The sequence below is a fragment of the Pongo pygmaeus genome, chromosome 14 (genome assembly GCF_028885625.2).
Source record: "Pongo pygmaeus isolate AG05252 chromosome 14, NHGRI_mPonPyg2-v2.0_pri, whole genome shotgun sequence".
NCBI classification, from domain to species: Eukaryota; Metazoa; Chordata; class Mammalia; order Primates; family Hominidae; genus Pongo; species Pongo pygmaeus.
In genome coordinates this window covers 115,456,884-115,745,241 of record NC_072387.2, presented here as the reverse complement: position 1 = coordinate 115,745,241, position 288,358 = coordinate 115,456,884, and the positions used below count along the sequence as shown (strand labels likewise).

The window sequence follows — 288,358 nt, the reverse complement described above, 5'->3', positions numbered from 1 at the left end:
TTTAAATGCGTACAGACATCAGGTGAAAAAAGCATAGCTTGTTAGGGCTTTGGCAAAATGGAGAGTCCTTACCCCATATAAAGATATTCACATTCAGTATTGTAAATCACTTCACGAAGAAAACAAAAAGTGTCTGGGCAGATTTGGCTAATGACATTTCTATTTTCATCCTATGTACACGTTAGCAGGATGAATTTTCAAAGCCTGAATATACAATAAAATCAAATTCTAAACCATTAAGTTTTATCTAATATAAAAGTGTGTTTAATTTTCTGACTTATAAGCTGCTTATACGAGTTTTCCCCTCACAAAATCCTCCCAGTTCTAAGCATTATAATGATGAAAAGGGACAAAAGCTAAAATAGGAAGCAGAATTTGAGATGTATTTTAGACTAATTTGCTGATTCAGGGCTGGAGAACTCCTGGTCCCAAAGAGCTGGCATATTGCTTTTACACAGGGGTAAGGTGGGGTGGAATAGCTGGGGTGGGGGCTGACAAAGGAGTCTGGAATTCAACTAAGGAAGTGCTCCTACTGGCTGTTAACTTTTAATGGATTCTTACTGTGCGCCAAGAACTGAGCTGGGCAATCTTGGTGGCGTGCTTTCAGTGCCTTTATAAACTAATTACTCCCAATTTCTTATGATGTTTGCTGTGTTTTCACAAGGAATGTTCAAGCAAATGTAGATTATTTTGTTCATCTTTATTTACATGCATAATTCACAACTCTTTATAGCAAACATTGATGATGAAAGAGATTATGTCTATTTCAAATGCTTGTATTTGCCTAGATAATGACTTATTTTTTTGTTTGTCCCTCTAGCAGTTTTGAGATCCTCCAGGTCAGAGGACATGTAGTCCTTCTGCTTGGATCTCGTCTATGGCCTGCTAGAATGTAAGCTTCATGAGGGTGGGGAGCTTTCCTGTCTAGTTCATTGATGTATCTGTCAGATCTAGAGCAGCATCAGCCTCATAGCAGGATCTCAATAAATGTTTCCTAATGAGTAAAGTGAGTGAAATATTTTTTTTTCCATTTTACAGGTAAGGAACTAAAATATTTAGTAATCTGATTAGGGTTACAAGATTCTGACAGTCTGAATAAAAGCTATTCCTCTTAACAATTGCCTTAACTTCTGTTCAATGAAGAGCCACTAATTAGAATAATTACTTGTACAAATATAGGACTCAGGCAGATCATCCTGGTATCATTAAGAAAAGATGGTGATACCAGTGTGTAGGACATGGTAGACACTGAGCCCATGATGGTTGTTTTTGTAATTAAAGAATTGGGGACAAGGATTAAAGAGACACGCTTCAGGACAAATTAATAGTGAGAAATAAGAGAAGGATAGTCACAGATGGCTTTGAATTTCCTAAGATTGGAGATTGAATCTTCATGGGAGTGTCCAGCATTTTCTTCCCCATACCTGACCAATAGAACAATTTCCCTTATTTGACTGTATTAGCCCCTATAGCAGGAATCTATCAAGCAGAGTCAAGCCTGGAAATTACAGAACTTGCCAGAGCTAGATTCTCCTCATATCCAGTGTGAAATACTGCCAAGAAAAGAGAACACAAGTGACTAATTCCTCTTAGGGTTGTGTAGAGCAGAAGCCTGACACACATTCCTCATTCTGCTCATGATAGCAAGTACAACTCTGGCCGTTAGAAGTTTATCCCATTTACTCACAGCCAATCCACTTCCGAGGCTGTCTGTGTTCTTGAACTTGTCATTTCAGTTGGTGCTATTCTAAAACATATTATCGTATACTCTTTAGCAATTGTTTCAGAGATATTCTCCTGTAATTCATGTTGAATGCATGCTTTAACTTTCATTAGATCACAAGCAATTAAAGAGAAAAGACAATCTCTTTTATCTATTTAGATCGCCTACAATTAAAACTATCATCATCATATACCATATATGCTCAAATAATGTTGATACATCAGTAACAATTTCTCAATTGAATAAATTCTTCCACTGAAGTCAGTGATGATAGATAGATTTGTGACAGATAGATGGATAGAAGGGTTAATAAATAGATAGATACGGTCTGACTTGACCCTTCCTAGTGAATAACTCATACCTGGTGGAAAATTACCTACCTTGAGAAGACAAGTTTCCTGTTTTTAGGGTATCATTGCCAAAAAAGGTTATTGTATTCTCATTTCTTGAAAAACAATTCATCTTCTAATCACAGGCAATTTATTTCAGGAATTGGTTTACTCAACTGGAATATTAGACATACAGTAAGCATCTATCAATTGATGTAAGACCCTAAAAAAGATGTAGTTTCAAGATTTTAGAGCCTACATTTTTTATTTTATTTTATTTTTTTAGACAGAGTCTGGCTTTTTTGCCAGGCTGGAGTGCAGTGGCACAATCTCTGCTCACTGCAACCTCCGCCTCCCAGGTTCACATGACTCTCCTGCCTCAGCCTCCCTAGTAGCTGGGACTATAGATGCGTGCCACCATGCCTAGCTAATTTTTGTATTTTTAGTAGAGACGGGGTTTTACCATTTTTTCCAGGATGGTCTCCATATCTTGACCTTGTGATCCGCCCGCCTCGGCCTCCCAAACTGCTGGGATTACAGGCGTGAGCCACTGTACCCAGCCGAGCCTATATTTTAAAAAGAACTTTAGCCTACCTGAAATTCACTGGAGAATGTAATAAAGAAAATAATAAATAACCAAAAGTCAAATTAATAGTGTAAGAGGACTCTCACAGGACTCTTGAAAATCTTCCTGTTTCTCTCAAACAATTTTCTTCTGCTGAAGTACTGATTTAATGTCACAGGTTTGGGGCTCTGTATTACATTGGAATACAATACATAATGAACCTTAATGCCAGATGTAGCTTTTATCACTAAAGCCTTATGGAGATTGAATTTAGGACAATTTATTGAAGAGATATTGTAAGCTCAAAAGCATGACTATTTGCTGAAAACAATATAATTCTAAACTCAGTGACTCTTTATGCCAATTAACGATTTCAGGATTATTTACTAGGGCATTGCAAGTTCACAGAAAGTTTTAAAAGCACTGAAACTGTTTACCACACTATCATTTCAAAAGCAATAGAAATGAAAGCTAAAGGAAATGCTTCAACCACCTTCATTAAGAAGTTTATTGAGCTGCTCATTTCAACAGCAGGCTATAAACAGAGAAAACAGCCCTTAGAAATAAATATTAAAAGCTCATCTCCATAGACCAATAGGAGAGAACAGAGAGCTAGCAACCTTTGATATCACAAGGGAGACCATTCCTCAGCTGGAAATGTACCAAAGAAAACCTTTCCAAGAAAAAAATCTTTTTCTGAGAATGAAACGGAAAATTTCTAAAAACCTATTAAAACACTCAGTGTGAAATAACAGAAAAAAATTAGAGGATGCATCATAAAATAATATAGCCTAAGAAATCAGCAGGTTATAACAGAAAAGAAAAAATACCACCTCAGTCATGTTAATAAATGAGAAGTGAAATTAAACACTATAAATAAGATTTCTTACAGTCTTTGAAAAGAAAACGGTTCAAACAGAATCATTTTCTGAGGCTTAACTGTTTCGAATAATTTCTTTTGAAATCCAACGTGTTTATTCTGAGTCTCAGATGGTTTGGGATCTTGACAATGGGATGCTGAGGGAGTATGGTGGAAAGAACAGAGATTGGCAAGAAAATGGATCAGGTTCAAAGTTTGGTTTTGTTTCCTGTTGTAGACCTTAGACTGTTACTAACTTCCGTGGTCTTGCTTTGTTACCCATAAGTCGAGTGCTGTCCATGTTTGCTGGTGGTTGGGAGCACGGGTTTTAGATGAGGGCAGACCTGAGTTGGAATTTGCCATTTATGATGTATGAGCAAGCAAGTGGACAGGACTGAAGAAATTAATAAGAAGCACTTGGTTTAGCACCAGGCACATAGTAAGTGCTCAGTGGATCAGGGCCAACATGATGTTGGTGATGATAGTAAGAAAGATTAAATAATATGCCTTGTACAATGCCCCCAAAACCTGGCAAATGCTGGATAAACAGGAATTTCACTTCTTCTCTTACACTATTTTCCATCAAAATGTACGGATTTTAATGGCAAAGACCAGCAATTACTACAGTGTGTATTGCATATAAATACTTTCTTAATATTTGCTAAATGAATAACTGATTAAATACACACATGCATAAGCACACACACACACCAATCTTACAGTTACATAGTGCCTGAGAATTTGTCAGCCATTCTTGTGTATATCACCTCATTTGAAATGCACAGTAACCCTATGAGGTAGATAGCACTGGCATAGATATCCTGATTTCAAAAATGGTTAGGATTCAGAAAAATAAACTAGGCTAATGACATTGCTCGTTAGTGGATTCAGTATTTCTGCCACTCAATTCAGTGTACTTTCCATGATCATACAGCATCTTTGATATGTTAGAGAATTTTGTACAGAGAAGTTGTTGCCCACACACAAGAAGTAAGAGTCTTACTAGGAATACACCAAAACTTCCCCAGAAAGATCCTTCTGGGCAATGCAGAAAACTCTGTATCCCTCTTTTGAGGCCACCCCAGGATCTCACTGGCCTCAGACAGCCTCCGAGGATTATCTTCTCCAAAAATGCAAACTCAACCAAATGTAATTCTGCTCACTTTGCACACAACGACAAATCTTACGAAAAAAGTAGAGCACGGAAACATAGTTGACCAGCATGTGCCTTTAACTGACAGTCAAGACCCAAGCTTTCCACGCAGCTTCCAAGTCAGCAGATGTTATGAAGTCAAAATTAGACTGGTAAAGATGGAGAGAGGATGCAGAACAGAGTTGCTTTTACTGACTGGGAAGGTATGGCAGAAACTTAACCGAAAAGAGCAGAGGGCTCTAGGACAAGAATGTTTCTCTCTTCTCCCTCCCTTTTCCTGCTCTAATTATTAACCTTGTTCTTTCATGTTAAGTCAATTTGTAAAATTCCTGTCTCCTGACTCTCCCCTTTCCCTTCCTGTCTTAAGCTCTGTGGGTTAATGCACTGGCGGTCAGATCTTGGCCACCAGCAACCACAGGTGGCTCTAGCTTGTAAACAGAAAGGCAAGGTGGTTTTATTGTTTATATGCAAGTCGCTGAGTAGATCAGTGGATGGATTAACTTGAAACCTTTTCTTCCTGGGAAAGGCTGGACTGGTTCCTTGCAGGTTTGCTCCTACTGCCTGCAAAGCACCCCACCTGCCTGCCCTTGCACCCCCTAGGGCATAGATCATAAGTCCATTTTATTAAAAATAATTCATAATCAAGCTATGGTGACTGCCACTCGGATGTTTTCAAATGGAAACACTCAGGGGGAGCCCACTGAAGCCAAAAGATCTCAGGTTAGATGCACATGTGAGAAGAATCTTTAAATTAATTTAGAATGAGGCAATTACTACCCTAAATAAATGGTGTAGTCTAAAATACTGGAAGCACTTTGCAGTTTCCTCTGAGATCCATTCTTTGAATAGAAAGCATAATTATCCTGCAAGTGGAGATGACAGGGGTCTGATAAAGAAAGCTGAAAAACGGTGAATCCATTTCCTGACTCAGCAGCAATTCAGCTGCCTTTCGATTGCCTTGTAGCACAGCGTGCAGAAGGTTAGCTTGACTGAGGCACAGGCCTGGGTGAAAGCATGCTTTCTACTGAGAATGGACCTTGTGGTTTTGGAGAGCTTATTCAATCTCCACTGCTTCCTTGTATGTTGCTCCATTTGCAGAAACACCTATGGCACAGCTGATAGTAAATACTCAACAAATGCAAGCTCTCCTTTTCATACAGACACTCTTCTCAGACCAGTCATTCCTCTAACAGAACCATTTTGCCACTGGAGGATAGAATGTGTTGTATCTGGTTTTCTGTTTCCAGCGTATGTGGCTGAGTGTTAGGCAAGAGCTGTGGATGTGCTAGATAGAGCCTTTTGTTACTCCTAGCAGATTAGTCACTAACTGAGACGAACTCCAGGAATCTTTTCTGTGCTTGGTTCTACTGCTGTCCTATAGAAACTATTTTATCCCAATCAGTATAGACAATCAAAGATAACTCAGGCAACTTAATTAATCATTTTGTCCTGTAACTTGATCCAATGAATTGGCTAATTGCCTAGTGTAAATGAGGTGGCGTGCAGATAATGATGACAATTATACTAATGAAAGCCTGAGATATTGAGTTAATAATGGCCATATTAGTAATGCAAAGAATAAATAGCTAAGCATTCGTGAGGAATGGTGAGCACAATTCATGTTGTAATACTAATAGAATAAAGTGTATTATTATGCCAATAGGTCAATTAGGAAGAAAAAGAAAAATATACTTTTAAATGAATGCATGGTACTTTTGACAAACAGAGAGAGTATGTGAAATTAGGAGCTATCAACTCTCAGCCATGACCCTGAAACTTGGTAGAAAGCACAATTCCACAAGGAGAATGTGTGCTGGGCTACCCCAGACTGCCCGCCTGAGGACGGCGGCAAGACACTGGCAACCAAGCACACTGAGATCAAAGGACACCCAGTGATCAAATGAGGAGGCTTTTTGTTAGTGTCTGGCTTCCTGAGGATGGAGAGTATAAACAAAGATAGTGGCCTTCACAAAAGCAGTACTATCCACCAGGACTTTGCTGATCTTAAGTAAAAAGAGTCCTCTGGAATTGAAACTTCTCAGGGGTATTACATCAAAAGATGATCGCTGAAATTCCTTCTCGCTTCTCTTTCTGTCATAGCAGTCTGTTCTGAAAAGTAAACTATGAATTTTGTGTGCAGAAATGCTATGTCCTGGTGAATGCAGAAAAAAATCAAAATCCCAGGTGTATTAGAAATTTATGTGAAAACCTTTCTCTCCAACTCTCCCTCCCTGCCTCTCTTTCTTTCACCTCAGATCCTCAAATTGCAAGGGAATTCAATCAATTAAACAGGATGTCATTCAGTCATGCCCTGTTCTGAAACAGGGCAGGGCTTGTCCATAGGTCTCTAGGCATTTTAGGGTACCAATTAGTGCCTGAGTGCCAACGCCTAGCTCTACCTAAAAGGGAGCTGGCGCAAGGCACAACATCCCTCAGCTTCCTTTTAGGGCTGAACTTGCCCTTGGGCTCTGCTTATCAGCTCCATTATCTTTCTCCGAGGCCTTTGTTGCTAAATAACTAAATTTTTAGATCTGTGGCACCAAATATGACTTTCGTTAACTATTTAGATTTTCTGAAAAAGTGCTTTTGGACCATTATACCTTTATAGCCATAATTCTCAAACTTTAAGACATCGTTTAAAACGTTAACTTCCTAAATTGAAGATTTCAAGAATTGTGATTTAGTGACTCAGTATACAGCCCAGAAATCTACATTTTAAATAAACATTTCAGGTGTATGTCAGCAGTGAAGGCTGTCTGCAGACCACATGTACAATAAAAAATTAAACTGCTTTATGGTACCGGCTATAGCTTACTTCTCTCTAGTCTCAAATTCTTACCTATTTGTGCTGAAAATATCTGATTTTTCCAGCCTGTGTTGTCTTCCAGAGCCTCACCCTCGATTACCTGCTTTCTGCCAGCCTTCCTAACTCTGTTGGACTTTTGTGTCTGGTCATACCTGAGGAACAAAGTTGTCTTTTACTTCAGAAAAAATAAATATTGGTACTTTCCTTCATGCTGTATAGACAAGGTAGCAAATAGGAAAAGGGGAAAATTAATCTAGTATTTTGTCCCTTTCTTACATCCCAATTAATAGAGGCAAAAGTATCTGAAAATATCTACCAAAATATTGAAGAGAAGTTCAGGAAGAGGAGAGACATCCAAAGACTATAGGTGACTTGGGGAGATCGGGGGTGAGGGGAGAAATTATACATATTTTAACGTAGTGGATAGTAACTACACTGAACTGATTCTTTCATTAATTTACAAATAGATCAATTAGCTGGATTTCCATTTTCCTGCTATAGCCAACTTTAGTTGAATACTTCTAACACTCCCTTAAGGTTTTCATGGGTAGTTATGGAAGAGACGAATAATTTAGCTGTTTTTCATTTCCTCTCTCTTCCTCTCTGCGTGTGAAGATGACTATAACGCCTGTTTCCCATTGGCTGGCATGAGAAAGTCAGGTAGACACTGTCACCACCCCCGCTCCCTCTTCCCTCCTGCCATAGCCAGAATACCTGTAAATCAGCATGAGGCCTTAGCACGTGTTTTTAATAAAATAAAGATTATTTAAATATTAACTGTGCTTCTTTATATAGCCCAGATCTTTATATCTCATTTCCATTGTAAAGACTAATATATAATTGTGGATAATAATTATATCACAAAGACAAGCTCTATATTCTTTTCCTTTAGAAACAAATAATTGTCTTAAACATTGAACAGTGTTTAATTTACATAAAATAATTTGCTGCATTGAAAAATTTTAAATTAATTACTCTTTCACCTATACTGATAGAATTTAGGGCATTTAAGCTATAAGATTCTTATTAAGAAATCATTTATATTTTTCTCCAAGTTTGTACAACCCCAAATAATTTCCTAGTGACTTCATGCTGACTTCTGGGTGCTAAAATGTAACATTGCATGAGATTATAAACCATTATTCTTAATCTATCTGCTTACCTTTCTCACACGCCAAATTAACTCAGTTCTTTGCTATTTCTAGTCCTCTGTCCACAACCAATGAACTTCCTGTGAAGTCAGAACATCATCATTCTGCTGAATGGTACTGGCTTGCTTTATACAAAAATTCCTGATATTCTTTCTAGGTTTGTTTTTATTTTGACAGAGAGAGATCATAAAGATCAAGAATGTGCAACATCAAAGTAGCTGTCTTTCAAACAGTGAGATTCCAGAAGTTATAAATAAATAGTGGAAAACTTCAAATTACACCTGAAGGACATCCTCATTGCTTCTTTTGTGTACAGAGCTTTCTAGACAACTGCAAATGTATTATCCTGTATATGAATAAATGTCGCATCAGTGTTAATCACAGATGTACTTGGAATAATCTTTGGCTCAAGCATGATCTCTACTTTTTTAGATACTTTAAAGAGAATATTTTCTGTTCTTATTTTACAATACTGGTATTAGTTTGAAGAGTTTAGAATTATTTGTGTGGTAGTGGGTTTGAATTGAAGATATCAGTACGAACTTATTTGGCTTAATATAGGTCCAGATGGCTACACACAGAAATATTTATAGGTGTGTGTATATATCCAGGTTAGTACATAAACACACATTTTCTTGCTCTGTCAACTGAGAGAACTAGAAGAAATGACACCTCAGTAGCAATGAGCACACCTACATCCTAGAGCTTGGCTTCCAACACCATTTTCTAATAAAAGGAACCAAGCTTCCTTGGTGAAATAGTTGATTCTGGGACTTAGGTAGGAAAACACAAGATAATCCCAGAGCATCTGGAAACGTCAAAAAGTATGGAAGTATTCAAAAGGAAAAGTAAAAAATGCCACCAAATTGATGAGATATGTCAAAGGGCTATAAGAGCAAACTGGAAGAGCCAACTCTGGAAAAATCAGAGCAAGTGAATAACTAAATTAGCATTAGATTATGATCCAATAAAAATAAATATCTATGCATCTATACTGATATAAATATACTGATATAAATAAATGATGGCAAAAATAAACAGATGGGAAAGAAGGCACAAATATCCCATTCAGAATTTCAAATAATTTGTGTAGATCCTCCACTTTCAAGAAGTGAAGTAAAATTCCCCAATTCCTGGGTTCCAGCTACATGTAGTGACCTCCTTCCATAATACACTGTGGCAAGCGGTTAAGAAAAGAGCACCCGTACAGTCAAGAAACCTGACAGACTCTATCTCAGCCAGGTGATTAAAGTCAATACCAACAGCATTTGTTGATATAATGTATCCTTGGTGTAATGTGATAGCCCAGTCTAATTGTGAAAGAAAAAGACAAACTCTAATTGAGGGACAATCTACAATACATCTGACCAGTCCTCACCAAAACAGTCAAGGTCATTAAAAATGAAATGAATTAGAGAAACTGCCACAGGCAAGGGGAGTCCAAGGAGGCACAACTAAAGTGTCATGTGGTATCCTAGATGTGAAGCCAGAACAGAAAATGACAATAAGTAAAAACTTAGGAAGTCTGCACCAAATATGAACTTCAGTTAAAAATAATGTTGAAATATTGATTTATCACTAGTAAGCAACATATCATCCTAATATAACATGCTAATATTAGAAGATATTGGGTGTGGGGAATATGACAGTTCTCTGTTCTATCTTCGAATTTCTCTGTAAATCTAAAATTGTTCTAAAAAGTAAGGTTTATTTAAAAATGGTAAGAAAAGAGTCTTTAAAATATGTTACAACAAAAACAGCATTTAGGTATATTCTATCTAAATCATTTATAGGAAACTTGATAAATTCTTATTCATCCATAGTTTATCACTTTAGAAATTTTGAATGTGATAGATTTTAATTTTTCCAGTAGAGAGGAATTAGACTGCAATCCCACTAGACAATTTTCTTCCACAGCCTCTTTTCTCCGAATACATGCTTTGAATTTTTTTTTTCCATTTGACACTTCCTCTTATTTTTGCTGCCTTATTCTTTTGTTATAAACTTTTAAAGCAAAAATTTGAACCTCTCAACAGTACACATAATAATTTAAGCTTTACCAAATAGATGTGGATTAAATTTTTATCTCCTAGTTACACGAGATAATTTAAGTGACACAAATTACTTTAGCTCATTTAGGAGGGAAGTCATGATCATCTTCATAAGCCAGAAGATTTGAGATATATCAGAACGATGTAAAAGTTGAATCTTGCTATAATATAGTAGTTTACTAAAACTCACTTTGCATCAGCAGTAGGGACACTGCTTTTAAGTGAGACAAAAATGTTTTTAATAAACTTATTATGCATACATTTAATGATTCTACTCTCTAGTGTACATTTTTATATTATAAGTGCTTTTCTATTAAAGAGTCTGAAACATTGTTGAATTGTTTTTAATGTAGAATTACAGGAACATGTAAGAATCTATTTTTAGAAAAAAATGTTTTATTTTGCTGTAAATTGTTCACATCATATACACAAAATTAAAGTGGTTTTTTCTTTCTTTTTTTAAAAATGTACCAAGTTAAAGCTAGAGAGGAGGTTATGATTATTTGCTGATTACTCCCAGACCCCAATATCTAGTCTCAAACTTTGATTCAATTGCCCAGAGGCACTTCTATTTAGGTATCTCATCATCACTTCTTTCTAACTCAGTGTTTTATTGAGAAGATTACACCCAATCTAACTTGTCTTCTCATTTCTATTGAGAGTTCCATTCTGCTTGTCTTCTTATTCATGATTCCTTTCTCCCACTTTAAAGGTCATATGTTCGTGGCCAATGTGGACACATCTGACTTTGTGTTGCATATTTTTTGAGATCCCTTCTATCCCCTAAGTTACATTAATCTTTCAAGTCTTAGACCACAATACCCTCGAATCTTAACTCATTTGGAGGGGGGATTCTAAAATGTGTTTTGGATCTGGATAATTTATCAACTATGGTACCAAATCCTAGCTCTCTGAATACTCTTCTGTGGATTTCTGCAATGTCCTCCTCATGGTCTTCTGTCTACACGTTTTCTCTGATGCTGAGGGTCAAGCCTTCTATTTGTCCTCTAGCTTCTATTATCTCCCCTGTTCAATGACTTTGCTCTTTCAATTACCCTCCCCATGTGCTAATTCATCCGTCATTCCATCTGTGCTAGATTATTTCCTTCAGCATAATACATTGCTTTAATATCTCCTATTTTACAAAATTGTGCTGATATACTATATCCTTCTTATATGACTGCCTCATTTCTTTACTCACCATCCACCACACAATTTCTCAAGAGATTTGTTAAATCTCACTGTCTCTTTTCCTTGCTTTCCATTCGCAATTCAATTCACTTCACTCAGAATTTTCATCACCACTATAGTGAAATTGATCTTTTTAAAGTCACCATTGACTTTATGTTGCCAGATTCAAATGGATACTTCTATGGATCATTCTTGAATTATTTAAAACACATCTAACCAATTGTGTAATGCTTTCTGCTCATATTTTTGACTTGCGTTTATTCTTCTTATTTCATTTGTACACACCAATTTGACGTGAGAGAATCACCCAACCAAGACCACTCTGCAAGCCAAGAATGAAGTCTATTATCCTGATCTCTGTCGTTTAAAGAACTCATGATAATCAGAGTTACCCTGCGTGCCATGCTTGGCATTGGCCAAGGAGGACCTGTAGCTTACTGTCCATGCAGGCCTCACAAAAACTCTTCTGTACATCTTTTACTATGTGTTCTTAAAGGAAAAGATGACTGTGTCTAAATGTTGTGAAAGTGTGTGGGTCATGCCACTGCCCATATAGAGATAGGCATTGCTTCAGAATGTGGAGAAAGAGCTGTCATTTCTCAGTAGCGTTGGAACTGACTTTCTTGCTTCTCATTGTGCTATTGTGCTCCAATTTATGATTCCGGAGGAATGCACTAATTAATTAGCATGATATTTGTGTGTGTGCCTGTGTGTGAGTGTGTGTGTCTCTTTGCGTGGGGCAGTCGAGAAACATTTGCAATTTTCTACAATCCCTGTTACTCAGATTTAGATGTATGCAAGTCTATATTTACAGGGTATGACAATGAATTCTCATAGTGGCAAGTAGATATGCTTTAAATTCTTGATTGTAAGTTCATCAAAAAATATTATTAAATCATTTTTAAAAGGAAAGCTTAGTTTTATTGAAATTATTTAATATATCATGGTATTAATTAATTGTAATCTACTTTTTGCTTTTTGTTGTTTGAAAACAACTTCAAACACCTTCAAAACATGACACATTTGAAAATACGAAAAATATTATCTTAATTTTTGTAATTTTACATGTACTTCCATTTATAACTTTTATGAAAATATGCTTTGGGTTTGATATGCTTTGAGTAATTACATTTTGAAAAAATGTTTTAGTGTAAATCAAATTATGTGACATGCCTGATAATTATTTAATTAGTAATTTTATTGAAATAAAATTATTTATATGAATAACTATATAATTATTTGTGAATTACATGTCTTAATATCATCATTTATTTAAACGTATTAATAGTAATTTGATTCAGTCATCTTTCATGTCTTGTCAAATTTCTATTAAAACCATATTTGTACACATATTTCTCAATATGAAGGTATATTTGTTCAGGTAGGAGAAAATATTTCAGTGAAAAATTTGTTAGCTAAGTTTATAGTATTTAACTATTTAAACATATGGTTTGTGGGTCTTAACCTGGGCTAACCAATTCTTGGGTATATAACTTTTGAACCGAAGAAGACAATATCCAAAAATATTTAAATTTGCTTACTTCTAACTTCCAGTAGTGACACACTGATAAGAGTATACTACTGTTACTTAGATCAGAAATATTTTGAAATATTTCTTTTATCTTTGTTCAGTTTTATGCACTTAAAAATATTTTTCCCATCAACTTGTTTTCCTGAGGTTAGCTTAATCTGTATTCTGTTGCTTGCAATCAAAGTTTTTTAAGTGATACACCTATTTTTTGCATTCAGTAATATTAAGTGGTCCTAAATTTTTCTTTATACCTCAGTGGACTCTCTCTCTCTGCTAGCCCTTTCTCTCTAGAATAATTTGGGGTTTGGTCTTAGGCCCTTTTCTCTAATTACATTTTTTTTTTTTTTTTTTTTTTTTTCAGATACAGCTCTATCTCCCAAGCTGGACTGCAGTGGCACAATCTTGGCTCACTGCAACCTCCATCTCCCAGGTTCAAGCGATTCTCCTGCCTCAGCCTCCTGAGTAGCTGGGATTACAAGCGAGCACCACCACACCCGGCTAATTTGTGTAATTTTAGTAGAGATGGGGTTTTACCACGTTGGTCAGACTGGTCTCGAACTCCTGACCTCGTGATCCACCCACCTCGGCCTCCCAAAGTGCTGGGGTTACAGGCATGAGGCACGCCTCTCAGTCTTCTAATTACATTCTCTTATGAGGCATTTTCTAGTTTCATGATTTTCAGTACCATCTAGTGCTGATGGCTCCTCGATCCATAAGTGCAGTTTCAACCTCACTGCTGAGCTCCAGACCCATGGTAAATGTTCCATAGCTCTTGGTTAAATAGAAATAACCATAGTGGCGGAGGTTGCAAGGAATGAGGGCATTGTTAGCGGTGAAGTAGTGGCTGAAAGGATTGACCCTAAGATCCGGATACTGATATCCAAATACTAGATAAATCCTGTATCAAGACAAGGCTTATAGGCTAAGAATAAGCAGAGGCAGTAGAAATGGTGATACCACTTAGGTCAATGCAGACATGGTGCATGTGGGGAGTGAGTGAGGTAGTGAAGTCGATAGGAAGCTGTGGCTTAAAAAGCAAATTTCAGAATTTAAAACATCCTACCACTTTAGGTCAAGACAAATAATTAAATGTGTGTATGAGAGTGGGTTACATAAATGAAGTATGCATAGATAAAGTAACAGTAAAAAGATGACAAGAATCTTTGAAGCTAGACATGTTGGTGGGCATCTGCCAGATAAAACATTTAGAAAGAATGTGAGTTTTGTGTGAACTCCTTGGTGCATAGAAGTCTATGGGCTGAAAATTAGCAAGGTGACAAGATTCAATATGGGAATAACAATATCTGCCCGTACAAAGTAAGAACAATAGCCAATACCCTCACCTTTCCATTTTAGCATGGGAACTACTGGAGGAGGGATGTGTGTGAGAATAGTAATTAAATGGAGAAAAGGAGAGAGGGAGAGGAGGGGAGGAAAGAAAGAAAAAAGAAAAAGAAGGAGGAGGAGAAGAAGGAGATGGAAAAAGAAGGAGAAAGACAAGAGGAAGAAGAGGAGGAGGAAGGGAGGAGGGTTAGAGAGGAGAGAGAGGAGAGGAGAGGAGGGGATGGGAGGAAAGAGGAGGGGAGCGGAGAGGAGGGGAAAAAAATGCTCCCAAATGCTGCTAAAATAAATAGAGGATATATGAATTGCAGGTACCACAAGCGCTTAACAAATCATCCTCAAGATATACAATGACTCAAACAAAATAGGAATTTAATCCTCACTACTCCCCAGAGTGAGTGGTTTAAGATCCACAGCAGAGGTTCTGTTCCAAGTAAGTCTCTGAAGAATCAGGCTGATAGGAGATCTTTCATCTCTAACTTCTAAGATGCCAATAGTCATTCCATCCACACAGCTAATAGGGCAGAACGTGGAAAATTATGAATCGAAAGTATTTACAGTGTAGGGAGTCAGGCTTGGAAATGTCACACATCCCTTCTTGTGCATATTCCATTCACTACAAGTCCAATGTCCTGGCCACAGCTAACTGCAACACACACCCTGCTTATGTGTCCAGGAGCAGAAGAAAACCTGGATTTGGATGAGCAGAGAGCAGTCCCTATCACAGTGAGTATGTCTTTACCCTCCAAAGTTCACTAAATTAAATACAATTTTGGTTGACATACAGGATTTTTTTCTGTCTTAACATTTAAAAAAATCCAGATGCTTAACGGTTAATGTCTAAATGACTCAAAATTTTCTCTCTTCACTAACATTGCTGTACAGCTACATCCTGAATTTGCATGTCTCTGTTATTTTCTCCAACTGGAAACTTGATTCTCAACACTATTTGACGAAAATAGCTTCCTATAAAAAGATTTTGGAGTTCCCACAAGTACAACTCAGTCAGAACCTTTATTTAGTCTCTTTAAAATGAAAAACCATTTGGAAAATAAAAATTTCAGGGTGGAACAGGATGTATACAAATTGTAATTAAAACAAATTCAAGATAAGACAAAACCATTAGTCTTCATGGAAAATCCAGGAGGAACATTCACAGTTCAATGCCACTCTCATTGGTGAGTAATTGATCTTAAGACACTAGCAAGTTTCTAAATTATCCCACATGAGTCTCAGATCCAACAGCCTAGCAGTGAGTCACATTAACTAGTTGACTTCGCAACAATCACAAGAGATGATTTTCTTGGATGGCTTGGCATCTGCACATTCTGCTGATCTTCCACTTCCTTACTTTACCATCTCAATGTATTTTTCTCTCCCTTTCTGTTTCCTACACACAGACACGTTTTTCTTCCTGTAGTCTTTACTTCAGCAATCCCACATTATTACTTCTAATGGATGTTTCTCCTACTGAGTTACTTCTGGCCTGCTGTCTCAGGTGTCCTCCCATATCCTAAAATAGAAAAATGTTCACTATCATGATAGTATTCACCAGTCAACTACTTTTTTTGTTTTGTTTTGTTTTTTTGAGATGTAGTCTCACTTTGTCGCCCAGGCTGGAGTGCAGTGGTGTGATCTCAGCTCACTGCAACCTCCGCCTCCTGGGTTCAAGCAATTCTCCTGCCTCAGCCTCCCAAGTAGCTGGAATTACAGGCATGCATCACCATGCCCAGCTAATTTTTTTGTATTTTGAGTACAGAAGGGTTTTCACCATATTGGCCAGGCTGGTCTTGAACTCCTGACCTTGTGATCCACCCACCTCGGCCTCCCAAAGTACTGGGATTATAGGCGTGAGCCACTGCGCCTGGCCGCCAACACCTCTTTTACATCACAGAAGATAGTTCACAAGTACCTTCAAGGGATACACATGAACTCCTAACTTTTGAAATCTGAGTTGTTTTCCATAACTTTCTCTCCCTGAAACTGATCACCAGTCAAGTCCAGATATTATGAATTCAATCCGTGTGATTGCTTCCATATTGTACTTTTACTGCCTTATTACTTTCCTTATTATCCTGTGCCTGGCAAGTGCTATAACCTCTCAGCTAACATTCCAGTCTCTAATTCTCACTCTTTTCCATTGTTCACATTTTTTTGCTAAATTAACCTGTATCATCGCTATGATAATGTCTCCCCAATATTTAACAATCTACAGTGGCTTCTTATGATTCTAATAGCATAAAACCCCCAAAATATTAATATAGCATAAAAACTTTGTTGAAGTTTTGCCCAAAATTTTATTTTACAGGGCAAGCCTTCATTTAACCTAATTCTTTGTCTTATGTTTTATTATTGAACTATCACTAACTTTGACGTTTATCCTTAAGGAAGTGTATTATGTACATATACTATTGTTTAGAATGGATATATCTAGAACAAGTGTAATATTTCCAGGGCAAAATGTGGATATGCAACTTTTCTTTTTTCTTTTTTTCTTTTTGAGACTGCAGTCTCAATCTCGTGAGTATCTGAGTATCCGTCATCCCTGGCTAATTTTTTAAAATGCTTTGTAGAGACAAGGTCTTTCTATGGTGCTCAAACTCCTGGGCTCAAGCAGTCCTCCCACTTTGGCCTCTCAAAGTGCTAAAATTACAGGTGTGAGTCACCACACCCGATAGATGTGCAGGTTTTCCTATTTCAAGCTTATCATTATTTTCCTCATTGGCAAAACTTTTAGGTACTTAATTCAAGGTTATCTCAATCTAATCCCCCTTCTTCATTAATAGCAACAATATTAGGTGGTGAATGTCTGGCCTTGTTATCTGGCTCACACTGGCGTCCTCAGAGTTGACACTGCCCTGTCTGGTCTTGTGAGCATCCACTGCGATGACTTTGCATATGAAATCTGGCCTACGGCCCACACTGTCATCTGCAAACAGATTTCTTCATCCCAACCCCATGGCCTCTCTAAGTCTGCTGCCCTTCACTCATCTAAGTGCATGTCCTTCCTGTGGACATGGGAAGTGTTGGCTGCTTTGCAGGTGCTCTTTGGAGCACCAGTGAATTTTGTGAGGCAATCTCAGCCCCCCACTGTCTTGACACCACACACAGTGCCCTTGGCATTAATTATGCCATGGTTTTCAGAGAGTGCTGCAAGCTGCTGTTTTTATTTTTTCCTTCCATTTTTCCATTTCCAAATAGGAAGTAGGACATGGCTATTTTCTACTTTCACATTCATAAACTTATTTAGGTTTTGCATGATGGGATTTCTAGTGATGGAAAAAGGAGATGGGGAACAGGAAGAGAACTGGAGTCAAAGACAGAAAGATCTCTCTCACGGTCCCATGCTATTCCCTTTTCCAGCTCTCCTCAGCCCAGAAGAAGAAAATTGAATTCATTGGGCATTGTTTTGGTCAACTATAACAAAATACCATAGGCTGGGTGACTTAAACACCAGAAATTTATTTCTCATGGTTCTGGAGGCTGAAAAGCCCCAGACTGGAGTGTTATTATGGGCAGATTCCAGTGAGGACTTTCCTCCTGGCTTGCAGATGGTCACATTCTTACTGGGGCCTCACATGGCAGAGGAAGAATGAAAAGCTGTGGTGTGTTTTTCTTACAAGGGCACAAATTGCACCATGAGGCCCCACCCTCACAACCACATCTAAGCCCAGTTACCTCCCAAAGGCACTATCTCCACATAATCATCACATTGAGAGTTAGGCCTTCAACATATGAATTTTAGGAGGACATAAACATTTAGTCCATAATGGGCATTCTTCTATATAGCAAATTGCATACTCGTTATGATGAGAATCCTTCCAAAGTATCGACAGGCCATGCATTTGAAACCTTTATTTCAAACTGTGCTTGAATAAACTCTTGCTTGGCAGATTACTCAGTCCCTGAATTAGTAGCCTCCTTAGGTCTAGACTTTAGCTCAGAAGGGTGAAGGATTAGAAGAGGAAAAACAGAACTGTAAATGAAAAACACCAAGGTTAACATTTCCAAATAACCTTCTAGGAAGAAAGGTTATATTATAATAGATATATGTCCAGATATATAGATATAAACATATACTATCTATTATCTTCGTAGACACTAACATAAGGACTAAGAGATTTGAGAAATATGTTGAATTAATGAAAAATATAAAATATGTCTTTCTCTGTATAATACAATTTGTAAACAAGTTGGGTACAGGAATAATAAAAGCTAAGTTGAGTAGTTGCTTGGTATTCTATTTTTATTCAATAAATAAAGCAGCTACTAAAATATTATGTTTTAAACACTAGTAGGAGTTTGTCATTTAATTTGTTTCATTCACTTGTAAATGTTCACAACCTATCAGTAGGTGCTGAAATTTCTATAGCTTTAGTATAAAATGAAAGCTTTCAAAGTACTACTTTTCTCAGTGCCAGATATTAAAGTCCTAAATGGCCAATTCTAAAGATATTTGAACATTGCTTACTGTTTCACAAATACTTTATATAACATGTAAAAAATGACATTTATTAGCTCCCTGGTTATTTTTCTTTAGGACTGTGAACAATGCAGCTCAGAAAGGAAAGAAAGAGATTGCATTTGAAACCTGAAAAAGCTACACATAATTAACTGGGAAAAAACAACTAATAGGAAGGAGAGTGAGAGAAACAAAAAATCATATAAAATCTTGATAGAATGAGATGTATAGTATATTCAGAAAATAAAAGATTTTATTCTCCTTTGATTAATTTATCTTAGAGGTCTAAAACTATCATTTTAAAATTAGCTAAGAAAAAAATCCAAATATTTGTGACTGTAATATTAGAGGAGGCTGAAATTTATAATAAAGACATTTAATCTTGTAATGGTCAGCGATAGGGATAAATTAAAATTTTTAAAAAAGTGCCATGATAAAAGTTATGCGTTTTATTCTCTTGTATCTATTCACTGGGCATATAATTGCTGAGCATTCAGTGTGATCATGACTCAATTATAAGTGCTGCACAATCTTAGAATTCCATCGTGGAAAAAGCATAGCATTAGAAATAAGAAGGCAGAGATTCAAGTTCAAATTTCTGCTGTTTATAAACAATATGAGCCTGGTCAAATGACTATACTCTTCAACTCTTCTGTTTTAACACTTATAAAAGGGGATGATTATGAGAATGATAAGAAAATCTCTTTCACCAAATGATGCATAAAACATCCAGTATGTTTATACATGTAAAAGTGCTTTATACATTGCTAATCAAAATAAAATTTAATATATTTCACATTTCGGTCTAAGATTTTTTTCTTTTCCATTTCAAATTTTGCAAGCTTTAATTGAAAATACCTAGAGTGAGAGAGAAATATGTAGTGTTTCCATGGGAATTATTATTGAACTAAGGTTTTTACTATTCCAAGCACCAAGTTCATTGAAGTCATTTTCATTTGCTTTACTTCTGAAGTCTCTGATGCCATATGATATCTATCTACCACATTGAGTTGAATTGCACTTAGGAAATTATTTCTCTGTACAACTCGAAGAGAACTTGATATCATGTGAGGCAGGTATTACTGTAAGGCATTGTGACTCAGAAGAGAAGAAAGCTGCTCATTATGTCAATTACATTTATGGGAAGCAGGGGAACCCAGTTTCCCATCCCTCTTGTGAATTCTTTCAGCAAATTAAATTATGAGCATGCAGACTTGTTTAATTAATGGAGTGCATTGCAACTTGGAATTGTATCATCTGTGCACAAAGAAATCATCACATCACAGTCTCGGAGATGCTTTCTAGTTGGCCTTCCACCATGGATGGCTGTACATCATACTCAGTCTTTGAGAGAAGAGAGTCTCACTATTGTCATGTTTCTATAAACATCAGTAATCTCTGAGTTTGGCATTGTGAATTGTACTTGGATAAGAAGAATATAGTCTATAAAAATTATAGGGCATGCTCATAGTAGAAAAATTATCTTCCCAGTAATTTTGACCAATAAATAACTGCTATGCATATAAAAATATGTCAGAAACACTGGAGTAGCTTATACCTCCTTGGCATAGCTATGTTGGATGATTGAAGCTGATTGGATTAACAAGAATAATATGAACAGCTCTGAAATATTTCTGTTGCTAAATGTCCAAAAATTCAATTTAGCAAATGTTTGCTGAGTTTATGTTTTATGCAAAGCACTTTCTTAGACATCCTGGTTTGTAAAACTGAGAAGACAACCTTGGCGTCTCGCAGTTAACTAAGAGAGACTGAAATGTAAATATAAATTCCTGCAAATACGTGATTAGTACCTTGACAGGGATTTTTCCAATGTGTCATGGAAATACAGATTCAAAAGCAACTCCATCTACTAGGGGAAGTGATGGGCTAGTGGAGACAGGGACCTGGAAAAACTGTACAGTACAAATGTTCCAGCTAATGCTAAGCCACGGAAGCATAAAAAATGAGTCCCATTTCTGGGAACACTGAGCAGTCTACTTTGGGTTATGATTAGAGATAAAGCCATAAAGGAACACTGAGCTATGCTTAGAAATTCAAATGTTTGTAAGTACATATACATTAATACGTTTTAAATAAGAGTGACGCCCGGGCACGGTAGCTCACGCCTGTAATCTCAGCACTTTGAGAGGCTGAGGTGGGTGGATCACCTGAGGTCAGGAGTTCGAGACCAGCCTGGCCAACATGGCGAAACCCTGTCTCTACTAAAAATACAAAAATTAGCTGGGCGTGGTGGCATGTGCCTGTAGTCCTAGCTACTTGGGAGGCTGAGGCAGGAGAATCTCTTGAACCCGGGAGGCGGAGTTTGCAGTGAGCCGAGATCACGCCACTGCACTCCAGTCTGGATGACAGAGCAAGACTCCATCTCAAAAAAAAAAAAAAAAAAAAAGAGTGACAAGATTATACCTGTTTCTATCAAATGAGTCATCTCATCTGACTGGAGAATATTAGAGGGAGAAGACATTCTTCACAGGATAGTAGATCAACAAGGAAATGGTTTGAAGTGTTCCCGTAGGGGATGAAGGATGCCTGGACAATGGCAGCAGGTATGGAGAAGACAGAGTGGGGGGACACACCTTTTGTTTCTGGCATTTTTCCCCCCTGGTAACAGGACCTCAACTGTCTTTTGACAAACGATCTCTTTCTCCACAGTCAGCTTTGTGGTTTGAGGAAGCTGACACTATCCATTCTCCAAGTGGGTGAACAGGCAATGAAGGACAAGTTAATTTGTACATTTCATCATCAAGACACTCTCCAGGGATTAGGAGTAGATATGTGCAGTCAGAGTGAATCTCAGGGCATATTGGGAATCAGTACAAAGGTACTTTATAGTTTCAGTGGGATCTGCATGAGGAGGAAGGCAAGACTGAAAAGTTCTAGCTCTTCTAATTGGGATCAGGACAGGGCTAGCTTCAGAACCAAGGCAGAGAAATGGAAATAATTTTTCAGATAAAGGAATAGAATAGACATTTGAAAGTAAGTGTCCTGAAATTAAGAAAGACGATTGAATCATTTGCCTATTGGGAATTGACTTTATTGGTAATGAATGATGTTAACTGGAGAGACTTGTATACATTGAGAGAAGACGGGGACCCAGGGAAGAAATCCTGGTGAACAATGGAATTTAGGAATCTGATTTGATGTAAGGTGTGGGTTATAGAGGGCTCTCATGTTCTAATTTGTACTTTTTAAAATTGTATACTCTTAAAATTTAGCACATATTATATTTGTAGTGAAAATATTTTCCCCCCTTGGGTCAGTTGAAATACAAAATAATACTAGGTGAAGAAGTAGTGTCTTGGTTGAGGCACTCTTGAAGATGAGAACACATGCATGGAGTGACCACATTTTCAAAGCAAAATTTGCTGGGGATAGGGTGGTGGTGGTAGAAAAAACATTGAGAAAGCAAGATCCAAGGAGAGATCACTTCCAGATAAAGAACAAGCTGTTTGTGAATGGCAATATTTTAGTTGTCTTTGAAGAATAAATAAAATTTTGACATTAATAGGAGTGGATGGGGGTCAGAGTGAAGTTGATGAAAATTTTCTAGTCTTTGATATGTTTGCTGATGACTGGACTCCATTCTGAAAATCTCTTGACTGGTCATCTGTGGTTCATGTTCTTCTTGAGCCTTATCTTTATTAAACAGTGTAGATAGAAGAAGATACTTCAGACTCTAGTCCTGTAAACATATACTTATAGTTCATAAAAGCATGACTTAGATGGATCCAATTATAAATCAGCAGCTGTTAACTACAGGATGCTAGCTCTGTCACAGTTCAATATTCTGAAACTTTTGTTCTCCTATAAAAGGCAATTACATATTCTACTTTGATCCTGTAATAATTCAAGTCTAAAAATTTATCCTAAGAACATAATTATACATTTTCTATAAGAACGTTCATTGCAGGCTTATTTTTAACAGGAAAATATACGAGCAAAAATCTCTGCATGGCAACAATAGGGAGCTAGGTTAAGTGAATTATGATATGGCAATATAATGAAATTCATGCATGTAAATGGAAATCATATAGAAAAATTGTAAAGATATGAAAAGTACTTAAGATATATTGCTTTTTCTTCTCAACTTACTCAACTGTGTGTTTGTGTTTGTACATGTGTATGTAAACATATGTCTGCATAGATACACACACATATAACCACATTTTAATTTAAAAGTGTTGTAAAAAATCTTGAGTTACACAACAAAATGTTGACATTTTATTAGTTCTGGATGGATGAGTTTGGAGTGCTATTGTGTTTCTCTTTGCTTATCTATATTTTCTAATTATTCTATAATGGACACATTAAACCTTGGTGGTAATAATATAAATTGTGTTTCATAAATCTGCATTTAACAATACAACTTTGGTTATTGGTGCTTTTTCTTCTTTTGGATGCCCCATATTTCAGCTCAGTTCTCTCTCTAAATCTACCTTAGTACAAAAAATAAAAAGAAATAATGAAAACATAAATGCCTGCTTTCTAAGACCTTTATAGCTCCAGTAAGGCTACCAGACCTAAGCAAGTTCTCACTTGGGTCTTTGCATGGGTAATGGCCAGCATGGATTCTGTAGAATTCATTCCCCTGGAGCTGGTAGCATCAGTGGTCCAGAGACAGTGGTGGTCACCCAGGGCTTGTGGCAACTGCACACCACCCTGGTTGTTCCTGAGTGTGACCTTAATTTTTGTTATAGTGAGCCACTTGTCTAGACCTGAGTTGTTAAGTCTGGTCGTATAGGCTTCCTGTTGATTTTCCGAGTTACTTGCATGCCTGCAATAAACTGTTTTCTGTGTCTGTTAGTCAACGTTATTTCTTTTCTTCCAAACAAAATATCAGGTTCCAAATAAACCTGATTGACAAAGGACTAGCCTTGTTTGACCAGCATATCAAGTCTGTATATTTAGATTTCGTAGGAACAACTAGACACAATTTCAGACTCTTAATGGGAAACCACATAGGATTTTTTGTGACATATGTCATAAACTGAAAATTAATGACAGCTAGATTTCTGGAAAAATAGAGCTATAGAATAACATATTTATTATCATTTTAGATGAGAATATGCCCAGGGAATCATGAGCTATAAGGAAATATTGTCATAATCATAAGTTTTAAAAGTGTCTTATAAAAGAAAGTACAGTTGCAGGGTTAGTTTTATCTCCGTGACACTTAATATTATTTTATGTACATTTTTAAGTCACACAATTTTTAAAGTGCTATTCCTTACTTGAACTTATTTTCCATGAATTTAAAGCATTTTGTAAAAATTTAGTATCCTTTTCATATTTCTTTAGAAATTTTACCGTTTCAGATTCTCAATTACTTTACATGGACATCTGGATCAAGTCAATTATTGTACCTTTCTCATTCAATACATGAGCAAGCACCCATAGAGAATGATAGCTGCTGTTTGTTTAATTGCATTAATATCTGGGAGAATATGAAATAATTTTACATCTTTGTTACTAGTGTAACTCAGATAGAAATCTGGAATGAGAAATCTATTCTCATCATCTTTTTTCAGTTGTCCATTTACTGTCTGCAGATATTGAAGCAAAATCTTTGGTATGATTACTACTGATTATATTTTGTATAAAAATAATTATCTCACTATTTCACTTTGTTTACTTTTTCACTCAAATACTGACCATCTCCATTTAGCAGACATAATGTTCTCACTTAGAGGATAAATTTTCTCAAAGTTCAACAGATTTTTCTGGAAAGGAAAGAATGATGAGTAGGAGTTTATAATAAAAATCATAACAAAGCATAAATATAAAGTGATTTTCTGAAGATAATGATTAAACTAATATCTATCAATTGCTCAGCTTTAGCTATAGATGTGCAGGCTACAAATAAATGCTAAAAAATTAAAATAATTATTTTTTGATTAAAAACTACTTTCTTCAAGCAAGATGGTAAAAAAGAAAAATCTTAGCAAATTTTGGTTTTAGTCTCTGAGTCTTCTGCACTAGGCAGTATCAGTGCTATTTCAAACACCATGTTAAATACGTAAACAGTCTGCTATCCAAAAGCATTGAAATCACAGTTGCATTTTTCAGGTATTTCATGACTTTGCAAATGTATTTAGGGATACAGAAGTAAGTAAGGGGGAGTTGTAAGGGTAAGGTTCACCTTTAAACTGACATATACAGTTGACCCTTGAACAATGCAGGGGCTAGGATTGCCCACTCATGCATGGTTGGAAATCTGAATATAGATTTTGACTCCCCCAAAACTTATCTACTAGTCTACTGTGTACTGGAAACCTTAACGATAATATAAACAGCCAATTAACATATTTTGTATATTGCGTGTATTATATACTGCACTCTTACAATGGAGAAAAGAAAATTGCATTAAGAAAATCATAAAGAAGAGAAAATATGTGTAATATTTATTACACGGAATTGGATCATCATAAAGGTCTTCATCCTTGTGGTCTTCATGTTGGGTAGGCTGAAGAGGAGGAAGAAGAGAAGGGGTTGGTTTTGCTGTCTCAGGGGTGGCAGTTCATCTGTGAGGTTTTTTTCAAATTATTGCAAATCTCCAAAACTTTTCCAACACACATATTGAAAAAAATTTACATGCAAGTAGACCCACACCTTTCAAACTCATGTTGTTCAAGGATCAACTGTTCTGTAGTTTAACAAAATATTTCATTTGTTTTCTGTTTTTTAAATAAAGCTTGAAAACTATTACCCTACAATTTGATGTAAAAGTCAAAGAAAATAATCTAATGAAAACTAAATTCAATTAAATTTAATTTTAAAGAAATAGAGTATTTTCTGTCAGATTGAAGGAGTAGAGTAGCTTAGAATTAAACTAGACAGTAGCAGGGTCTTAGGGCAGTAACATCAAACTACAAAACAAAGTTTCTGAAGGATAGCATTTTGGGCAAATAAAACATTTAGTCTGTTCAATTTCCTTTAAATTAGGCTAATTCATGATACATCTGATTGCTCTGAACATTTCAGTGAACGGAGCATGAGAGGAGCAAGGCTATTTCTTTTTGACCAGTAACCAAAGCTTCTTTGGGAATCCCTCCAAGAGGCTTCACTCATCTGCGAGGCCTTGGGGGAAGTCAGGAGTGTGCAGCTTTCAGAAGCTGTGACCTTGAAAGAGCCCAGAAAAGGGGGTGGGAGAAGCAACTTATTGGAAGCAAAACAAACAGCAGAACAAAAACTAAACTAATAAAATTGTATGCCAGATCTATTCACTCTTTCGAAAGTTTAGAACTTTAGCTAGTAAGATACATTTGGTTCAAATTCCCGTTTTCCTTACAGTTAGAATTTTCCTTTTTTGTGTGTGTTCACTGAACACAGGCCTCCTGCATCCCAGGAATCTGAATAATCAACTGCAAAGACACTTAATTATTTTCCAAATTGTAGGTCACTCTAGCCAGGTAGTTCTGCTGTAGATCACTTTCTGTTGCTGCAACCGAACAGTAACAGCAGGGAAATATGTGCTGAGGGTTTTGTAGAAGAAGCAGTAGACAAATTAAGACTGGATTTTGAACCATAATGTCAATTCAAAGACTTCAGTTTCGAACACAGACTAAGCAATTCTGATGCTTCCTAATGGCCTGAGCTCCTAACTTTAGAGTTCCTCGAACCTTGGCTGGGTTCTTTCATTAGGCTGGAATTGGAGGAACCCTGAGGTTTCCAGCAACCAGTAAAGGGGTTTGAAAAAAATACCTAGAAACTGCAAAAATTATAATCTACAATCAAATATTCATATCAAGTGTGTTTAGGTGGAATCAGAAACATATTTTTAAGACATCTTCAGGTGATTCTGATGTTTAATATAGAAATTTTCCCATGTTTAAGTGTCTGTGGAGATTATTGTATTAGTCTGTTCTCACGCTGCTGTGAGGAAATACCCGAGACAGGGTAATTTTTAAAGGAAAGAGGTTTAATTGACTCACAGTTTCGCAGGGCTGGGGAGGCCTCAGGGAACTTACAATCATGGCAGAAGGGGAAGCAAACACATCCTTCTTCACATGGCAGCAGGAAGGAGAAGTGCAGAGTGAAGGAGAAAAAAGACCCCTATAAAACCATCAGATCTTGTGAGAACTCACTCACTATCATGATAACAGCATGGGGGGACCACCTCCTTGCTGTAATCACCTCCCATGAGGTCCCTCCCACAACATATGGATATTACAATTCAAATTACAATTCAAGATGGGATTTGGGTGAGAACACAGAGCCAGACCATAACAATGATTATATATAATCTGTCTATATTTTGTATATGACCCATATATCTTTATCTCCAAAATATATATACATGTGTCATCAATATATAATCTATCATATGCTATATCTCTATCTATATTTCTATCTAATCAATGCCATATATCTTTCTTTAGGTTTTCTTTACAAAGGTGGCACTTCTCATTTCCTCAGGCTACCTGTGATGAATTTAGCACAGAAGATATGCAAAAACAGAACTAATTTTTGCTCCTGTGAGAAGGTTTGGAATAATAATTATATTCTCCCGCAGAAGTAATTACTACGCACTTACTATGGCCATAGGATAGGTTTGATGAAATTGCAAATCTGATGAAGTTACATTTTATAATAGACTGCAGTAAGCCTTAAAAAGATATTCTCCACTTTTACTTTCTATTCTCACATATTCAACCCAAAGTTAACCCTCAAAACTGGGAAAAGCTTTATGGCAACAACAGAGGTCCCCATAGAAGTGGAATGTCACCCATCTGGGGGCCAGCCTGCCAAGGTTGGCTGCAGGAAACACCTTTTCTCATATCCACATAAATCACTGGCCCTTCTGGTGGTCCCAGGTGTCCCTCTGAGGAAATATCTGCCTAGTCTTTTATTTGACTTCAGGAATATGGCCTTCACTCATTTCCTTGGCTGAGAATCTAATGTCTAAACCGTATACTCTGAGATCCCTATTGGTCTTGTTTTTGAACTCTCTTGTTCTTAGTCTTTCATTAAAGGTTGACCTAGCACCACTGATTTTGCAACCAGGCTTTACGATATTCTGCTTCCTTTCTGAATCTACACATCCTAAAATATTCACTCAATTATTTGCAGTTCTGCCATTTAGCTACCTGAAACACACATGCCCTCATCACTAATCATAAATCTTTCCTTTGGAGCACACATGCATTGTATTAGCACTTTGAACAACTCACTTCAAGTTGTCTCCTCCTAATTTAAGATTTATGATACCTGATTCCTTCTATGCCTTTGAGGATGTGCTATTCTTACCACCTTTTCCACTCAGGAAAATTTTTCTCTTGTTCACACCAGTCTTTTTGTTGTTGTTGTTCAAACTATTAACTCTTAGCCCAGGGCTGTGAGAAAATTCCTGCCAGAGACTATTTGATTAGTGAAACAAGCACACTCTATACCCTGTTTTTTTAGTTTCCTTTTTTATCCCTGTATTTCTCAATATTATTTGACCTTGAAGCTGCCATTCTGCCTGCAGATTATTTCTAAGTTGCTGACACCATTATATGCAATCAAAACAGACAAGGTGAAATAGCTTAGCCCCAGTCATGACTCATATTATGCCTGTTGTTCTTCACATAGCCATGAATAAGCCTACTTCTATAGTTGATGCGTGTTAGTATCTATTTGACATTACTAGTAAATCAATCATGTCACATGTATTTATTAAAATAGCTTTAATTGTACCCACTCTGTCCCACAGTCTACCATTCAAACAAGACACTTTTCCCTGCCTGATACAATAGGGAGACAAGGATTAGCAAATCTAAAATAACAGAGTATTATAATATTTAATGTAATATAAATATTCATGAAATAATGGGCAATAAACTAAAATTGCAATCAAATTTAGTGGACAAGACAATCTAGGAAGACTGAAGGATTCAATAAAAGCTATATGGACAAGTGAGAAATAAAACCAGGGTTTTTTTTGCAAATTTTTTTGATATCTTATAATTTGGTAGAGAGATTGTTATGATAGGTGCAAATCTTTGTTTTGTGTTTTTTCCTAGAGCTGCTGTACTCCTCTTGCACAGCCTTGTTACCATTATCCCAAGGCAGCTCTCCTTAGCATTTCCACGATATCTGACCTTAGAAAAACTCTCGGGGCATGGGAATATCACGGGCAAGTGGCCTTGGGAGTCTCTCCCTTGGGACATTTTTGATCTTCCCGATCCTTTTTTAATTTAATAATAAGGCACATAAAAACTACCTGGGCATTTGTTAACATCAAGATCCCCATCACAACCACAGATATTCTAATATTTTGGGTTTTGTTTGAAATCCCCAAATCAGTGCTTTTAATTCTGATACTGAGGGTCTATGGCTGTTTGAACAGACACCACACATTGGATAAACTTCTAATCACCATGTTCGTTCCTGGTTTGTAACATGCTCTATTAGCGTACTTGACCTTCAAGTCTGGCCAGAAATCTTGTCATTATTATCTTTAATTGTATATGTTAACACTACTTGCATCAGTTTCTCCCAGGTCTTTTAAATAGAAGAATAGGGCAATATTTTCTATGTGTTTCATAGACTCTGGCAACCGTGACTCTGTTGAGTTTTCTGCTGAGAACAAGAGTTCCATCCTTGAAGATGACTGGAACGTAATGGAGTTAAACAAGTGAACCTGACTTTCAGCTTGTAGGCTGCCTCAGAATAAGAGTAAGAATTTGCCTAAAGCTTAAGAATCTCCAGCAGAGGCCGGGCGCGGTGGCTCACGCCTGTAATCCTACCACTTTGGGAGGCCGAGGCGGGCGGATCACGAGGCCAGGAGATGGAGACCATCCTGGCTAACAGGGTGAAACCCCGTCTCTACTAAAAAAATAAAAAAAAATTAGCCTGGCCTGGTGGCGAGCGCCTGTAGTCCCAGCTACTTGGGAGGCTGAGGCAGAAGAATGGCGTGAACCCAGGAGGAGCTTGCAGTGAGCCAGGATAGTGCCAATGCACTCCAGCCTGGGCGACAAAGCGAGACTCTGTCTCAAAAAATAAATAAATTTAAAAAAAATCATAATAAAATAAATAAATAAATAAAATAAATCTCCAGTAGGAGGTTAGTATGTATATACATCACTTCCCCAGATAAGCTTGGGAAATAAGAATATAAGTTTGGAAAATGACACAACTAGAATGAAGAGACTCAGACATACAAGGAACTACTGATGTTTTCTACTTTTACTGCTTTTATTTTGCATCCTTTTATCTAAAACAAATCATCAGTGCTATTGAAAAAAAAAATCACCATGGATGCTGCTGAAACACAGCTGGTGGCAGGGGTATGGATGAAGAGCCAGACTGTAATAATTCAGGCTTTACAAGAAACCGTAGACAAAAGTAAATGAGTGAGTAACTGTTTGCTTATAAAACTTTATTATAGTACCACCCGCAAGTCTTTAGACCATAGTTTGCTGACCTCTTGTCTAGAGTTGGGCAACCAACATCCTGAGAAAACTGCTATATTCCAACTTATTCCCCATATATTTTATTCCTCCCTCGAATAAAAATAGGGAATAAACTCACTTTTAAAATCATATATTTATTAAAAACATGCTACAGAAAGTTCATTTATTCATTCATTCTTCAACACTTTATTGAACATCAACCATATGCTGGGTACATGGACCTTTTGTCCCCCATGTGATTCTGGCTAGTTGCTTTTTTTATTATACTTTAAGTTCTGAGATACATGTGCAGAACATGCAGGTTTGTTACATAGGTATACACGTGTGATGGTGGTTTGCTGCACCCATCAACCCATCATCTACATTAGGTATTTATCCTAAAGCTATCCCTACCCTAGCCCCCCACCCCAGGACAGGCCCCAGTGTGTAATGTTCCCCTCCCTGTATCAATGTGTTCTCATTGTTCAACTCCCACTTATGAGTGAGAACATGCAGTATTTGGTTTTCTGTTCCCATGTTAGTTTGCTGAAAATGATGGTTTCCAGCTTCATCCATGTCCCTGCAAAGGACATAAACTCATCCTTTATTTTATTTTATTTTATTTTTGAGACAGTCTCACTTCGTTGCCCAGGCTGGAGTGCAGTGGTGCCATCTCGGCTCACTGCAACCTCTGCGTCTCAGGTTCAAGCTATTCTCGTGCCTTAGCCTCCTGAGTAGCTGAGACTACAGGCATGTGCCACCATGCCCAGCTAATTTTTGCATTTTTAGTAGAGACGGGGTTTCACCATATTGGTCAGGATGGTGTCGCTCTCCTGACCTCATAATCTGCCCACCTCGGCTTTCCAAAGTGCTGGGATTATAGGCATGAGCCACTGTGCCCCGCCAAACTCATCCTTTTTTATGGCTGCATAGTATTCCATGGTGTATATGTGCCACATTTTCTTTATCCAGTCTATCACTGATGGGCATTAGGGTTGGTTCCAAGTCTTTGCCATTGTGAACAGTGATGCAATAAACATACGTGTGCATGTGTCTTTATAGTAGAATGATTTATAATCCCTTGGGCATAAACCCAGTAATGGGATTGCTGGGTCAAATGGTATTTCTGGTTCTAGATCCTTGAGGAATCGCCACACTGTCTTCCACAATGGTTGAACTAATTTACACTTCCACCAACAGTGTAAAAGTGTTCCTATTTCTCTACATCCTCTTCAGCATCTGTTGTTTCCTGACTTTTTAATGATCACCATCCTAACTGACATGAGATGGTACCTCATTGTGGTTTTGATTTGCATTTCTCTAATGACCAGTGATGATGAGCTTTTTTTTTTCATATGTTTGTTGGTTGCATAAATGTCTTCTTTTGAGAAGTGTCTGTTCATATCCTTCGCCCACTTTCTGGCTAGCTTCTTACTAATTGTGAGAACTTAGTTAGCATCTTTGAGTGTTAGTTTGGGATGATGACAGATAAATTAAAAGGAGATTTGTATGAGGGATTTTAGTAGTGGCTACACTGTCATCTCATCTTCAGTTTGTAGTGTGTGAGTTCCCAGTTCTTTGTGAGCTTGAACATATGAAACAGATGACTTTTAAACTAAATGAAGACTTTTATGCTTATCAATGGCCTTTCTGTGTTGTTTCATTTGAACCAGTAGTTTTGGGGGCCTTTCCATTGTTACCTACATAACTATATCACTAAGATTGTAAAGAAGAAACTGCTAGATTCTTCTTAATATCATTTATAACACCTTATAGAGGGCATAGCCCAAATTAGACCTTCAACAAATATTTGAGGAATGGATTAATGTTTATTGTTTTAATCTATTGGGATGATATCAAATTCAAGGTCTCTGAAGCAAAATATGATCAATAGCCTACTTTGATAAGCATAACACATGTTCTCATTTCTTAATTGGTGTATTTATTTTCATAGTTTTAAAAATCTTGTTCATTTTGCAAAATATATGCTGAGAAAAATGGCTATGAAATATGATCTTGGTAGAGCAAGGATAGACCTAAATGATATATTGATTTTTTTCATTAAATTTCTAGTAAAGCAGACAAAAGACATTCACTATCATTAACTACTGATAGAAAAATGAGAACTGAAAAGGTGAAAATGGGACATATTAAGAAATTTAATGATTTGGAAGATATGTAATAGTTGATTCCATTTCAGTATAGAAAACTTCAATGCCTCTCTCTTATAATGCTTGTTGTGGAAATATTCTTATATGATACAGAACAGATTGTATTTTGTTTTTTTGTAGAGTTGATCACTTGGACAAGCAATTTATTTTCTGAAAATGAAGTAAAATCTATTTAAACCTTAATGAACATAAGGCCCAATCTTTACATTCTACCTGAGGGAGATATACACACATTTTTAAAAATGAATCATTAAAGGGGAATGTATAAAATAGAAGTAATCTTTGTTGATACAGAAAAATAAGTAGATTGATGATCACATTCTGTTGGATTCATGATCACATTCTGTTGAATGAGCACATTCATAAACACTCTGATGCTCAGGTTCTCTCATTATTTTTCTTGCAGGAGATGGATGTCAAACCAATCTTCCACAAATCTCACCTGAGGTTAGGTTTAAGCAGGATTCATTCTTTGTAAAGTGAACAGTTTTTGATGGGTTGTAAAGAGCCTTAATTTCCTTTTTAGATTTCCAGCAGTAATTGGCAGAAATAACACATTCTTCTCATAATTATATTTATATCTCTGTAGTTCCTAAATGGTATTTATTATATTTCCTTCTCAGGAGGGATTTTTTTTCTTCCCTAAATACACTCGAACAATAGGTCAAAAGCTAGGAACAATTAAAAAGCCCCATTTGATATAATTTCCTACAACAATGCTTCCCTTTGCACATCTTTATCATCATGTTTACCAATGATGATGGAAGAAAAGGGGAGTACCATCTTCTGTGGCTTCTTCATTAACTACCTCACACTAGAATTAAGGGCAATTGTACTGTTATCTACACTGACCTCTTGAATAAAGTTGAATGTGGACATAACTCTTTTAAAACCATTTTTTAAAGTTTACTGTACTTTCTTTCATTGTTCCAAAATGCACACATTTCCCAAAGTATTTCCAGAATTTGAGTGTCTGTCTCTTCATATGTGACTTGTCCTACTGAAGGGCTCCGGGCAGTAGGAGCTCTGATGAACTCTTACATGTAATATATTCAGGACAAACATCAGAGGGCAATCTGGCCAATTCATCAAAGTATACAATGTGCATACCTTTTCACCCCGCATTTCCACCTATGGAAATTTATCGTGCTGAAACATAAACATAAGTGGCAAAGATATATCTGTAAGGATGGTCATTAAAGCATTTCAATGGCAAAAGGGGGAACCGTGACAACTCTATAGCAGTAGAAGGAGGGTTAAATAAATGATGGCATATCCAAACAATGGACTACTAGGTAGGCATTTTAAAAGTCCAGGAAAAATAGGGAAAGGAGGTCTTCATAGAACATTAAGTAGAGAAAGTAACTTAATGAGAAAACATACAGGATACAAACTAAAAATGCTCCCAGGGCCTAGCCAGGTAACATCAGGGCAGATGTGACCCAAGACAGCTACTGCCCTGCGTTCTTCTTGGCACAAGGAGAAGGCTGGGTGAACTGAGCTAAACGTCCTCCCAGCGCCCACCAATTGTTGCCATGCAGGTACCAGTGCCCTATTTTGTCAGATATTTAGATTTTTCAAGAGAACGGAAGTAGATTCAGGCATTAATGTATATTCTTAGGTGTGTGTTTAATGTTTTCATTTCATTTAAATGCTTTCAGATACAGTGTTAGCCAAGCAAAACGTGTGTAGGCAAATCTTGGCCAGGCCACGATTTGTTACTCCTGCTGTCTAGACATTGAAAAATGTAGAAAGTTATACATCTAATCATGACACTGATAAGTTCTGCAGAGTAGGTTCGGAAATCAGATGACAAAATGGCATTGTAATTTATACACTCCTATATTGTTTGATCTTGTTTCACTGCACATACATACATGGTATATTTTCTGTGTTCATGCTATTAAAAAATCCCATAAAGTCCCATGTTCTAAGGAGAAAAAGTAATTTCGGGTTTAGGCACCACCTCTATCTCTGTGACTTAGGCCATTTACTCCAACTTTCTATAACTCAATTTCTTCACTTGCATAAGGGGGATAAAAAGATTTGCCTTGTGTATTAGTAAGAATTATGTAAGATGATATTTACAAGTGCTCTGTATGTGGTTCTTGCTTTGTGAATGTTCAAACCAACCATTATTTGGTAATGCCAAAAAGCAACTGAAGGGTGAGAAGAGACTATTTTAAATTAAGATTGTTAAAATGTTTTTCTTCATTCAGCTGGCAATGAATACCAAAATGTTTATCTACACTCAAGAAAGATTTGTCTACATTAAAGATTAAGTAGTTCCATAGTTGTTTTCTTAACGTAACTAGGGACTTGGGAATTATTACTAATCTTTTATTTGCTCTTTCAGTAAATCATTTCAATTATCCTTTTCTCTTTAAGAAGTTACCCTAATTTGGCCGGGCACAGTGGCTCATGCCTGTAATCCCAGCACTTTGGGAGACGGAGGCAGGTGGATCATGAGGTCAGGAGATCGACACCATCCTGTGAATGGTGAAACCCCATCTCTCCTAAAAATACAAAAAATTAGCCCGGCGTGGTGGCGGGCGCCTGTAATCCCAGCTACTCGGGAGGCTGAGGTGGGAGAATGGCGTGGACCCAGGAGGCAGAGCTTGCAGTGAGCCGAGATCGCGCCGCTGTACTCCAGCCTCGGCGACAGAGCAAGACTCTGTCTCAAAAAAAAAAAAAAAAAAAAAAAAAAAATTACTCTAATTTAATACTGGGTAAAAAGCAGTGTAGTATATATCATTTAAAATGTTTAAAACTGAAGCCATGGCATTGTCAGTTTTCTGGAGGTGTGAGAGAGGCTTTCTTTATTAAAGAATCTGGTCCCCTTAAACATTTTCACGTTCAAGTGAGTTATCAAAAACAGAAAAAAAAATAAGGTTGGAAGCTTCTTAATATAAGGGAAATAACCTGATTTTGAATATAGACTTTTTTGTTCCTCAGTGAAATGAAAATGCAAATTAAGAAATTAATATAATTATTTTTGTATGTAAAAATAACCCCTTAATACTACTTCTCACCTATTGCTTTAACCCAGAAAAGCCTTCCTGTGAATTTTATTTTCCATAATAGCACTAATATCCATCTGAAGGAGAAGAAAAACGACAACAACGAAAAGACAATATGAGTATTGCTCTTTGCAAGAAATCCAGAAGAAATTTTGAAAAACAAAGGACAATTTACACAGAAACACACACAGCCTCAAAAACAGAAACAAATACACAAAACGTAATGACTACCTGCAATTAATCAATCAGATATTTTTAAAACATCCAGTGAAATTCTAATGGTGGGTGTTTAAATATTATGTAACAAGATCTATCACTTTACCTTGGCCACAAGAGAATACGGACTTTTCCACATGAGAAATATTACCTGTTCATTCACACTTATTACATTTTTGTGGAAGTTGTGAAATTGCAAAAACTTGTGATATAGTGAAAAGTTTCCTTAAGTGTCCTTAGGAAATGCCTCAGCTCTCCAGATAAGCTTCCTGCAAAACAACTGCATTGGGGTGCTGTCCTGGGGGCCCACAGGGTTCCTGACTTCGGAGCCAGTGCCACCATTGCTAGGCAATTGCTTATGCTGTGTCATGTCCCCTGAGAGTACCCTCTGCCCCATAGCCTTCAATCTTTCTGTCAGAAAATGAGCAAGGCTTTGAAACCAGAGCGCCATGAGACTGCATTCTGAATCCACCTCTTACTGGGTACGTGGCCTACAGAGGTGAGGACTTTACACCCTCTGACACCAAGTTTCCTGATCTAGGAAACTGACTCATAATTCCCACCTTGTAAGGTTGTTTTAAGTGTTTAAAAAAATACATATAAAGTCTTTGTTGTATTGTAGCTGCTCGATAGAAAGTATTACTGTATCATTGTTGCTATAATATGTAAGAGTACATTAAGCCACATTTAATTCTTCTATTGGACAAATATTGTCATTTTAAATACTATATTAATGCAGTTTTAAATGTCAGTTGCTAAGAACTTATGGCCAAGTATGGCTATTAATATACATAGAGGCCAGGTGCGCTTGCTCACTCCTGTAATCCCAGCACTTTGGGAGGCCAAGGCAGGCGGATCACGAGGTCGAGAGTTCGAGACCATCCTGGCCAACATGGTGAAACCCTGTCTCTACTAAAAATACAAAATTAGCTGGGTGTGGTGGCGCATGCCCGTAGTCCCAGCTACTCAGGAGGCTGAGGCAGGACAATCCCTTGAACCCTGGAGGCAGAGGTTGCAGTGAGCCGAGATTGCGCCACCGCACTCCAGCATGGCAACACCGTGAGACTCTGTCTCAAATATGTATATACATACACACATAGAAGAGCAGAGGTTCATTAGGTTCAGACAGTAGTTGGAAGGAGTCCAAAAAGACTAAATTGAAAGAGGTAAAGAAACTAGTGGAAAGGACTGTGAGCTCTTTCCATCATCTTAAGAATGATAAAATAATAACAACTAACAAATCTTTAATCATTTTACGAGACGTAATTCTAACTGCTTTGCGATATTAATTTATTTAATCATCCCAGCAAGCTTATATTGTGATTTGTATTATCATACCTATTCTACAGCTGAAATAAAAATTAGGCACCAAGAAGTTCATTTATTCATGCATAATGGTGGAAATAACAGCAAGATTCCTACTCACATGAAACTTACATCATATCTGGACATAAAGACAAACACAGAAACAACAGCAACAAAACACATATATATAATGTTTGGAGGAGGTAAGTTAATGGAGGAGAAAGAAAGCAGAATGAGGACTCAGAGGGTGATGAGGGTGCCACAGCATCAAGGCTGGCCAATGAATGCTGCCCTGCTACTAAGGCGAAACTTGAATAAAAGCCAGAATCATAAGAGGGGACAAACTGAGCAGATGCCATCATGAAGAGCATTGTCGGCAAAGGGAAGCACATGTGCAATGACCTCAAGGCGGAGTCTGTCTGCAGAGGGCAAGAAGTTCACTTGGTTGGAGCAGAGTGAGAGAGTTTGTAGCAAAGACTGAGATCAGATGAGAATTTAAGGCAGAGTCTTAAATTCATAGAAGGATTGGGAATTTTATTTTGAGTAAGACGATGAGTCATTGAAGGCTTTGGGGCAAAATAGAGACTCAACCCAACATTAAAATGATAACAGGTTGTGTATGACATTGTAATGGTGGACACATGTCATTATCCATTTGCTAAAACCTATAGGATGTCCAGCACCAAGAGTGAACCTTAATCTAAACTATGGATTCTGGGTGATAATGATGTGTCAATGATTGTAACCAATTGGCTACTCTGGCCTGAGATATTGATTGTGGGGGAGGTTGTACACGTGGGGGCAGGGGACATATGAGAACTCTCTGTTCTTTCTCCTGAAATTTTCTATAAACCTAAAGCTGCTTTAAATATAAAGTCTATTTAAAAGAATAATAACTGGAAGTCTTGTAGATATTAAGACATAGGGAGAAAAACAGAATCAGAAGACAATTTAAGAGATTATGGTAATCGTCTAGGTGAGAAATAATGTTGTCTTTAATAAGATAGTAGGTGTGAAGGTTTTAAGAAGTGTTGGATTCTGGACCTATTTTGAAAATAGAACTGATGGTATATATTTTTTAATAGGTTGAATGAATTGTATAAGAGAAAGTAAGGTGTTAAGAATGGCTTCAAGGTTGTTGGCCTGAGAGTCTTAAAGACTTGAGATGCCATTTACCAAGAGAGGAGAATTGAGGAGAAGATCAGTTTTAGGGAGGTAGATGAAGAGTTTGGTTTTGAGCAAAAGTTTGAGACATGGCACACTTCAGAAGCAAAGGAAATTCCTTCAAGGTCACCCAGGTTTGTAAATAGCAAAGCTAAGACTAGGACCAGATAACATAAACAGAGAAACCGACTCTTACTGCAAGGTTTATTATGCCTTAGCCACCTTTCAGCAGCACTGAGTATAAGTTTTTTTATATAAACACAATAAATGCTCAGTGGCTTCACGAGACCAAGTATTGTATGTTGGTCTCATTGACTGATCATTCCCTAATAGCTAACATACAGTCTGTCAAGTATTCACAAAAACAAAAATATATTTAAAAAAATTTTTAATTCATAGATTTTTTTGAAAACCCGAAATAGAAATCTGTCAGACGTGCAAAAGTTGAGCAAGGTGCTAAAAACAGATATGGTACATTTTATTTTATATTGGAGAATTCAGACAAGTAACTAATGGCCTTTTTGTGTGATTCATTCAGAAATCTGAGAATACACTTCTTATTCAAGATAATTAAAACTTTAGTCAAGAACAACGCAAAGCAAATTGTACATTTTTTGTCAATGAGTTAAAATTCTGGGTGAGTTATGAAGGATTCATAATTTGTTAGAGAAAAAAGCAACAAGTTTATAAAAGAAGAAAAATGTCTAAGAAATAAGTCCATGCAGGAAACTATACAATAAATATTGAAACTGAGAAAATTTTTTTCCAACACAGATAAATATTTTTCCAACAAAGATAATGAAATATTACTCTTTTTTTAATGAATACAGCAAATACAACTAGATAAACTGATAATGTACTAGGAAAGACATAAAATGCCAATCAATGAACTCAAAATAATAATTGTCTAATGCCCTACCTGCTGGTGCTGGGCAGGTTGGCCTAGCTGGAAGGGGTTTCCCAGGTAAACTCCAGCTGTGTAGCATGTGAAACCCTAAACAGATTTTGCAGCTAACATACCACAGTCTGGCAAAAGTGGTTTAAGTCTCTCTGGACAGGCATAACTTCCCAAGACTCAATTGCTGGATCATGAGCCATGAGACTGATATCCAGAAAAATAACTGCAAGAAACCATTCAGCTGGACTTGGGAAGAGGACTCTAGCAAAGACCATTCTCCACACCTAGGCTTCTACAACAGGGCATTGTGTTGCGTGAAGGGGCCAGATTCAATTCATGGCACAGAGGAGAAATAGGCATAATTCAAAAACAGAATGTAATTGACCAATCGTTATGAAAAAATGCTTAATAGCACTAATAACAAAAGGAAAACAAACTAGAATCTCATTCATCATTCATTCATTCATTCCACACATGATTTTTGAATATCTTTTATGTGCACATATTGGGAATACAGCATTGAACAAAAGCAACAGATACCTCTACCATGGCAAAGCCCATGTTATTATAGGAGACAATAAAAATTACACAAATAAATAATATATTACTTGATGTTAGTATGAAATCCAACAGAGGAAAAGGAAACAGGGCAGGTGTGTGGGGAAGGGCTGTTACACCTGTGGATGGCAGGTGTAGCAGTTCTAAGTAGGATGAAAGGAGAAGGCTTCCAGGAGAAAATGACATATGTTCAAAGACCTGAAATAGTGTTTTGTTGTATAATGTTGGTGAAACATACAATGGACTTGGAGCTTAGAATCTGACTGTGTTGGGGTGTACAACTCACTGCATACTGTGTTATAATTTCCTCATTTGCACATCAGGGGTAACCCCTTCAGTTGTTGAGAATTTAAGTAAGATTTCAATATTGTGTCACAGGCAGCAAGCAAGAAAGCTTAGTTTTCCTATTTTTTGTTAGAAAACCATTGCAGATTTTTTTGAAGGATAATGTTTAATGCTAATAAGCACAGAGCAATATCTTGGTAAAGATAGGGCACAATTAATACAATTAAGGGAAAATTTGTGCTAGTTAGGATGTTTTCAGATCCATGCAACTGAAATTCCAACTAAACAATAAAGAACTTTATAAATCCATGACACGAAACCTGGAGTTAGGGTGGCCATCAGGGCTGGTTTATGTGGAGGTCAAGGTGCACCAAGGCCTGGGGTTCTCTCAATTGCTTCTCTTTTCTATCCTTAGTGTTGCTCTTTCTGAAGACCTGGGGCAGAAGGGTGACTTGTATCCAGGAAAGACACTATTTAGGGCTATGCTCATCAATACAATGGCCACTAGCTACAAGGCTATTTACATGCAAATTAACCAAAACTAAATAAAATTCAAAGTTCAATCTACATATTGTTTATAGAATGATAAGATTGTAATTATTTTTGTCTTATTTTTATTTTCTGTTTTTTTCTGATTTAAACTGTATTCTCTGAGAAATAACCATTAAAAAATACATACCCACACAACACACACAATACCCACAGCCATCATTAAAATAATGTATTCTCAACTAATATAATACGGAAGGATTCTTCTTAATTAATATGTGAAGAAAGAATATTACATGTTGAATATTATTACAACAGAGAAAAATATAGTCACAGAATAAGATTGGAAAGAAATTTTAGATATTTTAACAGTGAAACTTGGTTAGCAGTAAAATTATTAGTGATAATTCTTCCTACCTTTCCTCATTTTATTAAATGTATATTATTTCTATGCTAGAACTTTTTAAAAAGTATTTAAGAAGGAACAAGTGTGTATTTTAGGAATACTGCCTTTTACAATTCTAGGCTCATATGCAACTGTTTCACAATTAGCCTTGTCAATTCTTCTGGCATAAAAAATTACGAACAAGGCCCTTATTTCCTTCAGTATTGAACCTACAGTGTCAATTTTTTTTGTTTCTTGCATATTATAATGCTAGACTATTTGATAACTAAAGGCTTAATAGCTTACAAAACTTACCCTTTTTGAATAGATTTGTGTTTTAGCAAGGAACAAAGTTACATATAAATTTGAGGTTTTGAAAGTGAGCTTCGTAGAAGCCTAGGGCTTGCTGGAAGGTCCCTGTGGGTCCTTAGAAGGGGATCAGTCAGGCCAGCTGGGGAGGGTAGGAAAGGACTTTGAGCCTCCAACCACCCACTTTCCCCTGAGCAGCTGGACTTTTCTCTGCTATCTTTTACGTTTGATTGCTATGTAATTTTCTATTTAGGAAAAAGCTGTATCTCAATTATGTAGAAAGTCAGTGTTTTAAATGATAGAATGACTATCCAGTGATCAGATTTCTATCTTGCAGAATAACTGCTGAGAGGAAATTTGAGGGAATGCTGTGGTTCTCTACATCTGGACTGGTATGCAGCCTGCTTCTCTGTTTGTTTGTGTATAAGCCAGACCTCCTCCTCTAGTTACTGAGTGCACTAGCGACTGTCACAAGGCAGTCTCCCTTGCGGCAGTCTGCCATCTACCTCCCAGAAGCAGGTGTAGACCATTTCCTCACATTTTGAGCTCTCCTCTGTATCCACAGCTCTAAGAAACTGAAAAAATGGAAGCCTGTTGGCAGAGCTCAAAATGTGAGGAAATGGTCTACACCTGCTTCTGGGCTCTTTTTTAATGAACACATGCAGTGTTCCGCATCGCAGGCATTGAGGGCTGCATAAAAAAAAGACTGAGGTGTCTGGGAGCAGTGGCTCATGCTTGTAATCCCAATGGTTTGGGAGGCCTAGGTGGGTGGATCACTTGAGGTCAGGAGTTTGAGACCAGCCTGACCAAAATAGGGAAAACTCATCTCTACTAAAAATACAAAAATTATCCAGGCATGGTGGCACATGCCTGTAATCCCAGCTATTTGGGAGGCTTAGACAAGAGAATCACTTGAACCTGAGAGGCGGAGGTTACAGTGAGTGATCACACCACTGCACTACAGCCTGGGTGACAGAGTGAGACTCTGCCTCAAAAAACAAAACAAGCAAACAAACAAGAAGACTAAGGCATGCCTCTCACAATGACATCGCTTACATTTTATTCAGAGTAAAGGTGAAGAACGTAGGCAGCCTAAAATAAAGGGCTAGTGTATATTAGTTAAGATGTTTTAAATAAATGAAACAGAAATTCAAACCTAAGTAATAAGGAACGTTTTATAAATACTTAACAAGGTTAGAGTAATCATCCGGGCTGGTTTGTTTAGAGGTTCAATGATGCACTAAGGATGTGGGATTTTTCCATTGCTCCTTGTGCAATCCTTATTATTGGTTTTGTCTGCCTGCTTGTAACACAACAGTGACCTTATATCCAAGCATGACGCCATGTAGAAATATGCTCTTCAGAATCATCATCACTAGCCATACATGGCTATTTACATTAAATTCATCAAAATTAATAAAACAAAAGTTCAGTTATCCAGTGGAATTAGTCGCATTTTAAAGCTAAACAACCACATGTAGCTAGTGGCCATCATATTGGACTGCACAGATATAGACGATTTACATATTTTCAAGGAACTGTATTGGACAGCACTGGATTTTGGCAAAAAAGGAAAATCATGTTCCTGTGCTTCTTTCTTAAGAACCAGGACATTTCTCAGAAGCTTCTGAGAAGGTCTATCTTTATGGTTCTTTTACCATTAATTTTCATGTCCATTCTGGAGCAAAACCTTGACAAGACAAGGGGATTATAGCACGACCCATTAACTTACCACAGACATGGGGGTAGAGCTGATATCCCCCTAGTTACATAGCTGCAATGGTTTCGCTGTGTTTCAACAACACTTTATTTATATAACCAGGCAGTGGGCCAGATTTGACCCTCTGCACATAGTTCATGGACCCCTGTTTTAATTCACGAGTCTAAAATCAGTAGTGAGAGTCATTTGGTTTATATTTTAAAGATCAATAAAAATGTTCTTCTCATGCTCCCATCTTGCTATGCATATTCAATCAGAATTCTAGGCTATGGTTTTCAATTTTAAAAGCAGGGTATATTTGAAACTCAAAGCATAAACATTTGTTAAATCATTCATGGCGTCTGGAAAGGGTATTCTGAAAGTTAATTCCTAATGATGAAAAAAATAGTATATATAAGCATGATTTGAAAAGATAAACACAGAATATAAGTTATTTTAACCACTATACTTCTAAATAACTAATATCAAGAAGAGCTGTATAAAATTGCTATCCTTTAAAGAAATATTGGCAGTGTGCTACAATGCCACCTATTAGTAATATTTATATGTCAACATTTTATATTATAGTTCCTATATGTGAGTACCTAGACCAATGCTGACTTCTGAGATGGGTCAACTGATTCCTGACTATACCCACACTCATGCATAGGTGTGTCCATGATTTTACCGCATCCAAGAACTTCAGAGCTGGCCAATATCCCAAAATCCTTAAGAGAAATCAAGATCATCTTATAGAAAAACAAGCACTCTCCACGTGTTCAGCTTCTCTAGCTCTTTTTTTTTTTTTTTTGGTTTATTTTTATAGGAATGTGTATTTGTGGAGGAACTTCACAGGTATGAGGCAAGCAAAAGCTTTCATTCATTTAGGGAGTGTGATGAAAGAACTATGCAGAGAGGCAGCCACACAGCGGCAGGAGGTGGGAAGAGGGTGCATTCAGACATTCTCTGCAAATTTTGCAGCCAAAAGAACTATTTCTTTTTTTAGAATTTTCTAAATATACAAGTAAAAAAGAATTGTGAAGCATGTATGCATCACATAACATTGCAAATCATGACATAATATAATGTAGTCATCTTTTTTGTGGAGCAGAATGTGTATGCCATGTTGCTTTCCCAGAATATTTATAGATTTCCTGAGAGTGACTAATTGTTCTCCAAAAGTATATTTTTAGTTGCCTTCGCTGTATCCACAGCTCTAAGAAACTGAAAAAATGGAAGCCTGTTGGCACAAGTATCAATGAACTCCCATCTGCTGTTAGTGGTTTCATTACAAAAACGTGTGTATCTCTAGAAGAAATTTTTTAGAAAGAAGCCATTTCAGCTCCATGTCAATCGATAGCTTTACAAGTAACCCATCATAGTTGATTTTATATGAGCTCAGCTCTTTCAGGAAAAAGAAATCATTCCATGAAGCAATCTTACAAAAACTCTGCTAGGATATTATATGTATGAGAAGACTCTAAGAACAAAAACCCATGAACTGAAGCTAATGAATTATCTATGGATTTCAGTTCAGATTTCCCAGGTTTACTTGAGAAGGTGAATATATTCAGAGAAATAAATGCCATTGCTATTTTTTTGTCTGCTAGCAAATGGCATTATCAATGGATTTGTCTTTATAAGATGTACACATTGCTTTACCTAGGGTAGTTGAGAAAATATTAATCGTCAGAAATAATGTAAATTCCAGTCATGTATTTATGAAATATATTGATATTGTCAGTCTCTATTTATTATAGTGTGCTACAAAGAAGTCTAGACAGAGGAATCACACGTTCTTTGTAAAGGCATGGATTGCAAAAATCATCGAATTTGCTGTAATGCTAATCCCTGGGTCTTATTCATTAATTTTTTATAGTTGATTTTACATTCCTATGAAGAAAAAATAATTAACAACACTTTTCCACCCTTCTAATTTAACTAGAATCTTGCATTTAGAATAACAAGTAACATTTAATTTGGCCATTGAGCTATGTCTTCATTTGCCCATTTCTCAATTCCAATTTAAAATGCAAATATTAACAATTTCAAATATTTCCTCTCTAAGAACATCTCATAGTGATGCAGCTTGTGTCACTATAAAAACATCAATTTCCAAATTCTCATTCATTGCAGATCCTCATCTAGTTGCTGAATAAAAACAGTATCTCTAACTCTGAAGTTTTATTGTCCATTAGCTTAAATTCAACCTGATTTTTAAAAATGTAAAAGCCATTACTAAAAATACTAAATGTAAAGAAAAACAGAGCTAACATGTGACAAATCTAAGTGGGCTGACTGACATAGAATGAGGAATCTATTAAATCTTCAAAGATCTAGTTTTCTGCAGCCCCCAACCTCCTTTGCTCTAGGCAATTCCAAATATCTAGCATTAATCATGCATTAGTTCCTCTTGCCCCAGCTTCCTCTCCCATACCTCCTAAAATGCAGCGTAACATTTATTGCCATCCCTGGAACTGATTCGGTGCACACTACCACTCAACAGAAGAGTTTATATTTAAATTATGGACTCTCCAATAGTTTAAACATGTTTATTTTCCTCTTGCCTTGCTCTTAGTCTTGTCCACAGGAAATTTATTTTTGCCTGACAGCCATCCATTTACAAAAAGTTGCTTTGTACAAACTTCTTTATCTTCTTTGCTTATGGTCTCATTTTCTTTGCGGTCTGTTTGTCTGTACTGATATTTTTCTGTGTGATAAGAAGGTTATCTACCAAATGGCAGTAGACTTACTGCCAGTAGTGGCAGCTGTTCAATTTTAGATGATCTTCTGAATCATAACTTTCCTAGGGAAAAGACACAGTGTATGTGCATTAAGTGTGATTATTTTAAAATTTGCTTATTCACACATACAATCAGAAATTTAGCTTTCCATCTTTGGGGCAGAAGAATAACTCTCCGTAAAAAGAGGTCTTGCATTTTTCTGATGACGTTCACTCCAGGCAGCCTAACAGCTTTCAATTCTGTCTCCACCACTTATCTAGCATTTGACTTTGGTCAGGATACTAAATTTCTATGTCTTCACTTTGCTCATCCCCAAAGTGAAGATAAAAATATGACCATCTTTGGGAGTATTGTTAGCAGGATTGACAGAGTTAATATGTGTGAAGCTCTCAGTTGGTGCCTGGCAGGTAGAAGGCACTCCATGAGCATTGGCCATTCTTATTATTGCAAGAATAACTTTGTCTCAATGACAGTCAAAACATCATCTTGGGTTTTGTCTGTATGACTGACGGACTGGCATTTTCATCACATCAACCATTATTTAGGATGAGATAATCTCAGTTGTTGAGTGATGTTATTACAGAAGTTCAGTAACACTCAAGAAAGTCTCAGCAACACTATTCAATAATATTGAAGAACCATATCACCTTTTACAGTCAATTTAAATAACCAGGAAACTGTAAACAACCACACTTTTTCCAGAGTTGCTTTCCTGATGGGGCATGCAGAACAGTAGAATTGGTACAACGTATATCAGGTGTGGGCTTTTCTCAATAATGTTAAGGGTAAATATAAATATAGGAATGTAAAAAATGTAAAGGCTATTTTAATTGTATGTGTGTGTGTTATGAAGGTATTCTGACAAAAATTGAAAACATTTCTCTTATTCCATCGGATGCAGAAACAAAGGAAGTGGTAGTATGGGCTGCTTCATATTTTGAGACACAGAAGTCCAGACAGGTACCTAGTTACATGCTAAGGCCAGGAACAGGGGAGCTGTTACTGACTCCTCTCTTTCCCTCCACCACATCACCCAGCTGTGCTCCTACTTACTGCTCATTCTGGCTGCAGACTCTAAGTGTCTCTTAAATCTATCCCCATTGATTATTCTCAAGGATGAAGCTCTACCATCTTGAGCTTGGATGACTGCAATAGTCTCCTCAATGGTGTCCAAATTCGATCTTCTCACCTAAAACCATGACCAGAGAAATCTTTTTAAACCTGTATTTGGAGCATGGTCCTTAGAGGCTTAAGCCTTAAGTGGCTTCCCATTGCCTACCCAATGAAGTCTCCAATCTTCAGCTTGACGGTGAGGCCCTGAGTAACTGAGCCCTGCCTCCTGGACAGCCTCTTTGCTCTGCTCACTTAGTCACGCTGGTCTTCCTATCCTGGAGTGTGGCTCACTCTCCACACCATCGACTGTTCAATTGCTGCCCACCCTTCAAATCTCAGCATCAACACTGTCCTTTGATACAGGCCTTTTCTCGCTGCACTGGCACCCCGTTCATAAACACCTGCCATTTCTAATCACACCAACCCGTGCTTCTCCTTTTGAAGTGTTCACTCCATGGGATACTTGTTGACATTTTCTCCATTTGAATATGAGCTCCATGGGGGCAGGCACCATATTTGTCTTGTGGCAGATGTTAGCCTCTGATTGGGCAGAATATCTGATATATAATTTTCAATGCTCGTTGAATATGTAAATAAATTTAGAGAATGCCTAGTTAATTTCTTAATACCCAATTACTATACTTTGAGATGGCTTGCTGAACTGGTTTCAATTTGGATCTGAATAATGCCAGACCTACTTAATTAAATGAAATTTTAAATTATTCAATGAAGGTATTTGACCATGAAATGGAATATAATGGAGTTGTTAAAAACATCGTCACCATGGCTGAATGCTGTGTTCAAATACTGCCTGTGCAACTTAGATGTGTCCCTGGGCTAATTACTGCCCTCTAGTTCCTCCGTTTCCTCAGCTGTCAAATTGTGAGAATTAAACACATGAAAATATCTAAAGCACTTAGAAGCATAATAAGCTTAATAGTTCAGACACAATCATCTAAAGGGAAAACTCTCTTCTCTTCTTTCATCAATTGGATGCTTGTCTTTCATATTTTCAAGCTAAAACATTAGATAATATAAAATTATAAAATTGCACAAAGTAAAAACTCTGAAAAATTTTTCTATGACCTTTCCTTTGACCAAATATCCAGATTGGTCTGGTCTGAACAATTTAGATGTTTGGAGTCTACGACAACATAGCACATATGCACTCCACCCAGTCAGATGGACGGAACAAATTAATCTTGGTATCATCATCCAGAGTATTTGCCCATCACAGGTTTTCTCTTTTCACTCACTGAGCTGAGTATAGACAGTCTCTCAGACACCACCAGATTGTCCATGGCAGGAAATTTCCTACCTGGACAGCAGTGGGTGGCCCATTGAAGGGAGAAACCAAGTATTTCATCAGGATTCTTGATAAGCTGCCATTATCTGAGCAGAGGGTTTTCCTTTTGTCCTGACAAAAATGTCTGTACACGTCTATTTTCATGTATTTTTATGTGATAATTTCCTATTCTACCACCTTAAGAATTCAGAATAATCTTTCGTGGAAAAGCGTCAGGAGCTTAAGAAAAATCACATTGAGTTACAGTTTCTGGTTTTTCTAAAGAACAAAGCCTTATTAAGTTCTTAAGTATGATTCAACAATTAAATCAAATGAAATCACTAATTTCCGCCCCTCTCTTTCACTCACCCCAGACTGCTTTATAGAGGATGTAATCCATTGTGATGCTACTAAAGGCAGGACACGTCTTCCAAGGTATATTCACTCTTAAGAAATGATCAGGTTGGTTTGGATAAATAACTTCGAAGTCTTCATATTTTAAAGAAGCTGCATTTAAAGTACAAGATTATAATTGGCCATTTCTGTCAAACTGAAAAAATATCTTTTCACCATCAATAATCCACTTTAGATATATAGTGATGCAAAAACATTTCATCTTTTAAATTGATTGCATATTAGCACATTTTGGTCAATGAGTTTATTTTTCTTTTTATTTCCAAAGATGCAATAACTAAGAAAAAAAAGCTTTTAAACAGGCTTTTAAACAGCCAGAAATGACATGATTTATTTGCATGAATTGCACATATGGCTGAAGTTCTTCCTGTGCCATATTTTCAATACATTAATATATTTTCTACATTATGATGTTTTATAAAATTATTCTCAGCAACTCTGGGGAATATAGCTATTATATCCTTAGGAAGATGAAATGATCCTCATTCTTCTGGGAGTTTAGTGTTATTAAAGAGGTTCATAAGCACTAGATATGGAAACTAAATTTATTTACCTTAGTTTTCTTTTGTGTTTGTAATTAAGCATCATAAAAATGCAGAAAAGAGCAGACACAGGAAGTAATAAATGTAAAAATATTGTATAACTTCACTGTACTTCAAATGTATATTGACCCATTTTGCCTTCAGAGTAAATGAACTTGGGAAATCATTATATATATATATATATATATATATACACACACACACACACACACATATACTTATTAGATCCATAAATATATATGTACTTTTAGGACTGCTATATCAGAGGCAAATAAAGGGTGTGCTATTTCCCTGAATTTCCACTACACACATTTTAAAAGCAAAGTGGGTTTACTAGTGGTGACCTTTTAAAACAGGAACTTTTGGATGATTTGAAGTGAACCAATTCTGAGACTCAGTCATTACCACAGCAACACCAGGGTTCAGAAGTCTTCATGTGGAGGCAACCATTGGGTACTCTCGCATAAAGCACAGATGATTTAGTCCTGCTTTTGTCAGAAAGGTTAAATGGATTTTTTTAATAAACTGGAAAATGTGCCAATAAGTCCAATATCCATGAAAGTAGATATCACTAATGGTTCATCAACCTAAGTCTTCCCATCAAGGGTTCAACTTCCTTCAAAGCATGTGGGAGAGTCATTTCCCCCCATTTCTGAGATGGTATGTTGTTAGCCTTCCAAAAAGTGAAGGACACTAATTGATTCCTTTATTCAATTTTACAAATCATTCCTTGTGTATAACTTTTGCTAATAAAGCAAAATAAATTCCTACCTATCCATCCAAAATATTCCTGTATCACAAAGGTTAAGGAAGGGATAAGCATAAATATTTCCACTCTCCCCCTTGATGGAGGAGGGTGGAGGGAGAAAAACAAAACAAAACAGAGCAGAAACTAAGATGTTTTGAGAAGGCTCTCACGACGTTTTATTGACTGAGGGCCATCACAGACAATGCCTTCTCCACTTATTTATTTGGACACTTTGCTTAAAGAGAATAAAATAAACTCTTGGTATAGTTCCATTTTTAGGGTTAAATTAGATTTTCTGTAACAACATACAAATATATGCAATTCACAGTCATCAAAGATGATATCTGTTGGTGGTGGCGGGATGGAACAGGCTTTAAGCTTAAAGCTGTGTGTAGACTGCTCTTGACCGTGTAGTATTTCCAGAAGACCTTATCAAGTAAGAGGCTTTACATAATGCTGTAACTGTGTGTTTAGAGCTTCCCGAGGAACAACCACAGACTGAGAGACTCTGGGACACGAGCACAGCCATAGCTTCCAGTCCTTCCTATGTGTGTTAGCTACAGGGTGGTCTTTATTGCAAATGAATCATTTCCATCCTGTACACCAGTACATGTGCTGAGCACACTTTCATAGACCAAAAATAGAACTGATGATTAACAAAATTCCTCCATAGGATTTATAGAGGATTGGGAAGAGAATTAGAAATGAGGTTGAGTTCACCCCATGTGCATTTAAGAGGGTTCAAGACTTGCCTTCCTCCAATATACAGACACCCACAGAGAAACCATTGAGCACAAGTACAAGCTAGTTGCAGAAAAAACAGATAATGTCTCAGTCCCTATATAGCAGGAAAGATGGTCATGCCATTTATGTATAAGAAAATAGTTCATTTTCAATATAAGTGTTTAAAACAAAGTCTTCTATAGGACCAAAGGATACTATGAGTGTTGGGAGTCAGGGAAGAAAAAATACTTTTTGTTTATTAACCTCTCTTCATGTAGTGAAACACAACTATCAAATCTTAACAAGAAATGGAACATGGTCTTGTTATTATTTCTTTCCACATCATGATATGGTTTCTGTGAGCCAGGAGTCCATGGATTCCTTATGGGGGCTAATCAGGTGTCAGCTGGGCTGTGTTCTCAGCTATGCAAGAATCCACTTTCAATCTCATTCAGGTTTGGGGCAGAATCAGCTTGCAGCTGCATGATTCAGAGCCTCAGCTGTTGCTGTTTGTTGACGAGATACTGGCCTTGGCGAGGGGATGTTCCCAGCATGGCTGCTCACGTCATCAGGCCAGCAAGAAGAGCCTGTCTTCCTTCTACCAAGATGGAGCCGTACACAGTACAACGCAAAGCCTAATAACTGGAGCGACATCTGTGAAGAAAGAAGGAAGTCGGCAGTCTCGCTTGCATTCAAGAGGAAAGGACGTGAAGGTTAGGAGAATGAGGGCCCCCTGGCTTCTATTCACCATATGATCTACCATCCCATTTTACAGAAACAGTGTCTGAAATGATGGCTTGCCAGAATTCCCATGGTGGAAGACAAACCCATCTTTAAACACCAGTCTTTGGGTCTCTCTTGACTCCACTGCTTCTCCAGTGCAGGGCATAGAAGACAACCTTGAGTCATGACTCATGGAAAATGGTTAATGTCCTCCCAGATTACTGAACAATTCATTCTTCACTTTCCAGAGTTTTCCAAATATAGATTATTGGTGTTGCACTAGCAATGTCCTGGAAACACTCAGCTTTTCAGTTCAGCTTTCTTTTTCCTATAATGAACTTGATTATATATGGCTAAATTTTAGATAGAATTTTCAGTTCAGCTTTTTCTTGTAATGAACTTGATTATATAGGGCTAAATTTTATATAGAATTAAAGCTAAAAAACTGGAACTCCTGGTGCCTAAGACCAAAGGATATTAGTGTAAAGAGAGTGGAAATGGGACTGACCAAGTGGTATAAATTTTTCCAAATTTTGGCTGCCAACATCCTAATTTTATTTTAAATGACATCGTTGGTATATTCCCAGTATATCAAATAAGTAAACACGATTTCTGATTCATTAATTCACTTAACATATTCATTGAGGGACAATTCTGACAGGCACATCTAAGAAGCTAAGCTTGGACATGATAAGGTCGCTGGCCCTCAGGATGTTTTTGTTCTACTGGGGAGATAGGTAATAGCCAGCATGTAATGTGATTTTGTGTGTGTGTGTTTGTGTGTGTGTGTGTGTGTGTGTGTGTGTGTGATTTTAGGAAGTAGTAAGTCATCAGAAGAAAAATAAAACAAGATAGATAGATAGAGAGTTCCCTGAAGGAGGGTAACCCTCTAATTAAAAAGCCAACTGAAGACTTTCCTCTTTAAAAAAATAGCATTTGAGCAGAGAGCTGGATAGAGTAGTGATAGAATGAGCTGCGTGTTGTTCTGGGGCAGATATGTTTCAATAGAGGCAAATGCAGGTGTTACCACCATGAAGGAGCAGACTGAAGTGGATACAGCAGGTATAGACAACTCTTTTGAAATGTGTTGTGAAATTGTAGAAGAGGGTTTATAATCAGGGAAGGTTTTGTTGATGTTGTAATTCTTACAATGAAAGGTATTACAATATATTTATGAGGATATAAAAATGATACCAAAGAGAAATAATACTTGATGAATTAATAGAGTAAGTGAAAATGTCAAATGCAAAGGCCTTGAACAGGCACAAGAAGATGAAAGCCATTTCTCATACAGTATTGGATAGGAAGACAGGTTCAGACACAGGAGCTTGGCAGCCCTGATGGAAGGCTGGATTTCTCCTAAATGGTTCCATTTTCTCAGTGAAATAAGAAGCTAAGCCATTAGCTGAGAATGAGAGAAAGAAAAGATGGGACTGGAGAAGACAGACAAAGTTGAGAAATTTATTGTTTGTTAGTGAGTGAAAGACCAAATTAAAGGTAAGATTGCTGGACAGAGCCAAAGGTGCACTTTTATTTTTCCAACCAGAAATCTCAAAGGTAATTTGTCAGAATGTTTGGGTATTTTCCTGTAGCCATATTTACCTGCTGTGGTCTAGCCAGGGTGGTGTTTGGCCAAGCTCATCTACTAGAGAGAGAAGGGTCAAGGCAGCTGTGAGTATAGCCATGGGAGAGATTAGTGTGGGAAGGGGCTACTGGCAAAGGTGGGGGCACTACGAACAAGGGAAGGGCAGGGAGTGAGAAATGATGAAGGCCTTGAAGCGTCGCGGAAGAGGCATCTAGAGCGAGTTGTAGAGGCCAGTGTGGAGCCTTCTCAGCTGGTCTCTCCCCTTTCCTGTACTGTCCACTCTGAATGGCCCTATGCACAACACCTGTGACTTTTGATAGGGAAGAAGCTACTGTCAGTATCTATTTTAACTGGGTGATAGCAGTAGTAAAATAGTTGATAACAGGGTATGTTGTCGCCAGTGAATTAAAAAAATGATAAAACCATCAGAAATCTGTTTTAAAACAACAGAGGTAAAAGGAGAAAAAAAATGTGCTTGTATCACAGGACTATCACACTCACCCTCAATGCCCTTTTTCTATCATTCCAAACACACACTAGAGATCACTTGTCCAAGGCAGAATAGACCAGTTACGCTTTAGCAGAAACCTGAGGACATTATACAGATCTAATCAAACCTGTTACCATTGTGATGTACAAGACACACACACAAATGCCAAACTACAGAGGTGAAAGAAGAGGTGAAATCTCAAAATCTGAGGATCTGACTGAAGAACTAGCTAGCCTTGAGAATAAATCTTTGAGTAAATGGAATGTTGATACATAACATATGAGTCTGAAATTCAAGAGAACAGGTAGGGATGGAAACATAAATTTCAGAATGTAAATATGAAAGTCATTAAAAGCTACAAGACCGAATGGAATTAGCATAAGAGTGAGTACAGGCAGAAACAAGAAGAGGCTCAAGAACTGAGCCTTTGGTGGCCCCATGTTATAAGGATAAAGACAAAAAGAGGGAAAGAAACTGAGAAGGATCAGCCAGAAAGTGTGAGGACAATCAGGGAAAGCTGGTGTCTTGAGAAGCAAGTGAAAAATGTATTGGAAGGAGAAAGAAAAGGGGTCAGTATTCTATTCTTCTTCTTCCTCATTGCTACCTCCAGACCATTCATTTTCCATAAAAACTTGCATCTATGTACAATACTTCTACGGCACAGAAAGATGAGACATGGATGTGGATTTTGATTTTAGGTTTTAGAAATGTAGAGGTTGTTGAGTGCTTTCATAGTAATAGATTTGATCACAGAGTAGAGGTGAATTTTATTAGGATAAATCTAAGAATAAGAGAAGAGTTGCAGGGAAAAAAACTAGTACAAATAACTATTTCTGGGGCATTCTTCTGTTTGAGAATGGGGGAGGACATGAGCTGGAGAAGGATATGGGTTAACTTTTTTTTTTTTTAAGATGAAAGAAACAAGAGCATGTTTATACACTGAAGGGAAGGACTTATTAGTGAAGAAAAATGTGTTAATGCAGAGGAAAATGGGAAACTTAATTGAATGACGTTCATAAGTGGTTGAATAAGACAGAGTCTAATGCACTTTGCGGGCTGGGCCCCAGAGAGGAGCACGGCCGAGCCACCCACAGCAAAATAAGAGAAGGCGGAATGCACAGCCCCATATTCAGTCCGTTGAGGGAGCCTGTAGGAATTTTCTGACTACTTCTATTTTCTATGTGAATCAAAAATCAAGAAACCAGTTTGGTGTGAGAATGGAGGAGGAGGTGTTGGAAGTTTGAGGAGAGGAAAGGTGTGAAAGAGAAATGTAAAAGAGGAGAGGGAACAGGGAATATGTTATGGGTATAGTTGCCAGGCAGTATTAAGAGCCCTTTTGGGGTTAGTGATCATGAACTGAAAGTGAGACCTGCCAGCACGGATGTGTGTATTTCTCCAGCCATGATTAGTTCCATAAAATGTTGTACAAATGTAGGTATGGAAGAGACAGAAAGTTGGTTATACTCAGCCAGTAATGTGGTTTTTTCTAAGCAACCATGATGAAGCGAGGGGAGGATAAACATTTAGGGTGTACACCAGGTAGTAACTGTGCTTAGGGGCCATGGAAATTATTCTGCATGAAGGGAAAATTGAATTGGCAAAAGAGAGAGTAAAGGTATGGTAGAATTAAAGGGCTGTGGGTTCCTGCAAAGTCAAAGGGTTCTAGAGGGAGTGAACTAGGAAGATGATGTTTGGAGACAAGGATACTTGATCCTTGGTCATGACCACAACTAGGAAATGACCATGGGAGCCGTGGCTGAGTTGAGTGAGGACAAGCTTATGAAAGGAGAGGATTCCCAGGAACTGAGAGGGCCGGCTGTTGAAAGGATCACCTACGCAAGAATTCAAATTACTAAGAATAATAGCAACAGAGAATGGGATCTGATAGCTGGTAAATGACAGCAACAAGGAGCAGGAGGAAGATGTGCGTGATATTCACAGCAGGGTTTTCATAGAGGGGACAGTGTCAGAAAGCGGGAATGAGAAGTAAGGAATCATGCACCTTCTCTCTAGGTTTAGTAGAAGCCTGTGAAATAGAAGCAGCTCCACCATGGAAGCAGACATCCAGCTTCCTTCCATTGCCAAGTGCTCCATTTCCTCTACAGCCCCCAGTCCAAGTTCCTGAGAAATGAAATGTGATTGTCCAAGCTTTTGTTTTGAGTCTTGTCATGCCAGCTTGTGATTAATGACTCCTCTGTCATGTCGTCACTCACAGTCCCATGGTCTGGAGTTGGGAGTAGGAACTAGGAGTGGCTGGGGGTTGTGATTTGGCTATGATTTGGTTTTGCCAACTATGACCCCATAGAGACTGCTGCCTTGTTAATTAATGTGAAATTCTTTTAGGAAAAAAAAATCCTGCAGTTAGGAAGTTATGTTGCATGCAAAAACATGAAAAATATTCTACATGGTTTTTTTTGGATAAAATATATTATATTACAATTCTGTTTTTCTACCCAATTGGTATCTGGCCAACATGAAAGTATCTTGCTCAACAACAATCCAGTGAGAGGCAGTGTGTGAAACAAGAGTTCTGTGGTCTTTCCTGCTTCCTTTGTCCTCCTGATGGGACTTTTTGCATGAACAATGTTTATTTTGGCTAATCTTTAGTGGTAGCCTGTTAAGGCTGTGCCTCCAATGCTTCCAAACACTCAGATTGTTTATGGAGCATAAGAGCAATCACAATTAACTTGATTTGTATCTTTCTTAAATAGGGAACCATACTTAGCTAGAGACCAAGTAACTAGAACCAAATGTAATTGGAATAATGTGTTTACAGCACACTTTTAGCAAAGAGAGATATTTACTACTTTCCAACTCAATGCACACACACACACACACACAAATGTTCACACATGTATGCGCATCCTACCACACATACACATAAAAGATTTAAGCGCTAAAAACCAAGCAAATCAAAACAGTTATTTAATTACATAATTTTAAGTCTACTGTACAATACAATGAATCTTGAAGTCCAGAATGTAAGTTTAGCTACTTAATCCTCAAAAAGAGTATAATCATTAAATTTTAGTTGTTTAAGTAGGAAAAAGAACAAATTGAAGCAAATAAGGTGAAAACAGAATGCTGAGCTATATTAAGTCATAGTAAGTTAAGCATTCTGTTTCTTTTAACAATACTATGTTTCAATGCAAGATATTGCAGGAAGACTATCATAGGAGCTAAATAAACTGTGATGAGTTTTAATGAAGATATTACATGGAATGCTAGCCTGACTTCCTCTTCATATATTTGAAATTCTTTGCGGAATTACAACTTGTAATCAGAAACAGAACACCTGTTCTGGTCTAGGCTTGTAGAAAAAAGTGAATATTTATTCGGTATTTCTTTACAGACAAATGAAGTATATAACTGGAAAGTCAAGAGTTTGTGTATGTGGTGCAGATGGAAACTTAGAGCTGATATATAGAAGCCAAATAGGTGTGCAGCTCTGATCCTAACTTAACACATTCTTCTCTCCCTGCAGGGTGCATTGACTGGGAGTCTCAGGCTCTCTACCAGCAGGAAGTGAACTAGCAATGTCTGTTCTTTGTGCTCACCTGGCATATATCCTTTGATTCTTCTAGTCGTAGTTCAGTAGTAAACCTAAGTAAATGCAACCTCGAACCAAGATCAAATTGTCATTCCCCCCAACCGTCCAGCCTAGATAAGCCATGTGTTTGTTCCTTGATGCCACTTGTAAAGCAAATGAAATACACATGCACAGCTTTTGCTTATTGTACTAGTGGAGTTTGAACTTTGTACAAGCAAGTGCCTGCCAATTGCTTTAGGTGCAATGGTATAACAGTGGCCTGAGAACTGTGAAAAAGGGCAGTTTCCATAATGGCTTTGAACGATAACATTCTGTCGAATAAGGTTGGGAATAAGCGTCAAACCTCTTTCTTCTTGTGGAAGACAACAATTGGATGTTACTTTTCTACTTATTCTCTGGCAAATAAAATTGGTGAAATAAGCACGTGGATCACTTAGTACTATTCATTTACATTTGTCATGGTGGTTTTAGCTCATGGAATCTCATTAGCATTTCTCCTCATCTGCCATTGGGCATTTTTCCTCTGCTGATATGTAACAACAATCTTTTTAATGTATTTGGTTTGTAAACATGGGCTTTTTGTCTTGTGTTTATGTTGTTGACTTTCATGTTAGACCATAAGAAATAACTAGAATTGTTATATAGAATAAGCAATAATAACTAGAATTGTTATATAGAGCAATAATAACTAGAATTGTTGTACATAGAATTGTTCCTTTTTCATTCGCTTATTTATAACTGTTCATTAGAATGAAGGCAATAGTTATATTCAATAAATTAAAGACTACATAACATTTCCTAATGCAAAACAGTGAGGTCATCCCACTAACTATTACAGTCGTCTGTGAAAATTTTCAGATTACTTGGTTTCATTGAAATGTGAATAATAGCTTTTTATTTTTTATAATAATTTCTCTTACATGATTCCTTTTGTTGTCTATCCAAACAAACCAATATCCAAACATCAAGGTACTTTCAGACAACAACTCTGAGAGTCGTTCCTAGAAAAATTACATGCAGTAAAATTATCTTTAAAAGAGAAAATATACAAGGTCTCAGAGAGAATCTCACAGTGTTTAATTCTAATATAAGCAAAGAACAAAATTTTGACCTTTAAAAAAGTATTAACTTATTAAAAAAAACTTTCCCACCTTTGTCTCCCAATTTGTTACAAAGAAGCAAAAAGAAGCCAAAATACTGAAGCTAGTCCCCTGCAAAAAGACATTGTTTTCTTGGGTGATTTTCCAAAAAATCCCTGGAAATCTGTGGTCTTAAAAATTTATGACCTAAGTGTATCAATCAGAATGAGCATTCCTGAGGTTGATTTCAAATTTGTGAATAAACAGATAAATATTTGTCAACAGTTTCAAATTTCTAGATCTTGAAATATTTTTGATATACTTAAAAAGACAAATTATCAGTATTTCTTCATCGGCTGTTATATACTTTTGCTAATGTGAATATTTTAGAGGACAAAGGGAAGATGGTGCAGAGACAATTTTTTATAAGTTTTCCCCCCATTGCCAGCAGTCTGTGATTTCTTTTTTATGTCCATTTACTTGGCAGGAGTTGCTGATTTTATTGTTGCCATTTTTTTTTTCCATGAAGAGCTGGAAGATAAAGCTATTCTTTAGTTTTCTCATCTGCAAATGGCATCCCATGGGTCCTTAGCAAAGCACAGAAATGAATTTCAGATACCTGCCATAATTCTTCTGCTGCTGTCCTTAAAATAACCTTCAAAGTTGCAAATATTCTCATCCAAAATGGGATGCAGATTCATTACCTAATCAAGAGATTAGTTAAATAATTAAACAATTGAAAAAAATCATAGCTGCAGACACAGTATTATCTATATAATGGACCATTTAATCAGGAAGGAAACAACAACAACGGGCATATAAGAAACCTTTTGGGAGCTGAGCATAGTAGCTCATGCCTGTAATCTCAACAATTTGGGAGGGCAAGGCAGGAAAATTCCTGGAGGCTAGGAGTTTGAGACCAGCCTAGGCAACCTAGTGAGACCCTATCTCTACAAAATGTAATTACAAAAAATTCGCCAGGCCTCATAGCTACTCAGGAAACCGAGATAGGATAGCTTGAGCCCAGGAGTCCTAGGTTACAGTGAATTATGATCATGCCACTGTACTTCAGCCTGAGTGACAGTAAGACACCATCTCAAAAAAAAAAAAAAAAAAAGGTAAATAGATTTGCAAAGCATGTCAGTACAAGATAAATTAAAAAGCGGAAACTTTCTCCATAACTTGAAAAACATAAGAAAATTGATAAAATATATAAAGCAATGCTTTGAAATACACTTTAGAAGACTTTACATCAAGAAACAAACAGTGGTCCTTGAGAGGTCACAAATAAACATGAGTGCTACAGTTTCCCTGGTTTAAACAATAAGACTTTCTAGGTTGTATCATGTGCAGGAGGAGCACAGGTAGTTTTCAGTGAAATCGTTGAGATGAGGAGATGACCAATGTAGCTAGAAATTTCAGGACAATGTTCTACAGACAGGAGAACTCCAGAGACAGAACTGTTGTTATTTTCCAGAGCTCTCCTTGATATTCAGTTGTGTACTAATCAGCATTTGCATGAGAAAACTATCAAAATACTAAAAAAAACTAAAAATAATTAGAGTAAGGTGTTCTGCAGTCACAAAGAGAAAAGAATAGTGCTTGTTGTCAATAGCTAGACTGGAAAACCTCACAATTCAATGTATACTGGATAGGTAACTTGGAAAGATCTCCTGGGGTCAGGTGTGCTGGCTTACACCTGTAATCCCAGCACTTTGGGAGGCCGAGGCAGGAGGATTACCTGAGGTCTGGAGTTCAAGACCAGCTTGGCCAACATAGTGAAACCCCGTCTCTACTAAAAATACAAAAACTAGCCGGGTGTGGTGGCAGGCACCTGTAATTCCAGCTACTCAGGAGGCTGAGGCAGGCGAATTGCTTGAACCTGGGAGGTGGAAGTTGCAGGGAGCTGAGATTATGCCATTCCACTCCAGCTTGGGCGACAAGAGCAAGACTCTATCAAAAAAAAAAAAAAAAAATTCCTGGATTGAACAATACTCCAGATTCACCCAAAAAATCATAAAGGCAAGGCCTAAAGTAGTTAATGTGCTAGCAACTAACATATGAATGCAAGAATGAAAGTAAAAAACATTTATAATAATACAAAATATACAAAATAACCAACACTCACTTTAGGGAAATTTTACAATTTGTGACATGTAAAAATAAACCTTACCAGGCATGCAGAAAAGCAGATCAATAATAATAAACCAATAATAAAATCTATCACCTTAAACCCGAACTAATGAAGGTGCTAGAATTTGTGGTTGAGAGCCTAAAACACTCATTATGACAACATTCTGTGTTTTATCAAATTAGATAGAGATATGGAAGGTGTAAAAAAGATCTAAATCAACTTCTAGAAATAAAAACAACACTGATTCTGATGAGAAATTTACAGGATGGGAATAGAAAATTAGCCACTGCAGAAAAAAAAAAAGAAGTGAACTTGAAGACAAAGCAATAGAAACAATTCAAAATAAAACTAAGAGAAAAGTAATTTAAAAAGTGAAAAAAATCAATGAAGTGTAAATAATCTTCAAGTGGGCTTATTTGTGTACCACTGGAGCTCCTAAAGAAGGTGAAAAATGGGGCCACAGGAAAATAAGTTGAAAGAAATAATGGTCAAACATTTTCCAAACTGGACAAAAGCTATAAACCTGCAGACGCAAGAAGTCAAGAACATCAAACATAAAAAACGATACACTACAATCAGTTTGCTAAAAATATAATGAAGAGAAGATCTTAAATGAAACCAGAGAAGAGAGACATATTACATAAAAAAGGAGTGAAAAATAAGAATGATAGACAGTAGATTTATCATTAGAATAAATGCAAATGAAAAGAGACCTCTTTAGTGTACCGAAAGAAAAACACCTGTCAGATGAGAATTCCATATCCTGCAATATGTGTCTTTCAGAAATTGAAGTGAAATAAAGACTTCTTCAGAGATACAAAGCCCCGAACATGATAGAATTTATCATCAGCAGACCCACACTGCCAGAAGTATTAGAAGAATTCTTTCAGGTAGAAAAATGAAATCATAGGAAACCTGGATCTTCACAAACATATTGAGAACACTAGAAATGATAAACACAATGAGATCAGCACAAAATTTTGGAGGAGAGGAAAAGAATTCCACTATTATAAGTATTAATATTATAGTTAACATAATATTACTTGAAATTAGGCTGTTATAAGTTAAAGATGTGTATTATAAACTCTAAAGCAACCAATTGAAATCACATAAAGTGTTATATTTATTAAACCAAAAAATACGAAAAAATATAATTATAAAAATGTATTTTTTCACTTTTCCTCTTTTTTTGTTTTTTTTTTAGATTAGTTTTGCAACTAATATTGCTAGTGTTTTACAACTAATTGAAAAGAAAGCAAAAAAGGAGGCAAAGGTGAAAAAAGGAACACACATGAGACAAAGAAACCAGAGTCAGGTAACAGAGCTAAACAGAAGCACATGAATAGTGCCACCATATGCAACTAGTCTAAAGAAAAGTCTCCAATCAAAAGGAAAAGATTATAATACTGAATTTTAAAAAAGCAAATCCAAATACGCCTTGTTTACAACATATGCCCTTTTACGTTTGTAATCAATATATCGTAGTTGTACATATTTGGGGGTACCTGGTATATTCTGATATATGTATACAATGTGCAATGATCAAATCAGGATAATCAATATCTATCACTTCACATATTTATATTTGTTCTATGTTGAGAGCATTACAATTTTTCTCTTCTTGCTATTTTGAAATATACAATAAATTATTTTTAACTATAATTTTTCTACTGTACTATCAAATACTAACATTTATTATTTTTATCTAACTGTAATTTTGTACAAAGCAACTTCTTTTTATTCCTTTTCCTCACTTCCCTTTCTATTAATAGCTTCTGATAACTACCATTCTAGTCTCTACCTCCATCAGATCCACTTTTTTTAGCTCCCACATATGAGTGAGAGCATGTAATATTTGTCTATCTCTGCCTTGTTTATTTGACTCAACATAATAACCTCTAGATATAAAAAAAGAATAAAATTCCATCGCTTGCAGCAACATGGAAGGAGCTGGATTTATATTTGTATGTGTGTATATATATGAGTAATAAAAATAAAGATGTGGAAAATATACCAAATTTATGTTAACATTAATCAAAATAAATCTGGATTGGCATATTAATTTAAAAACAGCAGATTTCAGGAGAAAGAATATGATCACCTATTGTTAAAAGTTTGTTTCATAATGATAAAAAGACTGAATTCATCAAAAGGACATAACATTTAAAATTCTTACACACCTAACAGAGTTTCAGAATACTTTAAGTAGTGAATGACATCAGCATGATGACAGACTGAGAAGCTACAGGTCCCTTTCCCCCCAAAATGACACTGAGTTAGCAGCAATATGTGGACTAGAATACCTCTGTGAGAACTCTAGAGACCAACTGAGAAGCTACAAAATCCAGGCCATTGTAAAACCCAGAGAAGATTCCAGTAAAAAAAGTAGAAAATAATGTGATGTTTGACACACCTGTTTATGACCCTTCCCTCCCACAGCATAGCATGTTACAACTAGGAGACGTCCTCTCACACTGGCATTTCTCTGTCAGGGACTAAACAAATGAATGTTTCATATATCCAACATTCTGGCTTGTCTAGAATGGCTTGAGGACTTCATTTCTATCTAGCTTGAATTGGAGCATTGATGGGATGGGTGGCAGAATTTAGAAATTCTTGAAAATAGGCAAGCAGTAGGTTGGAGCTTCCGTTTTGCTGCCAGACATTGGGGAATGGGGGTGCAAAAGATCAGAAAAGATTTGAGAAGTCCTAGACCTCCATTCGGGCTTAGGGAGCAGGTCTTTCCTTGAATGAAACCAGTGTGCAAAGACTAAAGAGCATTTTTTTTTTTTCAAATATCCAAATCCCAGCAAAGAATTACACAGCATACGTAAAAACAGGAAACATATCCCATAAATATATACACCTAGTTGGAACCTACAAATTTAAATTTTAAAAAAATTAACAAAAAAAAAACAGGAAAACACGGTTCAAGGAAAGAAATTAATAATATTCCAGAAACCATTTAGGAAAAGCCCACAGTTAAAAATAATTCTCAGTGGTAAAATTCTAAAATATTTTTCTTTGCGACCAGAAATAAGATAAGGATACTGCTCTTGCCACTTCCATTCGACATAATATTAGAAGTCCTAGCCAGAGCAATTAAGCAAGATAAAGAAATAAAAGGAACCTAAATTAGAAAGGAAAAAAGAACAGTATCTTTGTTCACAGATATCATGATCTTATATATAGAAACTCATAAAAGTTTTACACACACATACAAACCTGTTAGAACTAATAAGTGAATTCAACATAGCTGCAGGATACAAAAATTAACAAACAAAAATTAGTTGTGTTTCTTTACAATAACAATGAACATTCTAAGAGAAATTAAGAGAAGAGTTACATTTATGATAGCATCAAAAAGAATAAAAAACATAGAAATAAATCTACCCATGGAGGTGAAAGACTATACAGTGAAAACTACAAAGCAGTTCTGAAATATAATGACAAAGGTAAAAATAAATGGAAAGACATTCTATGTTCATGAATTTGAAGACTTAATAATATTGGTAAGATGTCTACATCACCCAAAGAAATTTATGAGCTCAATGCAATCCCTATAGAAATAGAAATCTCAGTGACTTTTTTTTCCTTGCAGAAATAGCAAAACACATCCAGAAATTCATATGGAATCTCAGGGACCCTGAATAGCCAAACAATTTTGAAAATGAAGGAATTCAAAAGAATCACACCTCCTAATTTCGATGCCTATTACTTAGCTACAGTAATTAAAGTAGTGTGTTACTGGCACAAAGACAAAAAAAAAAAAAAACAATGGAAAAGATTAGAGAGCGTGGGAATATACCTTCACTTATATGATTAAATTATATTTGGTAAGACTCTCAAGACTACTGAGTGTGGAAAGGGTAGTCTTTTCAACAAGTGATGTTGGAAAACTAGATAATCGCATGCAAAAGAGTGAAGCTGGACCTTTATCTTTCACCGTATACCAAAATGAGCTCAAAGTGGATTAAATGCCTAAGTATAAGACCTAAAACTATAAAATTTCTCGATGAAAATATAAGGGAAAGGTTCATGACATTGGACTTGGCAATAATTTCATGTCTATGACACTAAAGTACATAAGACAAAAATTAAAAATAAACAAATGGGATGATATCAAACTGAAAGCTTTTGTAATTAAAAGACCCAATAAAAAGAGTGAAAAGACAATCTGTGGAATGGGGGAAAATTTTTGCAAGTCATATATTTAATGAAAAGTTAATGTCCAGAATATATAAAGAAATACAATGCAGTAACAGAAAATAATAAAAAAAACTAACTACAAATTGCCAAAGAACTTGAATAGACATTTCTACAAAGATGATATATTAATAGCTAGCAAACATATAAAAACTACTCAATATCACTAATCACTGAGAAAGGTAAATCAACAAGATATCAACAAGATATCACCACATGCCCATTAGGACGGCTACCATGTAAAACAACATCAACAACAAAACAAACAACCAACCACAACAAAAAATCACAGAAAATGAATCTTGGTGAGGATTTGGAGAAATTGGAATTCTCTTGCACTCCTGGTGGAATTTTGTAATGATGCAATCATTATGAAAATCAGCATGGAGTTTCCTTAAACAATTAAAAAGAGAACTAGCATAGGATCCAGAAATCCCATATTTGGGTACTTATCCAAAATAACTGAGAACAGGGACCTGAAGAGATATTTTTACATCCATGTTCTTAGCAGCACTACTTGAAATAGCCAAGAGGTGTAATAACCACAATGTCTGTGATGGATACGTACAATAGAATATCATTCAGCCTTAAAAAGGACAAAATTCTTTTGCTACAATATTGAGAAAGCATGGGGACGTTATGCAAAGTGAAATACGCTAGTCACAAGATGACAAATATTGTATGATCCAATGTAGATAATATTAAAAAAGTCCAAGACATAGAAACAGAACGTGGAATGGCGGTTACCAGAGGCTGCAGGGAGAGTAGAAAGAGGAGCTGCTTACTAGGTAGAAACTGAAATTTGCAAGATGAAAATGTATGGAGAAGTGTCTCACTACAATGAGAATATACTTACTACTTAACTCTACTCTTGGAAAATAGTTAAGATGGTAAATTGTGTGTTTTCTACCACAATAAAGAAATAGAAATACATTAAGTAAAAGTTGATAGAACTGAGAAAAAGAACTAGACAATTCTTCAAATATGTGCTGATATTTTAACATTCAGCCTTATTAACTGATAAAAGAAATAGAAAGTAAGAATATAGAAGACTCGAACAGCTATATCAATCAAATTAATCTACTTGACACCTAGAATACTCTTTGTAGCAATATAAGAATTGACATTATTCTCAAGTTCACATGTAACATTTACTAAAATAGACCATATTATGGATAATAAAACAAGTCTTAATTTATTTAACATGATTCATATCATATAAGGTATGTTCTCTGGTGAAAGTAAAATTAAATAAGAAATAAATAACAGAAAGATACATGGACATTCCCGAATTATTTGGGTATTAAATAACATACTTAAAAACAATCTATGTGTCAAATAACAAACCAAAATGGAAATATTAAAATATTTGAATGGAATGAAAATAAAAATTCATCATGTCAGGATAGGTAGGATACTACTGAAGCAGTGCTTAGCTGAATGTTTAGTACTAAACATCTGTATTAGAGAAAGAAAGGGCTCCAAATTATTGACTTCACCTTCCAACTTAAGAAATTAGAAAAGAATCAGAAAATTAATCACAAAATATATAGAATAAATAAAATAGTAATGATCAGATAGTAATAAAATAAAAATACAAACTAGAGAAATTCAAAAAAGTAAAGATGGACTTTGAGTCAATCAAGAAAATTTATAAATCTCTAATCAGAACGATCTGAAAAAAAAAATAGCACCAAATTTCCAAAGAATGGGAGTGGCATTACTAAAGATCCATAGATATTAGGCAATAAAAAAGAATGTTGTAAACAACTGTATGACAGGAAATATGACAACTTTGAAAAATGAACACACTTATTGAGAATATACAACAATAGTCACTCAAGAAGAGTTAGATCACTTGAATTACTCTACATTGTAGATAAAAACCTGCCTCCACCAAAATTCCAGACCCAGATGGTTTCGCTGATGATTTGTATCAAATATTTACAGAAAAACAGCAACTCTACCCAAGTTCTCCCAGAAAATTTAAAAGGAGGAACCACTTCCCAACACATTTTGTGGCCTGGATTTACTCTGATATCATAACCAGACAATTATATTCGTAGAAAAGAAAGCATAGACTAATATTCATTATGAGCAAAAATGCAAGAGTTCTAACAAAATTATAACAAATCAAATCCAACAATATACAAAAATAATAACACACAAAAAGTAAGAGATGTTTATTCTAAGAATTAAGGTTTGGTTTTATATATGAAAAGTAATCTGAAATTACACACATTTGTAAACTGAATTTCCTGATAAGTATTCTTGGAAGAGTTAAGATAGAAACATCTCAATCTGAAAAATGGCATCAGAAATGCTTATAGCTAACACCAAACTTAATAGCGAAAGACTGAAACTTTTTTCGCTAAGGTGAGGAACAAAACAGATTCAACTCTCACCACTTTTATTTAACATTTTTCTGGAATTTTTAGTCAGTGAAATCAGGACAGAAAAAAAAAATCACCAAGATTGGAAAGGAAGAAATACTACTACATGTACTCATTAAAACTCTAGGTTGTCTTTTTTAGAAATTATCTAACTGTTTCTAAAATAAATACAGAAATGCAAGACATCTAAAATAGTCAGAATATGTTGAATAAAAAAGACAAAGTTGTAGACCTAACATTATTAGATTTCAAGACTTATTATATGATGACAAATATGAGACCAAGAGAATGAATAGATATTCCAGAAGTAGATCTGTACACATATGGACAACTAATTTTTGACAAAGTTTTACAGAAGATTAAATGGAAAAAGGATAGCCTTTAAATAAATGGTGCTAGACTAATTGGATATCCATAAGTAAATAATGTATCTCTAATTCATATCATGCCTTATATAAAATATTAACTCAAATAATATTTTAGAGTTAAGTCTAAAATTACAAAAATTCTAGAAAAAGGAAACAAATTCTTTGTGACATAGATTAGGCTAAGATCAATAACAGAATAAATTGATATGTTGTAATTCATCTAATTCATCAAAATTAAACTGCCCTTCAAAAGGTACCATGAATGAAAAGACAAGCCACAGATTGGGAAAAACTGATTATCAAGTTATATGTGTAATGTCTAATAAAGAATTTGCATTCAAAATATTTTCTAAAATATTCTCAAAACTTAAAAATAACAAACCACACAATTAAAAGATGGGTAACTGATTTGAATACACGCTTCATCAAAGAAGACATGTGGATAGCAATAAGCACATTAAAAGATGTTCAATGTACTTAGTAATTAGAAAAAGTTCAAATGATTAGTGCACAATCTGATAGCACTATACACCTATTTGAATAGCTCAATTTCAAGACACTGTCCACACTAAATTTAGTCAAGAATCCTGAGAGAACTGGAATTTTCACACTACTGGTGAGAAGATAAAGCCATGGAGTTACTTTAGAAAATAGTTTGACGATTGATTAACATTTTAAATACATACCTACCGTAGGATTTACTGATGCCCATTCTAGGTGTTTCCCCACAGGAAATGAAAACATATGTCCATGCAAATATTTATACATACAAGTTCATACCAGTTTTATTTGTAACAGCGCAAATTTGGAAACAACTCAAATGTCCATTAACAGATGACTGAATATAAAAACTGTAGCACACCCATGCAATGAAAAACTACCAAGCAGGAAAAAAATGAATGAAGTATTGATACACTCAACTATGTGAATGAATCTCAAAAAAAAAACCCACATCATTCTGAATAAGTCGAACAAAACAACAAAAGGTACACTGCATAATTACATTTACAACCTGTTAAGTGGTACATTTTAAACATGTAAAATTTATTTTGTATCAACTTTTTCTTAATATAGCAGTTAACAAAAAGATAATTTTAACTACATTTATGACAATATTTTGGTCTGGGCTTCATTAACAATAACCTAAATGATGGCTCAAAAATCTCCTTTTGACATCTGATCAGATGAAAGAAGATAGTAAATGCTGCAACATGCATGCCAGTGGAGAATTTGTAATTCTTTCCCCATAAATGTAACTTAAAGTTTACCAAGAGACTATCTGGTTCAATGTAATAACCAAATAATCTTTTACAGACATTCATACTCTCACTCATTCTTCTGCACTCATCAAATATTTAATTAGATGCATGCTCTCTGAAACATGTATGTATATCATGTTTTAAAAATCAGATGCAAATTTTGTCTTTATGCTCTCATAGGAAAGGATGTTACACAAATTATGCACAAACAACTAAATCATTTTAAACCCTTAAAATACATAACAGAGAGCTTGATACATAGGATATACTCAATAACAGTAGCACATCATAAACAAGAGTGATAAAAGGATAAATCCAGTATCATGGGGCATTTAGAGAAGGAAGAGGAAAATCTGTGTGTGTGTGTGTGTGTGTGTGTGTGTGTGCAGAAGGGGTATGTTTGAGGGGAAGTGTGAGTATCTAGAAAGCTTCCTGAATTGGATGACTTTGAGAACCGATTCAGCGCTGTCCTGCATCACAGGGTAATATGAAGATGAACCTGGGTAAATAGATTGGAAGAAGAAAAACAGGTTTAGGTCTGAATTTTATATTTTTCCTTTTCTTAAAAAAATTGATTTCCCCCTCCTCTTCATTGTAATCTTCATTAATAGAACAGAAAATACATTGAAAAAAAATAATTAAAATGTCAGTTTTATGGCATACATCAAAAAATGGAGGTTTGTAAATTAATTATATATGAGAAGATAGCTACCTGCTGTTAAAAAATAAGAAAAAAATATACAGACATCACTTAAAAAGTTTCCCACATCAGGTTTTTTCATAGCTTGCACAGCTTCTTCCTTTCATCACTGGATTCATTCTCCCACCTTTCTGACCCCAGTTTGGGATGCAGTTCATTCAGTGCAGTTTCTAGCCATAAACTCTAGAGTATAGAAAAACATTCACATTACTCTGGGTGTTTGGTTCAGGAGTTTACCTTGAGTATCAGGTTGGATTTTTTACTCGCAAATGTTTATAAACCTGCTACTGCATGCAACACACTGTTCTAGGTACTAGAGGAGACATGCCAAATAGTGGAAATACTTCACCATCAATGGAGACTGCAATAGACAAATACGAATGATGGAGATAACACACCTACAATGTCGAAGAGGAAAAACATACTGAGTAAAGAACAGGCTTACTTCAAGGTTTTGCTTGCACCTTGTGGCAGTTCTAATTCCTTTTGCATCTCCTGGAGGTATTTACTAGCTTCTATATGCATATATTACCACACCATGAAGTAGTGTCTATATACTTGAGAGATGATACTTCATGCTTCTATTTCTTTAGAACTCTTTTTTAAAGGTTTAATGTTTGAAAATGTTAGTAGGTGTTATACGACTGCATATGTTAAGTGAATCTCCCTTGCGTAGTTGAATTGTGTGGGAGTGCACTGTTAAACCATCTGGTTGGTCCAGTTGAAAAATCCCTTTTACTTGATGAGATTGGGATGTAGGCTGAAGAGCCGGCCTGGTTGAAGAGCCGTGGGAACATCCTCCTCCTTCCTTCCTTATTTCTTCTGAGGTGGAAGTGTGATGCTCCAAAACATATTTCCTCTCTCTTCAGTTCCTTCTGTCCTTTTCTTAAGCTTAATAGTTCTGTGTTCTGGAAACCATTTCATTGGTTTTTGATTTTATAGTGCTCTTTACTCAAATGTACACAGCCAAGGGTACAGAGGAGTAAACCAAAGTAGAACGGTGTTACACCCCTTTCAAATTCATTCACACTTCCACCAGAGTGATATTTCACAGGTTTTAATATTATCAGGTGACTTTCCTATGTAAAAGCACCTAGTCACTCTCCATGACAAAGCCCAGCTCCTTGGCATAGCTTGTCCATATCCATACCTCCTTACCGTTCCAGGTTTCTTTCCCATAGCCTCTTTGTAGAATTCACTGCAGCCTAATTGCCTTCCTAACAGCCTAACTGCCTTCCTTCTGCCTGCCCAGAAGTGTACCAGGCTCACTCGTGCCTTTGCTCACTTAGATGCCTCCCTAGATCACGTTTTCACCTCCCTTGTTCATCTGGCTCTCCCCACCCTCCTACTTTCAGACTTATCCTTCTAGGTCAGCAAATCTGGAGAGCTTCTCCTCTTGCTCTAGGGTGAGCCAGGTGCCTCTTTGTTCCCTTTGCCCAGTGTACACACTCCTAAAGCAATGCATAATATATGTTACCCCATTAAATCACAGGTTATTTCTTGGCATCTGTGCCTGGCACATAACAGGCACTCAATAAGTATGTAGTGGGTTGAAGTGAAATAAATAGTGTTTTAGATAATCAAGTACAAAGCAGAGTTTCAAGAGGCTAAACAGCTCAGTGTGATCATCTTTGTCATAGATTGTAGTAAAAATAATCTGTGAAAAGTGACTGATTATTGACAGGTAGCCTTGGGTATGCAGCTCAAGTAGGCATTATAAAATAAAAAACATAATGTTCCATGTATTTTCAAAAAAAGCTTCTGGCTTACTCAAAAGGTAAGTGTTCTTTAAACAACTTCAATGGAAAAGGAGTTACTTCCAAATGCTTGGAGAACTCCTTCTCAAGTCCAGAATAAAGCAAGGTCTACAGAGACAAAGTATAAATAAAACCATGGTGCTGAGCTGGTACCACTATTGGGCTGCTAAGCAGTGCTAAGCATTGCCTTCAGATGAGTTACCTAGACTTTGTAAACCTCAGATTCCACAACTATAAAGTGAGATGAATAATAATACACAAAACACTAAGCTGTTGAGTAGATTAAATGAAATTGTTTTATGTAGAGCAATTAGAACAGTACTGTACCTTATAAAATTTAAAATCAAAATGTAAATTCTGATTTTTACCCAAGGGTCAACTTCACACAATTTTGCAATGGACCCTTCCCCAGCCCTCCAGAAGCTGAATATTGTTGTGTATCATATCCAAATTCAGTATCACCAGGGCATAGAGTAAGTGCCGACTGTGAGGCCATAGCTATGCGTTCACTCCACTGAAACACATTGTGTACCTTCATTCTTAGAGTTGAGTCTTTGCATTTCATCCTCTAAAGTGAGAATAGACTGCATTTCGGAGAGGTCAGGGAAATTATGTCTTTCTATGTCTAGCCCTTTATAGGTCTGATTATTTGAATGCTTGACGTCATCTATCCACTTATCTATCCCTACAATAATAAAATACGGGACTAAAGTGGCTCTTATCTCTAGTGGGAGAGTGCATATATTTTATATGTCAGTTCTTTAAAAGGAGAAATTCTTTCAGAGCTTCAGAAAATATCACGGAAGAGTTAAAAGAATGTTTGAGAAGAACATGTCTGAGTATTACCTACTAGAATTACAATTTTACTGCTTTAAAGTAATTATAATTTTCATTGCAGGATCTATTAAAAAGGCTTTTACCTGACAGTAATTCTTCTTGTACTTACAGGTCATTATTACAATGAAGGGAAGAAAGGAAGACATGAAGGGGAAATGGGACTATTTACCAAGTGTATCTGCATAGACTAAAGGAAACAAGAGGAAGTACTGAGCACCTTGATTCCTACAGATAATTAATTATTTAAAAACCATAAGAATTCTTCCCTAGCTTCTCATAAGCCTGCTCATTCAAAGGGTGAGTAGTTGACATGATTTTACATTCCATTTATATTTCTTTATTAGATAACTTTATTTCAAATCTAGTCTCATTTTTTTCTGAACCTTCTGGGATATACAACATTTTATATTGTCATTTATGTCATCAAGAATGGAGATTTATATTCTTTTCTATTCACATGTTTATATAAATAATTGAGCACCTCTAAATGACAGATACTATCATTTGTATATTGTTAATAAGTATCTTCGTGGCTGGGCGTGGTGGCTCACGCCCGTAATCCCAGCACTTTGGGAGGCCGAGGTGGGCGGATCACCTGAGGTCAGGAGTTCGAGATCAGCCTGGCCAACGTGGTGAAACCCCATCTCTACTAAAAACAACAAAAATTAGCCGGGCGTGGTAGCGTGCGCCTGTAGTCACAGCTACTAGGGAGGCCAAGGCAGGAGAATTGATCGCTCACACCTGGGAGGCAGAGGTTTCAGTGAGCCGATATCGTGCCGCTGCACTCTGGCCTGGGCAACAGAATGAGACCCTGCTTCAATAAATAAATAAATTAATTAATCAATTAATAAAGTATCTTAATGACAAACATTTAAATATATTTAAATATTTCCATTTATATATGGGAAGAGAGATCTGAAATTGTAAGCAACTTTTATCCAAAAAACTTATTTTTTTCCAAAGTTCCTCCAACATCTATAAAAGAAGTCAAGTCACTTATAGATCTATCTTACTTCAGGGCCTATGTTTTCCTCTAGCATACAACACTGCACATTCACAGACACAGAAATCTTTTACATTTCTAAAATAAATAAAACACCCAAACTTCAGTTTAAAAAAAAAATGCATTCTACAGATCCACCATAGACTAAACGACCAAACATAGTGAGAGGTGTTTACTTGTTTGTTTCGGTCTTAAAGGAATCTTCAAACTACCCTAGAGCCTCGTGTATCCAATGAGCGCAGTTTGGACATTGAATGAATGGTGATGTCATTAAATGAGCTGTGGAGCAAGATGTAGGAACACGTTTTAGAGTAAATAACATATTTGGCTTCCGAGGTATAAAAAGGGAAGGAGGCTTTCTCAGGACATTTGGGTACCGGGTCCTTCACACTTAGGAGGTTTTTCCATCTTCATGTCATGGAATAAACTATGCTTTAAAGAAATGCTGCATCAGCAGAAAGTGTTTCAAATATAAGGAAATTGTCATAGCTTTGAAATTATGTCAAATATCATTTTAACTAAGAGATCCATTATCTTTCCATATATTTATCTAGAAGAAAACTTACTGGACAAAATAAATATAGAACAACTTCATGCGTAGTCATTAATGTTTGGATAGGCAGTTACTATAAAATATGAATAATCTAAAAATCATTTTAGCCATTTGTTTTTAATAAATCTCACTTGTGATTGATTTATTAAAAACAGGGCTTCCAGAAGAAAGAAACTTAATACCTTTCCTCCATCATTATGAAGGCACTAGTACTGATGTAACTAAAATTAGATGGCAGCTTGAGGGAGGAAGAGATGATGTAGAGATGGTGTGTAATCTGTGTAAACAGTCTCTCAACTGTCTAGAGTTAGCTGTACGAATCTATTGTTGGCTCCAGTTATAAGAACCAAGATATGTATGTGAGGACAAACATACTTAATTTGCTTAGCAAGTCGTATGTATTTGATGAACCACCAATTTCATTTTATTTTATTTTATTTTTGAGATGGAGTCTCACTCTGTCACCTGGGCTGGAGTGCAGTGGCGTGATCTTGGCTCACTGCAACCTCCATTTAGCAGGTTCAAATGATTCTCCTGCCTCAGCCTCCCGAGTAGCTGGGATTACAAGTGCCCAAAACCACCCCGGCTAATGTTTTTTTCTTTTCTTTTCTTTTCTTTTCTTTGGTTAGTAGTAGACACAGGGTTTCACTATGTTGGCCAGGCTGGTCTCAAACTCCTGACCTCATGATCTGCCCACCTCGGCCTCCCAAAGTGCTGGGATTACAAGCGTGAGCCACTGCACCTGCCCTGATTTTTAAAAGGGATTTTAGAATTTCAGTTGAACATGTGTTTTTGAAGTAACTCCATATTGAATAGGGGAATCAGAGTAAGTAAACCACTACAGGAAAATCAGGAAGGCAGACTCCAATTTATGTTTTCTGTGTATAACCTACTTTAATAATGAAATAAAAATCATAAGAGTAGCTTTATCTAGTGGCCTAGAACTTGATTATGAAAAGTAAGACAAAGGAAATCTGACCTCATGCCAGTGTCTGGAAGCCTTACAGGAACTGAAAGGACCCACGTGGAACAGCTGGCAACTGAAACTCATCTTGTCAATTTCAAGTGTAGTCCCTCTTCCCAATTCATCAGAGAAAACACAGCCAGCTTTGCATACAGTGTCTGGTGTCACCAGAGAAAACACAGCCAGCTTTGCATACAGTGTCTGGTGTCGCCAGGGAAAACACAGCCAGCTTTGCATACAATGTCTGGTGTCAGAATGACCAAACGATTGGCTTCCATCCCTTCAGGATTGTGAACAGAGAGCCAAGGCATACAACCAGTATGCCCACCCCGTCAGCTGCGAGACAGAGGAGATGAAGAATGCTCAACACTATGGGTCACTGCTTTGAAGTATTCAGAGGCCAAAATAGTTCAAAATAATTGTGTTAATTATTAAAAGTAGAAGAAGTAGAAGCCAAAATTATGCCTACCTATATTTCAGTTTTGAATGTGTGGAGATCAGAAATTTAAAAAAAAGTTTATGAGTTTCCCGTTTTAAACTTTGAGAAAAGACCATAAGAACCGGTGTTTTAGTAAATCATCTTCAAGAGTAATTTACTCATAAAAAGAAAAGAACTCATGATACCGTGTAAACAAAAGGCTAATAAATGCTGGTGTAAATAAGATTAAGGGAGTACAAAGATTAAGGAAAGCAGGATGTATCAAAAAACAAATAAATGAGCAATTTTCAGAGCTTGAATACACAAACAGGCACATCAAAAGAGGTTCAATGGAAACCTAGTGCAATGAATGGGACAATTAATGCTTTTAAACATCACTTGGAACCACAGAAAATACCAACAGAAAAATCCGGTCACGTACAAGAGATAAGAATCAGGGTTCCATGGATGTTCTTCTTAGATGAGAAGGACACTTCACTTTTATGGCATTGTTCCCACAAATCCATAACCCAAGTTTCATCATGAGCAAGCCTCAGCCAAAGAAAAATTGAGATGTATTTTACAACGTACCTGTTCAGGCCCTTTAAAAATGTCAAAGTTGGCCAGGCACCATGGCTTCCACCTGTAATCCCAGCACTTTGGGAGGCTGAGATGGGTGGATCATTTGAGGTCAGGAGTTCGAGACCAGCCTGGACAATATGGGGAAACCCCAACTGTACTAAAAAAAATACCAAAATTAGCCAGGTGTGGTGGTGTGGGCCTGTAATCCCAGCTACTTGGGAGGCTGAGGCAGGAGAATTGCTTGAACCCAGGAGACAGAGGTTGCAGTGAGCCAAGATCATGCCACTGTACTCCAACCTGGGCGACAGAGCAAAACTCCATCTCCGGAAAAAAAAAAAAAAAAAAAAAAGGCGAAAGCATGAAAAACAAAGTAAGACTAAGGAACTGTCACAGATTAGAGGGGACTGAGGAAAGATGAAAATTAGATGAAATCGGGTATACTGTTTAGAATTCTAGAACAGAAAGCAGGACATCAGTTGAACAACTAAAGAAATACAAATAAAATCTATTTTAGTTAATATTGTCGTACCAATATTAATTTCTTAGTTGTAACAAATAAAACATCATTACGTAAGATGGCAACATTAGGAAAAGTGGGGGGAAAGATAAACAGGAATACTTTGTATTATGTTAGAAACTATTATGTCAATATTTTAATATAAAATTATTAGAAATTGTGTCAGAAACACTGGATGTTAGAAGACAATGGAGGAATGCCTCAAAAATTCTACAGAGAACTTATTTTCAATATATCATCATAACATCAATCAAGTATGAGCTTCAAATTATGATATTTTATAATATGAAAATAATTGTGAAAATTTACCTTATACCAATATTTTCTTAGAAAATTACTTTAGGATGTGCCATAGTCAAACAGAGGGATAAACTAAGAAAAAGCATGATATGAGATATAGAAAAATATATAGAAACAATTTAGAAAAATAATAAAAAGAAGTCCTATGATAATAGCAATATAGGAATGTTTAGATTGGAATAGAAGATGAATGCCTTCAAGAGTATAACCTCTGAAAGAAAAATTAAATAAAAAACAGGAAGATGGCCGAATAGGAAGAGCTCCGGTCTACAGCTCCCAGCGCGAGCCATGCAGAAGACGGGTGATTTCTGCATTTCCATCTGAGGTACCGTGTTCATCTCACTAGGGAGTGCCAGACAGTGGGCGCAGGTCAGTGGGTGAGTGCACCATGTGCCAGCCGAAGCAGGGGCGAGGCATTGCCTCACTCGGGAAGTGCAAGGGGTCAGGGAGTTCCCTTTCCAGGGGTGACAGACGGCACCTGGAAAATCGGGCCACTCCCACCCGAATACTGTGCTTTTTCAACGGGCTTAGGAAACTGTGCCCCAAGAGATTATAGCCCGCACCTGGCTCAGAGGGTCCTACGCCCACGGAGTCTCGATGATTGCTAGCACAGCAGTCTGAGATCAAACAGCAAGGCGGCAGCGAGGCTGGGGGAGGGGCGCCTGCCATTGCCTAGGCTCCTTTAGGTAAACAAAGCAGCCAGGAAGCTTGAACTGGGTGGAGCCCACCACAGCTCAAGGAGGCCTGCCTGCCTCTGTAGGCTCCACCTCTGGGGGCAGGGCACAGGCAAACAAAAAGACAGCAGTAACCTCTGCAGACTTAAATGTCCCTGTCTGACAGCTTTGAGGAGACCAGTGGTTCTCCCAGCACGCAACTGGAGATCTGAGAACGGGCTGACTGCCTCCTCAAGTGGGTCCCTGACCCCTGACCCCCCAGCAGCCTAACTGGGAGGCACCCCCCAGCAGGGGCAGACTGACACCTCACACGGCCGGCCAGGTACTCCAACAGACCTGCAGCTGAGGGTCCTGTCTGTTAGAAGGAAAACTAACAGAAAGGACATCTACACCAAAAACCCATCTGTACATCACCATCATCAAAGACCAAAAGTAGATAAAACCACAAAGATGGGGAAAAAACAGAGCAGAAAAACTGGAAACTCTAAAAAGCAGAGTACCTCTCCTCCTCCAAAGGAACGCAGTTCCTCACCAGGCAATGGAACAAAGCTGGACGGAGAATGACTTTGACGAGCTGAGAGAAGAAGGCTTCAGACGATCAAATTACTCCGAGCTATGGGAGATATTCAAACCAAAGGCATAGAAGTTGAAAACTTTGAAAAAAATTTAGAAGAAAGTATAACTAGAATAACCAATACAGAGAAGTGCTTAAAGGAGCTGATGGAGCTGAAAACCAAGACTCGAGAACTACGTGAAGAATGCAGAAGCCTCAGGAGCCGATGCAATCAAATGGAAGAAAGGGTATCAGCCCTGGAAGATGAAATGAATGAAATGAAGCGAGAAGGGAAGTTTAGAAAAAAAAGAATAAAAAGAAACGAGCAAAGCCTCCAAGAAATGTGGGACTATGTGAAAAGACCAAATCTACGTCTGATTGGTGTACCTGAAAGTGACGGGGAGAATGGAACCAAGTTGGAAAACACTCTGCAGGATATTATCCAGGAGAACTTCCCCAATCTAGCAAGGCAGGCCAACATTCAGATTCAGGAAATACAGAGAACGACACAAAGATACTCCTCGAGAAGAGCAACCCCAAGACACATAATTGTCAGATTCACCAAAGTTGAAATGAAGGAAAAAATGTTAAGGGCACCCAGAGAGAAAGGTCGGGTTACCGTCAAAGGGAAGCCCATCAGACTAACAGAGGATCTCTCGGCAGAAACCCTACAAGCCAGAAGAGAGTGGGGGCCAATATTCAACATTCTTAAAGAAAAGCATTTTCAACCCAGAATTTCATATCCAGCCAAACTAAGCTTCATAAGTGAAGGAGAAATAAAATCCTTTACAGACAAGCAAATGCTGAGAGATTTTGTCACTACCAGGCCTGCCCTAAAAGAGCTCCTGAAGGAAGCGCTAAACATGGAAAGGCACAACCAGTACCAGCCACTGCAAAATCATGCCAAAATGTAAAGACCATCGAGACTAGGAAGAGACTGCATCAACTAACGAGCAAAATAACCAGCTAACATCATAATGACAGGATCAAATTCACACATAACAATATTAACTTTAAATGTAAATGGACTAAATGCTCCAATTAAAAGACACAGACTGGCAAATTGGATAAAGACTCAAGACCCATCAGTGTGCCGTATTCAGGAAACCCATCTCACATGCAGAGACACACATAGGCTCAAAATAAAAGGATGGAGGAGGATCTACCAAGCAAATGGAAAACAAAAAAAGGCAGGGGTTGCAATCCTAGTCTCTGATAAAACAGACTTTAAACCAACAAAGATCAAAAGAGACAAAGAAGGCCATTACATAATGGTAAAGAGATTAATTCAACAAGAAGAGCTAACTATCCTAAATATATATGCACCCAATACAGGAGCACCCAGATTCATAAAGCAAGTCCTGAGTGACCTACAAAGAGACTTAGACTCCCACACATTAATAATGGGAGACTTTAACACCCCACTGTCAACATTAGACAGATCAACGAGACAGAAAGTCAACAAGGATATCCAGGAATTGAACTCAGCTCTGCACCAAGCGGACCTAATAGACATCTACAGAACTCTCCACTCCAAATCAACAGAATATACATTTTTTTCAGCACCACACCACACCTATTCCAAAATTGACCACATACTTGGAAGTAAAGCTCTCCTCAATAAATGTAAAAGAACAGAAATTATAACAAACTACCTCTCAGATCACAGTGCAATCAAGCTAGAACTCAGGATTAAGAATCTCACTCAAAACCGCTCAACTACATGGAAACTGAACAACCTGCTCCTGAATGACTACTGGGTACATAACCAAATGAAGGCAGAAATAAAGATGTTCTTTGAAACCAATGAGAACCAAGACACAACATACCAGAATCTCTGGGATGCATTCAAAGCAGTGTGTAGAGGGAAATTTATAGCACTAAATGCCCACAAGAGAAAGGAAGAAAGATCCAAATTTGACACCCTAACATCACAATTAAAAGAACTAGAAAAGCAAGAGCAAACACATTCAAAAGCTAGCAGAAGGCAAGAAATAACTAAAATCAGAGCAGAACTGAAGGAAATAGAGACACAAAAAACCCTTCAAAAAATTAATGAATCCAGGAGCTGGTTTTTTGAAAGGATCAACAAAATTGATAGACCGCTAGCAGGATTAATAAAGAAAAAAAGAGAGAAGAATCAAATAGATGCAATAAAAAATGATAAAGGGGATATCACCACCGATCCCACAGAAATACAAACTACCATCAGAGAATACTACAAACACCTCTACGCAAATAAACTAGACAACCTAGAAGAAATGGATAAATTTCTCAACACATACACCCTCCCAAGACTAAACCAGGAAGAAGTTGAATCTCTGAATAGAACAATAACAGGAGCTGAAATTGTGGCAATAATCAATAGCTTACCAACCAAAAAAAGTCCAGGACCAGATGGGTTCACAGCCGAATTCTACCAGAGGTACAAGGAGGAACTGGTACCATTCCTTCTGAAACTATTCCAATCAATAGAAAAAGAGGGAATCCTCCCTAACTCATTTTATGAGGCCAGCATCATCCTGATACCAAAGCCAGGCAGAGATACAACAAAAAAAGAGAATTTTAGACCAATATCCTTGATGAACATCGATGCAAAAATCCTCAATAAAATACTGGCAAACAGAATCCAGCAACATATCAAAAAGCTTATCCACCATGATCAAGTGGGCTTCATCCCTGGGATGCAAGGCTGGTTCAATATACGCAAATCAATAAATGTAATCCAGCATATAAACAGAACCAAAGACAAAAACCACATGATTATCTCAATAGATGCAGAAAAGGCCTTTGACAAAATTCAACAACTCTTCATGCTAAAAACTCTCAATAAATTAGGTATTGATGGGACGTATCTCAAAGTAATAAGAGCTATCTATGACAAACCCACAGCCAATATCATACGGAATGGGCAAAAACTGGAAGCATTCCCTTTGAAAACTGGCACAAGACAGGGATGCCCTCTCTCACCACTTCTATTCAACATAGTGTTGGAAGTTCTGGTCAGGGCAATTAGGCAGGAGAAGGAAATAAAGGGTATTCAATTAGGAAAAGAGGAAGTCAAATTGTCCCTGTTTGCAGATGACATCATTGTATATCTAGAAAACCCCATTGTCTTAGCCCAAAATCTCCTTAAGCTGATAAGCAACTTCAGCAAAGTCTCAGGATACAAAATCAATGTGCAAAAATCACAAGCATTCTTATACATCAATAACAGACAAACAGAGAGCCAAATCATGAGTGAACTCCCATTCACAATTGCTTCAAAGAGAATAAAATACCTAGGAATCCAACTTACAAGGGATGTGAAGGACCTCTTCAAGGAGAACTACAAACCACTGCTCAAGGAAATAAAAGAGGATACAAACAAATGGAAGAACATTTCATGCTCATGAGTAGGAAGAATCAATATCGTGAAAATGGCCATACTGCCCAAGGTAATTTACAGATTCAATGCCATCCCCATCAAGCTACCAATGACTTTCTTCACAGAATTGGAAAAAACTACTTTAAAGTTCATATGGAACCAAAAAAGAGCACGCATCGCCAAGTGAATCCTAAGCCAAAAGAACAAAGCTGGAGGCATCACACTACCTGACTTCAAACTATACTACAAGGCTACAGTAACCAAAACAGCATGGTACTGGTACCAAAACAGAGATATAGATCAATGGAACAGAACAGAGCCGTCAGAAATAATGCCACATATCTACAACTATCTGATCTTTGACAAACCTGAGAAAAACAAGAAATGGGGAAAGGATTCCCTATTTAATAAATGGTGCTGGGAAAACTGGCTAGCCATATGTAGAAAGCTGAAACTGGATCCCTTCCTTACACCTTATACAAAAATCAATTCAAGATGGATTAAAGACTTAAATGTTAGACCTAAAACCATAAAAACCCTAGAAGAAAACCTAGGCATTACCATTCAGGACATAGGCATGGGCAAGGACTTCATGTCTAAAACACCAAAAGCAATGGCCACAAAAGCCAAAACTGACAAATGGGATCTAATTAAACTAAAGAGCTTCTGCACAGCAAAAGAAACTACCATCAGAGTGAACAGGCAGCCTACAAAATGGGAGAAAATTTTCGCAACCTACTCATCTGACAAAGGGCTAATATCCAGAATCTACAATGAACTCAAACAAATTTACAAGAAAAAAACAAACAACCCCATCAAAAAGTGGGTGAAGGACATGAACAGACACTTCTCAAAAGAAGACATTTATGCAGCCAAAAAACACATGAAAAAATGCTCACCATCACTGGCCATCAGAGAAATGCAAATCAAAACCACAATGAGATACCATCTCACACCAGTTAGAATGGCAATCATTCAAAAGTCAGGAAACAACAGGTGCTGGAGAGGATGTGGAGAAATAGGAACACTTTTACACTGTTGGTGGGACTGTAAACTAGTTCAACCCTTGTGGAAGTCAGTGTGGCGATTCCTCAGGGATCTAGAACTAGAAATTCCATTCAACCCAGCCATCCCATTACTGGGTATATACCCAAAGGACTATAAATCATGCTGCTATAAAGACACATGCACACGTATGTTTATTGCGGCATTATTCACAATAGCAAAGACTTGGAACCAAGCCACATGTCCAACAATGATAGACTGGATTAAGAAAATGTGGCACATATACACCATGGAATACTATGCAGCCATAAAAAATGATGAGTTCATGTCCTTTGTAGGGACATGGATGAAATTGGAAATCATCATTCTCAGTAAACTATCGCAAGAACAAAAAACCAAACACCGCATATTCTCACTCATAGGTGGGAATTGAACAATGAGAACACATGGACACAGGAAGGGGAACATCACACTTCGGGGACTGTTGTGGGGTGGGGGGAGGGGGGAGGGATAGCATTGGGAGATATACCTAATGGTAGATGATGAGTTAGTGGGTGCAGCGCACCAGCATGGCACATGTATACATATGTAAATTACCTGCACATTGCACACATGTACCATAAAACCTAAAGTATAATAATAATAATAAAAAAAAAGGTAAAAAAAAAAAAAAGAAAAATTAAATAAAGAAAAAGAATTCTGACACGATACCTGATCTGATAGAGATGTGACAAACCAGTATGTTGAAAGGTGATGACAGAAAGAAAGAAAAAGAGAAGGGAAAGAGAGAGGAAGGAAGGAAAAGGGAAAAAAAAGAAAGAAATGAAAGGCAATCCTCACACCAGTTAGAACGGCGATCATTAAAAAGTCAGGAAACAACAAGTGCTAGAGAAGATGTGGAGAAATAGGAACACTTTTGCACTGTTGTTGGGACTGTAAACTGGTTCAATCATTGTGGAAGACAGTGTGGTGCTTCCTCAGGGATCTAGAACTAGAAATACCATTTGACCCAGCCACCCCATTACTGGGAATATACCCAAAGGATTATAAATCATCCTGCTATAAAGACACGTGCACACGTATGTTTATTGCGGCACTATTCACAATAGCAAAGACTTGGAACCAACCCAAATGTCTAACAATGATAGATTGGATTAAGAAAATGTGGCACATATACACCATGAAATACTATGCAGCCATAAAAAAGGATGAGTTCATGTCCTTTGTAGGGACATGGTTGAAGCTGGAAACCATCATTCTCAGCAAACTATCGCAATGACAAAAAACCAAACATTGCATGTTCTCACTCATAGGTGGGAAATGAATAATGAGAACACTTGGACACAGGAAGGGGAACATCACACACCGGGGCCTGTTGTGGGATGGGGGAGGGGGAAGCGATAGCATTAGGAGATATACCTAATGTAAATGATGAGTTAATGGGTACAGCACACCAACATGGCACACGTATACATATGTAACAAACCTGCACATTGTGCACATGTACCCTAGAACTTAAAGTATAATAATATATAAAGAAATTCCAAGAAAATCAAAAGACTGCATACAAATGAAAATACTATATGAGCATTATTTCCTTCTTTGCTTTTTCAAGAACAACATTTACTTAGCTACCACACTGAAATCACTATTCATTAATTTTAAGTAAACTGGCATTGAAAATATGGTAAATTTTTTTTTTTTTTTTTTTTTTTTTTTTTTTGAGACAAGGTCTCTCTCTGTTACCTAGGCTGGAGTGCAGTGCTGTGACCTTAGCTCACTGCAACCTCTGCCTCCCAGGTTCCAACAATCCTCCCACGTCAGCCTCCCTAGTAACTGGGATTACAGGTGTGTGCCACCACGCACAGCTAATTTTATATTTTCAGTAGAGATGGAGTTCACCCTGTTGGCCAGGCTGGCCTCGAACTCCTGACTTCAAGTGATCTGCCTGCCTCAGCCTCCCCAAGTGTTGGGATTACAGGTGTGAGCCACTGTGCCCAGCCCAGAAATGTGTTTAATAGTTTGAAGGGGCAAGTACCAGGTGCTAAGAGTTCACAGGGGAGGGATACTGGACTTAGACCTTCGGAATCAAGAAAGCTTTCTATAGAAAGTACTGCCTAAGCTGAAGACTGAAGACTAACCAGGCTGAATGAAAGATGTAGTGCTGGAGAGGATTTCAGTCAGTAAAAAAATTTGAGAAGGTCCAGGAAAAAAATAAAACATCCTGTGTTCAAGGCACTGAAATAAATTGAGATTAAGGGGAGTGAAGAGTCAAGGTCTGGGGAGGTATTGGGTTGTCAAGAAATACAGTTTGAGAGGTAAGAGCCATATTAGGAAGTAATATATTTTTAAAGTTTTGAAGCTTATTCTAAGACTAATAACAAAGTGATTTAGGCAGGAAAGTTGCAGCTACTATAAAACTTTCAGAAAGATTTATTTAAATTAATTGGAATTCAGAAAGAAAGAAGGCATTATTTTACATAATAAAAATATTTATTTGTTATGTAAAAAATAAATAGTTTGGCCTGGAGGAGAACAGGGCCAGTAAGAAAGAGGAGAAATGCATAGATATAAAGGGTGTTAGGATAAAGCATAAGTAAGACTTAATGATAATTTAAATTTAAGGAACAAGGAAAATGAAGGAGTAATGAATACTTGAGTCACTTTGTAGATAGAGGCACCAATCACTAAACTCAGACAGAGCAGACTAGAGGTGGTTTTGGGGAAGCTAAAGACTCCACTTTTAGATCTCTGGAATATCCGGGAGGGGAATTCAATTAGGATATGATTTCCAGCTCAAACAAGAGAAACGGGATGGAGATATTTTTAGATACCATCTGATAATGATTAGTGATTGAAGCTATGGGAATGGATATTTTGTCAATGTTCTTTTGAGAGTTGTATCCTTCCATAGTTATTTGATGGGTTTTTTAAATGGCGTAAAATAATCAGTAATTTAGAAGTTTCTATAAAGAAAGTTCAGCTACAAATACTCATCCTTTCTCTTTCATTCACAAACCATGCATTAACCACCTATTAAGGTGTTTAGAAAAACAGTAAGTAATTCAGGGTACATGCTGACAGAGAAGACCCACATAAGTAAACCTCGTTATAATACAAGGAGCTAAATTCCCCAATATTAGAATGCAGTGTGCTCTGTGGGAATATGGAGAAACAAAGATAAGGAAAACCTAGGCAGAAATAGTTCAATTGATTGTTATTTCATACTGAGAAAAATTTGTCAAGTATAAACTATATCCTATTACAAATTTAGATGCTTTGGGCCATGGGTCAGCTCCACGGCGACACCTACACTGAAGTTGTATTTAAGCTACCTGTCTGGATCATTTGGTTCACAAAAATGTTTGGATTACAAAAAGGAAATACCGTACACCTTGGAAGAACTGGCTCATTAGTAAAGATGCTGCTTACCAGTTGCCTGGGTTGGCTGCTGTGGTAAAGCAATATCCGTTGGAAAGCTGGGGGTGGAAGTCGGGGAGAGGCCGTCTTCCACGTCTTACATTTGCTATGTCTTTGGAGGAAAGATGCTTTTGCCAGTGTTCCTTAAATTTAAATATCTTTTCCTTTTGGACTCAAGGGTATGTTTATTTGACTTCATCATATCTGATCTCCTAGAATGTTATTAACCTGAAGTTATTGTCAGTATCATATGATATTTATTGAATAACAATATGCTCTGATACTGCATATGAAATGAAATAACAAATGACCCTCCCTTACTTTAACTTAACTACTAATTAATTAGAAAAGAACCTTTACTCAAGGGGTTTGGAAAGGTCCAATAAGGGAATTAACAGTTGAGAATTTAAGAGTACATGAACCTATCTGGATTTGAGATTTAGGTGATGCTGGGTGATTAGTGATAAAAACAGAATGAAGTCAGCTCAGGAGGCATCGTGATCTGGAAAGGAGGGAGATATTTGAGTGAATAATTGAGAGGATTCAGACAAAGGCATATGAGAGAAGCAGAGACAGACAGAGGGCCGGAGTCAGTGGATGTGAGAATGATACTAGGAAGATGAAGAATGGACTGATTTGTAAAGAAATTGAGACCCAAGTTATACTGTGTTAAGAGATAAATTAAAACCATTAAAAATATTGGTAGATTCTGAATTGCTTTCAAGCCTAGTAATTTGATGTAAGAAATAATGAGAAATGCTCTTGATGTTGTGTCTGTTTCAGGGAAAGTTTTGTGGAGACAATGAAATTTAAAAAAATAGCATATTTAGATAAAGAGGCTGGTTTTCTTTTTCACAGGAAACATCTAAGGAACTGTTAAAAGGGACAAGGTTTGAGTGTTAGAACCTGAAATAGGGCTATGGTAATAAATTGTTACCATTCAGAAGATTATCAAATTATCTCCCAGCCAAAAAAAGAGTTTTTAAACAAACATATGAAGATATACAATATAATAAAGAAACTACTATGTTTATTTCAGATTCAACCATTATAACCACAAAGAACAAAACAACCTCAACTGAGAGCGGGCTTGATTTAGGTAAGTAAAGATTTGGATTTGAGGCAGTGAATATAGGAGGCATTGGAAAAGTTTGGGAAAAGACTGGTGGGCTTTGTGAGGCAAAGTGACCTCACCATGAGAATTGTGAAAATAATGTAGACGTGGAACCCTGTAACAATGGCAATTAGTGATGAAGTGGTGACATGAGAATAAAGAGAAATGGGTCAACGTGATCATTTTTAGAAGGAAAAGCATTGAAACTTTGGAATGAGATTATGAAAAAAAGAGGATGAGAAATTATGTTTCCAAGGTTTACTGAAAAAGCTGTGATGATGGCATACCTCAGATAGAAATGAATTATTTTAAAGGAAACCAGTTTTTAGAGAAAGATAATGAATCCAATTTTGAACACATTGAATTCAAAGTGACAATCCATCATCCATGCAGACTACCATGTAGACAGACAACCAAATAGGATAGAATCACCCGCCATATATAATAAAACCACAGGTGCACTCATTGAGTGAACTAGTACAGATAAACTATATTGTAGGGGCTCTCACATCTGGGAATAGTAAGACTCAATGAAGGCAGTAAGGGGAAGTTAAAAAGAATAAGATGAACTGGGGAATTCAAGAAGATCTTCTTCTTTGGCTTCCTTAAGATCCTAGACTGTTTCTAGGAAGCAGTCACTCTTCAGCCATGGCCTAGAATGGTGATGACCGAGGGCAGGGCCATGGCTTGGTGCTCAGAGACCATTCGCCTTCTAGGAGCAACTGAGGGAGAGAATAAATTGGGGAGAGAATAAATCTAGAGCAGTTGAAGGAGAGAATAAGTTGGAAACCAAGAATGCCATAGCTAAAAGGGAAGCAGCAGGAAAGTTTGCACTTTTGAAGAGAAATTTTAGGAAACGATTTCTCCACATTTCCATTTTAGGTCAGAAGTCTTTGACATGCTAGAGAGAAAGATGGATTTTTTTTAATGAATAAAGGAGATAGTTGACATTTTTAGCATTTTTGGCAAAGAAAGATTTCGTTTTCAAGACCAAAATTTAAACAGCAATATTTAGCACAAAAAATGTTTGTCAATTCCTGCTGAATTTGAAAGCAACAACATATTAAAGCTTTTTCTTCTTTCCTGCAATAGCTGATGTTCACAATACAGTATCCCCCTTGCCCTGGTGGGAATAAGTTCCCCCTTATCCTGGTGGGAATAAGTTCCCCCTTATCCTGGTGGGATATACTCCCTCTTATCCTGGTGGGATTATGTTCCAAGACTCCCAGTAGATGACTGAAACCATGAATAGTACCAAGTCCTACACATACTATGTTTTTATCATATACATACATATGTATGATAAAGTTTAATTTATAAATTAGGCATAGTTAGAGATAAACAATAATAGCTAACAATAAAATAGAATAATTATAACAATATACTGTAATAAAAGTTTTCTGATGTGGTCTCTCTTTCTTTCAAAATATCTTATTGTACTGTACTCACCCTTTTTTGATGATGTGAGAAGATACCATGCCTATGTGATGTGATGAAGTGAGGTGAATGAGAAAGGCATCATGACGCAGGGTGGCCTACTATTGACCTAATAAGCAGGTTGTGTCTGCAGCATGGAGACTCTGGAAGAGGGATGATTCACATCAAGGGAAGAATTGAATGGGACAGCAGAGATTTCATCATGTTACTCAGAGCAGTGCACAATTTAAAACTTATGAATTGTTTATTTATAGAATTTTCCATTTAATATTTTGAAAAGGCAGGGTGCCACAGGTAATTGAAACCACAGAAAGTGAAACTGCAGATGAGGGAGGACTACTGTATTCTTACAGCTAAATTGTAGGTCATTGGAATATTATTGATAGTTTAATCAAAAAACAAATTAGATCAACATGGGTGGTACCATTAGGAAAGATGGTAGATTTTCAATTCAAATTCACATCTTTCAAAGAAAAATATTGTGAGTCTCTGCTATGAGACAGATATTGAGAAACGGTGTAGATATGTATTCGTCTGTTTTCATGGTGCTAATAAAGACACATCTGAGACTGGGCAATTTACAAAAGAAAGAGGTTTAAGAGACTCACAGTTCCACGTGGCTGGGGAGGCCTCACAATCATGATGGAAGGCAAGGATGAGCAAGTCACGTCTTACATGGATGGCAGCAGGCAAAGAGAGAGAACTTGTGCAGGGAAACTCCTGTTTGTTAAAACCATCAGATCTCATGAGACATAGTCACTATCATAAGAAAAGCACAGGAAAGACCCACCCCATGATTCAGTTACCTCTTACCAGGTTCCTTCCACAACGTGGGAGTTACAGTTCAAGATGAGATTTGGGTGGGGACACAGCCAAACCATATCAAGATATCAGCAGAAATGAACAAAAAATGAGTGATTTTAAAATTACTCAGTTTATTTCTGATATTCTGATGTGCATTCCATAAGAGATAATTACATTCTACACCTAATGCCAAAGTTCTTACAGTTCAAACTCTAGGAGCAAGAGCTGCCCAAGAACCATTGCCAAAAAGTTACAGGGAGAGCCTCAGTGTTACTTTGGACTCTCCAGCTCCTACCTTCCCCTCTCTCTTTCCTTGCTCTTCTCTCTCCATCATTCTTCCCATCCTTCCCAGGTGCTGGGGACTCAGCTTCCATGATGCTGCCTCAGACTTTCTATCCATATGGTATTATTGCACTGTGTCTCAGAGGAGAAGAGGGAGGCCATCTGGAGAAGGTTCAGGGCACCTCAGCAGTGTCTCTTGCCTGTCCATTGCTCCTGCTTCCTGATCCCTGCCAGGGGCACACCTGGAGAAACTTAGAAAACCCTTCAGAAAATAGTAACAGAGAAAACTCACCAAATACAAGCCATTCAATGTGCCGTCATAGGTTCAACTCAAATCTTGTTTCAAGTTACAAATAGAGAATTCCTGTGCTTCTTATCAGCTTTATGAATTTTATTCGTGCTTGAGAAAGTTGCTAAACAGTGTAAATGAATATTTGGGAGAAGAATAAAAGAACTACTCAGGAAATCTGAAAAATGTTAAAATAAATTCCAGAGCACTTTGATTCTTCCTTTACAAATACAAAGGATTTATGGTCTTTTGCATCAGCCAGGGTGGCCACTGAGAAGTCAGAGTTTATCTATATCCATCTTCACATTTATTACAACCACACACAGCATTTATCATACTTGTATTCAGACATGATGCTATTATTATTTTCCACTGGCATGGCTTTTAAACCTCAAAGCATTAGAGATAGATAGATAGACAGATAGATAGATAGATGGATAGATAGAGATATTTATATAATGAAAGAATTGTATATATAAATAAAATTTCTTTATATAATGAAATTCATATGAAGGAATATATTATATATAGTTGTATAAAATTATATGTTATAAATTATATATTATATGTAATTTACATATTTATAATTTATATTATATATAATTATATAATTTATAAAATTATGTATAAAATTTGTATATATTATAAATATAAAATATATAATATATATTATAATTTATATATTATACAATATATATTATATATATAATATATTATATATTATAATTTATATATAATATATAATATATTATAATTTATATATAATATATAATATATTATATATATCATGTATTGTATATATACATACATATTTCCACCAATGTGATTTTTTAAAAGACTACCATAAACTCACTGAAAAGAAAAAATAACAGTTTGTTTCCAAGACATGAGGACATCAGTTGGAATAACGTTTCTTCCATGGAATTAAATGCATCTCTGGTGTCTTGGAAAGGCAATTTCCTCTCAAATGGGTAAAGTGGTTGTACTGGTAGTGTATAAAAATGAATACAATAAAATAGGCACAAAGAATCTCACAACTTAAAACATCCCATCTTTATTCTATAGCTGTAAGCTCAGAGAGACAATGATCCCATGATTCTATGGGAGTAGAAAAACACTTTATTGAGTGTTTTCTGTGTATCAGACACTGTGTACATTTTGCCATGTTGTCCAGATTTTATTAAATGCAGTCCTTTTCCTGTTCAGTGTCACCATTTGGAGGTTTTTTTCAAGACACTCTGGTGCTCCATGAGATCTAATCTCCATTAATGTGACATATATGCTGATATTATGTAAGTGTGTGTGCATACGTACACTGACACACATCGTTTGCATTTGTAATTTTTTTTTACCCAGTTGCCTCATAAAAGATTAAAACGGAAGATCAGACTCCATTCAGAGTTTGACAATGCCTCAATAATAAAACAGTTCTCATCATTTGAAGAACTATGAGGTGGAACAAAAACTGATTTGAGATTCATACCGTTGTATACCTACTCTTTAAAAAAAAGATGCAATTTACACATCTGCAAATCTTAGGAAATGGCTTAGAGAATTTGCATGATTTGGGCACATGAAGCCATTTTAGCACATAAATTCCTTCCTTTCATCTCTAACGGGTGTAGAAAGGATACAAACATATTTTTTGCAGATGATGTGAATTATTGACTGGCATAAATAGCAACTCACACTAAATGCTTCAGAAATGTTTTTTTAATTGAGTGAAGATGGAATAAAAAATGCAGGAAAAATCCTGTTCTATGAGAGCTGAAGATATGGAATTAGATACAGTATTTGTGACTGTGTGTGTATGTGTGTGCCATAGCTAATATTATAATTTTTGGTTGGTCTTCCTTGTCCATTTAATGTTTATAGCATTTGCTGATGGATTTTTACTAAATGATGACAAAATAATGAAGCAGATTAGTAAGAAAATCTACAAATTGTTTACTAGACCTTCACTGTCTTTATTAAATAGATGAACTAAAAGGTAAATACGGATTTTTACCTGCTAAAGAAAACTACTAGAATTTATTGCACTTTAAAAATATCATGCAATGTGTTGTAAAATGAACACAATCAGATGTTCTCTTAAAGGACTATATTAGGGTATTGTAAATAGTTTTCCTAAAAGTGGTGAAACCAATCAGATGTTCTCTCAAAGGACTATATTAGGGTATTGTAAATAGTTTCCCTAAAAGTGGATTTTTTTGCACCACAATTCAAATAATGCCAGAATTGCCAGCTATAAACCAAATGTGAAGTACATGAGCTTGAAATGCCCATAGTGTTCACGTGGATCAGTCCCTTTTTTACACTGGAAACAGCCCCAGAAAGTTCCAGCCAGTAATGAAAGATGGTGCACAACGGCTGTGACAGAACCGTGATCAAATCCGGTCATTGTGAGTCTTCTGGCCAGCGTTGATTTTCTACCACATGTGTTTTGCGGCCTCCATAAGATGTTAAAGGAACAATGAATCATTGGCAATCCATAATACTCAGATTCTTGGCTTAGAGAGATTATTTATCCCGGGGAGCCTTTCTGACATAAACACTAGCCTGTGATGTAGTAACAGGGAGTAAATAGAATAGTCCAACTTATATGAATGCAAGAAATTATAACGTGATTAATTTTTTTGGCCATTTCAATTTATTGAAGCTAATTCAGTTGGCTCTGTGAATGTATATAGGAAATTTAGAAATATCGATCTGTTTTTATTTTTTTCCTCTAGGTTAACTGCAGTGAATCAAACTATTGGATTATAATTCCATGAAGGTAAGAAAGAGCTCCAGATGGTTTTCATCCTATCACCAGGACCTGCACAGTATGAGTGCCTGGTGCATAACAAACCTTATTAATTATCTTTTCTCTCTTTCTTTCCCCAACCATGTGTATACATACACACGCACACACACACATATATATGTACACACACATATATATGTACACACACATATATACATGTGTATGGATGCATACTCACGTACACACGTGTATATATACACATATATACATGTGTATGGACACGTGTATATATACACATATATACACGTACACATATGTATATATACACATATATACATGTGTATGGGCATATACATATATATACATGTGTATGGGCACATTCATATATATACACACATACACACACATATATACAATAAATAACTGGTTGAATGGCAAAATGACTAAATGGATTTAGTACAACCTAATGATATGCCACAGATTTGTCAAAGAGCCCTGGAATTGAGTAAAAATGAATGAACTAAATTCCAAGATCTTTTACAACCTATGATTTCATTCCAGCAGAAATTTGTAAATATGTGTACCATAGATTTGTACAAAATGTTAATGGTGGCATTATTTGGAATAGCTCCAAATAGGAAAAAGCCCAAATGTCAATCAACAGTAGAATGGATGGATTTTGGTATATCCATAGAATGGAATTCTAGACCACAGTTAAAATGAGTAGATTATTGCTACACTCAGCAACATGGATGAAACTCAAAACTCCTTGAGTGGATAAAGCCAGACTGTTTACAATTACATTCTCTATAAGAACTTTTATTCAAATTTCAAATACAAGCAAAACTATTCTACAGTGAGAAAGTCAGTGGTTACCTTTGGCGGTTAGTGTACCCAGGCTGGGGCAGGAGGGAAGTTTCTAGGTGATGAAGATGTTTTAATTCCTGATCTAATTCTAGCTATACTGATGGGTTTACTTTGAAAAATTCATCAAGGTGACTATGCACTTTCTGTAGGTTTACATGAAAATTTCAATGACACACTTGGTTGTATGACTTTGGACATTACTTTTCTTTTCTGTGCCTTAATTTCCTCAATTGAAAAGTGAGGAAGAGAATGCTTACCTCTAAGGATTGACATAAAGATTAGTGGCCGAGCACGGTGGTTCACACCTGTAATCCCAGCACTTTGGGAGGCAGAGGCAGGCGGATCACAAGATTGGGAGTTTGAAACCAGCCTGGGCAAGATGGTGAAAGCCCGTCTCTACTAAAAAAAATACAAAAAAAAAAAAAAATTAGCCAGGCATGGTGGCATGCGCCTGTATTCCCAGCTACTTGGGAGACTGAGTCATGAGAATTGCTTGAACCCAGCAGGCGGAGGTTGCAGTGAGCTGAGATCACGCCACTACACTCCAGCCTGAGCAACAGAGCAAGACTCCATCTAAACAAAACAAAACAAAACAAAACAAAAACAAACAAACAAAAAGATTAGATTAGCAAGTAGAGTATGTGTAAAACCACCTGGAAAAATGCCTGGAGTGTGTGTTCAGTATTTAATTGCAGAAACAGTTACCTTCATAAACAACAGGACATTGTGGGAACATCTGTTAATTACCGAACAGTCTTTTTAGGACCCCCTGGGGTTTGTGGATAGTAATTTTTATGAATAATACCTTTATATGGGCTGAAATCACAATGATACTGTGTCAAATTAAAAAAGCAGTTAAGAGCTATGCTTCTTTTTGTCAATTTACTTGTTTTATTTGTTTTTAATTGACAAAGTTGTGTGTATTTATCTTGCACAACAAGGTGTTTTAAAATATATATACATTGTGGAATGGCTAAATTGAGTTAATTAACATATGCATTACCTCACACAGTTATTTTAGGAACTATGTTTCTAGAAGTCTGTAAGGTAGAATGGATTGATATTTTTAACCTGATTCATTCATTCATTTCTTCATTTAACCCAGGAATTTCTTGAGGGTCAGTTTCACAGCATGCACTACACTAAGTGTTGGGATTACTAAAATCAAGGAACAGTTACTGACACAACAAATCGACGTGAAGTCCTAAAAGACAGAACATAGACACATAAAAACATAGTATAACACAATATATTAAAATATACGCAACAAAACATATAAGATAAACACAGAAATGTTTGGAGCAATGAATTAGATACTTAACTGGTTTAGAAATGTTTTGGAAAAATGTATGCTAATATGTCTTTTGTTCAAAATTTATTAATTAGATAATTAACTTTTAATTATGATAAAATACATAATATAAAATGTATTATCTTAAGTACTTTTAAGTATTCAGTTCAGTCATGTTCACTATATTTATATTGCTGTGGAACAGATCTCTAAAACATTTTTATCTTGCAAAACTGAGACTCTACACCCACTGAACAACCTTCCATTAATATTGTTTACATGTTAACATATTTAATTATATTATAATGTACTATTGATAACATATTATATATAAATATATTTATAAATATACATGAAATTTGTATATTTGAAGTATTAGTTTCAAAAAATGCTACATATATCTAAGGCTTCTAGTCCTACATTGGACTTACAGTGGAAATCTGGGAAATTGGCCAGCATTTCAGTGTGAAGGAGGAAGGATGCCGTGTTCTCTCCCATCTGTCTCAGAAAACCAGTGTGGAGAAGATGCATAATGGGCTTGATGCATTTTCTATAATGATGTTTATATTTTCATTTTCTTTTTCATAGTCACAATGAAAGTGAAAGCAAAGGAAATAGCTAATGTCCCACAGGCCACTGGGTAATAGCAAACTGTGAAGGGTGTGGGGTGGACTCACCAGGAGATGGGAGCCCGTGGACCCTTCCCTAGCTCCTTTGCTCCCACAGCAACCTTTTCCCTTCTCTTTCCTTGTGTCACAGTCTAGAAGAGTGACATTTCAAAAATTATAGCAGCAGAAGTGTTTTTACCTATAGCAAAAGATGTACATATAATCACATTATGACATACTACAAAATAGGTAAAAATAGTAGTTTTTAATACTTTTATAAATTCAAACTTAGCAATTTTCCTTATTTCAACATTAATATCAATAGGAATTAATGCCAATTTTTTAATGCCAGTGATTTTTAATCTACCGAAATTTGTTTTATAACTTACTGCGGGGTAAATGAGATATTTAGTTATACTTTTGAAAGTACTCCTTGTGTATAAAATACCTTGAAATAAAAGTTTGAAGATGTCCTATGAGTTGTCGTGAAAAGAGTAGTTGTGAAAGTTTCAAAATGACAGATGCATTTTAATGGCAGAGTAGTTCATTTATCCAAAAAAGAGAGAAATACAGCTCAAAGAGGAAGAAAGAATTTAGCAGATGCAGAGAACAGCAAACTATGGTTAGAGCATTGTGAATCTTCAGCTTTGATCTTGAGTACCTAGCTAGACAGTACTGTCAATGGCTAAGATTAAAATGTAACAATATCAGGGGAAATGCATTTGAGAAAGGTAAAACATTTATTTTGTACATATATAGCTTGAAATGCATATGGGAAATGTAGGTGGAGATTTTTAGTAGGCAGTAGCATATGTGAGTTTGAAACGCAATGCAGATATATAATCTAAAACTGGTTCTCAATTCTGACTGCACATTAGGGAACTTACTGCTTAAAATGACTAAATCTCAGGCCCAACTGCAGATTGATTAAATTAAAATTTATGGGGATGTGCGCCTGAATTTTTTTTTTCATTTAAAAAAAAAAAAAAGACTCCCCAGGCGATTATAAGAAACTGCCAGCTTTGGAAACTGCTGGCCTACAATTAGTGTCAACGTCATCATCGTGTGGGCTGTCGTTAGATGGATGCCAACAACGATGGATGAGAACATCTAGCAAGTGCAGGTTGTTCCTCTTCTTGTCTTCTATTTGCCCTTCAGATCTGCCCTTTCATGTAGTCTGGGCACCAGAGCACCCTGAGCCCAGTGGACTGCACCAGTGGACTCTTCCGTCCTCAGGTTTTCGGTAAGCGCCATCTAGAGGAGGCATAGAGAGAAAATCAGGGACCCAGGAAGGTGAAAACAGGTTTTGTTTTCCCAGCTTCCTTTCTGCTGGGTCAAGGGGTGACTGCAGGTTGAGGGTCATCCTCAGTCAAAGGCCACAGCTGCAGCAGGTGCACCTCTTCACACAGCTGCTTCTAGAATCTGCCTAGCTGCTTCAGGTCAAGGGATGATGAGGTTTCCCAACTGTTGCTAGCTCTACAGTTCCGAGCCATCTTCAGTTGATCCCCCTAAATCCTGCCTGCCCCTTTGTAGACAGTACCTTCATTAAACATTCCTCACTGGTTAAAAAGCAGTGACCTTGTGCTGAATATTCTCTGCCAAGCCCTTGCCTGCTGCAGTAACATAAGAAGAGTTGTGGGCTGAAGATGGGACCATGGGAGAAAATGACCTTTAAAAGATGTAACGAGGGGCCCAGGGAAAGTTTTGGCAATGGAATCTGAGCATGTAGAGTTTAAATGTAAGAACAGAAAAATATCTGTTGTATTTGAAAGGTCATGAAAGGCTTCTTCCCGAGAGGAATTTTAGTGGTGCGCTAACAAAAATCAGATGGCAGGGGCTGGGGCATCAATGCAAGTGAAGAAATGAAGGGTGGTTATTTGACAAGTTTGATGATAGAAGGAATAAAGAGTTTGGATTTATTAAAAACAAGATGTGGAGCTAATCAATTGAGATTGCCAAACTCTTTTAATGAAAATTAGCTGTGCTGTATCTCCAGCAGTTACAGCAAAGCACGAATAATATCACCAAGAGACTATTGATGTGAGGGCAATATACATACTCAGTGCTGTAAAGGCTTAGATTTTTGATAGCTACTCAAGGAAGAACACAAAGAATTAAGTCGTGATTTTTAAAATGAACAAAGATATAAAGAGAGAAAATACAGAATGTATACAAATAATCAAAACATATGAAATGATGGCCATCTCTGGTAACCAAAAGAAGGCTACTACGAGGAATGATATATGTTTCGCCTTACAACTTCATAAAGATTCAGAAAATGGGCCATAGCCACTATTGGCAAGAAGGTAAATAAAGTCCATTTTTGGTCAGAACGTCAATTTATGTATCTTTTCTGAAGTCTGGTCTTTGCACTCTAACGCTTTTAAAGAAAACATTAATTGTTTTACTGAAGCTCTGAGTTCATATGGCCATGCTCTCCTGCCCAGGTGTTCTCTCCCTTAAGCCTTCTCTTGAGCACTTATGTGCCACTAATCATTGTGACTTCAGTCCTTAAAATTTCTTTAATACCACTGGACTATAAAATAGGATTGATGAAAAGACCCATTCAACATTCCATTGAAGGATTGAGTGCTATGTTTTAAGATATAATTTTATAACATACATCTATCATGAAATCCATTGACTCTTCACAATTAGATGCTCTTACATAGAAAACACAGTTACTTACAAAGTGATGGTTGAAATGAATCTCTGCTGTAATGCCATTACATATCCTTAAAACATATTTAAGAATTATGAAGAGGAGCATTATTGAAAACAAAATGTATTGACACTAAAGAGTAACTATTTTATAAAGGTAATATCATGATACTCATATGAATATCAAATGAATGCACATCAAATATTTTATTTAACTCTTTAACTAATGAAGAAATGGGTATGATGCTACACCCAATTCAAGGTAGAATTCAAAATTCAAAATAAACACATATATAGGTAAATCAGGAATTTTGAAATGAATGTACAAAATGATGCAAAACTGGCTTCTTCCATGGAGGTTGGGGTCGTTGTCCAGGAATCAGTAGTTATTTCCAGGGGCAGAATTTATTTGCATTTCTATGGGCAGGTGTCATTTAAACTGCAATCAGTTATCTACAATTTATGGAATTGTAACCACTTTAAAAAGATGAAAACAGTTAATCTGAAAGTTTCTCCTGCACTAAATGAGAAAGAAGCTCAGTTATTTTTAAATTTGCTTATTTTTGTCTTTTTTTTTAATTTCACAATATTTGACTGACGGTAACCTACCTGATAGTGATAAATCAATTTGTGCCACATCTCATGGCATATCAGCTTTCTGTGTCTTTGTCCATCTCAAACAACCCCACATGCCTACCTCAACGTGAGTTTAATCTCCCTTCAAACTGGATTAATGGTATCCATGTTACATGACTTTATATGTGTTCTTCACTTTACAGCAAATTGTTATGAACAATTAATGGAACACACACACACACCCAGATAGGAATGGGACCCTCTGAGTTTTGTTCATAGAGTCTATACTCTTTTCTACTGTGTCACATTATGGTGACAATTCAATTAGGTGGCCTATGTCCACAATCCATAGCATAAACGCCAGTAAATTTACAGATTCTCTGCATCCTATTTGGCAAGTGCTTTAGTGATATCTGCAGCCTGAAGAGAAAAGCTAAGTTTTTCCTCTCTATTTCTCTCTCTTCTTTCCTTCTCTTTTCTTTTGAATTTCCTAAAACAAAGGAAGCAAAAGGAGGGGAAGAATTTGGCAATGTGTCAGTTAATTTCATCAATGTAGACAAAGTTAAATTACGAGGCTGAATTATCAAGATTGGCTGTTTCCATTGATGAAATTAAATCAGGTAAATTGCCAGTGCTTCACAAACGCAGTCTTAGGTGTGACTGAAGTTGTGATTGATTGGAAAGTACTCACAGAGAAAATAAGTACAGGAAAAACAGCACTATTCCAAAATGCAGAACAAAACCACACATATTTAGGGCTTTACAATTTTTGTGCTCCTTCATATTCTTACTTTGATGTATTTCTGCCTTTTAATTTAGCCTTTTCCTAAAAAATAGTTTGCTTTACAGTTTACAAAGTAAGATAAAATATGCTTCAAAAAGTAGAAAAACGAGACAAGTGAAAATGAATTAAAAAACAAAAGAATCCAGGAGCAAAGTCAATCTACAAAGTTTGTCTGTGACATCATTGCCCTTCTAAACAAGGAGCTTCAAGTTCAACTCCAAACATTTAGCAGTGCAGACTGGAAAATGCAGTGACCAAAATCAGAGTCCCTGGGTGAAAAGCAAGCCATTTAATAGGAAATGAAAGTCCTGCTAAAAATACTACAGAAAATAATTTTCAAATCTACTCTCCTAAGGAGAACACTGTGCGACATAATGAATATCATCTTTAGAAACATCTTCTTGTAATTATTTCTTAAAATATCCTTCCAGACAAAGCAATGACATCATTACAAACTCCAACTTAGCAAAACGCTTTTTGGAAAAAGGAAAGTGGAAGGACATTGAATGATGTCCAGATATGTAGCTCTCTGATGATTTGACTTCATCCAAGAATCCTGTGGAAACAGCTAGGATGGGGTGAATTTTATATCTCCCAAACAGTTTTTCATAAATATCATTTTATTTGACTAAGCTTTCAAGTGTGACTCAATGATAGTAAATGGGAGAACCTAATTCCTGACAATTGCATGAAATGTTGGTCTTCAATGTTGCCAGTTAACTGAGAAACTATGTTAATAATCAACGGTGTTAGCCCTTTTCTGTTAGATAATTTTATTACTTGCAATTCTCTTTGATGGGTATTAGGTTTAGACAATTGACCAGCAAACTATTTTTTTTTTTTGAAAATGACCACAAACATGTTAAAAATGGATGAACCCTGAGAGGAAACAGGAAAACAGCACATAAAAATAGTAGAAGGATATTATTTCTCTGCCATTATGGACTTACCTTTTAGTAATAAACATTTAGCTGGTTCACTTTTTTAGAATCAACACTTTTATTAATTACTTCTTTTTTTACAAATTTGATTTTATTATTTTGATACCTACTGATCTCTAATTTCTTGAGAAAGGCTGTCTTACTTTAATAAAATGATATACAGTGCATTTTAAACTTAAATACTGTATATTCATATTTAAATCTGAGATTATTGGGACATAATGATATAAGAATTTATATAATGCCATCCTCTGAATCCATATTCAATTAAACTAAAAAAGGATGTCCGATTTAGGAATCCCACAGACCCATCAGTAATCAGGCAAGTACTTAACAGCCATCCTATCATTGGTCTCTCTAGTTTTTATTTATTCTTGTAGTATTAGCAGATGATTTCTATAATGTTGATCAAATCAGATTTATGATCTAAGTTGAGTATTACAATCTCAATTAAATCTCAGAGAATCAAACTCCATTGTGGAATGAAAGTTTTTAGTTTCTTATATATGGCAATATTTTGTAAGATATTTTCATAACTAACAAAATATTCTCATTATAAATTAAGTACATTTCTTCCTTAAGCTTTTTAAAAAAATGATTTTAGAAAATTCCTGAAATAAGTATAAAAATGCAAGATTGTAAAATATGTTTTGATAAATCAGAAACATTCTTATTAAGAGTTTTCTTTATTAATAAGTTATACTTCTATGTTTATAAAATATGTTGTATTTTTAAATGAAGCCAATGAAATTGATCAAGGGTTAGGTTTTAGAATATTTCTGTCCAGAGCTTTGCTCCTCCAAATTTTGTAGTGTTAGAATTTTATTTTTATTTTTTGGCTACAGGAAGACAGAAGCCTAAAACATTTTAAAACTACATAATCCGTTTTTAAAATTACACATGTAAAATGATGTGCACAAATACTCTGTCACACAAACATGCACACAGAGCATAAACACATGTACACACATTACATATTAATGCTTCTTCTAGGACAGAGATTAATAAGTTCTAGAGAAAAAAGAATTGCAGATACAGTCTCAAAGCTTGTCATATTTCTACAAGGCAAATATATATCTCAGTGATAGTGCTATCAAAACCATACCATCAGGTTAAAGAAGTGGGTAAATATGATCAGAATTTAATGTGAAAACAGGACTATATTCCTACTATTGCCTAGTGACATAGTACTCAATACATTTTTTTGTGTTATTCATGTTAAATGTCAATCTGTTAATTTAAATTAAATCAAATTAAATTCAATCTGTTAAAGAAAACTGTTCAAATAGCTTCTCCCTAAAGTTTTCTTTAGTTCAAAAGATTCTGATGCTATATTTTCACCTACAGCTTACAAACAAATTTGGTTCTTTTAAAACTTCCATTCCCTCAATTTTAGTAAAAAAGAACCCTACTTTTATAACTTACATTAAACATTGGAAATAATGTATAACTTACTTATTAGTCTTAACTTTGTGAGAGAAGAGGTTTAAGTACGTATTTAAAAAAAAACAACAGAAATGAGTACTCATGATAAATAGTATATGCACCTAAAATATACTAACATTAATGAGTACAAATACTCATTCAGCTCTCAAACTAACTCTCCCAACTGAATAAACACGTTTAAAAATATTTTAATGTATTTATTTGTGAGTTACACAAATCCATTAGTTTAGCATTTAGATAATATGATAATGATATATGAAACACAATTTATTTTAAGAATATTTATGCATTTGGGAGTTTAACATAACCTAAGTATACCTTAGAAAAACTATGGGGAAATGTTAAAGATAATAAGGCTTGGGAATTTTACCAGCACAGTGTGGGTATCATAGTGTAAGTATTCTTATTTCAATTAAACTAGTTGCTTTCAGTTTAAAAAGTAGATGATTTTACATACAAGTTTGCACTTCTAGCTTCTCTTTTCAAAATGAGTTCAGGCCTTCCCATTCTGACGCCTTAAAAAAGCTGCGGCGAGGCCGGGCGCGGTGGCTCACCTATGTAATCCCAGCACTTTGGGAGGCCCAGGAGGGCGGATCACGAGATCAGCAGATCGAGACCATCCTGGCTGCCACGGTGAAACTCTGTCTCTACTAAAAATACAAAAAATTAGCTGGGCGCGGTGGCGGGCGCCTGTAGTCCCAGCTACTGGGTAGGCGGAGGCTGGAGAATGGCGTGAACTCAGGAGGCGGAGCTTGCAGTGAGCCGAGATCTCGCCACTGCCCTCCGGTCTGGGTGAAAGAGCGAGACTTCGTCTCAAAAAAAAAAAAAAAAAAAAAAAAATAGCTGCGGCGAAGCTGTTTCTGAAGATGGCGGGTGTTGGGCACTTTCTGCTTCCTCGACTCTACTCCTGCACTCTGAGACTGACTGTATAACATTTCCGATTTTCTTTGATTTGTGCTATTGTTTTTCTTATAGTCAAGGGAAATGTGAAATATTATTGTACCTCTGCCTGTCAAAATTTAGAAAAATGAAAAATAGACCAAAGGTGAGAGTATACTTCATTGCAAAAACTTGATATCCTAAGCTAGTGTGTCAAAAGTGTACAATTTCGAGCATTATTATGAAATAAATTTAGTAAGTTCTAGCACCAATATATAAGAAATAGGATACAAACTTTTATGAACTAAGAAGAAAATTCTCATTGAATTGTTTTTTAATCAAATAATATACATGAAACTACATCGAAATATTTAAAAACATGTTGGCAATGATGAGTCTATAAAGCAATTTAGTGGGTATAACCCTCCCAATTTGCTGATATGGGCCTTGAATCTGCAATGCCTGGTGGACAACACCCCTGTTTCTCCGGACCTTAGAGTTTTTCTTTTAATTTAATTTCATTCACATTTTAATCAATCATTAGCTTATCTTCAAACTTTTTTAAGTATGATTTTAAAAAATTAAAAGTACTTTACAATGTATGGCATTTACTATGTTTGAATAAAGCATTATTTTGCCACTATCCCAAAGGATTGTTATATTTTTCTATTTTAGTAAGTTTATTGAAGACAAACAGGCCTTGGCCCGCTGCCTCTGTCTCTCCTGCCTTCCCCACTGAAACTCCAGCCCACATTCACAAACAAAGACAAACCTGTGCGAACTGAAGCACCACAAAACTACTTTTATGAAAGCAGAACGGAAGGTAAGTGTCATAATCTGTTCCCCCTTGTATTGTAGCATAAACTTTATCGAACTCACTGCAGCAAATACCTTTGTCGTTCACCAAGAAATGGAAATTGTTTGGTGTAATTGTGCCTTACCTTCCCGAGGTATATTTCTGGATTTCATTTACTGAATTCAAAGTTGAATGATTCACCAAACTTCTTGGTTTTCAATGCTTGAAGTCCCAAATAACTTTTCTTAAAATCAGAGCTGCCAAAGTTAGGAATGATTTTAATATCAATTCCCGAGAGGTGTAGAAGTAGCTACTGGGCTATTTCTCGCACTTTATCAACCAAAGTCACCTTCACAGGCATCCTCAGGATGAAGACCTCAATAACTCTTAGGCAGTCCATTTCTCTAATGCACATTTGTGGTTGTCAGAAAATATATTTTTTATATTGATTTGACTCAATTGATCCATGTTTTGCCCACCAGAACAACAGAAACCAAATGTATTCTTTTTCTAGTACTTTATGTTTTTAAAAACAATTACTAGAATCCCCTGAGCTTTCTTTTGTTCTGTGGTCCTTCCCCCAGGACAGTGTGTCCAGGTGGCCTGCCCTTCCAACCGTCTCCTCTCTTTCAGACAACTTTGTCCATGTCCCTTTGCAGAGGCCCTGGGCAGAGATTCCTCCCAGGAGGTCTGCTCAGACCAGTGCACGCTGGAGCTAATGAGTCATTTTATATGGACTTGGTGATGATCTCAGTGTCATAAAAAGGAGATTTCATTATTTCTCTTTCAAATACAGCCCTAGCTGCTGAGGCGGATCTCTCTGATTCTATATTTTAAATTGATTTTTGAATTTAAATTGAGAGCTTTCAGGTCTTATACTTTTAGAGCCAAAAAACGTTCACATCAACTGGAGATTAATGTTCCAGATCGACGGCCAAATAGTTATGTGGGCTTGAACAACTGTCCCAGTTGGCCTCCTGGGACAGCTCTTTGCTATAATATGGGAATAGGAATGTCATCTCCCCCTGCCTTACAGGACTCTTCTGAGGATCTAGTAAAGAATACCCATAAAAGTCTTTTAAAAAGGATAGGAAACACAAGATGTCATTGGTTTATATGTGTATCCTGATTCCACTCCTTCCATATCATTGTCTCTTCATGAAAACCAGACTTCTCAAAAAGCTCTTGTATTTTTTTTTTTTTTCCCGAACACCAGCCAATACTCTGACGCCATCTGTGTGGACAGCAGTTCAATTCGATTCTAACTAACCAGAGTTAGAGAAAACCCCACAGGATCAGGGCCCAGTGCCACAAGATTGCCCCCATATCACACACCAGCCGCAAAAAGAGTCCCAGCCTTCCTGGTCTCCTGCCAGGCCCACTACAAACACAGGGTTCCCACCATTCCCACCCCTCCAAATGTGGCAGCTTTTTAGAACAACTCATAGAACTTAGGAGAACACTACACTTACTGATTTTTTGGTTTATTATAAAGGACAGTTCAGGACCAGTCAGATGGAAGTGGCGCACAGGACCGGCTGGGTATGGGGCGGGGGAACGATTGAGAGCATCCATACCCTTTCTGGGCGCACCGCCCTCCTGGCACATCCATGTGTTTGCCAGCTTGGAAGCTCCTTGAACCTCTTTGCTCGCGAGTTTTTATAACCCAATCTCTAACACCCTCCTTTCCCTGGAGGTTGGGGGGTATAGCTGAAGATTTCCAACCCCTAATCACCATTTGGTCTTTGGGGTGACCAGCCCTATCCTGAAGCTGTGCAGAGGGCCCCACCCTAGGTTACTTCAGTGGCATAAACACAGGTGTAGTAGAAAGGGGCTTGTTATGAATAACAGAAGGCACTCCCATTTCTGCCAGTCCCAAGGGTTTTGGTAGTTCTGTGCCAAGAACAGGGGAAAAAGATGAAGTACAGTTTTTTTTTTTATGCCACTGCTGTCCATACTGGTTACCAGCATTTTCTTTGGTGTCTCCTCAAATGACACCACTCTCCGCTGCCCCGTCACTTCCCTGAACAGTTCTCGTGGTGATTTTCTCTCCTCATCCTACTTTCCCTTTCATGAGCACAAGTAGTTAAGCAGTGAACCCTTTATCGTTCTTGAAGCACCTCTCACTTTGGAGACTTTAATACCACAACCTGCTTGTTTTCCTTCCATGCTTCTAACTCTTCCTGCTTTGTCTCCTTGGAGATATATTAATGAGAGAAGTAAAATGTTGCAACTTGTTTAAATGATAATTTGATATACAGATATATGCATTCTCCAGGGCACAGGATGCATTTATATTGCTAAGAAATGTGTTAAAAAGAGGAGACGAGGCCTGAAGAACCCCTGAGCAGACAACACTAGTCAGGCCTCATAAGTGACCTCAACCTTGTTTGATTTGCAAACATAAGTGAAAGTCAGCTTGAGTTATTTCTTGTAAATGCCTGTATTCAAAACAGAACTTAAGCTTAACCAGTCAGAAGCAGTCTACTCACTTATAATTCTATAACTGGGGGGACTTTCCAATGGGATAGATCAAATAAGGCAACTGTATAATTGAAACCAACAAAATGCTTTCTCTGATTTACTTCTGTGTTGTTCTATAAAAGCCTCCTCTTTCTGTTTCCTCAGTAAAGCTCCTGAACCAGTTCTCCTTTGGAGGTGCCCATTTCATGAATTGCTTGCTCAAATAAACTATTTTTTTAAAATTTATTTATTGTGCTTCCATTTACTTTCAAATAACAGTAATTATTTGCATGCCTATGGAAGGAAACATTGGTATTACTGTCTTTTTTTTTTTTAACCATTTAAGCTCTAACTCTACAGAATTGTAAAATAACATAAGAATTAACCCAAAATGTACATTCCTATCAAATCAGATAATCACCCAGAGATAATCACCCAGAGATCCTGCTAAAATAATTTCCAGAATTTCACTGAAAGGACACCTAGTCATTTCTTTTGCCCATTTCCTGACAGTTTCTCCACTAGTAATAAAAATAATATTGAAAGAAAATTCTTAATCTTAAACAGGCCAAGGATGCCCATAAGGTTTGACCTGATATTTACATAGGTGCAGAAAAATTTAAATTAACCATATGGGCATCTTTGAGTTTATTCTGTAGTTCTAAATCAATAAATTATTAAGCAACTACTAAGACCAGAGAATAAACTTCTGACTAGGAGTTTTCACAAGGAATCTTAGATTGGTCTTCTAAAAATCCCTATTATTTTCTATTCTGTATTAGTTCATTTTCACACTGCTATAAAGAACTACCTGAGACTGGGTAATTTATGAAGAATAGAGGTTTAATTGACTCATAGTTCTGCAGGCTTAACAGGAAGCATGACTTGGGGGTCTCAGGAAACTTAGAATCATGCTGGAAGGCGAAGGGGAAGCAAGCACATCTTACCATGGCAGAGCAGGAGATGGAGCGAGCGAACAAAGGGGGAAGTGCCACACATTTTCAAACCACCAGATCTCTTGAGAACTCACTCACTATCACAAGAATAACAAGGGAGAAGTCTGCCTCCATGATTCAATCACGTCCCACCAGGCCCCCTTCCTGACACACGGGGATTACAATTCGAGATGAGATTTGGTTGGGGACACAGAGCCAAACCATAACATATTCTAAGACCAAGAACTGACCACAAGAAACTTTCTCCAACAGATATCACCTGCATTTCCTACATTCAGGTGAATCCTTTAAATTGACTGAGGCACATCCTGTACCAAGAAGAGACCTTTGTTACTGCCTTTGATCCTGAGACCTTCTGAGCCAGGTACTTGGGTGCTTTTCCTGGGGAGGCTTTGAGGCTTTTACGCTACACATAATGTCACACTTGTTTTTTAGTAGTAGGATAGTCAGACTTGATTAAATGAGAATTATTTTCAAATATGATACTAAGTAAGGTCTTGAGTGTGGAAGCAAATTGCCCAATTATATCCTAATAAAAAGGAAGACAGATTCTTAGTGCACCTATTCAACTATCTATACAGCAGTTTCATAAAACATTAGAAAATTTAATAAACCTTATGACTTCTGGGGAGTCAGTGAGAATCAGATACATTTCTTAAATGTTTCATCAAGAGCAGAGTCTATGAAATTGAGGGTAAGACTTGCTTCAAATCTTCAGAAGAAAGCACTTTGATATATATCTTTTAAAACTAAAAACAACATTGATGGTATTCTACAATACTTGCATTTTCCTCTCACCTGTATAATTAATTCCTGTTCTCAGGAACCCTGCTTTTAAGAGGAAGGTCTTGGCCAGGCGCAGTGGCTCGCACCTGTAATCCCAGCACTTTGGGAGGCCGTGGCGGGCAGATCACCTGAGGTCAGGAGTTCAAGACCAGCCTGACCAATATGGTGAAACCCCATCTCTACTAAAAATACAAAAATTAGCCAGGCATGGTGGCAGGCGCCTGTAGTCCCAGCTACTCGGGAGGCTGAGACGGGAGAATTGCTTGAACCCGGGAGGCGGAGGTTGCAGTGAGCCAAGATCACACCACTGCACTCCAGCCTGGACAACAGAGTGAGATTCCATCTCAAAATAAATAAATAAATAAATAAATAAATAAATAAATAAATAAATAAAGTGTCCTGGAAAGCCTGACTCGGTAGATGGTTACCCTCTGAGAATTGGTTAAGTAACATCACCTCAGCAGCTTGTACATAAGAGACCATTCTGAAAGTATAAAAAGTTAAAGTTGCTGGTAGAAACATTTCCACAAGGCTCTAAGAGCCGTCTTTTACTGAAGACAAACTGTGGTGTGAATCTTACATCAGTATCCAACATCAGAGTAAAGAGAAACTACCTGTGGATGACAAAGACTGAATGGCCGTGGCCAATTTATTATAATAACCAATGATATCAGAATGGAGAAGAGGGGAATTCTCTATCGGGGTGTAGTAGGTAACAATTCCATAAGAGTTTGGCAATGTTTCTCCTGTGCTGAGAATTATCATGTACAGCCAGAGTACTGGCAAATCTTCTGGGCCTTCCCATGAATTATATAATTTCTAAAATATTTATATTAATAATTTATATTAATAAATGCTATTGTGTCCTTGAAGTTCATACATCAAATTCCTAACCACTAATAGGACTCTATTGTGGAGGTAATGAAGTTTGAATGAGATCGTAAGGGCAGGGTACTGTGATCATAAGAACCCCAGTATGACTGGTGTCCTTATAAGAAGAGAGAAAGACACAAGGAGCATGCTCACAAGAAAAGGCAATGTGAGGACATAGTGAGAAGGTGGCCATCTGCAAATCAAGGAGAGAGACCTTACCAGAAATTTACCTTGCCAGCACCGTGGTCTTGGATTTCCAGCCCCTAGAACTGTGAGAAAATAGGTTTATGTTGTTCAAGCCACCCAGACAGTGTTATTTTATTATGGCAGCCAAAGAGACTAATACAATTATATTTTTCTGTTTAAATTTTATCTAGCAATAGCTGAGGATCTTTCCAAATTTAGTAATGCTTGCTATGCAGCTCTCACCATAGTGTCGAGGTAATTTAAGAAATATAGTGCACATCACAAAACATAATTATTTGTAGCATCGCTCTTTTCATAAGGTGAAAGAATAAATTTTTATGAAATCTCAAAAGATATGTAGACATTTTATTCATTTTTCTTAATTTAGGATACAATCTTAGCCAAAATCTAAATAATTGTTGGCGGAGATTTGGGCATTTATTTAGGATAAGATCATGAATACCTAAAAAACAGTGGTTGGTTAATTCATCAAAATGACATCAAAATATTTTAAAGTAACTTAGAATTTTCCACAATTATAAATATTCTTAGCTCTTTCCAAAGCTAGAAAATGTTTTATTTTTACTAATCAAAGATACATGAAAGTAAACACAGGAAAATTATTCAAGTGGGATACAGAATCTCTATCACCTATTATCAGAATTTTGATTACACAAAAGATTAAAAAACAACTTTTCACATTGTAGGCAAGTCATGCATCATTAAACCAAGGGAACAAGCACATCAAAAACAGTGAAATTTGCCAAAATATAAAATATTTTAGTTTTGTTTTAGATTAATGTGTTATTAACAAAGACAAAATTCAATTTCTATGTTTTGTTTTTCACTATGCTCTTTCATATTCTGGAAAGATCTGTCACTTCCCTAAAATACAAAACTAATTCTTTTCCTTGAAAGACAAAAATATACACACTTGTGTTTCCCTGACTCTATTATCCTTAGTAGAGTGTCAATCACCCATTTGATTAAGCTTATTTCATAGAAAAAAACTGGGTTAATGGGGGAATAATTAAGAACTGATGTCATATGGTATTTACTGTATTACCAAAGGTCACAGGAAACACACCTGGTGGCCGTGTCATCCATCCTTTACATCTGCTTGCCATGGCAAAAATAAATATACTCATTGATATAGATGTATCCCAAGAGATAGTCTTCTGGACAGCATATAAAAATAACAAGCACAAGTATGTAAACTTAAATTTATATTTAGTAGTCAAGGACTCAACTGTTATACATTCATTAGAAATTACTTTGTTTTCTAAGAATTCTCCAATTTTAAGGGTATTTAACATTAGTCAAGGTCTTAAGTAACCTAAAGAAGTTAGAAACTAAGTTAAAGCTGTCACACTGCAACACATAGTTACTATTGATAGAAAAGGTTTATCATAAAAATAATTTAATTTAACGCAATTTTTCGTATTTTAAGCATTGTGCAGAAATAATGTCAGTTTTTATGATCGATAGACCACTATAAATTCAGAAATTGCAGTTAGACTCTTATCATCATGAGAAAAGCAACAAAAATAAAGGGAATTGTAGGTCAAATTATATTTAGTGTGGCTATATCAGAAAAAACATATAGACTTTTTAATAAATGAAATTATTTATATAATTTGCCTAATAATGGAATTAGATAAACTTGGAATTTAAAAATGCTTCTGAACTAAAAGTTTTATAAGAACATTTTTAATGTTTTCCAACTTTATTGGTTTATAATTAACATAAAATGTATATATTGGGTTGATGCAAAATAGCAATTACTTTTACACAAACCAAATATTTAATGTACAACTTGATGTTGTGACATACATATACACTGTGACCTGACAACCACAAACAACTTTGTGTATGTATCTATTACGTACCATGGTTATCTTTGTGTGTTTGTGATGAAAACTCTTAATATCTATCCACTTAGCAAATTTTAAGTATACAATACACCATTAAAGATGATATTTTTAATCTAGTGTATTTAAAGTATTCATTTATTTTCCTTTTTTTGAACTTGGAAAAATTGGATTTAGAGGTACATTTATCTTTAAAAGCCAATTAGAAAGTACCTGTTTGATTTAAAGAGATAGGAACATTTATATCCACTAACTGAGGTCAAGACCTTTCACAATTACGGAGCCACGAACGTGTTAGAGAGCCCACAGCCTGATATCTTCCACTTCAGCCACAAGTCAAGAACACACACAAAGATGCAAAAAATTTGATGGCTGAGATCTCAAAGAGAAGTTCAGTTTACCAGTGTGCATAAAATTCTCAATTGATTTGAGCTCACAAGTAAAAAAAATAGACAATAAGAATAATAAGCCAGATTACGTCATCTTTTATTCAACAGGCAGTAGACCTACAGAGATCATCGAGTTGGCAGATCGTAAAGCCAAATTCCTAATTGCTTCCTCCAATGGAAAATAAGCCATCGGCTATGTCTTACTCAGCAACAAAACAAAATATATAGTTAGTAGGAAACAAAGTTAAAGAAACAGAGTGAACAAGGTTAAATAACTATTGCCATTTGATACCCTCCCTGGGAGGCAGGAAAATTGTTCATGGGCTTAAGCAATTCAGGAGGTCCATTTCTTCAGCCCCACAGTTTACCTGGCTCTAAGTTGATGAACTAGACATTTTGGCAGATAATCTACCTCTAAACCCATTAACACATAACATTCACACAGGTAAAATAACAATTCTCATGGAAATATCAAATAAACATATGTCAAAATGTTATTTAACTCATCAGTTTAACGAAAGAACCAGTAAGATGTTGAAATCAGTTCTCGGAAATTTGTTGGTTTTTTTCTCAACCAAGAACTCCCCACTGACACCAACCCTATCAAAAATTGCTATTTGACATTTCATCTAGATATATTAAAGGCCTCTCAATTCACTGTGTCCAAAAAGGAATTCATGATTTTCTTGTCCAAACCTCTTTCCTTCTCTTGGGGTGTTCACTACTTCTGGCAATGATCCCACTTTCTGTTGAATTATTTACACCAGAAATCTAAGAGTAATACATGATACTTTATCTAACTATACTTTCACCTGCCATTACATGTTTATTACCAAACTCTGTTGATTTTACTTTCTAAATATCTCTTACCTGTATCTTCTTCTAACTTAACCACATTCATCCGTACCATGACACCACCATCACCATTTCATCTGGACCATATCACTTAGACTAAACCATTAGCCATATGTTTTTCTCATTGCTTTCACTACCTCAGGCATCTTCTTATCCCTCCAATTTTGTCCATATATCAGCCAGAGTGATAGATATGATAATGTATTCTACTATTAGAAATCCGTAATGATTTCCTATTGCTCTTGGGATAAAAACCAAAACACTATGAAGCCCCATTGATCTTAGGATAGGGACTTAAACTTTATTATTCTCCACCGTTTTTATGATAGGGACCCAAACACTATGATCCTCCCTTCTCTTATAATAAAGACCCAAACCTTATAACACTTCATCTCTCTTAGGATAAAGACCAAAATCTATGATACCCTGCTGCTGTCAGGATAGAGACCCAAGCCCTCTATCTGGAGTATAAGGCTCTCTTACAATGCTGCTACTTACCCTACCTTCCTCCCTTCAGTGTTATCATGAACCAGGATTCCCCTCACTTTCTGGTTCAAGCGTCCTTAATTTCTTCATAGGTTTCTCACCTTCTCATCACTGCATCTTAGAAGTGTATTATTTATTTATTTATTTATTTACTTTTACTTTCAATATTTTTCTCTTAAATCTCCTACTTTGCTGCCTAGTTCAAACCTGTGATTATCCAAGTTTATCTCATTTTTATTTTGTCAGGGCCTTTTCCTTGACTGTTCAGGCAAGACCAAATTATACCCCTCCCCTGATAGCACTTAAAACACATTGTATTCTTGGCCGGGTGTGGTGGCTTACGCCTGTAATGCCAGCACTTTGGGAGACCGAGGCAGGAGGATCACAAGGTCAGGAGTTCCAGACCAGCCCAGCCAATATGGTGAAACCCCGTCTCTACTAAAAATATAAAAATCAGCCAGGCATGGTGGTGCATGCCTGTAATCCCAGCTACTTGGGAGGCTGAGACAGAAGAATTGCTTGAACCTGGGAGGCAGAGGTTGCAGTGAGCTGAGCTGAGATCGCATGACTGCACTCCTGCTTGGGCAACAGAGTGAGACTCTGTCTCAAAAAAAAAAAAAATGTAATCTTATATTGAATTTGGTGATTCATTTTTTTAAATCTGCCATTGCACAGTTAATTTCAAGAGGGCAGGACCATGTCTAATTCTACTTATTATATTCCTACTAAATATTATGTAGTTGGCATATATTAAATAATTTTAATTTAATTTAATTTAAATAAAATGTATTTATTGAGTGAATACATGACTCGCTGTCATATAACATATTTCTAAGTCTGATTCTATCTTCTGCTATACTAGACAATTTATTAGTTCCAAATTTTATGTATATATGTTATAATGTGATTAGACTCCCATAAAAATATATTAAATAATAAAGAGGGTTAATATGTCATATCACAAGAAGGCCAGAAGTAGGAAAGTTGTAGTAGTTTAGCCTGAATCAGATGGGGTTATAAATTAAGGTCTTTTACTCTCCAGCTGTGTGAGCACAGTTATATATTTACAGATCACTGAAACATTTTTTTAAATTCAGTCTGCTCAAGAAAAAAAATGGGAATGAGAATATTACCTTTCACACAGGGATTCTTTAAGAATTACTGAATTAATGCATTCAAAGAATTCTTTCAATACTGTTCAAGCACTTCAATATCATCAGTGACAGTTTCCTGCGGTATCTTGGATATTATTCGTGTGGACCTATAGAGTGTTAGCCATTTAAAAGACATCAGCTGCTTTTGCTGTCTTCATATTTATTACAGCATTTAGGACTGGGTTCAACTACTCGTAACAGAAAATGTTACTGTAGTGGCTTAAACACAAATAATTTATCTTGTGCAAAACATTCAGGGGTGAGCATTTGGGGAGAATAATACCAAGAACCCAGACCCTTTGTAACTTCCTGCAGTGGTTTTAGCATCTTCAGGCGGGAGAGTCAAGGAAGAGAGGAGTGACATTGGGATACTTTGATGTACATATCACTGCCCGGAAGTAATCATTTCTAACAGTAAAAAAAGGAGGAGAAATGAAGGTTTTTGCCTCCACAATCTCAATAGTAGAAGCAGACAAGGCAGTAGGGGAAGGGAAAAAAGTTTGGTCCATCATATATCCTAGGCGTAGGTATTTGAGGGTGATGACCATACCAGTTAATTAGGGGGAGATGAGTAGATCCTTATCTCTTCCAAGTGTAGGAAGCTAACTTTGCCGTAATTGTTACTAATACACCCTTGGAAATCACCATCTTGAAAGGTTTTGTGAAATGAGCATTATTTTCTTTTGATACAAGGTCAGACCTTCAGAATGATGAAGAACTCATTTGAGGACAAGTACCAATTCAGAGCTGATGTAAAGTAGGCATTTTCAAGAAGAAGAAATACTTCTCATGTTTGAACTGTGTAAGCAAGTCTTTATTTATTTTTTGAATCCTGAAACAGCAATTAGAAAAGAGGGAGGAAAATATTTCCTTTTCTGAAGGCTGCCAAGAATAAAGCCTATTTTCATTTGTTAAAATAAAAAGAGGTAATAAGCTAAAGTAAGAATATACTAACCTTATTCTTGAACCCAGCCGCCTCTAGAAAAAAACACTATAAAAGTGAAGCTAAGTTCAGTAATTTTTGCAGTCATTGCCTTTTTGTTAGCTCTAGTTATCTTTCAAGTTTTATTGATAATAAAACATTAATTGCAAGGACAACTTTTGTAATCTATTATTGAATACCTAGGACACTCATGATGTCTCTCCACATTCTTGCCAAGGAATTGCTGTATGGATTAAACCACTTGGGGAAGTAGGTCCTTTCATTCTATCAATTAAACATACAGTTATATGAGGACAGCCATATACTACTTTACATGCAAAAATTTAGGCCATAGCAATTTAGTAACTACCACGTTACAGGGACTGGAACTTTTCACTCCCCTACTTCTTCTATCTCACCACTCTGTTATATGAAGCTATGATTCTCCATTCAGAATATAACTAGATTAGTTTTTGAAATAGGAAAATATGAAGGACAGACTCTAGAAATATCAGAACCACTTGGACAACAAAGTCCAAAATATGTATTATGAAAGTGAATTATCATGTTTTACTCAATATGTTGCTGCAAATAAATAAAAATTATTTGCTCAATATAGATACTCCTTATATGCCTCAATATTTTATATACACTGACTGAATATTTATGAGTATGTATGAGCAGAATAATGAGGAAAAAACTTACTAAAAAATCTAATTATTTTGTTCCTTTTCTTAATAAATGTCCCGTTACACAGTTCTAACACTTTCTGGATTTTTATTTTTATTCTGACTTTATAAAATAAACATTATTTTTAGAATAGCTTTAAATTAACAAAAAAATCACACAGAGATTACAGAATGCTCCATATATGTTATACATATATATATATTATATATACACACACACATATATTTAAATACGTATATTATATATATATTTTATATATCCCATCCCCTCCCCTAGAAATCACTGAATTGTTTACTGGCTCAAAAGTTTTGCTCTCATTATTAAGTATGTAACAAATATATATAATATATATTTATATACAATGTATATAAAATATATATAATCTATAAATGTAAAAAAATATATATATATATTTTGCCTGCTCCAGAATTCCATTCCATCCAGGCTATCGCAGAACTTTCACTAATCTTGTCTCTTTGGGCGCTTCTTGGCTATAACAGTTTCTTAGACTCTTCTTATTTTTGATGACCTTCACAGTTTCGAGGAGTGCTGGTCAGATATTTTGTAAAATGTTCCTTTCTTGGAATTTTTCTGATTTTTTACCATGATTAGACTGGAATTAGGGGTTGTGGGGATGGACTGTCACAGAGGTAAAATACATTCTCATCACAGCATATCAAGGGTTTATACTATTGACATGACTTAAAACTATTGATGTTAACACTGATCACCTGGTTGAGGTAGTATTTGTCAGGATTCTCCACTGTAAAGTTAATTTTTTCCCTGTTTCTATACTGTATTTTAGCTATATCAATAAGAACTCATGGACATTTCTCTTGTACTTTGGGTTATAATCCAGTCTTTTTTATTTTTGATCAAATTGTTCCAGCTTTGGTCATCTGACACTTTAAGTAGCTACTGTGTGCTTTTGATGTTATTGCAGCTTGGTCTGTTTAGCACTTTCTTACTTTCTAAAATGTCAAGATGCTCCAGGCTTATCTTGTATATTACCTTATGTAGCTCCAGGATTAACCATTTCTCCAAGGTTTTGACAAACTCATAGTGTCATGTATCCACCATTACAGTATCATACAGAATAATTTTACAGCCTGAAAACAGCCCTGTGTTTCACCCAGTCAAACTTCCCCTTCCCTAGAAATTACTGATTGCTTACTGGCTCTAAAGTTTTGGTCTTTACAGAATATCATATAAATGGACTCATGGGTATGTAGCTTTTACAGACTGACTTCCTTCATTTAGTAATATGGATTTAGGATTCATCCATGTCTTTGTGTATGTTGATAGCCCATTTTAAAATTACTGAATAATATTTAATCACATGAATATACCATGGTTTATTTATTCATTCACCTATTGAAAACCATTGATTATTTCCAGTTTGGGACAATTATAAATAAAGTTGCCACATGTATAAATACGCATGCTGCTTTTTGTGTGGATATAAATGTTCAAATAAGTTGGTTAAACACCTGGTAGCCTGATTGCTGGATTATACGATAATGCTACATTTTTCCTTGTTAAGAAACTGACAAATTATCTTCTAAAGCAGTTGGGTTCCAATTTTTGAGTTCCGATCAGCAGTGGATGAAAGTTCCCATTACTCCATTTCATTGTCAACAATTATTTTCATTATGTTGTTTTCTTTTTGGTGAGTTTTAAAATGCCTTTGTATATTTTATGTATAAGTCATTTATTAGATAAATGACTTATTTTTTGAAAATATCTGCTTTTTTGCAAATAAAAGCAGATATTTGCAAATCTGTTTTGCAAATATCTGCTTTTAGTCCGTGGATTGTATTTTTATTCTTTTAACAATTTATTTTATAAAACATAAGTTTTTAATTTTAATAAAATCCAACACATCTATTTGTTTAATTGATTGTGCTATTGGTGTTATATTTAAAAACTCATCACCAAATATTTAAAACTCATCACCAAATCCTGGGTCAGACAGATTTTCTATTATGTTTTTGTCTAGAAATTTCATCATTTGTATTTTACATACATTTGTGATCCATTTTGATTTAATTTTGTGTAAGGTATAAGGTCTTTTTCTAAGTTTATTTATTTATTTATTTTTGAATGTGGATGTTCAATTAATCCAGAATCATTTGTTGAAAAAACTATTCCTTTTTTCTTTCAACCTTTTTGGCTCTTTTATCAAAGATTAAATGATGGTATTTCTGTACAATAATCATATGATGTGGCTGTGTCCCAACCCAAATCTCATCTTGAATTGTAGTTCCCATGATTCCCACGTGTTGTGGGAGGGACCCCGTGGAAGATAATTGGATGATGGGTGAGGTTTTCCCTATACTGTTCTTGTGGTAGTGAATAAGTTTCATGAGATCTGATGGTTTTATAAGGGGCACATCTTTCACTTGGTTCCCATTTTCTCTTTCGTCTGCCGCCATGTGGGATGTACCTTTTGCCTTCCACCAGGTTTGTGGGCCTCCCCAGCCACGTGGAACTGTGAGTCCATTGAACCTCTTTTTCTTTGTGGATTGCCCAGTTTTTATCAGCAGCACGAAATGAACTAATACCAATGATATCTGTCTTCTCTGTTCTGTTCCATTGATCTAAGTGTTTATTGATTGGCTAATATCATGCTATCTTGATTACTGTAGCTATTTATAGTAAATCATGAAGGCTAATAGGACAAGTCTTTTGACTTTCTTCTTATTCTTTTTTACTACTGTATTTGTTTTTCCAGGTCTTGTGCCATTTGTATGAAATTTAGAATCAGTTTGTTTCCATCTACAAAATAGCTTGCCACGATTTTCTTTTTGTGGTTACATTGAATCTACAGATTAGGTTGAAGGAAATTGACATCTCAACAATGTTATGTGTTCTAATGCATAAACATGAAATATTGCTCCATTTATTGAGATCTTTGATTTTTTCATCAATGTTTTATAGTTTTCAACATACAAATCCTGTGCATATTTTGTTAGATTTATATTTGAGTATATCATTTATTGGATGCTATTGTAAATTATAAGGTTTTTTTTTTACATTTTAATTCCAAATCTTTGTCTTTCATGTATGAGAAAGCCATGGACTTTTTATATTGCCCTGGTATCCTGTAACCTTGCTGTATTCACTTATTATTCCAGCTAAGCAGATCTCAGCTGCGTCTGCTGGATGAGGTGGTGCTTTATCCTATAACTTCTATTCTCTGATGCATCCAATAAAATTCATTGATTTTCACTTTGTCTTGCTTTTCCTTGTAAGAACAGGAATAATGAAGTCCAAGCTTTCACACATAGGAGATAAAACTGAAAGTCCACACATTCTGATTTTAAAAAATCTTCTATTCTTTTGTTTTGCTATTCATATGTGTTTTTTAAATGTTTATGCTTGAGGTTTGAATTGTTTATGTAATGTAGAATCCACAGATAAACATGATTAGCGAATGTAAGCTATAATTCTTATAGTTTTAAAGGTACCTGTGTATGTACCCCACAAAAAATAGATGTCAACAATTTGGAGGCTACTTTTTATTTAAGTAATTTTACACCTGCTTTCTCTTTTTTTTTAATGAAACCCAGTTGCAGTTCTTTGAACACCAGGAAAAACTTCCTAGCAACCTCTGATGTATTCCTGCATCTAGAGTAGAAACACAGCACAGTAGAGAATTGAAAAATTTGAGAAAAAGAGTCAATTGTTGGCCACATTGACTAAGACTCAGGCACACACATACACATACCAAAGTGATTAGCACCTTAGTTGAGCTCAAATAAGGAGGAAAAGAACCAGCATTACAAGAGTGGGACAGTGGCAGGTTACTACTAGCCCTGCCCGTGGTATTTCTCTTCCATTTGACCAGAAATGTCAAATTCTGTTGAAAAGAATGGCCCATTTTCATGCAAAGCTTTAGGAAGCACATGATTTCCACATAGAATCTGGCCTTTGTCAGACATGGTATGGGACTGTAAAAATGACTTATTCCAAGATGAGAACACATGGGGTAGAGCTTTAAAACCTGCAAGCCATGCGTCGTTCTCTTATTGAAGTTTTGTTAAAGCTGTTCCAGACCTTTGCTTCCTTTGCTTCCATTTTTTGGACTTGAGAGAGAAGAGGCATCAAGACGTCTGCAGGGGGGACATGAATAAGTGTGTGCACATGTGCACGTGTGTGGATGTGTCAAAATAATAAAGTTTAATAATTGATTTCTATAATTATTAAATATAGCTATACTAATTGATAGCTATAATTATTAAACATAGCTATAATTATTAAATATTAAATTATTTTGTACGTATAGAAAAAATCCTATACCTTTGATAATATTCATGTGTGCAAAATATATTCTTCTGTCCTGGTAACTGCTCTGTTCATAATCATCTTTTTTAGGACAAACAAAGAAAACATATAGACAAACAGGATTAATATAAAATTTAACAATTATATGGCAATACAGTGGCTAACTATAGCTACTCTAATTAATTACCTATTCTAGAGTGATTGGACTATCACAGGTATAAACCCTAGCAGGGATAAAATCTTTTTATTTATACACTATATAAATAAAGTATGTTCTAAGACACTTGCATGATTTATTCCACGAATACTGCATGGATTTCATTGCATGTGAGAGTTTCTCTGCCTGTTCTTCCTATTAACCACTAAATGTTACGTCATGCTGGGGGTGTGAGCCCTGAAGCAGTGACAGGAAATATCTGCAAAATGGCAAATGCCTCCCATTACTGAGAGTGCTCATTACAAAGCTACATTGACATGTGGATTATTCACGTTTGCAGCAATATAATGAACTGGTTTATAGTTTTTCAAGAAGAAAGCATCTGTAGTATAGTAAAAATTACTCTGAATCTTGGATCGAAGAATCCGGGTTCCAATCCAGCCTTTGTTACCAGTAGCTGTGTTAGTTAACTATTGCTGTGTAACAAATTATCCCAAGACTTAGTGGCTTAAAACAGTAAGTATTTTGTTATCTCCTACAGATTTGATGGGTCAAGCATTTGGGAATGGCTAAACTGGACGGTTCTGGCTTGGGATCTTTCATGAGGTTACAGTGATGATGCCAGTCAGGGCAGCAGCCACCTGTAGGTATGACAGTGGCTGCAGCATTAGCATCCGAGGTATCTTATTTATGTGGTATTGGCAGAAGATATCCATTCCTCACTGGCAGCTTGACTGGCCTCACTTTCTAGCAGCTGACTTTCCCCAGAATGGGAGATACAAAAAAGAGAGGGTGAGAAGGAAACCATAATGCCTTTCTGACCTAGTCTTAGAAGTCACAAATCACCATTTATACACATTCAGTTTATTGGAAGTGAGTCACTAAGGGTGGTCATACTTCAGAGCAAGAATACTAGCCTCCCTTGTATGAAGCGAGGAATGATATTAAAAAAATGGGTGTATTTTCATACCACCATAGTGGCCATATGAGCTTGAGTAGTTAAACCTCGCTGAACATCAGTCTTCTCCACAAATGAAAATAACAATATCTACCTCAAAGAATTATCGGGGCTGTTCAGTAAGATGATGCATCTGACATATTTTGTAAAATGTAAGCTACTATATCAATGTAAAGTTGATCGAATGTAATGTCAGTGATGTTTTGTCATAGACACCACCAATGCATGTTGAGGAAATCTTGTTTAGTGACTTCCAAGTTAGGCAGACACTGGTACTGTGCACTCTCCTCTCAAAAAAGAAGTATGCAAATCTTTGACTGTTAAAGTATACAGCATTCAAAGATTTTGTTGTAACCGTTGAGAATAATAATTTAATTATTTATATATAATTATTTAATTATTGTTTAATTATTAATTAAATTATTATTTAATTATATATAAATATATAATTATTTGATTATCATATAATGAATCAGATGCAGTGGTTCACGCCTGTAATCCTAATCCCAGCACTTTGGGAGGCCGAGGCTGGTGGATCTCCTGACGTCAGGAGTTCGAGACCAGCCTGGCCAACATGGTGAAACCCTGTCTCTACTAAAAATATAAAAATTAGCCAAGCATGGTGGCGCATGCCTGTAGTCTCAGCACCTCGGGAGGCTGAGACAGGAGAATCGCTTGAAACCCAGGAAGCGGAGGTTGCAGTGAGCTGACATTGCACCACTACACTGCAGTCTGGGCAACAGAGCAAGACTCCATCTCATAAATAATAATAATAATTTGTTAATGAAAAATGTTAATTTCCAAAGAATGATAGAGTTTAAATATCAGAATTATTTATCTTATTATTTTTGGTGGATTGCCCAAATATACAGACTTTGTTTTTCATGTTTTTGTTTGTTTTCCCATATGACAAGAGGCTGGAGGCTGGCAGGCAGGCAGCATGAGCTTCTGCAGCAGGGCAGTTCTGTGAGCCGTAGCCCCTCTGTTTCTGGGTAATCACCCTCGTCCTTGGTACCTTTCTCCTGCTCCCCTTGCAGCACTGATCCTTCATTCCAGGCAGATGGAATAAGATCAAAGCATAAAAAGAAAAGTTTGCTGAATATGCCCTGTTTTATTTTAATTTCTTATTTTCAAATAAATTTAGACTTTTGGAAAAACTGTAAAGATAGTAGAAAGTTTCTGTATACTTTTCATCCAGATTCACTTAAAGATAACGTCTTTTATAATCGTGGTATTTTTCTTGAAATTAGAAAACCAACATTCACTATGAACCAATTGGTATTAGTTACACTATAACTAATTATTATTAACTAATAGTATCATTATTTACTTATCCATAATACAATGATGTAATAACAAAATATGGTATATAATATTAAATACAGCAATGTAGGATATTGATGATAGTACTACTGCTAGTTTTAGTTAATAATATTAACTAATTTACAGACCTTATTAAAATGTTTTCAGTTTTACCACTATGTCTTTCTTCTGGCTCCACGATTCACAATGCATTTATGTGTCATGTCACCACGGTTGTCTGCAATCTGTGCCAGTCCCTCACTCTTTTCTTGTCTTTTGCGAACTTGAAACTCATGGAAAACACTTGGTCTGTTATTGTGTATAGAATGCCCCTCAGTTTGGGTTTGTCTGATGTTTTCACATGACTAAATTGAGGTTATGCAATTTTTCAAAACTGCGGCAGATGTGATGATACTGTGCTTTTCCCATCATATGATATCATGTGATGTATGAGATGTAAACACGGATCATTGTTTTCTTTTTTTTTTTTTAAGATGGAGTCTTGCTCTGTCCCCAGGCCAGAGTTCAGTGGCATGATCTCGGCTCACTCTAACCTCTGCCTCCAAGGTTCAAGTGATTCTTCTGCCTCAGCCTCCCAAGTAGCTGGGATTACAAGCATGCACCACCACCCCCAGCTAATTTTTGCATTTTTAGTAGGACGAGATTTCACCATGTTGGCCAGAATGGTCTGGATCTCTCAACCTCGTGATCCACCCACCTCGGCCTTCCAAAGTGCTGGGATTGTAGGCATGAGCCACCATGCCCAGTGGATCATTTTTTTTTTTTGATGTTTTGTTTGTTTGTTTTGATTTTTATGTTGTCTGTCAGATGTCTTTACTTTTAAGTGATTTTTTTTTTTAATTTATAACTTGTAATTATCTTCTGGGAAGATATTTTTAGGCTATGGAAATACTCTGTTTTTCATCATACAGTTGCCCACTAATTTTAGCATCAATAATGGCTTTTGCCTGCAGTGACTACTTATGTAGTGTTTAATGTGATGATTTCTGTAGGGATATATAAATGAGCCAATGAGAAACCACAGACATCACATTTCTAGCTTAATTCTGAAAGGTAAATGTCTCATTGGCAAATTTTAAAAAGTTAAGACAATTTGGTTTCATCAGGAGAACCAAAGAAAAAATGAGTAGTTTGAATTTCTGGTCATAAGGATAGTATTCTTGATCTTCTAAATATGGAAGCAACTAAATATATTTACAACAGGAAGAACTAGATATACTTGCAAAATTCAAAGAGAAAACCAAAGCAATACAGCCAAGTTTTATTTGCAGGTCGAGTAGATCTTCCAAAGAAATGGCAGTATTGTGATAGGTGTGTACTTTTAAAACTGGAAAGAGATGGGAAAGGTACAAGTGGATGTTAATCGTGGCATAGACATCAATACATGATCAATCAAGTTTTACTTCTTGTTTTAATGAGAAGAAAAAGCTGTGATTCTTCTTTATTTATTCAAAATCACTATCACTTTTTTTCTTTAAAATAGTCAGACTACTAGGGCCTCTGTTACTTATTGGAAGATAAAGTTAAGGAGAGAAAAGGGGTGTCTAAAGTAAAAATACATGGCAGCTGTCCAACAAAGTCAATAGTCTACTTTAGGGACCCCAAAATAGATTTTCTGGAGTGTCTGTCTGTGCACAAGTTTGTCAGCATTTGAGAGAAATGACTGAGCAGCAGCAACAAAGAGTGTTTAAACAAACCAATCTGGATGTCAAAAGGTTATGTGCCGCAGAGGGCTGCTGGTGTTAATTCTACATGGATTAGCACCACAGCCGTTTCCTAAAATAGAAAAACTTGAAACAAGTGTGTGAGCTCAGAGACCTTTTTTTGTATGAAGTCTAGATGAGACATTAATTTTTTTCTTTGAACTGGTGAAGTTCTCTCTACTCAGTGTGACTGGTGAGGTTGCATGAAAAGTCTGTGAATCAATCACAGGACCCAGTTCTGCCCTTAGACCTCAAGGAGAGAGGAGGCTATGCTGGACCCCATACTGTAGAGGGTCCCCACTCCTACCCTCTTGTGGGCAATGCACCCCTTGGCATGGGGCAAGAAGTCCAAGAACGCCATAAGCCAAGGGAACGTGCACACAATTAGCCTGTGTCTCCTTCTGCACAATGCTTTCTGGGGCTCTTCCTTGCAGAGTGTGGAGCTCATTTGCAAGAGCAGATCTCTTGCTTGGATTCATGTTCTTGTGGTCACACCACACCATCCCCAGTATGGGCCTCTCTCCAGCAAGGGGATGAGGATGTTGTTTGATCGTGGGGCTAATGTACATGACCATTGGGACCCTCCAAGGTGTGGCAGGCTAGGCAGGAATAGCAGAGAATTCACTACAGGGGTGTGTGTGTGTGTGTGTGTATGTGTGTTTGTGTGTGTGTGTGTGTAGGTAAGAAATATAGAGCAGGAGGCTTTCACAATATTCCAGATGGAAGACAGTGAAATCCGCCAAGCCTAAATTCAAATTATACCAAAAGGTATAAGTGTCAAGAGAAGAGAATAGGATATACCTTACTTGTTTAACAGATTGTTTCCTTTTTTATATAAAGTAATTTTAGGTGGTAAAATATACAGAAAATATAAATATATATAAACCCTACATAAAATTTACCATTTTCATCATTTTTAAGTGTGAAATTCGGTGGCTTTAAGTACATTCATGATGTTGTACAACCATCAGTACTATATACAGAACGTTTTCATAATTTTAAACGAAACATTTGTTCCTATTAAATGCTAACTTCCCACTCCCCTGTACCCTCAGGCCTTGGTAACCATTATTCTTCCTTCTGCTTTCCTGCATTTGCCTATTCTAGATCCTGAATATAGTGGACACATGCAGTGTTTTCCCTTTGTGTCTAGCTTCTTTCCTGTAGCACAGTGTTTTCAAGTTTCATCCATGTTGTTGTGTATATCAGTACTTCCTTCACATAATTTTATAGATAAATAATATTTCATTGCATGTGTGTACCACATATTGCTTATCCATTCATTAGTTGCTGGGCACTTGACTTGCTTCCATGTTTTAACTACGGTGAATATGCTGCTATGAACATTGTCGTACAAGTGTCCGCTTGAGTCCCTGTTTTCAATTTTTTGGGTATATAATTAAGAGTGGAATTGCTGGATCAGACAGAAACTGTATGTTTCACATTTTGAAGAACTGACAAGTTGTCGTTTCCTTGGCTTTCCCTTATACTATTCGCACATGTAGCATGCAGATCTCCACTGTAGCCCTGGGTCCTGCAAATATTATTAGGGACGGGGCCTGACAGCAACCTTATGGATCTATACATGTAGAAAGTAAATCAATCCTTGTAAATGTTAGTCTTTCACTTTTTTTAACTTTTGCTTTCCATATTATATAAATGAGAAATCTGGGTTTCCATCAATGTTCAAACTTGGAAACTTTTGTGTCATATTAAAAAAAAAAATCCAAATCAAGCTGTTTTGTGGTATTTCAGATCTGACTGAAACCAGGAAGTAATAGAAATATAAAAAGAAAACTTGATCTTCTGAGGTTTTCTGTACCAAAGTAACTGGGATAAAAATTAAGCCTTTAAAATTTTTGAGGTTCATATATCAATGCCACTGGTTTCTAAAAAATATTGTATGACTAGCTTCTTTTGGAAAGTAAAAAAACTCAGTTCTCCTACAAGACTTTGTAGAAATTCTTTGTCTTAAATAATATAGCTTAAAAAATGAGCCTTATAAAACTGTGAAGGATATCAGAAAGAAATGTGAAGAAAGAAGAAAAGCAGAAATTAAAAGAACGAACAAGAGCTACGTTAGCAGTGAGACCCAATTTAAAGAGTTTGGGTCCAGCCAGAGCTTTTCAAATCTTTTGAAGCTCATACAGTATTCTGATCCCTAACAACCCATATTCTTGAAAAATTAACCAGAAAACTAGCATGAGCTAAATGTCTTTATGTTTGAATTAGAGAACAGGGAAAGGTCTTGCTGCCTTTAGGGAAAGCTTTTAATCAGAATGTCTCTTCATCCTGGCTTTTGACCTTTCCTAACATTCAATTGTTTTTTCACACTGCTCTTGAAAGAGCCTGTGGCTCTAAGAAAGAAGGATGGATATCTTCCCCTTGCTTAGCATGGTTTATGTCAAGATTTTGCCCTTGTAAAAGCACGTAAATGTGCTGGTGACAGACAGAGAGGGATGATCGATCATTCAAAAGCAGTCTCTGCTTTTGTTAAACTTTTATTTCCAAACAATTGAGAGCACATCCCATCACTGCTACGAAAAATTCTAACCTTCAATTCATAGGTCATTTTTTTGAAATTATATTTTCTGATTAAAAACACGTATTTCTCCAACTAGTATCCATCCTTATTTCTAGAGGTATCACCATGCATTTTGCATCCCCTAAATAACCTTCTTGCCCCATAAAAAATGTTTTGTAAGTATTCGTATGTACCCAGAGTCCATAATTAGGACATCTCACTTCTCTTTGTTAAAAATTCCTTATGTTTACAGTTTTTCAAAGAGCTTTGCATTCACTAACTAAGTAGTCTGAAACTTTTGAGACAGCTTTGCAGAACAAGACACAACAACTACATGTTAAGTAACTTGCTCACGGTTACATGATAATTATGTAAGATGCTTGGTTATAGGACTGGGTTCTAACGTATTTTTCCCAAGAAAAATAAACCTTCATTGCGTCTAGTCCACACCAGAATGATGTTTTGGGCATATGTTTTTCCGAGCATCTGGTAGGGACAGATCAGGTCTAAGGGACTTCTGAAAGGTTTAAATTAAATAGGTTTTCCCATTAAAATTTTGATAGAGAAATTTAGAAAAAAAGAATCAAATGCTAATTCAGAAGGTCTTGAGAATAGGAAAAATATTAGCTTATTGGGGAACTTCCTAAGGTTGTCAGAGTTTTACTATCACATTCCAGCTTCTTTAATGCCTCCTCATTTTGGAAAGTGCTCAGGACTTTTGGACGCAGTTCTGGACACCTCACATGTCTGAGCATACTCAGTGGTCTCTTAAAGATTATAAGGACTTAGCAGCAAATTAGCCTGTTTTTCACATAGTGAGAGATGGCTGAGCCTTAAGAATGCTGCATAACATCCTGAGGTGATTATTAGTACTCAGAAGGCCTCCCCACCTCTCTTGCACCTGTGATCCTCATCTTGCCCTTTTCCAAATATCGAGCAGCCATGATAATATGTGTGTGTGTGATTAATCAATTGTTACTAAAGGATTAGTAATCTTTAACATCTGAGATTCTCACTGGATATTAAGGATCTTAAAAATAGGAGAATAATCAATTTAAACCTTTAAGCTGTTTTGCTTCTGATACTATTCCATGTCTTAGCATTCAATGTATTTTTATTGGTGACTCCATACGACAAAGTGAAAAGAAGGAGGGTTTTGGAAAAAGAGATACAGAAGTTCACATTTTAGCTACCCAGTAACTGTAAAAACAAGAGCAATTCTGTATTGGGCTTACATTTGTCTTTTCGGTGGATCTATTTAATTGAAATAGAAATAAAACACATATCAATAATTGCACCAAGATACTGAAGGTAGTTTTTATTGAAAACTTGATCACCAAGGAATTGACAGAATTGAGAAATGAGAAAATTTCAAAGATACACATGCCTGAAAGCAGAAATCATATCTTATATGTCAGACATGAAAATCAAAGTCAGCTGCTTGAAATATGGGACTAATAAATCTTGAATCTCTGCAACTGTAGGGAATAGTTATTGTTTTCTAATCTAGCACACATTTTAGTGAACTTTTCTGTTCTTAATGTTAAACTTTATATTTCCTATACATCTTTTTTAATGTTAATTATTTTAATATGCATGCATATATTTACCACTTATTATATGGGAAGAAATAGAATTCTTAAGTCTGAGAAGGTTGGTAATCATTTACATTTCTGACACAAAACTGAAGGCATGGTTGAGAATTAGAATAATTAAAATAGCACTGGGGGATAACCTGAAAACTGTGACTCCTTTCTGATAGAAGGTGTCATTGTCCTTGAACAATTTGAAAATATGTTCCCTTCTTTTCCCAAATATGTTCCCTTCTTTTCCCGTAACAGGCTCCCATGTTTTATGCAACTAATGCATTATGAATTGCAGCTCTCTTTCTTACAGAGAAGTGAATTTACAAAAGACATGCATTTCACATTATGTTCACCTTTTTCACCTCAATGACACCCTGCTCCCTTCTCTTACCTTCCCCGACACGACAGAGTTCACCACTAGCTCTTCCTCCTTCTCAACACTCTCTAACTTCTAACCTGCAACTGAAGCTGACAGTTGTGCTTAGTATCTGCATGAAAGTTCCCTTCACTTGACAAGTTTTAAAAGTCAACTTTCTTTGCCTTACAGTTTATTGTCTTCAGTCTTTTATTTCTATTACCTTTTAATAAAAGTATTCAGTATTCCATTTCTATTAATCTTTTATTAAAGTTTATTAGAAATAGAATGCTGAATAGAAAATAGGAAGTTTTGCTGTATTTAAGATTGTGATTATTCATTATACTGATATTTTTCTTATACAGTTTTTGAACTGATTTATGGGTAGGTAGCTCCAAAACTGAAGGAATACTATGATATTTTCAACACTATTACCAGCACTATGTCAGGTATTAAGTGTAATCCATGAGCAGAGTGCAATTTCAAGATCATGAATTTTCACAAACTTGAATGTTACTACTGTGTTTATGCTTAATAAATGGTTTCTTTGGCACCTCTTTCAAACACACACACGCACACATCTATACATGGTAACATAGACTAAAGCAATTAGAGAAGTTCAGGTATTGCAATGACTGAATCACAAAAATATGTTATTGATCTCATTTGTTAATCAATGAATGGTTAATAAGAAGATTAAGAAGACAAATTACAAGGTCACAGCCCATTCAGCTGAAGCATGTTGTTATGGCCAGAGGCTCGTGAGAGGAAAAGGTGTAGCTAAGAACAGAAGATCTGTTAAGCTCCAAGCCTGTTCAATTATTTAAGTCACTGAGACAAAGTAGATGTGGAGTGTGAGACGCCAGTGTAGAGCCTTCAACTGATTTTCCTTGAGGAGGTTGACCTGACTTAAGAGTGCTGGAAATCAGGTGGGTTTTGGCTGTGACTAGCTTTTGACCAAGATAGAGTTTTCCATGAAAATGCAAACCAATCTTTAGAATTTGAATTACATAAAGCAAAAAATTTTTATATAAATGCCTATAATTTTACCACTCTACCACTGTGGGATGCATGCCACGAGATTTTGTGAGTAGTTCTAAAAAGTATGTCTTCTTGGACAATATCCAAAGTAGACCACATGCACACTGAATCAAGCCTTACACAATAGCTTTTCTATATATGTGTCTATATCTACATCTATATTTATATCTGTATCTAGCTAAAAGAAAAGCTCCACATACTGATAGAATTATATAAAAGCAAATACTAACGTTTGGGAATTTCGATTATAATACAATTAATTGAAAACAAAACAAAAAAATTTTTAAGGTATTAAGCAAGCATAGAGAGACATTTTGGTGCTTACAAGGATTTCTGGGAATACAAGCAATTATTTTTTTGTGAGGGATCGTATATTTAGGTACAGATCATTAACAATGCTTTCTTTAATATTTATTTAGTGAATTGTACATGTTAACTCTAAGGGCAATTAAAATCCATAATTATAATATGAGAAACTTTTGCTCCACTTAATTTTTTTTTTATTATAAATGTGGCTAGCATTGAATCATTGGCTATAACCATGTAATTTTAATGCTCGGGAAACATCTGTTAGAAAAACTTTCCCTATAGAAGACACTTATCAATGTCCTGCCTTATCTTTGGTTATCTTTGGCTTACATTTTATGATAACCATAAAACTGAAACCATCCTCATTTACATTTTTCCTCTTCTAAATTTGGGGAAATTATATTTTTAAATGTTTATCATTATCTCATTATATAATCTACAGAAATAATAAACAGCAGCATGCCTGATTTTAAAATGAGACTTTTGAATTTCTACCGTAAATAGAATATAACAAACTCTGCTTCTTTGGGTATATCACATCAAATGTAGATTAATGAGCAGATAGCTTTAACATGTTTATCATGTTATAATCTGATTGTTGTCTTTACTACTCAAGATACCTAATTTAACTGAAGTATCAAGTGATCTCAGAACCTCAGTAGCATCTGATAAAGGTTGCTGTCTCACCTGTGCCATGTGGTCATTGCCATTTGACTGCTGCTTCACCCACATCACCTGCACTCCCAAACTCAGCCTGGCTGGATATCTTTTTACAAGATTGCTGATAATGAAGGAGAGAAGGAACATGGTGAACACTATGCAGCCTCAGAAGATCTACTTGGAAGACACATGTTACTTCTGCTGTCATTTCCTTGGCCAGAGCAAGTGAAATGCTGAACCTGATCAGTGGCTTATTGTTTGAACAGTAATACAACCTACTGTTCTATCATAGAATGATATTGGAGTCATATATTTCAATTAGCCATTATCAATGTCTCTCATAGTTTTCTATACACACTTTCTCAGAATCTAGAGTAAAATTTAAAAAAGGAAAGACAGATAAATGCTCTCATCTCCAAATTCAGTGTCCTAAATTCCACTTACTTTAATCAGTATAAAAATCAGGTAGCTCAGATTTTAATGGACTGGTCATTTTTGTCTCCTTCTTTTTTTTTTTTTTTTGCTATCAGCATTTATATTGATTATTTGGAAGAAAAAAGAGCCCCCTCAACCTTCCAAAGTGGACACACACACGTACACAGACACGTCAGCAACATTAGAGAGGTTGACCTAAAAGTGTTTTAAAAACTATGACACAGTTAAAAGAAACTATGATTTCAAAGTTTTTCCAAGCAAGTTATATGTCAGAATGTGAGTAGGGGAAAACTATTGAACTGCCACAATTTCTCGTTTCATTGGCAGTTCCAATCATGTTCTGATCATTGTGTCATCAGAGCAATTATTTCATCCCAAACTTGTTTTGTAGTGCTGCTCCACAGGGAAAATAGTAAATCTGTCCTACTGACTGCAGTTCTCTAAAATGTCCTTAAAGTTTAGTTATTTCGAACTTAGTGGAAGAAATATGTTGTTGGTAGTGGTCATCCTTGCTAGTACTCTTTAATCATTACCTGCCAGGAAACACTTTTATATTTACCAGTGTATGAGAGTTTAGGTGAGAATTATTCTACTATTGAAAGCTCAAGATATATTTGTGCTATAGTTATAAATATAGATTTTTTTTGTAATTCTAACTTTTCAGGTACTTTTCTCTTTATCTGTTTTATTTTAGTATATGTATCTTTTCCATTTTTTATGGAATTATAAGGCATATTTGGTGGTTCTAGTTTACAACTATAACATCATTTCCAGAGTCATCAACTCCTTTGTCAGGACATGACAGTATATTTTTCCAATTTTTAGACTTCCTAAAATGTCTTGATAACCAAAACACAAAGGGTTATCATTATACAGTTATGTATGATACGGTTTCCTCTGTGTAATGTGTTGCATAGAGTATTTTATTGCCAGCCAAAGATCATTATTTTTTAAAGAAACTAAGGAACAAGAAATAAGGATGCACTGACACAAATAGACAGTAGTGAATTCAGAATGCATAGAAGAGTGTGCAAAGTAAAGCAAATGCATCCATGCCCAATTACCTAATTTGTAATTGCAGCTATTCATTGCACATGATTCTTTCCTTCAACTCCTTCCTCTCCTTCCCTCCCCGGAGCTCCTCCTTCCCAGCGTTTGTATGGCAGCTTCGTAATAAACCCAGAATACTTAGCAATTTCTTCTTCGATTTGCTGTAGCTTCAAAGGACTATGGTCATGATTACATGCAATAACGATACATTCAATGTGAAACTACAATCTGTGTAAGTTTGTATTTCTCTTTGAAGGTTTAGATATGATTGACTGTGTCAACCATAAGCAGTGTAATAATGCGCTCAGAGACAGGTCAGAGAGAGAGAGAGAGATTGACAAACAAACAAACAAAAAAACAGATTTTAAGAACTGAGCCCTAATTCATTTTTTTTCTTTTTTATTGTGGCAAAATACACATAACATTTACTATCTTAATCATTTTTAAATGAACAGTTGAGTGATATTAAATGCACATATTACATTGTGTAGACATCACCATCCTCCCTCTTCAAGGTCCTTTCCACCTTTTAAAACTGAAATTCTACTCATTAAACAATTCCTCATTCCCCTCCTGCTCCCAGCTCGGCCGCTGGCAAACAGTTCTACTTACTGTCTGTATGATTTTGATCACTGTAAGTACCTCATAGATGTATAATCATACAGAATTTACCTTTTTTGTGACAGGCTTATTTCACTTAACATCCTAAAGGTTCGTCCATGTTGTAGTCTATGTCAGACTTGGCTTCCTTTTTAAGGCTGAATGATATTCCATTGTATATATATGAATCATATTATATATGTTATATTCTAAGCATTTTATATTTTTAGGCCTTACGTTTGAGTCTTTGATTCATATTCAGTTAATTTTTATATGGAGGTTCATATAAAGTTCAACTTCATTCCGTTGCATGTGGAGATTCAGTTTTCTCAGCATCCGTTGTTAAAAATACTGTCTTTTTCCCATTAAATGATCTTGCCACCCTTGTCAAAAATAATTTGGCCATGTAAGTATTTTATTCTGTTGGTCAACATGTTTGTTTTATGCCAGCTGATATAATCATATATAATTATTCACTTATTAGTTCTGAATTCATTTATTAGTTTAATATGGGATTTTTTGGTGGAATCATAAGAGTTGTCTACATATATGATTATATCTTCTATGGACAGAGATAAGTTTACTTCTTCCTTTATTCCAGTATATGTTCTTTCTTTTCCTTGCCTAATTGCTCTGGCTAGGATTTCCAGTACTATGTTAAATAGAAGTGGGGAAAGCAGACACCCTTGCCTTGTTCCTGATCTTACAGGAAAAACTTTTTAAAAAGTTATGATCAAGTAGTTTCCTTCTATCCTAGTTTACTGAGTATTATTTTAATTATGAAAGTTATTGAATTTTGTCAAGTGCTTTTACTGCATCAATAAAAGATGATTATATATCTTTTTTCTTCATTAGTGTGGTGTATTCCATTGTTAATGTGGTGTATTCCATTGTTTAATTTTTGAATGTTGAAAGATCTTTGTATTCCAGGCATAAATCCTACTTAGAATTGGTGTATAATTCCTTTAATATGTTGCAAAATTCAGTTTGCTAGTACTTTTTTGAAGATTGTTCCCATTAATGTTCATATGGAATATTGATCTTTAGTTTTCTATTTTTTGTGATGTCTTTGTCTGACTTTGGTATTAAGGTAATTCTGGCCTCATAGAATGTGTTAGGAAGTGTTCCCTCTTCTTTGATATTTTGGGAATTACTGAAAATTGGGGTTAGCCCTTCTTTAAATGTTTGGTAGAATTCAGCAAAAAAGCCATCAGGCCAAGGACTTTTGTTTGTTAGGGTATTTTTGATTAGAAATCTGTCTCCTGACTCTTCAAATGTCTATTACAATTTTCTATTTGTTTTTGGTTTAGATTTAGTAGGCTTTGTATTTCTAGAAATTTATCCACTTCATCCAGGTTATTCAATTTGTTGGCGTATCGTTACTTTCATAATACTCTCTGCTGATCTCTGTATTTATGTAGAGTTGGAAGTAATGTTCCTATGTTCCTTTTTTTTTAAATTTTGGTAGCTTTAGTCTTTCTTCTTTCTTTCTAGCTAAAGGTTTTCTAAATTTGTTACGATTTTGAAGAACCAACTTTTGGTTTCATTTATTTTCCCTATTATTTTACATTCTCTATTTTATCTCAGCTGTAGTATTTATTATTTCATTTTTTTGCTAGTTTTGGGTTCAGTATATTCTTATTTTTTTAGTTCCTTAAGTTGTAAATTTAGGTTGATGATTTAAGATCTTCCTTATTTTTTGTAATGTATGCATCTAAATTTTCTAACAGTGCTTTCATTATGTCCCATGTGTTTTGACATATTGTTTGTTCATTTTTGTTTATCTCCAAGTATTTTCTAATTTCTCACGTAATTTATTCTTTGATCCATTGGTAAGAGTATGTTGTTTAATTTCCACAAATTTGTAAAAGTTCTTGTTTTTCTGTTATTGATTTCTTACTTTATCCCATTTTGATCAGAAAAATGTTTTGTATGATATTTTTTACTGTAAGTTTTTTGAGACTTAATTTGTGACCTAATATATGTTCTATCCAGGAAAATGTTCCATGTGTACTTGAAAATAATGCGTATGCCATAGTAACTGGGTAGAGTGTTCCGTATCTGTCCGTTAGACCTAGTCAGTGTATTGTGCCATTCAAGTTCTCTGTTTCCTTACTAATATTCTTTCTCATTGTTCTATTCATTATTAAGAGTGGGATATGATAACTGCAACAATTATTATAGAACTGTGTGTTTCTATTTTCAATTCTGTCACTTTTTGCTTCATATATTTTATGGTCTGTTACTAGATGCATAAATATTTATAATTTTTATATCTCCTTGCTACATTAAACCTTTTAATAATATATAATGTCCTTCTTGTATGTTTTAAAATCTACTTTGTCTGATATTAGTATAGCCACTCTTGCTCTTCTTCACCTACTGTTTGGACAAAATATATTTTTTCATCCTTTAACTTTCAGTGTATCTGTGTCTTTAGGTCTAAAGTGAGTCTATTGTAGACTGGGCCTACATCATTTTTTAAAATTCGTTTTACTAACTTCTGTCTGCTGATTGGAGAGCTTAATCCATTTACACTTAAAATCATTGCTGATAAGCAAGCAATTTTGCTATTTGTTTTTTATATGCCTTATAGCTTTCTTATACCTCATTTTCTACATTTCTGTATTTTGTGTTTAGTTCATCTAGTTGATTTTTCAGTTAAATATTAAAAGTTTTTTTTTTCCTGTTTTCTTTCTTCTATATTCTTTGTTGTTACCATGGTGATTATATTTAACATGCTAAAGTTATAACATTCTAATTTGAATTTGTGCCAACTTAATTTTAATAATACACTCAAATATTTTTAACAGCTCTGTCCCCACCTCTTTCAGCTCTTCATGCTATAAAATTATATCTTATACATTTTATGTTCAAAAACATAAACTAATAATTTTTGATGCATTCATCTCTCAAATTATGTGGAAAAAAAATGTGGAATTGCAAACCAAAATTACATACCAGCTTTTAGCATAATAATTGTCTTAATGTTTTAATGTCTTAAATGATATAGAAAACAAAGTGAGGTTATACAGCATGTTACAATAATACTAGTTTTTAAAATTGCCTATTTTTAATTCAGATTTAATTTTTGTATATCTTTTAGTTATTGTCTAGGGTCCTTTTATTTCATCCCAAAGAACTCCCCTGAGCGTTTCTTGCAGGGAAGGTCTAGAGGTAATAAACTCCCCCAGCTTTTGTTTACCTGGAATCCCTTAATTTCTCCCTCATTTTGGATAACAGTTTTGCTGAATCTAGTATTGTCGGTTGACAGTATTTTACACTTAGTATTTTGTATGCCTTCTGATTTTCACTTGAAAACTGAGCATTTGAATCTAATAATATGTTAACTCTGATAACCAGATTCTCCTTCTTTCTGAGGGTTTGCTGTTTTGCTCTTGATTTTTTTTTATTGTTGTAGCTGTCTCTGTGCCAAGTATTAGCATGAGGTGTAAGCTTATTCTCTCCTCCGGTTTTTTTCTGAACTTGTATCTTCCCACTGTGTCTACCTGGTGACTTCCTAATTTCACCCATGTATGCAGTTGCTTGTGAATGTCTTTATCTTCAATGTCAGGCACCCAAAAGAGTAAAAAGAGAAAAACAAAGGGAGAAAAAATGAGGCACCACCCCATTTACATTCCCTGGGAACCGCCTCAGCCAGGGGAGAGGGGCTGACAATAAATGAGGAGGTGCAGTAACAATGGCCACTGTTTCTTTGTCTGCACTTCTGGGATCAGAAGCAGTGATCAGTGATCACAGCATGGGTCTCTGTTATCTGGGGGGCAGAGTTGTTTTTTGCCCACCCTAGTTTCTGCAAGTTGTGTGGTAGCTGCTCCAGGAACAAGTGGACCGCTGCCTGCCACAGAGTTAGGTGGGGAATGAATAGGTGCTACTCTGCTAACAGCTAAAATTGACCACAATTAACCGCAACTGACAGTCTAAGCCATCTCCTGGGAGTTGCAAGTGCAAGTCTTTCTCTGGAACTTAATTTCAATAGATTCCAGAATTCCAAAATAGTAGCATCAGACAGATTCTGCCAGGGCGATTTTTTTTTCTATGTAGGGATACATATTTCTAGTGCTACCTACTCCACCATCTTTCTAGAATATTCTCCTCCCCAATTTTTTATATCATCATTTCTGGGGTTGTAAGTCAATAATCTATATTTTAACAATTTCTCTAGGTGACTCTTTGCCTACTTTAAGTTTTCAATCCAGTTAGCCCTCTCTATCCTCAATATAAAACAAAAGCACCATGAAAACATTTGGCTCTAAGTGTGGTTGCCATTTATGTTCCAAACTAGAAAAAAATTGAGAGTAAAATAAGGCGCTATTAGTAATTCATCTGTAATAATATGTATGAACCAGGACTATCTGAAACAGTTTTTTGAGAGACACTTAGAAAAAAATTATGCTTTGGAAATTTTTTAGGGGGTGCCATTAATTTGTTTTTGTCCAATTTTTGCAACAAAATTTTGACTTTTATAGTGAGGTGAACATTCGTAAATCTGAGTATTCGTATCTAAAAACCCAAAAGCATTTTTTTCTAAGGATGTCATGTAGATCATACAAAAATAACTATAGAAATATTGAATCCATAATATGTCATATGAGTTGCAGCCACTTTAATATTTTGTCCATTTTTATATATTCTATGTATATAATATATGGTGGTTTTCTGATAATAATTTCCAATTCCTCTCCCAAAATGGACTGGACAAATTTCTTAGTGAGGGAAGACTGTTTTTATATCATTCAAATTTTTATCAGTCCTTTTCTGTGGGTCCCCTGCTATTCTTATTCCATAGCGTCTTGCATGGGATTGATCTCTTCCTTGTGTTAGAGTCAATGTTATTATTTTCAGAAGTCTTGGTTTTTCCATTGGCAAATGTTCAAATAAACTTTATAACCAAATCTTTATAATGCTGTTGCCAACTTTGTGTCTTTAAATAAAGTGCAATTGCTATAGGGCAATTGTGCAGTGGGATGGATATGTGAATCTGTGTGAAAAATGATATTTTAAATGCTTTGTGGGGAAGAGTAACCAGTCTGGATTGAATTGAATGCTAAATTGGCTTTCCATTTGGAAAAAATTTAGATGTTATAGTAGTTCTTATGTAAGAACATTAAACATCTCACCCTAAACAAAGTACCTCAGGGGATGTTGTGATAGCTATAATTGTTTATGACGGAAATATTCACTCTTAGAAGACTTGGGTATTGACAAGAACTTGGAAAAGAAACAAGCAGCAACATATACCCACCTGTGCTTCAGCAGGGGAAATACAGTTATGTTCCTGGGTCACTGGACTCTTGTTATGGATTGAACAATCCAAGCTATATAAAGAGACATAATAACTATGATCAGAACTTGGTGAAATATGACTGTTCTATTTGAATTCAGCTTCTAAGCAATATTCCCCAAAGAGATCTGATATTGAATCAATGTTGTAGCTACCAGCCTTGAAGTTACCTGAACTTTGGTGTCCTATTATTCCCTTAGCTAGTGGAAACTGACTGTGGTGAATTCTTACCCCAAATGTATTTTCCCTACGAGATAAACTATAATCTTTCTTATTCATAGTCTATGATTGGTGCATCTTCTCTAGCTCCCTTTTTTAAATGCTCTGAGGAAGTCCCCTGTGGTCCTAAAGCTGCACCTGTGTGGCTGTTGTCTAATGTCCCGTTTTGGTTCTTAATGTCATGAATATTAAGATGATTCTGAGTAAGAGTCCTAATTAATGCCACCAAAATTTGGTGAACCCTTGTCTTTTGGGGAAGAGGGGCAGAATTCTTCACCATATGCCTCAAACCTGGCTTCTTCACTTCTGTGTATGAGATGGTTTCAAACCGCTTTTCTCACTTTTAAATTTTATTCATACATGTAAAATTTTGGCATTTTGGCTAATTAAATTTCAAATTTTTATTTTCTTGTTCCTGCTTTGATGAGCTACTTATGTTGTGTTTGAAAGATAGTAGAAAAGAGGCTGCATTGGACAAGTATGAGAAGACATGCTTGCAGTCATATAAAAGGAGAAGAAAAATATGTGTGTGACTGTAGACTGTACCTCCATGAGCATTACAAATTTCTGACTGTCATCTAGAACACATGTTTTATCAACATGATGTCAATGATGTGGATATTTTACTTACTTTATATTTTGTTATACATGTTTAGTTTAGATGTGACCTTTGACCATTTCTGTATAATTTTAACAAAATAGATTTAATTACACAAAAGCCACCCTAAAAGTAATTTTCCATGATGCATTTTAAAGGTCATGTTTTCCCTGATGACAGCATGTTTTTGTAGTTAGACCTTGGGAAAGACAACAAGGAGATCTGAAAGCTAATGCAAAATTGTCTTTACTAGCTGGATCTCCTTGGACTGGTCTTTTAGCCTCTGAATCCTGATTTGCCCCTTAGCACTCACAAATGTCATCTCCCCAAAGCCATAGCTGAGCAGAAAGTGAAGCTTAGCATTTTTTATTCTGATAGAAGAGACTGTGTCCATGCAATTATGACAGTAAAAATAAATGAGCATAGCTTCAAACATTTCTTTAATAGAACCTTAGCCTTTGGGTTTAAGGTTATATAAAGTGAAAAGGAATTTGGGTAATTAATATGAAGTCAAACATTAAAAGATTCCTCAAGTAATCCAAAGGTTTCAAATGTTCAATGACGTAAAATACCTCTCTAGTCCTTATGATGAGAAGAGAAGGTCCTGATGAATGGCTAAGTAATGATGAAAGTCTAAGGCTAAATTTCTATGAAGAAATATTGTAATAAAATTTTTGAAAGATACTCAGATATTTCTTGAGATCATTATCATGTATTCTGTACACAAATGTATTCTTTCCATTTTATTTTCAATGATTTTCCATGTACAGCTATAACTTTAGAAAGCCTGATTGTTATTCTTTGGCTTTTCTCCCTCAATTAAATCATGTTTTCTTGGTGGAAAGAGAGTTTTAAAGTAAAATGGAAGCAAGTGGTATTAATTTAGAAAGTTACTAAAACTGAAAATTAGGGAAATGTAGAAAATATAAACTAATATCAAGCTAATTCTTTTGTGTATTAGTGTTAGACCTTTTATGGGTGAATGGGGTTAAATGTGTGTTAGTATAAAGGACATAAAGGAGTAAGCAAAGACACTAAGATCAGATCATGACTTTATATCTATATCAGCTTGAGTCTATTTATAGTAGAATCACTAGAAAGTGGTGACCACACAGAGTTGCATTTTTTTTCTTTTGATATGCATACATTTTCCCTGAAAGAATAAAGGAAGGAAGGAAGGAAGGAAAGAAGGAAGGAAGGAAGGAAAGAAGGAAGGAAAGATGGAAGGAAGGAAGGAAGGGTGGGAGGAAGGGAGGGAAGAAGGAAGGAAGGAAGGAAAGAAAGAAGGAAGGATGGAAGGAAGGAAGGAAGGAAAGAAAGAAGGAAGGATGGAAGGAAGGAAGGAAGGAAAGAAGGAAGGAAGAAAAGAAGGAAGGAAAGATGGAAGGAAGGAAGAAAAGGAAGGAAGGAAAAAAGGAAGGAAGGAAGGAGGGAGGAAGGAGGAAGGGAGGGAGGGAGGAAGGAAGAATATTTTTTAAAAAGAAACTCTTTGATAATTCAACATCATGGAGAAGTTATTATTATATTGAGCTTGACCTGGATCTGTAACTCTTGACATTTAACTCTTGAAAATACATCTGTTTTCTTGGCTGATAGTCTTAAGAGACAGAATCCAACATAATAAGCCTGCACATGTATCCCCATATCTAAAATGAATGTTGAAATTATAAAATAAAATACAATATATATTCACAAATATTTAAAAAATGTGCAGAGATATGGGAATACATATGTGTCTTATGTGTGCTTATTTCTATGAAGTCATTAGATGACAAAGCTCTTTTCTGCATGCGTCATTGCTTAAATGTTTTGTCTGAAATTCTGTTCACATTAACATGCGTGCATTAAACTAATATGAGAATGTATGCATTAAACTAGCTTGAATGATGTCCACATTCTCAGTTTTTTCACCATAACTTTTTCTTTCCAAAGTGCATGATGCCGCAGAAAAGAAAAGCTAACTGTGAAACTCAAAGAAAGTCTTTGTTAGGGCCTGAGTATTTTTTTTTTTTTAATCTCTATGCCTTTCACATTCTTAGCTTCAGTAATCCTTGAAGAGAACAGAGTCAAACCTTGTATTTTAATTAGGATCTTTCAGTGTTTGTGGCCTTGAGGAGCGAGAGCAAGGAAGACATTCTATGGGTGTGCGTGAAAGAGAGGACCAAGGTTGTTTTCTTTGTGACTAGCGATTATATTGTGTAAGAGCAGATGACAAACTTGAGATTCGATTTGTGATATGAAACCAAATGCACTAAAAGGAAAACATACTAGTTTGGATTAGATATATTAAGTCATGTAAATCAGTGACTATTAAAAGAGAATATATAGGAGAAAAAGGTAGTAGAAGTTGCATTTTTTAACCAATTGCAAATGGGCTTGTCACATACCACCATGTAAGTACTAGTCAAGTCTAAGGTATAAGCAAGTATTTTTCATTTTTGAGGATCATTGCAAAGGTAGAGAGTTTGACGATAAATGAACTGACTGGCCTTCTACAAGTATTTACTTACAACCACAATTGTAATTTTTCCATGGCCATGCTATGAATTATTAAAAGAATATTGACATTTTGCTATGTTTTTAAATCATCTTTAAATCATTTCAAATAGTGAAATAGTATTATACTAATTAAACTTTATTAAGTATGTTTTCAAGCTCAGCTAAGTTTTTTAATCAATGTTTATTTCAGTTAGGGGATAGTTTTATTTTTTTTTCTTCTTTGAAATAATATCTTTGAAACCAATGTCCACATGATTTCTTTACAGATAAAAGAGTTCTGTTTATGAAATAAGAATAAACAGCCTGTAATTTTAATATCACCTAAACTATTTTAATCTCTTTTTGGATACGTACTTCAACCTAAACTACATATATAGCTATAGATACATAGATATGTCTATATCTACATATAGACACATCCCCCAAAACCTTTAGAAATGTATTTCTCAAATGTGTAAAGTATAGTGAAACTGCCAGAGCACAAACGATGTTTTGTATTTATAGATCTACTTGCAATTTGGGGTGTGCCAAATTCCCACACCTTGTTGTCAATATTAGTTTAACAAGACTAAAAGGAAATTTAAAATATTAAGATCATCCTCTTTAGGATTCACTTGGAGCACTGAAAAAGGTGTGAAAATATTGATCTCGGACTTCTTGTGAGTTTGATGTGCTTTACATTTGTAATGCTATTATTCTCTTCACTGCATTCATGCGTGTGCTTGAAGCTTGCTGCCTTGTAGGAGACAATGCAACAACTCCAACCAATGCCACTTTTATAAAATTTTGCCTGCAGTGTGTCAATGTGACTCTTCAGTATGCTACTTAAGGGGGTGCAGGGAAGATGACCTACCCTGAGTCATCCAAATAATATTTCTCCAGTTCCTGCTGGTCCTGTGAATTCCTAATGTCTTCATAATAAATGGCCACCTAAAAATTAATGTAACTGGGTTCATTGCGTTGCATGACATTAAGTAAACCTAACTGCTGCAACAGGGTGCGGTCTGCATCATGGCAAATACATTATGGGGGAGAGGGGCACGTCCTCCCTCAGCGCCCACAACAGGGATCATTAGCCAAGGCTGGCACACTTCTCCAGTGAGAACAGATGTAACCTTGGAATCTTTCTCCACACAGTGCTCCAGGAAGCGATTCGACATGAGGCTGTACTGGCACAGGAAAATAAAACTGTTTAGCATGGCTGCCACGTAGATCTTATTTTCTTTTGCCTCTTACCAAGAGTTATTTTAAAAATGAAACTATTGTTGGCCGGGCATGGTGACTCACGCCTGTAATCCCAGCACTTTGGGAGGCCGAGGTGGGCGGATCACGAGGTCAGGAGATGGAGACGATCCTGGCTAACACAGTGAAACTCCGTCTCTAGTAAAAATACAAAAAAATTAGCTGGGCGTGGTGTCGGGCGCCTGTAGTCCCAGCTACTTGGGAGGCTGAGGCAGGAGAATGGCGTGAACCTGGGAGGTGGAGGTTGCAGTGAGCAGAGATTGCGCCACTCTACTCCAGCCTGGGCGAAAAAGCGAGACTCTGTCTCAAAAAAAAAAAAAAAAAAAAAAAGAAAGAAACTATTGTGAACGAATGAGTGTAAAGGTGTTATTTTTGCTTTTTTTTAAGTGTATGTTTTGAAATCCTCTCTCAGTTGCAGGAAAAAAAATAAGGTACAGAATATAAAGAGACAGTATAAATGATAGAAAACAAAATAAGCATGTTCATGAGCCAGAAATCAAGAAGAAAAGGCAATGATAAAAAGGGCTGAAGCCCGAGGCATCCCAGGCCCTGAGTCTGGAAGCAGGCACTCACAGTGGCATGCTTGGGCACTCTGGGGCACCGAGGGCTGTAAGTACCACTCATAAGGTGACTGGCCAGCAAAACTTACTGCTTAACATAAACAATGTCTGGGCTCCCACCTTGCAAAATGATGCTGACAAAAAAGGTGTTACTGATCATTGTCTGGGACTAAGGTTTAGTGAGGTTTACTTACAGAAAATAAAAAAGCAAACAGTCATACATCCAAGTTGTCTGTTGGATTTGACATATCCTGCAATCACAGGGAAAAGGTTGGCACTATGCTGAGACGTGGCTCAGGATGGGAGACAACAGGGCAGGCAGGAAGGAGGCAAAAGCAAACTAGAAGACCTGTGTGACTAATGAGAAAAGCAAGAGTAAGAGAAAGGAAGAAAGAGAGAAGGTGGATGTCCTCTTGTTAAAATAAATATACTAAAACAAATAGAACAATATGAAAAGACCCTACATAGGTTAAGTATCTTCCAAAAAAGACACAGCATTCATGTGAGCTTCGTATTGCTACTATAGCAAATTGCCGCAAACTTAGTAGCTTAACACAACATGCATTCATTACTTTACAGCAGCTTAGACATCCAACATGGGGCTCACTGGGCTCAAATCCAGGTGTTGGCAGAGCTGCTTTTCTTTCTGAGGCTCTAGGGAAAAATCGTTTGCTTTGGTTTTTCAGCTCTGGAGGCTGCTGCATTCCTTGGCTGTTGGCTGCCTCTCCATCTTCAAAGCGCATCGCTGCAACCTGTGCTTCGTCCAGCATGTTGGCTCTGTCTCTCACGTTTCTACTTCTCTCTTGCAAGGACCCTTGGGATTCTATTGGACTCACCTGGATAATCCAAGATAATCTGTATCCTAAAATCCTTAATTTAGTCACACACAGAAAATCACCTCTGTTATGTAAAGTAACATATTTCCATATCCTGGAGGAAGGGGGCATTGATTTGTCTACCACAGCATCCACAAAGGGAACAACAAATATTGTCCAATAAATGCGTGTAGAAATAAATTTGTGGATTCGGGAAAAAGTGGAGTCATGGAACAAAAATATTTAATAGATAGAAGAGTTTCCAGACTAGACATCCAGGAAAGAATTCACCCAGGATGCAGCTTAGAGAAAATGCTAAGGAATATGCGAAGGAATTGCATGCATGTGCACGTGCACACGCACACACACACACACACACACACACACCACATAGAAAAGAACAATTCAGAGATAGGAAGGGTAGATTTAGAGACTCCGACATATAACCATGAGGTTTAGAATAAAAAGAATAAAGGAGAAACAATACTGAAAAAAGTAAGGAATTTTCCACAATTGAAGAAAAACATGAGCCTTCAGATTGGATGTGCGTGTCTCGTACTGAGAAAAATAAATGAAAATAAATCCACACAGAGGCACAAAGTAATGAAATTGTAGCACATCAAAATCCATATTCCCTTTGGGTTTGATAGGAGGAATAAATTCAAGAGATGTATTTTACAGTAGGGTGACTACAGTTAATAATATTTATTATATTCTTGAAAGTTGCTGAGATTTTAAATGCTCTTACTATAAAAATGATAAGTATATTAAATAATGCGTGTATTAATTAGCTTGATGTAGCCATTCTACAATATATAAGTATTTCAAAACAACATATTGTACATGATAAATACATAGTCAAAATAATTTAAGAATTTTTAAATGATAAAAAATACATTTTAAAAATTGGAAGGCCATATTCTTAAAAACTAAACATGAGAAAAGTATTACCAAAAAAAATAACAATTAGGCCTCTCTAGAAACCTAACTCTTAAAAACAGACATTAGAGAATACTTTCAAAATGCTTTGGCAAAAACAAAAAACAAAATAACAGTGAAAGAGCTCTATGAATTAAAAATTTTACACTCAGATAAAGCATTAATCAAGATGAAACACAAAATGAAGCACATGGTTTCTTACAGCTCAGTTTTCCTATCTGGATTAACTTTAGTTTTGCAATAGTATTTCTTGCAGTAACATTCTATTATTTGTGTGTCCAAACATGCATATTTATCCAGTAACTAATTCAAGGTATGAGAGGAATGAAGATACTGATGACAGAAATTAGAGCAGGGAATCAGAAGAGAGAAGTGCATGTTCCCTTGCATGGCACTCTTGAGTTGACAAAAGGACATGTGATCCCAAGATTTCTCTTGACTGAGACTACATTTACACAAATTAAGGAGTTGTGTAACATTAAATAACCAAAGTCATAGCTTTAGGAACTTCCATTGCAAAAAAGGAGTTTAACATGGAGCTGTTGTTAAAGGGAAGGTCAGATGGTCGAAAAATTAATTGGCAAACAAGTTGATTGCATAAGCTGGAAGTACTGTTGAAAACTTTGTGGTTCTTTATTAAATGAAAACACTTTGGATATTGGGAAGACAGCAACAGTGAAGTTTCCTTTGAATCAGGAATAAGGGCCTTTATATATTCTACTCACTGTCTACATGATCATGATCTTAAGTTATTGTTTCTCATAAATATCATAGATGTGCTAAAATTTGAAATAGGTTTTCAATCAGGAGCCAATTCTAATCACCCATCAGTGGCAACTTGGAGCCTTGAGTTTGGAAAGATTTTCTTTAGTGTGTTAGGTTGTTCTTGTGTTGCTATAAAGCAATATCTGAGACTGGGTAATTTGTAAAAAGAGAGGTTTAATTGGCTCACAGTTCTTCAGGCCGTACAGGTACCATAGCACTGACATCTGCTTCTGGGGAGTCTTGAAAAAGAAGGCAAAGGGTCAGCAGATGTCTCACATGGCAGAAGCAGGAGCAAGAGTAGGGAGAAGTGCCACACTTTTAAACAATCAGATCCCTTAAGAACTCACTCACTACTGCAAGGACAGCACCAAGGAGGTGATGTTAAACCACGCATGAGAAATCTATCACCATGGTCTAATCACCTCCCACCAAGTCTCACCTCCAACATTGGGGATTTCATGTCAATGTGAGACTGAAAGAGGACACATATTTGAACTATATCACGTACAATTCCAAGACAAAGTCTAATAAAGTCTGAGATCAATTAATTGTAGATATCTGTCATTAGGTAACTGAAATAGAAGGAATGGCCACAGAGGTCTTGTAGGTTTGTGGCTTGTGCAGATGTCTGCTGATAAATGTTTGACAATAGGTTTTCGTAGGTGGTCAGGGAAGGCCTTATTTGTAGCATTCGCCAATCTCCCTGATATAAATATTCCAACCATGGATGATTTACTCACAAGATGGAACTGAATTCTGACCACAGCTGTCTGTTGCTAGCTGGTGTGAGTCAGCTCCAGAACCTCAGGAGTCTGGTGGCTTAATGCTGAAACTCAGTATTTAAAGTTGTTGCCTTTTGTTCACCTATACGGAAGTAAAGTATGGGTGTGAGAAAAGTTTGAGTTAGTTTAGTTAGTATTTATAAGAACGAGTTTAAAAGAAAAGAATGGAAATGGCTCGTGGGTCGCATAATTGAGACTATGAAGAGTGGTTGAATAAATTGCTGTGTTTTATCCTGGGGAGGAGGGAGCTGGAGAGTGATTTAATAATCTTCATATTTATGGAGGTTTTTTTTTTGACAGAAGATGGTTCCCAGTTACTTTCCATCCCTAAGTTTCAAATCAAGATAAATCTAGCCTTAAGTATACCCCTTTCCTATCCAATAATTATCGCTTTAAAAATATTTTAGAAAAAAATGTACTGTATAAAGAATGCTTTCTTAGATTGGTTATCAGTTGATCCAGTTTCTACACTTTAAATCCTGCTGGCCTTTTACACTATATGTAAGATTAGGCAATAAAGATAGAGAAGGTTCAAGGGAAAACTTCTGAGGTCAAGTAATCCAATAGGAATCCAATAGCAATATGGGAAGGCAGGAACTATTTTACCCAATAACTCTAGCTAGAAATTTCAGCAATCACCAACCATTCCTGCTCCCTCACATGTCTTTCATCACACTGCTTCATGAATTCTAACTCCAGGAGTCCTCTTGAATTTTTCCCAGCCTGTCCTCTCAAATCGCTGGTTAGTGCAAGCTATTCTTTATAATATTGCAATCTGTTCTTATTCCACTTTAAATAAACAGAGTAGAGAACTGTTGACCAGATGAATAAAAAGTTGGCCACCAATTTGACATTATCCCCCTAACTAACATTATCTTAAAGTATGCTTCTCAGGAGGGCATTTTAAGTCATTTGAAGTTCTAAATGCAAGACTGAATATCTTCTGCATGTGTTTTCATTGGTTCAATATGAAAGATTATATTATTTCCACCATGTTACCAAATATGATTGGCATTGTGTTACAATGCTCTTAGGTTTGATCACTCTGAATCCTTTGCCTAAAATGTAGATTTTTTTTTGCTATAAAAAACACATTAGAGTCTATGCCAAAATTTGCAATTCTTCTATAAAATTATTTTTTGTCTAAATCTTAAAAATAACTTAAAATCACTAAATGTTCAAGGAAATCTCTAGTGAGAAAAATAAAATTTATAGCTCACAGACTAGATTGAACAGACAACCATCTGTTCAACTTAAAACATTTGTCTCAAATAACATAATAACTCATAAATGATGATGGATTAGGTAACTTCATTTCATATTTATTAATTTATTAACCCAACTCTTTTTAAAGCCATCAATTTGCATGAAGCTTATGAGTGAGAGATATACAAAAAACACTTAATATTTGATGATCTCCTAATATGTGCTAGGTGCTTTAGATGTATGACATTTTAACAAATATTTAAATCAGATACTATCTCTTTTTTCAGATAAAGAAATTGAGACTTAAGGTAAATAATTTACTTATAGTCACAAAAATGAAGTACGCTTATACAATCTGAATCTACTGATGGCTTCAAAATCCTTTTCTATGATGAAATGTAGCTTCTTGTAGGGGAGTATAACATGGAAATAAGGCAAGTAGTTTTTGCTTTCCAAATTTTTAGTATAGATGAAGAAAAAGACATTCTAATTATCAATACTGTTTAAAAACAATATCTTTGATTTAACATATGGTAAATATTAAATATGTGGTAGTGAAAATAAGTATATTTTTAGAGTTCAAAGGGGAGGAAAATATCCTTTTTAAGCTGGGACATTTTCAATGTTCAATTTTGTTTATTTTTTATAATGAAATAGCACTCTAACCATCCATCTATCCACCAATTCATCCATTTATCTACCTGTCCATCTCTTCATCCATCCAAACATCTATGTACCCATCCATTCACACATCCATTATTTCATCCTGCATTCATACATCAATAACTACTCTGTAAGAAAGAAGAAAAATTTATTCAGGCTTCTATGTAGATAGAAGTGTTTTGATACTAAAATGTGGATGTTTGTAATTTTATTATTGCCATTTCCTTTCCAAATGTATGCCAATCATACATTTTTCTAAGACTTATACATTACCTCTGAAATGCTTCCTCTTGGAAATGATGCACATCACTTCTACTGACATTTTATTGGCCAAAGCACATTACATAGTCATGCCTGAGCCTATCCTCAGGAAGACAAGAAAGAATAATTTACCCATTTGACCAGGAAACACAGGAGATCCAGAAATATTGGTGAACACTGGTAACATCCATCAAGCTGAAAAAATGTGGTATAAATATTAATATTTAAGACACAAAGAGGTATTTACCATGATAAAACATATTTAAGACACAAAGGTTTTTACTAAGAGCAAAAACATAAACTTTGTCTTAGTCAGTTCTGTCTACTCTACCAGAATACCATAGACTGGGTGGCTTTAACAACAGACATTTATTTCTCAGCCAGTTCTGATGGCTGGAAGTCTGAGATCAGGGTGACAGCTTCTGTTGAGGACCATCATTCTGGCTGCACACTGCCAAATTCTCCTTGTATGCTTAAGTGGCAGACAGCAGAGACTTCCTGGAGTGACAAGGGCTCCACTCCCATTCGCGAGGGCTCCGCCTCATGAGCTAATCACCCAAAGTCTCCACCTCCTAATACAAACACATTGAGGATTAGAATTTCAAAATATGAATTTTGGGGCACACAAATATTTAGTCCATAACAGCCTTGGAGGTAAAATCTAAGTGGCAGAAATCTTTCATCTCTTCTAAAACTAACACTAGTAGAAAACATAATCTTTCATTCAAGGCTTAGAGTCTGTCTTGGAGAGCAGGAACAGATGTATTATATTACATGTGCACACATACACGCATACACACAAACATTTGTTTGTATGTGTGTGCATATGTGGATATCTATATATCATATATACACTGCATCTAGCACAATAGGTAATTGCTATGTCAGGGCACATTTATTATAGTTTTCTCTCTAACTCATAAGGGAGAGTTTTTTAATCAGCTGATAATATCATGTATTTCAGTTTTTTCTTGCAAATAAGAGTGGAATAGAAAGATTTGCACTGTGGAGAATTGTGCCCTTAAGTGTTAACAATATTCACAAGTGTTTAAAGAAATAATTAGGTTCATTTCATTCTATCATACTTGTACTATATTTATAACATGACCTTTGTTCTATTTATATATACAAGTAGTATACTCTAATAGGATTTTTTTTGTGAAGAAGAAACACTTGAGAATATCGTAATTCCCTAACAGAATTATACAATAGTTTCTTAATGACCTTACCTTGGGAAAAAATTAAATGAAAGACACCTGCATTAGAGATCAATTTCCTGATGCTCAGTTTATATTCATCATGCTAAGCTATCCAAGGACACCTTTCTTGTCCTATCATTTGATGGAAATGATTTCCATGTGTTTTATGATTCAACTCCATTCTGCCTTAGACAATACAGTCACTTCAAACATTTCAACACTACAGTTGGCTGGCTGACTATGCCTTGTAAAAATTGCTTTTTTTTTTTTGGTTCAGAGTATTCTATATTTTACCTAAGAAGTGGAAAACAAATTTTGGACAAGAATAGTGGCATACACATTACAGAGTGATTTCACATTTCAGTATTATTTACAAATATGACATCAAACATTAGTGGTTTTATTTCATTTTTATATCATAGGCATTCTAAATATGATGTGACAAGGTTAACTCTGAATTTCCTTGTTTTTGTCAGTTTAACCCAGATTTTTGCTATGCAGTTCTGAACACTGCCATGCTTTCAACTTTTCAACAAGAAACAGGTGGTTAATACATACATGTAACTCTACAATTTGATCTTAGCATTTCATGTAATACTTTGGTAATGCCTAAATATTATATTTGTAGTTGTCCAGAGCATCTCATTTTCACTTTTTCAATTCCATCAAAGAGTACATTAATAGAAAATTAACCAAAACTGAATGAGAATAAAACCTCACTTCTCTAATCTATCCTCTTATAAAAAAATATTTTCAGTGTTTATATTTATGTGATACCAGCCACATCTGGGTTCAGTAAGCATGTGTTTCGAGCATACTTTGAGATGCATTGGTTCCTTGACACACCTCAATTTGTACTGGAATCATTAATGCATAATCTGAAGTTGTGGTTATTGAGATTTTTCTCTCAATAATGGGATTCAAATGCTGCCCTGTTTGATCTGCATTAACTGTTTGGAATTCCAGAATATTGACTGGCACTTCAGAAGTCACCAGAGTATTCTGTAGCCTTCAGAGGGTAAATTTCAGTCATGTGGGGATGATTTTTTTGGCAAAGAGCATTTTGCACTCTGAGTCATCACACACATTATCACAAGTTTTTAAGCCCAGATCAGTCTCCATTCCACCACTCGTAGGTAAACTGGAGATGATTTTAAAGGTAACGTCAGCCTCTGAAACAGTGAAATATGCTGAAGATATGGACACAGGCACAGAGTCTGCGTCATCTTAGTCCCAAACTCTCACATTAGTGAATTGTTCCAACAATGACATAAAGAATTATATTTTACTCTTCCTGCTGCTCATGTTTTGATATTTGTCATCAATCGGAGCTGGTGAGAGTTTTAATAAAGTGCTTAGCATCCCCTGAGGGTACATTTCTATTTCCCTTGGATTCTTTTGATCCTCCTCTGCACTTTATGTAATGAGTGACCTTTCTATCTAGTTCAAATAGAGAATGTAGAGAGGTAAAGTGCTTCATGCAAGAGACCATCACTGAAGTCAAAATGCAGGGCCAACAGGAAAGAAGGGCAGAAAGGTTCCAGACGCAAAGGGCAGGGCACTGCCTGGACTGGCTGGTGTCAGGGTTTCAGCCAGAACCTTCCTTTAGAATTTGGAAACTATGGAGAAAACACAGTGATGCGGATCAATATATACCAGTTTTGTTACAGATGTTGAAGAATGCGGCTCGCTACTGTGATCATACATTTGGGCTTCCCAACTTTTTCTCTTGAATTAAACATATTACTAAATTGGCAGGGTTTTTTCCTAACAACTGTGAAGTGCTAGTCTTTAGAAGTTTTCAGCATCCAGCAGCAAATAACATGAATGTCCAACGGCGAGGATGGCTCCAAAAAAGAGAGAAACTCAAATGAAACTGAGTCAAGCATTATTTTTTCTTTAAGCAGAGGAAGATCATTCTTGTCACCGGAAATTGTGAGCAGGTACAAGAAGCTGCACGTGCCTAGGAGGTGAGAGTTCTGTCTACTCCAAGGAAAAATGAAAAGTGTTGAACAAGCAGCACTCCCAGAAAATAACACATCATAGTAGATGCCCGTTACTGTTTCTCCATGTATTAAATTGGTTTATAACATTGTCTTTTTGTCTCTTTTGAGTTTATAAGTTCCCATCAATATTTTATTTCCTTTACTTAGAGTTTAATTCGTGCTTTTTTTCTATCTTTAAGATAAAAGCATAGATGATAACTGATTTTAGACTTTGCTTATTTTCTAATATAGGCATTTAAAAATAAGTTTCCTCTTACAACTGATTTAGCTGCATTCTTCAAATTTTACCTTTCAAAATTTTATAGGGTTTATTTTTATTATTGTTCAATTTGAAATATTTCCTAATTTCCCTTGTCAGTTCCACTTTTACATACAGATTATTTAAAATTATGTTGCTTCCCAGATATTTGGGAATCTTTACAGATATACTATTGTTTGTGATTTCTAATAGAATACCATTATAGTCAGAGAAAAATGTCATGTATTATTTCAGTCCTTTTAAATTTATCACAACTTGTTTTTTGGTTGAGATGGTGATCTACCTGAGGGAATGTTTTATATGCATAGAACAGATAAAATGTATTCTTCAGTTGTTGAATATAATATTCTATATATGTCATTTAGACTAATATTGATATTGTTCAAGTCTTCTAGATCCTTATTAATTTTTTATCTGTTAGTTATATTAATTGTTGAAAAAGCATGTTTAATGTCTGACTGTGATTGGAGTCTTTTCTGTAACTCTCCTTCAGTTCTTTAAATTGTTACATTTATGTAGTTGAAAGCTTTGTGATTGTATTTATCCACATATTTAATTGGAAATTTTTGTTGTTTTAAAAATATTTACCCTTTCTGGGACTTTTTCTTCCTTCCAACCTGGTGTTTTTCCTCTTGAGCCTGAAGAAGTTACCTCAGCATTTTTTATAGAACAGATCTGCTCCAGACGATTCAGATTTTTCTGGTGAATATATAAAAATATACAGAAATGCTTTTAAGGCATTGTCTCAGGATATTTACTATCATGTTTACAGTCTTTTATCTTTTACTATCTTTCAACTTTTTTTATTTTTTTTTTGAGATGGAGTCTCGCTTTGTCACCCAAGCATGATCTCAGCTCACTGCAAGCTCCACCTCCCGGGTTCATGCCATTCTCCTGCCTCAGCCTCCCAAGTAGCTGGGACTACAGGCGCTCGCCACCATGCCTGGCTAATTTTTTTTTTTTTTTTTTTTTGTATGTTTAGTGGAGACGGGGTTTCACAGTGTTAGCCACAATGGTCTCGATCTCCTGACCTTGTGATCTGCCCGCCTTGGCCTCCCAAAGTGCTGGGATTACAGGCGTGAGCCACTGCACCTGGCCATCTTTCAACAATTTAAAGACATTTCATAGTCTTCTAGTTTCATTCATCTTATGAGCACAATGCGTGTTTTTTGTCTCCTCCAGCCTCTTTCAAGATTTTCCAGCATGGCACATGTATACATATGTAACTTACCTGCACATTGCGCACATGTACCATAAAACCTAAAGTATAATAATAATAATAATAATAATAATAAAAGAAAAAAAAAGAAACAAAAATGAGTACAAGCACTGCAGAAATCTAGGAAAATTTATTTCCTAGTTCAGGCATTGGTAAGTTATTACATTTGCATGTGCTACATCATAAGAAATCAAATCAAAAGGATTTTTCAGAAAAATAAAAGTACTTTATAAATACAAAAAAAAAAAAAAAAAGAAAACTGTGCACCTAAGAAATTAAATACAACCAGATTAGAAAGAAAGAAGTAAAACTATATTAGCGGGTGACATGTAGAAATTCTTAGGGAACACACACACACAATGTGGAGCTACTATAACGATTTTAGTAAGGTCACAAGTTGCAAGATCAATATGCAAAACTTAATTGTATTTCTATAAACTTATAGCAAATAACCAGAAAGTAAATTTAAAAAAAAAATTTCATTTACAAAAATGAAACAGAGTAAGATACTTAACTGTAAATTTAACAAAAGAAACCCAGGATTTGTATACTGAAAACTACAAAATGTTGCTGAAAGTAATTTAAAAATACATCCATAAATGGAAAGACATTCCATGTTTATGGATTATAAAATTCAAGGATCTATTATAAAAATTGACAAGATAATTTTAATATTTAAATGGCAATGCAAAAGACCTAAAATAAAGCAATTTTGAAGAAAAAAAAAAAAGATTTTCTACTCATGTTTGTTTTTCATCACCGATTTGATGATCGTTTGCCTAGTTCTTGTTATATTTGAATTTATTTACTGTTTCTTATATATGTGAGTTGATATATTTCATCTATTTTAGAAAATTGTCACCCATGTTCTCTTCAAAAATGTCTTCTACCTCATTATCTGTCCTCTTTTTACAAGACCCTTAACATAAATATATTTGATGGCATAATATTTTCTACACATCTCAGATGGCTCTCCTTTTCTTTTTTATTTTATTTTATTTTATTTTTGAGAGGAGTCTCACTGTGTCACCCAGGCTGAAGTGCAGTGATGTCTTGGCTCACTGAAACCTCTGCCTCCTGGGTTCAAGTGATTCTCCTGCCTCAGCCTCCTGAGTAGCTGGGACTACAGGTGCCTGCCACCATGCCCAGCTAATTTTGTATTTTAATAGAGATGGGATTTCACCATGTTGGTCAGGCTAGTCTCAAACTCCTAACCTCAGATGATACACCCACCTTGGCCTGCCAAAGTGCTGGGATTACAGGCACGCCTCTCCTTTCCTTCTTCTCTTCCTTATTTTTCTCCTTCTTCCTCTCCATCTCTCCCTCCCTCCTTTTTTTTCTTATATTTCAGTGCAGGTGATTTCTATTGATCTATCGTATTGTTTACTGATTCTTTCCTTTGGTATACCAGTTTACTAATAGACCTGTCCAATTAATTCCCCATCGAAGTATTTTATTTTTTTTCTCTATTCTGGACATTTGGCTTTTTAGTTGTGTTTATTTCTCTGCTAAAATTCTTCATTTTTTTCCAAAAAATTGTCTAAAAATAGTGTTAGATTATCTGACATATCTATTATATTTAATATAAAACTCCTCTCTGATAATTTCAACATCTATATTTGGAACTGCCTCTATGTCTCTTTCTTCCCTTGCCCATATGCCATAGTTATGTTTATACATCCTATAATGTATATATATAGCTTCTTCATGTCTTGTAATTTTTTTACGATCCCTTCCATTTAACAGGGCATGAGATCTAAGCAAGGGAGAGCCTCAGATTTCTCTTTGGGCTTTATAACCCAGCTGCTGACTCCCTGAGTCCGGGCTTCCAGTGAATTCTCTTTGCTGTCTGGTTGCTCACCCGGCTTTTTCACAACTCAGATTTCTATGCTTTGCTGCTCAGCTTTGAGCCTTTGGGGCTTGAGTGGACTCAGTGAAGCCCCCAGGAGCCTTGGAGATGTTTCCCACTGCTGTCCTACTCTACCTAGCTTTCAGCAACAGCTTTTTGGCTTAGAGGGTTTTCTCATGGCTCTCCTGAGCTGCTCCCAGCCTCAAGTCAGCTCTATAAGCCTCCATGGAGATATTTTTCAGATCCCCTACCGTGAGCCCAAACTTGGGTGCATTATGTCCATGTACTAAAGTAAAGGCCCCCTGGGACAGAGAGGTGGGTGGGTGCAGAGCTGCCTCTGATGGAGCTTCCTCAGGGACCTGAGTCATCACACTTCATAGGCTTTTAAAAATGTGTTGAAAATTGGACTTGTTTCTCACATCCCTTCGCTGGCAAATCCCTCCTCCTCTTCCCATCACTCCACCTAGCATCAGGGAAGCGCTTCATTCCTCTCTCATAGGAAGAGGTCATGACTTTCTAGATTTTCTTTCAGTTAGGCTTTTTTGCATCTCCAGCTCTTCATTGGCTCTTATAAACTCTGTTTTGTTATTGTTGTTTTCAAGTTATCCATCTTGTTCTCATTTGTAGTTCTCTTATGGCTTTCTAATTCCTAACCAGAAGTGGAAACAGCTAGCTATTGTTTATAACATGGTCCATTTGCAGTTTATAGGGGTGGTATATGAATCAATGTGGAAAGGGCCAGAAAAAAATTGTAATGGCAGATGTTATGTTGTCTTAAGCTTTGCTTTGCCTTTGCCACTGAGGCTGTGTTGTTTTTAATCTTATTGTGCATGGTACCTTCTCATCACACTAGTGTTTTGCCTTCCAGGGGTATCATCCATATAAATAAACTGCTGGAAGGCCAGGCATGGTGGCTCAGACCTGTAAATATCAGCATTTTGGGAGGTGAGGCAGGTGGATCACTTGAGGTCAGGACTTCGAGATCAGCCTGGCCAACACGGTGAAACTAGTCTCTACTAAAAATACAAAAATGAGCCATGTGTGGTGACACACACCTGTAGTCCCAGCTACTTAGAAGTCTGAGGCTTGAGAATCACTTGAACCTGGGAGGTGGACGTTGCGGTCAGCCAAGGTTGCTCCACTGCACTTCAGCCTGGGCAACAGAGCAAAACTCCATCTCGAAAAATAAAAATGAATAAAAAAATAAAAATAAACTGCTGGAAGAAGTTTATCAGGTATCCTAAGACATGTACAAATACTAGTGTAAGACCCAACTGGAAATCTTTATGTCTTATGTCGTCCATAGTCCCCACCCACACCATGGATTTAAGAAAGTGTTTTAAAACATTTGTAGATCAACCTATCTGGTTTTAAAACATTTGTGGATCAAGCTATGTGGTTTTCAAGGAATTTATATTAAGATTGATTTTCAAATCCTATGTGCTCTAGTCTAGGAGGATAATTATTTGTTAATGTAGATATTTCATGGAGACTTCAGGCAAACACGTGAATGAGGAACAAGGAAAGACCCAAAGAAAGCACTTAAGTAGATATCCTAAATCAAATTGTTATTTGACCAAAGAATTTGGTGATATGATTAAATCCAATTTCTAAATAATTAGTTTTTCTATTAAAGCTCTCTATATGAATTAGGAAAGCCTTCGGCTGCATGTAAAAGAAAATCTGACTCATAGAGTTTTAAACAAATGATGGGTCTTTTCTTTTTTCCTTAAATTTCCTGGAATCCTGTTGACATTGGATTAGCAGCAATGGTGTCAAGGACTGAAAGCCAGTGATTGCTTTTGCTTTAGACTTCATGCCTACATTCGAAACAAAAAGAGGGTAGGATAAAGCATCATTCATTCTGCATCATCAGGAAAGCAAAAAGCCTTCCTAGAAACCTCTCAGCAGTCATACACTTAACACCTTTTTGGCAGAAACTGGGTCATGTGTCCGTGTCTAGGTGTGAGAGAGGGATGGAAGGTGGGAACATGGAGTTGTTAGGCCAATTGCATTTCATCTCTTGGGAATGTGGGGTTTGATATTGGGTAGACAAAAATCAGTTGTTATCACTCTGCCTAAGTGTTCCTCTGAAATATATTACTTGATTCTGGAACTTCATTTGAAAAGTTATTTGATATTCAATAGTTATAGTGGTAATCCAATACAAAATATATATGTTGCCTTTAGAAATGATAAATAGCAATTTAATATCTAGAGTAATCTTATCTACATTTGACAGTAATATTGACTATTCTATTCTCATAAATCTTGTATCATTTTTGTTTTTAAATTGTCATTAATTTAGGTAAGGAAAAGTAGAGTTTATTTCCCAGTAACAAATAGAAGTAACAGGTTGTTGTAAAATTATCAATGTTTCTTTCTTGAACCACCGCACCTTGAATTTTGATTCAAGAGTGGAAGTATTGTTGACATCCATGGAACTTAGAAAAAGTACCAATGCTAATCACATCACATCTAATACCAATGCTAACCACATCACATCTAAAATATAAGCACATTTCAAATTTATGTGGATTTTAAATAATCTGTTTTCTTTGGCTTGTAGAAAAATTATCAAATAGCATATTGTATTAAGAATGAAATGTTCTTTAATCAGGATCAAATTACAATCTTATAGTAATAACACATAATTATATACATGCAATATTAAAGTTTATGAGCATATTCTTTAGACAAAATATGCAAAGACATCAATGTTTTCATTATTAAAGAGTTACTTTCTAGTTCACTGAATAAATGCAAATATTAAGAATTTGGTTATATTAAGAATAAACTCTAAGATGTTTCTTTTACTTCAGTACGAAAAGCATACAAAAATGGTAACTACATTTTGTTATGATGGTTTGAAAAATCTGGCATAATTTGAAAGCAACTTTCCATCTGGCTGGTACAATAAGCAAGTGGAATTAGAAGAGTTGGTCTCTGTTTCTTGATGTGAATGATTGTGATCAGTCTGATTTCTTTGGTTTGCTTTTATTACTGTTTTCGCTTCTTTTCTTGGTATATCTGTGTGGATATGCATACAGGATGACATTTCTATCACATTATGGCTTAACAAATAAAACAGAAAATATGTTTACTTTGGATGTATGTGTATTTTTGGAGACGGTATTTGTTGCCTACTCAACAGTGTTCTTTTTACTTCTTGGCAGCCTCCTTGGTATAACCATGCATTTATGGAAGATGATGTTACCAGCAGCCATGGGGTAAGTCTCAGTCATCCGAAGCCAGTCTTGATAATCCCAGCAGACTAGCAAGGGAACACAACCTAGTTCTGTCAAGTGGAAAGTGAAGAGAGCTGTGCTGGGAGGCTTCTCAGAAAAGGTTTCTTTTGGCAAAAGAAAGAGAGGGAGGAACAGTTCTTTTTCTTCTGCTGGACAAGGTCATGTGTGTACGTAAGAACTGGAAGTTCTCATGCCCACTGAGCATGGGGAGAGTCCTGTCTAGGGTGACCTGGTGAGAACAGACAACCCTTGAACCACCTTACCTAGGAACTCCTAGTGATAAGACAGAATACATTTTTTCTCACTGTTAAACTCTTTTTTATTATTTGTAGCTGGGTGCCTCCAAACCAATATAATTAGCCATATGTAAATATTCTGAAATCTGTGTCAATTCAAATAAAATTTAGGGTTTTTTTTCCAGTGATCAAAAATACAGCATCTCAAGCAATATTGTGTGTGTGTATGTGTGTGTGTGTGTGTGTGTGATATTATTACATAATAATTGGAAGAATTTTGATGTAGATCCTAGTGGTGATCTTATATGTTGAGTATTTGGCTTTTTTTAGGATATAATAATTGTCACAATAAATTTATATGGAGAGATATTTTAATTATAGAAACTCATTAGTTTGTCCATAATGTAAAAGTGTTAAATTATATAGTTCTGTTTGTTGATAATGATATTTCATAATACATATTTTTAAGTTGTTAAGCATGAAGGAAAATAATGTTGTAAGTAATCAGTTTTATATAGGGTTTATAGATATTTTTATTATTTGGTATTGTCATGTTGTTTCATGCCTCATAATAGCTGATTACAAATAGATTTTAACCAATCACTCTCTTTATTCCAAAGGTTTAAGCAGATAAAGAATACAGAGAATGCTTGTAAAGCATTTTCTACCAATATATTAGGACCATTTCTGGATAAGGTCTTTGACTTCTTCTTTTAAGCATTTCTAAAATAACATTTCCAAAAACCTCAAGCAAAACCACTTTAAAAAATCTGAATTCATATAATTTTACCTAATGTGGAAGATTGGGAGAGCAGTGACTTTAATATAATATTTTAATGTCTACGTGTGTACATCTGTAATTAATAAAATTAGTACAATTCATAACACATGGTCATTCTTAAGTGACAGAGTCATAGAAATGTAACAGCACATTAAAATCCTCTTCTAGTGGCCCCGAGCTGCACCCCATAAACTCTTGGGTAGCTCTTAACAAATGCAAATTAATCAGCATTAACCCAGGTATTCGAAGGCCCAGATAAATCACCATGCTCTTCAGGAATTCATATGAACAATTCACAGCGCTATAATTTTTCCTAAGTTAAGACTAGACTAATGTTGAGAGAGACAGAAAGAGAAACAAAATGTAGGTGCACTCTCCTCTGCTCATTATAGGGTTCTCTTCCACCTTGAGGAGACTGCTACTTGGGGACATTTACTGATTCATTTTCTGACTCCTTTTGTCCTTGATTTCGACATAGCCTTGGTGTCGGGAAATTCTTCCCTCAAAGCCTCAATCGCTCATGCTCAAATTTAAACACATTTCCTTTTCTGTAATCAGTGAAGAAAGAGCAGCTGGTCACCATCTTCTACACACTAAACCTTTGAGCCTTTTCTTCAGAATAAATGATCCTACTTCTTAGAATCATAAAATTAGAAAGGGTTTTGAAGTCAGACCATCCTTTTTCTGCCTTTAGAGAAGACTACCCTTCCCTCTTACCATCCCATACAGATGAGCAAAACCATCCTATTTTTAAAAGAGATCAAGAGAAACTAATCAAAAGCCTCCAACAGTCACACATTCCTCTGATGAGCAACCCTTACTTTCAGGAAATCATCATCATTATCATCAAATAGCATTTTCCTAACACCCACATGTGCAAAATATGTTTGTGTATTCAGACCTTAAAGAGGGCCCTAGAGGCCCAGAAAAGGTTGGGGGGAAAAAAAAACATGCAAAGGTACACAAACATCACTAGGCTCTTTGCAAGAGAGTCTAGTTCATTGCCATAATAAATTATTTTTAAAAGACATTCCAGAAACTCCAGGGGATTTTCATTTTCTATTTAGGAAAATGATCTTATAATTAAAGAATATATCCATTCATTTTCTTTTGTTTAACTATTAGGACTTATTAATGACTATCAAACTCAAGTCTAATGACCAAAGATTGAGAACATAAATATGCAGTGTATTAAATCTGAAACAAATCCGTACTAAGGTTTTAAAATTTGCAACACATATAATATTGAACCAGTTGTCTCTGTTACGAAGCGTGTATGTATTGAGGGGAATTGTCTGTAAAAATGTTCAAAGCTCTCTTCTCTCCCATTCTGGCTCCTCCTTTATGCTCCTGGAGAACAGAGCTCAAAGTCTGCTCTCAAATGTTCAAAACTCCCCACCCATGGCTGGAATGGCTCTACGTCCTTCAGCTTCACCTTCCAGTCAAGGAATTCCCAATTTCTGAGTATTACTGATTTTTGCTAGGTTTTAACTAAATAAAGCAATTCACTTGAAGGCAAGCCTTCCCTTAATTTATAAATATTTGATAAAGGGAAAATTTGCCAGTCGAACATGCTGCTTGATGTGGTGGGGGGATTTTGACCTGGGTGGCACTCCAGTCTGGCCTTCACCTCACCTTTAATTGCTCTTCCAGGGGATGCAACACAGAGTAAGGTCCCACATCATCCATTCACTCCTTCCTCTTTTTGGGTTTCTCAGCTCCTCTCCATTGCTCACCTTCATGAGAAGGTTATCACAAGGCTCAGAGGGTAGGAGCTAGCCCAGCACCTGCAGATCCTGAAGGGCCCCTAATCTAAATACACCATTCACCCCAACAGGCGGGAAACAATTTGATACACAGGCTCAAAAGATTGTTTTGATTACTGTTGCTGTGAAGTTTTGATTTGGCCTCCTAAAGTAGAGGAGCCAATTTGATATTTCATTGCATAATTCCTGTACTATGAGTAGTAGGCACTATCCAGCAAGACTTTACTGCAGATATAAAATATATTAATAGAACATACAGTGGTATTAGCATACAGCTCTTTTTATTTTTTGTTTTTTTCTAATAGATATGTTTATTCTATTTCCTAAAAGTATTCAAGACTTAAAATTTTTACTACCAGTGAATAACATTCTTAAATATTTTAGGGAAATGGTAAAATGGTAAACAGCTCTATTAGTATTATTGAATATCTTTTATATTTGAAAGGAAAGAAAGTGACACTCGCTGCTTTCATACACTATCACATTTAAACCTAATTACATTTCAAGACAAGAATATTTATTATCTTTTTTTCTGTTAAAGGAGTTGAGCCTCCTTTACAATAAACTGAATTCAAATGTAAGCATCTCTAATTCCGGAGCGCATATGTGCACAATTACATAAATAATTTGGTTTAAGAATCAACAAAACTAAATAAATGTTAGGTTTCTAGAATTTATCTAAACATCGTGATGATTGACTATTTATTGCTGATTTTCCTATTGTAATATGCAGAAGTTTCAATTTTAAGATATAATCGTTATGTTCTCCTTATTTGATCTCGTATTTCCACAAAGCTAATCTGTCATTAAATGTACCTAAATTCTTCGCCATAGCCTTTTAAGATTTTCTGATGTTTATCTGTTCTCTGTATCAGTCTCCATCACTGTCTTCACTCTAAAAGCTGCACTTAATAGCGTACTTACCGAAGTAGTAGTTCGGGAAGTACCGTATAGTTACATGTAAATATTACTTCCCTCTGTGCCACAGACTGGGCTTTGATTACTTCGATTTCAATGTCCCAGCAGCATCCAGATTTTATGAATACCATTTCCGATGCTTTGCGTAAAGTTAGGGGCCAGGCCTGAGCTCAAGTCTCAAGGCTGACATTGTTAATATCAGGACAGGCGGGTTCAAAAGCACAGGCGCCAGCTGCCCCACCTCCATGGCACAGCCGTCATGGAGCCAGCCACAGATCTGTTTCAGACTGCAAAGGAGGGGCTCTGACTTCTGTTTGCTTTTGTGCTCTAGGAAGACATTTTAGGCTTCCATAAACAAAAATAAAATGAAATCGAATTACAACTTCTTTTTAACCTATTTAGGATGTAAAGGTTAAATATATATGTATCTATGAAGAAATGCATGTTAAAAAGTGGTTTGAAATAAGACATGTGGAAGCAAAATTCATATTTCTTTGCATGGGTAAGTAGTATGTTTTTCATACCTCAGTACGCCGTAATCATTGTCCTTATCTATTAACTAAACCTCAGTGAGAAAGATAAATTATTACATTGCAGAGATATGAGACTTAAGACTTATTCAAAAAATTTTAAAGGATATTCCTTAATGTAACACACTTCTATCAGGAATAGTACAGAATTTTATCTGAGATATTTTTATTAATCAATACTTTTGATTCATATGAATCATTATTTGGATCAGATTTTGATCCCATAAATGTGAAGTATATTGAATAATTCAGTATTAATTAGTTTCCATTTAATCATTTCAATTCTTATGAGTTCATGATTAGGCAATTTGGAAAAGACTCTATAAAATAAGATTCTGTTTCCTTTGAACTATGGACGTACTCAAAAGTAACTGGTAAGTTCATAAGTATAATTGTCCAAGTGAGTTCTGCAATCTATGAATATATAGGAAGTTCTTGTCTTTGAGAATAAATGGTTTAAGTGAATTCTATTATCTATATTGTCATTTTGCTTTTATTTCAATTTTGTTATGTGTAAACGGAAGCAATGGATGTACTCTTTGAAAACAGTTTCACAAATTAAGAACTTTAAACAAGCTTTTATCTTCTACTTAGGTCAATTTGTCTAAGTATTTGAGGTAATTTTCATTCTCATCTTTTTATTTGTTATCTTGTCCAATCCTGTTAATGAGCATAAATGGCTCCCCAAGTGTAAATATTTGAAGGGAAAGATTGGGTCATTGTAAATTCAGGCGGCATCCATAGTTGATGGTGGAATGACGGGAAGAAACTTTCCTCACTAAATGTCAATCAAATTCATCAGCATGACACTTTTACAGGTCTGCACAGCTGGAAAAAACAGTCAAGTCTGCTTCATTGTTATGTAAATTTATGCTGGTACTCAATGTAATCAACAACCGATGCTAGAACCATCCTTGAAACAGATTAGATGATTGGATTCTTTTCAATATAATTCTGAAACTGGAACCCTAGGTTCTTCTTAGGTACTTCTTAAATATTTATGGTTATCCAGTATAAGTAACACAGAAATTCTGTGGTCAGCTAGTATAATCTTTTTCAAGCAGTGTTTGCTATTCTTATACCCACACCAACAAAATTGTATCTAAAACATTGGTATCTAACCTGGGAAAAATCTCAGGTAAGGTTTTATGATTCAGTGCCTTAGTCCCCTTAAGTCATTTCAGCCATAGCCTTAAAACCCTCCTTTAAAGGGATTTACCATCACCTCTTGTAAAAACTGGATTTGAGCAAGATGCATTTTATTAATCAAATCCATAAGGCAGTCAATACATTACTTCTTTTGGAATGAAAAAGGAAAAGAATTATTCCACAAGCAGATGAAAACTACAAATGTAACTCTACTTCCCTCGGTAGGCTCCAATACAGGTTTAATCCTGAATTTTCCCATTTTGAAAGGCTTGCCAAGTCAGTTCTCAGACCTTTCATGAAACATGTTGCTCAGAAGTGACATCAAACGCGATCCTAATTTTTGACAGATTCTTCTATACAATGACACATACCTGGCCTTCAAAATAGGGTAAACTAAAACTCACTGAAGAAGAATAAAAAGGTTACTCTTACAATTCTTGAGTTCAAAAATCAATGATCCTACAGAAGGAGAAGAGGCCATTTATCATTATAGCCTTTTTGCTGTCAAAGAAAAAAATGAAAAAAGAAACAGAAAAACATGCCTTTAACATAGCAGCTGATACTAGTAGCTTTAGAATTTACAAAGCACTTTACTGTTCCATTATTTCAATTAACACTCATAATGTTGTTGTTCAGCCAGTCTTAACATTTGAATTATAATTATTTCATTTGAAAGCTGAGGACAGGAGGGTCAAATAACTTGTATCATTTCCCAAAGTCTTGCAGCTGATAAGTGATGGTTCTAGGAGTCTATCTCCAAAAGATTGAGCATGAAATCTCTTTTTTTTTCCATTCCATTGAAGTGTATATTTACTAACTGGGTATATAATTATGAATTGAAGACTAACCTTCGTTTAAATTAGTGCAATCAGACTATATCCAGAATATTTCTAGAAATGATTTTTAAGTGATTGATGAGTAAAATGAAGGGTAAAATTTTTTTGTTTATTCACTTAAATGCAAACCCTCTGAGTTAAAATTTTCTCAATAATTATGTAGTTCAAACAATATTTTCCAAGATTATTTGAACTTAGATACAATTACTGAATTTAGGCATATATACATTAGGATTTCTTAATCTTGGCATCGTTGGCTTTTAGGTGGAATAATTATTTGTTTTAGGAAGCTGTCCTGTGCATTGTAGGATTTGGGGCATCCTGCCCTCTACTTACTGGATGCTATTAGTACTCCAGGTTGTGACAACCCCAAATATCTTTAGAAATTGCCAAATCATACTTAGGTGGGAATCAATGGTCTGTATTAATTTAACTGCAAAGACAAGTGCTGTTTCTAAATATTTATTACATTGGACAATTCTAAAGATTTACCATAAATTAGCAGACATTAATCTTTTAATGATAGTATTGTAGTGGATATACTGGTACAGGACATAGCTATCTAAGCTAATTCTATATATACAGTAGACCAAAATGGACACATTCCAGGCATCCCTTCTAATCTTCCTTTGACTCCTCTTATCTAGAGTGAAAATTTTCTTTAGCTTATTTTGCATCCTCCCAGCATATCTTTACTGGGAGAAAATTCGTCTCTCAGATTTTTGCACATCTTGCAAGTCAGGCACTGGCCACCTTTTTGTTCTGGATTCTCTTTTGAGGATGTTTGTATAGCAAGCATCCTTGGAAATGAAGAATCATTTCTCCCTGTGGAACAGTGTGCAAACATACTTACTCCCCGTTATAAAACATTCAGGTTCCCTAAGTTCAGGTTCCTCTTCCCCTATAAATTCCTTTGCCCCTTGTAAATTACGGTTTCACATGATCCTCTTTGTGTTGCCATGTGGGAACAAAATGTTGATACTCTGGAAACTGCTGTTGCTAAACTTGTCTTGATGTCTGTCCCGGGAGTCTTCTCATTGCCTCCTACTAGAATTCATATATCCATATTAGGATACATTTTTTGTTTTGCCGGAAAGGCAAAATCCCCAGTCCTTCTCATTACTATGTGTTTTTTTGCTGTTTGTTTGTTTTTTGTTTTTTGATGCAGCCTCACTGCTCTGTCACTCAGGCTGGATTGCAATCTTGGCTCACTGCAACTTCTCCCTCCTGGGTTCAAGCCATTCCTCTGCCTCAGCCTCCCAAGTAGCTGGGATTACAGGCGTGCACCACCACGCCTGGCTAATTTTTGTATTTTTAGGAGAGATGGGGTTTCACCATGGTAGACAGGCTGGTCTCGAACTACTGACCTTGAAAATCTGTCCTTTGACATGAATGACAAATTATGTGCTATTTATGCCCCAAAATGCTAACTTCCACATATATCATTTTAGTATATCCTTATAGATTATATCACATGAAATTTCTTTTTGCACCCATTGAAAGATTATTCCTGAGGATGTCATCCACTCTATCACTTATTGTTTCCTCTTTATATAAGCATATTGTCTTTTTAAAGGAAAGCTGATTTTTACCTAAACAACAGTTTCATTTCTTTATAGACATCACAAAAGTTGCGATTTACTGCATTTGCATCCTGCCTATCTCTTTTAGGAAATGAAGGCTTCCTTTTTTAAGCCAACCTCTAGCAGCTGCATAATATCATTGATAATAATGTTGGGTGTTAACCTTACCACTGATTTATTACTTTTCTACTTTTAAATAATTGGATATCTGAGGAAATGGAAATAAGATATATATTAAATATATGTATATATATATATATATTCAAGTATGTATAGTTTCATGCCAACCTCCATATTCTATATATAAATATATATTACATATTATATATGTGCCAACACCTTAAAAAGTTTACATAGAGAGACATCTTGGAATAAATTGTTATTATTAGTGGAGTGGGGGGAAGAATCACATGAGCAATCTAGGTAGCAATATATCTACCCTACATCAAGAAGATCACATGATCTTTGGTGTTTCTCATTGAGTATCCGGGTTAGTAGATAACTTATTGACACAGGGACCCCAACACAAAGCTTGGGAAAGTGATGGAATGGACTAGAGCGGCACTTGACAAACTATTCTGAGAGTACCACTCCAGGAGCATTTGGAGAATTTACAAGGACAGTAACATTAATAACAAGGGTGGCTTGATACTAGTTTTCAACACAAGCTCTGGCCGCCCTAAGAAAAGGCTTTTTCTGGCCAAAAGTGTTGCTTACTCTGGAAATCCCTAAGCACTGGCCATTCTGGCATGAAGTCTTTCTTTGGGAAAACATGCGTAAATGATTGAATATAAATTCAAAGAATTTTAATTGTTGAGCCCAAGTATAGAGTGACTTCACTCTTCTCTGGGGATTGAAGTGAAAAGACCAAGTGTCCTTCAGGATGCGTGGACTCCATGTTCCACAACGTTGTGTGGCAGCATCAGAAGCCACTGCCCCAGGTGGTGAAAACCACCCTCTCCACCTTCTCCACTCTTTCTGTCTTAAGGATGACTGAATCCCATACACTGAATTGACCCTGGAATTCATGGACATTGTGGTTTTTGTTTGCTTTTGTTCGGTTGGTTGGTTGATTGAGAGAAGTGAGGGGAAATGATAGTAATATCAGATGGGGAGAATAAATTGATCAAAATTTCTTAAAAAGGGCCTGGCATGGTGGCTCACACCTGTAATCCCAACACTTTGGGAGGTCGAGGTGGGTGGATCACCTGAGATCAGGAGTTCAAGACCAGCCTGGCCAACATAGTGAAACCCAGTCTTTACTAAAAATACAAAAAACTAGCCGGGCGTGGTGGCAGGTGCCTGTAATCCCAGCCGCTGGGGAGGCTGAGGCAAGAGAATTGCTTGAACCTGGGAAGCAGAGGTTGCAGTGAGCTGAGGTCGCGCCATTGCACTCCAGCCTCGGCAACAAGAGTGAAACTCCATCACACACACACACACACACAAAATTCATTAAAAGGTAATAAAAGAGGCACGATCATGCAGAGCATTATGCTGACTACTATTACATTTTTGTCCTGTTCTCTCATCCATTTTTCATTATTTTATGTGAGTTTTTAGATCTACTTAGGCATTTGTGGGTCAGGTTTGTTTAATAGTTAAATTCATCTACAATCAATCTTACTTTATGCATATATGTATTTATAGATATTTAGAATGACATTAAAGATTTTGGTAGCTAAATATGGCCAGTACAAAAAATACATATTATCTCTAGCCTAAAAGTGGAATGTTGTCATTTATGAGTTCATTGTTACCTGACTGTGGTATCTGATTAAAAATAATTATCATAGTATTGATTGCTATTTTTTAGAATGAATTATTTTAAAGAAGCACTTCCATGGACCATAATCTCAGAGTTGGACAAGAGTTCTAAAACACAATGTAGAAAAATTGTCAATATTGTCAGTTATTAATGATTTCCAGTGATATAACACAACTAAATAAAATAAAATAAAAAATGACCCCATTTAATTGGTACTTCTAGGAAATTCAGGTAGGTGTCTGAGGTCACTGAAGAAACTGGGCCAGTTACCATATGGTGTAATCTAATCTCTTTCAATTCTGTAAGTCTGAAATATATGGTATTTTCAATGCTTTTTTTTGAGTATTACATTAAATCAGGAAACGGTCTCTTGGCTTGATGTTTGAGATGACAGTGCAAAAAGCTTTCTGCTTTCAGTGCTATGGCATTGCTGATCACAATATTTCTATGGCATTCTGATACAAGATCTGAGAAATAAACAGAAAAATGGTCAGTCATTTCAGAGAGGTGATTCCATTATAAAGGTGGGTATGTGTGGCATTTTCTTGAGAAACTTTTAAGTTTTTCTTTGATTTTTCTCTAAGTTTTAAGAGCCCTAAGCTGATAAATACTTAATGAATTTTCAGTAATAGTAGACAACTTCCATTAGTATTAAATAACCTTTGTGAATCAACTTGTATAAATCACAACACAAATAGTAAAAACAAAACAAAGCAACAAAAAACACTAAACTAAACTACAAAGAAGTCTGAGTGTTTGGATCTGACCCAAAGTGACCATTAAAGTTGTAAATTTTCTCGTTAAATTGATAACAATGTAAGCCATTCTCTACATCAATTGAAATGCCAACGTACTTCTGAGTAATAACATCCCTTCCATGTGGTCTCTGATATTTTGATTCTAGCTTTTATGAGCATGAGTATATTCTTTATTTTGAAGGCTGTGTTGATAGATGGCTCTGAATTGGAGGGCTACCAAAATCTAAAGTGATTCTTTGCTGCTTGTCATGGTTACAATCCTTTTTCTCTTCAGTAGATTTTGCTTATCTAAAATGATGAACTTTCTCAGTAGATGTGCAATTCAATCGAGTCATCTTTTCCCAGATACATGAATGGTTATTAATATTCTGCCCACTCAGTTCTCTATGATGCCCTTTATGACCATTCAGACACAGGCATTCATACCTCACTGAGGACAGCAGGGACAGAATATGCTGATGTGATACCAACTGAATCAATGACTTAGCTTCCTGCTCTCTAAGAGCTGCCAACTCCAGTGCACCTAATAACTCCCACACCTTCACTACTTGGTCCAGTGGTCAGATGGTGGGTGGATGGGGCACCGCAAGGCACTGCTTTCTGCTGTTCTGCTCTAACTCCTGACCAGACTTCACAAACAGCGTGTGCTAGCTTTACCACCCACAAATGCAGATAACTTTTGGGGGAATACTTTGCACAGTCCTCAACCAGTTCTTTCCTAAAATGTATGTGAAGTCACCAAACACATCGAAGGTTCTCAGTAGATTTTCTTCCTTCTGTCTTTCGGTTTGGATACCTCGCCTCTTTGTTTTCATTGCTTTCAGATTCTTTATTTATAGAAGGGAAAGGGGAAAAGCTATATACCACAGCCAAAATTTCAATTTTGAAAAAATTCAAATCTACAGAAAAGTTTCAAATTTATAGAAACAAAAGTATAATAAATACTAGTAAATACCTTTCAATTAAATTCACCAGTTACAAATTTTACCAGATTTGCTTTTTTCTCCCTCATTATCTCTGTATCTATCCATCTATCTACCTAGCTACATCTCTGTATCTGTCTTTTTGTCTGTATATTACACATACACACACAGATGTGTTGCCTTTTCTATCCTTTTCTATGTTTACTCTAGAAATCATGACAATATAGATCATGTATAAGAAAATCAGTAATAAGTTAATATTATCCAATACATGTATTTACTCATACTGTAATTTGTGGTTTCACCATAGTTTGGTTTGCTTTGTTTTGTTTCTGATCTCTATATTCTCTTTCATGGAAAGAGAATGTTTGTCTGTGTGGTGACTTGGTTTATTTTGGTTTCCGTAACTGAACTTCTGAAGAATCCAGAGGAGTTATCATTAGAATGTCCTGCATTCTGAATTTGTCACATATATTATATATTATATATATAATATATATATGTGTGTGTATATGTATGTATGTGTGTGTGTATATATGTGTGTATATATATGTGTGTGACACACATTTATACGGTAAATATATACATATGTATATGTATCACACAATATTATATTTATACACAAATATTATATTTATACGGTAAATACATATATGTATATGATAAATGATAAGTGAAGAATTGTTGCCTTGTGGCAATGTGAGCATCCTTCTTCCTAAAAATTTTCATCCAGTAGTTTTTATCATCTAATAATTGGTCCTTGGTAGAATCAGTTATTATTATGTATTGAAAAATGATGATATTTCTAATTTTGTCATATTCTTCTTATTTTTTAACTGGCATTCTTTGAAAATTACCTTTCTCTTAATATGTATATATTTTTCACGATTCTAAGTTATGTATTTAAGGTATTTTAAATATTTTAAGCATCTTGAAAAATTTAAAGTAGGACATGTTTTGTAATTACTATGATTTCTTATATAAACATCACATTTTGATAAAAATAAAGAGTATATTACATAAACTCATTAAAGTCTTTTAAATTTATACACTTATGTGTTTCCTTTCAAAGCAATTTTTGTTAAAAGTAGGAAGGAGTAAAATCCACTGTGCCTTGGGTTTTCATTTTCTATTCCAACTAAGAAGTGCGTGTCCACAGAAATGTATCATTCAGCCACTCAGTCAAACTTTCCTGAGAACCTGCCTCCATCAAGGGACTTCGTTAGCTGTAAAGTGCTGACTAAAAGTGTGTTTATACCTCCACTCATGAAATAGGAAATATACACACACATACACACATATGCATTCGTGTTTATACCTCCACTCATGAAATAGGAAATATAGACACACACATACACACATATGCATTCGTGTTTATACCTCCACTCATGAAATAGGAAATACAAACACACACACACACACATACGCATTCGTGTTTATACCTCCACTCATGAAATAGGAAATACAAACACACACACACACACACATATGCATTCGTGTTTATACCTCCACTCATGAAATAGGAAATACACACACACACACACACATACACACATATGCATTCGTGTTTATACCTCCACTCATGAAATAGGAAATACACACACACACATACACACATATGCATTTGTGTTTATACCTCCACTCATGAAATAGGAAATACAAACACACACACACACACACACATACGCATTCGTGTTTATACCTCCACTCATGAAATAGGAAATACACACACACACATACACACATATGCATTTGTGTTTATACCTCCACTCATGAAATAGGAAATACACACACACACACATACACACATATGCATTCGTGTTTATACCTCCACTCATGAAATAGGAAATACACACACACACATACACACATATGCATTTGTGTTTATACCTCCACTCATGAAATAGGAAATACAAACACACACACACACATACACATTCGTGTTTATACCTCCACTCATGAAATAGGAAATATACACACACATACAAACACATACGCATTCGTGTTTGTACCTCCACTCATGAAATAGGAAATACAAACACACACACATACACACATATGCATTTGTGTTTGTACCTCCACTGATGAAATAGGAAATATAGACACACACATACACACATATGCATTTGTGTTTATACCTCCACTAATGAAATAGGAAATATAGACACACACATACACACATATGCATTTGTGTTTATACCTCCACTCATGAAATAGGAAATACAAACACACACACACACACACATACATTTGTGTTTTTACCTCCACTCATGAAATAGGAAATACACACACACACATACACACATATGCATTTGTGTTTGTACCTCCACTGATGAAATAGGAAATATAGACACACACATACACACATATGCATTTGTGTTTATACCTCCACTCATGAAATAGGAAATACAAACACACACACACACACACACATACATTTGTGTTTGTACCTCCACTCATGAAATAGGAAATACACACACACACGCATTTGTGTTTATACCTCCACTAATGATATAGGAAATACACACACACACACACACACACACACACACACATGCAACCATGTTTATACCTCCACTCATGAAATAGGAAATACACACACACACACACACACATACATTTGTATTTTTACCTCCACTCATGAAATAGAGTATATGTATATAATATATATTATGTAAATAAAATTATATACATTTATATAATATACAATTTTCTAATATGGGCTGCAGGCCAATATACATACATTTCTCCTGGCTGCAGGTGACCATGTCACTTGCATTTATTATAATATATTTTAATTCATGGAATTTAAATGAAGTTTTAACATCAGAGACTTTCACAGAGATGCAGATAATTTGAGATAGTACATAATATGTTTAAAAAGCTTATTTTTTTCTGTGAATATTGCTTGTTTCCGTAGATGTTTCATTCTATAAAGGTTCAAAATATAATTTTAACTAACAAAGTATGAAGGTAATTGTACCCATTCTGCAGTCTGTTAGCAGCTTTGAATTAGATTCTCATAGCAGAATTTTCCCATATACAGTTGCTAATATAGAAGAAAAATATCATCTCCTTATTAGATTATCCTGTTAACTTGCTTTTGCTTAATATTTTGGCATCTTTTGGTAAATTTCTGGAATGAATAACAATAATTTACGCAGACTAATCTAATAAAGGATATTTATAGCCTATGTGAAAATGAAGATACGCATTTTAGGGACTTTTGCAGAGATACAAACACTTGTTCTGTAAAATGTTTGTTAAACGTAGCAGATAGGGAAAGCACAGATCCTGGAGTGAAAAACCTACAGCTTGAATTCCACTCCAGCATTTATTAGACCAGTGACTTGGTCAAGTTGCTTAGTTTCTCTGAACATCAATTTACTTGTCCATAAAGAGAGAGTGGTGGTACATAATAGATATTTTGACAGGCTGTTAAAAGCTAGAGATGAAGTGTGTCGGGAGTCTGATGCATAGTACTTCTATTAGGCAAGGATTTTCAGAGGAAAAAGAACCAATAGGATGTGTGTGTGTGTGTGTGTGTACACACACACACACACATATGAATGAGAGACATTTAATTTAAGGAACTGGGTCATGTGATCATGGGGCTGGCAGATCTGAAATATTCAGGACAGGCAGGCAGGTCTGAAGACAAGGGAAGTTTTAACACTGCACCTCCAGTTCAAAGGCAGTCTGAAGCCAGAATTCCTTCTTCCTCAGGGAACCTCAGTCTTTTTCTCTTAAGGCTTTCAACTGATTAGATAAGTCACACACATTATAAAGGACAACCTGCTTTAATGAGTCTACTGATTTCGATGTGGATCTCATCTGAGAAGTACCTTCACAGAAACACTTAGTCTGAGGTTTAACCACATTTCTGGGTGCTACAGATAAAATTAGCTATCACAGAACATCTACACAGAAAGGTACCGACATTTGTTAAAACCATAGAATTCTCTTTACGTGACCGACCAGAGTGTGTCTAAGGGCTGCAGTGCCCCTGCAGATTTTCCATTTGTGCTGGCAATTTCTTGGATAGTGTCTCCTATTGGCTGCTCTTACTTTCTGTCTCTCCATTGTTTCTTTGAGGTTTCATAGGAACAGTCCTGTTTTAGCTAGAAGTGCCGCTGGCTCCCAGGGTCCCAAAGCCAATGAGTAGATATGGCAAGTGATACCTGATCCCATACAGAAGAGGGAAAGCCCTTCTCTCCCATACCTGTGCCTTAAGGTAGCACTGTTTATCTAACAGACTTGCAAAAATCTACCATGAAAACAGTGACTTCAACTTCTAATTTAGCTTTTCTCCCAATTCATGCTCAAACCAATTCCTTAAATTCAGAAGCAAGGACGAGAAATGCTTCATCAGTTACCTTCATTACAGTCGTATCTCTTGAGGTGCACTAAATTCCTTTGTCTTCAACTGATTCTCTCCTCTCCCAACAGGAGATCAATGTACAGAGGAATAGTTCCTTTAAATCCAGGAGTGCATGCAACTAAGCAACTTTAGAGATGAATGGTTGCATATTCCCTGGAGCGAATTCTAGTTGAGCTCAATTGATATACTCTTAAAAATAGTAATTCTATTTATTTTACAAGTGTTATGTAAACAGAGAGTTAAGTACCAGCATTATAATTCACTACAAAGACCTGATTTTGCTGCACAAACATAACTAAATAGCTACACCCTCTAATTGCAGAATCCAGATTTCCTCCAAACTTTATCTCATTCCAGTCAGGAAAACAGCTATCGTCTTTTTTTTTTTTTTCATCGAATACTTTTATTATCATGTTTGAAGCTTTTGATTAAGTTGGCGTTGTAAGAAACTCTTTTCTATTTTCTTTCATGTTTTTCTTGACAAGCCTGAGTCAGTAATTCTGGCTGGTATTACAGGTTCATGTTTTTGGGTACATTCATTTATCATGGAGTGAGTCACTTTGCTGTTTTTGTTTCCACTGTATTCTGAAAGGCACCCACAGAAACATGACAAGAATGCAGGCTTGCATGGAAGAAATTCTCATGCCGGGTCTGCTCTGTCTCCACAGTCAGTCTGTCCTACATAACATCATCTTTAAACAATAGAAAGCAATGGCTAAGGATAAAAGAATGGGTTCAGATAAAACAGAATTTTCTACCACCCTGAATATTCACTGCATATTTAATCTGAAGCCAAATATTTTAACGTAAATGTATCTTCATTGTCTTTGTCCTGGTCTTCCAATAGGGAAGTTTTTGTACTCGGTACTTCTTTGTTTTTTTGTTTGTTGGCTTTTACTATTTTCTTAATTTTAAATCCTAAGCCTCCAGGTGTCTTGCTTATAAAAACGATTCTGGATTTTCTACTTTTAAAATATGGTTTCTTAAACCATTTGCAGTTTTGCTAAGAGGAAAGGAGAATCTATAAAGTATGTTTACATGAAAGGAAAATCTCTGTATAGCATTCTATCAAAACTGTAATAAAGTAAAAATTAATTATTAATATTGATATGGTTTGGCTGTTCCCTCCAAATCTCATGTTGAGATGTGATCCCCAGTGTTGGAGGTGGGGTCTGCTGAGAGGTGTTCGGGTCGTTGGGGTGGATCCCTCATGGCTTGGTGCTGTCCTCCCCCACTCTCTCTTGCTCCTGCTCTGGGCGTATGACGTGCCTGCTCCCCTTTTGCCTTCTGCCATGAGCAAAAGCTCCCTGAAGCCTCCCCAGAAGCTGAGCAGATGCCGGTGCCATGCCTGTACAGCCTGCAGAACTGTGGGCCAATTAAGCCTCTTTTCTTTATAAACTACTCAGTCTCAGGTACTGCTTGGTAGCAATGCAACAACAGCCTAATACAAGTATACCTAATGGAAAGTGAGCCATGCCATTTGTTCCTTTGAATATATTTGGACAATTAAACCAATAATAAAAAAAGAAATTTTATGCAGTTTCTGACTCGGGTTCCTTGAACTTAAGTGGTAGCAGAAGATTCCCTTAACTGGAAAAGAGAAAGTCTTCCTAGGAAAACGCAGGAACTGTTCCAAATGTGTAATGGAGCAGCATTCTTCTTCTGAAACACATTTTTACTTGGAAGCCTAACATATAAATAAAAATATGAAGAGGGAGCTTTTCTATTTAAAGTGTGAGAAGAGGGTATTGGGTGCCAGGTTCTACCTCATTAAGCTCCCTTCAAATGCTGAGATGCCATAGACCCTGGGTGCTGTCTTCCAGGAACTCAGACTCAAAACTCTGGCACCAGAAACAACTAGATGGAGAAATCATAAAATGAAAAAGAGAGAAAAACAATTTGCCCAATACTATCTCCCCTATTACCTGACAAAAGTCCTGGACGATGGTCTTGAAATCAATTCCTTCAGGTCTTTAGAGGGTCTCTGTAGTTTTTCCATAGGTTCTTACCAGCCACATGCTTGGAGGTGAGCTGGCTAAAGTAAAATTCTGAACTGAACTGAGCTTGATAGAGTTCTGTGCTCGTATTCCCAGCACAGTCTCCATGTTGGGAGGGAAAATTGCTTTTTCTCTCATTGCAGTAAAAAAAAAAAAAAAAAAAAAAAGTCAATGATCAAGTCTAGATCATTGACTTCTGTTAGTTTCCTGCACTTCACAGATAATCAAACTCCTCACAACAAAACAGATGAGCTGTCCCTCAAAATTGTTGACTTTTGCCTTATTAGGTTGGTAGAAGTGAGAATGTGGTATTTTAAATTCCCAAGACCGACTTCGTGTATTCATAGGGAATAATGTATTTTATCCTATTTTCTTACTCTGTATGTATTTGAATAAGGGCCATTTAAAAGTTCTCTCACATCAATAGAAATAACTGAGCTAGAGTTTGCTTGTTGACAATGTGTAGGCACAATATATCATTAGACGAGTGATAATGACTTTTATTTTGGTGAAATAATAAAAAAGGAATCATAAAAATAGAGCTGTCTAATAATGAACCATGTGTTTAAAAAAAGAAAAGTTAACTTTCTCATCACTGGAAGAAAGGAATGAGCCAGTGGCCATGGATCACAGATATAATTGTAAAGATTCCTATATTGAGTGGGAACGCAGACAAAATAACCTCCAAAGTCTCTGCTAAATCTATGGTCATATAAAAGAAATATAGCTGGATTGCCTATGAAAAAGATCCAGGGCAGTGGATACCAACTTTCTTTACTTGCAACCAACGTTTGGAAGTCTTAGTAGAGCACTGTGTTGTCAATGTAATTTAGTAACCCTGATTACTGCAGTCAGCAAATTAAATTCAAGCCTGTATTATGAAATATTATGAAATAAACACTTTAGAACTGTCATCTGTATTAAGCAGCTGTAAAAAAGCAGTGTCAAGCCTTGATGATTTCATATAAAATTGAAATAATTTTGAATATTCCTCATGGTGATGTATATGTTTTGTTAGACCCAGAATAAAAACAAGCGAACAAAAAAAATGTTATTTAAAAATACTTAAGAAAAAAACAGTTTGGAAAAAATTTCGATATCGGCACTAATTTAACTTTATAAATTTTCCAATGTAGTTCACGTTCAGTATATTAGCATAATATTGATTGTATTAGAGGGGCTCAGTATTTCTTACGGACTTAAGTATGTTTAAGTAAGAGCATATCTATTTTGGTTAATGAGGTCTATATACCTTCTCTCTTGATTACTCTCCAGTTTTGGGGAAATCACTTTGGTAGCTGCATTAGCTCTTTTAGGCCACCTGAAAACTTCTTAATAAACTAAGTGGTACACTAGTGAACAAAAAGAACACGTGGCTTCCCTTGAAACGAATACATCATTGGGAATTCTGAGAAACCAATTAAAAGAGAATTATTGTTTTGAATGAATCAGCAGAGAATTCTAGTCTAAACTCTTCTAAAAGCTTGCATTTCTTTCTAATTTTATTACATTAAATTTAAAGATTTTTTTCAAACTATTTTTGAACGAGAATAGTCATTAGATTATTTTAAAAGATTAGGCTAAAATATGCAAAATTCCCTTCAGTAATACATTTTTTTAACTGGAATTATAATTAGTCTTAAGGGGAAAGTCATTTTAGTGGAAAATAAAATTCAAAAAAGCTAAACATTAACTGCTGAAGTTGCTTTTTGCCCTTTGCAAATTCTTTCTTCATTATATCATTCTCTCTATATTTTTGAATGCATATATTTCCAAAGAAATTACTTTTTGCTTAATATAAAATTTTAGGCAATTAGATGCAAAAGTGTAGTAAAGCAACAGTCAAGTTGCCAATTTAAACATAGGGAAGCAAAACAACCCAGGAGTTAAAGTTCTGACAGCTATTTAACTAGCACACATGGCCAGTGCTACTCAGGACACAGACACACACCCATTTTCACAGTCACTGAGGAGCTCTAAGAGTTGATTTCAAAACATACTGGAAATTACCTTTTTTGGGAAAATAACATAAATCTGAAATAAATTCTTGACTGTCTGTACTCAAAATATTTTTTTCCAAAATGAAAAAAATGTAAATGTCCTCAGCATAATAGTCTAGGATAAGTAGTTAATGATGCTACATTAAGGCATTTCTTAGGGCTTGCAAATTCATGACTGACATTTGGTGATAGCCATATCCCGGGTTAGAAGAGTTCTTTCCTTTCTTTCTTTCTTTTCTTTCTTCCCTCCTTCCTTTCTTTCTTTCTCTTTCTTTCTTTTCTTTCTTTCTTTCTTTCTTTCTTTCTTTCTTTCTTTCTTTCTTTCTTTCTTTCTTTCTCTCTCTTTCTTTCTTTCCTTCTTTTTTTATTTCTAAAGGAATGTGTAAATTAATAACAAAAACCTTTAACATATAAACAAATTGATAAATTACTGAGCAAACCAAACTGTCTGTCCACCCATGTTTTTCCTTGTGGTAGCCTGCTCCAACCATACCAGCAAGGCCTAGAAAAAGCAAAAAAAAAAAAAAAAAAAGATGTATATATTTGGCAATGTGATATTTTCTTAAACAAAGATTTTTATTGTAATGCCTAACTGTTTCTCTAGTTTGAATCTGAGTTGCAATTTAGACACAAATCCTGAGGTCAGATCCTGGCTCATAGCTGGATACTATAGAGCATGTGCTGTGTTCTTGACTCCTCATCTATGATGTGGAAATGATAAATCCCACAGCAGAAAGTTCAAGTGAAAAAGAAATAGGAAAATATAACATATCATGCATAAGGCCTCATAAAAAACACAGATTCCAAAATGACATGGTGATTATCATCATTTTATTATAGCCAATAAATTGCCAGGGATTTTAAAAACTCATTCTCTGAGAATTCTATTTAAGAACATACATATAGATAAAATATGCATTCAAGATTTTGTAACAGGATCTGGAAATAAAGTCAACACAAAACTTTTCTATCCTGCTGCTGGTATTCAATTTTCTTTTCTTGAACAGATATTAATTGTCCACATTCCCTACTTTCTCTCTCAAGTTTACTTAAAAAAATATCTACTGGGATTATCTACATGGTGCCAGACACCCGTGAAGGATAGGGTAGCGGAGAAAATAAACATGCTCCCGTTTCTATGGTGTTTGTCATATAATGGAGGACATTCTTGGCTTGTGCATTTATTTGGTTCAGCTATGTAAGGGATGGTAAATGGAATATGTTCATTATAGAAACATATTCTTACTTTCTCTCCTAATTACAGTAAATGTTCAGAGGTATAGGAATGGTCAAACAGAAAATGGAAAATTATAATAAAAAATAAGAAAGATATCCAAGTCCAAAGTAAAACTATACAATTTTATAACACAGACCAAGAAAATGTTCGCATAGAATTTGGTATACTTTCATTGCCCCATCAAATCCACCATTTTAGTGCTCTATATTCTCTTTCTGTTTTTAACATATGTAACGGGGCATTCTGAGCTGGCTTCCTTGGAGTGGAAACATTAGTAATACAGACAACTTCTATTCCTCTTCCCCCTACACACCACTTGTAAATCAGTTATTATTTATTTATATGTTTTTAATTTTTTGAGTTATGACAGAGAAGGAGTAGATGAATTTAGGTAGAAAGATAGGAAGGAGTTGCTGAGCCACAACTTAACAAAGAAACTGGTCTTGCCATGGGGTTAGTCTCCAACTCAGAATAAATTGAATTTTTATATTGAGTGACTTGTCAGATCAGGAGGATAGAAATTAAAGCTAGAAGCCCTCAAAAGTTGGAGAATATAATAGAAGATTATACTCAGATTAAGCAGAAATTCAGGATCTCCTTTCAGGTATGTTTGAATCAAAAGTAAACCAGGGATTTGCAACACAGATGCACATTTCCTTGGGACGTTCAGCTACCCTCAAACCATGAATTTTGCTTAAGGGTCTCAGGTTGGTAATATCACTAACCTGAGTGTGACAGAGACAAGTCAATTAATCTCTGGAATAAGGCAATTTCATCATAGGCTTCAGCTTATTCAAATCAGTTTTCAAACATGATGGGCAGCATATACTACAGGTTCGCCAAGCATAGGCAGTGATTTATCTGTGAATGGGAATAAACAGAAATAACCCATTAAGTTTACAGGTATTGAAATTTGTAGACACAGTCTACAAAAATACTATGTTTTTAGGGAAAATGGTAAGTATATACACTAAACAAGGGAACTATGTATTAGGTTATCTAAAATATTTAAAACAGATCAAAGGAAACTTCTATAAATAAAATCTAAAAACCTGAAACCATAAAGTCTATGGGTGAAATTGACAGTACATTAGAAAGAGATGAAGACAGAATGAGTGAGTTAGAAGAAACTCAAAGAAATTATACAGAATAAAACAGAGGAATTAAGAGACATGGAGGACAGAATGAATGGTTAGGCTTTATATTGAATCAGAGTCCTTGAAAAAAAAGAAAAAAGGATAGGTTGAAATAATGTTTGAAGAAATAGTGCCTGAGAATATTCCAGAGCTGAGGAAAGACACCAGTACTCAGATTCAATGATTGGAACAATTTTTCAGTAGTATAAATACAAAGATATGTTGGTGATGGTAAAACTGCAAAACATAAAAATCAACTGAAAATTTTTAATGTAACCTTGAAAAGAAAGAGAACGTAAGAAATTAGCATGGTAGGAGAAATATTTAAATCAGTATTTGATTTCTCATCAACAGCAATGTAAGATAAAAGAGAATGAAATACCTTCACAAGCTGAAAAGTAATAACTGAATCTAATGCTTGAATTTCTTTCACAATTATATTATCTAATATCCAACAATCACGTTAGAAATTAAATAGGAGCAACAATACTTACTGCAGCCTTATCTGTATTGCTAAAAGCATAGAAATAACATCCAGGTCAATAAGTAGGCATTTTGATAATAATTATGAGATAGCAGTTCATTGAAATGTTGGGCATCCATTAGAAAGGAAAAGGCAATTCTTAAAAATCCATGTGGAGTTGTATTCCAGATGTAATTTTTGCAAGTGCATAGCCATTTGCATAGAGAAAATGTATGTGTATATGCAGACACATGTATAGATTTTGTGGTAATCTCTGGAGAGATACTCAAGAAAATAATTGTCCTTGTGGAGAGAAATGAGGTGCTGAAGAAAAGCAGCCAAGGTTGGGGGGATTCATACTTTTTCTACCCCTTGTACCTTTTAAATCTTGTTTCGCATGTACTATTATTCATGAATTACATATATTTTTTAAGGTTGGTTTGATTTTAGTTTTTAATTAAAAACAGCTAAAATACATGTATCTCCACAGTTATAAACAACACAGATTAAGGAATAGTGTTGTGAAGTATCTTCATTTTAGGAGTGATTGTGTTAAAGTTCTGGGAACTTAAATGACCTTTTTCATACCATCCAAATACCGATTGAGAATGTAAATCCAAATCTCTCTACAAAATCCGTCCTCTTACTTTTACTGTTTAATACCTCCACATATTTTTTTTAAACAGTTCTATACATTTGGTACTATATAAGTTGTATTGCCATCAAATGAATATTCATGTTCACTCCAACATTCATATGTGTTTTTCAGCCTATGGGGTCTGGGTAGATGATTAGGTCATGAGGGCAGATTCCTCATGAATGAGGTGAGTGCCCTCAAAAAGGAGACCCCAGAACACTCTCTTGCTGCTTCCTTCCACCAAGTGAAGGCCCAGCAGGAGGAAGGCCATCTATGAACAGGAAGTGATCCCTCTCCTCTCCAGACACCAAGTGACCCTGCACCTTGATCTTGGGCCTCCTAACTTCCAGAATCTTGAATGTATTTCTGTTTATAAGCCAACCAGTCTCTGGTATTCCATTATAGCAGCCCATATATACCAAAAGCTGTGGCACTAACAAAATCCAGCAAAGAAGAGTTGGATCTAATTGTTTTATTAAAATTTGATTATGAATCTTTGCTATGGCCTAAATAGCAGAGACCAGAGTTCTCTCCTTCCACTGTGCGAGCTTACAAATGGACCGCTAACAAATCTACCAGCACCTTGATCTTGGAATTCCCAGCCTCCAGAGCTGTGAGCAATAAATTTCTGTTGTTTATCAGCCACCTAATTTATGCTTTTTCATTAGAATGGCCCAAAACGAGTAAGAAAATCCCCGAAAGCGAATCAAGTGACTGGTACATGCCTATATGCTCAGTAATATTTTTTTGAATGAATGAGTGAATAAAGGTAGAGTGAATGTGTATTGCCTTTGAATGTAAACCTTTAATACCAATTGCAGTATGACACTGAATTCACTTAAGAATTATTTTTACATAGTTGTGTAGAAGCAATTTATAATATGGAAGTATTTCTCAAATTTACAGAAATTTGATAAATATTATATTTATTTTATGTAAATTCCCAAACTGAAAAGACATGTCTTTTCTCTCACTGTCCATGTAAGTTAGTGGAAGACATCAATCTCAAATTACAATATTTAACTGTATTAAATTGTATATATAGATGCAGACTTTATGATAAAGATTAAATGTTTGATATTTTTAAGCCAGATCCTATTATTAAAATCATCAGTGATTTTTACTGTGAAGGTGTAGCCACATGACATTACCTTCAGAAAACTTCAAAGCAGCAAAAGCATGTTGCAGAGCCAAATGCAGTTCCCAGTGCCAAGAAAATAGCTAATATACATGGGCATGGTTCCAAAAAAACCCATATGGCAGTGTGAGTTGAACATCTTTTACAGCAGCAATTCCATTCTAACCCAAGTTCTTTCCCTTAAATAGCACCTCTTTTATTTCCTGTAGTCAAACTGGCTGTACAATCCTCACTCTTGCCAAAGCCCTTGTCTGGGATGTGCATCTCCAGGAACCGAAGTGCTAAGCCTTTCTTTTTACTAGCCTGCTCTGCCAAAATCCATCTTGACACACCTTAAATTATATTAGATCAAAGGCTGAAAATTATATGCCATCAAAAGCAGAAAGATAAAATGTTTATCTACCGCATTAGGGATGTGCAATGTTTTTAAAGCACTTGATGTTTGAGTGAGACATTATTCAACGTCTCTGCAGTGCAGCATGGCTTACTTCCTTGGAGTAGTTGATAGATATATTGTAACAGGCTGGTGGCAAATATGAAGTGGCATATTCAGTATGTGTTTAGGATGTTTATGTGTTCTCTGATTCTTGTGGTGCTCTGTCTAATTGGAAATAAGGTTTACGTGGTGAGAGCAGTGAAGCAACGACAGGGCAATACTATAAAAGCGACTCCTGCCACCAGCACTCCATTTCTTTTAATGGATTTCTGCATATTTGGAAACTTTTCTAATTTCTCCTTAAAAAATAAACCCATAAATGTCAAGAAGAATGTTTTTCTTCCTAATGGAGTTTGCTTGCCAAGCTGGCTTTGTTGCAATGTCTGTAGGTGGGCTATGGTAAAGACCAGTGGAATTGAAGTAATTTTTAAAGGAATATTGTCTCAAATGAAATATAAACAAGGAACTGTGTACCCAGGCTTCAAAGTGGTAAACAGATGATGCTATCATCAAGTATATTTTTAATAAATATTTGATGGAATTTACTGAAGTTCATATTTCAATAATCCATCATCCACTCCCAGATATACATTGAGATTATGAAATTAACAATTTGTGCTGTTGCCAGAATTAAAATTTCCTAGTAAAGTTGAACTATTATATAACCTTAGTATTTTTGCATCCTTAATTTTTTCCGGATTATTTTGCAGGCTATAAACATGTTAACCTTTAGGACTATTTTATGTCCAGGTACTACTTAAAAATGTATTTTAGACACAACAATCATACAATATTTTCTACCGTTATGGTTTCACAGTAGATAACTAAAATTATATATATATATATATATTTTGAGACAAATTCTCATGCTGTCGCCCAGGCTGGAGTGCAGTGGTGAGATCTCGGCTCACTGCAACCTCCACCTCCCTGGTTCCAGCGATTCTCCTTGATTCTCCTGCTTCAGCCTCCAGAATAGTTAGGATTACAGGCACCCGCCACCATGCCTGGCTAACTTTTGTATTTTTAATAGAGGCAGGGTTTCACCATGTTGGCCAGGCTTTAACATAATTGATTATGTTTCAAAAAATAAGAAGCAATTTCTGCATACAAATTTCAGAAAAATTCACTTGGAAATAAGTTTTATTAGCTTATACTCTGGGTAGAGAAAAGTAAAACATTGAAAAGGTAACTTTGCTTTAACACTTACCTGTGAAAACATTCATGAATTTACCTACAATTTCTTGGAAGTAGAAATATATTCTCAATGTTGTTTTAGAAGCACATATTTAATGGAGAAATTTGTTTTTTATAGTGTCATTTTTAAATGTAATTTTTAATTTAGAAAATTATGACAAAAACTCGTTCATTCGCTTTTTTGGAAAAACGATACTTAACCACGAGTCTATGTTAAGTCCTGCATTATGCATAGGGGGTTAATAAAATTTAGGATGACATGGCTCAGGCTTGTTTAAGACAAACAGCACTGATAGGCTGTTCCATAAAACTTGTTATATTGCTTGGAAGAAATGAGGCCCATATATAATTGAATATATCAAACTTAGGAAAAAGACAACCACCACGTGTTTATCCAGCCCCTGCAATATAATGCATTCTATGCTACACTGTGAAGATCGCTAACCGTTATGAAGATTCTTACGGTCATGGGATGACAAGACTTCTGTAATGCAATGATTACAGCACTGTGTGGTGAGTGCTCTGGCCTGTGTGGATAAAATGCTTTAGAAACATGAGAGATACCTACAAAAGGTAGCTAGAAAAAGCTTCAGAGAAGATAGGACTTTTGAATTTGGGTCTTAACATTCTAAAACAAGAAATAGTTTGACCAAAGACATGGAAATTTATTTGAATTTGACATATTTTGTTTGCTTGTTTGTTTGTTTGATAGAGATGGGGTTTCTCCATGTTGCTCAGGTTAGTCTTGAACTCCTGAGCAATCTGCCTGTCTTGGCCTCCCAAAGTGCTGGGATTATAGGTGTGAGCCACCAGGCATGGTTTTGAATTTGACATATTTTGATATTTGGGTAGGGGAAGAAGATTACCCAATGGTTTGCACATTGGACCGCTCCAAACCTCATGCTAAAATTTGATCCCCAGTGTTGGAGGTGGGGCCTAATGGGAGGTGTTTGGGTCATGAAGGTGGATTCCTCATGAATGACTTGGTCCCACCGTGGCTTTAATGAGTGAATTCTCACAGTGTCAGTTCTTGGGAGTGATGGTTGTGAAAAAGAGCCTGGCACCTCACCCCTGTCTTTTGCGTTCTCTTTGCACACATCAGCTTTTCTTTGCCTTCCACCATCATTGTAGGTTTCCTGAGATCCTCACCAGAAGCAGATGCTGATATGCTTCTTGTATAGCCTGCAGAACCATGAGCCAAATAAACCTCTTTCCTTTGTAAATTACCCAGGCTCATGTATTTCTTTGTTGAAATATAAATGGACTAAAACATTTGATGTGGTTGAAGTGTAAGTTTTATGGAAGAGATTGCCAAGGATGTGTCCAAATGGGATGGCTGGTAACAGACTTTGAACGTTTTCCAAATGTATGCCAATACATCTAGACTTTACTTTTGAACTAGAGGAAGAACAGGTGCAGCCAAAATTAATTGGAAAAGTGATAGATTGCATTTTGGTTGAGAAGGATAATTCTGCTATTAAAAGAGTAGATTGCAATAGAGAGAGTCAAGAAGACACCAATTTCAGTGGTCATTGTGAAAGAGGACTTGGTTTCATGGAGCTGGGGGAAAGAGGTCAGAGAGCATGGGCAGGATTTTGTGGTCAACTTGACATCAGGGATGATGTACAAAGAAAAGGCAGAGAGGAACAATCTGGGCAGTGATGTCAGTTGAAATTTGGGAAGATCATTTTGATAGAATGGATCAAATGAAATCCAAATAAAGTAAAATTCTCAATTATGAGAATTCAATTAAATAATTTTGCTTTAAAGAAAACTAAGATTTTTAAATGCCAAAGATAAAAACTGAAAGTCATTATAACTTTAGTCTTCCCTAAAAGTGGTTTAAGCAAGAAAAAAAAAAAACAGTATATTTTTGAAACTAGTTAACAGGGTATTTGGCTTAATTTAAATGATCTCTCCAGCAGATATTCCTATTGTGGTCCATAAACTTTCAGTTGTTTATTTATTTTTGGACCACACAGTAAAGGGTTGGACAGAGATAAAAATCAGGGAAAAGGAAAGTCCAGACACAGAAACCACTGAGTGGGCAGAAGCACTGTCCGAGATCGGGGGGCACAATGATGGAAGTGCAGCTAAGGTTGTTTCCACGCTGTCCTAGATGTACAGAGCCAAGAGGGTGAGTCTCTCAAAGTCACAGTTGAGAAGGAGGTCACTTGAGTAACAGGAGAGAAATGTTGGCAAGATAACTGGGCCACTAATACAGTCCAAAGGGAGATCACGGAAGCCCATGAGGAAAGTCAGGAAGGAATTACTGCAACTCAGTAGCTGCTATCATAAAAACAACCCTGCTGGTACGTGGGAGCGGGTGTCTTCCTGTAAGAGAGACTCCACCTAATTATCCTACAGCAAGATACTGCATCAGTGCATTCACATTGCCTGGTAAGTCTGCCTTGCCGTGTCTTGCCTTGCCAAGGGTGTGATCCAAAACTGAGTGGGCTGATATGAATTGGGTGTTGCTTTCAATTCCCTACATAGTTTGCCTCCTGAAAATCTCCTTTGGTATTTGGACCACAGGAATGCGAAGGAGCCATTCATCCAGGTAAATCAGAGCTGGAGGTAGGGGCTGACCCTCTCCCAGGGCCTCAGGGGACTTCATCATGGGTCCTGGTCTGAGTGCGAAAGATAGCATCTAGCATCACAGATAACTTCGTTTTGATGCCTAGCCATATTTCTGATTTTCTTGTTTATTAAGAGTGAGAACTACATTTCCTACTAGGCTAGGTATTACTTCACAGTTCTTAAAATGTCTTAAACCTATTTGTGGTTCTCCTTTGAATTCTTCTCAAGTTCTCCCCATGCGTCTAACGTTGTGGAGCTGGTCCTCTAGAGATGCTTTGTCTGTGATGTCAACCCAATTACAAAACACAAGCAAAAACAAACAGCTACACTAGACTTTCCAAACTCTAAAACATCAAATCTCCTCTTTGACCCTATCATGAAAGTGAGTTATTTAAATTAAGAGTAATTGATTTGCTGTTAAATACATTATTTGCCAAATAATTTGACTCTATAATCCCAGTGTAGTTATAATTCTGTGTGGCTAACCCTGTGTTGCTCTGGAACTCTGTCCTTTGATTTTATGAATTCTAAGATGCTGATTTAATTTAATTTTTAAAAATATCTTCCAGTTTACTTGAGTCCCAGTAGGCTGATCCACAGAATCACATTCAAAGAATTCCAATGAGCTGTTTAGGAGGATTTTAAGCCCTCCACTAGCTTCCTGGCATCAGTTGGCTTTGAGAACCAACCTAAGTATTTCAGAGCTACTAGTGAAATGAATCTTTCTTACAGATTTTACAGAGGGTTACAGAAAGTTCAGTTTCTGACTCACCCTGGTTTTGAGAAACTGTTTCTTAGGGTCGTTCCCTAAGGTTGGAATCGCTCTCTCTCTCTGTTGGTTAGTGCCCTGTAAACACTGACAATTTTATTTCTCTTCAGTTCTTCGTTCTTGGTCTAGTGCTTCAGTTTCCAAGTCTACATGGCTATGCTACAGTGTAAGGTTATTTAGATGTACAATTTCATGATTTATTTCTTCTGGGATTATTTGCTTGACTTGTGATTAGCTTGTCTGATCACAGACAATAGTAACTTTTTAACCATTTTACATGATTTCCCTTTTCGTTAAATTCCTTGTTTCTATATTAGAAGCAGGAAAAAAGGGCCAACGTTTAGAATTTGAAAAGCAGTGTTTGAATGCACTTGTTACCTGTTAAACCAGTCATTTACTGCTGTATTACAAATGACCACAGCACATGGTAGACTTAAAGAACAATTATTTGCACATTTCTCAATTTTGTGGGTCAGAAACTGGCAACACTCTGCTGAGTGACTCTTCTGTTTTACGGGGATTCACAGTGTTCACTCAGAGACAGATAGCTGGTGGTCAGGCTGGTGTTGAGGACCAAGGATGGCATCACTTGCGTGTCTGGCCCTTGACAGGGATGCTGGAAGTCTGGGCTCACCTGGGAATGGAGATGGCAACACCTACATGTGACCTCTCCAGCATGGCAGTCTCAGAGTGGATATGGCAACAGCTACACGTGACTTCTCCAGCATGGCACTCTCAGAGTGGATATGGCAACAGCTACACCTGACCTCTCCAGCATGGCAGTCTCAGAGTGGATATGGCAACAGGTACACATGACCTCTCCAGCATGGCAGTCTCAGGTTACTGGCACTTCTTAAGTCTCAGCTGAGGACTCCAGTGCAAGTGTTGCAAGACAGCAGATGCAGCACTGCTTATGAGTATCCTGAAGTCCCAGAAAGCTTCTTCAAGTAGATTCCAGTGGAGAAGGGAGTCACCAAAGCTGGACAGAGTCATTTATCCATGGCAGGACTAGCAAAAAAATCTGCACCATCTCTCATTGCACACACGTGGGTAAGTTTTGGACTGGTATGATCTTTTCCATAATCTCATTTTCATGATTTCTTAATTGAGAATATAATAGTAAATACCAGTCTCACAGAATTGTTATGAGGAATGAAGAAACTTAATCAAATGACTTAATTATTATTTTCATTTCTTATTAATTTGTTCCTCTTGAAATTAATGTTATGTCTGGTCTCATTTTAAATTATTCATTGTTCTGAATTTGGATCCCATCCTCAAGTTTTCAATGCTTGACTCTTTATGAATTCTTGTATTATACCTCAAATTTAATAAAATCCTTTTAATCTTGTCTTCACCCTTGCATTGTCTATGCTGTCCCCTGGGTGGAAGTTTCCCATCATTCTAATTATTTTTATACACAAATTTGACTTCTCTCTCCAGCCCCTCTGAAAAACATGTCCTTTCTGTTACACAGGGAGTAGGCGAAGCCCTTTGGACTTCCTATTTTTCCTAGATGAAACTCTCTTCTTTCAGATATCAGAATTTTCCTCTCTCTCTTTCATTCAGAACTCTGCTAAACAATCATCTTACCAGAAAGATTTTTCTTCATCACCCTGTGCTAAATAACATTGGTACCATGCTGGGCTGAGCTACTATTTTTCCTTGAATCCTGCTGTAGACTTTTCTTCAGACGCTTACCATCACCAGGCATAATGTGAATGTGTTTGTTCATTGCATGTCTTCTCCACGTGAATGGAAACTTCATGACAAGAATGTGTTCTAGGGCTGGGCGCGGCGGCTCACGTCTGGAATCTCAGCACATTGGGAGGCTGAGGCAGGCAGATCACGAGGTCAGGAGCTCAAGACCAGCCTGACCAATGTGATGAAACCCCATCTCTACTAAAAATACAAAAATTAGCCTGGCTTCTGTAGTCCCAGCTACTCGGAGGCTGAGGCAGGAGAATCGCTTGAACTCTGGAGGTGGAGGTTGCAGTGAGCCAAGATCACTCAAGAAAAAAAACAAAAGAATGTTTTCCTACACCTCTGAATCCCTAGTGTATAGGGGAGAGCCTGGAACAGAGTAGGGGTTCCATAAGCAAATAAAATAAACGACTGAAAAAGAGTTAAGGGACCAAGGTCAAACACAAAGAGCTAATTCAACTGCTAAACGATTATTCTATTTAGGCCAATTGGTAACCCATGACTGCTTGTAAAATTCAATTTCATTGAATGGGACATATTTCAAACATAAACATACGTTTTTTTATGAATATAACTGAACTGCAGATTGCAATCAAGATGTTCCCTCCCTTTCTCTCTCATTTAGATTTCTCATCTTATTAGTCATCACTGACCCTACTCTAGTGGTTAAATGCTTAGTTTGGGACATTATCTCAGCCATACCCTCAGAATGGTTGATTCAGTGGTTCGTTGCCCATGTGTGCTGTGATGTCAATAGTCTGTTGAATGCTGTGGGCAATCTCATATTTGACTAATGATGGTTCTTCAGAAAGCAACACCCTTCGGATTAGTTCAGCAGGGTTCAACTCTGCGGTGACTGCAGTTGGGCTGAGCAGGCTGCATGCCAGGCAGAGCTGTCAGTCTGCTCCAGCCAAGAGTGGAGTGGGCACTTCTTGGGATTTGGATAAGGAAACATTTGTCTGAGCAGTTCTACCACCTTAATATGGGTTTGATTCTTCTATTTGTATACAGAGTAAGCCAAATTAAAAAATGAAAAGAAAAGAGAACCAGTTCATTTAATCAAGATGTTAGTGGTTAGTCATCTTTTATAACAACCACATCGATAATTCACCTTTTTCATTTTCAAATTAGTTTTTGGTTGTTTTGTAGGCAGAGAGCCTTAGTCATAAATTAAAAGTAATGATAATTAGCCACATGTTCTTCATTATGTTGAGGGCTTTGAACATTTCTTCACATAGCTATTAGACATGTCAGCCACATGTAGGAAAAGGAAATATAGAATTTCAGAATTTTTTTTTTTGGAAAAATGAGCAACAGAATTTTAAGGCAGAAATGTGAAATGCGAGTGATGGCAAGTCTCAGTGAAGTGGCAAATAGCATGCTTTATGTGAATATCTGATATTTGTTTTCTTAGTGCTTTTGATCTCAGAACACCTAACAGGACTGGGGCAGAAGCTTTTTGCTGACTTGTTGCATCAGTGCTAAAGATGAAAGGAAACAGTCTTCATATTCGCCATGGTGTTGATTGCCCTATAAATAGGAAACTACCGAGTTAACCTTGCCTGTTGTCATATGGAGAGTTTTATTAAAAATAAACAGTGCGTGGCGGGTAGCAGAATGTGGGATTTCTGCTTAGATGCCCACAATTCTTTCATCAAAATGTGCAGGAGAACTTCAGAGCTATGAGTAAAAATATTGTTATGGAAACTGAGGCCTGTTATCATAGCTTCAGTGATTTGCAATGATTATTTAATGAATGAGTTTATGTTTGAAAATATCCCCTGTGATAATATGAATTTATCGCTCCCCCTATCCTTCCGATTTCTTTTATTTTGACACGTATGGAAGATGCTGTTTTGTTTTGACACTCAGAGGAGATGCTCTTTTTATCAAAAATCACTGAACAGTAATGAGATTTTAGTGAACAATCTTACCAGACTTCCCGAACATAAAGAAATCTGATACTGAGGAGTGCACAGTGTTCTGTAATAAGTAATCTTAGGTGTGTGCATGCTTTTCAGTGGCAGTATTCATTTTTCAAGAGTTTTGTATTTGATCTTACCAGGATTTGATGTAAGAAGACTTGGGTAGCTCTTGTGTAGACACAAAGAACAGAGAGGACATCCATAAAGCCATAGAGACAGGGTCCCAACCACAGTGTGAGGAGAAACTAATGACTGTGCCAGGCATAAAGCACCATCTCTTCAGCCTAAGAGCAGGGGGTTTACCAAGCTCACCAAAACAACTTACCATTTCTCTTTCCGCATGATCGGAACTCATCTTCCTCCTCAGAGGGCACAGGGATGTCCAGAACTCAGGCCTGCTTGCAAATGAGTGGCTCTGGGACTGTCTTTCCACATCTCCAGGAGCCTATTTTCTGGGAGCAAAATGAGAGCACTGTTCAGAAGTACTGGAAGGACCCTGCCAACATTGACTTTCTTGAGAGTCTCTGAAGTGAGTTCTTCTAATTTTTAGTGCCCTGACAATTTCATGCAAGTCAGTAACTTTTGCATACTTCAGTTTTCTCATCTGTAAAATTGGGATAATGATAATATCTACCACCCTCACAGACACACCCAGGATCAATACTTTGCATCCTTCAATCCAATCAAGTTGATACTCAGTATTAACTGTCACATGGTTCCTGAAAATTTTATTTTATTCTGATTTGGGAATAAAAAAGCTTTCTCTTTGACCTTGAAAGTTTTTCTCTTTTTGTTAAAATATATTAAAATATTTATATGGATTTCTAAAATATTGTGAGCCCCAGGAACTGTGGTTAATGTGCCTGATGATCTCTGTTGCTGTCAGGGTTGGTTTCTCGTTAGGGCACTTCTGGGCTTGTAGAAGGCCACTTTCTCGCTGTGTCCCAGAATGGACCTTCCAAGATCTCTGGTCTCCTTTCCTCTTAAAAGGACACCAGTCCTATCAGATTAGAGTCCCTCTCTTATGACTTCATTTAGCCTTAATTATCGCCTTAAAGTCCCTATCCCCAATTGCCTTTGGGGCTAGGAAATCAACATATGAATCTTAGAGGGACACAATTAACTCAATAACAGTGACATTTAGAAAACTACAAAATAAAGGAAATGTCATAGTGTTTTCTTTACTTTCACATAGATATTACATCATATTAAAAGATAGATCATTTCTTCATTTTAATTGAAACCAGAATTGTATTGGAATAAGGGGTGACCAATATGGGTTTTTCAACATTTCCTCTTATATTAATGTATTAGCAGAAGACAAGAGTTCGATATTTCTTAATAATTTTCCTAGAAATTGACTAATATTTTTATTTTTACTTTCTCAGATATATTAGTTTTAATAAACTACTTTTGTTGTTATCTAATAATATTCAATTTAGACAATTTGGAGAACATGGATGCCTATAAACATGCATAAGAATAAAAATGTGTCCTGCTTTCAGCATCAGAGATAGTTTAGGGTTATTGCAATTGTTTCTGTGTTGGCAAATTGGAAGGAATATGGTTGATGAACTGAGGTAAGTATTCTAGGAAGAATATTTGCTGTTGGGTCAGGCATGCTCTCAGTTTGTATGTATGTAGAGTTTGATAGACCATTGAAACATTTAAAAGATGTTCAGAAGGTATTGAACTTTTGGATAGGCAGATCAAAATCCCACAAGGGAAGCCTGACCTGTGTACAGACATTTGTGAATTGTCTGCATATAGGTGGTCTTGAAGCCATGGATGAAATTGCTAACTAAAGCATACTCTTGTGAGAAAAGAAGAGGACAACTTACCCATCGGGCCACATTAACCACAGTTCCTGGGGCTCACAATATTTTAGAAATCCATGTAAATATTTTAATATATTTTAACAAAAAGAAAAAGAAAAACTTTCAGGGTCAAAGAGAAAGCTTTTTTATTCTCAAATCAAAATAAAATTAATTTTTCAGGAACCATGTGATAGTTAATACTGAGTGTCAACTTGATTGGATTGAAGGATGCAAAGTATTGATCCTGACTGTGTCTGTGAGGGTGTTGGCAAAGGAGGTTGACATTTGAGTCAGTGGACTCAGAAAGGCAGACCCACCCTTAATCTGACTGGGCACCATCTAATCAGCTGCCAGCATGGCCAGGGTATTAAGCAGGCAGAAAAACGTGAAAAGGCTAGACTGGCCTAGCCTCCCGGCCTACATCTCTCTCATGCTGAAGTCTTCCTGCCCTCAAACATCGGACTCCAAGTTCATCATCTTTGGGACTTGGACTGGCTCTCCTTTCTCCTCAACTTGCAGATGGCCTATTATGGGACCTTGGGATCATGTGAGTTCATACTTAAATACTTAATAAACTCCCCTATATGTATATATATATATCTACCATATTAGTTCTGTCCCTCTAGAGAACTCTAATACAGACAATAAAAATCTATTAAATTTTTGTCTGAAACTGAAAAAATAAAACATTTAACCATTAAAAATGTTCAATGTTGATATCAATACGATGCCAGAGCCCAGTGAAAACAAAAGTACTTAGTTCCCACAAAAGTTATAATGAAACCCTGATTTGACGTAGTTTGGAAATAGCAAACTTTAAAAGGTTTGAGAAAAATAAATACCTACACAAATGTTTGAAAATATCCCAGGTGTCTAACAACTCACTTTCTCTATGTCTTTCCCATACCCCAAATATCAACCATGACATTTTTCCGCTGATCTTTCAGATCTCAGAAGGTGACATGAAGGAGATCCCTCTGCTGTGAGATTGCTATTTTCCTATTGTACCCCAATTACATTTATAAACTTCCTTCTTTCATGTCAGCCTAAGTGGTTTTTGAATTTATTAACTTTAATGTTTAATAAACCAGTTTCTATAGCAACAATCATATGACAGATGTTTTGTTAAAGTCTCTTTAAAGCACACACCTCTGTCAATATGTTATTTTGAACATTTCAAAGGATAAACTCTTGAAAAAGGCTGCACATATCTCAAGTTTCAAGCTCACAATTTGCATTAATAATTATACCCTCTCTTAATAAAAAAATTGTTTAATAGAAGGCTGATGAGCTAATTTTAAGAATAATACAGTAAAATGTCAAAATAAAACTTACCACTCTTGAGAAGAAAGTGTAAGGTCAAGAAATAAAAAAAATTACAGCATGGACTATGCACTTTCCTCAATGTTAATTACTTTAATAAATGTGTGACGAATGATTACCAACATTTTAAAATCTATGTGCATTTTTCTCCAATGAGTGGCACTGGTTTTCGTTGCACTTTTAGAGTGCTAAGTCCTGGCATATGTAGGTCACTGACCGGGAAATTACCATCTCAATTCACTTTCTTTCTTCATTGCTATTTCTTATCTGATCTTGAAGTTAAGGCATTGAAACTATTTCAAAACCCTCATTATTTTTTCCCAAATTAAAATGGTAATATTTAATAGCTGCATATTTTGATGACTAATTCCATGCTTTTGGCGCTGGTTTCCTTTTTTTTATGTGTTTGTTGTTGTTGTTGTTGTTGTTATCAAGGGTTTTTTTATTGTTTTTCTGTTAAAGAACGTAGCAAAAAATGAAGTATACTAAAAGCTACTTCACCTAGAGAAACATAATTTGTTAGATTTTTTAAAATATCATTTTCATCTGCTTCTTTGGGAAAAATCAGAAGTAGGCACTCAGGGATGGCAAGGTTTACGCTGAACTCTAAGTAATGCATGTTGTCACTTGCAGCCAGTCACTGAACTTTCTCTGCCGTAGCTTCCTCATTTTTAAAGTGGACCAAGACTCCACTTTTATATCACCAGGTCCAAGTTTAGACATGTGACCCTAAGTTGCTCTATTAGGGATCTCTAGGCCTTCCCTATGTGAGACACAAGGTGGGTATGGACTGCAGTCAAAGGCAAGTGAGGTTTTTTTGTTTTTTTGTTTGTTTGTTCATTTTTGAGACAGAGTCTCACTCTGTCGCCAAAGCTGGAGTACAGTGGCATGATCTCAGCTCACTGCAAACTTCACCTCTGGGTTCAAGTGATTCTCCTGCCTCAGCTTCCTGAGTAGCTGGGATTATAGGTGCACGACATCATGCACTGCTAATTTTTGTATTTTTAGTAGAGACGGGGTTTCACCGTGTTGGTCAGGATGGTCTTGAACTCCTGATCTTGCGATCCGCCCGCCTTGGCCTCCCAAAGTGCTGGGATTACAGGTGTGAGCCACCGCGCCCAGCCGCAAGTGAGTTTTTAATGAATGCATGTGCTTGAGGACAAGAGGAGCCTGACGTTTCTAGTGGGGGCTATGCACAGTTCTGTAGGTTAAAGGTTGTTCTTCCTCTTTCTCTGTGCTGGGGAGCTAGGGCAAGGCATGTCTTATGTCTCCCAAGAGTCAAAACCTTTGGCTCCTTCTAAAAACCAGCCTGGCTCATGCTAACACTGGATGAATACATTTCCACAACAGAAACTCAAAATCCATCTGTTTAAGGATGCATGACAAATTTCATTTAGAGCAACAGTATGAGAGTCTTATTCAAATGTGAAGCAAGAGTGAGCACAAGGCTTTTATTTGTTCTTTAAGAAAAAAAAAATTATTTTTTAGTGAGTTTAAATCATCAACCATGCTTCAGGAAGAAAAATGTAGCCTGGCCTCCTTTCCATCTCTTTGTGATTGTGGAAAAGTGGACCTTTAAGATTTCAATGAGATTACAGACCTGCTCATTAATTTTACATCCCAAACCTTTGAGTGTTGATAAAATGAACAAAAGAATTTAAAATAAAAGTGGAAAAAAATGGATCCCTTGTCATCTGTGAGGGCCCTCAGGCTATATACAAACACAATACACAAAACCTGCATTATTTACCTGGGACAATGTTATGGTCTATTAAGTCGGTCCTTTCAGTGAGTTAATGGATTGTTTTCCTGCCAATATTTGTAGTACAGTAAAAAATAAAATGGGGAAAATATTTTTATCTGGCTTTTAAATGTTATGTTTTATGGTTGGGTTAATGCATTGGCTGATCAACTGTTATATGGTGCATGAATATTGACTGGATTCTCCGTTAGGGCTGATGGGGCATCACCGACCAGCTACGTGATCTATGTTCTCCCACTGGCTCTTGCTTGGCATGAGAGATACATTTGCAGGATGGGGAGCAGGAATGAGAGCTATCAATTGTAGTAACAGAATATAGTAGAGCTGATTGACCTTTTTCAAAATTAAGAAATCTGTTGCCATGTCTTGCATTAGACTCTTTTATTTTATATTCTTACTCTAAATTCCTTCATGAAATGCACAAACTCCACCCTATATATACATATATGTATTTGCATTTCCTAGCTTTTAAAAATAGTTTAAAGTATACCTTCTCCAAAGGGGAAATACTCTGAAATATTTTTGGAAGAAATATTGTATTAGTTTGGATCCATAATAAATAATTATATTGTTTTAAAAGCTGGTGCAAAGTAACATTTTCTTATATTGTAGAACTCTAAGCCCTTTGGCTTAGAAAATGAGAGAAGTATTCTTCTGCTTTTCATCACTTATAGGGATATTCTTGGTATTATTATATAAATTTTATTTTCATTAAATATACCATAAAATTCCAAATGTGTGTTTCGAATTACTGGCAGAAAAGTGTTGGTAATTTTTTCCAGTGTGACTTAACTGTCATTGTAATTAAGTAATTGTCTCCCCAAAAATGTTTGTTTAGGCAATAAATTTCTGCATATTTGAAAACCTAATAAAAAGTTTTATTAAAGCTGTTCACTCAAAAATAGACAACTGTGCCCTGCTGAGCAGTAGTTTAAAATCAAATCAATGAATTTGCTATTATGTAGACAAGAAAGTGACCTATCATTGACATTAGTAATATTTCCACCAAGTTGAATGTGATGAGGGAGCTGTTAGTTGTTACCCTGGAAACTATTCAAAAGGTCTAGAGTTGCTGAAAAACAGAAGACCAGGCTCACCCCTGGGATTCCGCTGTCTTTCAGACCTTCTATGATCCAAATTTTGGGAATGTATTCTGTATGTCTGAACTTGCTTTACTGCCATTTTAGACTGATTGTAGCTAATTTTAAGTTTATGGTGCCACCTCTCTTTTTCCCCATATTTCTAAACTTTCTGGAAGACGTTCTGAAATCATTCAAGTTTATTCTCATTTTTTATATCTCAGGACTAGTCACTCAATCTTTAAATAACCACTTTTGATCAAGAGATTACTGTACCCTTCTGATACAACTTAAGATCATAAAAAAAAGTTGATCCAATTCAATGGCTTTTTCTTATATTATAATTCATTCCCTGGCTGAATGATTCCAACTTTTTCTTTTTTGAAACATATGTTAGGTTTTCCTGGTTCTCAATCAATCTGCGTGAGCACTCATTCTTTCTTTATTCTGGTTCCTATTACATCTTTTATCAGTGTCTCTTTTTGCATTAATTGATCAGTATCTCTTTTTTTTAGATGCAGAAAAAATAGACTGTGCTTGTAAATGTTTAACTATTAGCCAGCTATTTAATTTCCTAACATTATCTGATATGCTTGTTATTAAATCCAACTCATTTTCTATGCCTTTTATTTGCTTTATACACTACTAAGGACAGAAGAGCAATGGAGTCAATCTAAAACCACAGAACCAGAATCCCTTACTCCCACAGAGAGACTGCCTGTGGGCTTTAGGCACCAGTTTACTTGTCTCTAGAGCTCAAGTTCACAAGCACCAATGGCCCCATGGGTAGAATATGAACCTCTGTTCTATACAGCTTGTTGATGAATGCATTGCTTCTGCCTTAGTTATGTCGGAGCACATTAAATGTCAACTAACAGTGCGGCACAGGGACACTACATGCGATCTGCTCACCTGAGTCATGCTGCTTTCAGAAGAGAAGGCACTGGTTTAAATCTGCGTGGCAAACCTGCCCGAGCTAGAATTTGATGAGAACCCTCAGGTTAATAGCTTTGCTCTTTGAGAGAGCTCTAAGCTCTTTTCATTCCAGGCCAATTTTACATTTACATACTACCTGTCTCTAAAGCCCCAAGGTCCTTTGCCAACAAGAAGCAGATATTTACTCACTAAAGTTAATGTATCTCCCCAGCGCTTTCTAGCCTTTGGACACAGTTTTTAGGCAACAAGGAAAATAATACATATGTATAAATGGCCATTTGTGTTCCTGAAATAGCAAGGGGCTATAATCCAAAGCCTAGAATTCTTTTTCGTTTTTTGTTGTTGTTTGTTTTGTTTCGTTTTGAATCAGTCTCACTTTGTGGCCCAGACTGGAGTGCAATAGTGCAATCTAGGCTCACTGCAAACTCAGCCTCCCCGGTTCAAGTGATTCTCCTGCCTCAGCCTCCTGGGAACCTGCGATTACAGGCGCCAGTCACCATGCCCGGCTAGTTTTTGTATTTTTAGTAGGGATGGGGTTTCACCCTGTTGGCCAAGTTGGTCTCGAACTCCTGACCTCAGGTGATCCACCGTGTTGGCCTCCCAAAGTGCTGGGATTACAGGTGTGAGCCACCATGCCTGGCCCTAGAATTCTTTTTCTTAAAGGCAATTATAATGGTAATTCTGTTTAAAATCTCACTATAAATCTATTTCATTTATTACTGCATGATTTTAATCTATTATTATTCCACTTAAAAGAAAAACAAATCAGAGAAATCAGCAATGGGGCAATAACAAATGTGGGTTAGGGTACACAGCCCACTTTGGGACCATATTCAATGAAGAATAAGATGAGGGCAAGAGAATGTGATTTCTTTTATTATTATTATTATTATTATACTTTAATTTCTGGGATACGTGTGCAAAATGTGCATGCTTGTTACATAGCTATACACGTGCCGTGGTGGTTTGCTGCACCCATCATCCTGTCATCTACGTTAGGTATTTCTCCTAATGCTATCCGTGCCCTAGTCCCCCACACCCCGACAGGCCCCGGCGTGTGATGTTCCCCTCCCTGTGTCCTTGTGTTCTCACTGTTCAACTCCCACCTGTGAGTGAGAACATGCGGTGTTTGGTTTTCTGTTCCTGTGTTAGTTTGCTGAGAATTATGGTTTCCAACCTGGATGAAGCTCGGTTTCTTAAGACCAATAGTAATTACGGAGTGTGCAGTCCATGAATGAGTCAGGATGTTTTCTGTGACATGTGAGAGAAAGCCCAACTCAATCTTCCTTAAGCATAAAATGATGCTTTATTGGCATGTATGAGTAACAGTTCAGGAGTAGATCCTTAAATAAGAGTGGCTTATTTAAGGCCTCAAAGGTCATAACCAGAGTCTAATTATCTCATATTATATGTATTGATTAAGCTTCATCTATGTAAGCTCTATACTTAAGCTCCACTTCCTACTCAGAAAGAGGGTGACACTTCCTGGTGGACATATCTGAAACCCCAGAATGGGGTCACAAAAGCCCCGAGTTAGCCTAACTTGTGAAGGAGCCCACCTTAGAAACAATCATGATGCCCAAAGACTTGGAAAGTGCTGATTTTGAAACTCCATCATCGAAGCAGTGAAAAGGAGGCCCGGCATGACTGGCCCCATTTTGCTGCTAAGCCCACCTTTAGGTTAACGGCTTTTGCTTATTTCTGCATGTAGGCCAAGCTGACTATGGGTGGAATTTAGTTTATAGTTTCACTTTAAAGCAAGGTTTGTAATAATTCCTTCCCAAAACTAACCATGGAGGAAACAAGAAGGGTGTACACATAAGTAAGAACGTTAGGTTAAAGATTGTAAGAGCACTGTGACCTGACCAAGGACGAAGAACTTCACAGTCCACTCCATTGGACCCTCATTGCTGCCCAGATATATGTGGTCATTGGTTGCCTCATGATTTCAACTGCTTCCCTCTTTCCTCTTCCCCAAACTTAAGGGGTGCCTAAAATTCTATTAGGATGGTTCTTTAGGACACTAATCTGCCATCTTCTCAGTTTGCTTGTCCTCCAAAATAAAGTCAGCTTCCTTGCTGCAACATCTTGTCTCTTGACTTATTTGCTATTGTGTGGCAAGCAGTACAAGCTTTGAACTCAGCTACATGTCTCCAAGTCTATGAAAATGATGTCCTCTTAGAGTCCTTCTGTTCACACCTGTCTCCAGCTCCCGGGGCTGGGGATGTAGTCAGCTTGACCTATGCAGAGGAGATGGTGTGTTCCCTCAAGCTATATGTGAATTTCCTGTTGCCATAAGAAGGTTGGTGCTGGGGCTAACAAAACATCAAAGTCTATTATAGATAATATTTAATTAAATCTACGGATACTTCTAGTTCCGTTAGCTTCCAGCCAATTGTCAATGCCACTTCATAAAAATTAAGACAGGAGCACATTTTTGGAGCACTTAGTATAGACTAGATCTTATGTTAAATTATTTAGACTAGGCAGATATTTATCATAGCAGTTGTGTGAGTAATTATAATTGTGTCTTCTTAGAGCCGAGGAAACATATACCAAAACATTTTAAGTAATATTGACAAGCCTACATAGCTAGTGAGAGGAGAAACAGGAGCTTAGAAACAAGCTTGTCTGACTCCAGAGCCTGCATCTTTGCTTATAAAGACAGAATAGAAAATGTTGCTTGAAAACATAGGTTCAAATGTGTGTTTCACCACTTAGTAGCCATTCTTTGAATTCTCCACCTAGATTTGGGATATTTTCTTCTATAGCGAATGCCTAAACACTTAAAACTATTGTTCCTTTAAGGACAGGCACCTTCAGAGCCTGTCAGAAGTTGTGATCAAATTTCTTCCTTAGTCCTACAATTTCTATTAGCCTCTTTTTCTTTTTCCTTTTTTTTTTCAGCCACGGTCCTCTCATTGTGATTTCTTTTATTTATTTATTTATTTATTTATTATTATTATACTTTAGGTTTTAGGGTACATGTGTGCAATGTGCAGGTTAGTTACATATGTATACATGTGCCATGCTGGTGCGCTGCACCCACTAACTCGTCATCTAGCATTAGGTAGATCTCCCAATGCTATCCCTCCCCCGTCCCCCCACCCCACAACAGTCCCCAGAGTGTGATGCTCCCCTTCCTGTGTCCATGTGTTCTCATTGTTCAATTCCCACCTATGAGTGAGAATACGCAGTATTTGGTTTTTTGTTCTTGTGATAGTTTACTGAGAATGATGATTTCCAATTTCATCCATGTCCCTACAAAGGACACGAACTCATCACTTTTTATGGCTGCATAGTATTCCATAGTGTATACGCGCCACATTTTCTTAATCCAGTCTATCATTGTTGGACATTTGGGTGGGTTCCAAGTCTTTGCTATTGTGAATAATGCCGCAATAAACATACGTGTGCATGTGTCTTTATAGCAGCATGATTTACAGTCCTTTGGGTATATACCCAGTAATGGGATGGCTGGGTCAAATGGTATTTCTAGTTCTAGATCCCTGAGGAATTGCCACACTGACTTCCACAAGGGTTGAACTGGTTTACAATCCCACCAACAGTGTAAAAGTGTTCCTATTTCTCCACATCCTCTCCAGCACCTGTTGTTTCCTGACTTTTGAATGATTGCCATTCTAACTGGTGTGAGATGGTATCTCATTGTGGTTTTGATTTGTATTTCTCTGATGGCCAGTGATGGTGAGCATTTTTTCATGTGTCTTTTGGCTGCATAAATGTCTTCTTTTGAGAAGTGTCTGTTCATATCATTCGCTCACTTTTTGATGGGGTTGTTTGTTTTTTTCTTGTAAATTTGTTGGAGTTCATTGTAGATTCTGGATATTAGCCCTTTGAGCCAAAAGAACAAAGCTGGAGGCATCACACTACCTGACTTCAAACTGTACTACAAGGCTACAGTAACCAAAACAGCATGGTACTGGTACCAAAACAGAGATATAGATCAATGGAACAGAACAGAGCCCTCAGAAATAACGCCACATATCTACAACTATCTGATCTTTGACAAACCTGAGAAAAACAAGAAATGGGGAAAGGATTCCCTATTTAATAAATGGTGCTGGGAAAACTGGCTAGCCATATGTAGAAAGCTGAAACTGGATCCCTTCCTTACACCTTGTACAAAAATCAATTCAAGATGGATTAAAGACTTAAACATTAGACCTAAAGCCATAAAAACCCTAGAAGAAAACCTAGGCATTACCATTCAGGACATAGGCATGGGCAAGGACTTCATGTCTAAAACACCAAAAGCAATGGCAACAAAAGCCAAAATTGACAAATGGGATCTAATTAAACTCAAGAGCTTCTGCACAGCAAGAGAAACTACCATCAGAGTGAACAGGCAACCTACAAAATGGGAGAAAATTTTCACAACCTACTCATATTAGCCTCTTTTTCTATGTCAGTTACTCTAGAGTTTACTTAAGTCAATCAGCCTTCACTTCAAAACTTCTTCCCTGGAATCTTTTCCCTTTTCCTTTCATTTAGCTTAGCTCAAAATCTATGCAGTCTTTTTTTTTTTTTTTTTTTTGAGACGGAGTCTCGCTCTGTCACCCAGGCTGGAGTGCAGTGGTGTGATCTCGGCTCACTGCAAGCTCTGCCTCTGGAGTTCACACCATTCTCCGGCCTCAGCCTCCCGGGTAGCCGGGACTACGGGAGCCCACCACCACGCCTGGCTAATTTTTTGTATTTTTAGTAGAGACGAGGTTTCACCATGTTAGCCAGGATGGCCTCCATCTCCTGACCTTTTGATCCGCCCGCCTCGGCCTCCCTAAGCAGGGGTGTCTTTATTTATTTATTTATTTATTTATTCATTTATTTGTTCATTTTATTTTATTGTTTTTTGAGAAAGAGTCTTGCTCTGTCACCCAGGCTGGAGTGCATTGGCGCGATCTCAGCTCACTGCAACCTCCACCTCCCAGGTTCAAGCGATTCTCCCACTTCAGCCTCCCAAGTAGCTGGGATTACAGGTGTCCACCACCATGCCTGGCTAATTTTTGTATTTTTAGTAGAGATGGCCTTTCACCGTGCTGGGCAGGCTGGCCTCACGACCTCCTGACCTCAGGTGATCTGCCCACCTCGGCCTCCCAAAGTGCTGGGATTACAGGCGTGAGCTGCCGCGTCTGGCCAAAGCAGGGATGTCTTTAATGCTGCATCTTCAGTGCCTACCATAGAGGCCGGCATGCAATAGAAGTGTGTGCTAACTCCTCTACTTTTCCCTGGGTCAGGCCCAACTCCTCCAGCTGTAGTAGTAGAGTCAAGGAGATCCCAGAAAAATCTGTTTTCTCTGCACCCAGCCTTTTAAGGCATCATGAGCAAGACTCTGTCTTTTCTTAGTTTTTCCAGGTGGTGAAGATGTGGAACAGGAGAAACCACATAAAAATGCAATCACATGAATAAATATTGCCTACAATGGCTGGATTCAACTGAAGAACTTACACTCTAAATGAGGATGCACAGACTCATGTTTATGCCTTTGTCCCAGGCACCAACTTCTCTTGAACTTCTTTGCTGACCCTGCCTGAAAGTGGAGTTAACTAAATTTTGTGTAGATCTCTCTCATATCACTATTTAGCCCGTTTGCAGGTAGATATGATATTGTTAAAATGGTGAAAATGCCCCACATTGGACTCAGTTGGATATTCTGCTCCAGCAGATCAGGTTCTAACTGGAATCTTGGTTCACTTCACTTTTGTAGGCTAAGATATTCTATTTGTACTTGACCGAGCATTGTATTAATGATCCTTGATAATGCAGCTCTTCAAATGTAATAAATTTCTTTTGTGATTGACTGGCCATGCCCACTCAAGAGATATATGTTTATTGCCTGATTGAGTGTCTAAGTAAAGAATCAAATGAATAAATGAAAGAGTAACATAAGAAATAAACAACACTGGGACAACGAACTGAGACTTCATTTATTAGGAAGTAATTATTGATAATTTTGTATATGATTTTAGACTATAATTAATATACTCAAAATGCAATAGTAGACAAGATAGAAATGGTCCCTTCCTTCATACTCGTGGTTGAAATACACTGTATTGCTGATGTTCCGTAGCTTTTTTACACATGTTGTTTTCATTTGTTTCAACTAACAGTAAGGAGTATGGATATTTGAATTGGCCAGTGCAAAATGCAGTGACTTGGAAAGAGGGAATCACTGTTAGTGAATCATAAACAATATTTGAAGGTCCTTCAGTGGTTTATTAACTTCAAATAATATAACTAGATGAGTCTCGGTTTTACAGGTAACCAGGAAGTAATGCAAGAATCCTAGCAGGGGGTGGTATCAAAAATATAAAGTTTATGTATAAAAAGCATTTGAACTCAAGAATTTGATATAGACCTTAGTAAAAACACAGCTATTTCTTGTCAGTTTAAAAAAAATAAATAATTTGTTAAATTCAAAGCAAGGGATCCCTAATCAACTTAGCTCACAGGTAATTTCAAATAAACATAATGCTTATTAATAGTTCCAATATTTGACTTTTTGCTCAACCTAAATTTAGCAATGCAATGTGCTGAGACATATCACAATAAAGAACAGCTGCTTTTGTTTTGTTTTATTTTGTTTTAATTTATTTCACAAACAAGTTTCTGCATGAGCCTGAATCTTTACAATGTGAAAGCTGTTTGGATTCAGGTAGGAAATACGTTTGAACTGATGCATACCAAGTTTCCAAAAGTTCACCTTTTTATCTTACTGCTTAGCTGTTGAGTAACACAACTTTTGCTTAGTCAAGCCTTCTTTCATTTTCTTGAAGATGAAAATATAATTCTTGAGTTACTTCTGAAGAACAGGTTGGGAAATGCAGATAAGAACATTACTCTTCTAGAGTATGAAAAGATTACCAAATTTAGGTTTTCTGGTCAGTAAAATTATATTTTCCTAACTTGTTTACTAATTACAGAGTCATTTAATTAGATTATCATTTCTTCTTTTTCCATTGCCATCTTTTTAAATGATGATATTTCCAGAACTGCTCTATTTAACTGTTCAGTGAAATTACATTCATGAAGCTGACAATTATTCAGAAGTAAATTTCCTAAGTAACTCTCCCATTCTTCATATTCTTTGTTTCTAATTTATATTTGGGTCTGAAAATTGATAAAGTTACTAGTTTAGAAATAATTAACTGTGACTTCTTATTTTCAGAAACATAAATGAGGGTGCACTTCTCCACAGAACCTTTTTCCCATTCTTTTAACAACCAAATCATTCCCAATTTTCTGGTGTGTAAATTCCATGTGATCAGTACAAATAAACAAACTGACAAGATTTGGGCAGTTGGAAACCATTGTTTTACAACGTCTTTGTTTAAAATCTTTCATAATTCATCCTCAGCAATGGCCTTCCTAGTAATTAGTTACCTTTAATGTCCTCATTTTCATTTAAATGTTCAATGATCAGGATAATTAGAATTAATTTCTCATTGTCATTTTATGGTAATGAAGCTTCTGCCACTTATCACAAGCATCCTGCAGGCACAGTGTTACCACACAAATATGTGACTCCTCACTCTTCACACACTGGTTTATGGTCCCTGGTTAAAGTGGTAACAGTAGGATCTGGCCTGATTCCAGTTTAAATGTATGCCATATTAGATGGAAGACTGTGGGTAGTCAAGCCGGTATTCTTGCCCCTTGTGGATGGCATTCTATGTGCAACTCAGTTCTCCTTAAGCAACACAAGAGAATTTTCATCTCCATTAGCCTGGGTGTTTTACAGACTGGGATTAGTTCTACGGTTAGAACAAAAGGAAATATCTTTGTGAATGAAGATGGAAAGCAATGTCAATTCAAACCTTTATAAAAACTTCAGATAGAATTCAGGAAAGCAAAGGTTGAAAAACTTAGTACCAGAAAATCTATGAAGAAGAAAGTGAGTCAGTGAATTCTCAAACTGGAAGAGCCTTCTTGCATTATCTGGTCTAGGATTCTCCAGCCACAAAAAAAAAAAAGAAAAAAAAAGTAATTGTGTATTATCATCCCCATTCATTCCCTGTCATATCTCTGCCTAAGCAATTGCAGTAGAGTTCATCCTATCATTTGTATCCTCTTCCTTACTCCTGGGAAACATTTAGATAGGGTAAAGGATTTGGTTGAGCAGAAACCTGGGGTGGGAAATAGGAAGCATATCTAGGTTTGTCAGAGAAGGTATTTAAGGCTGCCCTGTGAAATCATACCAGTTTCAAAATTAGAAACTTGATCTTTTTTACAGCTGACTTTTCTTCACCACATTTTAAACTTGTTCTTTATTCTGCATTTTCTCAAGAAGGGATATGATATTACCAAGAGAAATACTTGCTCTCAATAACCCCAACCTCATTTTCTTATGAGTTTGGGTAAGTTAGAAAGAAGGTCAAACTTAGTAACTTAAAGAAAAACCACATTTTATTTTGCTTATAATTGTTGAGAAAGGAAATTGGAAAGGGCTAGGCAGGGCAGAATTGGAAGTTTTCCTGTGTGTCTGGCAGATGTTGGCGAGTGTTGCAATTATATGGAGTCTATTTAAACTGGACATCCTATGGCTTCCTCATGTGGCTGGTGGCAAATGGTGGCTGTTGGCTGGGAACTCAGCCGGGGATGACAAGTGGATCACCTCCATGTATCTTTGTAGTACAGCAGTTTCAGGCTTTTAGAATTTTTTCCAGTGGCTGGCATATACTTGAAAGAATGTCCCAAGAGATTCTAAGGCAGAAATGTGCGGCTTATTTATAACTAGTTTTGGAAGTTACAATGAGACATTTCTGCCACAGTTTACTGATCACAAGAGAGTTACTAAGATTGATTGAGTCTCTATCCATCTGAGGGAGGTGAATCAAAGAACTTGTGGACAGGTTTTAGACCTGTCATAGAGTGTAGAAAAGCTAAGAGGCTTCGTATTCAAGGGAAGAAATACTTCAAAGTTCTCCAGGGATGAGGCTAGTAGTGATGATTCAGGGCAAGACCGGTGAAGTAAGAGAGGCTGGGACATGCATTGAAGAAGCTCACTGAGAAAGTTCTCTGGTAATGGGCTGCGATGTGCTGGAGTTAGTCCACAATGGCTTGCAAGAGCCAGTTACTAACTTGTTTTCTCAGTTCCAGCTCTGAGTTCAGTGATGTCATTGATAGTTTGAAAATGACTACAGCGGAGTATTTACACCACATTAATTAGCAGACTCTACAAATAAGGGTGTTTTTTCCCCAGGAGACCCAGTTGCTGAATAGTTACCAATTGGTAATGGGGCAACTTAGAAACTACTTTTAGGAGAACTGTACTGTCTCATAGCAATTCTATGTTGTGAACTTTGGGGTTAAAAACACTCTGCTTTTGTAACCTTTTCGGTAAAATTTGCAAGGTTCTCTATTGCTTTTGGGTGAGTGACATTTTGGGGGATAATCTAATGTGGTTCTGAATTTGAGTCAACACTGGCTGTTTCAGAACAGCACATGTTGAAGCAGGAGCCTGATGCAGAATACGTCATTAGAGGGAAAGTGCTGGTAATTAGCAGAAATTACAGGAAGCTCTGTACTTCAAAGACTTTAAAATTGAGTGTGTGAACCAAGCACATTTGAGTTTCCAGGGAAGGAATGAAGCTCCAGTTGACACTTTGGTTACACAACTGCATGATAGTTTATCATTTACAGTATACTTTTATGTACCTCATAATGTTTAAATGGGTTATAGATCAAATGCAAATATTTAAATATTTTGCATGACATTGGACAAGTCACTTAAATTCTCTGATACTCAAATTCTTCATCTCTAGGAATTAGCTGAAAGTATCTTTATAGAGAGTTGTTTCAGTGAGTGCTGTAAGATTAAAAAGAAAAATAAGAGACCATCATTAGCCATGAGTTTAGTGAATATTTCCCAGTGGTGGAACACCACTTCCAAGTTTATGTAAGTTGGTGTTGATGGGAAATAAGCAATGATTAAACAAAGGAAAATCAGGAGAAAGATTGTTAACAAAGGGCAATGCTGTATAAGTGCAAAAAAAGGGGAAAACCACAGTTTTTTGATTTCACAAGGAAGTAGAGGGCTGGCTTTCATTCATGCCCCACTCCAGCCTCAGTTCCATTGCTTCTTGCCTGCAAGGCTTTCTCGCTCTGACAGAAGGCAAGCAAACCCTGAGGGGCCCCAAGGTGGCCTGTCAGAGGGGGTAAAATATATAGTTTTGCAATTGTATAATATTAAAGTTCTTATCAGAGTGAGAATGTGAGTAGAAAGCGAAGATTTTAATAAGATGACCCAAGGAAGTCAATTTTAAACATTTTACAGTATTAACAAAAATTTTTAGAACTTTAGAATATATTTAACTTAATAAAAATATATATATTTTATGTTATATATGAATAACATAAACAAATGTTTGGATGAGTTCAGAGTTGATATTTTAAAATAATAAATGTTTTGTTCTAGTCCGTTTAATTATGGGTCTTGATTGGCAATTCTGGAGAGGACTCAGAAAGTAAAAAAGGAGAGTATGGAAAGCCTCAAGCTTAGATACCACCTAAGTCGTCATTAATAGCTATTGGTAGAAATATGGGTGGTGAAGACCATTCTGATATGTTCCCAGATCCTATTTGGGGAGAATGGGATTGGAAAATGGAGAAAAGTCTATCTTTGTTGTGAAGTGTCACATAACTTGGCTGAATTGTGTCCCTGTCCTGATATTTTGGGGAAGGTAGAACTTGTGAGTGATGAAATTGTATATTTGGCTGAAGCACTTTCTAAACAACATTTTGAAAGAGTAACCTCATTCCTATTTGCTGCTCCTAGTAAAATGGGAGAAGAGAAAAATTATTAGAAGATGGAATTGTTAATCAAAAGGAAAGCAAAACTTAAATTTCTGGAAAATGCTTAGTCTATCCATATTGTAAAGAATGAGGAAGTATCTTTGCAAGAGAAGACCAAGAGTGTGACCAAAGGGCAATCTGATATAATTACTCAGTCATTTAGCAGAATCTAGAGCCTGTTGCCCCGGACTATGGAAGGATAATCCTAACAGCAATTCAGAAATTATCAGAACTGCCACCCCTATCACAAGCCCAAAACGCAAAAGTCTGGGGAGCAGGGTGGTTTCCAATTTAAAGGAGGGACCACCATGACCCCGTGCTGCTTCACACTGTAGGTCTATCTCCCTTACTCTGTTACTATGCACCTTGGTAGCCTCAGAATCAGTTTTGGTGAACTCTGGCGGAGAATTGCTAGGGGGGCAGAGCCCCCACAGTGTACTTCTAATAGGCCAAGGCCCAGCAGAGCCACAAGAGTAGGGCTGCCCCTGAGACCTCAGACCTGGAGAGCCACTGGCATAAAATTCTTGGCTGGGAGATCCACAGGCACACATCTCCAATCCATGAGAGCTGCAGTGTAAGTTGCATCTGGCAAAGTCATGTAGCCAGGGGTTCCCAGAGCCTTGGACGTCCAAAATCTGGGGGGCAAAGCTAAGGGAGTACCACCCAGGGTGCTCAGAAGGGAGTTTTCCCCAAAGCAAGTTGGAAGAGCAGAGCATCAAACCAAAGAAGGTTGTTATTGAGACTTAAGATATAATGTTTTCTCTGTTGGGCTGTGGACTTAGGGCCTCTTGCCCCTTTCCTCTTCCCTGTTTCTATGTTTTGGAATGGGGATGCATGTTCTGTGCCTGTCCCATCATTGTATTTTGGAAGCACATAACTTGTTTGATTTCATAGGCTCACAACTAGAGAACAATTTGCCTCAAAATGAATCATACCTTGAGTCTCATTCATATCTAACTTAGATGATATTTAGATGAGATTTTGGACTTTGAACTATTGAGTTGATGTTGGACCAAGTTAAGACTTTTGGGGCTACTGGGATGGAACGAATGTCCCTGCTTATGAGAAGGACATGAATTTTGAGGGCTAGGGGCAGAATGCTGTGGTCTGAATGTTCATGTCCCCTCAAAATATGTATAAAAATTTGATTTTCCAAAGTGATAGTATTAAGTGGTGGGGCTTTTAGAAGGTGATTATGGTGGAGCCCTCATGAATGGGATTACTGCACTTACAAAAGAAGCCCGAGGAAAACCCCTTTCTCATTCCAACATGGAAAGATGCAGGTGAAATATGACATGCTTTTCTGTGAACCTAGGAAAGGATCCATGCTAGACTCCAAATTTCCTGGTGCATTGATCTCAAACCTCTTAGCCTCCAGAACTATGAGAAATAAATTTCTGTTTTTAACGAAGCTGTGCAATTTATGATACTTGGTTATAGCAGCCAGAAGAGTCCAAGACATGGTCCTACAATGAAGTTAGAGAACTTTTTTAAGTGTCTGTTTATTGTTACAAATGGGAAACAAAAGATCATTATGCTTGCACACACCATAAATGTGTATAATGTGTATGAGTAAGTTTAAAACAACAATTTTTTTTAATATGAAAGTCCCAGTTAGTTTTAAAAGGAAATGAACAACTGAGAGTTATAAAACCTTTGTTCTTGTTTTGACAGTGATGGGGAAGGGTTTTCAAAGACAATGAGTTGGCTTCAGTTTGGAATTAGGGAATTACCTACCATAAAACTGTCTTTTGGTTATCCTAAAATATCATCTGTTTAGAGATACACAACATCTAAACACCAATGACTTTATTTTCCTGCACAGAGAAAGGAGACCTAAGAAGGATTATTTTAGGTTCGGATTCAGAAATGGCCATTGTGTAAAGTATGTGAGAGCAGATTTGAATAATTGCCATAGTGCAGAAATAATTGTTTATAGTACCTGATTTTGTTAAGTTATTATTTCATCCATAATATATCTTTTTCTTATATCTTTAAAATTTTTACAGGATAAAATGAAAATTGAACTAACACAAAGGTTATTTCCAAATTATAAAAGCATATAGATTTCAAAATGTTTATTGAATACTTACGCACAATGGTCAAAACACTTACATTTTTATATAATGCAGTATGATTTTTAGCATTCTGAGCAAATATGTGAAACGTTTTAAATATTTGCATTATTGTTAACAAAGAAGTTAGTGAAACGTGCCACATATATACAGTTCTTTTATATTAGCTTGAGTTTCTTAAAATCAGCCTTTACCAGGTGTATGAGTCCATTCTCACTCTGCTAATAAAGACTTACCTGAGACTGGGTAATTTATAAAGGAAAGAGGTTTAATTGACTCACAGTTCAGCATGGCTGGGGAGGCCTCAGGAAACTTACATCATGGTGGAAGGGGAAACAAACACGTCATTCTTCACATGGCAGCAGGAAGGAGAAGTGCTGAGCAAAGAGGGGAAAGCCCCTTATAATAACATCAGATCTTGTGAGAACTCATTTGCTATCATGAAAACAGCAGCATGAGGGTAACCACCCCCATGATTCAATTACTTCCCACCAGGTCCCTCCTACAACACATGGGGATAATAGGAATTACACTCAAGATGAGATGTGGGTGTGGACACAGCCAAACTATATTATTTCATCCCTTCCCTCTTTCAAGTCTCTTGTCCTCACATTTCAAAATGCAATCATGCCCTTCCATCAGTCCCTCAAAGTCTTAACTCATTCCAGCATTAACTACAAAGTCCAAGTCCAAAATCTCATCTGAGACAAGGCAATACCTTTTCACCTATGAGCCTGTAAAATCAAAAGCAAGTTAGTTACTTACTAGATAGAATGAGGGTACAGGCAATGGGTAAATACACCCATATCAATTGGGAGAAATTGGCAAAAACAAAGAGGCCACAGGCCCCATGCCAGTCCAAAATCCAATGGGGCAGTCATTAAACCTTAAAGTTCCAAAATGATCTTTGACTCCACGTTTCACGTCCAGGTCATATTGATGCAAGAGGTGGGCTCCCACAGCCTTGGGCAGCTCCACCCCTGTGGCTTTGTAGGGTACAGTCCCCCTCCTAGCTGCTTTCATAGGCTGGCATTGAGTTCCCGCAGCCTTTCCAGGTGCACAGTGCAAGCTGTTTGGTGGCTCTACCATTCTGGGGTCTGAAGGAGGGTGGCCCTCTTCTCAAAGCTCCAATAGGCAGTGCCCCAGTGGGGACTCTGTGTGGGGGCTCTGACTCCACATTTCCTTTCCACATTGCCCTAGCAGAGTTCTTCATGAGGGCTTCACACCTACAGCAAACTTCTCCCTGGATATCCCAGCATTTCCATACATCCTCTGAAACCTAGGCAGAGGTTCCCAAACCTCCAATCTTGTCTTCTGTGCATCCACTGGCCCAACACCACGTGGAAGCTGCCAAGGCTTGGGGCTTGCACTGTCTGAAGCAGCAGCCTGAGCTGTACCTTGGCCCCTTTTAGTCACAGCTGGCATTGAGCCAGTTGGGACTCAGGGCACCATGTCTTGAGACTGCACAGAGCAAGGGGGCACTGGTGTGGGTTCAATAAAGCATTTTTTCCTTTTAGGCCTTCAGGCTTGTGATGGGAGGGGCTGCCATGAAGGTCTCTGACATGTCCTAGAGACATTTTCCCCATTTTCTTGGTGATTCACATTTGGCTTCTTGTTACTTATGCAAATTTCTGCAATGTGCTTGAATTTCTCCCCAGAAAATGGGTTTTTCTTTTTTATTGCATCTTCAGGTTGCAATTTTTTAAACTTTTATGCTCTGATTACTCTTGAATGCCTTGTAGCTTAGAAATTTATTCTGCCAGATACCCTAAATCATCTCTCTCAGGTTCAAGTTCCACAGATCGCTAGGGCAGGGGCAAAAAGCTGCCAGTCTCCTTGCTAAAGCATAGCAAGAGTCACCTTTGCTCCAGTTCCCAACAAGTTCCTCATCTTCATCTGAGATGACCACTCCACTGTCCATATCACTATCAGCATTTTGGTCAAAGCCATTCGACAAGTTTCTAGGAAGTTCCAAACTTTCCCACATCTTCCTATCTTCTGAGCCCTCCAAGTCTCTAGAAAGTTCCAAACTTTTCCAAGTTTCTTGTCTTCTTCTGAGCCCTCCGAATTGTTCCAACCTGTGCTTGTTACCCAGTTCCAAAGTGGTTTCCACATTTTTGGGTATCCTTATAGCCCCACTCCCTTGGTACTAATTTACTGTATTAGTTTGTTCTCACACTGCTAATAAAGATGCACCCCAAACTGGGTAATTTATAAAGGAAAGAGGTTTAATTGAATCACAATCCTGAGGCTGGGAATGTCTCAGGAAGCTTACATTCATGGCAGATGGGGAAGCAAACACGTCCTTGTTCACATGGCAGCAAGAAGGAGAAATACTGAATAAAGAGAGAAAAGCCCCTTATAAAACCATCAGATCTCACGAGGACTCACTCACTATCATAAGAACAGCCTGAGGAACCACCCTATGATTTAATTACCTGCTACCGGGTTTCTCCCTTGACACGTGGGGATTATGGGAACTACAATTCAAGATGAGATTTGGGTGGGGACATGGCCAAACCATATCACCAAGATATAAAATTAAGTTGCCTCACTTTAATAACAAGGATGAGTTACATTTTAAAATTATGATTAAAGTATATATATGTACATATATGTGTGTATATATGTGTATATATATATATAAATATATGTCTTTAAAGTTATGTTAAATGTTCCATGTACTACTATATTGAGCACATAAAGGTGCTCAGTAAATGTCAATGTTAGGTGAATAAATGAACGGATAAAATATGGACCAACTTAGCTGGTCAGTGAGTTTATGGTTACTTATCTTTGAGAAGCATCTTTTGCCTTTCTCCATATTGATATTGTTTAATTGAACTGTGTAACTTTTGCATATGTTATTATATGTGTTTAAATTTTGTATATATTTTGTCTACCTTAATAGCAAATTTTATTGAGAATTTTTTTCTCAAAATAGCATCCCTTTAAACTAGAAAAAAACAGTTTTTATAGCTCTCTTTTGAACTAAATACTAAAGAATAAATTGGTCAAGTTCTTTCTCTGATCATGAAGTACCTGCAAACTGCTTCCCATAAATGGCAGAAAAGGTTAAGAGACATTACCAGGATGGCTGCCCCAAATTGTTGCTGGTATCATTAAAATAGTCAACAAAAATGTGGAGCTTATAGCCTTGTAAAAATAGAAACATTTAAATCCATACTTTAGTCATTTCCTCTCCCTGATTTATGTTTTCTTGGTTGTTTGGAGGCGCAGTCAACAGCAGTGGAAGAGATGGCTCATGTGTGGCTCAGGCTGACTCCACAATCAGAGTGATTATGTGGAAATCAATCAGAATTTTCTTCTTAGAAGATGTTTGTTCTGACATAATGACTGACATTCCAGCTAATTTTTATTCATAGACTTCTCCTTGCACAATGATCTCTATTTCTCTCAATGTTATTCTGTGTCTTTCTTGCTTGCCTGCACATTCTGAAAAAAAAAAGGAAAGCAATTCCCTACATTTTATTTTGATACTTAATGTTGTTTGCTAACATATTCAGAATACAATGCAACTTTGTATATTAGAGCACTTATAATATATATTAGGAAAACATCAATTTGGTACCACCAGTTATTTTAGACAGGTATCTCTTAGGTAAAATGTGGTGAAAATAGAGAGGCAATGATAGAATTCATATGTGAAAGAGCCAATTGGCCATCATTATGCCAAAATTATTTTGTGGTTCAGGGGACATTTTAAACTTTAATTTTTAAGAATTAAACTTTAATTAAATTTCTTGTAGTTTAAATGCAATCACAAGGAAAGAATCTGAACTGGAAACACCAAGCCAAGCTCTTTCCTAGTTCTGGTCCCCTAAAAACCCTGAAAATTAATGCAATTATTGTAATTTTTAAACCACCGAGTTCTCAGGGAGATTAGTTATGCAGGAATAGATAGCCTGAAAAAGACTATTCTTTCTGGCACTGAAAATTAAGAAGAGTGATTAACAAGATAAGAATGTAGTTTGTGCTGTCTGCCACAGATTTATGTTGTAGCTTCAGTGATTGCTTCAAAGCACCCTTACTAATTGGCGGCCTATTGCTGATACCTAGCTAAATTAGCATGTGTTAGCTTTGATACCACTATAGGCATTTAGAGGATAGCTGATACATTATATATAAAATATAATCATTTTCCCATCTTTAGCTTATCCTAAAGTAGCAGCTATTATATTCACTTCTTGATTAGCTTTATACATAACCAGAGAAAGTAAAATATCACAGAGTATATTTGAAGACATAAAAGTCCCTGGACAAAGCTCAAGTAATGAATCAGGATGCTATTACATCCTCCACATGACAGTAAATATATTTTATATGCCTAAATTTTAAGCTTTTAACAAAAGTAAACTTTATCCTGGACTATTTCAATTTCTAGGGAAAGGAAATTATCATTTACTGTCTTTGAGGCTATAATCTACTTAGCTATTATTTTTATATTGATGAATTTATAATAAAGGTAAGAGAAAATACAACCACATATATGTTGTTTATATAATTTTAACTTTCATAATTAAAATACTGGGTGTACTGCAAGATGTCAATATTTATAAAACATTATATTTGGAAACAATTATATTTTATATACTCCTAATCCATTGCCTTGTGTGTCATTGAAAAAATTGAAGTTCACAATAATGACTGAACAAATGCTCAAAGAGGGTCTGTGGCAGAACCAAAAATTTCCATGGCACCTTTCTTTTTCCATATTGTGGTGATCTGCGTAATTTGACTTTCTGCTTATATGTCTAGACTCTACCCCTCATTCCTTCTGCTAGGGTGGTGTTGAACCCTTTTTATTAACCCACTCTAAATTTTTCTGTTGCACAATCAATCTGTAGCCTGAATGTTGAGTCCCAAATGCATGAGCTACCTGGCTGAGTAATCTAACTACATTAGTCTGAGTATATCATTTTAAGGCCAATGTAAAGTTATGTTCTATCTACCTCATAGTTTTGCAGAGGCAAGAAATAGAAGTTAAGGAACAGAAGAAGCCAATCTTGAATCAGTTAGAATTTCCTTGGACATAGAAAATCTCAACAATCAAAAACCCATTTGATTGAACAAGCAAGCTTATGCAGTTAAATATATCAAAGATCTTGTCACAAAAAGTGGAAAGGGAAAGTAAAATAAGGAGTGAGCATGAAGAAGCCAGCTTATATTAAAGATTCAAAGCAGGGATATAAGGAAATTCAAGCCAAAAAAAAAAAGGGGGAATTCTTATAAATGCCCCAAGAATGAATTCGATATTTGGTCAACATTCCAACAGATTTAGTAATGCTATTTTTAAAGTCAACAGGTTGCCCATTTTTGCCTCACACTCTGACTGCATGTAATCTGTCAAGTACTCTGATGAGTTCTGGAGACGCTGATGCAAAAGAGATATACAAGCCTTACCTTGAAAAGATAGTTCACAATTTAGCCATGGAGTTATGGGAAGCATCTTGTCTTCAATTTCAGCCCCTCCTCCATCCCTCTCTCAGACACCTACTGTCCTCTTTCTCATCACATCCATCCCCTTTTTTGTCCTGCCTTTGGTGCACAATTTATAATTCTTTCTTCTCATATCTACCACAACTATTTTGGGTAGTAAGAACATCAGTATGGAGACCCCTTAATCCTACCTAATATCAACTCTATCTGTTTGGTATTAATTCCTGTTTATTGAACTTGAGGCACTGAGTACTACAAAAATTATAATACACTACTGGTGAACATTGCTTTATTTCTGATTAGGTTCCACTTGGATGTTTGTCATTCGTATGTAGCCATTCTCTCCTTGTAGCCTGTAAACTTTCTATGGATGTCACAAGAAGAGTTTTAAGGATTTTGTTTAAATTAAAATTAACACACCAAGAAAATACTATGCCTCAAACAAAAAACAATCAGAGTTAATTTAGTTTTTTAAAATCTTTTACACAGTACATGTGATAGAGATTTAATAATCTTTATGCAAGGATTTTTGGGATATTAAACTTGTCAAAGATTTAATAATACATTTTATTGTATAAAATTTTTCTTTTCTCTTCAAAGTGATGGGAGAGTGAATTCTCTAAGTAAAAATTGAAGAGTAGGATATTATCATTAAACATTTCAGAAAATGCACACTGTTGTAGACTGCACACTGTCAAAATGATAAGCTAGTAGAGGTTTTGGTGAACATATAGTAACTTTTATCAACAAGTAATGTGAATATGTGAAATGTATTGCTTTTCCAAAAGAAAGAAACTTGTACACTTCTTGGTAAAGATAAACTTTCATGTAAGAAAAAATAAAAACATAATTTTAGCAATCCAAACCATACTAAAGTCATAAACACTTGACCACATGTTTGAGTACCCCAAAAGTTGTTCCTGTGTGGATTCTTCTAGGATGATCAGTCCTCATGGCCTTATTACTCTCCATTTCTGTCCCACTGAGGTTAGCCAAAGTTCACTTGCCTTGTCAGTTAAGTTTCTAAATCAGATGAATTATGTTTTCTATAATTGAGTTAACCACAGTTAATTGCTTAATAGACTCTGTCTACACTAACTGAAAAAAAAGAATTAATTGCTTGGAAGAAATGCATTATATATTTTAGTCACATCTACACAGTCATCCAAGCCAAAGTGACAAAGGCACTTTCAACAGTGGCCAGAGCCAATGGCAACAGCGGGGCCAGTGCTTAGCCATGTGTTCAATCTACTACTTTGGGATGTGGATATAAAGAAAATGAGTTTTAAATGAACTTCTCCTTAGAGCTTAATTCATTATTATTATTATTATTATTATTATTTATTTACATAAGAAAATAATTTTAGGCGTGCTTTGGCAAAATTTAGGTACAATTTAAGAAAATGCCATTTGTAAAAAAAAAAGACTGGTTTTTTTTTTAAATTAAGTTTTTACTTTTAATGATTTAGTTTTAGTTTTTAAAAATGTATTTCCTAGCCAAGGTCTAACACCGGGTATCTGGGATTTTTCTAAATTTTCTCTGAAAACATGAGATGCATGTACAGTTATTTAAAATTTGCTGCAGTCATTTTTAATAGATTTTTTATGTTTGAAGAGATGCCAAAAGCTTATTATAGTAAGCTATTATAGCAATGCCAACGAATCCTCAATTCCATTGCTTAAATATAAGTGAAATAATAAAGGAAAAGACCAGTATTGGATATATTGCCTCTTCCTGCTACACTCAAACATATTCACTACAATAAATGGAAAGTTGAACATATAATAAAAACTTAGGTAATTTATTTATTTATTTATTTATTTATTATTATTTTTTTTATACGAAGTCTCGCTCTGTCGCCCAGGCTGGAGTGCAGTGGCGTGATCTCGGCTCACTGCAAGCTCCACCTCCTGGGTTCACGCCATTCTCCTGCTTCAGCCTCCGAGTAGCTGGGACCACAGGCGCCTGCCACCGCGCCCGGCTAATTTTTTGTATTTTTAGTAGAGACGGGGTTTCACCGTGCTAGCCAGGATGGTCTCGATCTCCTGACCTCCTGATCCACCCACCTTGGCCTCCCAAAGTGCTGGGATTACAGGCGTGAGCCACCGCGCCCGGCCGGTAATTTATTTAAGTATAATTGATAATCAGGGCAATATCAGAAAATCTTGAATTATTTGTATTTTAAAATGAATTTATGCTTTTCAGTGCTGGAAGCATTATAGAGGTTGTTTCAACTATGAAATCATTTTGTCAAATGTTCTTTGAAGTCTATGACCTTAAATAAAGCATTTAAAACCCAATGGTTTAGAAACGTCCAGAGAAACAAGTATATTGGCAATTGTAAATAATTTTTGAAGTATTTAGCAAAACAGTGAAGTACAATAAGCATCCTATTCACAATTCCAATGTAAAAAGAGATCTGGTCATAGGCAGAAATATACTAAGAAAAACCCTATGAAGAAAATAAAGCTCGTTTGTTACCTCCAAGATCTCACCATCTTTTTCCCGTGTCCCTGCATCTAGGCCCTACTGTTTCTGCTTCCTCATTAATCTTAAATCAACTTAAGTGGATACTGGTTATTCAAATATTTCTTATCTGTATCACAAGTTCAACAAGGAAAATATCTTGATAATAAAAAAAGCCAAAGGAAGCTTTTAAAAATTTACCCGTGGATTGTAATTACCCATGATCCCCGTTCTATTTCTTGAGAACTGTTAGATAAGAGTTTTCTGCACTTGAAACTTGGAGTGTTTCTAAAAATATTTCCTGCTTTGAGCTTACCAAGTTTATAGATGTCGTCCAGACAGAGTGAAGTGAAGCCAGAGTCCCTGGCTGGAAAGTGTGCCTGGCGTGTTCTAAGAAAACAAAAAGGCCCCACGGGTGCTCCTAAAAGGGAATAAAGTCAGCAAGTGGGGAGAGGGGGATGTATGACTCCTTGTTGATTATTAGAAGGACATTGAGAAATGCAAAACCACTTTGTGGTTTTGTGTATCCACTGCTGTTTTCGGGATACACTGCAGGGGTAATGGCACAAAAGGGAAATCTCCTGGTTGATAGTTTGGTAATCTAGACAGAAGATGGTGTTGGCTAGAATCAAGGTAATAGCAAGTCGGGTTATTGGAAATGTGGAAATTGGTTTTATATTAAGAAATAAGCCAATGGTGTTGCTGAGAATTGCATGTGTAGTGAGGGAGAACAAAGGGACTCAAGAGTGTGTTTTTTTTAACCAAAGCAGCTAGAAAGATGGCATTGCCTTTGTACCCTTCATTCTCTGATTGCCTTTCCCTTCTCTGCCTTCATTCTCTGATTGCCTTTCCCAACAGGTAGCTTTAGTGTGTCCACACCTAACTGTGCTTCTGTCTAGGGCCTTGACACTTTGCAATTCCTTCCACCTGGAATGCAGTTGCCCAAGATATCCTCATCAATTCTCTCTCTTGTTCTTCAAGTTTTTATTCGAATGTCACCTTTTCAATACAACTTGCCTTGCCCCCCATCTTAGATTGTATCCCCCCAAATACACTTCCTGTCTACCTTCTCTGATTCGTTTTTCTCCATAGCACTTATCCCAATCTAACAAACATATTTTACTTATTTTATTTATTGCCTATTTCCCCAATAAAATGGCAGCTCAATAACAAGGATGTCTGCTTGTTTTGTTCACTACTCTCTCTCCAAAGCCTGGAATAGTATTTGGCATATAATAGCACAATAATTATGGGTTAGATGCATGAATTAATGCAGGGAATTAGCCAAGCTATTTACTGTACTCTGGTCTCTGAGAAAATTTGCAAGCAGAAGAAAGATTGCTCTATGGAAAAATGTATGAATCAAAGCAAAAAACTCCATCTTTGTGTATCCAGGTGAAAAGTTGTTTATTGTAATTTAGTTTGTGATAAAGTCTTCATCATAAGGAGGGTGAAAACAAAAGCCCTAGTAGTATCAGATCCTCAGAGAAGAGCTAATTAGCTGAGCTCCTTAACATGACTCATACTTTCTCTAACTTGGGGGAATGGTTGGCCCCAACTCTCACCGAGTCTGCACACTGAGGAAAACTCCTCAAAATCTGGCAGTTTGGAAGGATGAATGCAAAAGAACAGTAACACCAATATTCCCTCTGCCCAGCTGACATTTCTCTCCCATCCTTCATTTCCTTACCATAACCCTCTGTGCTAGCCCATTGTTCATGGATAACGTCCAAGAATGTACAATGATATACAAGATCATGATAATCGAATTCCAACTTCTGTCCTTTTTCTTCGTGCTCCCCCATGTCCAGTGATTCTGAACTGCTACAGTTCTGTAAACCAAACATCCCTTTTCCCCAATTTTATAACTAAATGCTTTTACTTTTTTATTCTTCCAAGAATAGCCTTTCTTATCTCATTTCTTTGTACATTTTAATTCATCCTTTAATAATGATTTATAGCAGTTCTTCATTAGTGAAATTCCTGGTACATTTCCCACCCTCTCTGAAAAATTAATTGCTCCCTTATTGATTTCCCATTGATTCTAATAGTTATGAAATATTTTATTATAATTACTAGTTCACACTTCTGAATTCTGCTTGGAGCTGTGAAGAATCTGAAGGCAAGAAACATGTTCTAATTTCTTTGTATAAATTGAACTTATCACATAATAATGGCTCATTAGGTTGAATGAACGATTAATGTTAACAAAGAAAATTATCAAAATTAGGTAAGCTTCTTTTAAAAAGTTGAAATTAAACATTAGCCATAAGTTTTCTGGAAAACTGAGCACTTTCTGATGTGTTTGAAATCACATTGAGAAAGTCGTCTCTTTTGCTACTTTTGTTTACTGGAATGAAGGGTAACTGGAAAGATTTCCCAGAGAAAACAAGACCACAAATGTTTTGAAGTAGGGAAAAAATATTTTAATTGAAATAGAAGTGGTACAAAGACAAGAAATATGACATGTGATACAGTAGATATAAGCGTATATAAAATATATGGGATGAACATCCATACAGGTTTCACAGGACTGAAAGGTGCAACTGGTACAGAGAGTCTGGTTGTTGAAGTATTTAAAACTCACAATCAAAGCTCTTATAGTAGGATGCAATGGCAATGATTACTAATCGAGACAAATTTGCTCAAGATCATTGTATAATTACACCCAAATTCCAATTTGTGAATAGGTTTACTCATCGTAACCTAGCTGATAACATGGAAAGATAAACGAGGCAGATACACAGAACATTTTGCAGACTATGGTGGCTGCAAGAATAGCTTTTCGCTTGATTCAGGCTCTAAGTGTTAGCCTGAACTCTCAGAACGCGATTTATTTTTGGAAAGGGATTAACGAAGACATTTATTTCAGAGACTACTTTGTTGTTGTTGACTTTTTTGTTGCTGCTCTTCCCTCTCATCTGGCATATTTCCCTTGCCCTTCTGACAGCTTGTCAATGGGAAGGTGTTCATTCCTGCTTTATCTATTGCATATCTGTCTGCTTAATATGACTCTATTACAGAGAATAAGGAAATACATTTAGGGCTGACTAATGTAAAAATACTCTTTGATGAGCAGTACACTGCAACATAGCTCAGAATTTTCAAATTTAATATATTGGCTCTTCCAAATGTGTTATTCATATTTGCTGGGAGTTGCTTTTATAAATTTCTGCTTTGGAGCATACAGCTCAGTGGAAAGATATGTGTTTATCTGAATTAGCTGGCTCTAATCCCAAATGAATATTTCTACAAATCTGTTTTTAGCATTGATATTAATTTATTAGACAGTTAGAATATGGCAAATGATGCAAAGTTTGAAATTTGTTTCACATTTTTTAATGGTTTGTACTCATTCCCCTCCCCCATATATGAGATTTTAGAAGTCTGTAGGGATATCTTAGTACATATTTATGCAGATTACTTTTTTATTTATGGAAGGGGATTGCTTGATCCCCCAGGCGGTTATAAAACTGCTATTTCACTTTGACATGATACAAATTGGTTTAGAGAAAACAAATTATTCTAAAGTCTTTAGAAACCAAAATGATGCTGTTGGAGCATAGTAATAACGTAAATAAATCTAGAAGATGGAGATTTTTATTTTTCCAGAACTAGATGGGTTTGTCCTGGATCATGCCTCTGAATTTAGGTCTCTGATTTTTATCCAGGGGTGATTTTTGCCTTGTATAAAGCCATGGAAACCAAGAGTCATCATAAAGCAAGACTCGGTTTACAATCTTTGGAAACGTGTATTTACGTAGACCATGAAGTAAAAAATATTTTGTTCAAGAAAAGTTGTTTTTAATGCTGCTCTGAACAGCAGACCAAAAATAAAATTTTTAGGAGCAAGTAAGTCGTTTTTGTGTTTTACTTGCCTGCCTTATAAATATGGAATGTTGGACCACAGAAGAATACCTGAGTTTAGGACCATACATTCTTTTAGGTAAAATTTTATTGAAAATTAAAGTATATATAGAAAAGTGCACAAATCATGGCTAAATGGATTTTAAGCGAATATAGCCATGTAACCAGCATGCCAATAAAATAACATATTGATAGAGAATTACCCGACCCAGGCCTTCTCATGCCTCATCCCAAAGGTAATTGCTATCCTGCCTTTTAATTATTACATATTAGTTTGGCCTGTTCTCTTGAAGACAACTCTTCAATGCATGTAAGTTCCATTTTAGAAGATCTTGCAAGTGGAATTTGCCTTCTCCCACTAATCAGTCTTTAACCAGGAGATATCAAGATGGAATCAGAGGAAATCTAAGCACTTTAAGTGGTTTTGCCGTGACAGCATCCTTTGTCATTACTGAAAGAAACCTGGAAGTTGATAAAGTGATCCATGTTGAAAGTACAGATTGTGCTTTGATAGTGGCCAAGTTGTTCCTGCCACAATGTTTCCCTGCACTATTTTTGCCCAATATGGAATTTAACAGTAAAAGTTTAAGTAATGCATATTCCACTAACATATAACAAAAAATGGAATTAGAAATAGGTAGCAAATTTTAAAGATCAGAGAAAAAGGAATTGTGACATTTAAGAATTACATGTGGTTAGAGATCTTTATATATCAACATATTGAAAGAAATTAATTCAGTCAGTTCAGGCATGACGTTTATTTTTAACAATTAGTATTCTATTCTCTATAATCATGTTCCACAGTTTAAAGTGCTTAATGAGTTCTTACTGGAAGGGGACTATTTCGGGAGAGTATAATGGCCTTTAATCACTTCACTCAAGCTATTAGCAGGAAAGATTGTCAGGAAATATTGTTACTTTTGTTATAAAATTAATTGAACTTTCACTTGGATGAAACAAGAAGTTTGTCAATATGGTATATAACCTCCAAGGTCTTTCTCCCTCTTCCTTATGCTATTTCCCCCTCTTCTTCGCCATGTGTTATTGATTCATTTGAATAATCTATTATTATTTTCCTTCTTAATAGCCTGAGAAGAAAAATAGCTTCTAACTAAGCAGCTACCAAGTCCTTAAGCTAGATGCTATGTTTATATTATCTCAATTAATCCCACTCAGTGTAGTAGATGGTATGACCCTGTTACAACTGTGCAAAATGGAGTTTCAGGAAGATACACAATTTGCTCATTATCAAACTTGCATAACATCCACAGAAAATAATTGAAACACAAACCCATATGACTCTTAACCTCTACTGAAAGATGCTTTTATATAGAATCTAAAATGTTATGTTAGATATAATATATTGGCTGGTGAAGTTTTATCTTTTCCAAAACAGAACAATATTTTAGTGTTTTCTGAGTGAAAATAGTGAACACTATTCAGATTCAGGTGATGGTATCCTTGATTATACTCACGAGAGAGTCAGTGTAGGTAGTTCAGTGGGTCTCAAAGCACAGTACCTGGACAAGCAGCAACAATGACACCTGTGAGTTTGTTACACACACACATTCATGAGCCCTACCTTAAGTCTCTGAATATCCAAGCATGGGACCCAGGAAATTCTATTTTAATAGGTTCTCGAGATGATTCTTATATGCATTAAGGTTTGGGAACCACTGACATATTTCTTTTATTAGTATTATTATTATTATTATTATTATACTTTAAATTTTAGGGTACATGTGCACAATGTGCAGGTTAGTTACATATGTATACATGTGCCATGCTGGTGTGCTGCACCCATTAACTCGCCATTTAGCATTAGGTATATCTCCTAATGCTATCCCTCCCCCCTCCCCCCACCCCACAACAGTCCCCAGAGTGTGATGTTCCCCTTCCTGTGTCCATGTGTTTTCACTGTTCAGTTCCCATCTATGAGTGAGAACATGCGGTGTTTGGTTTTTTGTTCTTGTGATAGTTTACTGAGAATGATGATTTCCAGTTTCATCCATGTCCCTACAAAGGACATGAACTCATCACTTTTTATGGCTGCATAGTATTCCATGGTGTATATGTGCCACATTTTCTTAATCCAGTCTATCATTGTTGGACATTTGGATTGGTTCCAAGTCTTTGCTATTGTGAATAGTGCCGCAATAAACATATGTGTGCATGTGTCTTTATAGCAGCATGATTTACAGTCCTTTGGGTATACACCCAGTAATGGGATGGCTGGGTCAAATGGTATTTCTAGTTCTAGATCCCTGAGGAATCGCCACACTGACTTCCACAATGGTTGAACTAGTTTACAGTCCCACCAACAGTGTAAAAGTGTTCCTATTTCTCCACATCCTCTCCAGCACCTGTTGTTTCCTGACTTTTGAATGATTGCCATTCTAACTGGTGTGAGATGGTATCTCACTGTGGTTTTGATTTGCATTTCTCTGATGGCCAGTGATGATGAGGATTTTTTCATGTGTCTTTTGGCTGCATAAATGTCTTCTTTTGAGAAGTGTCTGTTCATATCCTTTGCCCACTTTTTGATGGGGTTGTTTGTTTTTTTCTTGTAAATTTGTTTGTGTTCATTGTAGATTCTGCATATTAGCCCTTTGTCAGATGAGTAGGTTGCGAAAACTTTCTCCCATTTTTTAGGTTGCCTGTTCACTGTGATGGTAGTTTCTTTTGCTGTGCAGAAGCTCTTTAGTTTAATTAGACCCCATTTGTCAATTTTGGCTTTTGTTGCCATTGCTTTTGGTGTTTTAGACATGAAGTCCTTGCCTATGCCTATGTCTTGAATGGTAATGCCTAGGTTTTCTTCTAGGGTTTTTATGCTTTTACATCTAACATTTAAGTCTTTAATCCATCTTGAATTAATTTTTGTATAAGGTGTAAGGAAGGGATCCAGTTTCAGCTGCATATCTACAACTATCTGATCTTTGACAAACCTGAGAAAAACAAGCAATGGGGAAAGGATTCCCTATTTAATAAATGGTGCTGGGAAAACTGACATATTTCTTAAAAGCACGAATTACAGAAACAGACTGTGTAAGTTTATATTCACGTTCTGTAAAATACCAGCTATGTGACATTGAACAATTAATTTATCTTTTGGGATCTCGGTCTTCTTCATTTATGAAACTTATACAATAATCGTATCTGCATCATATTGTTGTTTTGAGATTTGTTGAACACACATAGAAAAGTGCCATGCTAGGGCCCGGCACGGTGGCTCACACCTGTAATTCCAGCACTTTGGGAGGCCAAGGCGGGTGCATCACCTGAGGTCAGGAGCTCAAGACCAGCCTGGCCAACATGGTGAAACTCCGTCTCTAATAAAAATACAAAAAATTAGCTTGACATTGTGGCAGCAGCCTGTAATCCCAGCTACTCGGGAGGCTGAGGTGGGAGAATCGCTTGAATCTGGGAGACAGAGGTTGCAGCGAGCGGAGATCGTGCCACTGCACTCCAGCTTGGGCAACAAGAGTGAAACTCCATCTCAAAAAAAAAAAAAAAAAAAAGAAAGAAAGAAAAGAAAAAGAAAAGTGCCATGCTGATAGCAAGTACTATGTTAGTGATAGTAAATGCATGGATCTTGTTTTGATAATACAAATTAATTAATGATATAAAGCATTCATTATATATCTCAATATTTGGAACATTTTCTTTTAATGATAAAGTCTAATCAATGTTGTTATTAAATAGAAATACACTTTCAAAAACATTGTGCATTATTTTAAAAATATATGAATCAGAAAAGGAAGGTGATGGAAAACTCATACAAATATGATATAGTAAATTGCACTGTTTTTGTGAAGATGATTTTATGCAGAATTCAAAGTAGATGCAATTAGTGCTTCAAATTAGAAACTGCAAATGATGAATTCACAAACACATGATTTAACAAACAAATCAGAGAAGAGAAAAAATTTCTGATGAATTTGAGCCTCTACATGTGGATTTAATCTTGTGATAAGCAATTCTCAGGAGAAAGCATGAGATGTTATTTGTCATTCCAGAAAGTGGGAGAACATAAAACTTGAGAACAGTTATTGCATAAGCAAGAATTATCAATGAACACAATTAATTTAATACATACCCATGCATTTGACTGTATGAGAAAAAGCATTCCATGTTATTTGCTTTGTAGATACAATATCAGTTTCGATGAGATTCATGCTGCATGGATGGTTACACCTGTCACTTGTGGGTGGGTAATCTTAATACCTGTGATGACAAGTAGATCACGGGGGAGGACTCACAAAGGATTTGAGTGAGGAGCCACTGATGGGGTGTAAATGCCAGAGCCACAACCGTGCACTTTCGGGGGGATGTGCTTAAATATCTTCAGATTTCACAGAAGTTAGGGCATCAACGGAAAATACTTTCATTTTTTCTAGCTCATCGGCACAAGTTGAACACACATTGTTAGATAGTGTGTATGTCAGAGCATATGTGAACAAATGAAGGGGAAAAGTCAATAGCCATGCATTTACATTGCTCTTTATCAATCTAAAAAGATACATTAAACAATAAAATGACAATTCAATTTTTAACAGCATTCTAGACTCTAGAAGGTGTTTTCTCATCCGCTCTCTTAAGCCATTCTCACAATAGTACAAGGGAGAATTTCAATGATGAGACCAGGTTACCCAGCAATATGGTGATGCCGATGAGACACCTCCTCAGATTTTTGTTTCAAAATTTTTGTTCTGCCTACTATGCCATACATGCTGTAATCGTTTAATTAGAATTTATATTTTAATAAATAAAAACTAAAGAGTTTTTGCAGTTATGTTAACACTCACATGTTAAACTTTGTAATTATGTAAGTAAATAAAAAGAGTTTAAATCCACACCCCATTAGCCAGGCGTGGTGGTGCACATCTGTCTGTAATTCCAGTTTTGGAAAACTGAAGTGGGAGGATCACTGAGCCCAGAAGAGGTGGAAACTGAAGTGAGCTGTGACTGCATCACTGCACTCTAGCCTAGGGGACAGAGCACGACCCTTTGTCCAAGAAAAGAAAAAAAAAAAGGTACAACACAGAGAGAAGTGATCTTATCCTTATCCTTATGCTATATATATATATATATATATATATATTTTTTTTTTCTGGTCAGAGAATTACAAATCTGTCTAGGTAGGCTCACATTTGAAAAGAGAAAATCCTATTCTATTGATTGTTAGAGAGTTAAAGACCCTGCCGTAAGCAAAGAGGCCACACGTGGGACTTTGCACCAGGACAGGCACAGCTGTGGGGGTCGCTCCTTAGCAGCTTTTGCAGGTCTCCTCTGCACCTGAAGCGCCACCTGTAAAAGATAGATGAAACCTGACAATGCCAAAGGGTTGCTGGGCTTAGGAAGCATGGGCTCCATAGGGGTAACTAGATCTTTATGGATCCTGAAGCCACTGCCCTTTGTCTGGGCATCTGTCTCTTTGTGTGGCCTTATAGGCTGCATTTTTCTTGCCTGTATGCCTGAGGTCTTGATTTAGTCACACTGGCAGGGTGCAGGCTGGCCTGACTCTGCCAGTGACTTCACAGTGCAGTTACAATGTCATTTAGTTACTTTCCCTTGAAGGAACTGCTACTGTTGATGAAGAGTGCTTTGGACCAAATATTTTCTGGGCCCAAAGTTCATGTATTAAAGCCCTAATTCCTAATGTGATGATGTGAGGAAGTGGGACCTCTGGGAGGTAAATAAGGTCATGAGGGTAGAGCCCTTATGAATGAGACTAATGTCCATGTAAGAAGAGATGGAAGACATGATCTTTCTCTCCACCATTTGAGGATACAGCAAGAAGGCAGCCTTCTGCAAGTCAGGAAGAGAGCCCTCGCCAAGAACCCTCTCTGTCAGCACTTTGATCTCAGACTCCCCAGTCTCCAGAGCTATGAAAAATAAATTCCTGCATTTTAGACCACCCAGTCTAAGACAGAGAGGTAAAATATATAGTGCTTGGGCCGCTCATTTGTTATTAAATTCACTATGTATTCAGCTTCACTTATATCCTTAGAAAAGTTTGTGAATGCAGTTGAATGGGTAGAGAGCAGTAGTTGCAGATAGAGAAGGGGAGGAGAGACAGGGTGCAGGGAAAACTAGGTCCTTTAAATTGAAAAATGATAACATGATCCATTCATATAAATGCATTTTTGTTCAATTCTGCTCCAGCTGTATTATCCAGCTTCTCTAAATAATGGTGCCTGTATAGGACAGGGTGATTTTTACCCTGCTGAAAGATGACTCTCCAGGCAGAGAGCAGGAGAGACATTCCTAATTGATTCCAGGAGGGAATGCCACCACCATCACCACTATCATTTATGTTGATATCAAAACTGAAATGTCAATGATTATTTCTGTTCTCTAACATTTCCAATCAGATAATTTAAACAGTTTACTCTAAGAGTTTTTCAACTCAAATGTTATGCTTCCTGTTTTGTGCATTTTCATTATTAACTCTAGTTTATTGGGAGTCCCAGTTTTTATACATCACGTTATACCTTTGATGTTAACATGATTTTGAGCTAACATAATTTTTGCCAAAGTGTGTATTAACCTAGTTTGATCACACAATTTGGTTATTCTTTATTCTGACGCTAAGGGAATCCAACTTTTTTTGTTGATAGTAACCCATTAATTCTATTGACAGTAAAGAGTAGTCTAGAAGAAATTTAAAGAAAATTTAATCAGATTTTACTTTTTCTGTCGCCAATTTGGCATCTTAATAGCTGTTTATTTTATTCGAGGTGCATCCTGAGTCTTGTAATGTTCAGATTGCAATATTAAAGCATAACAGATGAGCCTAAAATGTTCAGTGTTTAATTTGTACAGATCAAGATGTTGTAATTGCAATAAACTGAGTGTGGCTAACCCTTGAACAACATAGGTGGGAACTATGGGGATAAATCCACTCATCTGCAGATTTGCTCCCACCTCGGTTACCCCAGACACAGAAAAACCAAACCCTCCTCTTCTTCCCCCTTCTCAGCCTACTCAGTGTGAAGACGATGAGGATGAAAATCTTTATGATGATCCACTTCCACTTCACGAATAGTAAATATATTTTCTCTTCTTTATGGATTTCTTAATAGCATTTTCTTTTCTGCAACTTTCTTTATTGTAAGAATACAGAATATAAATCATATAACACAAAAAATATGTGTTAATTTACTGCTTGTTATCGGTGAGGTTTTCAGTCAACAGTAGGCTTCAGTAGTCAAGCTTTTGAGGAGTCTAAGTTATATAAAAATTTTTGACTGTGCGGCTGGTGGTGGGGGAATTGGCAGCCATAACCTCCACATTGTTCAATGGTCAACTGTATAATTTTTTAGTGGAAGTGTAGGAATGCTTAGTTTGATACAACCATGTAGAAATATTTTGTATAAATATGTGTAAAATTAAGATTATAGAACTAAAAATAATATATTTATTTCATTAGTTATTAATAGCTAATATTGATTTAGCTCTGTGATAATAAATTGACATGCATTACCTCATTTGTCACATTGTCATGAGATGAGCATTTTTATTTGTCCTTAATTCACAAATGAGGAAACTAAGTCTAAGAGGAGTTAAGTGATTTACCCAGTATTACATGGCAAAAAAAAAGTCAGAGTTTAAACTTAAAGCCGAGTCTTTGCAATTCTAAAGTCCATGTTCTTAGCTACTGCCTTTCTGAACATATTAGTCAACCTGAATTCTGAGGATCTCACAAAAAGTTACGTGCTAATTATTTTGGAAGCATTTATATTTTGAGTTTCTAAAATTACAAATTCTTTTATATATGACAGGGAGGTAAAATCATGGCATTTAGAGGCAAACATATTCTATTTAGTTCCCATTTGTGCTACTTAACAGTTGTGAACCTGAAGAGTACAATTTAGTAACCTCAACTGTTAAGGTGTGTAAACAAGTTCATTTCATAGAGTTATTGGGGAAAATTAAGCAAGAGAATATATGACTAACAAAAACTATGATTTTCATTTTTTCCTTGTGTGTATACTCAAGGGGAAAGTTAAGACTGCCTACTTGTTATCTTCAACTGAAAACAAAACAAAACAGAAGATTAAAAATAGAAACATGTTGCCCTTGTTTATTTTGTCTAACTCAAGTTATGCTGATGTCATCCATTTCTGTGTAACCACAAACACAACTGGTAAAGATTGAGTTAGTAATGTTCCCTCAATTCCGGATTGCCTTCTCTACCATCTAATTTCTTTCAGTGGTACCACAATTCTTCCAGGCTGTAATAGAAACTTTGAAATTACATTTTGCTATTTTTCTCTTTTGCATCATTATTTTACATTTTGTTGTCAAATATTTATTTTCTGCAGAATATCTTATAATCCCATGCTTCTAATTTCTAGTCAGTGACTTTCTTGATTCTTAGTCCTCTAATGTGCAATCCAAATAACACTTCCTTCTCTTCTTTCATTTAACAAGTAATAATTTAACATCAAAACTGTGTCACATCTTTGGTGTCACTTATCAGTATGCAGAACACCAAGGGATTCACACTGTAGTGTGATTCTTCTTCTTGTGTATTAAGACCCATGCTTTCTTGGCATCTTAACGCTTCCTCCTTGATATTTTTCAGTTCCAGGCACTCTGCCACACACTCTCATGGCCACACGCAGGACCTTGTTAACACCTGGAAATTCTCCATCTTTGAACTATGAAAGATTAGTATCTGCGATCAGTAAATGGCATCATCTCTCCTAGCTTTTATTCCCCAATGCCTTCTATTCAGCCTCAAACTTTGTTTTTTTCCTGCCTGCTGCTTCTTCCCTCGTTAAGCCAGCCACATCATTCAGTCCCTTTACTCACAGCATTTTCAAGAACATCCCCTCTTCCTCTTTTTATCTTCAGTCACTCTGGTGTGAATATCTTAACAATTATACAATACACTTTCAGTGTTCCTAGACTCATGTTTTTAGAGACAGCTGTGTAACAGAATGCCTGGTGCAGACTGGGGGTCCCTTCATACCGAGGGTCTCCAGTTTCAGCTGGCCTCCTCCCTTAGCTAAGAGATAGAAACAAGAATCTTAGTATTATTCTAATGTTCATGTATCTAGTCTTTTATGCTATAGTTTTCCCCCATAAATCTTGATTTTTAGCCATATTGTTTTTTTCATTTACCAGGTAAGCAATTTTGTCTCCAGACTTTGTGCCATTTTCACTTTTTTTACCTGCCAAACTTTTTGTATCTTTAAATACTCAATTTAAAATCCTCCTTTATGAGATTTCAGTTTTTTCTCTTGGACTGAGATTGAGAACCTCTCTCTGGGCTCCAATAATTTCAAGTGCCTGCTTAAATTTTGAAGCGCAATTTCATTTTATGAGAATACATAGATTTCGGACTACTAAGCAATAGAAATATGGACACAAGACATACACGGGACCACTTGGGGCATATAGTAAGTATTCAAGAATACTGAATACTTGGTGGATATTTGGGGAGTGTATTAGGCCGTTTTCACACTGCTATAAAGAACTTCCCGAGACTGCGTAATTTATAAAGAAAAGAGGTTTAGTTGACTCATGGTTCTGCATGGCTGGGGAGGCCTCAGGAAACTTAGAATAATGGTAGAAGCAGGCATGTCGTACATGGCAGCAGGTGAGACAGAGAGAGAGAGAAAGAAAAAAAACAGCCATTTATAAAGCTATCAGATCTTGTGATAACTCACTTACTATCACAAGAGAAGCAAGATGGAAACCACTCCCATGATCCAAACACTTCCTGCCATGCCCCTTCACCGACAGGTGAAGATTACAATTCGGATTACAATTTGAGATGAGATTTGGGTGGGGACACAACCAAACCACTTCAGAGAGTATTATAATTGGTAAAGAATGACTGTCCCTAGTGCATTGAAATGTAAGTCTCATGGAACTAACCTGTGTTTGTTTAATGCAAATTTGAATTCAAGAAGGCAGACTAAACATATGCATCTTTTACTTATCTTTCCAAGTCTTTGTTAAGTTTTAAGTGGATTATATATAAAACAGCAAGAAGACGAGAATTAAAAAGGAAGTAGTAAGCCACATGGGAAGTATGCATGAGAGTTAGAAGCTGAGGAAGTGAGGTTTTGGGTTCATAGGTATGCAGAAAGAGAATGAGAATTGGGTCCAAAAAACAAGGTGAATAATGGAAGGTGAATAGTTGAACAGTTGTGCTGGTTAGTCTAGCTTTGCACCTCATTGTCAAAGAAGAGATCACGTTGGAATTTTTGGCCAAATACTACAGGGTTGTCTGTGATATTTAATAGTAACTGAGTGAGCAGGCTGAGAGTCAAAACTGCTAGCTATGTGTTGAGACCCCAAAGTAAACCCCTTGCGTTTTATCAGTTGACAGAAGAGAAGTGTTCTACATGTGCCCTGACTTAAGCTTATTTTTCATTCATAAGTATTAGGTAATTTTTAGTAATATCATTAGCCTTCTATATGTAGGGGTATATGAGAATTAAAGGTCTCTTTCCCCACAATCTCAGACAGAATTCTACTGTACATGCAAGCATGTTTTATCAAGTAGGGAGAAAATCAATTGTGTATAATGAAGTCCGAGTTCTCTGCCTTTTATGTCCTCTAATTGTACACAGCATAAAATGTTGACTCAAGCCAGAGCACAAAATACTCAAAGGACGGAATTCAGCTTATCTTACGGTCAGATATTTGCACTAAAATAATTGAATCAGTGATTGGATACAAAGCCTTGGATGATATCACAAAGTGTTCAGGCTCTTGAACTTACTAGGTCCTTATAACCTTCTTTTGAAACAATAGAGGCCGGGCATGGTGGCTCATGCCTGTAATCGCAGCACTTTGGGAGGCCAAGGTGGGTGGATCACGAGGTCTAGAGATAGAGACTATCCTGGCCAACATGCTGAAATCCTGTCTCTTCTAAAAATACAAAAATTAGCTGGGCGTGGTGGTATGTACCTGTAGTCCCAGCTACTTGGGAGGGTGAGATAGGAGAATCGCTTGAACCTGGGAGGTGGGAGTTGCAGTGAGTGGAGATTGTGCCACTGCACTCCAGCCTGGTGACAGAGAGAGATTCCAAAAAAAAAAAAAAAAAAGGAAAAATAGGAGTGCATATGGAATTCTAGGCATCTCACAAATCTTTAAAGTTAGTATTTCTTCAATTAAAATACTTTCAAAAATTCTAACCACTAGAGAAAAGTACTTTTGCTGTTATTAAACACGTTATTTAACCAACTTCTGGTCTCATCAGAGAGAAAAATAGATGGCATGTTTTTATCTTTCCTTGTTTCAGGCTTCTGATTAGAATTCCTACTAGTCAACCATTTCCAGGGTGCACATTCTTAATATTTCTCAAAATTTGTATTAGGCTGAAACCTACAAAATTTATTTTTTTAAGATCAAAGAATGTCAAATATTAGCAAGCCATATGGTTTATACTGTTAAAGCAAACTAAATATGGCCTGAGAAAGACTTTGTACTTCTGTATTTGAGTCCTTGTGGATGAACCGCAACCTAAATTAATAGGTAGAGAAAATTTTAAACTTAACTTAGGAGTTAGCACTTATAACAATAGCTGGATCTTGGTCAATCCCAGCAGCCATACTTCAGCCACTCCTACACCGCTGAGTGTTCAAACTGTGTTCAAATAAAGCAAATGCCAATCTGTAACCAATCCAGCTGTTTCTGTACCTCACTTCTGATTCCTGTATGTCACGTCACTTTATTTGTCTATAAATTTGTTCTGACCACAAGGCATCCCTGGAGTCTCTCTGAATCTGCTGTGATTCTGGGGGCTGCCCAATTCATGAATCGTTCATTGCACCATTAAACTCCTTTAAATTAGTTTGGCTGAAATTTTCCTTTCGACAATACCATCTCTCCTGGGAGAGTCAAACTCATGGCAGGCAAGGATTCGGAGAGATTGTTTTCCAAAAGACGGAAAGTAAAAGTTGCCATTTTCTTAAGGCCTAGGCAGAGAAACTGGTATAGCTATACTTCTGCCATATTCTATCAGTTACACACTGTCATGGAGCAGGCTCTTATGCAGTGGAAGAGGACAAAGGTGGCCTCATCTTCCCTTCATGCTCTGTTACAAATATCGATCTGTATCTCTTTGCATGGCCTGTCTTTCCTTGGATTTTAGGCTATTTCATTTCCTTGCAATATCAGCTCTCTGTTGGATTCAAGAGTAGAGATGATTTTGTAGTATGTTCCACTATTTTTTCCCCAAAATTATTAAGGTATTAGTAATGCTCTTCCATGTTCCATATCTTAAGTGGAAGTGGAACTTTCTTGCTATTACTTTTGAATTAGCAATTCTAGACTCTAGACTCCAAAGGAGTCTGTATCTGCAAAAGTTCTGAGGGAAAATAATTGTGAAGCTAAAATTCTAAAAAATAAAAAATTCTTGTTTAACCAAATTATCATTCTAAAATAACAAAAAATGATATTTTATAATTATAAGAACTAAGGAAATTGTCTTTATATAAATGTCTGGAGAAATAGATTTCTGAGAATATATTTCAGCAAAACAAGGAAAAAATAACACGGGGATATATTGGGACCAAAGTAACAGTGCCTCTAACCCCAGAGATAAGTGACATGAGGTCCCAGAATCATTTTAAGCAGGCTTAGAAGCCGAATGTATAAAATATATCATGTAAAATATAACATGACACAGAGAACAATTAGGGTCATTCTGATTCTTGATCCTGATCTGAGTTTCAATGACAAAAATAGATTGGCCAAAGAATGACATACTAGCCACGCCTTTATTTTCATTACCTACACTTTTTACTCCATACTGCACAGATCTATACAATTGTTTTATCTTCCTAACCAGACAATAAGTTACTTACCCATCTTCTTATTAACAATAATGTAGATAAAGTCTCTTATGAAAGTAGAGAAATGTAGTCAGTTATTTGATAAGTGTGTGAGTTTGTTCATGTGGTCTTACAGGAAATAACAAACATAATTTAAATTGGTACAGGTTGTACACAGAACATTTTAAAAAGTTCTACCTAATCTTAAAACCATGGATTTTTACATAATGTTTCTGCATTTTATAATCATTAAAAACAATGGAAATTTTGTTGAGCTTAATATGAATTAAAATTTTTATATTAGGATATCGCAGATTTTGCCAATAGAATTCTAAAACTTAAATATATCTAATTTGATTACTATGTAGGTTATGCACTGTGACTCATTAGAATATATGATGTGTTGTTTAAATTCATAATGATCATCAGACGAAATATGGCCATCTTTAATATTATCTCTTAGATCTAAGTAGTGAATAAACTAGACAAAAGTAATGTAAAAATGGTTGACATTATCAATGAAGGGTCAATGGATAACTGTGTGGCTCTGATTCTGATACTCAAAAGGAAACCACATCACTTAAGTAGTGTTATGAGGAAAATGAACCAAATTTTTAGGAAACATCATACAAACCGTAAACCAAGAACACTTACTATTAAACTTTTTTTCAAATATGCCAATGCCATGAAAAAAAACAAAGAGCTGAGGACCCATTCCGGTTTAAAGAAGACTCAAGAGACATTATGACCGAATCCTCTATGTGATGTAACATAAGCTATCAAAGACATTAACTTGGTCAATTCATAAAACTAAAATATGGAAGGTAGATCAAATAAAAGTTTTCTATCAACATTCTGTTTCCTGAAACGGTAGCTTGTGGTTAACAAAGAGGATGCCCTTGTAGTTAGTACTAAGTGTTGTACGGGCCGTATGTCAATGACTTGCACTTGGCAGTGAGTGTGTGAGCCTAAATGCATGCACACCACACAGTTCACGCAGGGGTGATGGAACAGTCAGTACATCCAGGAAAAGGATTTATGCATGCTCCGAGTGAGTGCATGGGCGTACAAGCATGCACACCACACAGTGCACACGGGGGTGATGTAACAGTCAGTACATCCAGGAAAAGGATTTATGGGAGCTCTGAGTGTGTGGACGTACAAGCTTGCACACACAGTGCACACGGGGGTGATGTAACAGTCAGTACATCCAGGAAAAGGATTTATGGGAGCTCTGAGTATGTGGGTGTACAAGCTTGCACACACACACAGAGCACACGGAGATGATGCAACAGTCAGTACATCCGGGAAAAGCACTCATGGGAGCTCTATGTACTATTGTTGCAATTTTTCTGTAAGCTTGAAATTATCCTCAAATAAAAGTTAAAAAACGTTACCCCAAGAAACATTGGCACAACATTATTTTAGATGAATACGTCGAAAACTTCCTTTATTTTTTGAAAGTTACTGGAACACGCTGATTACACATTTGGGATTTAACCTCTCTGCCTTAATTATAAACTTAGATGTAAGTGTAAGAACCCAGTTTAAGTTATCTTGAGAAGCACAAAATTTGAGTTACTACACAGTTTCCTTTCAAATGGAAATGAAATACATTTCAAGTCATACTAATATATGTTGGTTTTGAACTACTTGTAGCTCTTCCTTAGAAAACTGAAACACAAACTCTCTTTTAAGTTCATGACTCCTTCAACTACGGAAACTATGAAGATTTATGTCTTATGAAGTTTATTTTACACATAAGTTATTAGATTCTTTTAAAATTATTATTATTATTATTTATTTTTAGAGACAAAGTCTCACTCTGTAACCAAGACTGGAGTGCTGTGGCAAAATCATATTTCACTGCAGCTTCAAATTCCTGGGCTCAAGCCATCTTCTTGCCTCAGCCTCCTGAGTTGCTGGGATTACAGGCATGAGCTACCATGCCGAGCATACAAATTATTTGGTTTGATGAAATAATTATTGATAAAATCAACAGAAGTGATCATTATAAGTTAAATGATTTACAGTGTGATTTAGAGAACTTATCTGTAGAAAGGGTTGAAACAATAAAATATTATTGGCTTGGAATTTGTATAGAATTTTGCCCTTCAATGTAGACTGTCATCTAAACACTCGAATAGAAGACAATCAAATTTACAAAATGGTGCTTTATTGGCCAGCCTAGATAATTTTTCTTGCTTCCTCAGCCCCCTTTTTACTTACTCCTGAGGGCTTAATATCACAGACAACTGAAATTCATCTGCACTCTACTTACTATGTGTAACCAGCTGTGATTTTATTTTCTGATGCTGCCACATGAAAAAAAGTTTTTTTTTTTCCTGAGCTATAGGTGTTAATTGGGGTCTTTGTATCTTGCTAATTAAGTTCTAGCAACACCTTCTCCCTCTTCCTCGTTTGCACTTAATGAGCTCACTTGTTGTATTAATTTATTAGATAATTAGATAAAACAAAAAAAGTTGAATTTCTTCAGGAGTGGCTTTGGAAAGTGCCCCTTAAATATTCAAACATGGATAAAAATGTATACATTACAAGACAAAAAAATCACTTTAAGAAGAAATATACTTAATGTTAGCCTGTAGACTCATACTGACATTTTAAATAATGTGATGATTAGGGCTTATACAAAAAGGAAGAGATTGATTCAAAAGCTCAGGCAATCACAATTATTTTGGTGTAAGCAAAACAGGATCGCATATGGTACAACATGATGCTCATACCAGAAACCTTTGCAATATTTAAGCACAACAAACAAATTAGTTAAGCAATGTGCCCCTTGGATTCTAATTATCATTTTTATTTGCATGTTCATTTTTTTCTAAAATTTTTTTAAGCCATTGGCCAGGCAGTATTAAATTCTTTGCTGTTTATCATGATACCAGAATTTATCTGACAAAGAGTGGAAAAATCATTAACGTACATTGAAACTGATCATTGTTTAATAGTAGAATTCTGTCGTTCATCAGCAGTTAGGGAATTGTGGAAATTGTTTTGAGTGAGAACATCCAGATGTTATTGATTCCAATTTTCTGGTCCAACTCAAACTCATTTGGGCCATTAGCTTTCCAACTTGTCCAATACCATCAGAAAAGGCAATGACATCTCTTACTGCTCTATTTTTGTCTTTGGTTGAGTAATGGATTCCACTTGACTGGCATATATATTCTGGCTGCCCTTTAGGAAATCTAAGCATTCGATGTCAAAAATACACATCTTTTAAAATACCTCTCAATATTGAGGTAAAGCAAACATTCAAAATTCAAAATATCAAGGTGTAAATATTAATACTAAACAGGAACATATCCAATCGACGTTGAAATTGTATATAATGAACAACAAACAATAAATTAAAGCGGAAAGTCATAATAATATGCAACATTTCAGGTATTCTTTGATAGATGTAATGACAGAAGCTACTACCTTGCCTGCCCCAGTGTTAGTAACGTTGAGCTTTCCAGCTAGGATTAGCGCATTTTTATATGAATCCTTAAAAAATGCAATAACTGCTCCTCCAGGAGAGGATGCTGTCCCTGCTTCCTGAGGGATAGCACTAATATTTCCAGGCTGTCTGCTTTACATCAACACTTTGCTTTAGGATGGAAACAGGGTTGTAGGGAGCCTGTGAGCTCAACAGTCAGATCAGTTTGTCTCCATTTGATCTTTTGATGAAGTGCATTGGGGTAAAACCTCTTCCCAGTGTCATTAGCAGCTCAGGAATTAGAAAAGATAATTTTTCTCCTACGTATTCAAGAAGAATCAGAACCAGGTAATTGACATAGCCAACTAAACCTCTATAGTTATTGGTTTTGTTCTGCCTCAAATGCTAACTTGAATCCCTTATGACTGTTAAAAACATAAAGGGGAAGAGAATGCCCAGGGAGGCAACTGGAGAGACAGAGACAGCAGAGCTGTGAGAAGACTGTTTGCAGAAAATATTCTTCCCATGTGTGGACTTGGCCTTTGAAGCAGAGAATTACAACAGGAAATTAGGAATAGGCTGGTGTAGCCTCATAAACAAGTGCAAAATTGTGTCAGCACACCAAAATATTTCACTAGACTGCCCTTCCCCTAGGAGGTTCACAGGTGGTATAATAAATGAAATCAGCAATCTTTCTACGTATCTCGCTTATATGGTTATTTTGGCTCAGCCAACCATTAGTTATTTGTAAGCTGGGGCATAAATACAGACACTAGTTGAATATTTATGTACAGCTCCAGAATCCACCTTCATTAATTTGTCTACATATGGGGAATATAGCTGTGGGGGGAATGGAAAATATTTACTCTGGGAGCCCTTGAATGTAATGCATGAATATGAATGTGCTCTTGGTGCGGGAGGTCCTGGAACTCTTGGTAGGTGTTGGGTCCCTACTGATGCTTTATCATTTTCTTTTTTCCTTCAACTGAATATAAAACTGAAAAGCCGCTTTTAACAGTTAGTAAGTGGTGATACTGCCAGACTCATCCTATAAGAAGTTAGCTAAATTTTATCCAGACATAATATTTTTTATTAGCTTACTTGTACAGACCCTCCTCAGAGCCCAACTAAACATGTTGCTAAACATTCTTTTGCCTTTGTAGAGGAATAACATTCTGAGACTCCTTTGTTTTTCACCAAACAGTAAAATTAACCAGGTATTGAATTCATACTCTCATTAAAGTCATTGTTACCATTCTTTTACAAAAAAAAAATACTCAAGGAGTAAAGAAACATAAAAATTGACACTAAAACAATATCACCTATGTTCATCTTTCTCTGGATATTAGATTTGGAATGTATGCATAGAAAATGGTCTTAGTGTCGAAGATTTAATGCTGCAAGAGAAAGCATCTCCAAAAGAACATCTCCTTTAATTCTGTCTTCTTATTTATCAAGTAATATCTACAGACCGCACTTTTCTTTTGTTCCTTTTGTATAAGAAGGAATTATAGCGGTTTGCCACATTAAAGTACTTTAAAAGTGCTTCCTAAAATTTGGTAGAGAATCTTCTTAAAATTTTACTCCACCCTGCATCTTTCTGGATATCTATCACCCCTGAGATGGTTTTTCCAGGCTTATATTAGTTTTCTAAATCTCTCAGCTTTCTTTTATCTCAAGTGACACAGCAGTTGAATTATATCACGAGTTTAGCCTGGACTCTCTTGAGTCCCCCAAGAAGGAAAACTGAAATTCTGCAATATGACCTATATTTAAGGGTGAAGGAATTAAGAGACATCTCAAGCTATCCCCTTATTGGAAGGTAAACTAGGAATCATAAAATAATATATTTGACCGAGTGCTCAGAAATGATTAAATCCAACAGGCTTGCCAACAGAGTTGTACCGTAGAATTGCCAAGGGAGTTATCCTAAAGCACAGACACTGGGCTCTGCCTTTGACCTTCTAGGTAGATAAATGCCAGTGATTTTGAAAGTAATTCCCTGTGATTCTACTGAATCTCCACAAATCTTGTATAACCTCTCAATTTTAAAAAGAAGTTTTTTTTTTCAATTTAAGTCATTTATTCAAAGTCAAACATGCTTTAGTGATGGAGAAGAATCTGCTTTTAAATATATTAAAACAAACTGATAGGAATCATGTTTCTTATTGTTTTCGTGTATAAAGTTAGACACATAGGATATTTTTGAAGTTATAAATCATTTAAATACCCTTAAAATGTTTACAGTATCATTTATTATATTTTTATCTTCTGGGGTAATGTTATTTAAATAAAATGAGGTACTGAGTGCTTGCTGAAACTAACTAGAAATCTTAGGCCTTAAAAATAGCTATCTCATATTTTTAAAAGAAATATTAATAATTTTTATATATTTTTAAATTTATGAGATGGAAAGTTAGCTTTTACTAATCTTATCAGGCTAAACTGAGTAATAATGAAGAAAATGAAGAGTTTAGAAATATTTCTTTGGAATATCAGTGAAATCTCTAAAAAAAAAAAAAACCCTCAGCTATATGTGTGAGCGACATAAAGTCACACTTTGTTAAAATGCAAAATGGCCTTGGAAAATTTCATGGAATGAAACTAAATGGCAGCGCATCACTTTTCCAGATGGGGTCTTGTGGTTGTGGCTCAGATCATGGGGGTGATGGCAAACTCTTCCAAAGGAAAAATAGTAGCAATCCAGTCCCAAGATAATACCAAACATAGAATCACAGATGAGTAATTTGTCAGTTTCTTAAAAGAAAGAGTTGTTAGGAATGAGAGTAAGGATGTTCCTCGATTACAATACCCCAGATATGATACTATTCTGAAAATGGTGTGGGGGTTTTGTGAGGGATGCCAACCACACATTATGCTAGAAATCTGCATCGGGAAGAAATATTATTTTTTGCTACATGTTACAAATATGCCTATAGACTGTGATTCAAATAAATAATGTGTTTAGTCCAGGCGTGGTGGCTCACGCCTGTAATCCCAACATTTTGGGAGGCTGAGCCAGGTGGATAACCTGAGGTCAGGAGTTTGAGACCAGCCTGGCCAACATGATGAAACGCCATCTCTACTAAAAATACAAAATTAGCTGGGTGTGGTGACGGGCACTTGCAATCTCAGCTACTGGGGAAGCTTGAAGCAGGAGAATCACTCGAACCTGGCAAGCAGAGATTGCAGTGATCTGAGATAGCGCCACTACACTCCAGCCTGGGTGACAGAATAAGACTCCATCTCAAAAATAAATAAATAAATAAAAATAATGTTTTTATATTTTTTTCATAGAAAAATAAACGAAGTTAGGCAGTCCAGACCTGAATTTCTCATTCTCAATTCCTATTCATTTTCCTGTGTTTTTGAGAGTTTCTCCTGGAAAGTAAAACAATTCAATGCTTTATCTTCTGCCCTTCAGAAGTCGGGACATCATCACATCATTTTACCTTTAAGATATTGGACTGGATTCATAGAGGAATGAGCCATATACAATATACATAGGAGTATGAAGAAAGGGAGACAACCTTCAAAGCTAATTTTGTAACTAATATTGTAGTTTAATGTAATGAGAAATAAAACTAGAGGATGGTTGAGAGAATGCAGAGGGCACTTTAAATCAGAGAGACGATTTGAAAGAAAGAAATATTTTTATATAACTTGATTTATTAGAGATGGATTAAAAAGTTCATTTAAAAATGTAATCAAGCACTTACAGTGATAAGTTGTTCTTTTTCAAATATCACGACGATAATGCTGCATAATCACCCATTCAAAAATTTCATGGCTTAGAACAACGAACATTACTCTGGAGCTCCCTGTTCTGTGGTTGGCTGAGTTTTGGCTACTCGACTTGGCTGAGCTGGGAGGATGGATCCGCTTCAGGCTGCAAGCTGGCTGAGCTTGGCTCATCATGTTTCATTACGAGGCACAGACTGAAGTGTTTGGAGAAGCCCAGGCAGTGGCATGTTCTTTAAAGGCAGTGAGAGGAGCTTATGAATGAATGAAGCCTAACTACATAAGCACACTTGATGAAGTCAAAATGCAAGGACTGGGAAGTGCATGCCACCAACCATCAAGCCATGGTAAAGCTGTTGATGTACTACTACGGGGGAGTGGAGTGCTGGTACGAATCATTCAGTCTTTCACAAAACACTGACAAAATGCGGGTTATTCAGATAGAATCGTTAAATACAAAAACCTACTTAAAACTTAAGAGTGTATTAGCTATCTGTCTCCAAATGTACTTTTTAAATTTAAGCTATAAGGACTTTCACTGCAGAAAGTATGCAATAATGAAAAAGATAATTGCTTTGGTCACTGGGAAAGTGTTTATAAGGTAGAAGTGAATGCAGAAACAACCATTCCAAGCAAAACCAATGACTTCTAGGGTAGGCTGGAAAGAGAATTCTGCTTAATAGAAAAGAAAGAGCACTTGGAATTGAGATGGAGATGCTAAACTGAGCTACTCCTGTTGGGGCTTTGCTGATCCTTCATGGAATACACTCATTAATTATCACAGAAGCCACGTATGTAGTCTGCATTCATTGTGATTTGATGTATAATTGGTTCTTAACTTCTCTATGTTTAGCATTTTGCTTAGAAGTTAGCACTTATCTTCAGGTATTATAAGGCTTTTAAAATGACATTTTCCCCTCTAGAGGAAGTATGCCTTTGTTTGTTTGTTTGTTTGTTTTGTTTCTTAGAGACAGGGTCTTGCTCTGTTCCCCAGGCTGGAGTGCAGTGGCTTGATCATAGCTCACTGTAGCCTTGAACTCCTGGACTCAAGCCATCCTTCTTTCTGCCTCAGTCTCCCAAGTAGCTGGGGCTACATGCTTGGCGAATTTTTTATTTTATTTTATTTTTTTAGACATGGGGTCTGGCTATGTTGCCAAGGCTGATCTCAAACTCCTGGCTTCAAACTCCTGGACTCAAGTAATCTTCCCACCTGAAGGTGGGAGGCCAGCACCTTGACCTTTCAAAGTGCTGAGATTACAAGCATGAGCCGCTGGTTACAAGACATGGCCAGAAGTATGGGGTTTTCTATGCTCTCACATATAATACATATTTAGGTTTTCTCGATGATGAAATTATGTTTGGGTTACTTTTAGTAAACTGTATGTGCTTTGAATTAATAAAAAAGTTGTGATTCATTTATTTTCAACTGCTACTTCCCTTCTCTTTTGGAGGTGCTCAGTTAAAAGATTCCCTTTATGTTGTGTCAGAGTCTGAATTGACACAAAAGCATTTCCAGGCATTATTCTTGTTCCCTGGTTGGCTGACATAGAGCCCCACTCACTGATGGCACTGGGGAAGGACAGAGCCTATTAGACAAACCAACCCCAGGCATTAGTATCAAATGGACAAAAGGATCCTAAGATGTTTAGACAACTGTTGACTTTCATGAAACTGAAACAAAAATGGTAAGAAATTTAGATAAATATTTCCTTTTGTAAAAATGACGTGAATTGTAAGTTTCCTACACTGTAAATTAGAAAATTTAAATTATATAAAACGATATAAAATTATAATTTTTTTCTTAATATTGGCATTTTTATGTGTACTAAGGCATTTACCCCACTTTGAGAATCTCGAATTCTATTGGGAGTATATTATTTTCAACTCATAAATCACCTTTTAAACATTTGATTCTTATAACCTTTTCCTTGTCAGGAAAACTGAACCTATATTTATAGAATATGGATGCTCCAGCAGCTGGTTCAAAAAATGATTCAGTAGTAATAATCACATCAATTATATGGTTAAAATGTGAGGCCTGAGTCACCGAAAAGTTAGGTCACTTAATTTGTTCAATGCAGTTTCTAAAGTTTTCAAGAAGTGTATTAGATTTAAAAGAGACTTGAAAGGGAATCTGATACAATGTCATTACAACTGAGAATTTTCTCACCAGAATTCTTGAAAGTACTGAAGGATGCAACCCTAGTGACATTCTCATTACACATGTAGATCAGAAACTAAGAAGTCTATGAGTAACGTTTGGAAGGAACAATGTTTAAATGTGAAAAATGATGTGACTCATGATTGAAAAAGAAAGTCATGTAAATTGGAAGTGCAAAAACTTTACAGGAGAAATCTATGAGACCAAAAATAGGTAGTAAAATAAAAATGAAAGTAAATATGATTGCCTAAAACACATTAACAAATGAAACAAATAGATAAAACCAATGAGAATGGGCAGCACTAAGAGTAACAGGGAAGTTTGACCCAGGCACTTTCGAGGAATTACTTGGGAAATCTGGTAATAATCAGTTAATATGGGAGCAGCATGATTAGTTAATAATTCCACTTTAAAAAATTCACTGATTTACACAGAAAAGGACAGAGTATATATGGTAGACATGCACAGCTTCTATATTAATGTGACACTGCTCTGAGTAATTAAACACCGTTTCCAGGAAAGATTTGTTCAGTTGTTCCTAGAGGGTGTGGATACATCCAGGACATTCAGCTTCATGACTTCTCATTTGTTTTAGTTTTTATCATCTTTTAAATTGGGGGAAAATGATGTGTTATTCACCGATCTTTTCTTCTGAGATGTCAATCTAAATCTGTTATCTTATTAAACAATAAGCAGATTTTGTTCTGATTTAGGCAATTACAATGGTTAGTAAACAAGAAAATTACCCTAACAATGGAATTAGATTTTGTGGACATGATCAGGTCATCTTTTTGAGGTATCTGCCTTTTCCTGCATTCATAGTAACCACTATTACTCTGATTACTTTTATACTGTCCCAATAAGTAGTGGAGTTCTCACTTACGCAATGAAAAACAGAATTCAGAGGAAATGTAACCTTCTGAATTCTTATTGTGCAAATTTCCTCTTCATTCAGTGCCATGCTCACCTGGAAGAAATAATTTGTCAAATATTCTTGCCAACCAAACAGCAGTCATATTTCTTCAGAGAATTTCACACTAAAAACAACTATTAGTTTTACGCTGACAGCACAAGTCAACCCCAATGTCTTTGGATCCTGAATTTATCTACAGAGTTCAGAAGAAACAAGACGAACATTTTTGCCATCATCATCCATCAACCAAGTGGCAAAGCAGATGGGAGGATTTCAATGCAGATAGTTTCTGTCCAGCTGTCTGCTCTCCATCTTGGACGTTGGTTTTGTTGTAGGGCTGGCTCTCCTCATAAACCTGAGATGGTCGCTAGCACCTTGTAAGGGTATGCAGTTCTTCCTTGGCATCCACTGAAAAAAAGTGGATATCTTTTTCTTAGGAAATTCATAGTTGGGAATTTAGGTCACATATGCATTCTTAATCACTGTTGCCAACGGAAAACAATATATTAACTGGCTCACCTAGGATCCTATACTTGTAGACAGTTTCAGCCAAATACAAAGATCTTAAGAAAGGGAGGATTGGTTCCTCTACCTCAAGAAAAATTAAATCAGTGTTGATGCAAGAGTGGGAATGTATGTTGAGAGGTAAACAATAAACACAACAAGATTATAAATCAGATCTGCTGGCCCTCAGTATTTTCTTTTCTTTGCCATATCAGAAAATCTTCTATGATTCAGAGCTCACTCATTAAATGCATTGCCCTTGGATAAAAGCCATTGGTAAAATAACCAACAAGTCATCCTCCTTTAAACCTTTAGCCATATTCATGTCTACTACATTATGTATATTTCTTTGCTTCCCACATTCCATCAGAGTCAAATACTTCGTGAGAGCCAGCCGTGTTCTAGGAAATATGGACATGAACAGACTTATAGGATGTGGTTTTCTCATCCCAACTCTTGAAGGATGAATGGGGATCATACATGCAGATGATGGAGGAAGTCTTCAAAGAGAAGTGAAGATCAATGCTAACAAGATGATAACTAAAACAGCATAGATGTTCAGAGAACTGCAAGAAGCCTCATTGCTTAACCCAAAAGTATGAGAAAGAAGAGGCAATGATTGGTAGAAATTAGATCTTGAAGGATCTTGTATTACCCAAGAAAAACCTGGAGATGTATTTTATCATGAATAGAGTACCAACAAAATAATTTTCATAGGTGAGCAGCATTTTTACTTTTACTTATATGAGGATTCCTTCTGGCAAGATTGTGGCATATCACTTGGGAACAGGAAGAATATATTATTGCCTTTAGTGAGGCAACGCTGAGGCTATTACCAAAGTCCAGGATAGAAATGAAACCCAAACGAAGAAGGCAGAAGTAGGTTTGTTGAGGTGAAAACAAAGTCAGGTCCTCCTTAATACATAGGCTCTTATGATTGGGAGATAATTAAATTTAGTGGATGGGGAAATGAGAAGTGGGGGAGCATGACCTGGTTTTCTGACTTACTGTCATAGTGTGTGGTAATGCATTAAGAGAAACAGAAATTGTACCTGAAGGAAAATGCTTGCAGAGGAAAAGAGTCATTTTAAATATGATAAATTTGATGTGTACGAGACATTTCGGTGGGCAGGTCTAACAGGTAACTTACAATCCATGTGTGCAGAGCCCTGTAGAAGAATCTAGGCATTCAGTGTCTGCTCCAGGGTCATCAGTATGCACATGGCAGTCAAAACAATAAGAGTGGCTGAGATCATCCAGGGAGAGTGTTTTGAATGAGAAGTAAGCAAATAGAAGACATTTGGATACTGCCCAATATTTAATGAATGAATTAAAGATACAGAGCCTGTCAAGGAGCTGAAGAATGAAAGGTCAGAGAAATAGGAGCATATTTGAGGAGAAGAGAGTGATCAGCAGTAAAATGGAATGAACAGACACCAAGAAAGCCAAAGCCAGCCATGTAGAAGAGCTTCACATTAGAAATTTTTTTAAGAGGCATTCTTAAATGAAGACTGTCCTTTATTTTGTTTTGAAAAATGATTTATTGATTCTTTAATCACTCAATATTGCAGCTGGGATTTCTTCAGAGGTCTCCAAGTCTCCTTCTCTATTTTCACAGGTCGAAATTCTCAGGTGCAGAGTATGTCAGGACCTATTCAAGTTTACACGTTTAGCTGACAACTGTGTCAAGACTAAAATTTCATGATCGTTATTTCAGTTCATCTGAAATAAATATCCTCCAAACATAAACCATAAACTTTATTTATGTTTTAAGAGCACATACACGTCTTTACATCAAGTCCTCCAGCTTTGCAACCCCTTCATTCTTATCAGGTATCACTTATTCAGACGTCCCTCTCTTCAGTCATTCCTCTCTTTTCGTCTCAGCCTGGATATCATAAATACCTATAATTTCTCTCTTGTCGTATAATTGACTCCATCATCTTTTGTTCTTCATTTCTATCTGGCCCTAAAACCTACACATCAGATCAATCCTATGGTCTCTCTTTTTAGGCTCCATCCTTGTATTGAACACAATGCTGTAATTCTGTGAATTGGTCTAATTCGAATTCTTGCCATCTAAATCCTTCCTGAGCCCACAGTGCTGTACAGAAAGTATGTTTCTATTCTGGGTCAGCATTTGACATGCTTTTTCTGTAGGGTTATACTTTCCCTGATTATTAAAAGTTTATTTCCAAATTCTCCTTTACTGTATATTCAGAATATACCTCACATGCTACTTCACAGGGACAGTCAACACTATCAGCTAGTAGGGCATACAACTGTGGCCCTGTCATGCCTAAATCATATCAATTTACATCCTCCCTTCTCCTTCCACTTTATTCCCCTTTTCTTTGTACAATGTCAATCTGTTTCAACCGTGGCCACTGCTTCAAACATCTTATATTGTCAGTCATTATCCTTCTTTTGTGGATCTCCAACATCTTAACTCTACCAAATCTTTTCCCTTCATCAGTAACCATAATCAGACTATATTTTTAGATGATATAAATTCCTATAATTTTATGTTAGCTCTAGCTTATCCCTCTTTCCTCCTACTCCTCCTCTTATAGTTGTGTATTTAGGTCACATGTACACTGTTAAACAATAACTGTTGCCAGCAGAAAACAATATATTAACAGGCAATTATCAAGTATGAACTCTGAATTTCCAGCAGAACATCCTTGATACTCTGTGTATGTGTGCTTGTGTGTGCGTGTGTGTGCTTGTGTGTGTGTGTCAAGACAAGTTTATGACAAAAAGGAGAGACTCACAGAAGGTCATCAAAAGTTAGAAATTTAAATGAGAATACACATGAAAGGAATTTTGTAGCCTGCACCTGCCAAAGTGTTTTCTCATAGTTCATGTGAAGAAATACCAGTAGGTTGTTGTTGTAAGTCCACTACATAGTGTTCACCATTAATCTAGGTGGCATGGGCCTAAATAAGGATGAAAACTGGTATTAACAGAGTGTTATACAGCAGGTGCTGTGCTAAGGGCTTTATGAGGAAGGGTTAAGTTAGTCATATACTTAAAGCTTTAATTTCATGGGGGGATAGTTCACTCTCATGTGATCATAATTGTTGTACAATCCTGAATTAAAAAACCTTTCAAGATGTTATTAATGAAAAATCTTTACTGAGTGAATTCTATCTGAGCCTCCCAGTCAAAAGGCTTCTACTCAAATTTGGCTAAACCCTGTTAGTGATGTGAGTTTCTGACTGCTGCCATAACATTTATTTGGAGATAAGATGTGCTATATATTGCAGATGGACTTTGGGAAGTGACTGAGGGTGACAGAAATTAATTAACAACAAGCCTCCAAATGAAATTTTTATGCTGGAGAATAAGAAATACAAATTTCTGAAACACAGAAATATGAAATAATGCAGTATCAATGGTTAAGGACCAGCATGGCACATGTATACATATGTAACTTACCTGCACATTGCGCACATGTACCATAGAGCCTAAAGTATAATAATAATAATAATAATAATAAAAAGAAAAAAAAAAAAAGAAAAAAAGGAAGGAAGCTTCCTAGGTTTTGAAGTTCTATATTAAAAGATACATATGTAACAAACCTGCACGTTTTGCACATGTACCCTAAAACTTAAAGTATAATAATAATAAAACTAAAAAAAACAAAAAAAATCTTTGATAAGGGAGTACATCTTATTAATGATTTCACAATGATGTCTAATATAATTTAGTGTCTTGATAATTTAGGTAATGAATAAATATGGGATTTCTTTTCAAAAAATAAGTAATTTTTAATGAAAATAATATGCAGAAATAAATACTGGGTAAAGTTTAATAATTAACAAATATTCCAGAGGGCCAGTAGTCTGCGTTGGTCAGAATGAAACTTTCACAGAGGGGAGAGTGAAAGTGAAGCAGATAAAGTAATGAAATAATTGATATCAGTGTCTCTAAAGTAAGACCAAGGAATTTGAATTTTGTAGGCAGTGAGGAGCCTCTGAAATCCTGAGAATGGATTCAACATAAGCAAAATCGTATTTTGGAAGCAGCCAGCTGGCATGAATGGGTGGTTGGCGAGAAGTCACCAGTGAGCAGGTCATTGCAGGTGTTTGTCTCGTGTACTAGTTTAATGTGCCGGCAGGGGGGTTGCTGTGAGGGAATTTAAGAAGCCTGAATGAGCAGTTCTTAGCAACTACATTAGGGGATTAAGACATGTAAAAGAAAGTCAACTGTGACTCCAAGATTTCCCTGAATAAGTTATATCTTATTCCAACGCTATTTTGAATATTTCCGGGGTATATGTTCTGAATATATTCTTGATATATTCAAGATTCATCCTGAATAAGCTACATAGACCTGATGACATTCAGTATTCGAGGTAAGATAACGCTGTAACTGAATTCTCCTGTAAAGAGCAAAAATATGTTTTAATTATTTTACAAGTACTCAAGATATTAAGGAACTTATCTAGGGTTTTCTGGAAACTCAAGTCATGGCTGTTGTTGATTTTACTAATTAGGAAGTTTACATGAACCAATATAGAACTACACTGCTTTATATGTATAATAGGTCCTATTTTTGAAATGGCTGATACAGCTTTTTAAGTGGTTTTTAAATTGAGACAACTTGACATCTAGCTTTTAATATTTAAAGGAATGAACTAGGATAGCTATTCAGGTCATTTGAATATCTTGTGCAAATTCTCATACTCATTATGTCATGTCTACATTCTTGCTGTTTCATATAACTCAACCCTCCTTTTGAATATCATGATTTAAGCACTCATAAAATATTACTAAAGAAACCTTGAGGTTCTAAGTAATGCAATAATTAGCCCTCCTCTAATAGCCCAATAGAATACATAAATAATTTTCTCCCACTATTTCCTTCCCAGATTTTGAAACCTCAATCCAAGTTTTAAAAACTGACCTATACTAGGTACTAGAGGTCTCTATTGGAGATGCTAATAGATTGCAAACTGCATCTAGAAAACATTAAACCAGTATTCTAAATGGTTTGAGAGTCTTGCTTTTATTCTGGGTCAGTCAACTTCAGATTCTTTCGTGAATGCATCTTTTATCTGCACTTCTGCTCTCCAAATAATCACCTGTAACAGTTATTTTTTTTTTATCTTTCACTCTTTTATTCTACATCTAAAACCTTGACAGGATTTGTTAATTTATTTTTAAAATTCTCATTTGTAATATTTATCGAAATAAATTAGTTTGGGCTAACTATATCTTGATGTTTTTAAATACAGTTTTCTAACATGAGACTGAAATCTAAAATATTATCATCATCCAAAATAATCTGAAAAACTAAAATACAATATATACACACATATAATGTAGTTACAGTGAATAAAATCTAGTATTTGATAGCACAACAGGTGACGACAGTCAACAGTAATATATTGTACATTTTAATAGAACTGAAAGAGTATAATTGGATTGTTTGTAACACAAAGCAAAAGTAAATGTTTGTGATGTTTGTGATGGTGGATATATGCCCCCACACAAAGTGCTGTGCCTCATGCCTGTTATCCCAGCATTTTCGGAGGCCAAGGACGGTGGATCACTTGAGGTCAGGAGCTCGAGACCAGTTTGGCCAACATGGTGAAACCCATCTCTACTAAAAAGACAAAAATTAGCAGGGCATGGTGGCGGGCGCCTGTAATCCCAGCTATTCGGGAGGCTGAGGCAGGAGAATCACTTGAACCCAGGAGGTGGAGATTGCAGTGGGTGGATATTGAGCCACCGCATTCCAGCCTGGGCGACAGAGCGGGACTCCACCTTAAAAATATATGTATGCAAATATATATACATATATATTATACACACATATAAATGTATGTGTATGTATTTATACATAGAAATACGTATATTTACACACACACAGAGGATCATTATGTAACAATATGTCTTCAAACTGAAGAATTTTAGCCATCTTGTCATATAAAGCCTCTAACATCACAGATTTAAAATTTCTTCCTGGGAAGTCAGTATTAATTAAGGAAATCCCAACTTCTTTTACAAATCAAAACCCATGTTCCCCATAAATTAACATCATAAAACATTTTTTGTTCATGTCAAGCGGTCAGGTGTCTTTGGGGAGTTTAGAATTACCTGATATCTCTGTTCTTTTATATCAACTCCATAAGGACATCCCATTGCATTACTTGGTATATGTTTCTGTAGGCCTCTTTAGTATAAAATTTAAAAGAAGGGGGAAGTTTAAGTAATATCAGGATTAATGAAATAATTTTCAAGTAAAATATATTTCCATGGGTTTACACAAAGTATCTTCATCTGTCAGTGACTCTTAATAGCAGATGCGTAATTCTCACTCCCATGAAAAGTTCTCCACTGGTCCACTGACTGTGATCTTTGTGTCTTTTACCCTTTTGGATCCAGGTGGAAGGAGTCCCCTCTTTGTGACACTGAAGTTTCCCTAGAAAAAAAATAGGAGTCATATGATGGTTCTTAAAGTAATAGACATCCTTTCTGCTCACATTTCCTTGGCCAATGCAGGTCACACGGTCAAGCCTGATGTCATCAGGGTGGGAAGTGTGATCTTGCTATAGGACAGGGGAGCAAATACTTTCAATCCATCATAAAACCTGAATGAAATAGTAAGATATCTGTTACATCTATGTTTCTTAAACAGACATGACTCTGTCTATACAAGGGCTCCTTTGTGTATTATTTGTAATGTTAATACGTAAAAACACGCAGGAGAGTGTGTCTCATTCTCATGATCAAATTTTACCTGTTATCTTTTCTCTGTTATCAAAATGCCGGTAGTCTTCTAATGATCTTTATTTATTTTTTTATTTATTTTTTAGTTATTGAATAATGATAATGGTGTCTATTTCGGATCTACAACTTTCAGAGTTTTAAAGTCATGGAGGAAAAACTATAATGAAATAAAATATAATTTTATCTAAAAATAAATAAATTTGGTGACAAATCCAAGCATATTGTTCTTAACATATAATACTTTTATTGATTTTGGCGTTTTAGGAGTTTTAGGAGCATAGAAATATATCATGCCTGTGTTTACTTTATTAAAGAATCATTTGTTAGAACTTTCCAGACAGCATTTTTGGAGTCCTTGCTAATCACTTTTAATAGGATATTTAAACCCCCTTTCCAGAAAGAAACCAAGGAGCTTCCAACTTCCCATGTACCCCATCACAAATCATCCTTCCTTCCTCTGGACTGTAGCAACACATCTACCCCGTCCAACACATCTACCCCGTCCTCTGAGGTCATTGTGTTAATAATATAACCACTTCTCTCATTTTTCTGCAGTTTTTCTCCATTCCTGTAAGTGTGGTATATTAGTCCTTTCTCATACTGCTATAAATAAATACCTGAGACTGAGTAATTCATAAAGAAAGGAGGTTTAATTGGCTTATGTTTCTGCAGGCTGTACAGGCAGCATGGTTGGGGTGGCCTCAGGAAACTTACTATCATGGCAGAAGGTGAAGGGAAAGCAGACACTTCTTACATAGTGGGAGCGCGAAGGGTGCGTGAGGTGCCACACACATTTAAATAAACAGGTTTAGAGAACTCTATCATAAGACAACACTAGGGGGATGGTGCTAAACCATTAGAAACCACCCCCATGATCCAATCACCTCCCACCAGGCCTCATCTCCAACACTGGGGATTACAATTCAACGTGAGATTTGGGTAGAGATACAGAGCCAAACCATATCATATGTCAATGTTGTTCTCTCCCTGAAAACAAGAACAAGCCTGGGCATTGTGGCTCACGCCTGTAATCCCAGCACTTTGGGAGGCCAAGGCGGGTGGATCAGGAGGTCAGGAGTTCAAGATCAGCCTGATCAACATGGTGAAACCCCGTCTCTACTAAAAATACAAAATTAGCCAGGCATGGTGGCGCACACCTGTAATCCCAGCTACTCAGGAGGCTGAGGGAGGAGAATCACTTGAACCTGGGAGGCAGAGATTGCAGTGAGCTGAGATCACACCATTGCATTCCAGCCTAGGTGGCAGAGTGAGACTGCGTCTTAAAAAAAAAACAAGAGCAAAACCTTCCCCTGATGCTCTATATCCATACATGTTTTTGGCTCTGTGGACAATATGGACTCTCACAATTACTCAACTATGTGATTGCAATGAAAACAGCTATAACAATATAAACATGAGTGGGCGTAACTTTTTTCAATAAAACTTTATTCACAGAAACAGGTGGCCCAGTGGTGGCCATTAGATTGCTGACTCCTCTGCTATAGCCTTTCTGTTAACCTACCCCTTTCTGTTTCTTCAGACAATCTTCTTAGAAAAAGTTTCTATTTCTCATGGTTTCCCGATTCTTACCTCTGTTTCATGCTTGAAAACTGTGCAATTTGACCTTTATGCCCAAAGTTTTCTGACAGCTTGGGGCAAGAGTGGCTTTCTGACTGAGTCAGAAGCATTATCTGTGAATTATCTTGGGAGTACAATTCCATTTGGCTGTCCTGATATTAGACTTCTTCCCCTATGGATGCTCTCCTCTGTTCTGTGAAACTATCCACCTTTGGTTCCCCTCCAGTATGTGATGTTTCTTCTCAGCATCTTTATCATTAAGAATGCCTTTAACTGTAGGAGATTCAAAAACACAACAATAACCAAAATAAGAATTTTTTCAGATTTCCAACCTGACATCTGGAGTTAAGGAGTTCAAGGTTGGTGCAGCCCTTCGGCAATGTTGTCAGAAGTCTAGGCATTTTCCTATTTCTGCTCAGTCTTCCATATCATTTTGGCTTTTGTTCTCATGTTTGTTGCCTTATGGGAACTTCAGGGTTGAAATGCCATGGACAATGCTTGTGTGTCTAAGACAAAAAAAAAGGACAAAATTAGTTTATTTTTTTAAATTCTTTATTCAATGAATCAGAAAGGAAAAGTGTCCGTAAGACCCTGGCAGCCATATCTCCTTAGGTATCCTTGACCTGAATTATGCCAGTCCTGAACTTTGTCAGTTCAGTGCATGAGAGAAGCTGGGAAGGTTCATATTTCTAGCCAGGTGCACTACATACTTCTCCAAATTCGGTTTTCATTAGGAAGAAAGATGAGTTACATGGATATTGGCTAAACAATTAACATGTCTCCCAGAGTGACCTGTGCAGGATATTTCTCCTCCCATAACTCGGTGTTAGTGTTCTAGGAATTTATCTTTCAACTTCTTTTTCTGTTAAATTGCATGCAGTTCCTGTGCAGTTTCATTCACTATCTTAGCATGACACATAAGGTGCTGATGCCCAGATTTTTCTAATTCAGATTTTAGTATCCTATATCCATCTCCTAAGGGGTTTCACCTTCTGGTTTCCCCACATGTCTTTCAAATAAAAGATAGTCTGAAAGTAATGCTGTTTCTTTAACCGGCTATTTCTCATACATCTCTACCTTGATTGTAACTATAAAAATGATAATCAAGAAACTGAAACTCAGCTGCTCCTGTCACTCCTTCAACTGCTATACCCAATCAACTGCCAAGTGCCATTTACAAACTTTCTTAACATCTCTTGAGGCTATTAACATATTTTCATACCCACTGTCATTCTCATGACTAGTTTCTTGGTTAAAACCTGTATTATTTCTCACTCTGTCTATTGAAGATTACATTCTCACCTGGTTATTCTGCTTCCCATTAATACTGCTATCAGAACACTCTCTCTGAAATAGAAACCATTTTTCTAGGTTAAAGCCCTTCAACGGCTTGTCATAATTAACAGCAGGTAACTCATACAGTCCCTAAACAATCTTATTTATCCCACGGTATTGCTGAGGACTTCTAAATCTTTCACTCAGTTCAGACTCACTCTTACAGCTTTATTTGGTTTACAAAGGATATTTACCTGATATCTACCAGATATCTCAAGCTGCAAGACTGAAATCATTACCTTCAAATAACCTCCATATCTATACTTTGTCCTTCATGTTCCCTTGTTTAGAAGATGTTTTGTCAACAACTCCATTCCTCCTAGAAGTTTTGTAGTAGTCATCCGTGATTTTCTTTCCCCTCTGCTTCATCACTAACCAGCCTCCTTTTTTCTGATCAGCCACAACATCCTATTGCTTCAATTCTCTTAATGCCTCTCAAATATACTCACTCCGCTCTGGTGTGGTGATTACAGCCTTACTTCAGGCTACTGTAATTACTTGCCTAAAATATGACCGGATTCTTTTAATCTTTTCCATCTGTTCATTAAAAAAATTTATTCTAGAGGTTTTATTTTCTACAATGGAGCTAAGATTATATTATTCACTTCTTCAGATAATTCAATGTCTTACCATTACCCTCTAAATGAAGTCCAAACTTCTTACCGTAGTTTAGAAAACTTTTCCAGAGCTGGACACATCTATCACAGATAATGCTGCAGGCAGGTTGTATCTGTGACCCTGTCATCACCTCCCTCTTTGTACTTACCACACTGAGGATGCTGGGCACTGCATGGCTTCCCCTATTACCATCATTATGGTCCTCACTGTAACTGTAATTGGAAGATTACAAGTCCTAATCCTCCACCCTTTCATCACATTATGGGCCTTCTGATCTCAACCACGATGTTCTTCCTATGCCTGGCTCTGTGTTTGGCAAATGGTAAGGGCCAGTCTGTGCCCTTCCATGCATGGATGACTGATTGGGATGTCACCTTTGCTCCTATCTCTCATCCCATCATCTCCCATCGCTGCACTTGACTCACTAGCATTTTCTCTTCCCTAAACAGCAGATTCAGTTTGGGTTTTGAGGCCTTTGCACTTTGTCTTCTCTCTGTATGCAAGCCTCTGCTTTTATTACAGTGCTTGGAGGATTGTCACCTTTCAAAACAGGAGACTTCCGCATGTCTGAGAAAGAGCTTTAAGGGCCGTTGCATGGTTTGGCTGTCTCCCTTTTCCCTTTTGCCTGAGAACCATGTTTCAAATAGAAGCTGCTCTTTCAATCTGGTGAAACGGCATGAGGAGCGAAACCATATTTAACCCAGAGATGAAATGCGATGTCAGTGAGAAAAAAGCTACCGTGAGCCACTGAGATTTGGGGACTATTCCACAGCACACTCCAACCTAGGGAAATCTGACAAAAACAGACCATCATATTTGCAGATTTGAATTCAACTTCTTTCTGGTCTCTTAGCCTTCTATCAATGTATGCTAGCAGAGAATGCTAGCTTCTTCCCACAGTAAGAAAAGAAGAAGAAATATCCTACCTTCTCCTCAGACGTAAATTGTGAGCTTGGACTTCCTTCCCGTATAAGTTCTATCAGCTTCAATGCATGCATAGGTCTCTTCAAAAAATAAAACAAATAAAATAGCTAAAGATCCTTCCTAAATGCTGCTTATCACTCCATTTACCATGTCCCTGGTGCTAAACTACTGTTTATAATCAGTTTAAAAAAATAGTTTTGTTCTCTCCATTCCCATTTTGTGAGCTCCATCCAGCTTCTCAACCTTTTTCATTTTGTATTTCATCCTGGCAACGCATGTAAACACCCTTTAATGTTATTAGTCGTATGTGTGTCCCTAAAGGCAACAGATACCCTTTCAGTCCCCAATTTATCAGAAGACTCATTGATATTCAACTTTCTGGACCATTCCAGATTTTATAAAATGTGACCATCATTTGACTTCAGTAACTACAATTGCATCATTTTGCTCTTGTTGCTTTGCCTCTGCTTCAGATTGATCTCTACCCTAAAATATTGCTCCTTCACAAATTAATATTTAACTGAATATGCAACATTTTCGCTTGGTGATCTCAAGATACATCTCAAACTTACCATCCCCAAAACAAAATATCATAATTTTTGCCTTTACAAATAAAAATCTGTCACTACAAGTTACTTTTCAGTTTTAGAAAATCATAAGAAATTGAATTTTAGAATATGCATTCTCTTGTGTCGGGCTTTGAAAGACACAATGTTTTGTGTTTTAGTGTAATATTTTTAAGATTTGTCCACATTGCATCAGATTTGCCCTTTTTTATTGCTGAGTCATAATTTGTATACAGATATACCAACTGAATCCAGTTATATAAAATTCATCTATAATTATTTTGTGGACTTATGTTTTTATTTTTCTTAGGGAAATGTTTAACAGTGGGGTTTTCTGGTCATGTGGTATGCATAAACTGGACTACAAAATGCAGAACTTTCTCTAAGCGACTATTGTTAGGGTCTGAGATTTTAACCTACTTATAAGCTAACACATTAGTTTATTAATGCGTTATGGATGCAAGCAGAAGACACAAAACTTCTGGGTCAGAGAAACAGGACTTTATTATCCACAGTAGAGCAATCAGCATGAGCATCATGTTTGACTTGGCTTTTCGTATTGCCCACGTCCCACAGGGATGACGCAGAGGGCCCAGATGGGTGGCTGAAGATTACAGGAGAGGAAGAGTGATCTTGGGGAACTCTTCATTTTAAGGTAACTGGTGAGCAAGCCTAAACTTTGTCTTGGATAAAAACATTTCCTCGTCCCTCAAAGTGGCTCATTGCAATCATAACCCTGAGAAATGGCCCAGGTTAAAAAATAATAACAAGTGGGAGACTTTGATACTAGATACTTTTCTAGATATTTTGAAGTATCCAGAAAATGTGTGGTATTAGGAGAGACCCATGGAGGACGATTTCACAACAGCTGAATAATTTTACATTCCCATTAGCAATGTAGGAAAATTATTTAATTTCAGTAATTCTAGTAGGTGTATATTAACTTGAATTTCCTTGAAGAATAATGATATTGAACATCTTTTCTTTTCTTGCTTATTGAGCATTCATATGTCTTTTTTTGCAATGTGTATGTTCAGAATTGTTTCTTTTTAAATTGGGTTACATCTTCTTATTTTTCAGTTTTAAGGGTTCTTTACATATTATTAACACACTTTCTTTGTCAGATATGTGCATTGCAAATATTTTTCTCTCAGTCTGTGCCTTACATTTTCACGGTCTTAGAGGAACTTTTTGAAGAACAAAATTTTATCTTGGTGAAATGTAATCTTTTATTTTTTAGCACTTAGTGCTTTTGTATTCTAAGAAATGTTTCCCCACCCCCACAAGTCTGAAATTTTTATCTTATCCTTTCTTTTACAAGTTTATAATATGATTTTTGCTTTTTTGTCTATGTTTAATTTTGAGTTATTTTTGTGTATGGTGTGAGGTGGTGGTATTTACCTTTTCCAGGTGGAATCAACTTGTTCTAACAACATTTATTTAAAAGATTGTCCTATTCCTGTTCTTTTCTGATTGAATTATATTTGTCCTTTATCTCACTGAATTCTGATATTTCTCAAAAATCAAATAATAATATTTGTGTATTTCCAGTTTTGGGTTCTCAATAATGTTCTTTCTTTATGCCAATATCACACTGTCTTGAGTGCTGAACATTTAAATTAAGTACTCTAGCCAGAGTTATTTGATGGGTTCCAATCTATTACATTTATTATTATTACTATAATAATAATTATTATTACTATAATAATAATTATTATTAATGGTTGTTTACAGAAGGTAGGCTAGTCCTGTAGCAACCATTTTGCCATAACTAATAGTGTGATATTCTGTTTACTTACAATTTGATATTTTTCTTCCTTTAGTGAATTGAAGATTGCCAGAAATTCCTTACTATCTCTCCCATTGAAATAGGGAAGCAAATTCACCTCACCTTGAATGTGGGCTCATTTTATTGACTTCTTGTCCAACAGAAGGTGGGACAAAAAAAAAAAACATGATGTTCTTGGACTTCCAAGACTAGGTCATATGAATCCTTGAAGCTTCTTTCCAGCTCTCTTGGAACATTTTCTCAGTGAGACCCCAGATGCCATGTAAGTCTAACAACCACTCCACTGCTGTACTGGGGAAGACACATGGAGGTGTTCTGATGGACAGCTCCTGCCTAGTCCAGAATTCCAGATCTCCTGCCAAGATGCTAGGAAAGTGAGAATAGCCCTCTTGGATCTTCCAGACCAGTTCATCTGCCATTAGTGTTAGTGTGAATTCTAGAAATGCCATGTTGAAAGGAAAGCTCCATGGGTAAATACGCTTCTGCTAATAAGTGGGATACCAGAACTGCTGTTAGCAGCTGTCAGGTGGAAGTGGTTCTCATGTGTCAGATTCTAGTGGAAGTTTTCAGTGTCTCTTTTCCTTATAGGCTTAGTATGTTTCTCCACTGCTCCCAGCAGAGGTGCTCAGCATACTCCAAAGAACACTGACTTTGATATCATGCCAATCAGGGTTCGAATTCACAAATTTCCATTTATAATCTGTATAACATTAAATCCTGTTCCAATGTTTCTGTCATTCAGCTTTGTCATCTCTCCACACAGAAAAATACCCACCCATGGTCATCCCACCTCTGCTGCCTAAACACTATATTAACGTTATGTGGCTTCCGCATGCTATGCACTGTCTATAAAATAGGGATGGTATCACCTTCCTCTGGATGCATTGTGAAAATTCAATGTGACCATATGTAAAAAATTTGATGTTAGGCACAGAGGATTTGCTTAATAAATGTTAGGTATTATTCACATGAGGACTTGATGAAAAAAAGGTAAAAGCACGTATTTATCACATAAAAGGGTCAAATAAATGCCAGTTTCCTTCATTCTTTTCCTTTTAGGGCACTTTGAAAATACGGAAAACTAGTTACTACACAGCCTCAAGAAGCTCATGATTCACTGGTTACTTATACAAGTGATCCTAATTATGGCTTGAGTTGTAGTTGTTTTACAAAATGTAAAAATTATTGAGATAATAATTAGTGATTTACTAAATAATTTTGCTTGTAGAGATTTTAAATTCTGTCATAAAAAGACCATAAACCTCTCAATTGCAAAGAATTTAGCATCACCTTGTTTTTTTCCAAATTCGAAAAAAGCAATAATCTAACTGCAGAATAAACCATGGGCGGTACAGTACAAAAAATGTTATTATGTTTTTAAAAGTTGTGCAGTCCATTGATCAGGCAGGCAGTTGTGGGGAGAACAAAGCCAAACACTGAATACACGTTTTGCTACAAAGAACCTTGTCTAATCATTTTCATTTAGAAATGCACATTTATTTGACTATATTTGCAAATCATCATTTTTTTCTCTAAAAATAATATGGAGTGTGGAAATGCTTTCCTATGCAGAAAGGTTTTTTATTTATTTTGCTGAGTTTCAGGAAATGAAGCTTAGTTGCTACCTTGCATAGAAACACCAAACTATAGAATGCACAAGTTTAGCACAGAGTCTGCCATGTATGGCAATTTTGATACCGCTACCTACAATTCACATTTACTGCATCCATCCAATTACAGCCATGTTATCAATGCACAGCACTTAGAGCAGGCTGGCAGCTCACAAGAGTGCAACGGATGTCACGCAGTCTGCATATTAGTCAATCTGCTTCCTGATATGCTTTAAGAAAGCCTGTTCCTCAGACTCACCTGAAATGCAAAGAGAGAGGTGGAGGATAATGGCCCATGTTTCCTCTTGTGTACCCACACTGCAGTTCTTGTTGATGACCATCTAATGCAAACTGTCCCACAAATCTTTCAAAGAGAGTAAAGGTGAAGCCAGTCCCTATGTTAACAAACCTCAACCTTATTTCAGCAGATGGTAAACTTCGATTTTGTTTAAGAACCAAAGCTTCAACAGCTTCAGGAAAAACATGTGTTTGTAATTTATCTCCATTTTAATGCGATCCTTGCATGGGCAAGCTACATATCATACTCCAGGTGAATGGGTTCCTAGGTTCTGGACACTCTGTCTTCATTTCAGTTATTGATACCTAGAGTTGGTGAGTTTCAAGCCAATCTCTAAGTCAAGAGTTTATTTGGGGGTTGGGTTTCCTTTTGAAATATACTCCCTGGAGCCTCAGCCTGTTGCCTGTTCACCTGTTTCCTTTTCAGACCAAATCATGGAAAGGACCAGGTTATCTCTGATCCATTTGGGGTGTGTAAATATCAAGAAGGATAAGGTAACTTTCCTGGACTTGAGAACTTATAGCCTAGTAAGAGAAGACAGGAATAAAAAAAGAAAAGTTTTGCTATGAGATGGGCATATAAAAGTACAGTGATAGGACAAAGAAAAAAATGGAAAATTATCAGAAATAGGTGTAAAGATGGCTTCATAGAGGAGGTAAACTGTGTCTGAGAAATTAGAAGATGCCCAGAAAGACATCAAAGAGAAGGATAGGCTGAAAGGTGGAAGGAATAAATGTTGTTAAAAAAAGCAAAGAGTCATGAAATAGACAATGAATTTCTAGAAACTAGAAAACTGGGCACAATGGGACAGGGCATCGAATACGATTAAGTGACCTCTGATTTAATATTCAAGCTAGTATCAAAGGAGATGCTGTGAATTCTAATCTTGAAATAGAACACATAAACCAGAGCTGCCCCAGGCAAATTGTGACATATGGTCTCCCTAGGCATAAAGTTAATGGTACAGCCAGAAGGTTAATAAAGTAGGAAATGAATTGAAATGGCTGCTCTGACACACGCTACAAGGTTGGAACCTGATGCAGTGTGGTAGGCAGAATTTTGTTCACTACGACTTTCACCCCTGGTGCCAACTTTGTGATTATGTTATATGCATGGCAGAAGGGACTTGCAGTTGTAATTAATGTTGCTATTCACCTGACTTTAAGAGAGGGAGATGATCCTGGGTGGTCCAGGTGGGCCCAGTGTAATCACACGAGTCTGTACTAGCAGAAGCAGAAGGCAGACAGGTAAGGGAAAGAGGCAGGACAGAGATATTTGAAGCCTGACAAGGACTTGACATGGTATTAATAGTTTTGAAGATGGCGGGGAACACAAGGAAGGGAGTACAGGTGGCCTCTAAAAGCTGATGATGACCTCTGGCCAACAGCTGTTGACCTGGAGAAGAATGTGTGTTAAACAAGTGTAGATGGTGGTGATAATAATGATGATGATTTTGCTTATATGCTGAGAAGACATCATGCTAGGAGTGATTACAGATAAAGCAGCAAAAAAGGAGCAAAGTGTTGAGGTAGAGGTGAGAGAAGGGGTGAGCTCAAGAAGCAGGCAGGAATCCTTAGTCAGGCACAGTGGCTATACATTCCTTTTCTTTTCTCCTTGGACTTGCAGATGTGAAACAGATTCCTTTTCTCAGATGCCCATTCATTAGGGGTGGCCATGTTACTGAATTCCAGCCATAAAGATCACATGTGGCATTTTAAGGCAGAAGCTTTTCCCTTCTCCCGGCAGGATGGAAAAGCTGAAGCAATAGGAGGAGACGCACCATAAAATCGAAGGAAGCAGAGACCCTCAATATGGAACAACGAGAAACATCCCTGCAGTAATATTTGAACAAAAACACACTCCCATTGTGTTGTGCCCTTTCTTGATATTTTGGACTGTTCATTTTCACAGCTGAACCACTGCAACCATCACACATGTGAGAAGAAGGTGGGTCTAGAATGACGAAAGTGAGGGAAGCTACAAATATTCACGTTTGTTAGTGGGGACCAAGAAGGCGAGATAGATTTCAATTTCCTCGGCCAGGTAGGGTGGATCATGCCTGTAATTCCAGCACTTTGAGAGGTCAAGGCAGGCGAATCACCTGAGGTCAGGAGTTCAAGACCAGCCTGCTCCAACATGGTGAGACCCCATCTCAACTAAAAATACAAAAATTAGCCAAGCGTGGTGGTGGGCGCCTGTAATCCCAGCTACTTGGGAGGCTGAGGCAGGAGAATCTCTTGAACCTGGGAAGCAGAGGTTGCACTGAGCCAAGATCGTGTCACTGCACTCCAGGCTGGGTGACAGAGTGAGACTCCATCTCAAGAAAAAAAAAAAAAAAAGGTTTCAATTTTCTCCACAAGGTAAGTGGAAACGGGATCTGCTGACCTCCTGAGTGTGTAGGAGTGGAGGTGGAGAATGGGATACCCAAAAGCAGAGGAGCTCATGGAGAACAAGAACCGTGAGGACCGGAAGAGAAAGCATGGTAGGGGTACGATTGCAGAATAGAGCTCAAACTTCCTGGTCAATGATGAGGGTTCAGCAGGACTTGGACACTGGGCATTTGCAGTGACTCCATGTCTCAATATTGTCTGTGTAGTGAACAGATGCTTTGAATGTGGGAGGCTAGAATAAATGCATTTTTATAAAGATGTTTGATTAAGGCATTAGTAAATAGCTTCAGTAGACCTGTTTACTTCTTTCTACTGCAAAGATATCCCAAGGGTTTCTAGCCTTCATCCTCAGTTACTTTCTTGATAGTTACCATGAATATACGTAAGGCCATCCATAATTTCACACTGATACTTATCATCTCAAGGCAAGCCTTGTTAGACAGGCATAAGCTCATAATAAATTACCTGACCCAGATAAGGCTTTTTTTTTTGTTTCCCCAATTACACTCATCAACCACAAATTAAGACTAATTACATAGATTACTTGGTCTGTAAACATTTAGCTACCATCAATGGTATGAATGACCATGTTAAGGGAATTTCCCAAGTGCAATAGCAGAGTACTACCATTCCTTGAGTATGGATAGTCAATATTTTGTAAAGCTATAAATACGGGAATCTGTAAAGAATAGATTCTGTATGTGGAGTACATACCAAATCTGTTCAAAATACCTATGTTAAATGTAATTCGTATATTCTAATTTATAATCTACCACATAAACTCATTAAAAGAAAACCACGAGCAGCTCACCATTAAAAAAATCTGTTAAATTGATGGAAATCTGGTACTTATTTGTTAAGAATTATGCAATGTGCTTCATTATTATACACAGATTCTTGTCACTATAGTATCATTTCTGTTAAAAGCTGCATGTGTCACTCATACAGGATACTTACAGAGCGTTTTTTAAGCAGTACATAAATACATGAATTATTTCCAAACATGAGTTAAATTGCAAGTCACAATTTAGTTAAGTAGATTAGGGAATAGAAATAAGTGATTTATTTTAATAACCAAAATAACAAGCTTAAAGCAGGTGAAAGGCATAGAGCAGACAAAGGCTAAATTTTATGGAGCATTTGCACATTTGCAAGATTTCATTAAATTTTCTCAACACAATTTTCCTCTTCTAGTAATATGGGAGACTAGATATTCTAACTGGTCTTTCTACTAATTTCAAACACCTAAAAAGTCTTGGGAAATTTGTTTTATAAATGAATCAATGCACCAGAAAGAAAGTAAGAATTCTCATTTGAAAACTAAACAGAGAAATAAACCTTGAGAGGAAAGAAGAATTCTGAAACAGGTTTGAATTTGAGGATATCACCCAAAAATGTTGACTTGAAAATTTGTTTGCACAGCCTCTTAGAGTGCGGGAAACAGGAGGACATCCAGGTCGCTAAAAAGATGTGAGTTGATCGTAAGTACTCTTGATGAGCTGGAATGATGAGAAGGCTACACTCTTAGCATAGCTGTGAGCCGAAACTAAAGACAACTCATTTCTTCAGCTGATACAAGGTAAATTGTCGATAAACTTGACCCTGAATGGAAGGTAAACACGTAAATACACAGAGATACAACATACACACAAACCTCCCATCAACCCTTTAAGAAGAAAGAAAGGAAAAAGCTAGACCTCCCTCAAATTTACACTTATGCGTGGTAGATACAGATACAGACATGGATATATATCACAACAAATCCAGAGTTTATTTTATAGGCAATTTACATATGGCAAAAAGAATACAAATCTTTTTGGAGAACTTCAGCTTCATTACTAAACTCATCTCTAGAGAATGTTACTAGAAAAATGAGCACTCACCAGCAGATTTCACTAAAGAATCAAGAAAGAAAGAACCATGAGGAAGAACTTGCAAACACAAGAGGCATCAGAACGAAGGCTATTTAGTAAGAACCCGTAGGAATGTAATCACACATGGAATATAAAATCTATATTTAACATCTTTAAAGAAATGAAAGACTAGTTTTAAAATATGATCATGGAAAAAGAAAACACAAGAATAAACAAGATGATTTTTAAAAGAAGAACCAAGTAGAACTTTCAGATATAAAAGAACCAGTGGTCCTGGGTATGACCACAGCAAGGACAGAGCTGAGTGCCTTAGTGAACAGAGGGACCTGAATAAATTACCCGGAAGGCAGTGCAGACAAGCAAGGAAATAAGTGCAATGAAGGACAACCTAGCACAGGTGGAGGAAAGAATGTGAACGATGAACATATCTCTCACTGGAGTTCTGAAAACAGAAGTGATAGGAAAATATAAAGATTATAACTGAGGATTATTGATGACTGATGAATGATGACAATTAATACATTCATGAAAACATATAAATACTAACCAGGATGGTTAAATTAAAAAAATCACTCACACCTTCACACACCTTATGATAAAATGGGAGAACACCAAAGTAAAAAGAGCATTGTAAAATAGTCAGCAAGAAAAGGCAGATTAAATCCCAGAGAGTGACAGTTATATCAACTGCTGACTTTCCAAGAGCAAAAGTGACATTAGCAGAAAGTAGAGTGGTGTTTGTTCTGTATCGTTCTGAAAGAAAATAACTGCCAACCTACAACACTACTGCCTGTAAAACTTACAAGACAGGAGAAACCCAGAGATTTTGTACAAGTCGATCCTGATTAAATTAAACCCAAAATAGGAGTAGAGAAACAAGAACTTAGAGAGGACTAAAATGGAAGTGGGGAGTTGGGAGCAAAAATCTGTTAACATGGGTAAATAAAAATCAAAATAATACAAAAATAATCATTTATCTTGGGACAAAACAAAACTAAACAAGATAGACTAAATTATGCCGTATCAATACAATATAGCCTGGGGAAAATGTGAAGATAAATTTCCTAAATTCCCTGTATTGTTTAGGGAGAATTACCAGTTTTTAAATTATTTTTAAACTTAGGTAAGTTAACTGTAATAAAAAAATTCCTTGGGTAACCAAGTAGTTTTTAAGGGACTGAATATAATGAAAATACAACATATAATTCCCAAAAAAGTAATCACAAGTTAATGAGAAAAATAATAAGCCATCTGAATCTATAAGTAAGAAAATCATATAAAGGTGGGATAAATACAAATAAAAACTAATATTCTAAAAACAAGTTTAGTATGTGAATAATTAGAATAAGTATAAATTAAATAAATACTCCAGCTAAGAAACACAGCATCCAGGGTCTTAGAAGGAAACAAACAGCACACTTAACTAGGACAATCTGGTGACAGTACAATAGAGAAAATATTTTTAAAAGTGTAGATAGACCCTGTTTTATAACAATGAGAAGAAGATTCTCAAGGGAGGGTATACAAAATATACCACATGCACTGCCAATGAAAGTGTAAACTGTGTAAACTTTCTGAAAAACAATACACCCCAAGAACCTGAAAAACGTAATACCCTTAGGTCCTAAGAAAAGTGACACTAAGAAAATATGTATCTATAGACATGCTTATTATTCCATGATTTATAATTAGCATAAAAGTAGCAACTACTTAAGTTTCTAACAACAGGAAAATAGTATTTAAAAAATTCATTAATAGCATGGGGCAATACTCATTTCATAAGGTGTATGGATCAAAAATAAAATTCAAAGAACTCCAACTGATTAAATAGACTCCCCTTGGCCAAGAGTATCTCAAGGAAACCCAAAAAACTAGTTCAGACCACAATAGGAAGGGGGGTTAAACATGCCTCCTTGTACCCTTCCCTTTGGAGTTCAGGCATACAACTGACCGGCATTAATATTAAAATAGAGATCATAAGACTGACAACACAGACTTTTTGTAACAAGAAGATATCAAATTCTAACCTGAGTCTGGTATAGCATCACATGACAGATAGCAGCAGGCTTTGAAGGAAATCAAGGTATATATAATATACCAAATGTATTTCTTTGACATATTTTGAAATGACCCTGCAAAGCTGTTTTTTTGTAGAGGAAATTTGCATCCTGTAAATAAGCTCCTTCCCTTACTAGATATTTTCTAGAGTCTGACATCCTTTAAGGTATGATAGGAAATATATACGATCTATTGTCTCTGAAGCCTGCTACCTGGAGACTTCATCCACATAACAAGAACCTTGGTTTCCATAATCCCCCTTATCGTAACTCCGTTGTTTCTTTCTTTTGTTTTTTGAATTTCAGACCAAGTTTATTTTTTATTTATATTTTTTTACTTCAATAGGTTTTTGGGGAACAGCTGGTGTTTGGTTACATGAATAAGTTCTTTAGAGGTGATTTCTGAGATTTTGGTACACCTATCACCTGAGCAGTATACACTGTGCCCAATGTGTAGTATTTTATCCCTCGCCACCCCCTATTCTTTCCCCCAAGTTCCCAAAGTCCAATGTATCATTCTTATGCTTTTGCATCCTCATAGCTTAGCTCTGACACATGAGTGAGAACAAATGATGTTTGTTTAGTTTTCTATGACTGAATTACTTCACTTAGAATAATAGTCTCAAATTCCATCCAAGTTGTTGCGAATGCCATTATTTCATTCCTTTTTATGGCTGAGTAGTATATATACCACAAATATATACATATACTAAATATATATATGATATATGCATATATAGTACATAAATATATATAGTATATAAATATATAGTATATAAATATATACTTATATATATGCACATATACATACACATATAGTACAAATATATATACTATATATATTATATATATGCACACACATATATATATATAGACACACCACATTTTCTTTATTCACTTGTTCATTGATGGGCATTCGGGCTGGTTCTATATTTTTGCAATTGTGAATTGTGCTGCTAGAAACATGCATGTGCAAGTATCTTTTTTGTACAATGACTTATTTTCCTCTGGGTAGATTACTAGTAGTGGGATTGCTGGATCAAATGGTAGTTGTGTAAGGAATCTCCGTAATGGTTGTGCTAGTTTACATTCCCACCAACACTGTTCCCTTTTCACTGCATCCACGCCAACATCTATTATGTTTCAATGTTTTGGTTATGGCCATTCTTGCAGGAGTGAGGTGGTATCGCATTGTGGGTTTGATTTGCAGTTCCCTGATAATTAGATGTTGAGCATTTTTCCATATGCTTGTAGGCCATTTTTATATTTTCTTTAGAGAATTGTCTATACCTCCCCTTAGGCTCCACTTCCAATATTGGGGGTCACATTTCCACATGAAATTTGGAGTTTGGAAACATGAAGTTTGGAAATATCCAAACAATATAAGCAGGATTATATACATACAATAAAGTTCAATGTATTTTTCAAGGCACTCATTATTTATATATTATATATATAAATAATATATATATTTATATATATAAATTTAATATACTATATAAATATATACTATATAAATATAATATAAATATATAAATAAAGTATACTCCACAATTGCCGAATACAGATTTCTTTTACAAATCCATAGGACACCTATAAAATTGACAGATATAAAATGTGTTTCTATGGTATTTAAAAGATTTATGTTATGCAGATAACTGCCTCTGAAAGCAGAAACATTAATTTGCAAATAAATAACAAAAGGACAACTAGTTTACAGATCAATGAATGCCCTCTTAAAAAACTCTTGGGTCAAAGAAGAACCCAAAATAGATATTAGAAAATATTTTTAAAAAATAGATAATGAAAATATATATTAAGCCTAGTAACTTACAGTCAGACAGAAATGGATTTAATGCGGTTATTAGAAAAGAAAATACTAAAATAATTAAGCTTGGCATGTATTGAAGAAGTTATAACAAGACAAGGAAGAAAACCCAAAGACAGAAGTAAATCTCATCGTGAACTGTAGTTCCCATAATCCCCACAACTAGTGGGAGGGACCTAGTGGGAATTGAATCATGGGGGCAATTACCTCCATGCTGTTCTCATGATAGTGAGTGAGTTCTCGTGGGATCTGATGGTTTTATAACCGTTGCTCTGCACTTCTCCTTGCTGCTGCCATGTGAAGAAGGACACTTTTGTTTCCTCCTCCTCCGTGATCGTAAGTTTCCTGAGGCCTCCTCAGTCATGCTGAACTGTGAGTCAATTAAACCTCAGCCTCAGGTATGCCTTTACTAGCAGCAGGCAAATGCACTAATACATCCCATATCTCCCTAAAATGTATAAAACCAAGCTGTGCCCTGACTACCTTGGGCACATGTCATCAGGACCTCCTGAGGCTGTGTCATGGGTACATCCTTAACCTTTGCAAAATAAACTTTCTAAATTGATTGAGACTTGTCTCAGATACTTTCTGTTTGACAAATTACCTTTTGTTCTAGACCAGTCACAAGAGTGACCATACAAAATGGAAGTGTGCCACTTACTCAGCTAGAAACACTCCTTAGCTTTTCCTCCTACTGGGAATGAAAGTCAATATTCTTACCTTGACCTGTCAGGCCCTGTACTTAAGAAAAGAACAGCATGTTTGACCTAAAATTACCTCTGAATGGTCTTTGTGTGTAAGATGGAAGAGACATGGAGTGGCGCCAGCATCCGAGGTGCTTTCTAAAATAAGGAGTGCCTTAAAAGTCGTGTTGAAGTTTGTCTTCCTGGAATAGGAAGTGGGTGGAATATTTTAATTAGGGAGGTGATGGGATTGAATTTGTTTATAAAGTTATTTTTGGTTAAGTGTAATAGAGAAGGAATTTGATACAGTGGGTAATAATGGAGAGGAAACAATTTTAGGAATATAAAAATATCCCAGGCTTGAATGAACGTAGAGATGGAGAAATGTGTAAAGACTGAAGAGGCTGTTGAGAGTTAGCTCGAAAAGACAAGTGGACGGATTAGTGTTGGGATAAGAAAGGAAGAAAGGAGTCCTTGATGAGGCCATGTTTCAGAAGGTTTAGGGGTGAAGGCTGATGCCGTTCATGGAGACCAGAGCCTTTGAAAGATAGATAAGCATGCTTGGGTGCAGTGGTTCACGTGTGAAATGTCCTACGAAACATAAAAGTGAAAGGAGGAGACAAATATAATAAAAAATATACATTCTTGATGTCAAAACTAAAATGTAAATATTTTGGAGACTTTCATATGTATTTGGATGCTATTCTCATGCTTTTTTTTCTGGAAAAAATAATACAAAACAAAAATTACTTCACGAGTTCTCAATTTTTGTCCTTCTGTTTTTATCAGATAAATGCAAATAACTTTCATATCTTTCTTCTCTTGCAGTTTCCCATGTCTTCCAAATTTATTTCACATCATTATCTTACTTTTCCTCAAGGCCGTTTTTACTCTTGACTACAACAATGCAGATTTCAATTCTGCCATTGAATTCCTAGACATATTCGTCATCCCCATTTTCATCTCCCACCACCCTGCCATTTTCTTCATGTTAACTTGTTTTCCTGACTCACAGAAATCACCTTTTCCTGCATACATTTTTAGGATGTCAAACTGTATTCTAATGATTTCTCCTAGTTGCCCCCCAAAATTGCATTCTATGGTGTGTTTTTAAAGCTGAATTTTCAAGATGATATTTCATATCTATATTTCCACAAACTTTTCTTCTGTGAATGTTATTGTCAGCTGTCAGGGTGTGAGATGGTTCTTGATACTACATTCTTTCCATGCTGTTGCCTGAATCGGTTTAAGACAAAGTCATTAGTAGGCTGTAAACTGTTGCTCTGCAAAATTGAGCAGCATATATTTAACCACTCATACTTCTTAGCTCTCCAACACTTTGAGTCAATGGAGTATACAAACACCTGTAATTTCCAGTGAGCACAGCTCCCAGGCTCTCTCTCTGTCTCTCTCTCTCTCTCTTTTTTTTTTTTTTTTTTTGCCTCAGCCTGTGGGGCTTTATTTATGGGATTTGCACCTTCACCTTCTGCATGCAGTGTGCCATGGCTAGTTCCCCTTACATTTTTGTCATGATTTTGGTAGAGGCAATGATTTTCTGGTTGTAGAAAAAGCGGCAGCAATATAGGATTACAAAAGTATTGCTGAGAAATTCCAACAAGCTACTTGCAGTTTATGTATGATTGCTCACAGTTTTTGGATGGTGCAACCCTTAATTTCTGAACCAGCAGGTGAAAGATGAGAGAAGAATAAGAGACCTTTCTATAGATCTTCAGGCAGACAGGCTTGTTGGCTTCCTAATATTTCTGTGGGATACTGGGATGGGTTGGAGGCAACACATTGTTTAAATAAGTAGAGAGTTTTTTAAAAAAATAATGAATTGTGTCTCTAAGATATATTTTTACCAGAATGATACTATGTAGGAATATGTGTAAACCCCTGGACTTTGATCTCAAGCAAAACCTTTTCCCTATTATCCTTCCCTCTTAAGTGCATGAGTTTGGTAAAGTACTGCAGAAATTTGTTCTCTCACAGTTCTGGAAACTAGAAGTCTGGAGTCAATGTGTTGGTGGTGTTGGTTCCCTCTGGAGAATCTGTTCTGTGCTCCTGCTTTAGCTTTAGGGCATTGCCGGCAACCCTTGACTTGTAGATACATCACTTCAATCTCTGCCTGCTCCACAAGGTGTTGTCCACTGTGTCTGTGTCCAGTATCTTCGTCCAGTGTCTGTTTTTTCTTCTAATAAGGACATCAGCTATATGCACTCACCCTAATTAAGTATGATCTCATTATAACTTGATTGTATCTGCAAACACCCGATTTTCAAATAAGGTCATGTTCCTAGGGTTAGGGTTTTTTTTTTTTTTTTTTTTTTTTGGTGGAGGGAGAAAGGAAGGAAGTGGGCACAATTCAATTCATAACACCAACTAAATATAAATGCCACTGTGGTAAGATCAGCTTGACCATGTAGATTTATAAATGGTGGTTTTCTTTGTTTCTATTGTGTTTTTTGCTCATCTTATCAGAAAATGTGATAACTTTAGATAATGAATATGAAAGAGTAAATCATTAACAATTTAAAGTGAAGGCCAGGCACGGTGGCTCACATCTGTATTCACAGCACTTTGGGAGGCCGAGGCGGGCGGATCACCTGAGATCAGGAGTTTGAGACCAGCCTGGCCAACACAACGAAACTCTGTCTCTACTAAAAATACAAAAATTAGCCAGGTGTGGTGGTGGGCACCTGTAATACCAGCTACTCGGGAGGCTGAGGCAGGAGAATCACTTGAACCTGGGAGGTGGAGGTTGCAGTGAGCTGAGGTCATGCCACTGCACTTCAGCCTGGACAACAAAGCAAGACTCTGTCTCAAAAAAAATAAAAAAATAATAAAGTGAATCCCACAGATTTGCTTATATTCTTTATAACTAGATTAAGTGTCTACAACAGGGCTCTTTTTGAGTAACTTTATGGGGATATACAACAGGTGCCAACGACTCCATATTCCAAAGGGAGGCACAGACTTGCTTTGCAGGACTTGCAAAGAGGTGTCCAAAATGTTTTCCTGGCCTTAGGCTCAGCACTCCCCTGAAGGTTATGAAGGAAAAGCTGTGGTCTCCCCTTGGAGAGATTGGATGGATGCTGAGTGCTCATCTTCTTCCCCTTCCCTGACAGACAACTTGATGTGCATCCCTGGACTTACAGGGACAAAGAAGTGTCCGATTTATTCCAGAAAATATTTAAAGGATGAGAGGCTTGCAAAGAGGCCCAGAGCAAAAACAAAGAAGGCTATAGCCTGGAAATAATTTTATTCCCCCAATAGCAGGCCAGATGGCATCTTTCTTATCACTCTCTGGTGGGCATTGTGACACAGAGCTTAGCCTGGGATTATCTTAGATCTTGTCAAAGAAGGCCCTGGCCAATGAGGCGATCTCTGCAGGAAGCAGCTGGAAGTGCATCATCCCAGATCCCAGGTTGAGAGACCAGCCTCAGGAGCACAGCTGAGGTTGAGGGATTCATTCTACCTGGGAAAACTGCACATAACAGATAACCATTTGTGGGCAGGGATCTCAAAGAATCTCCAAGTATGCCCCGAAGAATTCAGCACCCAACCTCTTATTACTTTCAAATGAATCAAACAACAGTTTCCAAGGGGGCATGCCAATAACTTTACTAGTGCCATGCTCTCTCTTTCTCTGTAACACCTCTCACTTCAGTCCTCCGTGAGTCATAGTGTTTCAAGGGTGTGTGATGAAGCGATGGAAGCCTCAGGCCTGGAAATAGGAAGAAAGTTCACTACAAGTGGCCTGTTGATTAAAGTGGGCCTAAACTTGTGAAGAGAACGTGGATCAAAGGTTGGCATCTTGATTCCTATGGAGCACACAGAATTGCAAATAATAAAGGAGACAATTCTTGAGAGGAAAGGTGATTAGAGGACATTTTGTTACCTTGGAGTGAACAGATACATTATGAGAACTGCTCTATATTTCATTAAGTAACGGGGGTTTGCCCCTCGAAGTAGGGGTGGTTTTAAGTAGGCAGTCTGTGAGGGGGAGGTAAGAAAGTTGATTTCTGATTTTATCTTTGCTCTTTTTCCAGGTTACATAAATATTAAGAATATTGTTAATTTACTTTAATAAAGAAGTTTATAAATAGTCCAATATTAAAAGTTGATTAAATGATACTTTTGGAAATACATGAATTTTACTGAATGCCCTCTAGCCTTACTATAAAAAGAATGCTTTGCAAATAATGCAAGCTAAATAAAATAAGCCAGCTCCAGCCACTTTAAGTGACGGAACACACTCTATAACTTGGGGATGGGGACAGGGCAGGAAATGAAGAAATTAAAGGCAAGGGAGTCTCACTGAGGTATATCAAATCCTATTAGACCAGGTCATTTCCTTGGCTGGCAACTGGACAGGGCTCCTATTGTCTTGTCTACTTTGGCTGAAATCTTTTATTTATCCTCCATATTTGTTTCATTTGCAGGTAATTCTATTCCTGTTTCTACATTTACCATGCTGGATCAGTTTTTTCTCTGATTTTATTTTTAAGTTACTATGATATTCATACTAAATATATAAATGTTTATTATTGGGTTTTAGCTATTTCTATAATAAAGAGTTGTAGTTATTGTAAGTTGCATCGCACTAAACTTTAAAAATGTATTTCTCCACTGTAGAGAAGTATGTTTCATTGAAATTTGATTGCACACAAAGCTTGACATGAGGTTTATTCTCTTTGTGAAATAAACCGTTCAATCTGGATTGCATCCACATTCATCTGAAACTTGAAGGAAATAAGTCATCTTCACTTATGTTTTAATATGCCATATTTCTATTAAATTAATGGAAGGTTAGACCTAAAGCTCAATTATTGGACATTTATTATTAATGATTCTTTGCACATAGACTGCATGGATAGCTCACAAGAAAATTTCACCAAAGTCGTCTTATATATTTCTCATAATAATCCTAAGAGGTAGGGTTGATAGACATTAGCATTCTGACATCAGAATTGGAGACAGATTCTTCTGCCTCATTTAAGGGATTTGCCCCCAAATTAATCAGTCCATGGTAAAGCCAGCTCTATAATATTACTCTTAAGAATATTCAAAAGGTCTCGGGCACAGTGGCTCACACCTGTAATCCCAGCACTTTGGGAGGCCTAGGCAGGTGGATCATCTGAGGTCAGGAGTTCTAGCCAAAATGGTGAAACCTCGTCTCTACTCAAAATACAAAAAAAAAATTAGCTAGGAATTGTGGTGGGTGCCTGTAATTCCAGCTACTAGGGAGGCTGAGGCAGGAGAATTGCTTGAACCTGGGAGGCGGAGGTTGCAGTGAGCCAAGATTGTGCCACTGCACTCCAGCCTGGGCAACAGAGCAAGACTCTGTATCAAAACAAAAACAAACAAATAAGAATATTTAAAAATGTGCATGGGACAAGGAGAGGTCATTTCACATCCTCTTGAGGAACACAGGTCACTCCAGACCATATTACTCCCAGATGGCCGGGGGCCCCTGCTCCCCTCCTTTTGGTTCTAGGGACTTGATTCCTGAAGAGGGGTCATTCTCCAACATCTAGTTTTGAGTTTTTCTACTACACCACCTTGTCTCTTATTTTAATTTGTTTCTCTGATTTTTTTTTCTAAATCTCCTGGATCACAATATAATCATTTGAATTTTTGTTGTTGTGTGTACAAGGGCTCCCAGAAAATGTGTAATAAACGTGGTTGGTGGGAAAATCTTGCTAACAGAATCCAATAGATTAATAACTAAGAAAATAAGGCACACACAACAAAAGGTTGTTCATGGCTGCAAGTTCAAGAGTGGGAATTCTTAGAGTAGTAGAATAAATACATGTGCATGTGTTCTGAATTGATTAGACATATAAAAAGATATCTAGATTCTTTGAAAAATTAAAAGGAAACATTTTTTTTTCTAAGCAAGAAATATGAAGTTCAAGTATAAACTTACCAAACAACAGAGAAGTGATAAGGTGCTAGCATAAAAAATTAGCATCATGATTATTCTGTATTGTTTACATAGATCCATCAAGTCAAATGTTTGGTCAGAGACATTCTTTATTCAGTTATCAAAATGGTAGAGCCATTTGAATGAGTTCAGAGACCTCTGCTTTATGATAAAAAAGATAATTGTAAATCAAAAAAGAGTTTAAAGGCTACACTAATTAAACAGCTAATTGGAAATTAGAAGATTTGTTTCTCCAAACTTCTACTATTTTTGATTTTCTTTTCTGTTTGTGGAAGTTTTGGGAAGCAACGTTTTATTCTGTGATTACCTTCAAAGAGTTTCAGGCATGGGTTATAGGACTGGACCATGCATACTTGAAGTGTACTTCAAACCATAACATTCTATGATATTTTGTGAGCAGCTACCTCTTATTAATAAAAACAATTGCTGTTTAAACCCTATTTTAAAGTACTTGCTTTTTGCTTTCTCAAATATAAGGATGATGTACTATACATTTGTAATATCATTACCTATGGAAACAAAGATATAAAAATTTACTGTTCACTCACTTCTCCTTAGTTTCCAAGAACCTTAATCTTGAATTTAAGCTTAAACTTACTTTAAACATTATCTTTATTGTTTTATTTTCTACGAAGAAAATAATCCAACCTATCTACTAGTATGCCACTTTAAAAATGTTAAAAGCCAGTGGATAACTGCAAAAGAAGGGCTTTTAATTTTATATAAAATAATAAAATAATTTATTCTATTGATAATTCCAAACTCTCAAATAATATCTTGCTGCAGTACTAAGGAAATTGACAAAGGAAGAAAAAACAGCTTTTCATGCCTTTCCTGAAACAATTGTAGGAAATTTTTGTCATGCTACAATTATTCTTTGATCATGAAAAATTCTTTTAAAGACACGATAGCCACAACCATTTTATCTTCTGACTTACTAAGCAGTCTGAGGGTGAATAGAGAGTTTCGATTCCAGGTTATGGTTATAATTACTAACTGCAAAAATCCTATTGCCTTTCATTAAGTAGTTAAAATATTTAATTGAGACTACAGGGTGTCTACACACAGGGTTGTACCATGCATAATTATCCCTACACATACAGGAACACTGAGGGTACTTTTAACAATAAAACAGATTATCAAAAAATTACATTTTTAATTTAAGTTTTGACTTTAATCTTCTCCATGATTAAATACACATCTCTGCATTTTTTCTGCAAATGAGGACATTAAGCTAAATAGAAGAACCATAAAGTGACGGGAAAAAAAACTTTGCACTGTTAACATAAATGGATAAATCTTTAATATGCATTAACCATTGCACTATGTCTTTATTTTCTAACAGCTTGTATGAGAAAGAAGAACCGGTGATGCAGGAAGTCAAATACCGCCAGCTTAGCGGGTCAGCATCCTCTCCTCCCACATAAGCAGAGATCGGAGCATGAGATAAAATACCTGGATGCCCTTTGCTCCAGCCTCGTGCTCCCACAACTTTGCTTCTGACAGAGTACTTATCTCTCTGACCACTGGGAAACTGCTAAAAGAGAGAAACTTGAAACGGATTGGACTTTTCTGTGCAAATCTTTTTGAAAATTGCCACCTCCCGGGTTAGCTTTTAAGAGAAGCCCAATATATTAGGAACCTGAAAATAAAAGGAATTTTGCACATTGAAACATCACTTGCTATTAGTTCTATTATTGGAAATGGAAATATGGAATTCTAGAAAAAGAAATGTCATTATAGGGTTAGGAATTAACCACTTGCTACCTATGTTAATGTGATGTGGTTAAAAAAAGCTGTAGGAAGTTCCTGAAATTATTGAAACAAAAATAAAGTATTTACCCCTGGAATCTAAGTAATGCAAGTGAAATTCTTTAAACACTCTCTTCAACTTTATATTTCAAAAGTGCTTTACAGTAACTTCTTATGTTATCCATCCCTCGTCTAACTGGAAGGCAAACATTTTTATTGTTTGTTACTATTTAGCTTTATGAACAGCATTCTTGCTTTGTTGTAATTACAAACACTTATTTCAGTAGGCATGGAAAGATTATGCTCTGCTCTCTCTGCCAGCTACCAATTGTCAAAAGAAAATAGGGCCAAGTAGAGTAACTTTAGCTCTTCAATCAACACATCCAGTATTAAGAAAAAAAATACATTGATATTTGAGATGTAAATTCAAATCTTTATCCAATATGCAAGAATTGTAATTGTGGGAGATTAGGTTGGGAAACAATAAAAAGCTGTATAATTAGAGTGTCAGGATTTATACCCTTCACTGGAAGCTACTATATCAGGTATAACTCTGCAAAATTGTAGATGGTTTGCAAATAATCCTTGCTCACATTTAATGATCTATTACTATGTGCCAGGTGTTCTGTCTGAAACAGCATGGGAAGAGGAATCAGAGACAAAATTGCCACCTATGTGGGATCTTGCTGGGGTGCAGAAATTTTATTTCTCACATTTTTGAAATGTAATACTTAGATTTGAATTTTACTCCTGCTTAAGGACACCAAGATGAAAGCGGATGGCACCCTGCCCCCCGCCCTGGTGTAGTTGGTTAAGAAATGACTTTAGTTCTATGAAAGTGGATTCTTAGCTACAAACATAAAGAACTATCACTGGCTAGTGAGAAAGGATTTTATTGAAAAGATGTTGGGAGTTCATTTATCTTTAGGGATTCTGCAAGATGCGCAGAAAGACTAGAAAACCAAGAGCACGAACCAGGCACGATTCAAACTTCACAACAGTGAGGGTACCAGAACAGCTTATAGGGAACAATGCCAGGCACAACCGCCTGGAAGTTGCTGGTACCGGGTGCTTGATTGTCCCTGTTTCCTGGCATTGCCAGCTGCAGAGGCAGCTAGTTAACAGAGTCAGGGGTGCATCTGGGGCTCTCTTTATGGGGGCATCCACAGTGAGAGGTAGTGGGTTTTGATGCAGGAAATTACTGTGTTGTATCTTGGGTTTTCTCAATTTATATAACAAATGTATGCATAGGTTCAGCTGGAACTAAGAAGTACCGCATCTGAGAGCTGAAGAAGCACTGTAATCACCCATCCCAAAGGAGATGATTTCTTAGGAAAAGAAGTGAGTTTGGGAAATATATTAGATGTATTCTCCTGTCTCTTCCATATTCTTGGGAATTTGAGCCATCACTTATCTCTGATGTGCCTTTCTTGAAGGTGGTTTCTATACTATATTTGATGATGTGGATCTGATAACACAATATTCAAATATTTTCCAGCTGTGTTAACTGAGTCTCTAGAGGCAGGTCTCCTGAGAATTGTCAGTTGTATTTATTTTCCAGTTAAGTCTACTTTCAGAGAGCCATTATTGAAAGAGAAAAGTTTCAACAGAAAGATGATTATTGTTAATATTATTGCGGTAAGACCACTTAATGTGAGATCTATCCTGTTAGCACATTTTTACACGCGCACTGTTGTGTTGTTAACTATAGGTGCAATGTTGCACAGCAGACTTCAAGAGCTTATTCATCTTCCATAATAAAACTCTGTACCATTACTGTTGAACAGCAACTTGCCATTTGTCCCTACCTTCACCTCTACAACAGAATGATAAACCTGGAGAGCATTATGCTAAATAAAATAAGCCAGTTACAGAAGGACACATATTGCATGATTCCACTTATATGAAGTATCTAAAATAATAACGCTCATAGAAATAGACAGTGGGATTTTTACTGGGAAAAACATTCGCTCTTTTAAAAAAAAAATTGAGAGAGATTTGCTTTAGTTGATCAAAATTATAAGCTACCGGAAATTCCCCAAGATGACATGTTGTTGAAGCCATAGTGTATGCACAGGTGTTGAATAGGCACTTGAGAGATAAGAAGAGTAAAGTGTGGTATAAAAAAGAGAAAAAGTGCTAGAATGCAGTCATTGCAACATTAAAAGAAATGCTTTATCTTGGGGGAGATCCTTTGGCCAAACTATTTCAACTTAGAAAGATGTAGTAATATAAAAAGATTTCAATACAAGGAAATAAAGAAATTGCATCTGTGCTACTTCTCAAAAGAGTAAGAATTTAATTGATCAGATTCATTATTATAAAATTAACTTTTACCATCTACATTAAAATTAGGAATTTTCTGAGAATTTGTATTCTTTTTGTCCTTTCAGTAAAGGACTCAATATGTTTAACTCTATTTTAAACAGGAATGGCTGCCTATGTCTTGCATTTTGAACGCGAGACCCTCAAATGCTCAGGAATTATCAAGTAAAGTTTATGTTAAGAAACTAGCATTCTGTTGAATCACTCAATAATGGTTGTTATTTAGGATGAGCAAAAGTTAATCACAAAAACTTAGATTTAAAGATATTGCTTACAATTATGGGTGGGAAATATCCTAAAATACAAACTTTATTTATTTTGGAACTACTTTTAATGCAGAATAATCCTAGCACTCTATTTAGTAACAAGAAGAAACCAATTTAAATATCATGCTGATTTAAATATAAATAGTATAAATAATAAAATGACAATTTATTGTTAATTTTCAGACTCTGCATAGCTATTTTTTTCTCTATTCTATTCTTATGAAATATTCAGGGAAGATATTATTACTTTCACTTTACAAATGGGATAACTGAGAACTCAATAAATTATATAATTTATCCCAAGACACAGAGCTGGTTCATGGTAGAGCTATCATCAGAAATCTCATGATTATTAGAGTTAACCTTTTCCAATTCCGAAATCCTCTGGGAAGTGTCAGAATTTATACTCCTCACTAGGAACTACTATTGCAGTTGGAACTCTGAGGCTTTATTTGGGAGTTTTTCCTGATTATAGAAAATCTCTTGTTAAGAGAGGTTTTAATAAACAAAATAAGTCAGGGATATTACCAGATAGCCTCTATATCCTCAGAGCTCCCAGCATCACACTTTTATAAGAACAGTAAAGAAAAACAAAGTTCCTTCCCTCCTCCTGCCCTGTGTTATTTTTCCAAAAAACAAACAAACAAACAAACAAAAACCTAACTATACACTAAGTGTGAAAGTGATTGGAGTGGGGGAAGGCAAGCTGGGGCTGTACCAGGTCCAGGGTTGAAAAGAATTAGGGGATTATTATAGTTCTAGTTTGAAGACAAACACTTTTCAATGTATGTCAATTAACTTTATTGAACAGCCACCATATACTAGTAACCCTCTTAGGTGTGTTGTACACTTAAACATTGATACCAGGGTTTTCCAGATTTCTTATGATGAAACCGACAGAAGGTGATAATGCTGGCACAGCACACATGGACAGTGTGACGGAAGGAGACCAATTAAAGATGAGCGGGTCCGTATTTCTACACACCTGCCACCAGCTGGATGGATGGCTGTGCTGGAAGTCTAAGCCCTGGATGCTTAGCTGTGTGATCTGTGAACCGGCATCATCAGCGTTCCCTGGGTGCTGGTTAGAAATACACCTCTCAGGCCCACCCAGACCTGCTGAATCAGAATCTGCTGTTTCCAAAACTCCTGAGTGATTCTCTTGCACCTTAAAGGTTTAGAAACACTGTTCTAATTAGTGTTCTTAAAATATTGTTATGGGATACAGGCTTTAGTAAATTCTCAGGGTATTCTACCATGTACTCAAGTTTGAGAAACAGGAGATTTAATAAATACTGATGTTTGGATCCCATCCATAGAGATTCTGTTTTGATTGGTGTAGGGTGTAATCTGGCATTAACATTTTTAAATTGCCCCTGGTGAATTTTATGAATGGCAATGTTTGGGAACACCTGCTTTAAGTTAAGCCATGAGCTGATTGTTCTTCATCATATTACAGATGTGGGAACTGAGACGTTATAAGGAAATCCAATTTGTGAGTGGTAGAGCCAGACTTAAGCTTAGACCCTTAACTCACTTCTTCTCAAAACTGGTCTGTGCTGTTTATTATTTTACAGGAGAGTTCTATATTGCTATGTTTAATACATTAGTATCATTTAAATATATTTTTTCCAAAATATGCCTGTGATGGATAATATTGAGTGTCCACTTGATTGGACTGAAGGATGCAAAGTATTGATGCTGTTGTGTCTTTGAAGGTGTTGCCAAAGGAGATTTGAGTCAGTGGGCTGGAAAGGCAGACACACCCTCTATCTGGGTGGGCAGCACCTAAATCAGCTACCAGCTCGGCTGGGATATAAAGCAGGCAGAAAATCATGATGGTAAAGCAAACTAAATATGGCCTGAGAAGGACTCTGTACTTCCATAGTTGAGTCCTTGTGGATGAACTGTAACCTAGCTTAATAGTCAGACAAAATTTAAAACCTAACCTAATAGTATGCACTGTAACAATGGCTGAATGCTGTCCAATCCCAGTGGGATTCAACCACTCATAGACTGCTTTTGTTCAAACTGCGTTCAAATAAGGCAAATGCCGAGCTGGAACCAATCTCACTGTTTCTGTACCTCACTTATGATTCCTGTACGTCACTTTATCTTTTTTGTCTATAAATTTTTTCTGACCACAAGGCACCCCTGGAGCCTCTGTGAATCTGCTGTGATTCTGGGTACTGCCCGATTCACGAATCGTTCATTTCTCAGTTAAACTCCTTTAAATTAATTCAGCTGCAGTTTTTCTTTTATCAATGAAAAGACTAGACTGGCTTAGCCTTCCAGGCTGCATCTTTCTCCCATGCTGGATGCTTCCTACCCTTGAATATTGGACTCCAAGTTCTTCAGTTTTGGGACTCAGACTGGCTTCCTTGCTCCTCAGCTTGCAGATGCCCTATTGTGGGGTCTCGTGATCGTGTGAGTTAATACTTAATAAACTCTCCTTTATATATACATCCTATTAGTTCTGTCCCTCTAGAGAACCCTGACTAATACAATGTCTCCATTGGAAAGAAGAGAAAATCTATTAATAAACTGATATAGTCATAGCCCCTCAAGAAAAATACCAAAGAAACTCCTATGCTGTGGATAATTATTTTGTTATTGCTCTAAAGACATCAAAATAATTATACGCCTTGTTTACGATGCTTTTAAGTTGATCACATTCTAAGATGTGTCCTATCCATTCATGTACATACATTTAATTTCATATTGATTCTTGCCTTTTTCAGCAGCAATCAGTATAAATTATCTAAAAATCAATCCTGAAGGTTATACTTTATTTTTCCCTTTTGAACCTTGCCTTTGAAAGATCATTTATATATTTTAAACACATTTTTAAAAACGAATCTCCAGAAGTCTAATTTCTCATGTTAACCAAATTAGAGAGGTTAATTAGAAGACGAACTCTTAGCTACAACCATCATTAGAACTTGGGTATTACTTCAAACGCATCTCTCTTCCTAATCTTAGCAGTTGAAACAATTTCACAGGTTAAATCAGCCAGCTTGACAGCCCGTGAATGGCTACTCACTAAAGGACCCACGCAGAGGCAAAATGATGGTCCTATCTCTTAAAGGCAGAGGAACAGAATATTTGAAATTAGATAGAACTGGACTTAAATTTCATCCCAGTGGACAACTGGGAAAACTTGGAAACATTAATCCTGCTGAATATTTGTGCATCATTTAATAATTAATAATATACGTACTGAATTAAGTAGTTAGCAGGATTTACAACACTGTGTATAGGGAGCCTCACATGTGTTTCCTGATCTTTGGTGTTTTTAGAGTTAATATTATGACAATGTGTAAACTTGGTGTCGAGAATTAAAATTTGCTTAACAGTTCTAGTGTTGTATACACTGTTACCTATGTTCACTGCCTCCAACTCATTGAGGGTCATGATGCTAGGATTGAAAGCCAGGTCTGTCTGCTTATAGGGACATTTTCCAGCTTCAGGGTTTCCTGCTTTTGCTCGATTGATCCTTTCAAGGCCCAGTCACGTTTGAGCTACAGCAAATCATGGCGTCCATCGTTCACTGATGGACTATGTTCCAGAAGTTGCAAGAAAAGTAAAGGGGGATCAAAGGAGAGAGAGAGCAAGAGAGGACCCATAAATATTCTGAAGTATATGACTAATCTAGTATAATGGAAGCTGAGAAACTAAAATGTATTTCAAAATATATATTTCTGAATTTTTTGGTATTTGTTATTGGTATTCTCTGAAGGGCCACTTTCTTTTCTTTCTAATGCTCTATGTCCCTACAAAGGACTGACTATTAATTTACTGGAATAAGAATCACACTAATGGCATACAGTCCCAATCTGCTTGGCATGTCATTTAATGTGGAGCCATTTACCTGGTCGAGTGAATACTTTTAAATTAAACAGTTTTCTTGCACTGCGATTGATGGCAATGCAGTCTAGGGTGAAGTCTTAAACATAATCCCTTATAGGATTTCCTAGGTTCTTCCTCAGAGTTTCTAACTCCATAGATTTGGGGGTGGGTCCCAAAATTTCCATTTCTAACACGTTTCCAGGTGATGCTGAAGCTTCTGTTCCAGGTACCATACTTTGAAAACTGCTGTTTTAATGCTTACATGTGGTAGCAAGAGTTAGTTTTACCTGGGGCTTTTAATTCCAAGTTCTGCCACTTAACAGCTGTGTTATAATGATTAAGTTATGTGATGTCTCTGTAGCTTGATTTCTTTGTATAATGAGGAAAATAATCATACCCTTTTAAATAAGATTATTGTGAGAATTTAATAAACAAGAAATTTCTTATAATGCCTGGTACATACTAATCACTCAATAAGTTATGTCAATTGTCAAAGCTCATGTCTAAATTATAGATGAGAGAGAAATATTGTGAATTCTATAGTATTTTAATGGCCTGTTCTCTCTACCCGTCACTAGCTGTACCTTACACTGGTTTATCCTGTGCTCTTCCTTTCCTGAGGGGACCCAAACACATTTACTGCCTAAAGCACTCTTTTGGCACTTCTAACATAGGTGCAAGGAGGACATTTCAAGAAATTATGACAAACTACAAGACTCAAATCTCCTTTTAAATTTCAAAAATCAAAACATGTATTCATATCCCATGGCACATATGGATGAAGATATTGTTCTCCTCAGTTAATATTTTAGTTTTGCTTTTGCGCCAGAGCCTTGCTTTTTTTTTTATAAGTGTCCTTTATCAGGCTACTGCAAAATTGCACAAATACTGAATTGCCCCAAAATAATTGCTTTTAATTTGTTTCTTTAAAGCAAATGTAAAACTACAATGGGTTATATTTACCTAGAGGTTTTATCACCATACACTTAATTTAAACTCATATAAAAATAGAATTAGTTATATTTAGTCTTATTTTCATCATTCACTTAATTTAACATCATTCTTAGTCCATAACTTAGATATTAAAAAATTGTATTTTTTCTATCCTCCATTTGCCCTAAATCCCCTTAAACAAAACAAAACCCAAGGCAAAATTTTTGCCTGAAAAACGTGAAGTTTGATTAGTTCCACCTACTTTCATGTACTTTAATTTGGGCCCCTTCTCCTCGGTAGTCTAGAATATAAACTTTTTTTTTTTTTTTTTTTTTAAGAGATCTGTTTGGGAAACCTACCAAAACAAGACAAAATCAATGGTCTCCTTACAGAGAGAAGCCTGGGGAAAGAATTAGCAGGAATTTCTCAACGGGTGCCGCTGCTACTAGTTTTTTATGCATGATTGCTTGTCATTTGGCAGAAATCAATGGTTCTCTTTACACCACAAGAGCAGTGGAAATGGGGGGGAAACTGCAAGTTAAGACTGCTCTGAATGTGGACTCAGCACTTCACTGTTGTCCTCCAACATGTGCCCTCAAAGTACCACTTGGCTGGGAATTAAAAAGGGCTGCCTTTAGCAAAGCTTTAATTTAAAATAGTCACAGGTAACAGCTCTATTATTTTTGCATGTTCAGATGCAGCCACAGCTGTTTTTATTTATCTCAGCTGCATACACACCCATTTGTTGTAATTATTAGTTTCTGATGTAGCTGAAGATACATATCTTGAATGCCTATCAAGGCTAAATTAAATTAAGGAAATTGTACTTTTCACCTTCACCCTCTTTGGTCCTGCTTTGCTGCAGGAAATTGCCACAACGTAAAACTTTGAGCCTCATTTCATCTCCCCCCACTAGAAGTGATTTCCAAAGTTGTCCCAGGTTCCTGATCTATTTCAATTTAATAGTTACTGACATTTTTTCCCTGTATATTTAACACGCTACAAGCAATTACCATGTGGCAATTATGAATTTAAAAATTTAAAAAAAACACAATTATTGGTTGAGCTCCTGCTACTACTGATTAAACATTGTTAGGCCTTTGAAGAATAAAAAAGTGAATTCAACCTGCCCTCTGCTTTCTAAAAATTGCCTTTTTGCTCTTAAAAATGCATGCACAGCTTTTCTCATATAAAAATAATTTCGAGTTTCTTCTATACACATAAAATATTTTCAGCTATTTTTGATTTCAGGAAGTATGAAAAATTATGTATGTGCAAAAGAATTGCGGCAGGACCCATTTGAACTCTGTCTCAGTGACAAACAGTTTTGGATTGTAGACCTCACTTTGTTTTGCTTATTTCTGTTTGTTGTTCCACCTGTGGTCCATTCACTGTATTTGATGTGTTGCAAAACAATGGAATAATGGCTTTCCCACCAGTAATGTAAGAAGAAACATGGAGGAACTAAGTAAGGGTCTAGGAAATTTGGGAGAGAGGAAAAGAGACATAATTAATGAGGAGAGGGATCAAGAAGATTAGCAGGATTTTTAAAAGGGAATTTGATTTGCAAGGTACACAGAATATGGCACACAAAATTGTAAGAAAAACAAATTTTTCTTTAACATTTATATAAAGATTCCTTTTAGCAAATATAACAGATTTGGTTGCAGAATGGTCTGGGGTTGATTTGCTTTTAAATTGGAAAAACACAGTCTTTTTCTTTTTTAATTTGAAATAAGAGCTGATATGCAATATTGTAGGGGAGTTGGTTGATTTTTTAGTCAGAATAGTGGCTTTTACAACCGTGGTGACAACATTAACTGTGGATCCTCTTGACATCTTCATAAGTTCATTAATGCTGGGGGAAAATATGCATAGCAACTAATCTACCAATATTTGAGAGAATTAGGCAACCTCTCAAGAATGTAGGAAAGAAAATGTAAGTCAACAAGCTTATACAATGTAAAAATCATGAATAGGCAGGTAATAAATAATAGAAATTGATTTTTTCTGTCTAGTAAAGACCATGAAAAGAGAAATATTATAATTTTAAGAGTGCTCTAGAATACTGGGTTTGTTTTTTTAATTGATTAGTATGATTTTTAAAAATTATCATGAATTTAAAAATATTTTCTCCATTACTTTGAGTTATCACTTTAAACATAGGTAATATGAAGATATGTTTCTGGATTGTATATTTAATTACGACCACTAAAGAGCACCCATGAAGTGGAAGTGTTACCAGCAATGTTCTGTTCTAGGAAGATAATCATATTGGTTATGTCTGCTTTATAGTAATGTTATTGTTGATTGATTTGCCTTTTCCTAACTTAAGTATTTTTGGTCTTTTCTTCTATTTGTTCTAAGAGACCCTGTTCAAAGGGACATTTTATTTTCCTTTGTACAACAGTATTTGCCTGACATTTACTCTCCTCTAATAAATAATATTAAACTCTAGTCCTAATACATTTACTTACCTAAGGAAATTGGCCTTGTGGTGGACCCCTGGAGGTGAGATACATTTCTGGATGAGGATCTGTTGAGAGTTTGAGCATTTGTTCAGCTACTAAGTCACTGCCACCACCTCGTTAGCTAAACATACTATGTCTCATTCCTTCATCAGTAAATTTTGGTTGGGACACATGACAGGTGATAATAGAGGTTATTAACTGCAATGCTTATTAAAATATTTGAAGATATACTTTAACACATTTTAATAATTATTGAGAATATCCCTTAATAACAGTAGCTCTTCTAAATGAAAGGTTTTAAAATTGCATGTAAGTCAAAACAAAGCATTATTTGTTATTCAACTTTATATAAAAGCTGTCCAGTGATTTCAAATATGTACTAACATTTAACTTCAGTTCAAAATAAGTATTTTTACATTTTTATAAACTGATTAAATCACTTTATTGAATTCTATCCCTTTATAAATGAGTAAGGGAATGAACTCAAGTTGTTTCTATTCTATTAGCCTTTACTTTTCCCTTCCCCCAATTAACCCCAAGCAAAAATGTATTGACTTTGACCCGAGAAGAGACACATCAATTTTTTTATTTATTTTGCCTCTACTCCTATTTCCCATACATATATGGGATATATATATCAGCACAAATTAGCAGGCCCACCAATTTCTTACTCTTGGAGCCAGTCTGATCTTCTAATTCGTGAAATAAACTACCATGCAGCCCTGATGATTATTCAAATTAGAGCTTAGGGTTGATCATAATGTCTTCATTTTAGTATCCCCTTTAGGTGGACATTATTTATTAAAAAGGTAGTTTTCAATCTGATTTATGGGGCATTATTGATAGTAAGTCTACTTGATACATTGCACATACCTTTCTTCTGCCAAAATGAAGTGTTTACAAAAATGTATTTGACCAAATACTTCATGGTAAACATCACAGTCTGAAAGGGAACTATCTTCTTTGAAAAGATTAAAGCCTCTAGATATGTACAAATAAGATTTTTTTAAAGTAGACACATGTTAAATCATGGAACAGCAAAGGGGATACTTTATGGAAATGAACTCACAAGATAATAACTTGAATTTGACAAGGCGATAATTAAAGTCCCCAGATAGATTTCTTCCACATCTGTATGCCTTTCAGTAAAGTTGGTTAGCATATTAACTACTGCTGGAGAATATGGAAAATATTCATGGGATGTAAAACTGCAAATTATTATTCATTTCAATTTGTATAATAAGTGTAACAAAATGCAGTGCATACAATATTACACAAGAGGTACCAAACTCCGTTATAGACATTTTTAGAGCAAATGCAGCATCCTTATATGACAATTTTTGTCTTCAAATATTCAAGATATTTAAGTACGAATTACCACTTTTTGAAGTTTGAAAGAAATTTTGTATATCTTCAATGCTTTCTAGGGCTAACACATTCTTACTTCGAATGATTAGAATCATTTTTAAATACTATGTACTAGGATATGTGGATATGAACATATATATTTATACACAAATAAATGTACACAGCCAAATAAATAGTGTAATCTATATATATTAATATTGTTATATTTTCCTCCAGAGAAAAATTGAGGTTTGGTGACCAGAGAAGAAAGCATCGATGTGTGATTAAAAAAAATATATGTACACATATATATATATATCCACTACATTTCTAATTTCACATAGAGATC

At 36.3% G+C, this 288,358-nt stretch overlaps 1 long non-coding RNA gene across 1 annotated transcript; it reads left to right on the top strand.

Moving 5' to 3' along the window:
- The first annotated feature begins 101,744 nt into the window (after positions 1-101,744).
- On the top strand, positions 101,745-276,914 carry LOC129011478 (uncharacterized). Its single transcript, XR_008493334.2, has 7 exons — positions 101,745-101,948; positions 102,458-102,605; positions 106,250-106,361; positions 113,291-113,399; positions 156,757-156,810; positions 257,164-257,242; positions 276,412-276,914. It is a non-coding gene; the product is annotated as an uncharacterized LOC129011478 (long non-coding RNA).
- Positions 276,915-288,358: the final 11,444 nt, after the last annotated feature.